Raw genomic sequence first — 259,626 nt, forward strand, 5'->3', positions numbered from 1 at the left:
GCTCTAACCTCTTGACAGGTCAAGCCTGGAAAAGGATGTGGCAGGACAATGGGTCTTTCACCAGCTGTTATCAAAGATCTTTTTAGCCCATTAAAACAAAAGTGCATTGATGGGGAGCGGATGCTCATAGGTTTGTGTACCTGCCAATATGACATCCAGTTTCTTTAATGCAAAGACAACAAACAGCCTTCACTTCTCTGCTGAGCTGGAAGTGGCACAGAAGCTCAAAACAGTATTTCTCCTCCAGGATTCTTTCAATTTTGACTGCTTTTCAGCTACCTTCTTAAAATCTACTTCATTCAAAACTGGAAGTGGAAGTGGGGGTGCTCTTCCAAACACAGTCTGGTCCAGAGCAGGACTCTCCACTTCCAGGATGGATCTGCAATAACCTTCCAGCTGATTTTGCACTCTGCTCATTTGAATGTAGTATCTTCCCCTGCTGCCACCTAGTATACATATTACCTATTCCCTTTCACCATCCAGAGTAATGGATGCAAGGACATGGAGCTACTAAAAATTTTCTGAGTCAGGAATGTGCTTAGAGGGGTTTTAGCACCCTCAGAGAGATATTCCTCAACACATCTTTCATAGTGCCACCACCAAGGAAGGGGGCCTTTTAAGTCAACTAACCTGCTCAGAGAGCACATGCCTGCTTCAGGTTCCATAAGTGCAGCTGAGTCTGGCCAGACTCAGTCAGACAAGGAAAGACAAGGAGCCAGAGCAGGTGGTTCAGGGGTCTACAATCCTCTGTGGCAAACTGTGGCTTCAAATGAGTGCTACAGATTTGTGGTATTTGGGGGAAGGGAGGGGGTGTCGTGCATGAGACAGCATGTAAAGAATGCAGTCAGAAGCTTTTGCCAAACTGGTGAAAAACGGGATGAAAACCAAAAACTGTACATGGAAAAATAGGTGATTTGAAAACCAAGTCCTAACCTCCAAAGTAAATTCCTGGGTTTTTATATTCATTTCATTGGTGTATAATAAATTTTATGTAGTGGTGGCATAAACATGTAGTTCACCAAACCACATTATTTTTGTCAAATGTGCACAAACAATAGCAAAACCCCCTCTCACTGATGTTAGAACAGCTATTTGCTAGGTAGCTGCTTGTGAAAGTTTGAGAAATGTGGGAAAATCCACATCACATTCAGTCTTTAATTTTAGCAGTGACTTGCCTCATCCAGAAAGAACTGATGAATAGTATCTTCCCTCAACTTTTCTTAGTAAATGTTCCTGTGGAGAAGATCAAAAGGGAAAACCTGTACCTGAAATTAACACTGGGCTTTACCCAAATTTGTTTGGAGTTTAGCTGGTTCACAGAAACTTGGAATATTCATTTACTCAGGATAAAGAAATAGGCAAACAAAAGTGAAAAATGGAAAGAGAGAAGCAGGGTCAGAAAACAAGAAGAGCAATAAAAGACTTGCTTCCATGCAGTAGGATAACAATATATCTTATTTAGCAACAGTATTATTTAGTTCCACACACAAGAATATTAGGGGTGGGTTTTTTCTCCTTTGATTGAACATTTAAAGGACAGAATTTAGCAGAGGATCATGTTCAACTAGGAGCAAGAAAAAGCAGTGCAGTGTAGGATGTAGGTTTTCGTCTGTAAGTAGGTTCCCTTGCTCAGTGATCTCTGTCATGACAATTCTTGCAGAACAAGACACTCATCAAAGCCTGTGAAGGTGCTTTTGTACCACAGGTACCATTTCTGGGAGAGATGGCATCTGCCATGCCATCACAGACATGGATGGTCACATATTCATAAGAGTCATGGCATCAAAATCAGCCATCTCTCTAAACTCCATTATGTTTTCTTTATTATGTTTTCTTTGTTTTGTTCTACACATCGTTTCAAAGGTTGAAGTATAATTTGTAACCCTGCCTAAATTACTACTGTGAGCTATGAGATAATTTCACCACTTAAACACACATACCAGCTAAAATTCCTTTAAAGTCATTTTCATAACTTTCTTTTATTATTACTTCTGTAATTATGTCTTTCTGTCTGGCCAGGAAAAGGGCCTGAAGTTTTTCCCCAGTTTGGAGGCCTCAGTGCTCTTCTATGGGCCTCCACAAGAAGCCCAGAGGTCAGGAAAATCTCAGATGAACACTCAAGGGAACAGAAAATACTTTCTGATAATAGACATAGCTGAAATGGTTGCTGATACCTGCTGACTCTTATTCTCAGGCACTTTTTGTCTTCTGGTGGGAGTGTCTATCACAGGAGCTCCTGATCTGGCCAGAAGAAAGGACAGACAATCCACAGATTGCAGAACTGTCATAGTTGTGGCTGATCCAAGCTACATTTTTTCATTAATCATTGCTTTTTAAAAGGGTCATATTTACTTAGCATTTTTTTCAATTTGAAATATAGTACTCATTGTATGTATCCTCATTGGTCCATTCACTTCAGGGTTGGACTTGATGCTCCTTGTGGGTCCCTTTCAACTCAGAATATTCTGTGATCTGTGACTGTTGATGAACCATGTCCAGGAAACCGGATAGGGATTTTGATAAGATGTTAAAGGAGGTGGATGCCCAAATCTCAGGAATGAATGGGGTCAAGCCCCTGAGTACCCTCCAATTGAAGAATTCCAGTCCTAAGACACTGATGAGCCCATGTTTGCATAGCATGCTAGTGGGTGAGCAGAAGGTCAAAATGAGGGTGTATCTCTAAGTGACTGGAGTGTTATGGGTAAGGAAACATTTTGGAATTCAGTCATGGCTGAAAGTTCAGGTCAGACAGCACAGGGAACACTTTAAGTAATTAATCATTTGGCAGACTTCAGAATCAAGGTTTTCTAAGGGACTAGGGGCCTTCAGTTAACTTTAGACAGCATGTAAGGTGATGTTTCTCTGAGAATTAGTACTTGAATCAGGTTTCTGTGGTGAATTAGAATATGCCAAATTTGTGTCTCTGAAGTACTTCTAGACTTTTCAATCAAACTTTATTGCACATGTTTCTCTTTATAGACCCTTCTGCAACCACAGTGTAGCAAAGATTGTTGTGCAGGAAGAGATGATCAACCTCTGGAGCACCTTGTGAGGCTGGTCAGCATTTACATGCCTCAGTGAAACTGGGAAAAATCATGAGCCTGTCAGGAATAGAAACCTCAAACCTTGTTGACAATCAAGACCTGTGGGATCTTCACCCCTGTGTGTAAGGGAAGTCATGCAAGTGGTTCCACAGAGTGGAAGGTTTTCCAGCCATACTGAGGGACTGGGCTATCAGCTGTGGGACCTCTTGTAACATGAAGCTAATTCTACTTTGAGGTGGCTGGTGTCAACATAGCACTCAAGTTTTCATGATCTAAACCTAGAGGAGGGAGACACATCTGCAAGGAGAATGGACTCTCATGTGTGGAGTGTATGACATCTTAGAGGAACAATGGTTCTTCAAGGCACATACTATGTCAATCTGTGGTATGTCCCAGCATCATCAGGGTGCTGTAGTCTTCCCTTCCACTTTCTACAGCAGTTAATTTCTCTAGCTTCTGAAGTGCTGTGAAAAATTTTGAGTACAGAGCACTGAAATTTGCCTGATAGGAGAAGCCAGCTGGAGACCATCATAGTGTGCATAATCTCATGCTGGAGGTGCTGTGGAGAAGAGTAAGAGCTGTACATATGCTCCATCAAACCTGACACTTCTTAGGGCTGCTTTGTTGCAAAGACTGTGATGGCTCTTATTTTGTGAGGACTTGAAAGTGCTGGGGCCTCCAGGAGCAATGCAGGGGAAGGAATACACTGTAAAGAAACTCCAGCCCTGGGGCAGGTGAGGAGCTGTGAGGGAGGGAGAGAATCTGTTTTTCTGTAGGTAGATATGCACCTCTGGGATTTTTTTTTACTAATTCTGCTGCGCTCCCCTTGTGAACTTAGCAAGAGCACATAGACTTTCTGAATACATTTGTATTTTTCAATGCCTGTGACTGTGAAACCCACAGAAGAGAGAGAGGTGAGGTTTCTGAACCCCATCCCAGAGAGGAGGCTGGGCAGTGGGAAGATTACATCCTAACTTCCAGGATCAATTTCTTCTCTCCCTCTAAAACCTCTGGTCTTCCATGCCTGAATTGAAATGACTTAATTGAAACACTCTGCATTTAAGACTTATGATAATATAAAAAGCCATCCCCTGACTCATCTCTTCTTACAGAAACACTGTGCAGAAGCACAGAAGTATGGAGTGAGATGTTTACATCAAGAGATAGCCTCAGTTTATAACATGGTGAATGAATGTGAAACTTAGGACTGACTTTCCAAACCTGTTTCAGTGATTGTAACTCAGTTAACACATCCTTTACAGAAAACATGCACAAAAACAAGGAAATGAATGCTTAAACACATAATAAATCTCTTGCTCTCCACCAGATAAATACACTGTGCTTATCAGGTATAAACCATGGCCTATTTCTTCATATTTGTAACCATAAATCTGGCTCAGTTACTGTACACATTCTACTATCCATTTATTTAATTTTGAAAAATACTACTGTAAATTTCCAAAAGATAAAGATTTTAATTTTTTTCATAGATATTTACAAGTTATTAGTCTGAGTGATAAAAGCAGAAGAACTGTCAGAAAGGAAGTTATATAATGACAATTCACTCTAAAATTACATTTGCATCTGAAGTTGCATCTGAGATTGAAAATGCAATTTGATATTGCTTTTATAACATATATATATATATCTCTGTGTGTGTGTGTGCGTGTGTGTGTGTGTATGCATATCTTGAGGTTATTGAAAAAGGAATATACATTTTTGGGGACCATGATTGAAAGAGTTATGCAGAAATATTTTTTTCATTAGAGTTCAAAAGTGACTGGTGTGAAAGTGTCACTCCTTGTTACTTTGCTTTCAGTGCTGCAGAGGTTGTTGGTGCCACGGTAGCTCTGAAGTTGTAACACTTAAAAACGCCACTTTGCTGTAATGTGAGCTCCACATCCTGAGGAAAAGCCAGGCTGCTGGGCTGTCCCTGTAGATTTCATGAAGTGTTTTGACTCTGAATCGAGGTAATTTGTTGATACTCCTGTAAATTTGATGAACAAATCTTTCTATAGAGGTCGTTTGCATTCAATGTTATTTTTAGAAATGTTCTGTGGTTACAGAGTTTATTGAGTTGGTGTATTTGACCTGGTTTTATTGACAATGATGTTTGCTAAACTACCAATGAGCAGTAAGAATGCTGACAGTGCCATTTATTCAAGGCAGCGTTGAGACAGAAGTTGTTATGTGCAAAGAGAAAGATAATGGAGGGAATCATATATGACTTGTCATGTGTGAACAGCTGTTTTTAGTTAGTTCCTGCTCCTAATGACAATAATTTCCACATTAATTGCTTCAAATGTCTTACAATGCATTTGAATTTATGTGTTCACTCTGGAAATATTCAGAAGTTATGTTTCAACCAGGACCATCTGATTTGCTCTGGGTGTTTAAAGTTTATGTGGCTGCAAAAGAAATTGAAGAAATTCACTGAAGAAAAATCTGTCAAACACCACTATATGTTTAGTCTCCTTTGACATTCTACACCAAGTTCATATTACTGACCATTCACAGATCCTGAATGAGGATTCTTTTTGATCAGATCCTGTAAAATGCTGTAATGCTCTTGAGACTAGAAATCACACCCATGACCTGAGGTGCATCTCAATGCTACTGGTGGTTTTGAGGGATTTTTTCACCCTCAGTGTGCTTTTTGAAATGGCATAATGCTGACAGCATCAGAAAAATTTTGGGCAGGGAAACAAAGCATTCGGTAAGTTCGAGCGCCATCTATGGAAAGAACACACCATCAGCCTGCAAACTCAGGTCGGGCTTCCTTAAATAACTTTATTTTTTACCTTCAGCAGCCAGGTCACTGCTTTAACCATCAGCTGGAACTAAACATTAAATCCAACAGGAAACTCTGAGCACTGCACTCAGTCTTTAGGAACTACTAAAATTCTCAGAAAACTTTTCAGCCTTTCTGCCTAATTCAGCCTTCCTGCCCTTAGGCTTTTCTAACAGTATTGTTGCAGTTTTACTTTTTTTTTTTTTTTCTAGAGGGTCTCCATCTCCTAGTAACACAGCATTGCTTGGTGGTCTGAGTTAAGGGTCAAGGCACTCTTAAACTCAGCCTCCTTCTTGCCAAGTGAGCAGGCTAGTGAAGTACTTAGGTGAGGCTTTGCACAGAACAGAATTGACTAAAGTCTTGTAATTCTCAGAGTGCACATCTGTTATCACCTAGTGGGAAAGGCTCTGATAGGAGGTCAGGGGTCTGCCGCCAGCTTCCTGGGTTTTTTTCATCATGCTTCTGTGTTTTAGGAGCTGTATACCACCATCAGATTATTACCTTGTACAACAAATTGCACAGATCTCTGAAATACATTTTGCATAAAGAAACTGGATATACATTAAAGCAAGGAGAGATGGGATGTTGCCTTCATGGTAAGAAGTTAGAAATGGGTGTGAAGGAGCCACAGCCAAATCCCTGTTACAGTGATTATTTGTTGCTTTCAAATGGGGCACCGCTGCAGGAAGAGAGAACCATTCATCATAATGGGCCAGATAGTAGTAAAACTTAGTTAAACATAGAGTGATTCAGTGTAGGTTTTGGCAGCAGAGCAAAAGAGAACACCTAGCTAGAGAAGTGACATTACACAGGACAGCCTGTCATGTCTCTTTCTCTCATTCAAAAGGACACCTAACAGTAGGAGATTATTCACTTTGAGAGTACTAAGCAGGGATAAATATCTCCTTCTCACCATCACAATTTGTTCTTTTGGAGAAAAACTGTGTCTAGATTCAGTATTCCCATCACCTGGTTTTGCCCTCCTCTGTAGTTTTACAGTTCTGTGCTCCTCAGCCATAAGCCCTTTGTTCATCCCATTGGTTTTGCAGAGGATCATGCTGCCTAACTGAAGGCTGAGATTTCCTTGAGTGACAAAATGTGTGGGAGCAGGGCTTTGCTTGTGCAGTTTGCTCAAGAACAGTGGTGGCAGAGCAGGGTGTTGAATGTGAGACTCTGGTTACCTGGTCTGATCACCCAGCCCTCCAGCTTTTTCCAACACTTGTCCTGTACTGTGGCTTGCCCCATTGCTTAGGAAAGTAATGGTTTTCTTGCCTCTTATAGGTATGTAGATCTTTGTTAGGTGAGTAAAAGAAGACTCAGGATGTAAGCAGTACAGTGTGCCATCCCTGGGCACTTTGCCACCAACTTCAGCTGGCTTAGGATTTGGGTCTATGACCCTGAAGGAACTGGATGAACTCTTCTTAAGCTAAATGAGAGGAATGTTTAACTCCAGTTACTTTTTACTGTCTTCTTGCCCAAACTTGCTTCATTCAAACCCTGATTCTGGAGGACATAAAACTGGAAAAAACAGTTTCCCTGTGCAAATTAATTTCTTGTGCCTATTTACATCAATGTGGTTCCATTTTCAACACTGGCAAAACCCTACTTGCAAAACAACTCTGAGAAAATGAAAACAAAAAACCACAAACCAAAATTTAACAGACATTTTCAGAAGAAAGAGTTTTAAGTCTTTCACTACTGAAAACTACTCTTTACCTTTATTTGGTACTCATGGAAAAGGCTGTGTTATCTTTTCAAAAGCTGTGGACATAAGTTTAGAGAAAATACTTTGAATGGGCAGAGAGAATCAAAATTTGTCTCCCAGCAGGACTAATGCTTATGATCTTAGACCAGGGGAGGAAAAAAAGTCACCATTAAACCCAAAAGCTGAGATGAGAGTCTACATGCTGCCATTCCAGGAACACGGACCTGTAGTTCTTTCAATAGTGATATTTTTCCTTTGCTTATCATCTCAGTGAATAATTTCTTTTTCTAAATGTCCAGGCTGTAGAAAGTAGTTGATAGTCTACAATAATAAGGGCGTGACAATATCATTGAGATGAGAGTTCCTTGGAATCTCTTGATCTCTATGTTTTGCACAATCGAGAGGAACTGTCACTCTGTGAGATATGGTGAGAATAGAGAGGATATTTTAGGCCAGAGACCTTTCTGGGAAACATTCCCTCACCAGTGTGTGCCAGTTAAACTCCAGTATAGTTCATGTTTTGTGGCAGCTTCGAAGGAATGCAGACCTGGACTGCTTCTGTCCATCCATTGTGTCTCACCCTGAAGGCTTCCCAGACTTGCACACTTAGAGATGTACTAAAACAAACACATCTGAGACACAAGATATAGGTGAAACTCATTACCAACTCAAAATCTGTATGTTATAATACAGTATCTTTCTACATGAAAAGACCACTCCAGACCCTAAATGTTTTCTCAGATTAGCTACAGTTCTAAATTAACTATGAAATGAGAGGCCTGGCCTCCTGTATGTGGGCTACAGTTTTATGCCTGAATACCATGAGCATGCACTGGCTGTAGAATTTTTTCTAGTATTTTCAGTACTTTTTCTAGTATTCCATTCCAATATTTTCTGTGTCCTTTCTTTTTTTAATGCAGAAAGGTCAACCATAATTCCCCACAAGAAATGGCATGAGTTTCAGACCATTATTCCTATACTATAGGTGATTTTTTTTCACAATTTACAAAGTATATGCATATTAGTATTTGCAGATGCTTCTTCCAGCTAGTTATTTTATATATGCTGGACAGAACTTAAAGGGTATCACCATGTACTCTTTTGCTTTGTTATAGATTTCACTGTCCCTGCTTTATTTGCAAACAGAATGCACAAGGATTTATTTTGTCCCAGATAAGAATAAATATAAATAAATAAACAGGTGTTGAAAAGCCTTTCTAGTGCTTGCATCTGTGATTCCCTCCTGAAACAAAAGTAATTCTGAAAGCTTTACTGAAAGCTTGCTTTGAAAGTGAGTATTTTTGCAGACTGCTGACTGCAGTACTACATTTGCTAAAGAGATGCTGTCACACAATGGTTTGCTCCTGTGTTATCTAGGTCATGGGCCAGAATTCTCCTGGGTGCTAACACTTTCCATTAAGCTGAATTTGTTGCTGCACAGTGCAGCTATTTTCCTTTCTAAAGCTGGTCCTAAATGGGAATGCTGAGTGGCCTGCCTAGTTTAACTGGTTTTGGTTCCATGTATAGTCAAGGGGTGAAGTCCTTTCCCTGAGGGACTGGCCACTTATTCTGCCATGGCCAAGCACTGAGCAGGCATTGCAGTTCCCTAATTTATGCTCCCTACCCCACACATTCACCACTGTTGATTTTGACAGTGTTTGTGTGGTGATTCCCGAAGAGTTGGCAACCATCCATAAAGAAAAGCAGTTCAATAGAAAACAGCTAAAGCCGGTCTCTTTGCACAAATTTTAGGTAGCATGAGCCTAATTTAAATCCTAGAAATGCAAACCATAGAATTTAAAACCTAGTGTATTACAGAAGTCAGTGTATGATAAACTTGCCTTCAATTCAATGCAGTAATTGTTCTTATTTTTGTTCCTAATCCTCTTCCTCTTACATGTGAATATGCTTGTGAGCAGTAGCTCTATCTCAAGCATTTTAAAACATGACCATGCAGGAGGTATTAGCTGCATTTATGTTTATGATTTCTTATTTAGCCTTAAAGTTTTGAAAATAATTCTCTATATTATTATGATCCATGATATTTTTATGATATACACTATGATGATCCATGTTGGATGATGCATGTTTTACACAATGTGCATTAAATCTCTTATGTACCTAAGAGAAAATAATGATTCTGTGTCTAGTCAGTGGTTTGTTTAGGACAGCACAAGAAAATCTAAACTGTGTGATGGGTTCTGGTCATCATTGCTGCTAGATCTGCTCTTTTCTCTGGAGAGAGCCTTTTCTTCACCTGTTGGTCCATATTGTATGGTCCATATTGTGTGGTCCATATTGTTATTGCACAGACATAATAAGTATACCTTGGTCTGACTGCTGAAATACTGAAAGGACAAATACTGAGATATTGCCATAGACATGAAAAATTCTGTGGGACTGGATAAAGCATATCCAACTTGTTATTGTTTTATTTCTTAAGAAGCTTTATAGAGCTTATTTCTTAAGAAGCTTTCCAGTAGCATTCTTATGAAAAAAAAAACCAAAACCAGTGCGAAGGAAGTTGCTCTGTTGGTGGTCGCTGCTGGTGAAAAATCCAAAAATCTCCTGTCTGAGAATGAAGGCAGAGACAGCCCACACGTCTGCATTCTTTAATACACACAAATATTATCTATTATATTACAGTGTGCAAATAAGATAAAAATGCATACATTATTTATATAAACTCATGTTACTGCCGTGGTAAAAAGTATTTGGGAAAGAAGTTGAACTTGTGAATGCTTACACTTCAGACTATAGTTACATTGTTGAGATTCCCATTTTCTGCCTTGTTATAATTTATAAACTTTGGATTTAGTCCAGGTAAGTCTTCTTACAGCTTAACTGTAATTTCCTTGCTAAATGGAGTCAGATGAGTGAGGATATGAACTCTTGGAAAAGTATAATCATTCCAAGGAAAGTTGTCCCACTTGATGTAGTAGAATTGATATAATTTTGTGAGAAGGACCGGCAGTTTCCTAATTCCCTGTCCAATGAAATGGACAGTGAAAAATACCAAGTGAGAGGCTTCTGCTTGAAAGCAAATGGACTTTTGCCCTCCTCATGCAAAGAGTTCAGCTCTGAGTCTAAACAGATGTGGAAATATCATCAAGTGTCTGACTGAGGAAATCACTTCAGCCTATACATAAATTCAACCATGTGCTAGAGCCTAACTGAAGGCTTGATTTCAGTTGAGATCATGGGCTAGCCATGAGCTGAGGTGCTCTGTAAAATCAGACCCCAAGTGCTACACAGTACTTAAAAATAAACTCGCCTCTTGCAGCCTAGGAGCTGAATTTAGCAAAGCTGAATTTAGCAAATTTGAGAAGGGAACTTTTCCATGCCCCATCAAATCTAATGAACCAAATGACATTTCCTGACACGCATGTATCAAATGAGTAAGGAACAAAACCAATGTTGCTGTAGAGTTAATATTTCAACTTTTTGAGCAGCAGTACTTATTTTCTTTTAATTGCACTCACAGGGACTCAAGAGTAGTTGTGGATTTTGCTTTCAAAAACACCAGCAAAGTTATAGGGTAAAAAAAAACCCCACAAATTTTTTGAGGCTGGCAGGAGAAATATCCCTAGCTTTGAAAATCAAAGAGATTTTAAGCTAATTTCTTCCTACTGTATTTTTAGTCAATGAGTGTGTGGTTCTCAGGCTGCAACATAGCAAGCACATTCCCTGCAGGAAAGACAGACAGCAGTCCCAGGCTCTCCTGGGTCCATTCCCTACTACAAGCCTCAGGAGTGACACTCACGAGCTAGACACATCCCCACTGCAGCTAAGCAAAGGATAAAATCTGTCACCTGACTGACGTGGATCCCTGCAGCAGCTGTGGCAGACAGACAGACAGACCATAGAAACAATGTTTGTAAAACACATTGTACAAGATCCCTGGCTGCTTAACCAGCAGTTTCTCATTGCCCTGAAACACTGCATTTTCACAAAGAGCAACAGTTTTTCTAAATCCTCAGAGCCCATCAAGGGCCATGAACATGCATTGGACTGATTGAAACCAAACAGGATTTTGCCATCTTTGGTAAAGGATTTAAATGATGTTTTACAGGGAAGTTTGTTGTCACTGCTACTGGTACTGATCATTACTAAAATGCAGCAGAGGTTACTTTATGACTTCTCAGATAGTGAGGAAAATTGAAAACCAAGTCCATTCATAACAGCACTGGGCTGTATCATACACCTGTAGCAGCTGCTTTCTGAAGCTGGCAAAAATTATCCACTCAGCCCCTTTTCTCACATTGTTCAGTAAGAATTGATCCTGAGAAATATGTTGCTTATTGGAAAAATCAGGGCATCTGCATCTCCATTCCTTACTTGCAAAGTGGGGATAGTTAAGCTGTACTTCTCCCACTCTGAACACACTAAGAGTAGAAGCTCTTCTGCTAAGATGTCAACATGCATACATATGAAGACTTGAAAAGAAAATGCAACTCAGTATGGCCACAGTGCTGTAAGTAATAATATCTCTTAGTATGGTATTGAGTGTTCCTAAGCAAAGGAATTGACTGTCATGGTTTTTATGTTACCCTGCTGGAAATGCTAAACTAGCAGAAATACCTTTGCCTAGTCTGGTTCCTCCAACATCATGCAGATCTCACTTTTTGTATCTTGTTGCAGGCCTTGCAATGTCATCTAAGCATGTCTGAAGCTCATCTAACCAAAAAGTACAGAAGTTTCAAATCAATTCTACATAGCTCATTATTTGTTCACTGAGCTTCATCTAGCACTACATTTTTGATGCACAATTATTTAAGGGATTGGGAAACTTCATTGAACAGTCTCATGGTACTGCTGGAAAGATGACCATTGAAAAATGTTCAGGAATTTGCTCATTTTTCCATTTCCCCCATCACTCACTGCTCCTTTTCCCCCTAGGGATGTTTCATGCATCCTCAGGGAGGACTCCTCATACTTCAGTTTCTGATTCATTGACTATGGAAGTGGTCCCTCAGGTCCATCTTTGGCCTCTGCCTTCCCCAGCTCTCTGTGAAGCGACAACCCTCCCATCAGGAACAAAACCTTCACCTCCCCCTGGATGCATTGGCTGCTGTTCCTGCAGCCATTCTTGTCCTTCCACCCTGGACAGAGAAGAAAACCAGCAGTCAGCAGCATCAGCCTCCAGCTCCTCCTCCAGGGAGCAGCTTCCCCACGCAAAGCACTTGCAATTTCACTGGGGATTAATTGGGCAAGCTTTGGTCCATTTCCCTGCATTTCTTGTCATCCCATTCACTTTTACTGCTTTCACTTGGTTTCGGAATTTTTCCTTTTTTTTTTTTTTTAGCCTTTGATTTCTTCAATTTCTTCTTCTCTCTGTGTTTACCTTTCTTCCCTGATTTCAGGATTTGCATTGGAGTCATTTTGGCAAGGCTTGGTCCTTTCCACTGCCCCTCATTTCACTTCAGTCCATTTGGTTGTAGTCACTCCGTTTCCAAATTTTCTGGGTGTTTTCAATTGCATTTTTTTGGATCATATCTCCTTTCCAGAGCGTTTGTTAGATTTTGTTCTCTGATTTCAAGATTTCATGCCCTTTCCTGAAAGGGAATGAAATCTTTACTGATCACTGCTCTAATTTTTTGTACTGAAATAGGTAACCTCAGTCAGTTTAACAGAAGCTGGTTGTTAATTTCTGGTCCCTTACACACTTGCAAGGATGGAGATGCTCCCATTTCCCTGACAACTTGTTCCAGTATATTACTTTCCCATGAAGAAATATTCTTCTTGTTTCCAAATGTCCTGAACTGAACCTTCCAAGCTGCAATTTGGGGTTACTGCCCTTTGATAGACCATCTCCTACTACCAGGACAAAAGATGGCTTTGTCATCTTTGCAATTGCCCTTGATGTAGTTGTAAGCTACCATCAGACCTTGCCTTGGTCTCCTCCATACCAGACTGTATATGCTGAGCTCCACCAGCCTCTCCTCATAGGCCACATGCTCCCTGCCTCTGTAGCCAGCTGCTGGACCCTCTCCAGACTCCTCCACATCCTTTTTGGACTGGGTGGGGGACCCAGAACTGAACCTCTATTCCAGGTGCAATCTCACCAGTGCCAAGGAGTAATGAATGGGTGATAACTTCCCTCCACCTGCTGGTCTTGTTCCTCCCAGTATTAACTCCCAACAGAGTATGTGATTTGCCTTACAGGAAGAGCACTCAACATATGGGCTTATATTCAACTTGGCACCTGCCATAACCCGCAGGTTGCAGAAAGGCTGAAACTCAGCCCTTCACCTCCAAGCCATAGGGTGGCTCCAGCCAGGTGCCAAGCTCTGCACCCCACCCTGTTGAACTCTATGAGGTTTCTTCTAACCCATCCTCTCATCCCTTGAGGTCCCTTGGCTTCAAAGCATTTGGAATATCCTCTACAATATGTAAAAAATTACAAAATGCAAGTGATATTTTATGTCCTTTGGTCACTAAAGGAACTTTAATGCTGTTACTCTGCTTCTGGCTGCATTTTTCTCTAATTGTGTCTGTTCTCAATTAGTCCACAGCTTTCCTGAGCTGAAGTCCTGCCATCAGCCTCTCCTTGGCTGCTGGCAGCACTAGGAGAGGGATCCTGTGACTACAAGGTTTATTGCCAGTCTTGTTTGCTCCCAATGCCCACCACGGGCCCTGCTGTCTTTGCATTAATGGCAAAGATGATATGAGTGTGTCTAGTTCCTTTTTCAGCTAACTGCTTCTCCATCTTAAATATTTGAGATTGATAAACTGGCCTGTGTGTCAAAAGCTGGATGCTGCTGCAGCTAGTCCCATACCTTTCTTACTTTCCCTAAAAAGAATTATATTTAGAATGGAAATACTAGTGTATATAGTGCACAGCACAGTATATTGGATAAAAGTTGTGCATTAGCTGCAAGTAAGCTGGGGACCTAAACCAAAGACTATTCATACATATAAGAGGCTTTGATTGTTGCATTATGCCTACCTTTTGATTAAGTTAAGGACTGGCTATTTGGCTCTGAATTCAGAAGTTTGCTTAAGCACGTGAATGATCCCATTGAAAGCAATAGGACTAGCTGTGGACTTTAAGATAGTGTCTGGATCTGTCATTGGTCCTAAATCAGACTTGTTGCTCTAAGTTTCCCAATGCTGCCATCTACAGAGTAAGATGACTACAGCTTTCAGGCAGGCAATTAAATGGTTATGAAATTATGGATTGCACACAGTCTACCCTGGTAGAGCTCTAAATTAGCTCTAAATGTGCATGTCTAAACAGATAAGCCTAAAATCCTACCTTCAATGTTTCTCAAATATTTCCAAGGATAGTTTTATATATTAACTGTTGAATGTCCACCTCTGGAAGGCAGCACAAAAATGGCAGGAATCTGTTAATTCAAATTAATTTGCTCAAAACTCACCGGTTTCTTCAGAGTGGGCATAAAAGACAGCAGGCTTTGCAAGCTCCTGCCCTTCTAAATAATTTTCACATGGAAAATTCAGGGGTAAATTCAGGAAAAACATGAAGGGCTTTAGATGAGATGTAGAGAGGGTAAAAAGAATTAATTTACTTAAGAAGACCACACAGGAAATCAAGGAAAAGCAACAGCTCAGAATGGAACTACAGCTATAAGAACAAAGAGGAGACAACAAGGAGGGACAAGAAATGATCCTCACTTCAGACAGATGTGCCCAATTAAAAATACTAAATTATAAGAGCACTTCTCATGAAAAGTGTTTTGCTACACACCACTCTAAAAAACAACTCTTGTCCCACACATATCTCCCAAAGTGTGAAATAATGGGCAAAGATTAAAATTAAAAAACTGGCAAGTAGGTAAAATAAGCTAGAAAATATGAATAAGAAAAAGCATTTCTTTTAAAGCCTGATATGGCTTTAAAACATCTTCCTGGTTTTATTTAATAGAATTGCAAGTTGTCAAATACACTCTTCTGTCTGTGCAGTGTGACTTTTTTTCTGAATGCAGTAACACATTTGGAACAGCTGCACTGCAATATTTCAACATCTTCCATCTATTCAGCTTACAGATGACCACTCATGATTTGAGACCTCTATCCCAGCCCCCAAGATCTTTGCCATCCCCAAAAACTCATCTTCCTGTTTCTGAAACCCAAGGTGGTTTAAAGTAAAGCCTAGCTGTTTCCTAAGCCCTTGTCATCATTTCTGCAGGGGACAATAGCCTTGGTAGTGGATGTTATGTATAAGTAGACAGATAACATTAATTCTTTGGTTTTGCTCTATATTTCCATCCTTTGAAACTATACCTGGGACCAGAATGTGAGAAAATAAGAAAAGTCTGGCACAAGCATTTTCAGGTTTCTTCAGCATTGACTCTACACAGGCACAGCCACAGTACATACCCTCAGTAACTGCCCTAAGGGCAAGGAGAGGGTCCTGTGCAGCACTAAAGCTCACTGCCCCAGGTAAGGCACACAGCTCACTTGGCACTTCTCGTGCTTCTCCTCCTGTAGCTGGATTTTTTCACCTTCCACTCTCCCCTGCTCATGGCCCTTGCGTTTCCTCTGCTGCTGGCTGTGTTGCTAAGCAGCCCAGCCGCAGGCATGGCTCCGAGCCTGCGCTGCAGCAGGGCTGCAGCAGAGGCCTCTCCCCCAACCCTACAACAACTTCCACCAAGAGGCAGAAGATGATGCTGTTGCAGAGGACAATGACACATAACAGACCTTTTCCTAGCCATGGTTTTCACCTTCCTGCTAACAGAAACTGAAGGCACTGATATTTAGAACTGGAGTATCCTGAGGTTTAGTAAATCCTTAGACTTCAAATTAAAATGTGTTGCAACCCTTTGCCAGCTTCAGCTATCAGGCAATTACATGAGCAGTAACAAGGCCCAATACAAAACAACATCAGCCCACACAGAGCTTTAATAAAAGCTTGATTTACCCTTCTAAAAAGCCCTGTGACCATCTACAAGTCTGTTACCCATCACTGTATAAAATGGTTGCCAGGGATGACTGGGACATTAGAATAAAGACCCAAGTTTAAGGGTGTTTTTTCCCTGCCTACAGCTACCTGAAATATCAACAGGCAGCTGCAAGATGAGCAAACAGCAACTAGACTCGGGTAAAAATAGTTTCCACAGGTCATGGTTCATGCCAAAGAACATGTATTATAGACAGATTTCATCTCTTTATCTTGAATCCAAAATTTCAACCTGCTATTAGAAATTTATGTAGTGTGGGTTTCTCCTTTTTAGGTCATTTTGGATGGGACAGATAAGTACAGCCTCTTTAAAGGTCTTCATAACAGAATCACAAGTTAGTAAGCACACATGACCTATCCCAGGATTGTGTTCTGCCTCAGCCAGCAGGTTTGGTTTAGCTACAGGTAGGGAAAATACCTGTTTTAATACTGTCTCCTATAAGGAAACATAACACCAACCAACTCAGTGGGTATTCTGTGCCTTGTAGCACTAATACAGACCACATTAAGGTGACATTTGAACAGTAATTTATCACACCTTACCCTTCCAAACTAAATGTATTCAGAGTGGCAGATTGCAGCTTATGAGTTTCAGACTGGACATTACAAAAAGCCTTACTGGAAGGGTAGTGCAGCATGCAGCACTGCAACATTATACAGACCAGTGTCTCTCCATCCTTGAAAGCCTCCAAGACACTAGAAAAAGCAATTGCCCTGCTACCCTGAGGTTAACTTAACTGTTTGCTCAGAGGAGAGCTTTGAGGGGCTTTTGAAAAGAGGACTTGCAGAGGATGCCGCACAACTCCTTTTGGAGAAAATTAGTCAGCACTTCAGTCCATTTAGTCTTCCAGCAGAACATTTTATTCTCATTAAGGACAAGGAAATATCAACCAACAACTCAAATAACATAACACAGATCAAACAAGCCCTGTTAAGCATTTTCTACTTAACATGTGAAAAAAGAGTCTAAAGATATCTGATGTGTCCAAACCGTTCACATTAAAACTTGAGCTCATCCTTTAGCATAAGCTCAGCTGATGTTGCATCTGTGTATAGCAAAAGGTGGAAATAATTTAAGATACCAGAACAGCTGTGTTTAACAAGTACTGAAGCACTGGAGTTTAAACTGCATTTACTGGTGTGCTATTAAACTGCTTTCCTTGCATCTCTTCAGAGTCTTAGGCAGACTTGCAGAAAGCCACAGCAGAAAAACGAACTTCTCCTTTTTCACGTTCTGTAAATTGTCTGCAGATCTTAGCAGAATCCTTGGGGATGAAAAAATACAGCTGCTTAGACTAACCAAATACTTTTCCTGCAGAGAACAAGCCTTTGCAGTTCCTCTCTGAGTCCCACAAACTAAGTTACATAATCTTATAGCATCAGCTAATAAATACACTGAACAGGTATCTAGCTCTTAGGGACAATACCTTTAGTAGTCATAAACGTGACAGATTTAAGCTAAGCACAGACTTGTACAGCAAGTAGGTACAGCCACTATATACCACATGCAGAATTCTCACTTCTTTATAAGGCTTTTTATAAGCCTTGATTTCAGGGAAACAAGCAGCAAGGGAGAAGACTTACCTTCAACAGCAAGTCATCTGAGCTCGTGCCATGGTTTACAGGAAATGGCATACGGCCATCTGTAAAAGAAATACTTCTGAATTAGCAGAACTGAGCATAGCAGACCCAAACAAGTACACATATGATGACACTGGGGATGTCAAAACAAATTGTCACTAGTCTGAGTGAGATGGAAACAGTGTTCTCAGCTACACCAGTGACAATATGCTTTAGGCCTTCAATGTAACCCGCCATCAGTTAAAATCTTCAGATGAAGATACAATTTGTGTTTTGGCACTGAGGGTCTCAGCAAACAGCTTAATTAGCACAAAATATCTTGTTTGAGCCCCCAACACTACTGTGCAGTGTGGCTGGCATAAGCCCAGTTCAAACACAGTTCATAGGCCTTACCCAATTCATACAGGTGTCCATCCACGTTGACAAAAAGGATGAAATGGAAGTTCACACTGTTGTCCTCAACCTTAGGAAACACCATCAGACATTTGTTAGTTTGAAGCTAGTACTGCAAACCCAATTTGTGACTACAGAACAGAGGAAACTTGAACAAGAAAGCCAAGGACTGAAAACTTCAGTTCAGTGGGAGAGGTCTGTGGCAAGACTTCTACAAGGTCAAGCACCAGAAATCCTAATGTCAAATTATATTTTACAACTGGGCCTTGATCCACATTCTCAATCCATGTTTGAGGAAGAAATCCCAAACAAGCATTCACCCATGAGTAACTTATTTCTCTTTCCCCATGAACTATAACAGCTTTCTGTCAGACAAAAAATAAGTGTTGCTCTGCCACCTTCATTAAACATTTTCCCAAGATTTTACACATTCACATCTTACCCGACATTGTCCTTCTTGCGCAACAGAATTGTGGACTTCTTGTATAGCCTTAAGAGAAAGCAGGTACAGGTTACTACATCTTTAGGTGCTGATAACTGTCAGTAGTTTGTATAGTTCATATACCTTATTATTTGCCAAATGCTTAGCTCTTTCTTCAGGAGACAAATCAGCTGTTTCATCAAGAAACTTCTTCAGGGCAGACCCCTCCTCTGCACAAGATGATCAAACATTTCATTCAGTATAGGTAAAACCTCAGTCATAGTTTAGATGCAGCCCACAGAAATCAATGCTTTTTGCACTAACTACAAGTCATTGCATTCACCCTGTAACTATCTCCAATATAAGCACATTATAACTACCACTCAAGGTAAGCTATTAACACAGAAGATATTAGTAACAATCTACACAAACAACCAGGATTGTTTCAGGGAAGAGTGCTTCAGTTAACTCTGGATGCTCATTTAGAAAAATAATTTTCAAATGGGATTCAGCTTTTCTGATTTCCCCACTGCACATTTGGCAGAAATGTTCAGCCCTGTTTTGAAGAAATTCAAGAAAGGTACCAGCTGTAAGGACACATAACTAACAGAACATGGGTAGACAAAATTGTCTCACTGCCTTTAAATGAAGGCAGCACTTGCTAACTTTGGTTTGCCAGAATATAAATTAGTGGAGTACTAAGATACACTAAGGTCTAGCACATAAAAGATATGCTGCATCATTGCTTCATTCATCAAGAGTGTTATTCCAGTGAATCCTTTTGAAGAACAAAGCAAAACTATGTTTAAATGTTCCCTATGACTTCCACATGTTTTCCTTTGTATAAAAAAGAATCCCACACCACAGAACGGGTCCAAGTTCTCTTAGAATAATGGTAGTTGTATTTTGCAGATCTAGTCTCTGAACAACAAAAGAATCTTTTTCTATAGTAAAGAAACCATCCAAACTATTACCTTGATAGGAAAAATCTCCTTACAAACACTTATCTATACAACTTGTCCAGCAAAAAGAAAAATAAAAATGTTTTAGACTGATTTACAGGCTGCTCTGAGCACATTGATTTACATTAGACATAAGCAGCATCAAGAACTCCATCTCATCTATTGACATCAAGCTTAATGTCAATAACTGCTTCTGAACACAGCACTTCTTAATTACAGACATACTTTGGTCAGTGCTGCTAAGTGCCCTTTTCCTCTTGCATTGCTTACTAGGACAATATCTCTGCAGCTAGCAGACAGGAGTCAAAGCACATTCCCTTTTGTGTTTCAGGCAGTCCACATGCCCCTCTCCAAGAGCTGGAAGACCCACTTACCAACTAAAACATTACAGGATGCCTTAACCTGGCTTGCCTGAAAGAAAGCTGTCCCAATAGCCCATACCCATTCAATCTGCTGTCAAAAATAGAAATTCAAGCACTTCAGAACATTCATACTCACCAAGTTTCAATTTGTCTTTGTTATTAGCAACTGCATGTATCAGACCAATTGTCCCACAGGAGTTACTGACGGTCTGCTTCAGGAAATACACTTTAGAACTGATCTCCTGGTCCTTTATTTTCTCAGTCTGTTGCTTTCTGAAGTTTTCATGCTGTAAACACATAACTAGTTTAGGCATTTCATCACAGTCCTATCCTTGTATAGTGCACTGGAAAAAATAAGTTGTTGTGCAGGAGAATCAGTATCAGGACTGGACAGAGATTTATTCAGAAAGTCATCTTTGTGGCACCAGTAAAGCACCATATGCCTAAACTGGATTCAGGCCAACACTTAATGGACTGACTACCTGCATGATTCAGTCATATCCAAAGGCACTGTTCTTATCTTCTCCATCTCTGCCATACACTGGAAATAGCTTGGTGGGAAATAATATAATGGATAGGCTCTTTTATATCCTCTCTCAGTTGCTTCAGTCCACTGAACAAGGCTACTCAGCATGTCTCTACAATAGGCCTTTTAGAACTGCCCTCATGAGCCCCTCCCCATCAGAACAATGTATAAACTGCAAAATCCATTGCTATTGGAAAGTTATAATCCTTCTTTAAGAACCTGTTAACTGAATTTGATTTCATCTCATTCACTTCCTTAGCATCAAACCAATTGATTATATTAAAGAAGCAATGTAGGCCTCTCCAGATCCAATGATTCAGCACAGTAATGGAATTGCTGTCCCTCACAGTCAAGATCACGCATTGTTTTTTCCCCTCAGTCTGATATACAAAGCAAAATCTCACAGGACCACTGTGATGGAATGAGAGCCCTTGTTTGGCTGCCCAGCTCAGCCGAGGCCATTTGGAGGCGGGGACCAAGGACAACACCGTGCCAGCGCCAAGCGCCATCCACGCCCAACCATCTGATGCTTAGGGGATGGCAGCCGCACTCCAGACAGCGGCCAGCGCTACCCTGCCGGGAGGGGACACGTACCTGCTCCGTGAGCGGGAACAGCAGGAGCAGCGCGCACGCCGGGGTCGGCACGGCGCGCAGCGCCTCATCCTCGAAGCCCAGCACGTCCACGAAGCGCCAGCCAGGACCCACCCCGAGGCGGGACAGCACCTGCACGGGGCACAGAGAGCGGGTGGCCCGGCCGCGCCACGCCCGTCCCCGCGGGGCGCGCCCGCCCCAGCCCCGCCGCGCCCGGTGACACAGCACAACGCGCGGGCCCGCCGCGCCACCTGCCGGCCCCGAGCGCGCACGGCCCCCGCGCCGCTCCGCAGGTGCGGCCGCGCCCCGCGAGCGGAGCCCCTCAGCGCCCCGGCGGGGCGGGATGCCGGGGGACGGAGGGAGGCGCCGCTCCGTGCCCCGGCGGGGCGGGATGCCGGGGGACGGAGGGAGGCGCCGCTCCGCAGGTGCGGCCGCGCCCCGCGCAGCGGTACCGCCACCGCGGCTGGCGCTCCCCGGCAGGGCGGGATGCCGAGGGATGGAGGGGGAAGGGCCGGCGCCCTCTCGCCCGCGACGCTCCTCCGGCGGCGGCAACTCACTTTGTTCAGCATCTGGAAGACAATGCGGGGTGGGGGAAAGCGTGAGTGCGGGTGAGAGACGGCGTCCCACCACCCGCCCGCAGCCCCAGCCCAGTCCCCGCCGCCCGTCGCGCACCTCGGGGTTGATCTCCATGGGCTGCCAGGCCATGGCTGCAGGGCGGCGGGAGCCGGGAAGAAGGCAGGCTGTGCCCCACGCACGACGATGTCCCCCGCGGCAGATCCGCTGCCGAGCCGCTGGCGACGCTGGGGCGCGGAGCCGCCCACCCGGCTCTTATATAGGGGCGGGCTGGCCCACTCGGCGCGGCGGCGGGGGGAGAGGGAGGAGCGGGGCACGGCCGAGGCGGGGGGGTCGGGGCCGAAGGGGCCGGGGGAGCGCGGCCGGGCCTGTGGGGCCGGGTCACGGCGCCTCCGCGGGAGCGGGGTGCGGCCGGGGGACCCCGGCCCCCCGAGGTTGGCGTGGAGAAAGTGCTGGAAGCGGGCCGGGAGCGTGGGCAAGCGGCTGGCATCACCCTGGGCAACAGGTTTCTCCTCCACCATCAGCCCAGCCCCTGGCTCCATGCATCCCCAAAGCCCATGTCTACATTTGTGTGCCAAGCTGCTCCTAAGCATCAGCCCCTGTTCTGTGTAAGTTGCGAAAAGTATACAATGGTTTTGGTATTCAACAAAATCATTAAACACTTATTTTTAAATTTCCAGTATCATTAATGTGACATAAAAGTCTCCTGTGTGCTGATTGTATCTCTGCATTTGGACCAACCCCTGAACCAGTCCAGTGAAGCTGGTTAAAAAATAGCGGGCTTTTTATCTTTTATTCATGACCTGACAGTTTCTGTGCACAATGTCTTTGGACTAGAACATGTCTGAATAAGGAAACAAAACCAACCTGCTCAAAATACTAGAAATCACGTGGACTCCCAACAGCTTTTCAGATTTTACTGGTAAACAGCCTTGTGGACAAGCGAGATGCTTCACAGTTGTCTTTCAAACAATGCAAATACTGAACAAAAGAGTCAGCTGAATGTCTGCAGTCTGTTTGGTTTTGATGACTTTCTTCCTTTGATTTTTCACTGTGTTTCAGAATGATTTGGGCCCCAGCACAGCAAAATTTCTAAGTGCTTGCCTCATTTCAAGCACATTTAAATTAACTTTAGATCTATTGCACTGTGATTTAGTGGAGAATCATTCACATCAGGTGGTTGCACACGTGCGTTTTTGAATTGAGACCTACTCATCAACATTACTCAGTTTACCATGAACTCATTGGGAAAAAAGCCTAGAATTAATCTTTGAAATATGGCCATAAAAGGTTCAAGATGCAGTCTCACACTAGCTCTACCTATAACAAGACTTAGTGAAGAAAAAAAGAGAATAGCAAGGCAGGCTTTGTATTTTGTGGCCAAAGCTGGCATGTTTCCAGACAGGATAAGGCCTTGAGCAACCTTGTCTGATCTTTTAGCTGATCATGCCTGGAGCAGGAGGTTTGTCTACAGGTATCCTAAGAAGCCTTCCTGAAATACCCCATGATCCTTTGATTTAGTCTATCACAGTAAAAAAAAAAAAAAAAAAAAAAAAAAAGCAGTACACACTGTTCAAAACCAAAGATTTCTGGGGAGGATGGGGGAAAGTTTCACAGTAAATCACAGTACCATTTATTTCTGCTTTTTTCCCCCTTTACTGTAGCTGAAAACAGCCTTTGATGCCTATAAGCAAGCCAAAATTGGTCCAAAATATTCAATATATGGTATCTTTGACTATCCTTCCTTTTATGATGAACTCTTAATGCACTGTAAGATGCAAGGATATCAAAGCAACTTGAATGAACAAGTCCAATGCTAATGGTCCCTGACAGATATGTAGGAGGGCCTGCATGCAGCTCCTCTGAGAGGATAGCAAAACATTCATCTTGCAGCCTACCAAAGAGAAGGCTAAAAAAGGCAAGAAAATCCTATTTCTGAATTGTACAGCAGCAAATGGTGGTTATGCCTTCAGCCTGCCTCAGCAATGGCAGTGCTTAGATCCCTAGGTTAGCCATCTCTGGGATGGCTCCTGTGTCTAGGCTGTTGAGGGAGACTGCAGTTGTGCAAGTGTAATTTCAGGCTCTGCACGGCTTGTACAGCATGCAGGAAGTGATAGCAGAACTGTTTCTGTGGAAGCATCTGTTAAATCTATCAATACACTAATTTTAAAATAAACAGTAAGTATAACAATATCAAACTTCTAAAACGGCTACTGTTGCATAAAGATGCCTCCAGAAAGACACATAAATGAGTTCTGTGTCATATGCAGTCCCCATCCACCTCATTGCAAAGATGAAGGAAGCCTCTAGACCATCTTTCTTCAGAGAAGAAGATAGATGTGCCCAACACATTTAATCCAATTCATTCCCATTACTGCAATAAAATTAATACTCACCTGGAAAAGTGACTGGACATACTTGTGAACTTTCTGCATTGTCCAAATGTAATAATAGTTTTTGTGGTGCTCAACACTGTTCACAGTGTTAAGGTTTTGCTCAGATGTCTAATCTAGAAACTGTGGACAGAGGAATCTTTGCTACATATATGATCTTTTGACAGATTCCTTTGTCTTAGATATAGGACTTGGTGTCAGTATTTATCTTTCCACCATATTCCACTTGAAGGTTGGCATAAGATCTAGACCTATAACTAAGGCCTGTTCCTGAGTTCAGAGGATCTCCAAACAAAAGTTCCTATAACAAGTAGGGTAGTAAAGGAGGCAAAGCTGCCTTAGAAAATGCAGAGCTCCCAAAATGGAAGCTGAGGCTGTATAATATTCTTTAGAAAACAATTTTCCTACTATCCTGCCAAAATCCAAGCCCTGGGGCAGTCCAAGTCCACATCTTCTGCATTGTCCTCACCTGCCTAGCAAACATCTCAGACATGTGCTTTTCTTAATTTTCTTATAATGACTCAGGTCCCAAAAGAAGGTTTCCAAAGCCATTCCTAGAAACCTCCTTAATTCCCTACTCCCTGCCTTCAAAACAAACAATTGTTGTCCATAGCTGGCTGCCCAGGCAGCAGGATGCAGGTCCTTGGCTGTGCAGGTGCTGGAGCCACAGGATTTGCTACATGGCACCATCCTCCTGGTGACTGCATTTACCCTTCCATGAGTAGAAGGTGTTTGCTGACTTACTCTAAGTACCTCCATTGGCTTTGGGGGTAAATCCTGCTTGAGGTAAATTCTGGCTGAGGTAAATCATGCAATTAGCTCAGTTTTACCATAGCAGTGTGCTAGACAGGGATTGACTTACACACAGATGGATGGAGCAATGTTGATGCAGTGCCATGCTCCCTTTGGCATGCCTCCTGCTGTGACAGTGGCCCTGAAGCTGGAAACTCTGTGGGTCTGAACTTTAGCTCTAATGTCAGCTCTAGGCTAAAGTTGTGGACAAAAGAGAAAGGTGTGGAGGGAACAAATGTGTCCCTGAAATGGTAGGATTATGCTGCTCTAAATCCTAATCCCAACTCAGATCCAAAACACAGCATTATGACAGGCACTATGGAGAAAACAAATTTCATCCCAGCCAGAACGTGTACACTGTGTCACAAGGTATCAAACATAAAGCATAACTGAGGCCACTGCTGGGACAGTGGGTGTCAGGGATGTGTGTAAGGCTGTAACATCCCCCCTTCTCTTCTGGTAAATTGTCTGGAGCACTGCAGCAATTCCTGCATGAGACTGCCCCAGCCTTTAATTAGAGGATCAGAGGGATCAATAGGCCAAGCAATTGAGTGCTTTTATAGAGGGCCTGGGTCCATGAAAGATTTGAGCAGAAGAGAGAGATATGTTTGTTTCTGAATTGCATCCAGGTTAATTTAAATACTTATGTGGAGAGTCGTGGTGACTGCAAGTCATGCAGCCCAGCATGTGAGGAAGTCTAAGTCCAGTTGCTATTCAGCACCTGGCTGTCAGCTGCTGCTCTCCAGGTCCATGGGCCAGGAGCTCTGGGCTGGAACATCTCAACTGTCAAGCAGGAGACTTGCAAATGAAAGAAATTCAAAACAGCCTACAGCTGAGTTGGGAATGGGGAAAAAAAGGCCACAAGTCTTGCTTTACTTAATTAAAGATTGGAAAATATATGTTGTTGTATTTCATTGTCCACAAGAAGCATATGTTTTGTCTAGGAAATTGAATAATTAAGGGCTTCTGAGGTGGGGACATACTGAAGGACGTGAACTCTGGGTCTGACCTGAGATGAAGACCAGCTGGAGAGAGGTAACAGAAACAATGCAGATAAAAGTGTCAGGTTGATGAAGGTGGCTGCTCTGCCAAGGACTGCCTTTGTGTGTATTGACTGCTAGCAGTGACTGTGCAATTGCTCTGAACTACAGCCAAGTCCACCAGCAGATAGAGAACGTGTTCTACAGAATGCAAGAGCTCTTCTGGAAGTCTGTAAGTGTTAAACTGCTGAAATGTAGCTTTGAAGGCTTGCCTTGAGAGTCTCAGTTCTAAAGAGTGCAGCCATGGTTTCCTTGATTTCAGACCTGTCTGGCAGGATGCTGATGATTCTTCATTCCTCTGAAAAATTGCATCCACCAAACAATGATGGTGTCTATCAGAACCACAGCAGCAGCATGTCACAGTAGAAGTAGTACAAACAGAGAGTGACTTCTTCCTCTTTTCACAAAGAAAGGTAGGAGGGACATCATTGTTGACAAGGGTCTCAGCTTCCCATGAAATGATAATACTCTTTGGTTATGAAAGATATGAAAGCTTGCAAGGCTTGTCTCAATGGATACGAAAGACACAATACTGGCACCTGGGCAATCAGCATCTGTCTCCTTTCCCTCAAATGCTTTCTTTGCTATGTAAGCCATCTATCCTTTCTTTATAGGCAGGAAGGATATCCATCTTTCTAGTCCTGTAGGAGAGAACAGTCCCTGCTTCCTTTCTCTTTGTTTTGTTGACCTAAACATTCTTAGGATTAGTGCTTTCATCTAGAGATGTAAAACACACATTTCAAGAGGACCCCATTCTGTGCAATGATTTAGCATAATACATGTAATAGCTAATAATAATGAATTTTAATTTCAATGTAATGCTTGGATGATCTGTGATTAGGACTTGCATACCTACTTACATTTTCATCCAGAGAATGTTTTCCTCAGATTAACAGGCAAAAGTGAAACAAGATGGGCCATGTGATTTTAAACTACTAGTTGTGAGAAACATAAATAGCAGCACTTGACTCTTGTAACACACTCTCTAGTACAGCACTATGCCTCTTTCCAAGCACTGTGTTGTGTCAGGCCATCCTGAGGTGACCCCAGTTTGCTTCTCCCCTTCAATCTTCAGTTTCTTCAGCAAAGATAGCAAAGCCTATCCTTAGATTTGTTTCTGAATGCTCAACAGCCATACAATAGCACCCCAAAAACATTAATCTCTCCCTGAGTTCTGGGACTGCTGGAAGAGCTTACCTTAGACAGGATGAGTTTCTTGTGAAACAAAATAAAAGGCTGCTTCAAATCAGCTGTGGAGCACAAGCCACTTCTAAGCTGGAGGAGAGCAGCAGAAAACAAGGAGAGATGAGAAATGTTGTCAGTCAGTGTTAAGGATATCAAGACATTGACTCAGTAGTACTTTAGTAGTACAGTAGAAGAGATACACTTCCTCAGGCTTATGGGGTGCTGAGGGAAAAGCACAGGCCACCTCCCAAATACCTCTTTATGTCAGCAGTCTCCAGCCTCTAGAATTAAACTTTTTAAGGGAAAGGACAGAATATACGCCTTAAAGAGCTGCTGACTGTATCCAGTCTATTGTCACCTGCACTCTCTTTACATGCTAGTGCAGCTTTGGTGTTTCTGGGGGAAATGTGAGGAGAAAATGAAGAAATGGCTAGCCTGTTGTTGGATGAAGAAGGGAGAAGTATGGCTCTACCAGAAGGGAATAGCAAGGCTTTTTGTGTCTCTCAAAGAAAAAAAGAAAAAGGGGCTTGTCCAGCTTGTATGACAACAGAGGCACCTGTACACATGAACTCTCATGTGCAGGGGGTTTACTGTGAAACCTTGTAACTACTCCAAGTCACCACAACAAACCATCTTACACGATGTCCAAAAGCTATCTTCTTTTGGGGAGAAGGAAAAGCAGACTGATAGTGATGGGCAGATGTAAAAGGCATTCCTTCACTCTGTCTTTTTTATGCAAATGGGACCTTAACCAGAATTTAAAGTAGTTGACAACTGAAATCAGTGAACAACAAAGCCACTTAATGAAAATAAATGAATAAATGATAAAAATCCTCAGGTTTTTTTCAGAATCCTGAAAGATTTCCACATAACTGTCATGGTCCTGTATTCTTGTTGTATCTTATGAATAGTCTTCTGGTCAACTGTCTCCACCTGATCTTTATGTACCTGTTCACCCCTACTTACAGAAATTCTGAAGTAAGTTGTGCTCAGCTTAACATGTTCTCTAAAATCTTCACTTGCATAACAAAAATGTCCTGCTACCCTGAACTCCTACACATCAACAAGGACAGATGTAGCACAGTATTTACACTAACTTGTGCCAAAGGATTTGCTGCCTGATCTACATGTGCACATTCTTGAGAAGTGTGGGGATTTTGTTTTAATTAGAGAAGTGCTCTGATCTAAAGCTTTAGCTGCAGAGTCTGAGATGTTCAAGCATGGTTCTTCTGTTGGAGCTACTTCACCTGGAGAGTGATGTTAGCACAGGGCTGCTGCCAGTCCAGTGAGTGAAGCCAAGAGCTTGGGGTCCCTGGATTGCCCTGAGTCTGCCCTGAGCCTGCCTAGCTAGTCCTGTCCTGAAGTGGGCTGCATGGGAAAGAGATTTTCTGCATCTAAGACAGTGTCAAACTACCTCTTCTTAATCACTTCTGAGGCATACCTTAGAGCTCCCAGCCTCTACATATACTTGGGGTGCAGGCCTGGCAGGGTAGTGACTCAGAGCAGCACAGCTTTGACTCTTTCTCATTGTGACCATGGTAAATAAAAAGCCTCACACACCTAGATCTGAGCTGCTCTTGCTTCTCCACATGTAACAAGATATAGAAGCATTAAATGCATCCCTCAGTCAGGCTAGCAGATCGTGGTTTTTAGGCAACAAGACCTCCAAAGTCTTTGCTGCACCAATTCCTGTGTTAATGACAAATAACAGTAGTTATTCATTTGTACTTACAAGTCAAGGCTTTGATTCTAAAATGTGTAAGAATGCGAGACTTAACCTTACATTAATAGCCACTTTTCAGAAGTACATCTGGCAGAACATAACCTTTCGGTTAAGTTATAATGCTGACACAAAGTGTTTTACATGTGGTGACCACCCAGAGTCTTGCTAATGCAGACCAGTTGTCCTGAAAGTGCTGCTTCCAGCAGCAGCATCCCCAGCAGTGCAGGGGCCCAGCTGCTCTGACACTGCTGGGGATGCTGCTGCTGGAAGGTTATTAGGCTTGGCTCAAGTGCAAGTAATTAACATCAAAAACACAGTGAAACAAATCCAGTTGGGAACCGTCAGCCCTTCCAAACTGCCTTTGACCCAGCCACTCTTAGAACCTAGTACTATAGTGCCTCCTGTGCATCTTCAGATGCTGCTTTCAGAGCACCAGCCATGCTGAGAAAGGAAGGATGTTTTCCCTCTCTGCTTCAGGAATTTTTTCACACTACACAAGGAGGAGAGTATTTCCAAACACCCAAACAGCTTTAGAGAAGTGTTTAGACAGTGTTCGTCACTGATAGAGAAACTTGTTTTCTGAAGATCAGTTTAACAAGTGCTGTTTTGAATTGTTTACCCAAAGCACACGTTGGTATGAAGAACGCCATCATTTGGACCTTGAGCCATACCGTCTCAGTGGAGGAGTTTAGCTTATGAGTGTGCCTGCTGAAACAAATCCCTGTCTCAGTGGAGAAAAATATTTAGATTGCAAGGGAAACTACACTATGGATCAGAAAAACAATGGGACTCTATCACATTCTACAGCTGCAAATATAAACGCAAAACATGCTGCTCTTTCCTGTGTATGTTTATACACGTAGGGCAAAATTCCCATTGAGTGCATTTGCAGCCTGGGCTTTTCTAGCTGTATTTAGGACATTAGGCACTGGACTTTTGTCTCTCTTGTTTCAGAGACAAAGCACTGGCCTTCTGCTGTTCGCAAACCTAGCGTTTCCAACTTTATCTTAGCTTTCTGTACCTCTTAATGTGTATTAGTGGATGTGAGTGTGTATATATGCATAACACAGAATTATAGAATTCTAGAATGGTTTGGGTTGGAAGAGACCCTAAAGATCATCTAGTAAGGATGATAGCATCATAGAATATCCTGGGTTGGAAGAAAACCACAAGGATCATCAATGTTCAGCTCCTCGCCCTGCACAGGACAACCCCAACAATGACACCATGTGTCTGAGAACATTTTCCAAATGCTTCTTGAATTCTGTCAGGCTTGGTGCTGTGACCACTTCTCTGGGGAGCCTGTTTCAGTACCCAAACACCCTCTGGGTGAAGAACATTTTCCTAATACCAGCTTAAACCCCCCCTGACACAGTATCATGCTGTTTCCTTAAGTTCTGTTACCGGTCACCATAGAGAAGAGATCAGTGTCTGCCCCTCCTCTTCCCTTCATGAGAAAGTTGTAGACTGCAAAGAGGTCTCCCCTCACTGTCCTCTTCTCCAGGCTGAGCAGACCAAGTACCCTCAGGTGCCTTGTACGGCTCCCCCTCATGACCCTTCACCCATCTTCATAGAAGGCTGTTCCTTTGGACACTCTCTAACAGCTTTAGATCCTTCTTGTTATTGAGGTGCCCAAAACTGCACATAATATTTAAGATGAGGTCGCCCCAGAGCAGAGCAGCCCTCCCTTGCCTGGCTGGCCATGCTGTGCCTGATGCCCCCCAGGACAGGGTTGTCCCTCCTGGCTGCCAGGGCACTGCTGGCTCATGATCACCTTTCCACTGACCAAGACACAGAGGTCTCTTTCCAGGGTGCTACTTGCCAGCATCTCATTCCTCAGTTTGTATGTATAACCCAGGTGCAGAATCCATCACTTCCCATTGTGAAACTTCGTACAGCTGGTGATTGCCCAGCCCTCTAATTTGTCGAGGTCTCTCTTCAGGACCACTCTACCTTCCAGGGAGTCAACAGCTCCCTACAATTTAGTCCTGTTGATAAACCTACTTTACTTTCAGGTCCTGTATCTAAGTAATTTATAAGGATGTTGAAGAACACTGGCCCTGAATTAGAGCCCCGTGGAACCCCACTAGTGACATGTCCCCAGTCTGATGTCACCCCATTCACAAAAACCCTTTGTGCCTGATGCATTAACCAGTTGCTCACCCATCCTATTATGTCTTTATCCAGCTGCGTGCTGAACATTTTGTCAGAAGGATACTTGAGAGACAGTATGGAAAGCTTTACTGAAGTCCAAAAAGATTACATCAACTGGCTTCCCTTGATAACTTAGGTAAGTTAAATTGTCATAAAAGCAAATTAAGTTAGTGAAACAGGACTGTCCCCTCATGAAGCTATACTGGCTGTGACCAATGACCATGTTGTCCTTCAAGTGTTTTTTAATAACTCCCAGAAAAATTTTCTCCATAATTTTACCAGACACTGAAGTAAGAATGACAGATCTGTAATTCCTAGGGTCATCCTTCTTGCCCTTCTTGAAAACTGGAACAACATTTGCCAACTACCGGTCAAATGTGACCTCTCCAGATTCCCAAGATTACTCAAAAATCCTTGAGAGAGCTCTCAAACACCCTGCCATGGGCAGCGACACCTGCAACTATACCAGGCAGGTTTCTCAAAGCCCCATATATAGCATGAGGTCATTCTGGCCTGAAACATGGCTTTCCTGACTGCCTCAAAGGGAGCTGTACTGATCATCATCCTTGGCTGCCTGTTGGGCAGAACCTGCAGTGAAGTTTTTCCAGGGAAAGCTCCAAGATACCGGAATGGCAGGCCTGAAGCACAGCAGCTGCTAACAATGGAGAGGTGTTTTCCTAAAGCTGTGCTTTATTTTGTGCTGTTTGAACAACAAAATATTTAAAGCCTCAAATGCAACCTACATTGCAAAATTTCTGTTGTATTCCTATTTCTCAGTTGTAGGAAAATATTGGTGATCACATGTTTGAGCTCCCATCAGGGCTAGACTTCCCATTTTAAGCAGCCAAGGCAAGAAAATCTAGCTAGATGTCAGCTTTGAAAGTGTGAGCTATTCTCTTTATTTGACTACCTATAATTACAGGCCTTGCTCTGTGGCAGCTTTTGAGTATTTTTGTCCACCAGAGCCACATAAAAGAGCAAGCGGAGTTTGCAGAAAAGTCCACTCTAAAAGCAGCTACTGGCTTCTAGCAGTGCCTAAGCAGATACTGTAGCATTTAGAAACCCTGCATTAATAGCAGCTTCTTTGTTACAAAGAGCAGCTTTGCCCATCTGGCCCTTCCAGCCAGAAGGAAGTGCCCAATGGGCTGTTTACTGCAGTGGTCAGTTGGTATAGTCTCCTGTTGCAATATGGTGATTGTTTGTGAGCAAACACAGTCACCCTGCTTGCACTGCTCAGAGCCTGCCTGTAATAATAATAAAAATTGGAGCTGCCCATGTTTGGATGAGTGGGAGGGCTGGGTAAATTCACCATATAACCAAGGAGTTTATATGCCTGGGGGCCAGTCAGGTCAGGCACCGTTTCCTTCACCCTCCCAGTAGGAAATATCAATATACTGCTGTGTAACAGGCAGAGAAAGGAGAGATCAGATAATTACATCAAGACAGATGTCTAAGAGATTATTTATAATTACTTTACAACCGTTCCAGGATGCAAGGCTTTGCATTCCTGAAGAGCTAGAGAGAAACTTCAAAATTATCATTCTGCCTTGCTTGGCTTGCCAAGATATCAGAGAACTGCTGGCCTACAAATTGTTCTTGCTCCTATACAGCCTTCATTAAGGTAGTGGCAATGTGCCTCAGATAGCTCATACAGTGAATGGGAGAGGGCTCCATGAGTAGAGCAGGAGACCTTGATTTAGTTCCTGGTTTGATTTAACTACTGGAATAATCTTATCTGAGACTGATGTCTTGTGGCCTTTGCTTCTCTATAAATAACACAGGGAAGTTTGTTCATGGCAGAATTAATCTTTCATTATATGCTAGCCCAGGGAGCACTAAGAAGACAGAAATTCAAAATAATGGGCATGATACATGCTTTTGCACAGGTCCTGAGAAGCAGTATGTCTGGGGGACTGAACCCTCCAAGCATGTTTAAGCCTGTAATGAAAAATTACATGCTATGAGTCTAATTCTTAAATCTCCTAGCTGCAGGTGCACTGTGTGTGGTGGTTGTTGCTTTTTCTGGAAAATTATTTGATTTTGTATTTAAAATGGAGACTTATAGTAGCTGCGTGAAAATGTTAGAGGAAGTGTTCCAAGCATTCTGCTATAATCGAATTTTCTTAGATAAGTTTCTGTGTTTAGGCTCAGTATATTCAGCCATATTCAGTGTGTTTCTCTGTGCTATGGAAGCGCAGTAGCACCACTAGATGGTAGCCTTGCTTATTTCATAGCCACCGCTCTCCTTCTGCAGTCCGCCGCAGTAAGGGAGAGTAAGAGATTCTCGGGATGGGATCCTTGCGTACTGTAACTATCCCTCTGCACGGACTAACCCCTAAGTAAAAAGCTGCTACACGGAGGAAAGCAGGGACTGTCGTATGGACTGTCATTCCGTGTTGCAAAGTTGGAGAGATTTTGACCCAAATAAAATCACAGTCAATAGTTCACACACAGGAACAGCAGGATGATAATGTAATTCTTAGAAAATAGAAAGGCCTCTCTTTTTCTTCCACTGTTCCACAAGATGTTTGTGTATTAAGAAAAAGAGTAAGTGCCCAAGAGTTGGATTTTGATTATCATTGTGGGTCCCTTCCAAATAATGACAATCTATGATTCTATGAAATATTTGATGAGATTTACTAAGCCTAGACAAGCACTGCATCCACACAGAAAGGTTTCCAAGAAGTGAGTGTATTGGACAGCAGTCCATTTAGGATGTATATGAAATTCCTTATTTTGTTTCCCCAACACTTTATTTTTATGGCACTGCTTACTACACTGCAATCCAAAGTGCATTATATAGAATAGATAACTAAATATTAATCATAACTCTAACTACATAGTGAAAACCACAATGCAGTGTTATTACATTTATTTTTATTAAAGGAACATTAATTTCTGAACATCTTGCCTGAGCATTTCTGTCAAGGAAATTTATTAATAGGGTATTCACTAATAACCTTGGTAATCTGCTAGTTGTCATGCATCTCTAAAGTAGATACAGTGCATATTCCAGGGAGTGTTCTTCTCCAGTATGCTGTCAAAGCATAAAAGCTTTCCCTCCTGCTGGATGACGTGCTTTGTTAAAGGGGGAAGCAACCTGATTTGCAAATGCTGGAATGTGATGAATTACCTTTGGATGCCTCTGGAGGTCATGGGTCCTTCTGAAACTGATCACGATAACATGATTTTATTACAGATCATTATAACTATTTAGAGGCTTTTCTGGGCCGTCTTCTTAGTCTTGAATCTAAAAATAGCAATTAAAATGTGAGTTTTAGCTTATAAAAGTGTTAGATTAAATCATATCCAAATTTAAGACAAATAGAAAAAGTGGAAAAAGTTTTACAAAAAAGAAAAATACATTTAAGAGTAAGTTATTAAATATTAGAGTATAATTTTTAGGCGCTTTGCTCTGAATTACTTTGCCTAACCGTTGTATGTCTTCACCTAATTGTTTCTTCCTGTTCATCAGTATAGCACTTATAATTACAAATATTTTTTCTGTTCTTTAGGCTGGTGGATGTCAATATGATCTTACAAAAACATAAATATTTTTAATTAAAAACTTAATATTGCTATTAATTTTAATGATCCTTTAAATTGTTCTTAGTCCGTGAGTGTTCTGTTATGACCAGGAACATGACTGTAAAGGTAGGGAACAAAACACAGAAGAAGGTTATGGAATGCATAGGAAAAATCATCTCTTGCAGATGAAGAGATTTGCTGTTAAAAAGGTGTGATAAATTTTAAAGCAGACTTGGGCACTTCAACAGGACTACTAAATGTGTTTACATTTACAAGAACATGTCAGAAAATGTATGAGATGCCAATTTCATTATTGTAATAGACTTCTTTGACCTCCTTATATGTCTTAGGTCACTCCAATAGGACACTATTTTACTGCTGATTGTTTTGCATCTGCTGTTCCAGGGACCTCCTAAAATTGTTAGGAGGTATAGAAGTAAAAGGTCTATTACATGCTTTTCATTAAACTACCATCTTATGTTGAATTTTTTGCTTTAGCAATGACCAGTTTCTTCCCCTGCAATCTCAAAAGCTTAGCTTGGCAGAACAGACAATATTCCACATATTTGGAAGGTATTAAACAGAAATATCTCCCTGTGGGTGTGTTCTATTAAGCCTCATTTCTAACTGTCTGGGCTGTTGCTGTGATTCCCTACTCATCCATCTCAAAATGTGTGTAGGGATTAATCTCAGCTGCAACCCTACAGCAGTGCACGCAGGTTAGAGCAGTGAAGTTGCCAGGCCTGGTCCTTTATTTGCTTGTTTTCTGCACACCTCATTCCTTTCCATTTACACTGGTTACCTGTGTTTGAGACCAACCAGAGCACAGCTGCCTGGAGCCTATGCCCATGCCAAGTACACTCCATTAATCCATGACCAGATGGGGTTTGCTAATGCTCATCAGCCATGTGGGTGTGTAACCCACTGCCATGTTGCTACTTGGTGCCCATATCCACTGTGAAAAACAATTCTTAAAATTGTAGAAACATACAATTGTTTGGGTTGGAAAAGATATTTAAGATAATGAAGTCCAATCATTAACCCGACACTGCCAAGTCCACCACTAAACCACATCCCCAAGTACTGCATCTACTCATCCTGTTAAATACCTTCAGAGATGGTGATTCCACCATTCCCCTGGGCAGCCTGTTCCAATGCTTAACAACCCATTCAGTGAAGAAACTTTCCTTAAAATCCAGCATAAACCTCCCATGGTGCAACTTCAGGCTGTTTCTTCTTATCCTACTGCTTTTTACCTGGTAGAAGGGACCAACCCCGAGCTGTCAATAACCTCCTTTCGGGTAATTGTAGAGAGTGATAAAATCTTCTTCTAGGGCTTCCCAGCCTACCTGGCTGTCTCACTGTCTACCTCTCTGTCTCTCACTCAGAGGAGCACTGGGATACAGCAGGTGGCATTTTAGGAAAGTCATAACCACTGCCTCACCTGATACGAGCATTACTACACACGCCAAGGACGAGCCAGACCCTTCTTTTTCCCTAAGGAGAATTTTTTGTTTTGTTTTGGTTTTTTTCCCCGGGGTGTAGACCTGCCTCACACACAACCTCTACTCTTTCACAGAGGTACATCTGCTCTGATGTGAGCTGCTGACCGCGGCGGGCCGGGCCGGGTCAGGCGGGCCGGGAGCAGGCCCCGCGGGCACGCTGCCGCCATGGCGCCGCGGCCATCGCCCCTGGCCCCGCCCGGCTGCCCCCCTGCGGGCCGCGGCTCTGGGCGGCGGCCGGGGCGGAGGGAGAGGAGGGGCGGTGGCGGCCGGCGGCCGGAATCGTTTCCTGGGTAAGCGCAGCGGGCTGGGAAGCGTTTCCGGAAGGCTGGCCGCATCCCGCAGCGGCTTCGGGCGCCTCCGGGGCGGGCGGCGGAGCGGCGCCGCGGGCAGGTGCGTTCCGCGGCGGGTGGCGGGAGGGCAGGGCAGCGCGTCCCGTCCCGTCCCGTCCCGTCCCGTCCCGTGGCAGAGCCCCGGTGCGCGGCCGCCCGCGGTGCCGCCGCTCCGGCCGGCCCGCTGCCGGTGGGACCGGGCAGGAGGCCGGGGGAGGGTCCCGCCGCCCTTGCTCGGGGCGATTCCGGCGCATCCCGGTCTCGGTGGTGCGGAGCCGAGGCCGGCCTGCGGTCCGCTGCCTTCCCTCGGTGTGCAGGAGCGCTGCCGCTGCTGCAGAGCGCTGGCCGAGCCTGCGGCGAGCGTGGGCTCTGCTCCCGCGGGCGGCGAATAGCAGCGGCAGCTGGTCTTGTTCTGCTGCTGGTGGTGCAGAAAAAAAGCCTGGAAAATGGTAAAAGTGCCTGTAGTAGGTTTGTTTTGTTTTGTTTTGCTTTTTGGTTTTGGGGTGTTTTTTTGTTTTGGTTTGGTTTTTTTTTTTAATTAGTAGACTGAGCGGGTTGAGCTCTGTGATTAAATCGTACTCGAGGGTTACGCGCGGGGCTGCAAATGGGAAAAATACGGTCCTTGGAAAAAAACGTGGACCCCACGAATCTGTCTTGGAAGTTGTCAGGAATTTGCTTGGGTCCCAAGGCAACAACGGAGCTACTTTTCGTTGCGGCTACAGAGACAGATAAAATGGAAAGTGTAACGGTTTGTATTTGTACTTCATTGCTTTGCCTGCTTGTTTGCAATGTTTTATAATTCTTGGCTGGGCTCCTGCTTGCTAGGGAGGGTAAGTGTACTTCTGGGCTTTAAACACAAAATAACAAAACCAAGAAAAAAACCCAACTCTGCAGTGGTGGTGCGTTGCTGGGCTTTGTGTGCTGTGGATGCTACTGGTAGCTGTACGTGGTAAATGGTATCTGCAGTGAGTTATTTGGGGTAACAGTGTCTGCTGCAAGTTTCAGTGCTTCCCCAAGATCTGCTGTGTAGCCCCAGGAGCTGAGGTACGGTTGCTGCTGAGCTGCTGCAGATTTGCTGTGTCGTCTGGCTTGGAGGTGTGCTCCTCCAGTGTGTTCCAGATCCTACATGTCATGCTCTGGTGTTTTCTGAACGCCTGAATGAGTTGTCTGTCTTGTGTTTAAAACTATTTTCTGCTGGCATAATTGCATTTAGTTAAAATAAGAGTGCAGATGTCCTAGCACTTAAGGGAAGAGACATCCTCTTACGGTGACCTTGGGACAAAATCTTGGCTGATTAATTTCCTTGCCTGGAACAGTCATGCGGAGTGAGGATATTTCTGTTCTTCCTTTACAGAAATGAGCATGTGATGGAATACTTTTTGGCTTGTATTTTTGGGGTCTTTTGTCAGCTGAGGGAATCAAGGTCTGGAGAAGACTCTTTGGGATGAAGAATAATTTTATCCTGTGTTATGAAGAAAACATAACTGTTGTAACAAGGAGGAAGATTCTTGGCTCTGAAGCAGCACGACTGAATGTGCCTTTCCCAGCAAGAGTCATCTAAATAGTAGATTACAACTGTGGGAATCATTTGCTAGGAGAGGAAATGCATGACTTGGAAACCTGGATTATTATTTTCGTTTTCAGTTCTGCAGCTAAGCTGGAAACCAGTGACAAAATTGGTCATTTTTTGGTGTGGTGTTGCGTAGACTTTGCTGTGCCATTGGTCAGGAGGGATGGAGTCTTCCTTAGGAAATGCCTGAGGAGCCTAGAAAGGGCTGCTGCAGGATTTGAGCTGAAGAGAGTGGTGACTTCAGGAGCTTAAGGGGGGATTTGAGTACTTGAGATTGTCTGCTGTAAGGATTTTTTAGCAGAGGTTGTGAAAAACTAAAGTGAATCCTGGTAGTTGGTGGTAATGGTGAGCAACTCACTGATTACATCTCTGTCAGATAGCAAGCTTTGACACAGGATGTGTAGTCATACTTGAACAAATCATCCACACTGAAAACAAACTATCCTGTACATCCTTTTCTAGTGGGACAGAAAGTCCTACCTTTGTACCCTGCTGTGAGCAAGGAGCTCCGTTACAGGGAGGGGAGCAGTAGAGCCAGGATGTGCTGGGTGCACTGGCTGATCACTGACAAAGTTGCTGCTGTAGAGGAAGTGAAGGTGATGGTGGAGTGTGTTAGGCCAGGACACATCAGGAGCCATGGTGGAATGGGTGTGAGCTCCTGGGGAGTGCCAGCCACGGGTTCTCTCACCTGTGCTGCAGGTGGGACAGTGCAGACTGAGGCTGGAGGACAGCAGTGTCAATTATTCCAGAGAAGACAGGGAAAGCCTGGCTTGTTTAGCCTAGCAAATAAGGCTGAGATGGAATATGATTGCAGTCTGCAAGTACAGCTGGGCTATAAATACTAGAAAGGGAGAGAGGAGCTATTTAAGCTAAAGAACAATCTTGGCATGAGAGGAAATGTATATAAACTGGCAGGAATAAGTTTAAGCTGAAATTTACACAGTTTCTTCTCTAAATGGGCTCAGGTTCTAGAACAACCTTATAATGGGATAAATGGAGTAAACTCCTTAACTGACTCTTAAGAATGTGTTGAGGAAGTCTATATTGTATGCTTGGCTGTGGCAGTAGGAGTGAAGGCTTGGTAACTCAGGAAAAGCTTTTCTGTATGTCTGAGTTAATATAGATTTTATGTGTTAGTGTTTCTTATTTTTAAAATCTGACATTACAACACTGGTATAAAAATGCCTGCTTTACCATTTGTATTGCTACATGGTTGCAATGTGCTTAGTGGCTGGTTTCTGAAATGTTTTGCATGTTAGTTTTTTTCTCCACTAAAATAATGTATTGTCTAACAACTGCATCTAATTGTGTGGAAAATCCTTTTCCTTAAAGTACAAGCTGTGCAAAAGGAAACTATGTGTTTGTATGTATGAGCTGCTAGAGCTTATTAACTTTCAGGTTAAAAAATGAACTGCAGCAATTCTGTCCCCCCCCCCCATATGTAAGTAATTCATAAATCCTCTCAAAAAGGAGTTCTTGGGGGGGGGGGCTGTACAGTAGACCCAGATAATGTGAACTGAGACCAGTTCTCCAAGGTATGCTGTGACTGGAAGACCATAATTAAATGAAGTTAAAACAAATTTGAAAACAAGTCTAGTGGAGCTAGTTGTGCATGGGATTTGTCTCATTTGTTGTCCTGCAGAATAGCTGAGTTATCTGGTATGGTGGTTGCAGTAGTTGAACTTGTATGAGGTCTGTAGATGGTTCAAAAAATACTGTGTGTGCAACAAGGAATGCAACCAGCTGCAGATGCTGTATAATGGTTACTGTGACTGTCAGCAGAACCTGACTGCTTCCCATGATGATCAGTATTCCAGCACCTCTGTGCCTGTTTCCTTGTCTCATTATGCTTTGGACAGAGCACTGATCTATGCTGTCACCAGAGATTTAAGGAGGAGAGGGTGTTTTTGGAATTCTCTGTGTGGTGTCCTGCTTTAATTGCCTAATTCTTATTACCCTTCCGCCTGCTTCTCTTGGAATCTGTTGTCTTCTGCAACCTTTTTTTCTTTCTTCCCTTTTCCTTTTTTTTTTTTTTTTTTGGTCAACATGAAAGCAGATGTCAAAGGAAAAATAAGAACAAGATGCCCTTATTCAAAACCTCCTCTATAGATACTCTCTGAAGCTCTGGCTGTTCTCAGCTTGTTGTTATCAGAGTTGGGTGCAAGCTTTCCCTTCAAAACATTTGGTGGTTTTTGGTTCCAAATGCCTGTCTGGTCTGTCTGCAGCCTCCTGGGACCTTGTTGCAGGCTCTATGGCCTTAAGCCAAGAGTGCTGCTTGTCTGTAGGTCTGCTCCTGGCTGGGAAAAGAATTCCTGATTTCTGCTTGGCTTCCCCTGGATCCCTGCTGGGATTATTGTCTCTTACCACTTTCTGTTCACCTGCAAGGGGTGCTACAGGTTCTAGAGCTCTGGCAGGAGAATTTGAGGGAATTGTTAGGGTGTGGAGGGTGCCCTGGGACTGCTGATGACCACTGGTTTGTCTGTGCCTCATCTGGGAGGTCCTGGTTGCTGAAGTCTGTTGCCAAGGGTGTAAGAGCAGGCCCTGCAGCAAGGCTATGGGAAATGAATGTAGGAGTCTGCCCTGACAAAGACAGCAGACACTTGGCCTCCATCACTCTCAGGACAGTGAGTTAACCTTGTTAAACAAAGTGGATTTCTTTATGACTTAAAAAGATGAAACTCAATTTAGCTGGAGATCTAAGGTCAGCCTCAAAGTTCTGTCTCCCAATGTTAAAGCCGTTTTCTTTCTTTAACTGCAACATGCTGAGCTTCAGTCTCCCCTGAAAATGTGATATTTGTTTGGGTAAGTATTTAGATCATGACTTTTACTGCTGAACAAACCCTGCATCTAAGTGTAACACTGATTAGTGCATTTTTAAAGTGGTCTGCATACCAATTAGGATGATTAACTATATGCAAATATGTCCCTTTATCAGTAGTCTTTGCTGCATTTGATACTGAGCACTGATCTCAGATGAATGAAGCTGGGCACAGTTCAGTCTAGGAATTCATGAATGTAAACTACTAACTTGAGTAGTAGTGCATTGAAAGTAATATGTGACAGAGGGAGGTTTCCTAGAAAATAAAACATGCAAATTTTTCTTCTGATCCCAGTCCCAGATAGCCAGTGTCTGCAATTCTGGTTTATTTTAACTTATGAATAGTGCTGTGGCTGTAAAGTACTTTAAGCAAACTCCTGGCAGACTTATATTTGACAGTTTAATCTGTTTGACTTCACAATTTAAAAACCCCTACTAAAATCTGTGGTGTCCTCCTGTAGCTATGCCAAAATGGAGTTATAACTCCGTGATTTATTACTGTTTGGCTGTTCTTATTTTCTGGAGAAGACTTAAGGGGAATCTTTTTTTCCTTTGTCTTCTTTGCTGGATTACATTGCACTCCAGATAATATACCCTGTCAGACAAAGTATCAGCTCTGTCTGCCTTTGGGACAACCCTCCTGGAAGCACTAGTCATGCTTCACTACGATATGCTTTTAAGCAATTTTGCAGTGTCTTTAGTTGTTTTGTTGGATGTTTATTTTTCTTTGCCTTTAGTGCAAGTGCAGTTTAATTTTCAAAGGCACCAAAAGGAACATTTCTAAAGTACTTCTGCAGATTTCAAGTGTAGATGATGTGTTTAAAAATACCATTTGGATTTAGTGTTGGTGTTAAAATATGTTTAATGCAGTACTCTTAGTCACAATTGATTTTTTCCTTATGTCCATTAATTGGTTATGGAGGGAGGTTTCCCAATGTAATTACTGTGTGTGAAGGACAGAGTCCAAAGAGAAGGAAATTGGCAGGCATTAATGTTCCTTACCTTTATGAATTAACTTGTTTTAGCAGAAGAAGCTACCATAAGCTTTATACGTTTTGTTGTTGTTGTCTATTGTAGAAATGTATCTTTTCTTTGCAGTGTTCTCAGGATAGTTATTAAATGGCAGTCATTAGTGTGACTAATATTGCCACAAAGACTTTATTGGAAACCTTGTAAGTATCATTTCTCAGATGAATTGAAGGGAGATGCTGCAGGATTCCTACAAACCAGCTGCAGAATTCTGCAAATGAGGAGCTTGACATCAAGCTATCCTGTGTATCTAATATAGAATTTCATTTACCCAAACTACTGCTTCCACTTCATAAGGAATTGTAAGCAGTAGTTTGGGTAAATATGGCAACTATTTCATTGCTCTTGTGTTTGCACTTGCCTTGTTAATTCTATTTGCAAAGAGGCTTATTGTTAGGAGGAGATATTTCTTAGCAAGGTGTTGAATTGTGTAGCTATGGAGAAAGCTGTGCAGAGAACCACCATGAAACATGAAAGGGAACTGCAAGGAAGAGAAATAAGGAGGAGGAATTCTCTCCCATGGAGAACTTGGCACTTGACAGATCAAATTCGATTTAAATGTGACATAATGGAAAGAAAGTTTAATTACATTGTGTAAATGAGTTGAAGATACATAGGAATCTGTATAAAATAAATCTATGAACTTACAGCAAGATTCATTTGGAAGTAAATACAGTAGGCAGCCTGGGTGTTTGGGATGCACATGGCATTAAGAAAACCTTCAGCACTATGTGATGATCTTGTCTTCTTGGCACCCTGCATGCCTCCTGTGTGAGCAGGAGAGGCAGATCTCCATGGTATTTTGTTGATGGGGTTTTTTGGGTTTATTTTTTTTCCCTGATACCCATGTGGGTGTAAAACCTTTGGGGAATGTGAGATCTCACCAGGTCAGGCACTCTGGTGGAATGGCAGGTTGGGAAATAACTCATATTTTTCAAGTTGTGTGGGAGCCTGCTTGCATTTTTCTTCTCTTTTTTTTTTTTTTGCCTTCTTTTCTTTCTTTCCCTCTCTCTTTTTCCCACCTTAATTCAAGAAAACAGTAAACAGCACAGGAACCATCAGTAAAGGGAATGGTTTAACACAGCTGTAATATGAAAAGATACATGTACTCTGACAAACAGGATAGTAAAATTTTTTTTGAGAAGTTTGACATTAATTATCTTTAAAAGTTCTCCAGTTTAGGAAAAATGTTTGATGATGCTTGTGTATTTGAAAAGAGAAACATTAGAAAAACCCCATATTTTTAATTATTTGAAGTTTGCTTCTTGGAAACATTTCAGATTGGATTTATTGTTAGATAACTTTGTAGGTTGTTAAGAGGACTAACAAAGGATATTGAAGTAACACAAAATAATGTTGGCTTTAAGCATGTGCAAGAGCTGCTAGCAAACAATGCTTAATTATGTATGTGTTTTAACCTTATTTTTATAATCTTTGCATGCTGTTATGTCAGCACTGATGTGTAAACTTTTTCAGTGAAATGTCCTGTATATTTCCTTTTGCAAGTATGGATTTAAACATGGATAAAAATGATGATTCTGTATCTGCCAAAATATAGCAAGCTTTCTGGTAGAGGCATATCAGCATTGAGGAACCAGTAATACTTTTCTGAAAACCAATATAGACACGTTCTAATGTGATAAAAATGGTGCTGTTTGTCAGGGAAATGGCTTAAGTGTTCAGTGGGAAGTTTGTCTTTGCAGCCTAACAGCATGTCAATATTGTGATGCCCTTGCACCGAAGTGTAACTCTTGATAGCAGATCACAGAAAATTCAGGAATTCTCAGTGAGGAGTCTGTCTGGGGAAGGGGAACAAGAGGGGCAACTGGGTGACTCTGAGGGATGTCAGTGAGGCTTGATGCCAAAAAAATCCTGAAGCTAGGGGATCCTCAGAGCATGGTTAAATGTGTGTACCTCAGGCAGGAGTCACATTTCTGTTGTTTTCTATCTTGCTTTGGGCTAAAACTCGGCCAGCATATATTGCATGTTGGTGTAGGGAGATACAATATAAGAAAAGAAAGGTGGTATAGAAAGTAATCTTACCCCCTAAAGAGTTGCAGCTGAGCCAGTTATTAGAGATTGGGAGCAGGCTTGACTTTAACAGGCCGCACCTGTAGCCAATGAGAAGAGTGCTATAAAAGAGTGGATTGGTTGGTTGGGGGGAACTGGAGTCACCTGGCTGCTGTGAGGACAAGGAAGAGTCAGTGCCTGGAGGAGCTGCATACAAGAAACATCAAGGAGGTACAAAACTCTAGCAATATGGAACCTTTGCAATACAATGACAACATGTTGGTTCTGAAATACAGTCTCCATGCTGTGCTTTTGGCCAGCCAGTGTGCAGTAACATGTACAATGATGTGATAGGGTTTTACTTGCTTGTTTTTAGGCAGAAAACAGGGGGATCCCTCAGCGCTTCCCTGGTCCAACCAGCAAGTCAGGGGGTGATGTTTGTTCTCCCTCTTTTCCAGTGTGTGTGCACACATCATAGGGAAGGGAACAGCTGACAGGCAGGGTATGGCAACGTACATCCCTAAATTTGCTGTTTCCCTGGTAGCAGAGGCTCTGATGACCCTTGTAGGCTCAGAGATGTGGCAGCTGAGAGCTGTCACTGTGCTTGCCTTGCAGTAACCCCAAGGCTGCACTGAGCAGTGTACCCTGCCAGTGTGGAGAGGCCCCGGAGCTGGTGGCTGGCTGCCTGCCATCCTGCAGCACAGAGCCTGCCTCTGCTGCTGCCAAACCAGCAGGTAGGAGTGCTGGCTGGGCGGAAAGCATTTTGTGGGATTTATCCAAAATAAATATCTAATTTTGCATGGGTGAGGCTGAAATTCTTCAGCTACACCTCCTGCCAGAGTAGAAGAGAAACCCTCTTTGTCTCAATGCTTTTCTGTGCATATGTAAGGTAAAGCTATTATTTTCCTAAATTTAAAGTTTGAGTCCTCCTTCCATTCCTAGATGGATGTCTAGATCTATACTGCTTTAAAAACCTGTTTGAAGACATGTAACCCAAACTTCTGTGAACCTCCCCGAAGAGGCTCATAATTGAGGCATTTAGCTGAATTTTTGAATAGCTGAATCTGCTCTGTGCTTCTACGTAGTCCTTGAAGTGTAAATATAGAGCTGGAAAAACGTAGCACTTGATCTGGTATCCCAGCTTGCACTAGGACTTAAATTAGGAAGTATGAGCTTCTGCTATAAATTAGAAATTTGAGTTTCTTAATTTTTGGCCTGATAAATCCTATTACTCCTTGAAAGCTGTTAAGGTTCGTGTCTGTAAGTTCCAAGGTTGTTTTAAATCTATGGGTTAAAAAACACATATGCAAAGGTTTAAAATAAGGCTGTCAGCCCACACAGCATGCTGGCTGTAAAACCAAGACTGGACAGTGTGGGGCTGATTCAGGATGTGCTTATCTGACTTCAAACCTAGCTAGTGTTGAGCTTTAGCTTCTGCTGCCTATACTGCCTTTGCTGCATTACAGGGATGGAAAATTCACAGGCTGCTGATGTTTACTCTGAGAGAACTAATGACACTAGAACAGAGGGTGGGTGCTTTTGGCAGTGTCACCAGGCTGTCCTAGAGAGCTCTTCCTTGGCACGCAGTGTGAGCATGTCCAGAGTTGTCCTAGAGCACTCTCCCTTGGCACACAGTGTGAGCCTGTCCTGAGTTGTCCCTGCTGAGTGTATTTGCTGAGTGCAAATTCTTGATAACTTCCTCAGGCAGACGGTGTTCAAGCAGGGAGCTGGGCTTTCCCCCATTCTGGGGGGAGCTGAGATTGCAAGCAAATATTTTAAGCATGGGTAGATGCAGTGTGCTGTTATGGCAGGATTTGTATCCTCCTTGCACAAGCTGAGCTTGAAAGGAGGTGTTGAAATTCTAGATCCTTAATGGTAGAAGATGAAACTCAATTTGAATAGATGTTAAACTGACAGAGGAGATGCTCTAAGGAGCATGACACACATATCCTGCAATTCCAAAAAGAAGATACTGGTGCTCCCAAAGGCTGGCTCAGGAAAGGCACCTGCCAGAGGACTCAGGTGGAGGCAGGAGCTAGTACATAAAGAGATAAAGAGGAATCTTAATTACCCAGAGGAGCTAGATGATGAGATTTGCTGCAAAATGCAAAATAAGCCTAAGTCACTTGCACAGAGTTAGATAGCAACCTGGGTATAAAACTCTTCTGTGGAGCAGTGGGGAGGCATAGTCTGTGCAAAGTACAAATAAATACATTTAAAAACATTTTCTAGGTTTCTTTCTTTCCTCTCCTTGTCTGTTTCAAGGACAGGCCAGGGTTTATCCTCTAAGATTCTAAGAAACCAAATTTGAAAATAATTGTTTTGTTTTGCAGAAACTGAAGTTTCCACATGGGAGTTTTACATACAAGCTATTTTCCTTTGCATTTTCTTGGCTATTCCAAATGTAGTAGTGTCTGTGGCTTTTATTATCTCTAATTCAGAAGCATAAGCTACCTCAAATGCTTTCACAGCACAGCAGGGAGTTTTAATAGGCCATGAGAGACCCTGTGCAAAGCATGTCAAGTAGCCACAGCTGGTTGGTAAAAGTGGATGATTAAAACCCAGTGTTTTCCAAAGGCTTGTAAGCTGAGTGTGACAGGCTCATTGATTAGCCATGTTTCTACCTCTCTCAGAAGCTGTGGGTGAAAGAACTTTTTCTTTGAAACAGGGCAGTGCACACAAGAATGCTTGACTCTTGTGGAAACTAATACTTTCTTACCTCAGATGGTATCTGAGGGTATGGTAGTAAAATTATTGGTACTTTTGAAATGGGTGTTTTTTGTCGAGGTTTTTAGCCACAACTAGAAAGCAACAGAATGTCTTAAACTTGATAAAATGTTTCAATTTGAAGCCATAGAGTTTTCTGTGTGAAGACCACATCCCAATTTTACAAGGTGAAGTAGATTGGTATTACTGAGTGTTTGCTGAGGCAGAGCACACAGAGGCAAAGCACTGTAGTGAAATGACAGTATGGGTTGGATACACTCTGATGGGGGGAGCAAGTATTTAAAAAAAAGGCAGCTCTACTGGGAAGTCTAGCTCTAGTACTGTTATCTTAAGGGTCACCAGGGATGGTTTCAGAAACTGAGCTCGCTTTAGAACAGCAGCTCATTGTCAGAATCAAGATTGTGAAATTCACTTCTTGCTTCCAAAGAGAAGTAGTGCTAGGAGGCTTTTGCATGCTCATTTCCTTTGTTTACTCCATGCTTTTTCATGGTATAAAAATATCTGTGTTTAAAACAATCTTTTTCTTAAAACATTTATCTTTGAAGAGAAAAGCAAAGTGCTTTTCAAATTAGGTGCTCTGAGCACAAAGTTAAGAATACCATGCCAATGGGAACTTTTAGATCTGCTGGTTTTCCTGTTGTCACATGGATTTCACCACATTAATACAACTTTTGACAATTACACCCTTGACTCAGTTACTCTTTTTATGCTTTCCTTTTCACATCGAGTCAGGCAAGCATAAACATTTAATGTATATTAGAAATGAGAAGTTTTGTCTTCAGAAATGAATCACTGTGGGAGGGAAGGAGGGGAGAACAGCAAGGTTTTTTTTTTCCTGCATTCTAAAAGAAATTGTTAGGTGGATGCTTAGGTCCTACCACACTGATGGGGTTCCCCCCAAATACTGATTGTGATAGATGAGTTTCTTAAACTGTATTAATTTTTTGGGCTGAATACTTTGTATGCAAGTTGCATGTCACCAGTGACTGTGTTGCCAAAGAAGGTCTGTTGATGCCACCACTCAGGCAAGTGGCATGTTTTGGACTTTACTCCTGTGAGATGGTAATTGACTGCTGGCCCATATTATAAGGGCAGAAGAAGGCATTAAGAAAAAGAAAAGGTGCTTTTTAAAAGGAGAGTAATTACCATAATAATTTTCTGTGTAGGGCCATTGGTAATATAAAAGAAGCTAGTTAATTTTTTTTTTATTCCTGAGGATAAAAATAGGAGCTAGAAGTGATAATGGTATACTAGACACTTAGATTGCTTTTATCACAGATTATCTGTTTTACTGAATATTCTCAGGTAATCATTATCACTTAGTTCCTTCTGTCTTTGTCTAGAGGAAACAAATCTTATTTTTAGCCTCCATCCTGGTTTTGTCTAAATCATTCATTGCTCTTCTGTTTCATTAAGCTGCAGCCAACCATCAGATGTGGGATCATATTATTATTATCATCATTAAGGAACTCTGATGCTTCAATTACCTGTGTGCCACATTTTCAGTGCTATAAAGAGAGGTTACACACTGCCTGTGCATCCAGGCAGGCATAGTGACAATAGTACTGGGAATTTTTTCCATGAATTTTTGAGTCGCTGTTATTAAGACTGTCATGTGTATGTAACCTTTGGCATACAGAGCATAAATTGCTGCTCCAACTAAACCTAGAATATGAAAGCAGTAGAGCTTTACGCCAATGAATTAATTCTCATGCTCTCAGGTGTCAAAATTGGTTGAAATTTGGTGGCTTAATTTCACATCAGTGACCCCTTTGTACAAACACGTACTTGTTATCTCAGTGCAGCGGTGTGGGATTTCTGAAGAGGAGCACTGCAAGCTGCCAGCTGAGCTGAAAGGTCTCACGAGTCTCTTCCTCAGCATGGAGTGACTTAACACCTCCCAAGGCCTGTGACACAGTTGTGCTTGTCTGCAATTAGCTGCTTGACTAATTCCCAGTGTTGGTGGTTACAGAGATAGCATTGCTGTTGCCCTATACTAGGTATTTCTGTTCTGTAAAGACCAAAATTAATAGGTAGATTTTGTTGCAAAAAACATGGATTTCCCTGAGGTGAGTTTTCTTATTGGGAGGGAAAACACAAACTTGAAATGTCTCCTTCTCAGAAAGGAGACTGCTGCTGCTTGGAGAGTAAGTGAAACAGAAGCTGTAGAAAAAGCTGTTATTTTCTTGGGTGACTAACCAAGTTTTTTATTTTCTGTATAGAATCATAGAATAGCTTGGGTTGGAAGGAACCTCAAAAGTTTTGTTCCAACCCCCCTGCCATGGGCAGGAACGCCTTTCACTAGAGCAGGTTGCTCAAAGCCCCATCGAACCTGGCCTTGAATACCTCCCAAGGGACTGAGCATTCACAGCTTCTCTGGGCAATCTGTTCCAGTTCCTCACCACCCTCACAATAGAGAATTTCTGCCTAATATCTACTCTAAACCTGCTCTCTTGGTTTGAAGCCATTTCCCTTTTCCTGTCATAATATCCTCTTTCTCCATCTTTCTTGTAGACTCTGTAAAAGAGAACTGCATGGGGTTTGGAGTGTTTTTTTTTAAATATCTACTCTGAGCAATGAAGTATTACATTTTGATTCTTTGCATATTTCTTGATTTGGTTCAAATAGAATATAAACATGTGTGAAGGTTATTTATTTTCCAAAGTGGTAACAGCCCCTGGTGTGTTTGAAGCACAGTGTGTGTTTACAGAAGAAACAGTCAGACTGTTAAATTTTAAAACATATATTAAATGAAAGAATAATTAAAGCCATGTATGGAAAATGGGACAAAATGCAACATAAATTTATCTATTGGTGGACCATGTCAGAGTAAATGACCCTTTATTTTCTTTTTCCTACCTTAAGATGTGAGTCAGGATAAATATTTTTATTTCATCTGGACTTTAATAAAATATTTTTTATGGCAGTCATTTGAGTTACAAAGCAGTTAAGAGTTGTACCAAAGGGGAAACAATAGAAGAGCAAAGGAGATGCCTAGATTGAGGAAGACTAGGAGTGGGATGTTGCCAAAAAAAAATCAATTGTCAACCAGAAGTTAGGAGTGCTCAAAAGGTGCATTAATCTTGCTGGTATTAAGTGAAATGTTGCAGATGTGTACAGGTAGACTAAACCCTTATACAAAAGAAGTAGAGCCATTATACAGTATACTGTAGAGTTCTTCTCTGGGAAGAAATTAATAATTTTAATCATGAGAACTGAGAAAGATGATTTAAAATCCAACTTGGTGTAAGAAGGCTCCTTGTTCTGAACAAAAGCATTGGCTTTACCCCACACAGTACTCAGCATTTCAGGGGGACACACTTTGGGATTTCTTGTCCCTTGCTTTATCTGGTCTTTCCCTGCCCTGATGTTTTTGATCTCACCTCTTCTTTCTGAAGTTGTACAGTGCTCTTTGTGCTTATAGCTCTGGAAAAGCTAATTGAAACAAGATTTTGCTAATTGTCTTTGGAAGTGGCACAAAGAATGACTGGACAGGCTTGCTCAGACTGGGAAAAGGGAGAAGTGCTCTATCATTCTTGGCTTTGAACTGCTTGTGGCTATATGGTTTCCCAAAATGTGGTGGCAATTTCCTATTTGGCTGCTTGGAGGTGAAGTCCAAAAGCTTCAGCAGAGTTTGGTGTTTCTTGCTGCAAAAGCTTTGGCAAGGATTTCACTGCATACATAATTATAATAAGTGTGTTAAATACAGAAGGCTGTATAATACATTAGTATTTATTAAATACTATCATTAGCTGAATTTATAAAGTTCATAGTTGTGTTGTGTGTGACCTGGAACTCCCCAGGTTTAGGGCTTAGTTTATGTATTAGAGTTGCCTGTCTTAAAAATACCAAAGGACCTCTCCTCTCGCTGATGTTTTTAAGTGTCAGTGTAGCATTATGGTGTGTAAGTGATTTGTATCTTTGAACACAGTGCTGGAGAAGGATTTCCCTGCTCTCAGCTTTCCCCAGTTCATGGTATGTAAGTTATGGGCTGCTATCTCCAGCCCATGAAGACAGGGAGTGATGATCCAAGTAGTGTCTCTTCTTCCTTGCAGATCTGCGTGGCAAATCAAGGCAGCTCTGTAAGGTAGACAGAGAAGATGTTAGAGCAAGAATGAAGGTTAGCTTATCTAAATACTCTGCTGTATTTAAAGTCTTAATGACAGCAATTCAAGATTTTATGTAGACAGTCAGTGGTGAACCTTTAATACATGTGGTTAGATCTATCCTGTATTAGACTCAAAGAACAGTGTAGAAAATGTTTTTTCTGCCTAAAGGAAAGCATTTGCTACCCTTGTTACTGATGGTTGGTATGCTGATTCTGAGTAACCATTGTAATTGGAATGAGTAAGCTAAGATGGAGGAGAAGTGTTAACTTTGAGTCACTCATGGCCAGAGTTAAACATGGCATTGTGCATTCTTAATTCTGTAAAAGATGTTGTTTCCAAAATTCCTAAAAAACCTTTGGATCTGAATAGCTTGGGTTACTGCTATTAAGTTACAACAGGGATTTTGGTGTTCTGGGAAAACATTTTTACCTGCCATGATAATATTTGTTCATTTCTCTAAGCAATATGTGGTTCCTTTGGCTTTGCTTTTGCATTTTAGGCAGTACTTTAATGTCTTCAGTGCTTTGATTTTGGCCTACTGGTGCTAGTAGAATAGATGTGCTGAAGTACTTCCCTCTGATGTAAGTGGGCCCTGAATCATGTTTGAAAGCCATGTCACTTTGTTCATACAATATTTGGCTCTCCCTCCCCAAACTGGCCACTGGGTCTTGACATTGGGTCATTGCACAACAAAGAGGGCAGAGGCAGCTTCACTCCGCCTTGAAGTATCTGACTCTGAACACTTTGGCTTTAGGCTGACAGTGTCCAAGCATCAGCCAAGTTGGAACATGTTTTTGATGTTCTTTTCTGGCAGACAGCGAGATGTTTGTAGTTTCAGTATTGTTTTCAGAGAAATGCTTTTAGTCCCAGTTTCAGCTGGTACTTTAAACAAATGATATATATCCAAAACCCATGAGAAGCTACTTCTCTGATGAGGGGGGGACTGGAGTTTGAATCAGATTGGTGATATTTTGAGATCAAGATATGCTTTAATTGAAAATATTCCCTTAATTCTTGCTGTAAAGCATCATTTTTGCTATGGAGCAGCTGCAAAACACAAGGTAAAATTGCCCTAAGCTAAAGATTTATTGACTTTGCTTTTTTTCTTTCCTCCCCTTCTAAAACAATCTGCAGTATGTTGTGAAGTAGGGTAGCTGTGTTTGGACTCTAAAGTGTTTTGCAGTGCTTAACTGACTGCAGTGGGTTTGATACACAGCAGCATTCAAAAAAAGCATGGCTTTTTGTGGAAGGCAGGAGCACAGCAGCAGACAGTTACTGATGGGTTTTGAACAGGATGCAAAGGGACTAAGGAAGCTGTGGCTCAGAGCAGAGGAGCTGTAAGCTTATGTGCTGTTTGATATTTCACTCTGCTCTTGTGGGTTGGACCATAAACATCTCTCCCTGTTTCCCATTTTGTGTTTTGCTCCCTGCCAAGGCAGATATAAACTTGCAGTGTTATTTGAGGTTTTTCTGTACAGAGGTACCTTTTAACTGCAATTATGGCAGAACACCTCCCTCCCTGGTGGGTAACCTGTAGTAGCATTGCTCATGTCCCTGTGTGACCAGAAATAAAGATTAACAAACACTTTCCTGCTGTAAAACTTTCCCCCAGGTTGAAATGGATAGGAAAGTTCAGTGGGGCTGATTAATTCTAATTTCCCCCCCTGCCCCAAGCAAATAATAAAGGTTGCTGTTAAATTCACCTCATTCTCTGTTAAGGTCATATTAAACTGCCTTACCTTTAGTGTTGGTAGAGGAAAGCATTATATTGAGAAAAACACTTTCTTGTGGAAAGATTTTAAAATTATATGGAAGCATAGTATTTAGGGACCAATACAATTATTTGTGTTGCAAGACACCAGAACAAAGGAGTTATGAATGTTGTGAATCTGCCATGAAGGTGCCTGACTTCAGTTCCTGCATAGCCTCTTTGTGCTTAATCACGAAAGGATCTGTCTACATTGGCAGTGCTGGAGAATTTAACACATGCTCTAAGGATGTTTTTAGTTTATGTAAGGATTCCTACATATTTCAAATACTTGGTAATTGTGCTTGTGTGTTTTGGAGGGAAAAGTGGAGGGAGGTGGCTTGAGTAATGTTGTTCGGTTGGTAGTAAAATAGTTACACATCTAACTTTTCTTACTGAGTAAGATTTGAGATATAGGTGCCCTTAAGGCCTTGCTTTCCTTAGTCCCTCGGGAAATTTCTCCACCTGGATTCTTAGCCTGGTGTTCAAAGTACCAGCTGCAATCGAGTGTTTGATCATGCAAAAGATAACCAGAATGTTAAATACATCTACATGGATGTGTGACATCCAGGAATGGTAAGAGGGAAATTCCTCTGGCTGGTTGTTGGTTTACATGCAGGTCAACTCTTCTTTTATTATGGATGGTTAAGTGAAGAAAAGACTTGGAGTGAGTGCCAGGCTATTTCTCCTTGAAAGACTAGTCAACAGATTGTTTAAGAACTTACAAACTGCAGGAATTAGCAGCCTGGCAGCCTAAGCTCTTACAGGCTTTGAATAGCATGTGCTCAGGAGCATTTTTCCTTTGCCTTGTGAGGACAGCTACATTTTATAGTGGTCATTATGCTCCTGGCAGGGTTTGCAAACACATCCAGTTGAGTTTGGCTCGACTCCTGTTGCTGCGGTGTTTTGTTTTTCCAGAGTGCCTTTAGCTGCTATTCAGCACCTTTTATCAATCTGGCCTTACCACAGCATGGAAACGAGAAAGGCTTGCATGGAAAGTCACTGTCTAGGCACTGACTGATGCTACTTCTGTGTTTCATCATCCTCTTCTCCTGCATGGATCTTTTTGGCCACCGAGGTAGGGAAAGCCCACCAGCTCAATGGCAACACGAGAGGCAGCATTGTAATGGAGAAGTTTTCCCTGTTGCTGAGTGGTGGTTTTAAGTTAGAATGGGGAGACTTTCTTAAAATTTAAGATTTTGTGTGTTCCTGAGTAAAAAGAGGACTTCTTTTCTGAAGTTACCTAATGCCCTGAAATATGTGCATTTACAAGTTTGGCCAAAGTTGTGATACATCAGTACATTTCAATGAAAACCTCAAAGTATTCGTGGCTAAGGACACCTTTCATGAACTTCCTGTTCAGCTCTTTAAAATAAATAATATTGAGGTATTCTGTTCCAACTCCTTTCTTATCGTAAAAGTTCTTTTTTTTTTAATTTTTGGTATGCCTTGGAAACTACACTCTTCATTTTAAATGAACTTAAGAATTCATTTAAGAGATGTTAAAACAAAAGGCTAAAAATTTAATTTGTTTTATTTTTCTCTATTCCATTTCTTTCCAGACTCCTTGTACTTCTGAATATTTGAGAAGCTGAAAGTGAAGGTTTGGGGGTTAGATGTAAGTGCAGCTATCCCACCTGCAGGGATACAAGAAGGGTGCTGCTGTTAGCTCTTCCAAAACCTTGTGGTTAAATCCAAAAGAAATCTCTTGAAAACCTTCAAAGACTTGAAAACTTCAGACTAAATGTAGTGTGTGGTTTTAGAGTCATGCTCTTTTTCAAGAGCTTCAAGCCCACATCACTGAGCACAGATGAAAAGAATATGTGGAGAAGTCAAAGGAAGAATAACAGGCATCTCACTGCAGCCAGCTGCACTCTAACTTGGTGCTATCTCTTGCCATTACAAAAAGAGTGTGTGACATCCTTGGTTGTAAAGCTGCTTGTGGAGAAGGGTTCCATTCTGCTTGGTGCCTCTAGCTGAGGACAGCTTGTTGAATGATTAAAAGAACAATTTGGGAAAGATGTTGCTTATGTCAGTTCCGTGTTTTGCAGTGTTGGGGTAGTTGTGGTTGATGTATCTGTGCTGTGAGGATGATAATAGCCTTCTTAACTCGAGTAGAAGTTGTGCAGCTTAGTACTTCAGAGCTTCTTTTTGGCAGTTAAGATAAAAGATACACACTGTGGTTAATGAAGGAATAGTGATGATAGGAAAAGAGTACTATCAGACACTGTTTTAACAGCTGTGGTTTCTATGATAAAGACAAATCCTTTCACATAAAACAAACTGCAGTTTAGTAATTAAGCCTGTTTTGAATATAAATTTATATTTAAATTCTGAGAGGAAGCTTTCGTCTGTCTCCCTGAAGCTGTGTGAAATCCTTTGAGGGAGAAGGGAGGGAATGCTTAGAAAGCCGTTTCTGATATTAAATGGCTTCTGAAAAACTAAGCTCATCAAACCCTGAATTTGGAGGTTGGGAGTTAGTGTTCACAGGGTGGGAAAAACTTTATTGAGGAGCAGCTGATTCCGGAGTGCCAGAGGTCGGCTGACCTGGAGTACCCTTTGTGCCCAGGCATCGCTCCTTGTCCCCATTGCCCTGCTGGAGGAGGGGCTGCTGGGGGGCTCGGGGCTGGCTGCTCCCCCTGGCCGGGCTACTGTGAAGCTGAACAAACTCCAGTGGTAGCCAAGCTTGTAATCAATTAGGCACAAGGTGAAAATAACAAGGAAGAAAACCAAAAGACTGAGTGTGAAATAACACCAGGGCTTCATTAAGGGACATGTGATTGACAGCTACTCAGCATCTTCATCCCTGTGCATGCAAGGTGAGCCAAGGCCTCCATCACAAGTGCTGCAAAGGCTAACTCGGCTGTATCCCTACATCTAAACATCCTTTGCACCTTTCAGGGTGTCCTCTGCTTCTAAGTAATGGCTTTTGTATCTCTGCTCTATTTGGTGTGGATTTTTACCTCCCCCTTGCTCTCAAGAGCCTCTAGTCTAAACTTGATTTATTCAGGTCCTCTAATTTTGTACTTAAGTGGTATGAACAGTTTTATCCAGTGTTCTGAGAAGTTGTGAACTCCTGTCACAGTTTGTATTCAGCACACTTTTTTTTTGGAAGAAGATAAATGCGAAGAGCATGAATTAGAGTTCAGAAATTCTCCTGCTGTGCTCAGTGTGAGAAGGGAACCCAAAATCTGGAGGGAAGAGCTGTTGTTATGGCAGCAGAAATAATTTTTAATTGAGACTTGCTATTCAGATGTCGCTTTCATGTTTGCTATTTCAGTCTTGAAAGAGGTCTGTGTATTATATGATGAAATAAATGACTTTTTAATATGCATATAACTAGTATCTCCCAAAACTCTGTAATTTAGGCACTTATGTGAATAATAGCACATGATATATAATAGTATGTTGCCTTCAATTTTCCAAACTCTATTAGAAAGGGCAATGATGCACAAATGTATAACTTCATTGGGTCTTTATGTTTACTACTTTGCAGCCCACTTTATGCAGCTATCTTTATTTGTATTGCAGTGCAATTGAATCACTGGCATAATCTGAGCAGTTAGGTTGCCCAATTATGATTGCAGTGAGTCTGCAGAGATTAATGAATACAACAACTTGTCTAGGTTTTAATTTTCTTTCCATTGAACAAAGTGTGCTGGAAAGAACAACTGGGAAAAATAATCTGGTTTTAACCTAATCAGTTAGCATACTGCTTCTGTCTGAATGGAAGCATTGGCTCTCAGCATCTGCAAAAGGCAGCTGCCTCATGGCTGGGGCTTTCCTCTGAGATGCTGGGATCTGCCATCTTCATGTAAAGGGTGTCAGTGATTCCAGTTCCCTCCACTTTACCTGTGGAGCTGCTGTGTAAGGGGGACTTTCACCCCAGTGTAATGGAGAGAGCAAACTTCCTCACTCTTTCTGGAGAGGACTAACAAGGCTCCTCAGTGGAGTATGTTTGGCCTGGGGTCCTTGAGTACCTTGAGTCCTTGCAGTGGGTGGGATTTCAGTAAAGTCAAAATGTTCTTATTTTAAGTGCTTTTTACCTCCATTTTCCCCCAACTTTTTTTTCCTTTTGCTTTCCCTCCTTCCAGTGTGCTGCCCACAGTGAAATGTTGTATGCAGTGATGTACAATTTGCCACAGAAGTCACCTATATTTTCCCATTGGTGTCCTGCTTGTGTTTTCATGACTTTGCTTTTTGCAGAAACACCCTTTCATTATAGCTGAAGCATAGATTTTGTGCTCAGACTGTACGTGACACTTCCTTATCTTTCTTTTGCAAGTACTTGTTCTTTGTTTCAGACTGTGTAAAGGTCCAGACACCAAAATGACATCCTGAAAATACCAAAAGGCCTCTGGCTATTCTAGAAGAATAGAAATTGAATTCCTATTTTCATCAGGACACCATTAATCATAGGCTTATGTGATGAGCGGCTCCACTGTGTGTTTGAGTACAGCTAGCTGTGGGAACTGGTCTCTTGATACTTGCACTGATCCCTTCAGGTCTTCATTTTGCTTTGATCTTAAGTGGTCACCTTCAATATGGAGGTGAAGCTCATAGATCTGGACAAGCCATCTTTCTCTACAGGCTATTACCTGAAGTGATTGGTCTCCCAGAGTAAAATCTACCAGAGCCCAAAGCTGAATGTAGAGCAGAGCAGCAAGCAGTAAAATGTGCTTTTTATGACTGGAGTTGATGAGGGAGAACAGTGGAAGATTTTCAGTTGCATCTCCTTCAGTGATGGCAGTCATATCTTGCAACCAGGCAGACTTGTTAAGTGTTAGTATTTCACTTGTCTGTGGGAACAGGTATGAAAAAAGGAAAGAAGTGAAAAGCTACATGTCTGTTAGTATTTTACAGTGATTATCAGCTCTGTCATTGGCATGGCATTCCTGTAGCTCCATTACTGAATATTCCATCCCTCACTGGGACTTATCAAAACAATTTGGTGGATAGCTGGGCAGTGACTGTTGAGCTTTTGCCCAAGTATGGAGATACTTTGCTCATGTATGAGGACTTAATCTCATGATACTGATATCAGTAGAGTGAGAGAATCTGGCCCTCATTATTTGGGTAGAGATGGTGTCTGGGCTTTCAGAGTGAGTGGTCTTTTGCAAGCTAGAATGGGTTACTTGTCTTGGGATAAAGGGACTTTTAAAAGGAGACCCTGAGGAGAAGGTAGGATTAGGATGAGGTAGAAGAGGTTACCCACTGGAGGAGCTAACATCCTGGAAAAGCAAAGACTTGGACAACAATATAGGTTACCTTCCTAGGATAGAAAGGAAGATGATGTAACAAATCTTGATGGTTTCCAAGGACCACTTAATTAACTCTGAACAGCAGAAAAATGTGATCACAGTTTGGCTTGCAGAGTGCCAGAAAAAGGCATAAAACTTATTTTTTCAGCTGGAAAGAAATTTGTCTGGGCTTGTTTTGAGGGCAGCAAGATAGATAAATCAATGTCCCAAAGATTAAATTAAGCTTCAAGCTAGGACATTTTTTCTCCAATAAAATAGATCTTTGCTCATGGTAAATATATGCTTCCTGAGGTGGATGGGTGGAAAAGTCTTCAGTGGCACAGGCAGTACTGAGAAGATCTTTGAGAAATATGTATGTTCCCAGATGCTGAGCATGCAATTTCTGAAACAATTTAAACTTTGCACAATTTATGGAGGGGATTCTGGTGTGTGTATTATGTGTGGAACAACAAGAGGAGGAGGGGAGCTCTGTGGCTGGGATAGGTGTCTGACAAATCTCCAGATGCACCAAAGTGTCATTTCAGTCAATATTTTAGAACTAGGTCTAAGATCAGAAAGCATTCAAAGGAGGGCTATTTTTCCTTGTTGAGAGGTAGCCAGCTCTGCAGAAGTTAAGCATTTCTCTGAGTTACCCTTGTGTGCTGTTGATGTGGAGCTGTCCTTCCCACTTGCATGAGGATCAGTGTGCAGGGCCTTATGGTTGTCTGTATAGTTGGCTTTGTGTATCTTGGATCTTTTTGTGTCTTGGCACTGTTTGTTGGTGCTCCCTTGTTTTCCCAAACAGGTTGACTTTGTATGGGTGGGAGCCAGGAAAGGCAGAGAACATTATAGGGCAGGTAGAATCATGGAGTCATTGGATGTTTTGGATTGGATTGGAAGGGATTTTTAAAGAACATATGGTCCAAAAACCCCACTGCTGTGGGCAAGGACATCTTATTTTTTGCTAGACTAGGTTGCCCAAAGCCCCATCCAACCATACCTTGAAGGGATGAGGTATCCACAACTTCTCTGGGCAATCTGTTCCAGTGCCTCATCACCCTCATAAAAATATTTTGCTTATGTCCAGTCTAAATCTACCCTTTCTCACTTCAAAATCTGTTCCAGTTTCATTAGGTACTACTGCTCCTGTGTAGGGCTCCTTTTGTCTGGTACCAGAGCCAGATCCACTGTGGAATGAGCTCTATCTGTGCCAGACAGATAGTGGTGCTGTTTGAGACTGGGGAGGTTGTCAGGGCAGATCAGACCTCTGTCCCTCTATTTTCAATACCTTGTCCATGAGGTGTCACTGCTTTATGTTTCCAGAGGAAAAAGTAAAAGCATCTCTGGGTTTTATGTGTATCTCTCCCACTGTTTTGTCATGGTCTGTAACAGTAAGAGGTAGATCTGATTGTTGATAAATGAATCTTAGTAATAAACCTGGTGTAGATGAAACAACTCTCCTGTTCCTGATATCCACATAAAATGTTCCATACTTGACTTTGATGACTTCCTGCCAGAATTAGTTTTTGTATTTACATACTCACACACTCTTCTGCATATGCAAGCAGAAACCGCCAGGCTTCCTTTGCCAAATGGTTTTCTGTCTTATTGTACTTGGATGCATTTCAGCAGATTTGGATTGTTCAGGAAGACAGTGTACTTTGAGGGTTTTTCCATTCACAGAGCCAGACTTGTTACCTCTTTATGAAAGAGGTAACCTTGTCTTTTGATGTGACTAGCACAGCATGTTATAAAAAAGCAATCTGCACTGGTGTCCTCTAGAAGACCTTAATTAGGTTAACATTACTCTTCATCTCAGTTCTGTTTACTCAAAGCTATGGAATTTGAGGTTCTGCTTTTTAAACCATGGCTGTATCTTGAACCTTTTGCTGAACTGTTTCAAGTCCCTTTCTATATGTTATAATTAATGGTTTAGCTAAAAATCCTGTGAGCTAGCTTAAAAACTTGCATTTAGTGCACATTTGTTAATACTCAGACTCGTTGTTGTTTTATTTCTTGTCCACTCATGTCACTTATGTATCTCTGCAGACTCCTCATGGTCCTGTCAGGTACTGCTTTACATCAGAAAGTGTCATTTTCTGAGGTTCCTACCTGTTTTATCTCTCTGCTGCAGCCTTCCTTTCAGCTCATTGCATTGTGAGATACTTCAAAAGAAAAGGATGTGGGAGATAGGATGCCACTCCCTGCTCTTGCGCTCACTGAACCCTTTTACTGACCCTTGCAATTGGTCTCCCAGCCAGGGATGTGTATGGTATGTGTGCATCTCAGCACCTGCCCATCATCTGGTTATCTTGGCAGACCCATGCTGCCTGGGGAGGTGCATCTGGCAGTCCTTGCTTTCTCCTTGGTTGGGTGGGCAATGCAGGCACACTTCATTTAAAGTGCATCAGGGACTAGTGGCTGACAGACCTGCTCTCAGACACCAGCGTGCCTGTTGTGGTTGGCCACGTTACTTTGGAGAAGTTCAGGTTTGGCAGTTACTAGTGGTATCCACAGAGCAGTCCAGTACGAGTTCTTTTTGCATTGAATGAATTTTGTAAAACACATCCACATTGATACTACCATGCATAGTGCACCAGTTCAAAGAATGAAGGGCAGTTCAGGTGGATAAGGTAGTCTTGCCTTGGTAACTACAGCTGTTTAAGAATTAGGAAGAAAAAATTATTTTGGCTGAAATTATTTGAAGTGTTGTCTTCTTTGGCCAGTAAATGTCAGTTGCTTTGGAGGCATTAAGAACTTGGATCTTGTCCAGCTGTTCTTGTTCTTTTCCCTCTCCTTATTTAGCTTTATGCCAAGAAACATGTCATCTCTAATGACTCAAACATGAGAGCTCTATTTTCTTTTATTTTTTTTAGTCCACATTTTGTGTACACATGTACATCCTGTTAACTTTTAAATAGGAACTGTTTGGAATTAAACTAAATAGTAGTGATGAAACTCTGTGCTTGATTCCATGGTGTAAAAACTTAAGAGTTTTAAGAGTAGTTCAGATTTGTGGAGGGGGGGGTCCCATGTGCAGTGAGTTGAATGGGAAGCTGGCAGATGCTCTTGGTTGCTCTGAACTGTGTGAGGAGGGGGCCCAGCCAGGCTTTCACCTGACTTCCACTACCTCCCATCCAAAACTGATTGTTATGACTTAACTATCTCTAAGTACATGGTTGGAAAAGCATGAGATTTGAAATACAGCTTTCCAAGTATTTCTGTGTAGTAGCCAAAACTTTTCAGGAGCATTAAAGGGATAGTTCAGTATTAATTTTTAGTGGCCCACAGTGTCTTATTTGAACTCAAAATACATAGTCCCTATCCTGAGGAACTAAGGTTCTATCACTTAATTGAATATCACACCAGAGGCCATGTATGTGGTGAGCTTGATGGTGGTTAGAGTTCAATTTGATAACAGCACCCATTCATGTGTTGCTTTGATTTGGCTGCACATGAACCTTAATTTTCAGAGATTCATATCTGTTCTCTATTCAAATGTTAAAAGAAATGTTGAGGTAGCTTCCAGCAATAAAACTAAACTGACCAGCTTTCCTGTGAAACTTCCAGAACTTCCGGCTTCTGTTCTGGCTTAAAATGTATGGTGCTAAAAAAACACCCTTTCTTCTGTCATTTCCACAGCTGATTTTAGCTGGAATATGAAAGCAAGAAAACATTGTAACAGTAACAAATGAACTTAAAAATTGTTATGATAACTTTGATTTCTAATGAAAATGGTCAGAGCTTTAGGTTTCTGGGTTTGTTTTTATAAGAAAAGGTGCCTTTATGTCTGCCTGTACTTCACATATTAAGATCTTGGTGCATACATACATAGATATATATATAGAGAGAGAGATAGAGAGAGGAAAACATGAGTGTAGGAAAAAAAACCCAGCCAAATAAAGACAAGTTTTCTCTAAAAATTACATAATTTGAGGAACAATTGGAAGATTGGACCAGATACTGGAGTGTATGTTAGTTTGAGGTAGTGTGTGAATGCTGTCCTGGTGTTCCTCATGCAAGCGTAACTGCTGAGATCAAATGGTGTTTTCAAATTGTGTTTGAGTGTTAGTCAATAATTCTGTACACATAGGTCAAATACTTTCCAGCTCTTAATTGGTTTCTGCATATAGCATGCTGATGGTACCCATTATTATAAAATCATTTAGATTGGGAGAGGATCCCAAGATCATCCAGGCCAGCTGTTAACTAGGTGTTGTCAAGTCCACCACCAAACCCTATTTCTAAGAAAATACCATGTCTACGTGTCCTTTAAATGCCCCCAGGGACAGTGGTTCCATCAGTTCCCTGGGCAGCCTGCTCTAATGCTCAACAGCCCTTTCAGTGAAGAAATTTTTCCTAATATCCAATATAAATCTGCCTGGGACAACTTGAGGCTGTTCCCTCATGTCAAACAACTTGTTACCTGGGAGAAGAACCTGACGCCCACCTGGCTGCAACCTCAGCTCTTGAAGAGAGTGAGAAAGCCCCCATGAGCCTCCTTTTCTCCAGATTAAACAAACACAGCTCCCTCAACCACTCAGTGTAAGACATGCTCCAGACCCTTTGCTAGCTTTTCTGGTCTTGTCTGGGCACACTTTAGCATCTCATTCATTCTGTAATGAAGGGCCCAAAACTGAACGTAGGACTGGAATTATGGCCTCACCAGTGCTGAGGACAAGACAATGACTGCCCTGTTTCTGGTGTGTTCCTAGCCATCTGTTTCTGATAGAAGCCAGGATGCCATTGGCCTCCTTGGCCACCTGGGCACACACACTGGTTCATGTTCAGCTGGCTCTTGACCAGCACCCCCAGGGCCTCTTCCACTGGGCTGTGTTCCAGCCACTCTGCCCCCAGCCTGTTGTGCTGCAGGGGGTTGTTGTGGCCTTGTTGAACCCCATCCAGCTGGCCTTGGGCCATTGATCCAGCCTGTCCGGATCCTTCTGTGAAAGCCTTTGTGTCCTCCAGCAGATCAATATGCCCACCCAACTTGTGTCGTGTGCGGACTGTCTGCAAATGCCCTTCATCTACTTGTCCAGGTCCTTGAGAAAGGTATTAAACTGGGCTCTGGGGCCACCACTTGTGACTGGCTGTCAGCTGGATGTAACTCATCACCGCTCTCTGGGGCTGATCATCCAGACAATTTTCTATCTGAAGAGCAGTGCACCCATCCAAGCAATGATCAGCCAGTTTCTCTAGGAAAATGCTGTGGAAAATTGTATCAAAGGCTTCACTAAAGTCAAAGCAGACAACATCCGCTTTCAGCATCTCTTTAAACACGCAGCTTACAATCTTAAAGTAGGATGTTTCTACCAAATTGTAGCCAACATGCAGCAAAAGGATGGGAAGGTAAGAAAATGAAACCTAAATTTTAACATCAATGAAGGAATAAGAAAAGGGTTAAAAACAGTGAAATGGTTGTTAGTATTTGATATGTAAATGAGTGTAATTCCTCAAGTAGGTTTTATTTATTGAGTTTAAATCTTGGAAGCAAGCTGATTTTAGATGGTGGTGTTTATGGCAAGATACAAATACAATAATGCAGGCCAGTTTGCTGTCTTGTTCAGCCAAGCGTTGTTGGAATTTTTCTTGTAGTGAAAAGTATCATGTTGCCCCCACCTTCTGCACTTGGTTGTTGTAGAAGGATTATCTGCATTGCACATAAATGTGCTGTGCTGTGGAGGAGATCTGAGCTGGTTTCATGCCATCTGGCTCAGGACCAGAAGCAATGTGCCTGAGCTTGGGCAGCATTGTGCAGCCTTGGCACTTTGGGCTGGTGCCATCTCAGGGATGGATCTCTGTGCTTTAGAGTCAGAATTGCTGATGTTCCTAGTGTACTCTTGTACACTTATATTACTCTTAGTTTTACATCTGCAAGGCTGTATTTAAAAGAAAAGGCTTTATAGATTAAAGAAAAATAGTCATCACTTGTAACACCAGTCACCCGCCCAGGCGTTTTGTCCTTTGCATCATAATTTGTAATGTGAATAAAGTTATATCTAAACAACAACACTTGGACTCTATTATAATTTTTTATAGCACTATATCTGAAGGTCTTTACACCTTACTGTTTTATGAATTGGCTTTGGGTTTCTGTGAATAAATAATGCCAGTATATTCATCAAATTTAAGAGATTAAGATGAAGAGGAAGTTAAATGCTGGGAATAGTGTGTTTGAATTGCATGAACACAAACAGGGTTGTATGAAAGATGTTAGGAAACAATCTGTTCTCTGTTACAGTTTTAGAGATCTTCAGGGAAAAAGAGGACCTTTGTGTTTTACACACCCTGAGGAATGCACTCTGGTAGGTGGGGTACCTCTGAGTGCTTTTAACAGTCTAATCAGTGCATAAACAAAACCACCCCATAGGCTGCTTCCTTAGTGAAAGTACTGTGCTTGTGGTATGCATTTCTGGCTGGATTCAAGTAGGGGTTTTTGGAGGTCTTTTGCATTTTTTGTGGTAACCCTCTGAACAAAATATTTGGAGAACACACCCCTGTGGTGTTCCTAGGTCTTCTCACTCATCTTTGTCAATGATCTGTTTGAAATCTGTGTTTAGAAAAAACGTACTTGACTACCTTTCCAAAGTTCACCTTTGACTTATTTCTATGCTCTGCATATTCAATATAAAGAAAATACTACTCCAATATGCTCTTAAGGTGCTGTTTGACAGCATAAACTGGTAGTTTTGGCAATGGTGCCTTTGTAGTGAAACTTCAAGTGTTGAACTGCAGTGTTTGTGGCATGGGTTGCTGTGTAGTCGGACTTTTATATTAGAAGCAACTGGATGTGTTTGTGATTTCTGCAGAGAGTAAGCAGTTTGTTCTCTGGGCAGATTTTCTTGATTAAATGTCAGACTCTTAACTTTCCAATAGCCAGCTCTTATCTGATGATAGAAAATAATGCCTGATTGTTCAGGTTTGTGCTGAGGAAAAAAGGAAGGAAAGCTCCCTGTTCCCCTTTGTGCCTTGGGGTAGCCAGGCACTTCAAGCTTGTGCAGTGTGCTGAGCATCTCCTCAGCTCTGTGTGCTTCCCTGCTGTTGCTGCATTTCCCAGCTAGCCCTTTGCTAGCAATGGGTATATATTCCTTTCTAGCTAGCTTATAGTCCAGCAGGCTGACTGAATTGTTTCAGAAAGTGGAATAGTTATGCTTTAAAGATACTTCAGACTATGGAAGAACTTAAATTTCTGTAATGTTAATATAGAACTATAGTAGCTTTATGGTGCCTACCACGGACTTCTAATTTTTTAGGTGCTTTTTTCTTAGAATTCAGCACGAATAGAGAGGGACTATTGCTGCCATTTGATTCACCTTTCCTTGGGAAACTGTGAATGGTTGCATGTGACCTGGAAATCCAAACACTTACTGGAGGACAGCACAGCAAAAATTCCTTATGAATACTTGTGTTCATGTTGGGTTTTGTTTTTTGTTGTGGGCATATTTGGGGGTGTTGAGGGGGGTTTTAGTCCTAGCCTGGGTTTTCTGTGGTTGTTTTAATTTCACTTTACTTTCTTCTGACTTTCTCTTTTGCTTATTTACTTACAGAGGCCAAACATTTAATATCTGGGTCAGCCAAACTGTGTAGGTGTGCTCCCCTTTGATTGTAGCTGGATACTAGAGATATTTTTCCAGGAAGGTTTTGTGCCCTTTGTTCTGTAGAGCCACAGGAGCTGCACGGGGATTTTCGTGTGTTTCTGCATCCTAAGCAACTGGTTATCAGTGACATAGGAACTCCATGTTAAAAGGAGTATTGAATGGTTCACATATCAAATTGTTGGATTGCTTGGTTGAACAGAAGGAACATGAGCTTGGTCAAAACAAATTAAAAAGCTAGATAAAATATGCTGCAAACGGAAGAGGAGAGAGTTGTTTTAAATAACATAGTCCTTTTAGAAACATTTAGGCAAAAGCTATCCAAAGTCCTGCCTCCTTATTCCCTTGCTCTTCTGAGCATTTTGCTCTGTACTGGCTGCATTCCCTCAGAAGCAGCCCCTGTGGATTAGAGGGCTACCTGCCTGCATGGCAGAACCTCGAGGTGGCCACAATGACAGCTGGGGCACTCCGTCCATTTTTTCTGGTTTTGTTTAGGTTTTGGTTTGTTTTTTTTTTCAATGCATGTTATAGTGTTTTCTCTTATGGTGATTTCTTTGTTTCTGTGCTTCTTATCTGTGGAGAAAAAGTATCATAGGTTTGTGGGGTTTTTTTCCTCCCATCACCTCTGGTGTTCAAAAGCAAGTGCCCTTATATAGGAGTATCACTGCAGTATTGTGAGTAGCAGGAGGCTGGCTTGTAATTGAATGAGCCAAAAGGAACTGGGATATTTTCCGCCCTGTCTTTGGAGCATGTGTGCATGATGGTGAACTGTGTCCTGGAGGTGTATACAGCATCACCAGCCAGGCAAAGGAGGGGATTGTCCTGCTCTGCTCTGCACTGGTGCAGTCTCACCTTGACTGCTGTGTTGGTTGTCAGTGTAAGAGGGATATAAAGCTATTGGAGAGAGTCCAAAGAAGGGCCATGAAGATGGTGAGGTGTCTAAAGGGGAAGCCATGTGAGGACCAGCTGAGGTCACTTGGTTTGTTCTTGGAGGAGACTGAGGTCTGCAGCTTCTTCATGTGGGGAAGCAGAGGAACAGGTGCTGAACATTTTCTCTGGTGACCAACAATAGGACCTGATGCTGAGGGAACAGCATCAAGCTGCACCAGGGGTGTTTAGATGGGATATTAGGAGAAGGTTCCTCACCCAGGGTGGTTGAGCATTGGAACAGGCTTCCCAGAGAAGTGATCACATCACCAAGCCTGACAGAGTTCAAGAAATGTTTGGACAATGCTCTCAGACACATGGTGTGATTGTTGGGGTTGTCCTGTGCAGGGCCAGGAGGTGGACTTTGATGATCCTTTGTTGATCCTGGGTCTCTTCCAACTCAGGATATTCTACAGTTACGTGACTTATGTAAGTTAACATGTGCAAGCACAGAGTGAGGAAATATTTGAGACCTTTGCAGTGTGCTTTGTAGAACACAATTAGATACTTCAGCATAGCCCATGCTAAGAAGTTTCTAAGGAAAGATTTGCTGTGAAGAGTATTTTTTAGGAGGCTTGGTGTGGAGGTGCAGAGATGAACATGCTGCAGTTTTTGTTGGCAAGGAGCCTGCTTGGCTCTGGCTGACAGATTGCTTGGTAGGCAACTTGTAACTTCTCCCTTTTTAAACTGCTTAGTTGCATTAGATAGGACCATGAGGGAGATGAAGTACTCTGCTTGCCTTCAGTGATGTTGGAATTAATTGGATTTATTAGATCAAGGGAGGATATAAGCCGCAGGTAGAAAATGTATTCCTCTTCTACTGTATCTAACAAGCTTTTGTTTTTCAAATTTATTACCCTGTGAAATGTTATGCTTTACTAGTCTGGAGTAATTTTAGTGAAACTGAATGCTCATTCACTGGCTTCTGCATCCCAGTCAAACCTGGGGCTTTGAAAGTGCTTTCTGTTCCACAGAACTTCTGTTCCCTTTAATTTTTTTGACTATTGCCTACTGTTGCTTTTCCATGCTCTTGCCATAAAGTGGTATGTTAAAACAGGATGCCTTTGTTTGTGCTCAGACACCACCATTTTGGGGGGTGGGAGAAGCTGGTGAGAGGGATTGAGTGGCTGGTGCTTACAGGCCCCTGGGGAACCAGGCAAAATGGTGCCCATTCATGGGGCTCTAGTGGTTAAGTGTACCTTCCCCAGGGCTGCCCTGCTCTTTAATTTTGGCTGTGTTAGTTGCCCTAGCTGCAGAGAGTGCCTGGCTCTCAGTGCTCTAGGATATTTTGGTACTTGCAGAGTGTCTGCCATCTCATCTGCCGCTTCCAGGCAGCAATGAGGGCAGGGAGGTCCTGTGCTGGGGGGCTACTGACAATGTCCTGCTTGTCCCATCGCAGGCATTGCTGAGCGCAGACTGACCCTGTGCTGAGCAGCACTGGTGGTGGCTGTCTTTTGTCTTGTGCCAAAAGGTGGCTTTTGACTGAGTGGTCCTCATTGGTGACTCTAGGTAAGTGCAGAGGGATTGCCTTGGCTGTCATCTGCTGCTGCCTGGCCGTCTGTCTGCTCCTGGGCAGTGGGAAGGGAGCTGGTTATGGAGGGCTCCTGCTGTGCTGTGTTCAGTGATTGCTTTCCTCTAGGCACTTCTGGTCTCTCTCATGACTAAACCCTCGGTGCTCTTGCCTGAATGCTATAGTTCTGCAAAGTCCTGTGCAGTTTCACTTGGGAATTGTGCATGTGTAATAAAACTCACAGGAGATGGGGACAGGATTTCCTCTTTCCTTGATAAAAATAGCCTTTGTCTAGGGAGGAATCATAATTCCCAAAAACTGAACTCAATGCAAAAATGGGCTTGCCAGGGAGCACTTGCTCCAAACTTGCTCTTGATCTTCCAGAAGAAGGTAGGAGTATGATACCGTGTCTGACAACCAAAATGCTTGGAAGAGAATGGCCAGATGGGCAATGTGGGTGAGGAATATTCTGTAAAAATCATGTGACGTTGCCAGTGGATTAATTTCTCTGAGGTTTTGGAAATTAGTTTTTGGAGCTATAGGCTAACTGACTAGTTTCTGGGGCTGGCATCCTCTTCAAAAATCAAGACTAACAAAGGGAAGGAAGTGAATGCTTGAGAATGCATGCAATTCTGATGTTAAAATGGACATACCTTGTATTTTGGGAGAGGTAAATTTTTTTCCTGCTTTGCAGTTCCCCCTCAAAAGAAATAAATAACAATAATTTTGAGTTCTGATTATTTACAAAACATGGCAATTATGTTCTTCCTGATACTTTAATATCCCAAAATGTAAGTAGGAGGCCTTGATGGGAAAACCCATAACCAGGCAGTGTGGGTGAGGGAGCTGGTGCTTCTCATGCTGGCCCTGTAGTTTTTACAGCAAGCACAATTTGCTGTTGGACCAGCCTGGCCATAGTCTGTTCTGGAGGTGTCGGGTGAGTGTGGGCTGCAGTACACTGTCTGACCCTCTTTTCAAATTAAATTAGTGTGGTTTAATAATGAACATGCTTCCTCCTGTGTTAACAGTATGGTACCCCTGCAGCAGGTACTGCTTCTCACAATGTATGTGGTCCCTGAGTCCTTATGTGACAGAGGGAGAGCAAACTTGCCCATTTCCTCTTCAATGGTTGCATTTTGACAGATAAAATAAAGTAGCAGAAGAAATCTCATTGCGACAAGTTTTGCCTGGTGGGTGATGAATACCAGACTGGTTTTGTTACCAAATTACTTTAAAAAGGATAACTTAAATGAATGATTTGTTTGTTGCAACATTAGAGAACTCCATCTCAAGTTAATTATTTAAGGCTTGGCTCTATTTGAGTCAATAAGATGTTTGCTCATTGCTTTTTCCTTCTTCAAAAAAGGTTGTAGTACTTCTGCTAGTTTGGACTATGGGGAATGAAAAATATTCCAAATACGAACTGCAGTCCTCTTACTTACTGGTTACCATAGAAATCTAAATAAAGAATGCTCTGCAAATAGTATAAATATACACATTGACAGCTCTTACTTTCTTAAAAAGACATACCATTGTTCAGATTTCTGTAGTGACTGATCAGTAAGGGCCACTGCACACATTCTGAATAGGATTGCTGTGTAAGTGTTGTATTCATACTATTTGAAAAGTATTCGCAGCATCAGAAAACTTTTCTGTTACTGATTTTTGATATCAGTTTGTTGTTGAGACTGGCTGTGGTAAATTAGACTGGAAAATGCTGCTCTGCATTCATAGTGAGAGCTGCAAAATGCTCAAGATATTATGAATTATGAATGAGTCACCTACAGAACTGTTCCTGTTATTCCAGCAAGAAATGTGACCCAGTGACATGCAGAGCAGCCACCTTAAAGCTCCAGACAGAAAGTCAGGAAGCAACAAGATGTCTCATTGTCTCTCCTGTTCTGCTTCTGCACTCAACTTGTTGCATAGCCTGAGGATGGGGAATGGAGGGGACATGGCTTTTTGGGTGCCTTTGGCCTCTGCAACTGGCATGGTCTAACTCACATCAAGTCAGTTTGTGGCCTTATATCTTTTTAGGAGCTGAGATTTATTGCAGAGTAAAACTACTTCAGGTGTCCTCCACTATCCTAAGGAACATGTATTATGCATTTTGTATGTGGTGGGACCTGATGGTATTTTCAGGACTTTTCATTGTTTTCAAAGTAAGTAATAAAACATTATTATTTTTGAAGTTGTCACTCTGGTTGATCAGTTTTCTTCTGTGTTCACTCATCTTATATAATGTAAATCACTTTCATAGTCTATTGCTGGTTTTTTTTTAATTTACTTTTTTTCCTGGGGCTGCTTAGCTGGTAGTAGCAGCCTCCTTGCAGAAAGATGTAAGAATTTTAAATGAGTTTCCATCTGGTGTTGGTTTTGGCTTGGAACAGGAATAAAAATGCTATGCATTTTTACAAAGTAGAGGATTTTTTTTTTCTCATAAGTAAAAGACAGACTTGAAAAAGCAAAATGGAAATGTACAGATTTCCAGAGCCAGGTCACCGAGTTATGGCCTTATATCAGTATGCAGCCAAGTGAAACCAAAATCTGCACTATGTGATGCATGTGCAAAGTGGGGGGGGGTCTGTGGGCAAATCAGAGCTGGTAGGGCTTGCAAACAGCTCCCTCAGCAATGTAGCTGTACAGCTGGGATGCTGTGCTCTTGCAAGTCATTAAGTTAGATCTACTGGTCTTCTAAATTAATTAACCCAAATACAGTTCCCATGCCTACATTGCATTCTGGACTGGATCATTCTGTGCACCACTTGTTTGGGTGTTGACAGTCCAATAGGTACTTAAAATCCTGGTGCAGGTTTGGAGAAAACTAGGAAGCAGTTCTGGATGGGGAAGTTAGTGTTGATTTCTTGAATTTTTGGGGTTTTTTCCCTCCTTTCTCACCACTCCTGCTTCTCACCTGGCCCCAGCAGCTGTGGCTGGAGGAGGTGGTTGGCATTTCTGTCTGGGTGTGTGCTGAGGCTTTTGCAGAACTTGGTTTTGTGGCATTTGTCCAGAACACATGGATAGTGTTTTAATGGATGGATGAGGCTCCCTGAGAGTGAGCAGGGTTTGGAGGTCTGCTCTTGCTCCTCAGTGACTGCCATTATTTGGTGCTGTTGGTGCTTGTCTGTGGCTGTCCTTCCGCTCTGTGCTCTGCATGCTGCAGAAATGACCGTGGAAGGTGCTTTGCCTTTGTGCCACTCCAATCTGAGCAATGTGCCTAGCTTGGGGTGCCTCCACAGGGAAATCACAGCGCCTCCTGTGGAGGACTGGTGCCTGAATGTACCTCTGAAAGTGAGGAGGAGCAATGCAGGCATAAGTTACCATGGCTGAGACCATTTCCTTTTGAGGTCAAAAGTATCTGGGGGACATATTTATTATTTAATAGGCTTTTTTTGATGTTTCGAGTCTTTTTTTTTTTTTTGATGTCCTGCCAAAAAAGAAATAGTTATTTCAGTAGTAATTTTACAAAACCTTTGTGATAAGAAGCTGACCTGAACTCAAAGTGATTTTTTTTGATGGATCTGCAATTTTGCTCTTTTTGTGTGTGTGTGTGTCTGTGTGTATCCCACTTTCTAAAAGCCATATTCAGCAATTCTAGTGACTCTTGGCTGTGTTTTTAGATGCTTGCAAAAACAGTAAATGGTAGAATTTTAGCTAAGCAATTCTTTCCTTAGATTTGTGCTAATATGTCATTGCATTTCCTTTCCTGTACTAACTCATCAAAACTGAAGGGAGTTCTCACTAATATGATAAAGAAAGGTTGAATTTACATACAACACTAGAGTTGTGTTGTACCTAAGTTACCCAAGTAATTATAATTAAGTGCACAAATATAATATGTAGCTTGAAATACACTTAATTGCATTGGAAACTATTTCAACTGCAAAGCAATAGTATATTTCTCTATTTCTGGTTTATATATGGTATTTGACAACTTGTAGCTATTATCTCTGCTGTGTTCCCCTTTTTCAAAGGAGCAGAGATTCATAGAACAGCACAGAATTGCTAGACTGAAGGTTGAAAAATAAGGGAAAATTTTAAGTTGCCAGCTTCTGGCAGGGAAGGTCAGTGTGATACTGGGCAGTACTCACAAGCCATGTCCAAGTACACAGGATGTGCCTTAGCAGGGTGTTGAATGGGGAGGTGGAGTTATGCAGCTTTCAGAGAAACAATGCTGCTTTTTTCTGTATTTGTTTATTTTTTAATTGCCACAACTGGGAGTGTAAAGTGAAATCACACCAAGCTTTGCAGCCTTGCAGCTGTATGTCCATTCAGTTTGGAGCACTTCTGAAAAAGAGCTTCAGGTGTTTGGGTACACTGGGAGAAGAGTTCTTATAAACAGAAGAGCATCCTTTTTGGCCACATGGATCTGAGTAAAATGAAAATTAAAATGAAGTGAAAATTAATATTACAGCTGAGCCAGTGAGTTACTGCTGGAAGAGGCAATCCTTATTCTTTAAGTTTGTTTTGTAGGATATTTTCCCCCACATGTTGTGTGATGTGGCCCTGCTCTCTTGTTTCAGCCAATGCTGTGGCTTGATTTTATATAACACCAAGTGTGAGTTAAATACAGTGCCTGGATTCATCCTGCTCCCTGTGGAGGCTGCTTGAAAGGGTGCAGGGCAGGCACAGGAAGATCAGGAGGTGTGAGAGAAGAAGTTGTCCTGAGCTTCCCATGGTCTGGGAGGCTCAGAGTGAGCTGAGTCCACCAATGAGTGGGAGCCCTGCTGAGCAGAAGCAGTCTGGAAATCTAAACTGAAGTGTTTCTAATGGGAGGGGAGAAGGACCTGTTTGTTGCAGAGGAGCAGAACTTGTGTAGTTCTGTTGTTTCACAGGGCACAGTGATGTTGGATTTTTGGATGCCTTGGGTTGTATTTTTTCAGAAGCATCAAGAGTTTATTGCAATAGGGAAGAGATCTATCTTGCTAGCTGGAATTACGCAAATTGAAGATAGACATGAAATGCAGTAGTGGGTATTCATCTCCATTCAGCTTCCTAGAAGGCAAAAATGCAGCTTTCTACTCTTGAATCCTTTATATCTTGCTGTGCATATCACCATTGCTGATGTTTGTGACTGTGCCTCAGTCAGATATTGCTTGTTTTATGCCTGTGTTGTGGGTGTGAATTCCCAGAGGTGTTAGTCCTCTGGGTTTCCTTTCAGGGTGGTGAGGAAGCAGCTGATCCCTGCAGCATGCTCTCAAGAGACAGTGCTGTGAGAAATTGCTTCTTGCCTCTAACAGAACCTCTAACAGCAGCAAAGTGGTTACTGAGCCTATTTTACTCACCCTGCTTGTCTTCCTCTGACAAAGTACATACATACTAATTATCCTGTTGTGATTACACGGTGCAATTTCCTTGTTCATTAGGTGCCACTGCCAGCTTAAGGACCTTTGACACTAGTTTGGCCTTGAGTTTTGCAGACATCAGACATCTGTCAGAAAAGAAAGTGCTGCAAAGCAGGAATGGACCTTGAGGAATAAATACTTCTAATACTTCCTCAACATAAGCATCAACAGTGTAAAGCTCCTGTGCTGTGGAGGACTGCTGCAGGTGGTGTGGGGATTAAATCAGTCACCACACTGACAGATGTCTGATAGCTGAGCCTGGCAGTGGGATACTGCAGCAGCAGCATCTCCAGAGAAAACAAGATGTGCATGAGCTCAGGTCTTTCACTTTCTCCATGAAAGATTTATCCTGTCTGATAAAGTTCTGATACAGAACTTTGTATCAGTGTTAGATGCTTCTGAAAAGCCTGTGCAAGTAGATACTTGTTTAACTATCAACAAACCTGTTGATTGTTACTTAGTAATTGTCAGTGTTGTCTTGTAAGGATTGGGTTATTCCTGTAGGACACCAAGCAACTTCTCCTGCAGCTGCTGAGGGGAAAGAGTGATTCATGACACCTTAACAATTGATCAGTCTTGAGCTGCTGTTTTTGTTTCTTCATCCAAACCAAGAAGTTGACTTAGTTTGCTGCATGTTTGCTCACAACTCAACCAGTGTAGTAAACTGAGTGAAGATTAAACCTGCCCTGTTTTGAGGTCTCTTGCTGAGGGAAGTTGCTCCTTGGGATTGCTGTGTTGAGCACGAGTGTGCTGGTGCAGCAGTTATGTGAAAGACTATCTCTGATCCTTACATGGTACAGTCACTGACTGAAATATTCATTACCTTGTATTTTATGAATTGTTCAGCCTCAGATTTATTGTTGTTCACAGCTGCATTCTGCCAAACAGAGCAACTAAAAGGATTGCTGTAGAAGAAATGCATTGAGGTCAAGGGCATTTATTGACCTTTGGGTTTTCTGTGAGTTATGATATATCCTAATATTAACTTTGGGCTTCACTCAAATGGAGGTATTTACTTGCTTATTCTTATCCCTTGGAATGTTGAAGTTATACAATGGATTTGGTTGTTTATTAGCTAGGATAAATTTTTGCTTTGTTTATCATGTAAAACAAGTGATCTTTATATAGATGCTTTTTGTTTGTTTTGGTGTAAACTACCTGAAAAGAAGGAAACCATAAGAGCACAAAATAAGAGTGTAGCTAAGGTTTACTGCTAATAGTGTGTGCTTGCATATTATCTTTCGTCAGTGGCTCTGGACATGTTTTGCAGACTTTCAGCAAGCCTCTACTGTCTTGGAAATTAGAAGTTAAGAATATTAAAAGATGCTAAATAGCAGCAGTAGGTGACAGTAGGTTCTTCACTCAATTTGCTTGCCTAGTGTGGGAAGGTTTGGCTGAATTCCTGGAGATCTGTCTTATCTTGTAGGGCTGTGATGTAAGCATAGTTAGTCTTGAGTCTTCTCTGACTGTTGAGATAGTTTTATTTGTGAGTAATAGGTCACTTCGGTTTTCTTTGTGTCTTTTCATGTCTCATTTACTGGTTTGTCACTTCTTTGGATCTTGTTATGGTTCTCTGGTTTGGAAGTCATGGAGAGAACTCCTCCAGCTCTGTGTTTAGTGCACAGGTTATACTTCAACTGAGGGTCTCCAAGCATCACAACAAGTTATTAATACACTTGTAGAGGGTGTTAGAGTCTCTCTTCCAATTTGTTCTAAGACACCTGTCAAGAAGCCACAGGCACTACATGGGGTGGTTGTGATTTTAAGTCAGTTTGTAAACCACCCTACTATGAGCTTAAGCAATTTGTACAAGGCCCCTCTCCCTGTAAGTAGTAAAATAAAATCCTAGATCTCTGTGTTTAGCACCAGCTACGATTTTTCAATGGCTTATTTTAAAGAAATCTTGTAAATGATACTGGTTCAACTGATAGGTAAAAAAATAAATACAGATGCTCATATTACAGAAGTTGTATCCTAATTAGTACATCTGTATGGTTGCAAGTGTTTGCTTTAACTGTACTTGAGTCTGGGTGATTACTCAGCCTAAGGAGTCTGAGGTTTGTTGTCATTTCTGATGTTCTTCCTTGTTGTGCAAATAAAGGCAACATAATCCTTGCTAAAAGCACATCTGTGAACAGGAAATAGAGTGTTGAGAAGCAAGTTTTAAGTGCAAAAGAAGGATCTGATCTTTTCACTATCAGGTGAAATAAAATCACTTGTTCAAAACCTTTAAAGTATCTACTTTTCCCCAACTATAATAATTGTTCTTATGTTTCATTTCCTCCAGTAATCACCACTGCTTTTTTCTTTTTACATAAAACTTGATTACCACCTTTACTGTGGACAGGGCCCTGTTGTATCGATGTACAGGTGAATAAGCTGCTCTCGGTCATGGGGAATGTCTGCAGTGAAACGATGAGTGTCTGTGTAAGATTTCTTTGGATACAGTTTCTAGATGTTATTTACTCAGTAACATTTAGAATAAGCTTTGCTGGAGTAATAGACAAATTGGAAGGTAAGTGTTTTAAACAGTTATTTTTTAACAGAAGTTGATTTGTTCTAAACATGTAAAGGCAGTACAGTGTTTTAAATGTTTTTTATTTTGTATCTTTGTCAGGCAAAGACAACCTTTGACTAAATTGGCTTAAATTATTCCATTGGTCTTGTTTTGTGCATCAGAAAATTGATGTTAATTGGAAAGCAATTGTTGTGCTTTTAGAATGAAAAATGCTAAACAGAATTTTCAGTCACTATTTAAAACCAACCCTTTCCTCTCTGCTGGAGAAAATGCAGCATATGTTTGGGAAGAGCAGACTGCTATGCTGTGTATTTGTATTTACAGGCAGATGCCCTTTATTTTAAAACTTCATTCTTAAACAGTTGGCTAGACTATCTGCAGTGTAAGTGCAGTTTGTCTTCTCACTTGTTGGATGGCACTGGGGTTTAGAAAGGGCAGGAGAAGGCAGATTACTGTGGTTACTGGCCACAGCCTGGGCTGCTGGTGGGGCTGGCAGCACCTTGGCCTCTGTGTGCCTGTGTTGGGTAGGCATGGCAGGATTTTGGTAGTGGAGGGCTACAGGGGTGGCATCTGTGGAAGCTGCCAGGAGCTTCCATTGTGCCTGACAGAGCCAATGCCAGCCAGCTCCAGGAGGAGGCTGAGTCCATCGGTGGTGGTGGTACCTTTGGGATAGCAGACATGGGTGTAAAAATCTCTGTGCAACACCAGTAGCAGGCAGAAGGTAGGAGCAAGACAATGTTACCATTAATATGGTAACCACATGTTACCAGCAGGGAGAATATGTTACCCTTTGGTAACAGCTCTGCAGACACCCAGGCCAGTGCAGAAGTGGGGTGGGAGGTGTTCCGGGTCCTGGAGCTGAGATTCCTCTGCAGCCCTGGTGAGGCAGCTGTGCCCTTGCAGCCCATGGAGGCCACAGTGGAGCAGAGATCCACCTGCAGCCAAGGAAGACCCCATGCTGGAGCATGTAGATGGCTGAAGGAGGAAGGAGGCTGTGACCTCATGGGAGGCCCATGTTGGAGCAAGCTCCTGGCAGGAGCTGTGGTCTGTGCAGAGAGGAGCCCACTCTGGAGCAGGTTTGCTGACAGGACTTGTGACCTGGTGAAGGACCCATGCTGGAGCAGCCTGTGGGACTGTGCCCTGGGGACAGGGACCCATGCAGTCCATGAAGACCTGCAGCCCTTGGAAGCACTCAGGCTGGAGAAGTTTGTGGGTGGGACCCTGTGCTGGGGTAGGGGAAGAATGTGAGGAGTCCTCCTCTGAGAAAGAAGGAGCAGCAGAGACAATGTGTGGTGACCTGACTTCAGCCCACATTCCCAGTCTCTTGGCACCACTGTGGGAAGGAGGGAGAGAAAATGAGTAAAGTTAAGCCTGGGTAGAAGGGAGGGATTGGGGAAAGTGTTTGATTAATTTATTTTATTTTCTCAATTTGATTTATTCCCCTGTTCTGATTTGATTTGCAATAAATTAAATAGTTTCCCCAAGTGGAGGTTGTTTTGCCCATGATGGTTAATTGGTGAGGGATCTCTCCCTGTCCATATCTTGATTCTGAAGCTTTCTCTCCCCTGTGCTGTTAAGGAGGTCAGTGATAGAATAGCTTTGGTGTGCACCTGGCATCCAGTCAATGTCAGTCCCCCCATAGAGACCTGGCTTTGGAACAAAATATACTAATTTGAAGGAAACGAGGATTGTAATTTTCTTTAAAACTTATACTTTCAGAAGTCTTTTTGTTCATTTTAATGTCAGCATTGATCTGTCTCAGAATTGGTGAAAAGAGGAGATGGTTTGGGGTAATGTTTTATTATCTGATAGCCTCTCCATTTTTGAGAAGCATAAGTAATTACAAATAGGACATCAGAACATATGCTGAAACTATGCCAATGGCAGAATTCAAATTATTTAAAAGTGTTCTTTACCAAGGGGGGAAGTGGACATGACCCTGGCAAGGAAATGCTGTGTCTGGTCTGGGAGGGTCAGTGTCCGCTGCACCTGAGGAGAGTAAACATGCCAGATGACTTGGGTAACATTTATTTCCTCCCTTGGGGTCTGTTTTATTTAAGCCATCATAATAGAAATCTTTATTTAGCTTATAGAAAGCACAGTCTCTTTCCTGGTTGTCAGGATTCACAGAATTGGCACAGTTACTAAAGCACTGTAGTCAGATACCCTGGTCTGCCATAACTTAGCTACTCCATTCTCTTAAGTTTGGAGGCTGTGTTTTTGCTGACTGTACCAGCCACATTGGAATTGTGTTAAATTTAAGCATAATTCCTCATGTGCCTGTGAGATGACCAACAAAGAAAGATGTAGTAATTTAATGGTCTAAAACTAATGGTCTGCTGCCAGTCAACAAGCCCTGCAGTGTGAGTTTTGCATATTGGTATCCCTAATTAGGACTTTATCTTCTGGAGTAGTGTTTCATTGAGTATGGTGAGCTCTTAAAAGTATCCTCTGCTGCTTAAGTATAGCAATCTTGCAAAAAGATGAGCAGCAAAACCTGTGGTATAGGAATACTTCCTGAATAGCAATAACTAGGTTTTTTTTAAATCCTCTTTGTTAAGGTTTAAATGTACAGCAGCATGCTTGTGGTATAGTAATTATGGATTTTTTTTTTTCTTTTGGTAAGTAGAAATAGATTTGACTTTTCTATTTCTTTTAGCAGACTGTCTTTAAGATAGTTCACAAGCTGCTTGTTGAAAGTACAGACAGAAACAGGATAAGTTGGAAAGATGATTGGTAATAAATATGCCAGGAGATCAGATGGCAGGTGATGACTGGCATGGACACACTGAGAATTTTAAGGCATCCTCTCAAGTCAGGTTTTTAAACAGATATCTGTCTTGGCATAATATATGGAAAATTATTTTAAGAAATTATTTATTTGTACATTGATTTGTCCAAAGATTTTGTGAATTCCTGGCTAAATGGGTATGTGATTGAAATGGAATGCAAAAACCCACTGATCTTAATTATGAATACAGGGTATAGAATCTTAGCTCCACTGATTTCATTTGGAACAGTTTTTGTCTGCTAATTACTGCTATGAACAAAGTTTTCCTCTCAGTTACACCAAAACATTCATCACTGATTTAAGGTTATGCCTAAATTATTGTGACTGAAACAGAATATTTGTGACAGAACAGTCTGGTTTCTATTACATTTTCTTAACTCCAGCTGCCTTTGAACTATAATACTGATGCTTTCTCAAGCTTTGTCTTTGTTTCTACTCTAATATTATTGCAGCTGTTGCATAAACTGTTCAATTTGCAGGAGCACTGTCATCTCTGTCAGGTAAATGCTTCTGTGGCCAGGTATCCAGTGTATGGGGACTTGGGTGAGTTTCTCCAAGTCAAACCTGGTGGCTGCTTGCTGTACTCAGTCTCCTGTGTCTGCTGAAGCTCCCAGTACTCCTGGATGTGCCCAGCCTGGTTGATGTTTCTGACATAAGGTGTTTCTTTTAAAATGCTTGATTCTGTGGGCAGCAAATGCCAGAAACTTCTAGATACTTGGAGGGGGCTTTTGTGTGACCAGTTCTGGGATCACCTTCCCTTTCTTTTCCAGGTCACAAGGAGCAGGTCTGCTTCTGGGCCAGCTATTCATCCTCCTTCAGACAATGAGGATGATCTATTTGGCTGTGCTGAAATTAGATCAGAATGTGTGCATTTCTGTAAGCTTCTGACGTTACCCCAATTAAATTTCTTTTTAATTTTTTAAAAAATCCTTCTATTTTTGAACAGTACTGAAAAAACAGAGTGAGCAGGGAAGAGTTAAGCACACTGGTTACATGTGTCATTCAAGCCATTAGTGCTGGCAGTGTTCCTGGCCTGTCACATGTGCCAGATGTGACATCTTTCAACAAAATTTAAAGGCATGGTGAAAGATTATGGGCATGGTTTCACACCACTTTGGACTGCTCCAAAATGAATGTTTTAAAAGCTGTTAACAGCAACTGTTTAAGGGTGTCAGTCCATCTTCTTCAAGCTATTACAACATGCCATCTCCTCATCCATGGCATTTTTCTGGCCCCCTATCCAATCTGATTAATTTGAGGACCCATCTGAAAAGTAATCCCTCAAAGAAGATGCATCTTGGTGACCATGTCTCTGGGATGAGGAGGTGGAGGCAGCCCAAAGGACAAGTGCTGCTGAAAAGGACAGTTGGCTTAAATCAGTGTAGATGTAAAACTGTACAGTTACTGTCACTCTGCTGGCTGTGGAACAGCAGCTCTGACTTCTACTTTCTGCAGCTTAGTGTAAATAAAAAGATTGTTTGTGAGTGCTACCTGTTCATATATGGAGTTTAACTTGTTTAGTCCAGGACTCCGTTCTTATTTAAGTTCTGCCTGTGTGAAATTAAAGACCCTTCCAGCTCTTGTTTTGGCATATTGCAAATTTATACTAAGCTTAATTATAATACTAAATTTCACTGTTGCTTTTAACTATGGGAATAAGTTAATTTTAAATTGAGTTAGCTGGTTTTGCAGGCAGGTAGAGCGTGGGCCTGTGTCCATTCAATGCATACTTATGCATATGTATATATACATATACACACTCCTATCTCTGACAGGAAGTCTTGAAGCTGCTCGTTCTTCCTCAGTAGCTCTGAGAATAAGCAGCTTTCCAGGTGGGTAAACTGGAGTTACAAAATGACAGTCATTGTTCTTCCCATTTGTGACTTCAGCAGAGATTGTAGATGCTTAGTTCACGTACTGCTTTCTAGCCACCTCTGGCACCATTTAGGTTTTGAAGGGTCTGGTGGAGAATTTTAATGTTTTTGACTTTCAGGTGGTCCCATTTCAGCTGTGTGTGTTTAGCCATGATGTGTGACTGGTCAGTGGTTTGGTTTCCTAGAGCTGTAATTCTGCACTTGAGCAGTAACAAGTTCCATTTGGTGGTGACCTGTGAGGAAAATTACTTTTGAACACAAAGAGTTTGGAATTTTATTTTTCAGTTGTGGCACAGACCTCAATCTAGGTTCAGTCACTAAATTTCCTTTGATTTACTGGAGGCCTCCTTAGAACCTTTATCAGCATTTCAGTTCAATTTGTTCTATCATATGCTGTGCTTCTTGTTGTAGAGCACCTTCTTTTTGATTTCATAATACTTTACATCTTTTGTCACAGTTTAGCCAGAGAGGATCAATACACAGAGAGCCCCAGAACTGTCCTGTCCAATCCAGCTTCTAGTCTTTGTCAGTGCTCATTTTGGAAGCTATCCAGTCCTGCTGTCTCTCTTCAAGAGGTTACATTTTTTTGCTGTACTGATTACCTTAACTGTTTTGAGTAAATTTGACCACCTGTGGCCACTGCTGACCCTACATTCCTGCAGTACCTCCAAGCAAAATGCTAAACATTGCTGGCATTCTTGAAATGCTAGGACAAAGCACTGCAGTGCACATCCAGGGTAGTCTTTGGGGGGAAAAAACCCTGCTTCTTATTCTGTCTTAAAATCAATTTGGGCACGCAGTGTTGAGAGATGAGATTCCTCTCACTGTGGTTATATTTGACTCCCCTTGGTTTCTTACTGACATGGATGGTTCTGCATAAATTGGAAAAAATTCAATGTAATTCTCTGGAATTGAGACCTTATAAAAATAGAGAGATGACAGGAGGTTTTAATTAATAGCCAGAAATGATAGGGATCTAAGTGAGATAGAGCAAGGCAATATTATTAGTTAGGAATTATTAGGGAATTTTATTGCTTCCTTTTGGAGCATCTGGTAACAGCTGCTTAAATCAGGTCTGCTCTGAGATGGCATTCCTGTCTTTTAATGAAAGTGGTTTAGCAGTGTACAGGCTATTTTACTGAAGATTCTGCAATATTGAAGTGAAATCTTAATTTCTGTGGTTTAACTTTTTAGCATTGACATGATGCATAGATATAACCATTTAGCTGCTTAATTAAGTGTGTGAGATGTCCTGTAGGAAAATTTCCTTTCAATTCAGGAGGAAATTATTTTAAACTTTGATTTAATACGGGTGTAGATACTTCTCATGTATTTTGTAAATAAGCTGATTTTAAAAAATAAACAGAAACACAACACTTGTTAATAAAAATCTAGGTCTTAAAACCTAGGAGTGGAGACCTTGGAAAGAATATAAATGAACATATTTTGGGAAAAGCAATATAGTATTACTGTTGTAGCAAAGGAGTATTACTGTCGCTCTTCTGTTAAATAAACCTTTTCTAAAGTGGTTTTCTTTTGGAAAAGCTTCCTAATCAATATTGGCTTCTTAATTTTTTATTTTATGACTAAATGCCACATCAGACTTGTGAGCATGCATTGTAGCTCTTGGAGGTGTCATCATACATGAGCAGAAGTTGTTACTGACAAATGCCATTTTTTTTTAAAGTAGAATTGCTGATTGCAGTCTTAGACCGTGTGGTTGTTTGGATCTGATGATTGGTCTGCAATTGTCGGAAAAGATTTTTTTCTCAAATAAATTAAGAGTATGCTTGCGTGTTTCAGGGTAGAAAATGGCTCAGCTTAGAGGAATAAACTCTTGAAGCCAGTAGGATGGTAAAGGAAAACTTGATATAACTTTTAGTAAAAGCACAGTTAATGCTGTTCTGCAGTTTGAGTCATATTGAGAAGAGTGGGAACTCATTGGTCCATGCAGGAAGCAAGTGTAGGATACAAGTCCTGCTTCTCTGGCATGTGAGTACCAAATTTCTTGTCATGTGACAGCCATTCTTTGAGTTTTTTCTTTGAGTAGTGGTTCTCTGGATCTTTCTGCAGCTGATAAGTTTGTGTCTTCTATCTTCCCAATTTCTCTTCCCCGGAAAAAGTATTTTTTCCTGTTGTTTCTAGAATAGTTAATTATCATTTTCTCAGGAGAAACTGCAGTATCTCTTCTGTCAGAGGCCTCAAGTTGGTTTAAAATAAAAGACAGTAAAACCAGTAGAAGTAAATGCATTAGATAAGAGATTTTAGGCTCATAGGAGTTTTTAAGACAGTAGGAAAAATGTGAGCATGTTTTTTGAAGATGATTGGAAAATTAATCTCACTCTTTTAATCAGGTGATTGCACCATTAATAGGGCTCCCTATCAGAGGTAGTGAATTGAGAAAATACTGCATAGCACTAGAATTGTAGTGTTAAGTGAAAAAAACAACTGATAGAATATTTTTACTTCCTTAGACATCAACCCTAGATGAGTCAGCTCACCAGCAATGATGATTAATGAAGGAAAATGCTAGCCCAAGATTTTTTTCTCTTCACCACCAGTTCTTCTGAGCAAGAACTAATTCCAAGTACTATCTGACCCTGTTTTGTTAAAAAAAACAAACAAACCAAACAAAAAGCCAACCCAAAAGCCCCCAAACCCCAACAGTTGTTATATTTGAGGTGATGGAGATAGAATTAAGGCTATTAACACTATTATAAGTAGCTATCAAACCTGTTCTATTACGTGTGTATGCAGAGGTCTTTTCCAAACCTTTCAAAGGCTTGCATAAGGTCTGTAAAAAAAAAAAGTGCTGTAATATTTTTTTAAATTTTGTCCCACAGCAAACCAGAGTGATAGAGAGGCTTGTTAGGAAGATGAGAGGATTCCTTTTTACAAGTGAGTCCATATAGGCCAAAAAGTTTGCAATATGTTGCCTTGGAGTGCAGAATCAGTATGATTTCTGTTAGTACTTGTTGTTGAAGCTAGAAATTCTTCATTGACTTTTAGCTAGCTTTGAAGCTGAGATTGAGGTCTTGTAACAGCATCATTAAAGTTGATTATGACTGAAACTGGAGAGAGACATGAGCCTTTATTCTGCCTCTTTTTTCTTTTTAGTGCAGTCATTTTAAGCATGGGCATTAATGAATGCAGTGTGCTCTCTTGCTACATCAGCTTTCCTATGCAGATTTTCTTGGCTATATGAAAATAATGTAAAAGAAATAGCATGCAACAGCACAGATGTGAGACAGAGATGTGCCCTTGCAATGGCATATTAAATCTGCAGATTAAATGAGTGCCCAGGCTCAGGCAAAGCTGTGTGAAGGCCAGGTGTACTGGCAGAGTGGCTGACTAAGCAGGATACTGAAAGGCAGAGTGTGCCAGAGAAGCCAAGCTGGCACTGCCAGGTGCCTTGTGTCATGATATCTGTTATCTCTGTGCCTTGCCCTGCTGTGGTGGGTCTCAAGGGTGCTCTAAGATGGAGCACTTTGTTCTGTGCAGCATAAGCTGTGCAAAGTACTGAAGAATATCAAGAAGGGTTGTGGAGAAGTATACAATTGTAATGGTATTCAGAATAGGAATTAATAACTTATGTGACTTCCTGGGAGAGTTTGTGCCTAAAGCAGAGGTGATAATGCCTTTTTAAGGAGGTGACTTGCAAATTCTGATTTTCTTTCAGCTTTGCTGTGTGCACTTAATAACCTGTCTTCATTCAGACAGAGTTATAAGCGAAGGCTGAGTGTGGCTCTGTTTTAATTTATCTTAGTTTAGCTAATGCTTTGAGAAATTATTTTCTTAATGGTGAGAAAGTACATCTCTTGGGAAGTGTCAACAAGGGTCTGCCTTTTTGGGGAAACTGTTCCTGGTTTGTGGAGCTCTTGAGCTGAGCAGATGATGTAATATTTTAATATGATCTTGTGAGAGGGTGCATGCATTTCTGTGTCCCTGTTTCTTCTGTAACTACTTGTCCTGGTTTGCTGGGTTTGACTTGTTAATGTATATGCAGGACCTGAGGTGGAGAGAGAACTACTGAGGAGCGTGCTTGCACCCTGGAGGGGGAAGGATGACTTAAGTTAAAATGCTGCCTCCAGATCCCATGGGTATCTGCTGTGGTAGTGACTGGATCTCCTGCATTATTCATTGCCTCTTGCTTCTACTGTGCATTGGGTGTTTATCACATGAATAGTTGTGCTGTGGGCTGCTGCAGAAGTGGTGTGTGTGTGACCTGAATACTTATCACCCACAGGTCTGTAAGTGACAGATAAAACCTGGTCTCAAGTATGCTGTGTCTGCTAAGTCATATCACTCTGAGATGTTTTTCTCCCTAGCCAGCTTATGGAAGAGCATCTTCAGTTGATTCTAACGCTCATGGTTGGTCTCTGTCACATATATTAGCTTTCAATTCCTTCTTCAAAATATGATGCCTGTGTGAAAGTTATTCCTAAAATATATTCAAAAATTCTTCAGCTAGTTGTGCTGCACCCCCTTGTGCTAAGAATAAGATTTTTTGAGAGAAATTCTAGACTGCTTTGTTTTCAAATATTGATTCAAATTTTTATTTCCACTTTTAAGGTTTTAAAAATTCTTTTTAACTCAGCTGCTTAAGTGTTTTCAAATCATACTTGTTTCGCTGCTGAAGTGCTATCATCAAATTGTGTGTTGGACTTTTGTGAGCTCTAAAATTTGGGTCAGGGCAGATGAGGAAACAGAAAATATGGCTTGATTGCTGGGGGGAAAACATGCTGCAGTGGTACTTGGTTGAAGAGTTGCTGTTGAAGGATAATGTACCCGTGTTGATTGTGCTGTGCTTTTGGCATAACATCCTGAGCACTGTCAGCCTCAGCCCAGATGTTTGCTCAGACAGTTCTGCACTAGCAGGAATTGTCTGGTTCTTGTTGTAAGTCATGGTTGCAGTGATACTGAAAGCTGGAGAGGAGTGGACTTAGGGACAGAAAGGGGGATACAAGGCTTTGTTGTGCTGCTGGGATGATGCTCAGCACATTGCAAACCTGCTTCAGGCAGGGCCCTGAAATGCTGGAGCTGTGTTCTGGATGTTTCTAAGCTGTCCCTATTCCAATGGCTTCTGCACATTGGATAGATGCGTGCTGAGACCTCACACCAGAGCAGCACAGGTCTTTCTGGAGCAGCTCCTTGCCCTGGCTCTCTGGTTCACCCTGAGGAAGCTGAATTAGTCACTAGTGAAAATACCAATTCTCTCAGGCTTTAAGTGTAAGGTATTCCTATGAAAGTTTTTAATGGTGAGGTAGTATGATTTGTGTGTCACTGTAGTAGCAGAACACAATTCCAAGTGGGCTTTTTGGAGTGCACAATATGACAGGACCCTGTGAGCTGAAGCCAGCGCTGTGCACTGGGAGGTGTCAGCCAAGGCTGAAGGTGAATTCTGCTTCAGTGTCACCCAGTGCTTTGATTTCTTCTGATTTGATGTCTGTGCAGTGCAGTTCAGCAAACAGTAAGACTTGAGAAAAGCAGTAAGTCATGCAGCCAGAGAACTGAAGAAATACCCTGGTGTTTGGGAGCAGTCACTGGCAATGTGAAGGTCTGCATAAGTGTTTTGAGGGCAATGGTGAGGAGGATTTGCTAAAATGAAAATGCAATTTTGGGCCAGAGTGGCATAAATGTTTTAGTCCCACCCACACGTGCCACCTTCTGATCAAAACCTTAAAAGGAAGAACAGAAACCATGTTTCAATATCTGCTTTGGATATTTTTAAATAAAAGAATGACTAAAATGAAGGGAGGAGACCTTAGTATCCTTCATAAATACTGAGACTTTCCCTCCTCACAGTCCCCTCTGCAGTGACCCCTGGACAGTCTTCATTGTGGGGAGCAGGGAGCAAAGGACACTTGCCTGTGTCCCAGGAGGACCTGAGGCCTCCACCTGCCCTTTCCAGGAGGGTGTCCAGAATATGCTTTTTAACATGGAAGGAGACTAGAGGGACCCCTCCTGCCTATAGTGGAACAGCAAATCTCTTCAGTTTCATTGGACTTGTCAGGGTTCATAAATAAAACAGTGCCATGTGCATTTCAGTGCACATTTTATCCACTAGTTGTGAAAGAAATGCTTCTTCCTGACCTTCAAAAATTTGGGAAGGTAAAACCATCTAAGTGATGCAATTTTCCTTTTGGCCCCCTAGGCAGTAAGTGAATTAATGTGTTTGATGCTTCTTTCTGTGGATTTGGCAAAAACTACAGCCAAAGAAGGTAGGATGCAGAGAAAGGTAGATGCTGAAAGTGTCAGGGAATTCTTGGGGTGTGATAGCAGCCTTCTCCACCCCATCTGCAATGGGTTTTTTAGCCATCATTATGTTATGTGAATCCCCCATGGTTGTCAGGCTGTTTTGTTGAGGTTTGTTTGTTTGTTTTTATACTATTTCCAGACTAAGACCCCTAGAAGCTGGTAAAAATGAAGCTGCTCTTCTGTCCTTTTGGAAACAAACCCCAGCAGCCCAGGTTCTTGGGGTGGTTGCATGAGGCTTACTGGGAGGCTGTCTGACAGACTGAAGTTAGACACTGTTCATGTACTTTTTAGAAGGAAAGAGAAAAATATATCCCTAAAATAGATGGTCATGCTGTACTTATTAATTATTGATGTTACATTGGATGACTTCTTTATTCTATTAAGAAGTTGGAAGAAGAGGTGAATTTTAATGGAGGAGTATGTAGGATCCTGGGGTTGCTGTTTAAAAGACAATTTAATGCAGGGCTCCCAGTCTGATAATGTGAATGTGGCACGTCTGCATGTCTGTGCATGCCCAGAGGAAGCTGCAATATGAAAACTCACGAGTTTTGTTCTGATACCAGTTCACTCAGCTCTGTATGATGAATTCTGTACATATGTAATAGCCTCAATCTCACACATGAGTTCATAACTGTGTTTCCAGTCTAAAAGTGCAGGAATTGTGAAGTCTGTAGTTATTTTTCCCAGAGCAACTGGATTTCTACTGACTTTTGCACCCTTTCATCCTGCCCAACAAACAGGTTTGCAGTCCAGTAGCAATATATAGCCATTACTGTAATGGAAACAGGAGGGGTGCTCCAGAGTGTTAGAATTCTTAGAATTTGTACTCCCCAACTCAAATAGATGGATTTATTTTCATATAGAATGAGCTTTCAATGTGAAGAAGTGGAAGACTATCTGCTGCTCTCCCTGGACAGAAATGCCACCCCCAGCTCCAGTCTGCCTGCTCTTTTCTGAAGCCCATCTGAGAAGCAGTTGTCTATTGGGCAGGGGAGAAGAGCTGATGAATATTTTTGATTTTTTGTGTCAGTTTTTAGATGTAGGTGGATTTAAATCAGAGTTCCTCATTCAATGTCAACAGAAACATCTGAAGATCTTGCTGGTGCAGGTTATTTTATTATATAAGGACCAAAAAAAAAATACAATGCTATTGCTGAGCAACCCACCATTAATCTAAGTTTTCCTGTGTGCTTCAGGAGAAAGAGTTTCTAAAGTACACAACTGATTTTGGTACTGAATGACTCCAGCTGAAATTTGGTGGTTGGAGACCTGCCTCTTTTGTATTAACCTGAACTCTCAAGTCCCTTACCAATAACAAGGAATTGGAAAGGAGAGCTGTAAAACCAGCTACCTTCTCAGCTGTTAGTAGGAAGCCACCAGGCACAAGTTGCAGTGGGGAAGAAGGAAAAAGCTGCAGTGATTCCTAGGTTGGTAAATTCCTGCTAAACCTCAAGAAAGTAGATTTGGCCTGAGTTTAAATGTTACAAACCCATGGGGAGTCTGTCAGAAGTCTGTCTCTGTTTTGAGATATGTACAAAAGTATGTTTTGCTCTAGCTTCTCAGGAAGAGCAATAATTCCCGATTTTTTTTCTATGCTGACTGGTGTTTCCTGTTTGTTTTTATTATTTCTAGCTGAAATTCTGTAATGTGCTCAAGATCAGGTTTCACACTGGCTTCATCATTTCTTTCTTAGACTAGGTGAAGGCAGGATTGCAGGTCTATGTCCTATGAAAATCCAAGTACCCAGAAATCCCATTCAAATATATGTAGTTACCACCATATTTTTTGAAAAAAAAAAAAAGAAATTAAGGACAACTTAACTTTTTAAACTTGCGCCTATTATTACCCCAACCAGCCAGTTGTTTATTTCAGTAATGGTAATGTTATTTTACTATTTTGTCAGCTGTGGGCGTTAGACATTTGCTAATTACTTTTCTACTAAGATTATCAGTGCCTGCATGTTATTGCCTTTCAATTTGCTGCTTTTAATAAAGCCCTAAATGAGTTATTGCTGCTTGCATAGATCTGGGAGGCTGAGCTGGCTCCACTGTTGGCTGTCTGAGCCTTTCTTGAAATATGAGGATTTTTAAACAGGATGAAAAAAGATTCCTCTCTTCATTTTCAAGTCTGCCAATTTTCAAGGCAGGCAATGTGGTAAAAATGTGGGTGGAGAAGTGGACATTTTCAGCAGGATTCAGAGGAAAGGAAAAATACTCAGGGTGGTGGATTCTCAACTGGGAAATAGAAAATGTTGGGTGTGTGGCAGCACAGTTTCAGGAATTTATGCCATCAGTGTTAAGATCCTATTTGGTCAGAGGTCAAATATCTGTTGATGAAACTTTGTTTTGCAATTTTCTGTTTGCTGTTTTGTTGAAGAGGCTGGTCATTCCTACCTTTGAGACCTGTATTTTGTATTTCAGGCTTTCCTCTGATCTCAGAACTGGCAGCAGATCTTATCTTAGTTTGTGTTAAAAATCTCTCCCCTTTCAGGAGAAAAAGATTTTGAGTTTGAGATTATTTTATTATCTTGGAGCTTATTGAATTGATTACTGTTTCAGTTGCAGTTACTTTAGGCATGGTTTAGAACAAGTTTGATGTATAGGATGAAAACAATTAATTTTAAAAATGGCAATGCCACAACAGACAGATGCATCTTTTTGATTATATTGGGAAGAAAACCTTTTAAATAATTTGGAAAAGCTGCCATGTATGCTCAGCCTGTGAAGAAGTCTGGGGTCTCAGCACTTGACCCAGAAAGTTTTGTTTCTATAAACCCATGTATCTCAGCAGGAACTTGGTGGTTTCTTGGCTTTCCTGGTAGGAAGGTGTTAAAAACACGTGTGCTTTCTTTCTCTCTCTCTCTTTTTTCCTCTCTCTTGAATACTGAAATCTGATTATCTGATACAGAAGTGCACAAATGTGCTAAATTGGGTTAGAGTATCAGTTTAATGAGCATTGATATGTTTTCTTCCTGAAGAACTTTTTTTTAAAGTAAAATTTATTATTGAAAATGCAGTGAGTATATTTTCTTGATTTTCTTAAAAAAAGCTTTATATTTTAAAATTACTTTTTATCTAGTGTAAAAAAGTTATATTTCCAAGTTTCAAAGGACAAATATATTTTTTAGCAAGAATGTATTTAGCTCTCTTAAATGATCTGTTTTGTTTCAGCGCTTTCTAGGATTTATAGTTCTTGGATTTCTGTTAGAACAAAGAAAAATATAAGCCTCTCTTTAAAATGGAATATAATTTGGCTTGATTTAGCCTGGCTTTTGCTTTAATAAAGAAAAAAATATTATATAAGTTCTACAGCAGATGAGACTTGTATCTTTGGTCCTGCATATTTATTTTTTCCACATGGGGGAACAAACAGAAAGTTGAACACCACCCTGAATCCTAGAACATAGTTTGACTGACAGATATGTTGCTGCTGTTGGAGGATCTTTTGATGGGAGGATAACCTCATTGTGTGAGGTTTTATATATATTTTGGTATATTTGTGGCATTTGGTGCTGAAAAATACATGTATATTTCTCAGTACCAAATGCCACAGCATTAATGTAACCGCTTTCCAGGGGTGAAATGACTGTGATGCAGTGTACAGACATTGCAAAAATAAACTATATACTTGATGTCTGCTGAATGCAAGCATAATTGAAAACATGTTTTTTTATGAACTCATTGTTTACTGAGCACTTCTTGCTGCTTTTTCATAACTTGGGCTCATGTCTATCATCTGGATTAATTTTCTTCATGATATTCAGTGTTAGTGCAGGGGAAAACTGCAGCTCTGTGTGTTGCAGTGTGGAGAGAGAGAATTTAAAGTGTGCTTTGCAATGTGTCTCTTACATACCTGAGCTGCCATGGTCTGGCAGCAAGTAGTGACCCCTGCTAGGCTGGGGAAGACCCCTGCCCAAATGGGATGCCTGGATCCTCTGTTCTGCTTTTAGTTCTCCTGTGGGCACGTTGTGGAATGTGGATGGTTTTAAGGATGTAAACTGAAGGTGGCTGCTTGGGTTACTCAGTCATTTGTCAGTGCTCCTCTGATTCCTGGGCTCCTGCTGCTTCTTCTGGTATCTGCACCTTTGCAAGCTCAGTAGTTTTTATTAATGCCTCTTGACTCTTCATAAATTAAAATACCAAATAAAAATGATTTGGTTTTGTTTTGCAGCTTGCCTGATTTCTGCAGTGACCTCAGAGGGTGCTGGTGCTCCAGAACTTGGTGCTCTTGAACAGGCTTTCCACAAGGAGCTGGGAAGAGTGAGTAACCTGCTCCGTGTCTGGGGATCCTCTGGGGTGGGGGCACTCCTTCTGAACCTTTCATGTCTCACATCTTAAACACTGAAGTTTGAGCACAGAGACTGGAGGTACCTGTATTTCTTTGCAGCACTTACATTGTTTATCATGGTGTTCATGAGCAGTGACAGTCCAGTTCTTCTAGTACTCTAGCAAGAGTTCTTGGTGTATCCATTTTTGCAGAGTAGCTGTACTATAACTTGCTCTGCCACCTCATGTGGGAAAAAGCTGTACTGAGCAGAGGTGTTTCACAGCAGTGCTGTTCTTCTGTGGTGCCAGTAGTGCTGTTAATGCAGACACCTGCTGGATATCAGTGTTCTGTGCAGCCTCCAGTGATGTATCCACAAGGTTCTCTGTGGATCTTGGAGAGGGAGGGAGGCCCACAGCCACAGAGCCTTGTGACTGCAGCTGAGGCTGTGTGTGTGGAGAGATTATCTGCTGTCATGCTCCCCAGCAGCATCTGATGCCATGGCTTTCCCTTCCTTCTCACATGAATTTTCCAGGCTGGGGATCTATTTCCCAGTACCTGGCAAGCCAGCAGGATTTCTCATCTTCTGAAATAAGGTATATGAGAAGTCTGGAAGTGTCTGCCCATAAAGCAAGTGCTGTTAGCTGGATGACTTGGGCTAAGCTATACACATCTCTTGGTCTGTGCTACACGAGTAGTTGTACTGGCAGAGCCCTGTGGAGAGACTGCTCTCTGCTGATAGAGGCAGGAAGTTTTTTCCATCACTATTGCCTTTCCAAGTTTCTGAAATGCAGCAGCACTCTTTTGGGCTTTTGCTGATGTGATCCTTACAAGAGTTTTACTTAGTACAGTCCTCATGGATGGAGGTGACCTGGCAGAGCCCTGTGGAGTAGTGGTGAAATGCTACAATAGAAAACCTAGCTGTGCTTGGAAAGCCTCTCACAGAAAGCAAGAGCACAGTGGCATTTCTAAGTTCAGAAGAAATAAATACCTTCTCATTTAGAAATACTGTTTTTACAGTAAGATTTGAAAAATACTTTTCATGGATCTTGTTGTAAATGAGGTTCAGACTATATGTCTGAAATATTGCCCTCTTGGTTCAGGCTTTATGGGGAGATCTGTGTTTCCCAGTGATGGCTGCTTTGATTGTGTAATGCCTTTGCACTCCCACAGCTCCTTAGCTTGCCAGGCTTCCTTCTGGCACACAGCCCAACCTGCTGCAGCCCCAGAGGCTCAGAGCACCACAGTTCTTCTTTTTAATGGGCAGCATTACTTCTAACTTAACAAATCTTTACCAATGAGCAAGTAAAATTGATACCAGTTCAGATAGCTGCACTGAGTGAAGAGGTTAACTGTATTTTTAACAAACTTGCAAGTGCTAAAGACAGTGCTTTCCTTTGTTAAAATATATATGTAGTTATGCACAGAATGCCCTGATGTTTTCTGTTACGTTTGGTGAATAAAATCTGCACTAAGATAATGTAGAATAAATGTAAAAAGCATGTGTGCTTTACTGAGAAAGTATGTATTGTCTGTCAGGGGACCATGAATGTTTTGAATTCAGCTTGCGCTATGTGATCTGCCTGCAGAAGTACTGAGAGGCTAAATTTCAGAAAAATATGCTTTTGATGAGTTAGGGTCTGTATCATAAAACCTTAAACATTAGGAAATTCGTTCAAGTGATTGACAGTGATGATGCCCTCCAGAACAGAGTGGGAAATAATAGCATCCATCCCTACATGGTGAATGGGAACCTCAGTTAAACAGGTGGGTGGCACAGTACCTGGAAAGGATGACCAAGAAAAAGAAAAGCCTTCAAGAAGGACTTCTCAGTTATGGAGAAGAAGGAAAGCATCCAAATCAAAGCTTGTTAGGGGAGGAGTTAGAAGCATAAAGGCATCCAGAAAGTGTACAGAACAGAGACATGCAAGCAAGAATGTCTGCATGCAACAAGAATTTCAGTACTGAGGATTGGTTGGAAGGAGAAATGATGGAGTTGCCAGACTTTTTGGACCGGACAGGACTTCCCAGATATCTGAGCATGTCAGGTCCAAGTGTGGTAAAACCACAGGAGCTGCAGCAGGGATGGAGTGCAGGCAGGACATCCTCTTGTCTGTGGGACTGTTCTTGTCTTTCCGGATCCCAGGACACTTTAATCCTGTGCCAGCCAGCGGAGGTGATGGGGGAGGGAGTTGTTTGGGAAGCAGGGTGGCTCTGCCTAAGCAAAGGCAGGTGGGGGGGACAGCATAACCTCCTTGGTGTGAGCACTGCCAGGCAAAACTGGAAGCACGGATGAGGACTCTTAGGTAAATGAAGACTTGGGAAAAAATGTTCCTGAAATGAAAATACCTATTTTTAAAAACTGTTGGTAGTTATTAAATGAAACTAATGGTTAGGAATTGTTGATGACCTCCAAAAAGGTCGAACATGCAATGATGCAAGAGATGTGGCTAGTAGACAATATTGTGCTTTCTCCAAGAGGCAGTTTGATATGTCAGATCCATGTCCAATAGCTGTTCCTAGTACAGAAAATGAAAGTGCTGTCTCTGTAGGTGTCTCCAGAAATCAGCAGCACAACTTCCTAATGGCCTGGCTAGCACTTTGCTTGCTCGTTTGGATTGTGTTTTGCTACTGTTGTCCAACAGGTAATGCTGCCAGTCATTACTTTGAATGCAGACAAAGTGAAAAACAATAAATTTGCATTATATATGCAATTATGTACACAAAATCTGTGTGTATATTGAACTGTGATTTCTTAAAATGAGCCATTGACCAGTCTTACAGATGAATTTAAATTTCCAGCCCCCCAGATTAGCCTCTTTCAGTTTCTGAACCCTTTGCTGTAATGGATCTGTTTTGTATAGGACCTGTGGCCTGTATGTGCTTTTAAAACAATGCACAGCATTCCTCTTACCATTCCTTAGCAGACCTATTTCCTGGTATTCAAAGCAAGACTTGGAAGATAGGATTGTGTTGTTTGTCAGAATATCACACAGAGAGTGCTGGAGTGTGATTTCTTGAGTAGCTGTCCCCTGAGAAACATCATGCAATAACCTTTTCTTTCCCCACACTGTGTGCAGCTGTTCCTTGCCAGTGATGAGTGATGTAGTCAGTCACACTTGGATGACTTCTGTAGCTAATTTGCAGTCATCTCCTTTTTTCATATGCTTTTTCTTGGGTATGTGAGGGTAGGTTGTACAACAATCTGTTATATGAGATTAGGGCAGCCAATATGAATGTACCTATATTTACATTTGAACACAAATGTATTTATAGCAGATGTTGCTTCTAGAAAACTAGGGAAGATGGAGTCAGCTGACCTCATAAGCAGCAGCATGTGTGAGAAAATAAATTTGGGTGAAACACCACTTAGCTTTAATGGCCATTAATACTAATGGAGATTGGACTATGATTTTTTTTTTTCTGAAACAAAAGGGAATTCAAGTAAACTAGATTCTGTGTGCCAGCTGTATAGACAGAACTCCTGGTTTGACTCATTCATTGAAAAAAAAAAGTCACAAAGACTACCAAAATTTAGTTTGTCTTTTGGGGTTTTTTTTCTTAGTATCAAAACATGAATGCAAGTTAAATGAAACTATGTAGCAGTCATAAAACCTGAGAAATGTGGAAGAGTTGCAAGAAAAGCTCTGTAAAGAAAATGGCTTAGGAAGATGTCAGTTCTCAGTTCAAAGTCATAGTATCTTTCCAAGATGATGTGTGTCCAAATTATGTGTGATGATGAGTAGCAGGTAGCTCTGTCACCACAGCTCCTAAAAGGGACTTGGCCTGAGGTGAAGTGCTTTCAGGTGCTCCCTGGGTAGCAGGTATGCAGTGCTGGTGCTCAGGTTTTGTTTCCATGGTTCTCTGTAACTGCTGCAGAGTGGAGATGGCCACCTGAAAGGAATCAGTGAAGATTATCAGGAAGGATAATAATTGAAAGAAAACTTTAGGCAGAGCTATATCAAATTTTTTCTTCAAGTGAAGCCATAAGGCTATATGTCTATTTGTGTCTATGTAGTTTTAAATTCAACTATAAAGATGGAAAAATCATCTTAAAACATTTTTAAGCAATTTTGCAGTATAATAAGCAAAAAAACACAGAAAGCTGTTCAGAAACACATTTGTTACAAAACAAATGTGAACCAACAGGTTAAAAAGTAATGTGAAGTCTTGATCTGACTTATCAGGTACATTCAGGTTTAACTCAGGTTTATGTGGAGTTGTGGATATCTAAGTTGTGTACAGTTAAAAATAAAACCAAATCCAAACCTGTACATGCATGATATGGGGATTTTCCAAAAGCAACATTTGAGTACTCCTTCCATTTTATCAGTCTCACAGATGCACATATGGAAAACAAGGGCTAGTTTTCAGATGTTTTAGCTGTGGCATTTGGGTACCAGCAAGGTTGGTCACATTCCTGTAAGAGTTCCCTGAGCTTGCTGAAGAGAAGAAATTCCCCCAAGGTTTACCTCTGTGAGTGGATGTGTTTAAAGAAAGGGGAGGTTGCTTTGGGTGGTCTGAGCCACAAAAGATGGCTCTTAAGCAAAAACAAAACTAAACTAAACAAAAACCAGCAAACAACAACACAGAAAAACCCCAAAACCAAACCCTAGCAGCATCTTCATTTGTCTTGATCTGGGTATGTCCTCTCTGGTACATGCAACCCAATATCACTATTATTTTGTGGAGCAGTTGAATTTCACTTGCTGTCTGACACCTGCTTCCTAATTGGCTTTTGATAGTTAGCTTTAATCCACCTTGTAAATCTTTGAAGTTCACATTTTATGCAGTAACTGATGAAGCCTTTGCTATAATGAGAATCTATCTTTATGTTGTCTTTTTCCTCTGAGATTTATGGAGTTTTTAAATGTGATATTTAAAAATGGTCAAACCTTTTGTGTCCTGACCTCTACAAAGAGTGGTTTGCTCCCAGAGTGGGCACAGTACCTTAGGAAGACCATACTGTACTTTATTTCAGCTGTTTGAGAGCATGATTGTAAGGTTTGGGAGTCTTAATTTTTATTTGTTAGGATTTTTTCTTATGGTATGGTGCAAAGGCCCCCTTCAAAGGTGTGGTGCTGAAGGAGAAGCCTGTCTCAACTGTAGACATTTGATATAATTTAGTGAGATTGCTTAGGGAAAGTGTATACCTTTTAGAAAGACAACAATGCATTTATGACAAATGAATAATCTTGCAGCTCCATACATACTGATCAAACTCTTTCACAAGCTATGGAAAAGAATGGTAAATACTCTCTTCTTGTTACAGTCTGTTTTCCCCTCAGTCATTTTCTTTTCTAATTCTTGCACAGCTGAAGACTGTTCTGTTGTATTTTGTTATGAATTTGATCCATTTAGGGTGAGGAGAGACTTAATTTTTTTCAACTAATAAATATGTATTTTTAGTTTTATTCTTATAAAATAGAAAAGGGGAAGCAACCATCTGCAGGTTTGTTCCTTGCACAACTTTACAATGAGTTGAGCTAGTAGGCCATCAAAAAAACTTGTAAAGGTCTGTTTGACCCATGGCAAGGAGTTGTCCCATATTGTCCTGCACAAGAAATGCAGGGTTTTTTGGATGAATGTTAATTTTACTGCATACCACTTCCTTTTCTTCTTAACAGCCAGAATTCTTTTAGTGACAAGAGAATACTGTCTCATTGATTCACTGAACTTTCCCCATTGAGGGGAGCTGAACAGGACATGCTTTGTCAGCACTGATTTGGAAAACAGTGGAGATCTTTACCTCTTGTTTGGACTGTCAGGTGTGCAGTCTTATAGGTGTCTATTCAGAAGTAATCTACAAAGGCTGTAGCAATGTTATGCCATTGCATTTAAAGTCATTTTTAGCTCAGGCTGCCATGGTCCTATTCTTTCCACTTGCTCTCACTAGCCACCAATACTTGTGCAACCACCATCACCCATTTCAGGAGCCTAATCTGACTGAAAATATGTCTGTATATGGAGTTTTCAGCTGTGTTGGCTCCCAGACCAGCTCACCAGAGAATTGCATGGATGCCAGTATATATAAAGGCTTATGTAATTCAGGAATAAGCTAGCATTGTGTTCAGTAAGGGAACTGACATACCTGAAGATTTGGGGAGATCTCCCAGTCTCAGTGCAGTGCTATTTTGTCTATGTCCTGATATTTCTCTTTATTTCCTGGATAGAAAAAGTTTGTGCTTGTAACTGCAGCCTGAGACATTAAAAATCCTTAATGAATAAGGAAAAACACTCCTCAGAATTTGCTGCTTTTCCTGGTGTTTCCAGCAAGGGAGTAAATTAAATAAGAGGGAATGTATTTTAACAAATGATGCAATTAACATTCAATATATATTGATAGACATTTGGGAATATGAAGGCTATTCAGGTAAGCTAAGAAAAAAGTAAAGCTGAAAAGAACTCAAAGTCATATTTTGGTACAAAATCTTACACCAAAGAAAAAACAATGGGACTTGGTTTTAGAATAAAACATTTCATACTGGTGATATGACAGCTTCAGTAGCACTTCAGTTAAGACTTTGGATTTGTTATTCCACACTGACTGTAAGATGTGCCATGCAATTTTTTGTTTGCTTAGGGTTTTGATGGTGCAAGAATATTGATACATGGGTTAATAGCCTGCATTCCTGTGAAAACACTGCTGGATAGAACAGAACAAAGCAGTCAGTGTTATGTAGCAAGGATAAATTTTGCTTCTATAGTAAACAGTTGATAAATGATTGCTTAATGATTGCTTCACAGAATTTAAGACAAACATTGTTTTTAAATCTCACCTACTGGCTATCTCTATTAAAAGCCAGTAGCAAGCTCATTCTTGCAGTGTTTGTTGTTCTTTGTAATGGACCAGAAGAAGCTACTGTATGACCTGAGATTTCTTTGTGTCTCAAAATTTATGTGTGCTTATTAATGGAGGCCAACCACCAATAATAAATTTGTGCTGCATGTATAGCACAACAGTTCGTCTCCTCTGACATCATGACTGAATAATTTATAGATGTAGTTATCCTGGAATTTGTAGGGATCATTAGCATTTTAATGAAAAAGATACAGCTGTTGTACTAAATCTTCACGTTTTTTTTTCTTCTCCCTCAGTAAGAACTTGGATCTGCACTTTGGGAGCAGCTGCCAGAGTGGGAATGTGCTGAGGGCACTATGGGCAGGCGCTACCCAGGGGCTCACTATCGGCCAAGCAGCTCATGTACGTATGCACTCCTCTCATTTTGTTGTTGCTTTGTTGCTTTCCAAGGCTGCTAAGCCTATAAATTTTCAAATAGTATTTATAAAGAATGCTGACTTATTTTCATTGATGCCAGACCTTCTGTGTGTGTACCCAAATGGTAAGTATATTGATTTCTGTTTAAACTGCAAAGGTATTTTCTAGAACTTTAAAAAGTGGCTTGCTGGGTGACTTGACCAGATCTACTGCAATGTGCAGTGGTTTGTGCTGTGGTTTGTGTTCAAGGTCTCCAGCTTCATTTATTACAGAGTTCTAAGGTTGGCTGCTATTCCTCTTCCCATCTATCTCAAGCTTTTAATACCAGATACCTTCAAATTAACAAGCTACTTGAGCTCAACCTAAAATGTCGCTGTGCACTGTAGCTTCAACTGCTTACAACTGCAGCTAACATATCCAGTTCAGATTATTTATATTCTTGAGGTTAATATTATTCAATATTATTGTTTCTTTCCTCTGAATTGTATCCTATTGGATTGTATTACATAATCCCTTACTGGAATTTGTCTTCTGTAGAAGTACAAAAAAGGAGCTCCTAGAATTTTATCACCTCCCTCCTTCTACCAGCACCCACACTTCAGTGGTTCCACAGCACAGACAATGGGAAGTGAGCTGATGTGACCTCCCTGGAGAGCTGTGGGGTAGCACCCCACCTCCAGAAGTCTGCTGCTGTTTCTTGTGCACTTTCTGTTGATCCCTCAGGCTACTGAGGTGAAGTTGTGGTAGGTTAACTTTTGTATTCACTCCTCCTTCTGCTGTAGCAAAAGAACACCATCCCACAAGACTTTTCTTGGCATCAAAGCCAGCTTGATAAGCTCTCACTTCTGTAACATTCTTTCTGTTCCTTAAAAGACTTAAAATCCCCAGCCACTTCAGGCATCTGGCTCCACACATACTTGCATTGGCTGATTCAAGTGGTAAGCTGCAGTGAGAGCTGACAGCTGTGGCAGGACACAGACTTCTGTGGTGGCTTTGCCATTGGACATGAGGAACTGCATGGTGAGATCCTGCACTTAGAACCTGACATTTGGGGTTTTGCCTAACCACAGGGCTAAACCCTAGGAAGCAGTAAAGCATGGTTACTTTCTGCTGCAGATACACATTAAAAAGGTGCATAAGAGCCAGCTTAGATACTGTGTCCAAAGACTTGTTTGAGGGATATTGTCTATACTACAATGGAGGAAATAAATGATTGTTACAGTTTTGACAGATCTTTGGTGGTCCAGTGCTGGAGTAGAGTTGGACTGATTTGTTTGAATCACTGGACATTAGTTCTGGGCACTAGCTGTCAAACGTGGCCTCTCGGAGTACTGCCGGACATGATAGTCATGTCCCTTGCCCAGGCTTAAAGCTCAGATGTTTAAAAAATTCTAGTGTAGAAGTATCAAATCCATTCCTGCTTAGACAGAACAAGTGATAGGCATTACATTCTTACCAGAAGAGCCTGAAATGCTGTTCCTGTTGTCTAGTTGAACAGTTTTAGGCATGAAGAAGTAGACTTGTTTACTTGGGGAAAGGCTAGGGGTCCCATCATCTGCCAGGGCCAAAACTTGTGTCAGAATCAATTGGCACCAGAACTCCCTCAGTTTGAGGACAGAGATATCAAAACACCTACTTCATGTCTGCTTTGTGCTTTTGTTAAGCTAAGTTTCCCCTTTCCTTAACCTGTCAAGGTTTCTAAGCCAGAAAATTCTTTGTTTTTTGGTTTTGTTACTATATGATTTGTGTAGCTTTCTGGTGCTTAACATAACATGTTTTGTACATCCAGCAATAGTGGTATTGAAATTGCCCGATATTTGGGAAATGTGGATCATAATGAAATCTCTGATAACAGATTAGATCTTGATGGAAGTGCTGGTAAAACACAGGACTTTGCTTTGTGCTTTTTGCATAAATAATGAGTAATTGCACCTTCCCAGTTATTGTATTTCATGTTTACTGTTGTTGCAATCTTAATGTTGTGCATCAAGGGCTTGGTGCTGCCTTAAGCTTTAGTCCCTGACTTTACCTTCTGTCTGTATATATACCTATACCTAAATAAATCTGTGAAGGGAAGAATTTGGTCTGTGTGGAGTATAGCAGCTGTATCGCCTTTTAGGTGGTAAGGTGACATTTCATCCATTTATGGCATTGACTGTTTTGTTGAAGGATTTCATAAACTTATTGGATAGACTAGTGTGTGGTCTTATGAGAATAACAAAGGGTTTTATAGTTGTGGAAACACATAACAGCTTAAATAGAAAATGGCTTATTTGAAGCCCAATGCTAGGAAGTGCATTTCCTACACAGGTGCTAAAGGTATAAAAACCAGCAAGGTGTTTAAATTGTCAAATGGAGAGCTGTGAATTTAACAGGTGCCTGCAGGTTTAGACTTTTTAAAAGTGTAATTAGAGAGCAATGATCTCCCTTGATTATTGTCAGCAAGCAAAACAGTCTTAGGCGTGTCCCTGGCACTGTCTAATGCTGCTTGTGCTGATTGAACACTCCCTCATGTGCTATTTTGTTGGATTTTCTTTCTTTTCTGTATTTTTCTTGGGAAAACATACAGACTAAGGATGGATGTACAGTCTCCACCTACTGAGAAGCTAGGTTTTGCAAACAGACTTCTTTCATTAAATTCTCCTGAGATTTTTTTTATTTATATTTTTCTAATTCTTGGTCACAAACTCCACTTTTCTGCACTGGCTGCAGCAGCTCTTGTGAAAACATGGTTCTGTTTGTGATGTTTAGGTAGACTCAAATTGTATTTCATACTATAATTTTTTCTGTGCATTAAGAGTTTTGTATGCCTGGAAAAAACCTTTTTAAAGGGCTTGTCCATGCATAGCCTGTCGACAGCATAACAACTCATTTATTTTAGTTAGTTGTAGACTTCTGCATGGCATTGAAATCTGACCGAGTGTTTTGAGGGGTTTGACTTTAATGCCTTCCTGCTGGCATTCAGTGTTCCCAATGGGCTTAAACAGCAGGAGCAACAACAACAACAATACTAATAATAACAAAAATTAAAAATGCAGAGTTTGAGACATTTAATATAAAGGTCTCACGTAATATAAATGTGAGACGCTTTAACTAAATAAAAAAGCCCACTTTTTCAGAGGACATTGGAAGTGAGAAAGTACAGAAATATGTGGGTGGTAGTTTTCAGCCCTTGCTGACCTTTGGCGTGTTCAGGGGTGGAGGCTCAGTCCTGCAGTGGCACATCAGCTTTGACTGGCAGGAAGGGACCTGCTTGCACCTGGAACTCTAAGACCAGCGCTCTCTGCCCACAGACAGCAGTGCCACATGTCCCACTCTAAAGTCATCCTCTTGATTTGTGGCAGGTAGAGGTGGATTTCAGGATTTTTGACCTATCTGTGACTCAGACTAAGGTCCATATGGAATGATTTTTTGATATGATTCTGCAATATAATTATTAGAGCTGACTCAGAAACTTCTGCTGGAGCGTGTCTTTTTTGTCCCAAGCAAACTTTTTTTAGGAAATTCCAGTTTTCTGAAGCATCATAAATCAAGAATGACAATGAAAGGAAATATTAAATATTCCCCATGAGATGGCACTCCCCTGGCTGCAGATGGGAGAGGTTTGAGTCTTGGTTCTTCATAATCATCTGCTTCATGATAAAGCTGCTCTTATAAAGAATTCAAAGTGCTTGAGGGCAGAAAGAGCAGGGTTGATTTTATAAACTTAGGTTTTGATTTCCCTTGAGGAACACTCAAATTTCTGCTCTGCCTCTGTCTCTGTCAGCTTCCCAAGGAATGCCCAACTGTGCTTTTCATTGCACTGAGCTTGCAAGGGAGCTGTTGTTTCATGAAACTGCTGGAAAACCTTAGCTTCACTGCAGTGAGATAAAGAAACAAATGTGAGAATGGTGACATTATAAATAGCAGCAAACCCCTGAATGAGCCCCAAACTTCCAGTCTTGCAGCCAGTGCTGACAATTACATTGCTATCATTAGCACAAGATGAGTTGGTGTAAAAATGTATCATGGTGTGGCTCTGTGGGCTTGGAGCTGCTCCTAGAATAACAGAGTACTGACTCAAAGAGGCACCTAACCCCAAGGAGGAGGAGTGTGTGCTCTGTGCAACTCTTGGTAGAAGTAAAATTCTACATCTGCAAAATCCTGCCCTGTATCTCCTGACCTTTTCTTTCCAGACAAAGACATCTTGGTGTAAATGAGATTCAAGCTTTAGCACTGCTCAGATCATGCTTGGGCAGGTGACACTTTTCTGTTAAGTTTAAGAGCTCCACATAATAGCCGAGGAGAAGGCAGGAATACAGATGACTGATGGAGTGGAAATTGCAGAAGTACACAATGACATATGTTGCTGTCTTCATTAAAGTATCTCTGGTTTCTGCCTTTCCTAGGAAGCTGTGTGGCATGTTCCTCTTGAGTGATCCTGCTGAAGCTCTAAAGCACATGCTCTTGTTGGCACATAAGAGCTGACTCAGAACCTGCAGATGAAAAGCTTTCTTTAGGGACTGTGTAGTGCTCTGAATGCCTGTCATCACTTATGCATTTATTTCTTAGCATGATTAAATAGTAGCCCTATCTCAGGATCCTGACAGTCAATTTCTTCTTCACAGGGAAGTCAGAGACAGATGCTGAAGGTTTCCTTCAGCATATGCAACCCCAATTCCGCTTGGGGTTGCATATGGTCATGGAGAGCCACCACGGTAGCAGATTTGCATTGTGTTTGTCCCCTTTCGCAGAAACTCTAGTTCCTTCAGTATTCAATAACTTGTGGGCATCTGTGAGTTTGTAGATAAGAAGGAAGAACAGAGTTTTTGGCTAGCATGTCAAGAGCTCAAGATTCCATGTTGCAGTTCAGGCCAGTAATATGGTAGTTTGTTCTGTTCCTCTTGTTCAATGTCTTCTATAGCCAAGTTTGTTGAAACTGAATCTGCTTTCAGCCACACTTCAGTGTAATTAATATAAATGCCAGTAAGTGCAGCTGCTTTTCTGTTGTGTTCTCCTTCCACTTTATTATGGATTGATCAGCTTAGTTTATGGGGGATCGTAAAGCAAATACAATAGTTTGATTTAATTTTCGGGCACATGGTTTGTTTTTGTACATGAGCACTATGGGCAGAGCCTTCTCAGGGAGCTCTACTGGCTGCATCAGTATGTTGTATGTTGAGAAATATTTAGAAATACTGTACGTTGTATGTTTAGAAATATTTCTGATTCGTCCCATTGAAGTTTGGTTGAAGACAACACGTAGCTTTGCAGGGAACTTTCAGCCTTGCTGAGACGTTTGCACAATGAGCCTTATTTTAGTTCAACCTTTGATAAAAAAACAGACTGGAAATATAGAGGCCTTTTTTGGTTTGATGTACCTGAGCTCTGTTCCTCTACTGGAGGCAAGGAATATGTAGTCCAATTTTCAGGCAGTTTAGCAGATGTAGTTAAAAGTGTGCATATATGCTAACCTTACCTAGGTGAGATACAAAATGTTTTTAATGTACATGGAACACAAACAATCTTTTCAACAAGCAAAATCTTAATTTGCTTTTCTTGAGAGCCCCCATAGTCTTGTTGTGCAAAAGCTGGCACTCTAGTGCTCTTTTCTGTGTCTGAGTCTTGAGCTTTTTATTTTTACTCACTGGTCTAAGGAACTGGCTACTAACTTAGTGTTAGCAATTTGAAATTATTTGCAAACACTTAGGAATTAATGAAATTAAACGTGTTCTTTATATTGATACTTTAGATAGAAACACACTTTTATTCTTTATTTCCATATAGATTATTTTCCATTTTTTAATTTTCAAATTTTTATCTCTAGAGCGTAATTTGATACTACAAGTATCAAGTATAACTTTACAGTAAAGAAGAAAAATTTTTTGCTGTAGAATGCTCTTTCAAATGTGTTCTAAGATCTCAACTATGAGGCAGTAAAAATAGGTGGCTCAAAACTATTGCTACCAGTCTGGGTAATCTGAGGATAAAAACATTTTTGGATAACCTTGTTTGATAAAAGTTTAATGTGTAACTAGCCATAAATTTGTCATATGTGCTTCAGAGGGCAGATGAAGGTGTGACAGGTGAAGTCATGATGCCAGCCCATACGAAATTGAAAATAAATTCGTTTAAAAAGGGAAACTGAAATGTCTTTATGTGCATGCAGTTAGTTGTTCTTGGAGAGGCAGATTGTGCTCAGGAATATGCAGCCTTGTTTCTGGGCTTTGCAGGAGCAGAGAGTGTTTGTGAGCTCCAAATAGCAGGGCCGCAGACAAGGTGTGTGGGAGGTGGTTGCTGATAATAATCTGTTTAATTTTTTTTTCCCCCAGCACAGCATCTATGCTGGAGCCTTAACCATTCCACCTGACAGGGTCTCAGTTAACATTCTACCTACTTTTCTAACTAGTGCTGTGACCTGTGCTTTATATCCTTCCTGCTTTTGGTGCCTGTGTCACCTGATCCAAGAGCTTGGGATTGGTCCAGTGCCGTTTTGCAAAGCTGGTCCTGGACCTTGTGGGTTTCCTTAAGCCTGGTAAGGAATAGATCATCTTTTGAGTGGCTCTGTTTCCTGATTTAGAAACTGATCAATGTTAAATTTATGTGGAGCTGAAAAATCCCTGGTTTGAAATCAGTCTGAATCAGTCAAAGTAATTTTATGTGGGAAATCTGTGGCCCTTGATTCCTTTCAAGCATATGGATAGGCTGCCTGTCCTACAAAACATTTTGGCTACATTTTTTCACTGAGACAGCTTATCCTAACTTTCTGTTTCATAAGACATTTTGCTTTAGTTTTGGTATTTCTCATCAGCTTTGATTACACACTGTTTACCTTCAGGCTTGGTGAGAGTTATTTTTGGATGGCACTTGAGATTAAAGCTGCAGAATACAGAAATCCTTCTTGCCTCATTGGTCATCTCAATTGCAGAAATTCAGGTTACAATTTCTGAGTTTGTGTTTCTGTTTAAGGAGAATGATGTTTGTTTATGCTTGTGTCCTGTGTTAAGCACTTACATTAAAGTAAGGATATTTGTAAATTAGCAGATAAGTCCGAGGTGTGATCTTTATTTAGAGATTGAATAATTTACATGAAAATAAAAAAGCAGAATTTTAGGGCTCTGCAGTTTAACTTAAACAATGGGATTAGAAACAATTATAACCATTTACTTAGCAAATGTTGCTGTGAACTTATAGATCCAATGACAGGTCTTGTTATCTGTGCTCACAAGTAGCTAGCAGATAAAACCTACTCCATCTTCTTGCTGTGACAACACTGGTTTTGCCTACCAGACTGTTCCATTCTACACATAGGGGAGAATCTAATTAAAGGGAAAGAATTGAATTTGGAAAAGACTTAGCATGTCATCTTGTTTTTTTCCCTCATAAATGTAGGATTAGTCTTTATGACATGTCATGGCAATACCTTTTATAAATTAAAGAATTGCTCTTTCTTTCTTAAAGTGGTTACTTGATTTAAGAGTACTGTAGAAGCACAAGATGACCCATGTTCTCTGCAATATAAAGTTTCAGTCAGGTAGTCAAATATACACTGATTATTTAGATGTATCTATCTTAATAAAAGTACAGGAACAGTGGATTTAGCCAGTTTCTTTTTGTCATTAATATTTTTTATTATTTTTCTTTTTTCTTTGTATCTGTTAGAATCTGATTCTGAGAAGCATCTTGTCTTGGATTTTTTTCTGGATGAGTGTTTGACTGGCTTTGTGGGAAAGGGGAAGGAAAAAATGGTAAATGAGAAGACATATTCAACTTGAGTGCTACAACTCATTGAGGATCTGAAGTTTTTTTTCCTCAATTACACTACATAAAGACAGATCAGCTTTATGGATTCTCATTAGTAAGAGCACCACTAGAACAGGAACAGCACTGCTGCTGCAGTTGGTTGGCAGCATGATTAGCTCTAAAAAGGGGAATGTCATTATTGTGGCAGCAGGGACTGGCAGGGTGCCTCTTGGGGATGGAGGAGCCAGGACAGAAAGCTGTTACCAGATGGTGATTTCAGTAGGACTAGGTGAAGCAGGAAATAGCTGGAAATGGGAGAAGCTGCATTTAGCAATCAGGTTGAAGTGGCAATTTTATTCTGATGTGAGGACAGATCCAGGGTGGAGTAGAGAGGGCAGCAGTGATTACCTGCTTGGGCAGGAGTGTTGTATTTGATGGCCTGGAGAGATCCTTCCCACCCTCAGCAACTCAGAGATTTGTGTGGAGTGACCTGCAGACAGATTTGAGAGTACCATGTGTAAGGTGCTGGCAGCCCTGCTTCTTTCCTGCTCTTGCATTCCCCAAACTGCTCTACCCACCATCATAATTCACTTTCTTGGCTTTGCTGAGCTTTCTCTTTCCAGCTTCCAAGCTCAGTCCAGCTAAGATGTCACTGCCAGAGGGAGCAGCAAGAAGAAAATCATTGGCTGTAGTCTCTGATCTACCACAGCACTTCAAATTAATATTTTCTTTCCTTTTCCATTCTGAAAGTGCTAGGTATTGACTGGAATTTGTGTAGATATCTTTGTAAGAAGAATCAGATTATATTTGATACTAAGAAAGCTTCTAGTCTTGATTCTGATTTTAGCTAATAATGTAAATCTGGAGTTTATTAGGATGCTTTTGGCTGACATCTGTTTAACTATTACCATTTAGCTGGTCATAGTTTTAGAATGAATGTTTTAACATTGGAATTCACCCTTTGAAGTGAAGGGAGTTAGCTGGTGTTGGGCTGCAGTCATTGTAAAATGAAGGTGTTCTCTACAGCTGCTTAGACTTAAACTAAAGCCCAAGTGTATAAGACCTGTGGCTGTAGCCCCATGGCATGAAGTTGTCATTAAATATTTTGTACTCAAGACATATCCTTGCCAAAGAGAAATCTGCTTTTTGGAAAGATTTGTATTATTTTTTTCCTATGTTTCCTACATGCAGTGGCAAAAATTTTCATAAGTACCTTGTCTCTCACTGTGTTTGTCATTCATATCCGAACCAGAGACTTTAGGGCAAAATGGTTTATTTATGAGAAGATGGCCAGGAAAGGGTCCCATACTGGAATTTACTGCTTGATTTTCTTTTTATGATTCCCCGCTGTGAGATCAACCCTCTGCTTCTTAGTTTCATATGCTAGATCTCATTCTGCAAAATTTCTTGTGAACTGGCCTTACTGCTGTGTTTTCTTTTACCAATTTACTGCTGTGGTTTCCTGAGTAAGCTGTAATCAGGTAATTGGTAAAACCTTGTATTATTTAAGTTTTTGCTACAGTATGTTGACTAAAGCTGGAGAATATTTTTGAATTTGTGCCCTAGTAAAGTTGTACATTAACAAAAATATAATAGTTATTTTTATATTACATGTTCATGTTGCTGCAGATTAGCCTCTCCCATATTTTATTGACTGTCAATTATCATTAAAAACTCAGAAAATCCTCACTGTTATGCTGTGAGCTTTATTTAGAATGCTTAACATCTCTCAGGAGCTTCTAAAATGTGGTATTTTTCTTTTGTGTTTTCCTTTGGTTTTAATTCTTAAATGGTCCCTCTTTTCAGATTTCAAATTATAATCTATTTCCTGATGCATTGCTGACGTCACGTGAGCCATGTCAGAAGTACTTCCAGGTCAGATGCCCTTTAAAAGATTCTGCTATGCAAATATGTGAAATCTTCCTCTTATTTTTCTTCTTCTTTCCAGGTCCATATTTCACTTTCATTTTGCCCTTACACATGAAATAGAGAAAGCACTTCATTTTTTTTTTTAACTGTGCCTTTTTGAAGAAACTATCTATTGAGCTTTTTAAAAATTTCCCATAGACAACAGGATGCAAAAAAGTCATTAGATGGCAAAGACAAATTGGTCATGTACTATTCTTTGTTTGCAATGACATTTTCTGTCTGTCTCTTCTAGCTCTGAAAGTTACATGACAAGATTGAAAAACATCGATAAAAGCCATTCAAGTAATAACATTATTTGTATTATTGTGATCCTTAGAGAGTTGGCACTACTTTGTTAAACACATTATAGTAGTAAAAGTATTTTAATCTATATCTGTGAGAATGGTAAAAGTATTTTAATCTAGACCTGTAAGAACGTTAAACGTCTACAATAGAGGCTGGGAGTTCTTTTAAAAAGTAAGCAAGTTGAAACCCTTAATGAATTGCTATGACAGATCTTCTACCAAGTTAAGTGCTGTCCTGAAGAACCAACAATTTAACCATGTTATTATTCCCAGTAATGATAATATTCTAATTGTTGTTAGCTTTTCACCAGAGTAGAATATTTTTTAGTGTAATACCCTACTTTTACTCACTTACAACTTAGCAGTGTTCTCCCACTTATACTGAGACATATGTATCAACTCAGTGATTCCTGGTCTGGTTGTCCATTGTGTTTGCTTTTCAACAGAAGGTAGAGAAATTGAAAATATGGTGCCCTGTGCCAGTAGCATGGTCCTTGCTGGTAGCCAGGCAGCACAAGGAGCTGTCTGAGAGGGGGATGGAGTCTGTCTGTGGCAGCTCTGGATGCAGGAATCTAGGATTCTTGCATTTTATTGAAGTCTTTAATTAGAAAATTGGCATGTGCTTCCTCTGGGAAAAGTGATGTGTTTCAAGCATCATTGTGTCCTGTATAAAGGAGGAGGGACAGGCTATTGGTCTTCTTCCTTACACTGTTCTACTATGCAATCTTTCTTCCGTGCTCTTAGGCATTTCCTTGCATTCCAATTTTTCTGCTGCTGTAGTTAGTCCCAGTCTCATAGCAACTTCTACCCTTGACATGGAAGATCTGCCCATCTGTATTTCTTCTTCTCTTTTTGCCTTCTTTTCTCTTTTTTTTCTCCCTTTTCTCACATCTGTCTGCTTCCAAGAGCAGAGGGAAGCTGGCCGTGTGCGTCCCAGGGCGTGGCTGGGAGTGCAGGATGACAGCCAGCGAGCAGGCCCATGGTCCCCAAGAGAGCAGCTGGCTTCACTCTGTGCACTCCTTGTGCTGCTGTCTGCCTGTTCACTGATCATTTGGTCATGATGGTTTGATCAATGAATCACCTGAGATGGGGTCAGGAGGGGAGATGGTGTCTAGTGAAAGGTTTGTTTTTGACATTTTTCTGCTCATGGCCTACACCAGCCCAACTTGACAGGCAAGTCACAAACACTGTGTGAGCCACAAAGGCTCCTTAGCTCAGCGTTGAGCAATGTGCCAGTGTTCATCAAATCAATGGAGAACCTTTATCAAGCAGATTAGTAAAATGTAATACATTGTGTTGCAATGTTGCCAAGGTCTTATTCTTAACAATATTTCCGAGCAATGAAACAATAACAGCAGGGGACAAGCTAAAGATAAGCTGACAGGCAAATACTTAAGCTTTATCCAGGAAGATTATTTTTTAAGAAATTTGTTCAGTAATAAAAATAGTGGCGAACATTGCATGAAGTAGCTCATTTGTAACAGAGGAGAATAAATTTGTCTTGTTCTATGTTGTGGTGATTGTATTTATGGGTGAAAAGCATAGATGCTTGTTTTAATTTGCTGAAGCATGAAGTAAAATGTAATCTTGTGAAATCCCTAGATACCATGCAATTGCACAAATTCTAAAGGTCAGGCAATGTAGGGGGGAAATTATCCTGCCCTATTACTTTACTTTTTTACGTGACTTTCATGTTGTCAGACTTTGAGTGATTCAGAAAGAGAGTACAAAGCAGCCATTTGATATGTAGAAGCTGTTTCATGTAAAACATTTTGGTAACATCTGATCAGAGGCAACCTTGCTTACATTAGACCTGATTGGTTTTGAACAAGGTCCAGGAAGCTCTGTGTTTATGCCGTGTTTATCTGAGAAGTAATTTATAAAGTTCCTTTAAATTTTGTAATAGTTGAGTTTTAAAGTGTCTTGTGGCTTAAGTTTTTTCAAGGATGCTTGTTAGCCATTGCCTAAGATAATGTGCCATGGGGTGATCCATCTTCTAAAGAATTTGCAGTTGGTTTATACTGACTGGCCAGGGCTTGAGAAATTGGCAAATATGAACAGTTGTAAAATTTAGTTTAAATTCTGTTTTTAACAATTTTAGAAATTGTTCTTCAACACCTGGATGGGTGATTCAGGGAACAAAGGGTATTATTACTTGATCTGCTTGGTTTCAAATGAACCAGAATCATGTTTGCAAGTGAGCAGCTTTGACAGCACATCAAAGAGGAGGGAACACTGGTAACTGTGCCTGCATTTAGGTATCAATGTGAAGTGCTCCTTTTCACTCTGTTTATGTATTATATTTTCTTTTAAAACCCATATATTTAATCTCTTGTAAATCTGTACAGCAGTCAGTTCTGTCATATATCAAATGTACAAAGATGCAGCACACCTCAGCTGGAATGATCTGTCATCAGCTAGCTCAAATTACAGCTTTTCATTCCTGGATAAGCCCCTGATACCTTTTTATGTGCAATATAAGCAGTCAATGATAACTGAGAATTAGGAACAACAGAAAGGGCGTTTCATGTTGTGGCAGATGGGAATGATTTATTAATTGGCCTCTAATTTAGTTGCCAGGTATAAAACAACAGTGACTGTTACAGTAAATTGAGGTGTTCATGGAGTATTGTGCAGATTAGTGGAAGCCATAAATAGAGAGTACAGGAACAAATTGCAGGGTTTTTAAAATGAGTTTTTTAAAAGAGCTATATTTTGATAATTTTTAATAATCTAAAAAATGTGTTCCCTCAATAAACTTAATATTTTTTCAAAATATGAGCTGTGCAAATGGCTAAGAAAAATCAGAAACTTGTTTAAAAGCAGACAAAAGAATTTAACAGTGTATGTTCGGTTGTATGTTTTATCCTTAAGCTTGAACTTTGTGAGCTATAGGAATAGTAAACCATCTCTGGAGCAAGTCTTTTGTTTGAAGTTGATTGAATTCCAGCAGGGTATTTTGTCAAGGGATTTTTTTCCCTGCCCCTGAAAATCAAATACACCTTTGTGGTCTTCTACTTGTCTTCCCTGACCCTCTACTTCCCTTCCCTAAAAAGAAATAAAAAAGGAAGGTGGCAGGGAAGGGAGGGGAAAGAAAGCAAGACAGAGAAAATGCAAGTGTTAGGAGTCAACAGCTGACCAGCCAGTCAGGGTTAGCAGTAACAGCACTGCACAAAGATGAAAAAGAAGCAGCATCTGTCTGCAGTCTGCTTAGAAATAGTTCAAATTTCTGTTTCCTGGTGATGAGCAGTTGAGGACTTATTTCTCTCTCCATCCAAGACAGAGGTGAAATACTGAAAGACTTATGGTATGATAGTGAGAGTCCCAGGCATTTGCAAAGGGCATCCCTGCTGTCCCACAGCCTGCCTGCAACAGATTCAGAAATGAAAAACCTGCCATAGAATTGTCTTGTATGGGGCCAAGCTTTCTGCTTTTTCTCATCTTTGTGGTCCTGATAATCTCTCTGTGTTTTTTTCTGACTCTGTTCTTCCTTATTGAATAAGATAAGCTTTCGTCTCTTCTCTTACCCACATAGGTTGTGGTAATTTTCCTCCTGTAAAACAATTACCTAAGGTGCTACATGCCCTTACCAGAAGCCCTAGCAAAGAGTGAATGCAATGAATGTGTCTCACCAGTGTTCCCTTTGCTTTGCAGTCGATTCCGGCGTGGATGCCCTGGCGGTGTTTATGGCGAGCGGCAGCACCACGGACGCCGTGAACCGCAATGGCCCCGCCACCCCGCCCAACACCCTGAACCTGCGCTCCTCCCACAACGAGCTCCTCAATGCAGAGATCAGGCACACGGAGACCAAGAACAGCACCCCTCCCAAATGCAGGAAAAAGTACGCGCTGACTAACATTCAGACAGCCATGGGGCTTTCTGATCCAGCAGTTCAGCCCCTTCTGGGGAACGGCTCTGCCAATATAAAGCTGGTGAAGAACGGAGAAAACCAGCTCAGGAAAGCTGCCGAGCAGGGACAGCAGGATCCCAACAAAAACCTTGGTACCACTGCAGGCATAAATGTAACTTCTGAGAAGTTTGAAGGCAATGAGCCGATCCCACAGGATTCCTCTGGCTGTGAAATATTACCCTCGCAGCCAAGAAGGACCAAGAGCTTCCTGAATTACTATGCAGATCTCGAGACATCAGCTCGAGATCTAGAGCAGGGTTTTGCTGGCATGGAAGATAAGTCTGCACAAAGCAACAGCCAGGCTTCTACCGTTATTGTCAATGGGGAAGTCCTGCCCCGGAAACAGAACAAGATGCCAAGCCCAGAGGATGGCCAGGTTGCCACGGTGTCATCAAGCCCCGAGACAAAGAAGGATCACCCAAAAACTGGGGCCAAAACAGACTGTGCCCTCCACAGGATTCAAAACCTGGCCCCAAGTGATGAGGACTCCAGCTGGACTACCCTGTCCCAGGACAGCGCCTCGCCGAGCTCACCCGATGAAACAGGTACACAAGCAAAGGTTCCTCACAGCCTTGTTTTAGAAAGGGATTGCTTAGCTTTCCTCAGCTGGTGCCAGGAAGGACAGAGGTGATCTAGCAGTTTCACTGGGGAGCTGGATTGTATCAAAAGGCAAGCACTGGCCTTGCACACAGCTGCTTGTCCACTAGGGAATGCTTGGAAGCTTCCTGGTTGATTGTGGCAGCTTTAACAAAGGCACCAGCAGATGGCCTATACAGGGTCCTAGAAATATGCTGACTGCACCTCTTGCTACTTTATAAATAATTACTCTTCAATAATCAGTGGGTGCGTGTTGTGAGAAGAACATGGTTATCAGGAGATGCTGAACTACTGATAGCTACCTACACACAACAAAAAAGCTTTTCTGAATGATGATTTTTAGGTTCAGTGAAGATTTTTACTTTTGTAGTGCACAGCTTTGTTAGTGTGCCCACTACATCCCAGTCATTTGATGATGTTCCCTCCCTATGTGTCAACATGGGTAAAGAGAAACCCTTCCAGCTGAGGAGCTGTGCAGTGAGCCCTGGTGGTGTCTGTCCTGGAGGGCTGTGCTTTTGGGCATGGACAGGGCTCTTCACTGCCACTGCATCTGGGGTAGGAGGAGAGAATCATGTGGAGTCTTCACAGCTCAGTGCTCCCCAAGCCTTGCATTTATGCTCCAGTAGTAAATTTTAGGGCCCAAAGAAAGAAAGAAAGACATTTATCTAGGGGGAAAAATATGCAGTAGAGTTTTAGTCATATGACTTGTGGGAATTGAAGAAATCCTGCAGTATTGAGAGCAGTTAATCCATAAAAGAATGTAGTCCAGCAGCTACCTGGGGTATTAATGATGCTCAGTGCAGAGATTGTGTTTAGCATTTCAGTTTATGCAGAAATATGATAGAAATATGGCTTTCTTGAGAAGACACTCTTGGAAATAACAATATGCTTCTATTAGGGCTTCTGAATTGTTTTGTCTTGCTTTTCCCACTCTTAACAATATTTCATTATTTAAATCCTAGAAATCTGAATGTTGTTTTGTGAGGTATTTTTGTTGTTTTGTTTTCATGTGTTTTCTTTTGGAGTTGTGTAATTCAAAAACCCTGAAAACTTTATTCTTAATTGATTGCACTCAGAATGCATAATTGTTTAGATAAAATCCTCCTGAAGTCTCCTTATGGCAGGACACTTCTATGTGTAGTTTAATAAAAAGGTGTTTTCAAGAGCCTTGACCTTCTCTGAGTGGTGAGGTAAAAAATAAATACAACTCAATTTAAAGATACAAAAATCCTGATTTATTTAAACAAATGTTAATGTTGATAAACAGATATGATAGAATCCATTATTAATGGACCATTAATAAAAACAGATATTAACAGATATATAACAGATATATTAATAAAAACAGATATGATAGAATCCATTATTAATGAACACCACAAGCACAGTACAGTATAAGAAATGTGTTTGGAGGAAACTCTTCTTTCTTATCCAGGGGAATTAGCTGTATGTGCATCTACATAGACCTCAACTTTCAGATTATTTTATTAGTGCTTTCAGCTATCTAACCTTCTTTTTGAGATTTAGTACTTCAAAAAAAAAAGTCTGTGGGGATTTTAGAAGCAGAAAAACCTATAGTCAGCAAAACAGTGGGATGTCATCGAGATCTTAGCACATGCCAAGCCCTAATGGGTTTTCAGACATCCTTCCTAGAGACAGGCAGTGACTTTCCACCAGAGCTGATTGACACCCAGCACTGCAGGCAGTCCCCAGACAAGGAGACCTGCCTCCCTTGGCCTCAGGCACTGCATCTCCCCTGGGAGCTGCTGTGTCTATCCAGCTGAATCCTCTGTCATTTGGAGAGTCTTATGAATAACCACACACCAGCTCCAGGTGCTTTTAATACTGCAAAGGGACCAGAACTGGGTTCACATCATGGGGAGTGCTTCCCCCTTCTCTCTCAAGAAACTTTCCTTAGTCTGGCTTTTAAAGGAATTACATCTTGTGTTATTACACCATCTACCTATTCCTTCTCTCCCTCTCTGTGTATTTATCAGTTTCACCTGGATAAAATTTGCATGTATTTGTATTCATTGTATGAGTATATGTGGTGCAAGCAGCAGTGAAGCACATGCCCCAGAGCTCAAACCTAGGAAAGAATGAGGGTGATGTTTTCTCTTTGTTTGTTTTTTGTTAAGAAGCTCCCTATGAGGCAGGCATATTTCTTAATCTTTGTATCACCTGAAAAACAATTTCAGTGGAAAGTTATTCTGCCATAGTAAAGTGCAGTGCTCTGTGTAATAATCTCTAATGAATTAGAAATGGGGATTCTTGAGGAAATAAAAAGAATTCTTTGTCTCCAAACCAACAAGAAAATTGGAATTTGCTTTTGCTTTCTGTTTTAATTTAAATAAAACCCCCTCCTTCTAGAGCCAGGAATAGCCCCATAATTAGGAAAGTCCCTGAGATGTGGGACACATGGTGCTAGAGAGCCACAGATATTTCTTGCTCTATGCCAGCTGCCCCTCTTGCCCTCTTTGGGGTTGTGGGAGGATGTGCAGGGCAGCAGCCTCCTCTGGCTCCCTGGTCTCTCAGCCTTTGGGTCCATGGTGCTTTGTCTCTTCCTAGCTGAAATCAAAGGGGTATTAAAACCACAAGTGTCCTTTTTCAGGAGTGCTGCTGCTGTGTGCAACTGCAACATACCAGTGCCTGTCTGCTGCTGGTCTCTGAGTAGAGGGCAGTTTAACAGCTGGTTCCTGATAAACCAGTTCCATCCCATGCAGAAAGGGCAGCTGGGAGAGCAGCCTTTGGGGATCAGTAGTGCTGCTCTTGCAGAGAGCCTGGTGCTCTGAAAGAACAGCATGGCTGGGGAGAATAGCTCTCCTAATACAATAAAAATTACAGGAAATCATGAGCTTGTCAGAAAGACTTATAGCAGTGGCCAATTCTGCCTCTGATTTTAACTGGCATCTTTGACCAAATTAAAATTAAATGATGTCCCCTTAAAAGCACAACTCTTCCTTGGCAGTACCTATCTGATACAGACAATAGGTCTGTTACTTGCTGAGAACATGATTTCTGTGTTCCTGAGTGGGGAAAAGGATTTATGTATTAAAAATACATTCAGTTACATTGTGGATTAACACAAGTCCTATAAAACTAGACAGATAACCACCTATACAGTTGTAGGGTTCTAAGTAACCACCCAATTTTCAGATTTTTGGGAATAAGAGTCTCTGCTTCACACCTGCTGTTCATCTCCTAAAGGCTGGCAACTTTTAATATTGGGCTGTTTTATTTTTTAATCCTGCATGTTACTGATAACCATGTCTCAAGAATAGTGCATGTTTTATAGTCTTAGGCTTGACTGTTTGCTGACTGCTTATGAAATAAGAAAGGTGACTGTTGCTCTATATCCCCAGTGTGTGTGTAGATATTCTTCACATTCTGCATGTGAAATTACTAACTGCATGTTTGTCTATTATTTAGCCATCCCTATAAGAAGATTTTAGGGTCAGTTTAAAAGAAATAAAACTTCAAGGGCAGCCATGGTTATACACTCTTCATGGTTTCAGGGTCTACTGGTAGAAGGCTATAAAATAAATTGAACTTGATAATAAATTGAACTTGAAAGATGATCCTCTCAAGTACACATTGCCACTATCAGTTGCACAGGGAGGCTGCTTGCTGTGTTCAGGCAGTCAGGTTGGTTTTATTCTGTGATTCTCAGTGGAGCTACCTACATCCTTACCTTGGATGTTTGAATGCTCTGACTTGAAATTCCATAATTAAGAGTGGCAATCAGCACCCAGATCCCACAATTAAGAGGAATAATCAACAGCTTTTTGATTTGAGATAGATAACAAAAATGGGTATGTAAAAGTGAATTAACATGCCTAAATTCAGGAATGGGAGAATAAATGCTTTATATAGCAGTAATTAATATCCTCTTCCAAACTCTGTTTGCAATTACCAAAATCTGGGGCTACGGAAGAGGTTTTCCAGACTGTGTTACAGTTACAATTTCATACTTAACTGTTTGCCAAAAAGATAATGATTTTTCAGTTCATCAGAGCCATTCAATTTCCTCCCTGGAGTGAGCTTGGTTCAGCTCTCCACCTGGTGTCCCTTGAGATGTCTGGTGGGTGTCCAAGACAGGCAGCAGAGAGGAGGCAAGAGCTAGGACTTGCATTTGGAGAAACAATCACAGCCTGAGCAGGATGAACATTAGGTAACACTCACAGATGAATTAACCAGCTGAATAGAGTTTGAAACACCTGCCCTGTAGTGCAGAAATGAAATTTGTTAATTTACTGTGTCTGTCTTTGTTTTAAAAATAGCTCCCTATTTGATCTCTGCTGTATTGTTCCAAAAGGGTCTGGGATGGTTTGTCATATTCTCTGTAAAAACAGCTCTCTCCTAGTGTGACATCTCTCCCTGGGTGCCTGGGGCTGGGGGAGATTGAGTTTGAAGACAGTTGCCTTGTGGTGGCAGTGCTCTGACTACTAAAGCATTGCTGTGGCTAGCTCTGTCCTTTGGCTACAGGCAGTGTCAGATGTAGCCCAGTCCTAACTGGCACAGCTTCATTGATTTTGACCTTATTCCAGCTGAACTTCTGGCCACTTGATGGGAGTCTGATCACTGGGTTGTCTTGCCCTTGATATTTCATTTATTGTTTGGTGTTTGTGTTTTCAAGGACACTTCCCATGCTACCTTAGTAAAGCACATAATTCCTAATCCAGAAAATATCATAGTCCTGCTTTATATAAGTGCAGTACTATGATTTTGAGAATGTTAAAAATGAATATTTTTCTATTCAGTAAAATGTGTAGTTGTGATATAAACAAATGCTTGCAGGGCCTGTACCTGGAACATGTGGAATACCTGCATGGGAAAGCAAAAGGTGGCAATGGGGAGTAGAGGTGGTGCCAAGACAACACAGAGAAGTAAATGCCAGCCTCATGCTACTGCCTGAGTGGTTCACAAGATGCCCAGAGCACTGCACATTTCCCTTAACTCCACAATGCACTTTACATGAGTGTGTAATGTTAAGAGATATTAGGACATGCTTTTTGTGTGCTGTAGCCAAGTGGAAAACCTTCTGAGCATCTGTAGGGCAGATTCAAGTTTCAGAAGTGGTAAATAACTTAATCATGTAAGGTACTTAACTTGACAAACTATTTTTGGAAACTTTCCAAGCTTCTGTAGTTTAGGGATAGAAGTGTGTAGTTCTGGATGCTGCATGTCCTCTCTGAGGTTAAATGCATCTTGCTGGAAAAACTCTTCTATGCCTAGGATTGTCAGACACAGGGCCAAGCAAAGAGGAAGGGAAAAATAAATCACAGAAGAGAAAACAAAGGTAATGGGGAAAATCAGGATGCTGATTTCAGAGGGATGATAATGCAGGAAGTTGCACAGAAAAGCCACAATAAGCTGATACCAGACTAACTACCTCTCCTTAAAAAAAAAACCTTTCCAGTTCATAAAGCTGTTCAAGTAATAAAAAATTATGGCCAAAATCGATCCAGTAAACCTCTGCCTCAGCACTTCTGAATGCTGCATAGAAGTCAGGCCAAACTTCAATCCACCTGATTGATGCTTTGAAATGGGTATAGATATCTCTGGGGAAGGGAAGGAAGAAACAGTATTACCTTTGGGAGGAGGCTTCATAGGCACGCCTCTGTTGTTAAGGCAAGCTGAGAACAAGGTTATATTCTTCTAGGTGGGGTCTGTGTGCACTGAAGCTCTTTGCAGCCTGTTTGGGTGCTTGTTTATCTTCCAGGCTCCTGTATGTCAGCTGCAGGAGGTGTGGTAGAGGAATGGTGTTGCCACTCAGCAGAATGAGTCTCCAGTCTTTGCAGTGGCCCTTGAGCTCTCTGAGGACCTTGCAGTTGCTGGGGTAGCAGTGATTAACCAGGTGTACAAGCTGGGGATGGCCAGCACACTTTGGGGGTTCCCTGTTCTGAAGATATTCCTGCCTCTTTGCACTCTGCAGAGTGGAAATGCAAAGCCTGGCCCCTATGGTTGTTCCTGTGAGCACCTGCTGTGATCCCAGTGTTGGGCCCAGCAGTGCTGAGCTGGTCTCCCTGGTGCTCTCAGAGGAGAAAGCTGCTGGGGGAACATGTGGGTTGTGAAGTGGGGAGGATAGGCTGGAAGATGGGAACATGACCTGGAGGAGGGATGCATTGGAGAGGGAAGCAAAAGGAGAGTGAATAATATGCAGCTGTGGAGATAAATAAGGACTTGGCACCAACTGCGGGAGAGCTGGAAGCAAGCACGGGTGTTTGTAGACAGTAGATTAGGCAAGCAAGACTAGCACAAAGGCCATGACAGTAAATCACATGGACTAAGTTTGACAGCAGAAATGAGTATTGGGGATTTTGTCTGTGCTGGGGTGTTATTTTCACGGAAGTTCTGAAAACTTAACACAAAGTGGGGAGCTCTGAGTTATTTAGTACTGAAGTACTGCCAAGAGAAAGTCAGATCCTAGTTCAAGCCCCTGTGGAAGAAGATGTCTTTACAGGAACACAGATTTAAATCCTCCTCAAGTTCCTGACCTGATATGTTTGCATCTGGAGGTGTTTCTTGCAATCTCCCCAAATTAGTGGCTCCTTTATGTCCCAGTCTCTCAGTGCACTGGTTCCTTGTGTGCTGAATTCTCACATAAGTCAAGAGCTGACTGAAGTTGAATTCAGCTTTAATTAGCAATACGGGATTGGCTGAAGTGGGGTTCTGGGTCCCTTGAGTCACCATGGTGCTGTTCAAAGTTATGGCATTGCACATATAGAAATTTCTGGATGTACAGAAACCTATAGCATGTACCACCAAGACATGGGATAGATGGTGCTGCAGGCAGCCTTGGGTTTGTTGCTGTTGCATCCGGAGAAGGTGGGTAGATCAGAGCAGTACTGAGCACCTCCATGGGCCAGAGGAGGTGTTGTGTGATGTGACCTGGCATGCTGCAGAGACCTTGCTCTGAACTCAGTCCTCGTTTGAGAGTGGATGTCTGGTCCCTGCCTGAAGGGACATGAAGCCTTTTTAAGCAATCCCATGAAAGCACATGTATTTGCTGTTAAGACTTGATTGCTTCATTCCGAGGGCCCCTGGGTACTCAGGATTAGGCCCTAAATGTCCAATATCTGGATGCCACAGAACTCAAGATAATGACATTAAGCGGGCTCCCTGCAGTGTCTGGATCTGGTTTTGTAAACCCCAGCAGTGAGTGTCCTTCAGCTTGCAATGTAGGTTTGTCCATGATCTTTGGTAGTGAGAAATCACTGGGGAGAGAGGGAGAGGACAACTCCAAATGTAAAACATATATTTTTGCTTCCTGCTTATAGTATCTCTGAGGCATTTTAATCCACTTTTATATGGTGGTGTTTTAGGGATTGTTTTTTAACTGCTATTCATTATGTTGATTATTTTATATGTATATAATTTGATACACTGGAATGATTTATTATGTATTAAGACTACTTCAAGGCTTTAGCTTGAAAATCATTCTCAGAATTCTTCAATGAAACTGTTCCTTAATAAAACTATTTCATCCTGAACAATAACACAATGTAACTAAATGCATTTTTCATGTTTTTAATTGCTTTTGAATTGAGATTCTGCAGAGCTCAAATTTTAAACCCTGCATCAGTTATTAACTCAGACATTGCAGGGCACTGAGAGAGGAGTAGCACTGTCATGATCCACAAGTCAGAGCTTTAACTTTCTAGAGCACATTTTTTGTTTGCACGTAACTGATAAAATACTCTAAATCAAAGGTTATGGCTTTTACTTCTTGGAAGTGGATTTTGGGCACTGCTCTGAACCTGAGAATTTTTTAGTAAGGAACAAGGGACCCCATCCCTCCTCCCCTACTCAACATGAAAGCCAAAGACACAACTCAAATTGGCCAAATTAATTTTTAAATTAGAATACATTCCCATTCAGACCTTAATTTAATTTTACTTGTACTCTGTAAGAAAGAGACAGTCAAGTTATCCTGGTCATTTTGTCTGACATGATTCTTGGCTTTGCTTAAATTATTGATTATAGCAAGGGGAGGGACTTTGCAATGAGAACAGCGCTCTCACTAATAGAAGCCTTTCGCTAAATCAATTTCTACCATTCCTGCAATGCACCTTCAGAAAGTCAGAGGTTTACAGCCTTAAGAAGAATTTTGTCTTCAAAGAGTGGATCTTTGCTTTACATTTTTTTAAACTTTTCATGTTTATACAGGCAGCTGGAGAGAAAAAAAAATCAACATAAAGATATTTCCGGGGGCTGATCTGCAGGATGAGGGGCTGTTCTGGTTCAAAGTTGAACTGATTAAATCTTGATTTGATTGTCATCTAAAAGCTTGTGGGCTGAAAGTACTGTTTCAAAAGCTTGTCTCCTAAGCAGAGTTGGTCAGAAAATACATCAATGTCTTGCAAGCTGGAATTAATTCAGTGAAGGATGCAGTATATGCACACACTGCTGAAATCCATGTATAGCCATCTCTCTTATTTTTTCTTGGCTTATTAGGAAATGCAGTCATTTATATGGTCAACGTGTGGTGTTTTCTCTGTTACATTTACTGGCAGTTGAATGGGGGTGGCTTCTCTTCCCTCCCATCCAAAGCACCATTCCTGGTTCGACTAATTAAGTGAGTGTCTGTTTAAACACAGCAGTGTATTTTCTTATATTTGAGTTGGAGATGCTGCACAGAAGGAGAATATGAAGCTGTTGGGACATGTATATAGCAAACTTAAAGGATGCTGGTAACAGATCAGTACATGTTGAACTATACAAGAGCATCTAGTAACTGTAAGTAACAATTCTATTTTACTTTTTCATAGCACTGGTCAACAATGTCACTTAGGCCTGGATGCTGAATACATTTTATTTGTTATAAAAAATTCTGCCTAGTGGAAGATCAGCTGGTATCTGACAGTTTAGGTTGCAGCAGTATCTTCCTGAATGCTCATTATTTCAATATTGAATTGGCAAGTGATGTTTTATACTTGTGATCCATAGAGCTTGAAGATCTTTACGTAAATTTAAAATACATTAAAAACCAGACTTCTGATTTCTCCTTTACATGTGACAAATTCTTCCCCTGTATTTTTCTTGTAGTCAAAGGGAAGAAAAAAATATCTCTAAACAGTATAATAGTGGTACCCCTAGTCATTCTCTAAAGTTCAAGGTAAAGGAACTTTTGCAATACTGAATGTGTGGTTTGGAAGTTAGAAAGATGAGACAGTTTATAGCCAGTATTGAACTGGGAGCTGTCAAAGAATATTGAGTAATATCTTGGATATTTTTTTGTCCTTCTTGACAGTTCTAAACAAATCAATTTGTTGAGGTAGAAAAAGGATGTCTTATTAGAAAGCTGACTCACACAAAACCTTTACACAACTTTTTCTCTTCATTACAGGGGAATGTAATTAAACAGCACAACAGTATTTGCTCCTTACAGAAACAAACTAATAAATAGTTTGGTTTGGCTTTTGTAAAATTATTTGTAATTTAGTTCACTTTTTTCTTTTGTGGGTAAGGTAGCATTGTTTGTCACACTCCAGCTCTAGCAGAATTTCAAGATAACATTTGGTGTAAAATTACCTTATTTTTCTTTTGTGCTTAACTAAAGCAAAACAGTAAGTTTCCCTTTCTTACCCATGGAAGCTGTCAGTGGATCAACTAAGAAACTTTGTAGTCTCCTGACTGCTTAATTTCCTTTGGTTAATTGTGCTGAAACATAACCAATGCTTTTTGTAACAAAGATATCTGATAAGTAGGAAGATGATGTCAGAACAGGGATTTCAGGGCTAAGCTTCCACTGGCATGGAAGAGGAGTTTATTTCATTTTTCTTACAGGATCGATTTTTTCCTGCTGAAATGGGTGTGTTAGGCTTTGTAAAATTATATTGCCTATGTGTATTCAGTTTTAGTACAGGAAATAAGACTTTTATGCAACATCACAATTAATGGATGATCATTAACAGAAAATTTGTTTTCTATAGTTCTGTTGATTTCATGTCACAGGTGAATTCTCTCTTTCAGAACTCTACTCCAGATTCTGGTACTTTGAATATACCAAGCCTATTACCTAAGATTTTTTTAATCCTACAATTACTTCACAGGGAAAATGCAGCTTAAAGAAGCTGCCTCAGGAACAGGGTGACAGTGGAAGTTTCCCCATTCTCTGTTCCTCCCAGTGGTTCTGGTCACATCCACTTTAAGTATCAAAAAGCTGGTCCAGAAAATAGTGGGGCATGGTCCAGTGTACTCAACATTTCCCAGAGGAAATCACCTTTTCTGTGGACAGGTCTCCCTGGCTGGAGGGAGCCTGTTGTTAGCCTGGGACAAGCTTCAGCTGTTCCAAGATAAAACCAAGTGAGTAGTGACTCTGCTCCGTTGGTTTTCCAGCAATGATGCAGAAGGGTGGATTTTCTCTCTGCCAGAAGTAAGTGGAGATTTTATCTATGTGTTCAACCAATGTTTGAGGTTCACTACTTCCAAATTTTGTTGACATCAGTGCAAAACTGTCAGACAGTATTTAAACAAAAACACAGGCAAAATATACTGATTTTAAAGTTGCACTCCCTGCAGACCACACTTAAAAAGTATTGTAATAATAATTACTGGTTGTATTTTAAGTATTCAAGTGTACAACTGAAGCTTTATTGTGGGTGGAGGAATAAATCTAGTATTTGCATAGAGACCTCTTTTGTTTTCCTCTGCAAAGCACCCCATCTGCAGACAGGGCAAATGGACAGATCAAGCATTGGAAGTAGAAGGGAGGGGAGGGAGTTTTCACATGTTGCTCTTTTATTAGTAATCCATTTAATTTTGCACCCAGATATTTTCATTGCACAGGAATACTTATAGATGTGATGCATTTATAAAGACTAAAATAAAGATGAATAAATTCTTCAATCTATGCCAGTAAACCAATTAAAAACAAAAGGAAAACAAACATAAATTCTTTTTGGAACTAATGCACCTTGTCCCTAAATGGGAGTTTAAAAACAATGTGTATTCAAAAGCAAGACTAAATTTCAGGTCGTTGTTTATATTTTTAGGGTTATGCTTTCATTTTAATTTTGTTTTTTCAGCTTTTACCTTTTTTTGAAACTTGGGTGATTCTGTGGGTTGTAATGAGAGGTTTTTTGAATATTTGTTGATTTGGGGTTTTTTTAAGTGGACAAGCTGCAATTTTCCCATTGATTCCAAGAGTTAGGGAGTTTAAAAGTTCCAGGTATCACAAGACACAAAGTCATAAAAATTTCTGTCAAAAATGCTGAAAACAAGTGTGAGTTCACAACAGTAGTATTTCGTTTCTTCAGTATTTTAAAAGTAAACTTTTTGAAAGGAACCTTGCAGCTTGAATTCTGCAGTAATGAGCAAATCAACTACTTCATTTGCTAAAACACTAAAGCTCTTTTGGTGGGATGTGTTTTTATGACTTGCTGAGGGGTAAGGTGGTGATCAAAGCTTAAAAGAGAGAGAAAACTATTTTTTCCTTCTGGTAACATTACTGCAAAAGGGTCAGTGTAAAGGCCACCAGATTGGGTAATTTTGACTTTTGGTTTATTGTTTTACAGATGCTATGTCAGGATTGTGTGTCTGCCTGGGCACAGTTTTATCTGAGCGGATTCTATTTTCAGGTGGCAGGATTCAGTGAGAATTTGTTATTGGTGCATAAACTGAATTTCTGGCTAGCATCTTGCTTACAGTTTGTTGCTGTCATCTCTCCTTTCTACTTACAAAATTTTCTGGAATCCAAATAATATCAGGACAGTGAGACTGTAAACCCTGACTGACAGAAGAGCTTTTTTGAACTGTAGTAATTGTCATGTGTAAAAGCATGTAGTGTAAGCAGTGCTAATTACCTCTCCCCAGCAGTGTCTCTGCACTAATCACCAGACAGATCTGCTGTTGCTTAACTGCTCCTCAGTAGTTCAGCTATGTTCCCTTTTCCTTATTCATACAGATATTTAAGACCAACTGTTCTATTTGCCTCTAAGTAAATTTATATTTATTAAATGGTGATGCATAATTTGCTATAAAAGTAGTCAAATCTTCATTTTGGATGCATGTTAGTATAAATCGGAAGGGGACAAGTGTGGAAAAATATTAATATTCAGTCCCATAACTCCTGCATTTCTATTGTCATATGAGATTATTCTGTATTTCAGGGTAGGAAAGCACCTTTGTATTTATGAAAATAAATTTGTTGTGTATTTTCCTTCTAGGAATATAAATCTATATTTATATATAAATCCCTTAGAGGAAGCTTGGATATAATGGTTTGAGAATTCTCACATTAGATGAGACTTTTTAATCTGGTCCAGTATAACTGCTGTGGTAACTTTGATAAAAGTCCTTCAATAATGTTGTTAGTTCCACTATTTCCAATGTAAATATATTACATATAAATATATATGTAATACAGTAAATGGAAGGCAGGGCTTTTACAAGAGTTATTACAGTGGTTACAGTTCCATGTTGTACATAACCAAATGACCCTATATAGCAGAGCTTAGGATCATGGAGTTCTTTATGGGTTGCTTCTCTGACAGGGGTCAGTGGCAGAAACTTATGGCTTCACTAAAACAAAAGCACGGCTAGCATAAAGTGGTCCTCCCCCTATTATATCTTTTTCACTTTCAGTAATTGATAGTTTCAGGGCTTTTAGACTTGGTATGTCATTCATGTTATCTTCTTTAATTGCCCTTGATAGACTTATAACATGAATTTGTTTAATCATTTTTTTTCTCATTTGTATTTCTGGCATCCACAACATCCTGTGACCATGGGCTCCATAATCAAATTACGTGTTATATGAAAAAGTATTTCCTTTTATTATAAAATTGCCCTCCAATAATTTCATTAGATGCCTCTTGCTTTTCTCTTTTAGGAAGCAGTAAATAACAGTGAATGATGATTTCCTTTCCATCCTTGCCTTCTTCCCACCATTCATGATTTTACAGATTTTTCTGACATTCTCCCCTCCTCCCTGTCATTTATTCTCCAAGCTGGAGAGCCCTACTTTACGCAGTGTCTCTTCCTGCAGAGAGATTTTTATCTGTCTGTCTTTTCTAATTCTGCTGCATCCATTTTTATACTAAGGCACATGAAGTGCATGCACTAGTCCTGTGATAGTTCAATCCTACATTAAAACTGTATACATGAAGACTTTTATCTTGATCTTGGTTCCTAAAATGGAATTTTTTCAACTGCCAGTGAGTACTAAAATGCTGCCTTCAAAAAACTTTGTGACCTTGATCCTTCCAGAATGACAAAAGGTAATTAATTATCTGCTGTTGTGTATCAGGATTTGAAGTAGCAGAAGAGTAACATTAAAGGAACTTGTAAGAAATTGATAAAAAAAGAGGAGGTGGCTGTCTTTGTCCATTGAAGAAAACGAGAAGGTGAAGGTTGTGCATTGAAAAACAGCTCTTGAAGCTGTGTATATCTTAATCCTGTAGGATCTATCTGCAGTCTTTTGTTTTTGCTCAGCAACAAAGGTGAATAGAAATCCAGAAAGGGTACTCTTCTCATCCTACATAACTGGTTTTCCAGCTTTCTAAAACCACCTGCAGTCCTCTGGCATGTCCAGAAATTAAAAGGTTTCCACCAAAGATTAGCTACTGTTTTCACCTGGGGGAAAGGATCATTCTGTTTCTTGTGGATCTCTTGTTTTACTGTTTGTGAAACATGTGATGACAATAACATACAAGTTGAATTGTATGTCTGTGCCATTGGGCAGCTTCACTTGTTTTTAATTAGCCAGTCATATGCACATATGCACTGTTTGTGATAACAAACTTCTTCGGGATTTTTGTAACACCAGAAGGTTTTCTCCACAGTGCTTATAGAGCTCAGTTTATCATGCACTGGAGATTTTGTCTGTTGTTTTCCTGTGCTTTGGCATATTTTTGTTCTTACCAAGCAGGTGTTTGTGTTTAGGGGTATTCTATCTCACGGTTCGCTATAAAAAGAACTTCTCAAGTTGTGCTCTGGGCATATGCATCTTTAAGGGAACTTTATCCTGGTTTTCAAAGCATCCATTTTGATAGTGGGCTTTAAATGGAAGGTGGGACTAATTACAAGTGAAATTGTGTTGTGGTTCTGTGGAATTTTAAAATTAATCCATTCATTTTTCTCTTTCAAATGCTGTCTGGCATAGGACTCTAGTTGTATGTTGGGTTTGTTCCTGGCTACTGTTTGCTAACATAGACTTCCCAGGGTCATTTAGGCCACAGTTTGTTTGTTTTTTCTGAATTTTCTTCTAATTCTTGCTAGTGCATTTGTCAGAGATACCATTTGTATCTCCTTGAATGCAGATTTTTAAGTCTAGCTTCAGGTACATATATGAATCCACTCAGGGAAAAAAACAGAATTTTAGTGCTGGGGTCACGTGAAGTAGAGATAAGAAAGAAAATACTGGTATTTCTAGTCCTGGATGGATGCTTTCAAAGATGATTAACATCTTTGGGATTTCTTAATACCAGAAGGTATTTGGGCAGTATGACTAGATTTAATAGAAAATTGATATACCAATATAGTGATGTGAAATACTAGAATAAACTGCTGGGCTAAGAGGCCCCTGTGTGCTATCAGCATGCTTCCCTCTCCCACAGCAGGTGAAATGCAGCCAGCTCCTCTGGAGCTTCCATCTGCTGTCAGAAGCCCCCATTCAGGAAGCCTTCCTCCTGTAGATGCCGTACATTGCGCTTCATGGATGGCTCTGTGCATTGTGCAGGAAAATACTTAGTTCAGCTGAAGCAAAATTACTTTGAAAAGGTTAAAGTTGTTTGGTTGCTGGCTTTCTTTTTTATAAAAAGTCTCAAAGTTTGAGGCTGGGAGGTGAAGCTTGAGTTCACTGTGTTACAAGCCCTCAGCATGGGCTGGAGCTGCCCAAGGTGCCCAGGCTTCCTTCCCCCTCAGTGTCTCTGACTGCAGGCAGGCCATGGGGCCAATGTGCTGCTTCCTAGGCTTGTGCACAACTTCACACTTATGCAGCTCTGTGATTTTCACCATAATAAATTTTCCCATCCCTTCAGTACTGTAGCAACATGAAATTAATTTGCAGATGGAGAAATATTAGGTCTTTGACTTCTATGTTGGAAAAAACCAGGAGCCTTCCGTTTGCTCTCTAATGCACGTTTCACTACAGATTCAAAGTGGCAAATGAATCCATTGTATAGATTGTTGGAAGTCACACTCCAGCTTTTACTGATAGTACTAAATAGACCAAGTTTTGCCATAGTAGAAGGAGCAGCCCATACTGCAGGATGGGGATGGAGGATTCTGATGTGTAGTCACGCTGGAGCACAGTGGCTGATCTCTGTGCACTGTGTGTGTTTGGCTTGGTGCAGGGAGCCTGCAGAGACCTGGAGTCTGGCCATGACTTCAGGGAGTTATTTAATGCATCTCAGACCTCTCCTACACCCCACTTTGTTTAAAACAGGCCTGTACTCTCCTGCCTCACAAGGTTGGTGTGAGGATAAAGCAGTCATTTTCATGGCATCCTAGAGCCTCTGCTACAGTGTGTGAGCTGAAGGATGAGCAGAGCTTGCATATGAGAGGGGAAATTACTGTTCTCTCAAACTTAGCCTTTTTTTGTGAAGTAAAACATCTAATTTCACACAGTAGATCCATTGTAATTCAGTTTTATGTTCTGTTTTCACTGAATCATTATATTCAGAAGAAGGTTTTTCTAATGTATTTGCACAGTGCTCTAAATGAAGCTGTCAAGGAAAGGCAGATTTAGTCAAGCCACCAGCTGAATTGTATGTCTGTGCCACTGGGCAACTTCACTTGCTTTTAATTAGCACAAAACCACTAATGAGCACATCCCTAAAATTTCTGAGCATATCAATATATTTTATGCAGGATATTCTCCAGAGAAGTGCAGTTCTTTCTCTCCATTGACTCCTGAAGTCAGTAGGACTCATTATATTTTAGATGAAGAAAATTACCTTTGCCCAGTACCTGGCTTATAATGCAAATATTTTTATGCAGTTTCTTTTCTAAAACAGACAAACAAAATGGTGACTGCTAGTCAGATTCTTTCTTCCACACTCTCTCTTACTACTTGTGTCATTCAGATTCTAGTGGCACTCACTCACATTGCCAATCCTCAATTTAAAGTATTGAGGATGCAATAGAAATACAATAGAGAGGACAGAAAGCTATTCCTCAGTTCAGACAAATGGGATTAAAAGTGTGGAGTCCAACCTTGTACCATTCTTTGTACCAGGGATTAATGGCAGGTGTATTGGAGGGATTCAGATCTGTTCCTCTGTCTTTCATGGCTTGTATCCAGGTAAGAAGCACTAGCTACTAGCAGAAAGTGAAAGGAGATGGAGCCACTTGTGTCTTCAGCCTTTCAGTAAAATGGAGAGTTACAGGCTGGGAGATACTGAAATCTATTTGAAGCCTGCAAAACAAGAGTGTTAGTTGTAAGTAAAGCACTGAGGTGCAGGAGTTCCTTTGTGGAGAGTGAAGCTGTTGAGGTGACCCTACTGCCATATGCCAGACACTGGCACACCATCCCCTTCTGCTCTGCAGGCATCCTGTGTCTTGAAGTCAGAAGGACATCTGTGTTTAACTTGAATATCTTTTGTGTCAGTGTTATAGACTGAACCTTTCTGCTTTGTGTGAAAATTCCTGACTATGTTTGTTCATTGCCCAAAATTACCAGTTTTTCTGTGGGTGGTTGGACACTAGCATACCAGTTCACTTTGAGAAGACAGGAGAATCAGAACTCTTTATTTTAAGAGAGAAATACACAAATCCAGAGCTGCTACCAGTGTGATTTTCCCAGTTTTTCTACCAAATGCTTGGCTGCTGCTGTTGTGACAGATAAATTTGAAGGGGAGGAGGGTTGGACTCCATGCATGTGCACGTTGCTCTCCCTTGGTGTGCTGTGCAGGTGCCTGCTGGTCAGTGGGACAGTGTGTGCACCACAGGCTTTGCTCTGTCAGTCCAGCAGTCCCTTGGGTGGGGTGGTCATTTGATTCTTCCTCTTTAGACCAAACAAAACCCTGCTTCTAAAACAAGATGAAGTAGTAAATATGTTATGAACCCAGAACATGAGATCATATGCTGCAGTTCTGCTCTGTGTGGGGAAAAGCACAGGAAGAAGAGATACTATGCAAAAAAAAAAAAAAAAAAGCAGATGCAGATTGCTGCTGGGCTGGTTTAGCCCTCAAAGTTGACTTGCAATACCATTTTTAGTAATTTGCTAATAATGGTAATGAAAATACTCTTAAATAGCTCTTGATGAACTATATGCTGCTCAGAGTCCTTTGAGGTGATGAGGCCCTTTGGGTCACAATCACACAATGCATGATCACAGTGGGTTTAAACCAATTTAGAGGTATACAGTCTGCTGTGTTTTGGACTACTCTTTAAGTAAAACTTTTGCCATCTAGTGGAAGGAATAGAGAACTAGTATTTCAAATCAGCTAGAAACTCAGTTAAACTGGTTGTATTCTTTACTGTGAGGGGAGAGCACTGGAACAGGCTGCCCAGAGAGGTTGTGGAGTCTGCTTCTCTGGAGATATTCTAAACCCACCTGGATGCAACCCTGCGTAACCTGCTCTAGGTGTACCTGCTTTAGCAGGGGGATTGGACAAGATGATCTCCAGAAGTCTCTTCCAACCCCAAGCATTCTGTAATTCTGTGATATGCAAAAGGTATTTATAAGCAGTAGATCACTCACTGGAGCAGTAGCAAATTATTCTGACTGCTTTGAAAATTAGTTGGTAGAAATCTTCTAAGGTATTGGTGCACTTTGTTCAGACACTGTCTCATTTAAGCCCCAAGTTGGTGGAAAGGGCATTCATTTATATGCTGCCCTCACTTGTTTGGGACTCTTTTTCATTCCACCCCAGATGGTACCTGCTTATTTTTTTCTGGATCTTAGGTTGGGCAATATGCTTTGAATTCTGTCATGTCTTGTTTCCTCCCACCAGTGAGATGGGGAAGAGAGCTGGAAGAGCAAAAATGAGAAGAAGTCATGACTCATGGTAAAGAAAGCTTAGTAAGTGAAGAAAGAAATAATCATCTATAAAAAGTGATGCAAACACTAGCACTAGATGGCCGATGCCTGTCTGCTTGAGGCTGAGAACAGAGATGATCTTGGGCCTATGCAAGCACTGCTTAGCATTAACTAAACCACTGGTATGTTTCCAGCACTTGTTTTGGTTACAAATAAAATGTGCAGTACGTTACAGGCTGCTAAGAAAAAATTTGGACCAATTCCATCCAGACCCAGTAGATCTTCTTAGTTGCCTAGCTCTCCTAATGTCCATCAGCACCCCTAATCAAGAGATTGATCTCTTGTCACACAGTAACATTTGTGGAAGAGCCATAGGATGTGTCTCCAGTACAGCCCTTTTCAGGTAGCACTTCATCAGCTTTTGCAGAAGCTGACATGATCCTTCCTACATGTCTATAATTTCATGTTTTCACCACTGCTTCACCTGGCTAAACAGCCACCCTCCTCCAGCTGGGACAGAGGCTGACTTCTTCCTGGTCCATCTGTTGCCACAAAAGCTCCCTTGACACAGCAATTCAGGTCACCTCCAAGTCTTCCTTCCTTACTTTACCAGACTCTGCTTGTTTTGTTGATAGATGTTTTTGGTTGGTGAACAGGCTAGTCCTCTTGTGTTTACCTATTTTTTGCCCATTTTCCAGGAAGGAACATATAGACCTTTCCTCACAGTCTTACTGCAATACTTTTTCCTGCTGCTGCTGATGTTTATATCAACTCCTGTAAACACTAGCTGTGGTGCTGGCTTCTCACAGCTTCACCTCTATCCCTCAGACTCTATTGCCCCTGAGCAGACAACCTGGAGATCCCCAGAATTCCCCCATTTAAGCAGGACAGCTAGTATCATCCATCACCCTCATCCATGGCTGTTATCAACAGTTCTTCACAGCCCCTCTGCTGAAGTCACTTGCCTGTGTTTTCTTTGGTAGTTGTGCTAGTATTGTGGTCCTTATATCAGCAGGTTGGGCTCTGGTCATTGAAAGGGAAAATAAGCCAAGACAGGAAACAAGCGGGTTTAGTTGTGGTCTCTGGATTTTTTTCCTGAATATTGATAAATCTGGTTTCCTCTCCTTTCCTTTAGATTTGTCATCTCTGCTTGAATGCTTCTGCTTGTAGTAACTCATTTATACAGCCAGACAAAGATTGCATCTCATGAAAAAGAAAAAATAGTACAGGCACTTCATTCCGAACTTCCTTAGGATTTTTACAAAGTCAGTCTTTTCTGATTGTGGTTGATTTTACAATTGATCAAAACAGCAAATCATTTTGGCACAGATAGAGTTTGGTTACACGTATGCCTGTAAATCCCACATTTCAGCATGTTTTCCTGGAAGGTGTTAGAGAATCTTCCTCTCCCCAAGTGCACGTGACTGGTGGCTGGTTCAGCAATTCGGCAAGGAGGATGACAGGGTTGCCATGACAACCAGTTACATGCTGTGAGCAGAGATGGTGACAAATGACCAGCTTCTGGCTGGTTATCACTCCTCATTGAGAAACGTTCCCCAAATTAGGCAGACATGTCTGATTCATGGTTATTTGACCTGTTGACTTGTATTTGTGCTGCATTTGTTGCTGAGATAGCATTCATGCTTCTTGCAGTCGTGCTTAGGTGAGGCTGACTGCTGGCCATCATTGGTGTGAATCATCTAAGTAGGTGAAGCTGTTGATTTTGCTGTTGTGCATAAAAAGTGAGAAGCTATCTTTGGAGACTTCTGTTCATTAAAACCAAACAATTTAAACTTGCACATTGAACCCACTGCAGGAAATAGATGGGATAAAAATGTACATGACCTATGTTCTTTCTATTGTGAATGGAGAGTGCTCCTTGAATTTCACTTGCCCTCTGTCATTAATACAAAGTCTCCTTCTCCCTTCAGTGCCTGACTTGATCATCCGTGTGTGTATGGGGTGGGGGGAATATGATTCCCTTAGGATGAAATCCTGGATCTGCTGAAGTCATTGGCATCTCTTCAAAAAGACTGAGTTTCTGTGGCCTTCTTTTTCTTTAGTTTTGGTTTTATTTAGATGCAGCACACTGAAGTAAAACATTTTCATTTCAAGATTTTGGTACTTCGGAAAAAACCCACAATACTTTCTCCCACCTCTTTCCTTTTATTAAAGCCTTTTTATCCTCCTGTCTTCCCAGTTCCTTTTTGTACTTCCCCTTGTTTGCCTAGAGGGGAACATCTGTAACACACATGTGGTATGGTGGGCCAGCTCTTGGTCATGCTTCAGCCCAGCTGTGCAGACAGACATCAGATATGAAGCTAGTGATTTCCCACTGGTGGCCAAACACTAGGACAACATGTTGGATGCTGTTGCTGGCCCATTCTATGCAATTTTTGACATAGAAAGCTTTGATGCTTATTAGATCTCATTTTACAAACAAGGTGCTTTTCAGTTTGAATTCTTCATTTATATTGCGCATCCCCTGCTGGAAGGTGAGCAGTGGGAGGGCCAGAGATTCAGAAGTGACTTTACAGATTTATTATTGACCAGATTATTTTTTTTCCATTTGGAAAACACTGGAAGTGTTCCTATTTGTACCAACATGCTTCCAGCCTGGACAATGAACACTCCTTTTCAGTTAATTTTTTTACTGTGGAATTAAAAACTGGCAATCAGTCTCGATCAAATCTGGTGTTGGGATGGTGTCCCTTTTCTTCAGAGGATCTTAACAGAAGAAAAATTGTTTCAAAATCATCATAAGAATTGAGGCAGCTAAGCTAGAAATACAAAACAAAAAAGAGATATCTCATCTTCATCTCTGTACAGTGTGGGTATTTTATTACTTAACCTATTTAGATAGTGTAGATCGAGTGTTTGCCAGTATTGTTGAGCCTTGCAGACAAGCAGTCTCACTTGGGCATTCTGATCTCATGCAGTGAAATAAGCCCTCTTTAAGCTAGAAAGACTGACTGAAAGGCTCGTGCTTCCACCAACTCCAGCAGAGCTGCATTTGCATTAGCCAGAGGCTGTGCACTCACATCTGCTGCATTGCTTCCAAGGAGACTAAATGAGATCCTTCTGTTGAAACAAATCCCTGGAAAAGCAAAGCATGTGTCCTTTGAATGATGCAATGATACCTCTCAGATTTCCCTGAATATATTTTCTGTCATAGTATGTCTCTACCTTGCTACTGTCTCCCAATTTTCAAAATATGTGGTTTTAGCATGTGAAATAACAGTTAAAATTGTCCTGTGGCATAGGAGCTATTACTGTTCTGCACCTCCCAGGAACAGAACTTGCAGCACTCTGGTAACTCTGTACAGCATTTTTACAGTCTCTCTTTTGAAGTCATGTATGCTGCCAAACTCAATCCCTTTGGGGCTGCAGTTTCTCTTACTCAAGAGTCCTCTTTTTGTCCATAAATTAGTGCCCTAGCCATGCTGATTGGTGGGATTTGTTTTCACCTGAAGAAGAGATGCATGTGCAAAATACAGGCGTGTTTTTCTAAGTACAACTCCCAGTTCAATACAAAATTTATTGTGTTAGACATGTTGCCTTACTTAAGAGTATTTTCTTCAGGAAGGAAGTTTGCTTGGCCTTCAGTAAACCAAGTTCCCTCATGCACAAGGACCTAAGTAGAGAGGCACCAACTCTCTGTCCCCACACCTTGCTTATCATCACCACCAAGTTCTCTTGGAAGTGGAGATAACACCCAGCTGCTGTGCAATGAAAATCACATGTTTTAAAATGTCATGCCATTAAATGGGGTCTTTCAAATTCAGATGGAAATTATTTTGCTACCTGTAATTCCACATTCAAGCAGAGTAAAGCCACTGAGGTCCTGATATCCTGTAGCAGGTCTCTGATGCCTCAAGCACATTTGTCTGTCTTGTTAGATTTTGCATGTTGATGCTTACTTTATTGTCTTTCTTTGTGCTGGTATCTCTAGTGACACTGCATTACCTTTGCCCTGCACACTGAGTGCTTCCATCTGTTAGAATGGGCAGTGCACTAGGGAGGCTCTCCAGGTCATGCTGGTAGAAACCTCAGCCTGTGGAAAGGTTATCCCAGCAGTCTGCCATTCTGCAGCATGGGCTCAGACACACATAGGTTTGGTTTGGTTTTTTTTTCAAGCAGGTTTGCATAGCAAAGATGAGGCTGGTGTTTCAGGATGAACACATGCCCTCTGGTGCTGTTCTGTTCAGCCATGTTCATCAGATGGTCTGAGGCCAGTCCCTTTGCCTGAGGAGCACCTGCACACAGACATAAATCAGTCATTTGGTGTGGGAAATGTGCCTCTGTGGAAGTCCTGAGCTATGTTAATTGAAAACTACTCTAATTCCTGTTTTATTTTTCAACATATGAAAATATTATTTTTGTTTTAGTATTTATTATTTAGTATTTATTTTTGCTAATGGATACATTTTCAAAATAAATTAGTATTATTCAGCTAAGTGCTATTTTCTTATCCCAGATATTTTACATTATTTCCTTCCAACTGTGTGTTCACATATGAGATAATTTATTGTCTTGCAACTAATTGTTGCAGACATATTCTTTGTTTCAGTCACTGGGTTAAAAATTTTATTTCTGCTGTCAGTTTTGTCTGCTTTTACTTCAAAGTAATTCCTGTTTAGGTCTTTCTGGTGCTGCATGTCATTGCAACAATAAATAACAGTATGTTGGTTCCTCTGGGTCTTTGGTTGATTAGTTTGAAATTAGCAGTTTAATGCAACCATAGCTTAACACTTTGCTGCCTGTATGTTTGAGCAGCTGTGTATACAGACATAGGTATGCATAGCAAGGACAGAAGCTGTGCCTAAACTTTAAACTTAAACTGGACTTGCAGATGTTGCTCACATGCCTCATTGTGATGCTTAGATATTTGATCACATTACTTCTTGCATGATGTGGCCCAAATTGTGGAAAGTGTTTTGCGTTTATTTGCCATTTATGTGGTTGAGAAGAGCGCAGTCGATTTATTCAGTTGTGAAACAAAAGCAGGTAAGGCTGAAGATGAATAGGCTTTAAAACATGTAAGACCTTAGAGTCAGGAACTACATGCTGAATGCCATAGAGACCACAACAGGAGACATTTAAAAGCAAATGTTTAGAATTCTTGTGAACTTCTGGAACTGATTATGGTAATGTTGCTGATTTCGGGTTTGGGTCGTAGGTGAGGTTTTTTTGATTACATTTGAGTGTAATGGTATCATCTAGCATTTCTTCTGCAGAACTTGCTCAGATTAGTCCTCAAATGGTAAATTAGTAATTTAAGAACTTTTAAAGTGGCTATGGGGGAGAAAGAGTCTGGTTTGTACCTTGGAGTGTAAGAGTTATTTCAAGTTATCGTGACATTTGTGTGTCTGTGTGTATATACATAAATTTGGATAGCAGAAATGAGAGACACTCAGGAAAAAAGCAACCATAATAAAATATCTAGTAAAAGGCTTGAAGGATAGACTAAAAAGGAACTTTTAATTCCAAAAAGAGATTAAAAGCAGCAGTATAACAAGAGGTTATTACCCATGGAAGAACTGTTTGTGTCTTTGTGTGATTTTTTTTCTTTTCCTGTTCTCAGCAGATATATGGAGTGATCATTCATTTCAGACAGACCCAGACTTACCACCTGGTTGGAAAAAAATAAATGACATTGCTGGGATCTACTACTGGCACATACCAACAGGAACAACTCAATGGCAGCGTCCAGTGTCCATCCCAACAGATCTCCAGGGCTCACGGAAAGGATCGCTTGGTTCCATTACTCCATCTCCTACTCCAGAAACTGAGGTAACCTGCTGTGTCTTCTTGTGGGCCACATACTGTAAGGAAAAATTGAAATAACCTTTTGAACTTGCAGCCTCAGCTGATAGCTAAGCTGGCCTGATAATGTCTCAAAGTGTAGCTACTTGTTGATAATACCTCGTAAGTATCTATTCTCTATATTCATTTTATAATGGTGGTGCCTGATAAAACACCCTAAATTTTAGATGTGTAGGATGAAATCAGACATGTCTCTGATAAACTGGACAGACAGTGCCTGATGAGTGTGAAACTTTGGCAGTTCTGAAGCCTTGCTGCATTGTATGGATACAGGATACCTACAATTTTTGCAAATGACAGAAGACTTTTGGCTGGACTCTTTGTTTGCATCTTCTTTTTGGCTCTTTTGGCAGGAGTATCACAAAAGACATATCAGTCTTCATTTGAGACACTAGTTCCTTTACAGGGTAGTTTCTATTGAATAAACATGAAGTGTTCTCAGGTGTAAGTCTCTGTACATCCTGCCAGTACCAAATATCTATCAGGCTTTAACTAGAAACAGAGAGATACACTCTGCCCTCCACATGTGCTGAAAGAGCAGTACCTGGTACTGTCTTGAAAAATAATTCTTTCAGGCACTATCCAAGGGTTTGTTTGGTGTCATGTAAGTAGAAAAATAAAATTAATTCTCACAAAGAAGAGTATGCTTCAAAAAACACAATCACTTTGTTTGAGTATGCTGGGAAGACTTCTATGGAATTAAATGCTAATGTAAGGTAATGTTAGTTTTAAATTATTTTTATATGGAATTTTCAGAAAAATGTCCACAGGTCTGTCAAGGGAAGTCTTTGTACTGGCTCTGAGTTTTGGATCAGGCAATCCCTAGGGGTCTGGTTTTTTGGTTTTTAATTCTTTTAGAGAGAACGTTTTTTTTTTATTTTGTTCATATATCCATCAAACTAACTTACATGGAAGTTAAGAGGAATTAAGGACATTCAAGTATGTATTACCATCTTGACCCTAAAACTTTTATCTTGTATAGCCTTAAATACCTACAGTCTTGTTCATAATTTTACAAAGGTTGTTCTCACATGTTCATAAATGCTACTCATAAGGTCTGCAGACTTGAACACATTTCATTATTGTGCACCAAGTATACTGGAAATAATTTCTGAGAGGATTCATGGAGAAAGAACTGTGACTGTTACAATTCTGGTAGAAAACAAGAAAAAAACCTCAGAAATGCTGAATGCAAAGGGCTGCATGAGCTTCTAGCATAAATTCCTGTCATGTACATGTGAAGAATAAAACTTTACTGTTATTATTTTTCTAACTCTAGAATGTAGAGAATGGGACCTTAATTAGTAAATTATGGATGATTTTCACAAAAAACCCAGAATCAGTATGGTTGGTAAACTGCAGAGGAGAAAAAAAAGTATTTTCATTTGAAGTATTTTTCTACTTCTGTTTAAAGTGTCTTTACAATAAAAATTTCAGACCTACTGGTAATGTATTACATGTATTTTTAACCTTTCATGATTGTTTGCTTTAAATGAAATATAGTTTGTGACTATGAATAATAATCATGCATTCTCAACAGCATCACCAGTGTATAAAACGTGTGAATTACAATAACATAGATTTTAATACAGTATAGATTTATTAAGTAAGACATACACATGTAGTAGGCTCACCTAAATTTTGATATGGCAGTTCTAATTCAGTGAGGAATTTGTTCCAGCAAAGACTTATGCATAGACAGTTCTATGGCAGCACCAAGAGCATGTACTGTGCTGTAAAAGGTGATACAGAAATAAGCACATCCCCAAAATTCGTATTAGTATGATATCATGTAGTTATTTTATTTGTAGATATAGGCAAATGCATTTGCTTTTTGTCAGTTTCTGCATTCATTGATCAGCATCTTAGGGTTATTGAAGCAGTACTGGCTTTTTGACTCAGTGATCATTAAGATAGCATTCCAATCCAGTACCAGCAGTCTTGGAGCATGGGAGCTTAAAACAAGAGCATGAACTTGGCTCAGGATTTTGTCCACTTCCAAATACTGAAACAGCTACAGAGGCTTCAGGCATGGCTGGAGTTACAGTGGGAACTACTAGAAGTCCTTTCTTGAAACCACAGATGCCAAGCTTTACTAAAAGGAAGTAGAGGAAGGATCCTTTGTGATTCAGCTGGTTCTGAACAGAACCCCAGTGCAGAGCAGTAAGAGAGAAATAAGTCATAGTGTGTGTTTGAGATAGGAGTAATGAAATAATTTGACCGTGTCAGCTATCATGAATTTTTGGGTTTTAGTCTCTCTGCAGTTGGTACATGCCAGCACTGTATCATCTCCAAGTCACTGGCAGGCAATATTTGTTTCAATTCCTGCTCCCTGCACTGCTGCATACCCAAGTGATCCTCCTTTCCCTCCCTGGGAAAGAATAATGCAGGTGTCTGTGATAAGGTCAATCTGACATTTCACAGAAGATTGGGAATTCAGTCTAGGCTGGGGGCTCCCAAATGCCTCTCTCCCAGAACTACCACTGACAGAATCACTTGTGGTGGAGAGCTTCCACCTCCCAGCTGGAGCCATGTGTGAGCTGTGTGCTGCCGCTTGCCTCATTGCTGCTGGAAGCCTGTGCTTCAAGGGAATGTGTTTAGCTCATTCCCCCATGCTGCATTTGTATTGCTTCGTTCTGAAAAAGTTTTAGGCAGATAAGAGTATAATCTAGGACTGAGGACTGGCATGGGTAGTATTTGATATCTGAACCAACTGGCTTCTGTGAGTCCATTAAAATACCTTATCTAAGATACATTTGTCTGTAAAGCATCGTGTGCCAGTCTTGAAATGAGTTTATCTGGGCTCTTTCAGGTTATGAGTTTGTCAAACAAACATTTAGAAACACCATTTTCCCCACCCTCCCTGAGTAACACCTTTTTACCCTTTGTCTTGTTTCCTCCTTTTTTTCCTTAATTTTATTTTGTGTCCCTGTCTCTTAAATAATGTAATATACAGAAGCTTTGCTTCATTTGGTAGAATGTGGCTCACAGCTGAGGGCAGTCAACAAAGAACAGATCAATTCAGCCATTTTTATGTTGTAGCTTACTCTGGATATTTAGCATAAAGAAAAACAGTTATTACTGTTGAACAGAGAATTTTAAAGAAACGGCAGGGAGGAATGATGCTGTTGTGCATAGAAATGGAAAAATGTTTTAAAAAGGAAAATAATGTGAAAATGTCTTACTTTTACATGAAGTGCAAGGCAATTTTTCTTTCACAAGATAATCAGTAAATTTCAATCCAAAGCAATTATGGGTTAAGCATTATGCAGAAATCCTGCTGATTTAACAAAAATGCTAATAAATGCTAAATATGAATAACCTGTAACATTCCTTCCCTTCCTCCCCCTCAAAAGCATGAAAATGTATTTTGGTTTTGCACAGCTGTTGAAATTTGACTTCATTTTAGATCTCTCTTTTCTCTTGTGTGTTGTCAAATTACTTCCTTTTTGAATCCTTGTCTTCTGTAACATTCTTTTCCAAATTTTAGAAATTTTGCTGCCTCTTTCCCATTTCCTGTGCAGAGAAAAAGCTGTTGTGTTTAAGTTTCAATAAGAGCTTCTTTGAGATCATAGGAGAATTTGGTGATAGTAGTTGTGTCTTCTTATAGCCTAACTCATCCCAGGTCTTGAACACCTCTAGAGGTTCTTCTGTAGGTAACATAACCACCAGCAGCTGGTAATTAAAGAGAGGGGGCTTGGGATGAAAAGGTAACAACTCAATTAATTCAAAGGCACATTAGGAAAGGATTATTCTTGGGAGTTGTTTCTCACAAAATAATTCCTCCAGTGGGGATATACTGAGAATGCTTCTGTGGTGAGAAGTCCTCCTTGCAGATGAATACTTTGGACCATATTAGTGGGTACCACTTCACCTTGGGGCTGAGCTGGACAGCCCAGCAGAGCTCATCTTAGAAGGGGAATTAATTTCAGGATTTCTTGATTTGGTGAAGCTATAGAGAAGGGGCTCTGGGTCTTCCAGCAATCAAATCTCCTGGCTTTTATTGAGGACTGTGGGAATTCTCTCCAGGTGAGACAGAGGAGAGAGGCACTCCAGCATCAGCTGTTCTTCTCAGGCTTTACAGAAAAGCCTGAACCTCACTCAGATTGTTTAGTGCTAGACACACTGCTACTTGATTGTACCACTGAACACCTTTGAAAATCTTTGAGAAACTTGAATGGAAAAGGAAAGGGTGCGTGCTTTGTTTGGTTTGGGGTTGTTTTTTAAAAATCTGGTAGACTTTTCAAAACTACTTTTTCAGCAAGAAACCTCTGCATTCCTTACTAATCCTTCTTCCCTTCTTGCCCTTTTCTTGTGCTTTCTCTCTAGAAATATTTGATTTTTGCCTTGTGTGTATCTTACACTTGTATATATTTTTTTTGTGTTTCAGTACTTCTAGTTCCAGTACCATTAGGGTCTTTTAACGAAAGTACCAATCAAATGAAAATCCTAATGTTTCCCCTCAATTGCTGTTGATCAAAGGCTGTAGCAGCTGTGGCCAACATTCATATTCAGATTCATTTTGCTTGCTTTTAAGATCATAGTTAAAGAGTAATTTCATTGTCTGTTCCTAATTTATATTAACTTTCCTTGTTTCAATCATTTGTTTTGGTAAGTAACTGTTAGAGGCATGTCTTCTCTCCCCTTCCCTCCAAATGCCATGCTATAGTGGAGTAAGTAGTTGAAGTTTGAGGTGATCTGTTCCCTAACCCATCCTGTAAATATCAATGCTAACAACAGTGTCTTGTGTTTTTTTTCTTTTTCTTTTTTTTCTTTTTCTTTTTTTTTTTTATCAATGTGCTTCTTCCTGTGTGAATAATTATGTGTCTAGAAACAGCCATGGAGTGATTTTGCTGTACTGAATGGGGGAAAGATTAATAGTGACATTTGGAAGGCAAGTATATTGTCAGATTTTAGAACCTTTACTACTATTACCCTTTTTTTTTGCATGGCAGTGGCTGTTTTCCCCTTTTATTTTTCCATGAATGTCATTCATAACCTAGGCCAAAGTGAATGGGGGTATTGCTAGGGATGTCTAGCTCACAAACATGCTGCCTTTTCTATCTTTCCACTTGGAATGGATTCAGTCTAAACTAGCAGGGCAACTGCCATGATGTAACAAATAAGATGCCTGCACTGAATGAAATGCAGCTTGAGAAATATATATATATTTATCTATATATGCATGCCTCTTTTCAACTTCAGCCAGAAATACTATCGCTTCTTTGCAGGGAGGATTTAATTTCCCTTTGAGATAAGAAATAACATGATGGTGTACTTTACACTATTATAATAGTATTAAAACTATACTAATAGCATTGCCTCTATCTCTAGGACCTGCATGCAGCCACTGTGAACCCAGACCCAAGTTTGAAGGAGTTTGAAGGAGCAACGTTACGCTATGCCTCTTTGAAGCTCAGGTACAATGACTTCAGAGGTCTCAGTGGAATGACCAACTCTGTTTTGTGTTGTGCTGTAATTTTCATATGATTTTAAGACTGATATTGTTTTGTTTTGTTTTTTTATGCCACAGAAACGGTCCACAATCTGATGATGATGATTCCTGTAGCATCAACAGTGATCCGGAAGCCAAGGTCTGTATGAAGATCCATAATGGTATAACAATTAAAAATCTAGCAGTTGTAAGCATAAACTTCCAATGTGCAGAATGTCTCCTAAGTTTTGAAATTAAGTGTACCCCTCCTCTTGGCACAATGTGGATTGACCATGCAAGACTAATTCCATCAAGGGAGTTTGCAGATCTAAAGCTTCCTTCGGTTGGGTCAGGCAAGTGTGACTTATTTTGAAATCATGTAAGCTGGGAAATTGGATTTTAGAGCTCAAGATTCCACTGTCCAACTGTAATAACTGTCCTTTTGCACAACTAAGCGAGTGTCTGAGAGAGGGCTCTGGTTTTTATTATCTCTAGATAGCTTCCAGGGGCATTCAGTGACAGAATTTGCTCTTCTTTTTCAAGTTTGTCCCTTTTTAAGGTATTCTTCCTTTTTTGTGTGTCTGCTTCAACTTACAGCTACTAACAAGGAAGTTACCTTTTAGAACAAGAAACTTCATTTTTTGGAAGAGAGAATGCTACTTTGAGAATGCACTTCATAGAGAAAAATTAGGTCATTATGTGACGAAGCACCATAATTAAATCAAAGCTTTTACTGTTGGAATCTAAGGGTTTTGAGGAGAAAGAAGCAGCAGAACGTTTTATATGCTTGCATGTCTATCTCCAGATTTGCCTTGTTGATAGTTTTGCCTTTTGCTTGCATCCATTATTAAGGGTGTATATAAATCTCTATAATTGAAAATACAAGTAATTTAAATAAGTATTTTGGCTGTGCCATACAGCTGCAGCAACTGACAGGATTTGAAGCTACTTATTTGCAGGAACAAATATGTATGATACAGAGTTGATAATTTTAATAGCCTTAATGATACATTTTAAGAGAGAAAACAGACTGATCATGGCACCTAATTTTCCTTGTCATCTTGATTATTTGGCTTGTGATATTTAATTGAGATGTAAATAGTTGTACTTTGCTTGGCTCACTGGTAGTTTAAAAGCAAGTGCTAAATTCTGAGCACAGTAAATGGAGCTGAAGGAGTGAGAAGCTTTAGGTTCCAGTCCTGAGAGCAATAGAGTTGCTCCTTTCATGATGAGCCTTATGGTATGGAAAGCTTTAAAGGGAGACAGTATTTTGGTATGTCTATGATTTTACCAGGTGATTTGCACTGAGTATTTTTTGAGCTGTTCCTGCATGGAGGACCATGGCAGTGGTTTTGTGGACAAATAACTTGTGCCATCACCTCTCTTCCCTCTCTCACTTGCTGTTGAAACTTCAGTATTTTTGGATCAGGTACCTCTCTGGTGTCTGTGAAATGGGACAGTGCCAAAAGCTTGTCCTCTTTTGTCTATCACAACTGGTTTTGTTTTACCAGTTCAGGTAAAACTATGCTGATAATGCTTATATGGGTAATCAAAACTGAGCACTGGAACAGTCACAGAAGTGACTGAGAGGAGCAAGACAAGAAATAGAGGAGAAACTAGACATACTTTTGCCTTTTTAAAAATCACTTGGTTTAAAGCACCTTGCCTGATTTCTGCCCAGTGCAGGTGCTGTGCAGGGGCAGCAGTGACCAGAGCAGGTACTGTGTGTTCCTGCAGGTGAAGCTCAGCAGTGCTGGCACTGATTTGCAGCAGGAGAGGCTGAGGGCAGAGCTGTTCAGTGCATCTGCCTCTGTCCCACAGATAGGGCACCTATGGCCATATCTCACAGGAGTGGCAAGTGGTCCAGAAACAGCAGGGACAATCTTCACCTGTGGAAAATGCTCTAAGACATTTATTTCTCACATGGATGGGAAGGGGATGGGGTAGGTGGATTCCTTGCTAGTCCATTTTACCCCAAATATGGAGAGACTGAAAGAAGTCTGATAGGATTTGAAACAGATGAATTGAAAAAAATCAGATATTTTTAGCCTTTTAGGCTCTCCCCTGCCATATTATCTGCCTTAACTACCTTTGATTGAAGCTTGCTTTTGTGGGGCAGCAAGCCCAGATAAATACTTTTGCTTCATTTTATCATAAGAAAGGAGAGGAAAGGGGTTTTTTTTTTTCTCATTAAACTATCTACTGGAAGAATTTGTTAAAATGAACTTTGTTAGAGGTGTGTTAGAGATCTTAAACCTATTTAAACCTAATTATGACATTGGCCAGTACATTTGTGAAAAAAACCAGTTGTCTCTATGGCACATTTAATGCTGTATTTCAGCAAAGGGAACCGTGCCACCTTGTGGGAGGCTTTAGTAGCTCTCCCCTAGAGAGTCAGCTTCTGCAAAGATTGAAGCGCTGCAAAAATGCCTGCTTTGGAAAAAGCATGTAATATGATTAATGTAACTGTTGTAAGAAAAGTGACTTCTGCAGCAACACATTTAAGTGTTGATAATTATCAGTAAAGAACAAATGTTTCTCTATGTATCACATGCTTAAGATGCAGTTCATGGTTTCATGTCCGTGGCATCTCAGTCAGGTTACTGCAGAAGGTCACAAAGGAGAAGTGGAAAGGGGAGAATTATTACCTCCAGCTCCTTGATATCATCAATTTATTTTGGTAGAAATTTCTTGAAGAGATGGCTTATTGTGCTTGATGAGGATCCTAATTCTGCATGTGAAACATGCACAGCTAGAAATGAGTTTTGGATTGGTGCTTCCCAGGAGACAGATTGTAACCTTCCTGGTTAATTTATAGAGCAATGTGTGCCTTCCTAATTGAGTTTCAAGGAAGGCAAAAGATGCTTTTAGCAATCTCAGACTGTAAATTCTTCTGGGTTGTCTTTTTTTTCATTGTTATAAAATACAATGTCCCTATGTAAAAACATGGGAAGGTGCTAAATTTTTTCTTATGTCCATATATAGAAACAGAACCTCCTGGGAAACCTGTCACTGTCCCTAGGAATGGCATGGATTTTCAGCTTCCCTATCCACGTTGGTTTGCTCAGCAAAGCTTCACTTTTCCAGCCTCACCATTTTAGGGCTATTTGGATCATTTTTAGCTATGTCCATTATCTACGAATGGGAAGAATGTATTTAATCCTGTGCAAGTCCTAGGCATTTACTCCAAAAGGCTGTTCTCTGCTTTAGAAATCAATAAATGCTCTGGATCTCAAAGGAAGAGAATGAGACTATTTCCAAGAGAGAGAGCATCAGGAGACGTTGATAACAAGTATTTAAATTTAGTGATTCACTTGTAGGTGAATGAAAACACACTTGAAGACATGGAAAGTGAGTTGGTGATGAATTTCTAGGGATTACCTGTCCTTTAGGGTTTAACCAGATGGCCTTTGACAAGGTGACTTGTGGCTGTTGTGAAAGTGGCCTGTAAATCAAAATAATCTATCTAAGCACTATAAAAATAATTTTACAAAATACTATGTGCTGCCCAAGGATTTAATATCCATATCTTGACTGCTTTTCTTACTAGAGAAGCAGGTGTATGTGTTTTGGAGACATTGTATATTTGCTTCTTTCTGGTCTTTTCCAGAAGAAAGCACTCTGCCTAGACAGAGAATCATGTGTAAATAATCAGTGTCTATCTTTGGGGATGGACATGAATCTGATTTCTGATCCCAGTGAAGACTTAATCTGAGAGAGCTTTTGCCATGTCCAGCAATCCCAAGAAAGGATTCTTTTCTTACAGTCAAAGCAGCTTCTAAATTCTTGGTGCAAGCAGAGAGTATTCATCATTTTCCAGCAGTCCACCTCAGGCTGCATTAGTCTTCTCACAAGCTCATAAAATGCTGCAAAAAGCCTCAATTCAATTAATTTCAATTAATTAAATTTGAGGAGTTTATTCCACCTTAAATCTCTTTTCAATAGTAGATTAAATCTAAAAGAGAAATAGGGTATCTTCAACAGTTTTTCTTCTAAAGTGGTATTTTTGCTTGGTTTTTGGATTAGGAATTTGTTTCTTTCAAAACAACCTTTTGTTTTCATTTCTTTCGAAATAGCACTGGAAGAAATCTTTACCTATTTCTTTACCCTTATAAGGGAATCACAGTGTGTTAAACCCATGTATTAATTTCAAGTTTCTTCTTAAGTGTTTTTTGTGGGGCTTCTTTCTGCTTTGACTAGTCCTCCTGACAAACTGATTCAATTGTAATCTGCCATTCCACCTTTGCAGCTCCTGGGTAGCAATGGAGAGTGGTGGGGGTGGCTGTTTCTAAACTGGGTTGTTGTTTTTGCCATTAGCAGCACTGACTCACCCTCACATCTATAGAGCTGCTGCAGGTAAATGATGCAGGTGCTTGAAAATATTCTGCTTCAAAAGCAGCTTTAGAAATAGCCAACTAAAGCACTAAACTACATATCCTCAGTGATTTATTTTTTTAAACAGTCTTTTTCATGTTGTGCATTAGACCTTTTAGAGAATGTTTGCTTGTTCTTTATGTCTGTGAATGATAATTATTACTATTGACATCTGTTGTATCATTAGGTAAAAATTGCTAATATCATGATTGATGTACATCATAATACAGATTTCTGTCTAGAGGATATTTACTTCCACCTTGTTCCTAAATGGAGCATTGTTTAGTCAAATATGAAGATGAGTTCAGGGCGAGGAAGATGCAGCATTTTCCCTAATCTCATGGATTTACTTTATAAGGGCATACAGAGTTACAGTATGGTTTTTTGTTATACTATATGTAAAATATAAATATCTGGGATAATGTAGCCTAATTTCTCAAGCCATTCAAGATTATAATGAGATCGTGCAAAATATTATGTGTCTTTCACTCCTAGGAATCCCATATATCTCTGGGATCTAATTAACTGTGAACCTAACACACACAATTAGGACATGAGGGCCCAAACAGTAGGAGGGATATAGAGGAGACATTTTACTTGTAGTCTTCCTTAGAAAAACACATCACAAAGCCATTCCTCATGCAAAAGAGAATGGAAACTGCTTGAATATTTACCACTCTTTTCCAGGTTCATAATGCAAGAATTACATCTTGAGTTTGGGGGCATTATCAGGATTTGTTTTGTTAAGATACACTGTACAAAAGGTTTGCACTGGGCTGGGAGATTTCTGCAGGATTGGGAAAAGAGAAGATAAATCATAGGAACACCTTTGTTTCAAATCAAAACAAAGGATCTTCATGGCCAGTGAAGTTCCAGAGTTGACAGTGGCTGTGTCTGCCACAGGTGTGTTGACCAGGCATTACTGCTGGGGTAGGTAAGAACAGAGGTGCCAAGTGCATTACAGGAGGATGGCTGATGCAGGTGGGAGCTGTGTGGCTCCTGCTTTGGGACAGTCACTGCCTTTGCCATGAGTGGCCAGGTTGTGTGGGCAGTTTGGGTGCCTGCCAGTGACCACTGTCCTTGTGGGAGGCAGCTTCCCTGGTTGCCAGTCAGGTGAGGTGACACTGGAGGGAGCCTTGCCTCTGGAATTGCAGCTGTGGGACACCCAATGTGCTGCTGTGGCCTCTCAGGTATGGGATACTAGGAAGTGCTGGCTACGTTTGAGAAAACATGAATATACCTATTTTACATTTTTTTAAATGATGTTGTTTCTTCCGTGGTGGCAGTTTGTATTGCTTCACTAGGTCAAAGTGCCAGTGTCATCTGCAATACTTTTCTCATGGAGGTGCACAGTCCAGTTTTTCTTGGCTGGAGTCTGTGTACAGCATCTTGCTGTGTACAACCATGTAACAAACTGTGGTGGTTCAGTAGAACACAGAAAACCCCAGGCTGCTGATCTAAGCATTTTTTTTTTCAGGAATCTTCACTTCCTAATGTTTTAATGTTGCTTTTTTTAGTAGTTTTACATCACAGTTCATTCACTGTTTTATGGTGCCACACAGTAAACTTTTAGTGGGCCAGCAGTACTTGGGGTGTGATTGTTGAAGGAACCCTCAGGAATGGACACAAACTGGGAGAAGCAGCAGCTCATCACACTCATGTGCCACAGGCAAAAACTTTCTGTGGCCATTGTGCAGCCCAATGGATTCTGTCAGCAAGCAGCTCCCAGTTCAGCACAGCTGGGCTGGTATTGCTAGCACACCTCCCTGTCAGCTCCCCAGCAGCTTTGCTGCTGCAGTGCAGAGCTAATCCCAGCTTGCAGCCCTTCATGCTCCCCACTTGAGACCAACCATTTCACCTCTAAAACAATCCATGTAGCCCCTGTCAGCTTCAGCTCTGGAATGGCCTGTGGACTGTGAATTGCCTCTTGAATTTCTGTTCATCCTATTGCTACAAAATGAACTGACAGAAATTTTTGTATTTCTCTTCAATTGCCAGTTTAGGGCAGCTCAGGGAAATAACTTGTTCTAGTTTGAAATGTTACTGTGTTTACCATTCCATGGCAGAGATGTTTAATGGAAAAAAAGGGCTGTTTGAATTTATGTGTCTATATAAATATGTACATTTATTTCTGTTATAAATTGCACATACACATTTTGAAACCAGCATGATACAAACTTGGTGAGTTATTTGTCCATTGTGGACTAGCTGAAAGGTGCAATTATGGAGGAAGTTCATTTAAAAATCAATTAAAGTAGAATATTGAGTTGAATGACGGAGCAATATTTAGATAGCTCTAGCCAGCTTGTATATTTATTTTTAGTTCTACTTGTAAATCTTACTTGAAAAAATGAGACATTTTCCTTGTCAAAATTTTCTGCATTTCATCCAAGAGAAAAGGGATAATATTTATCTCTTTAAGAGATGTGAAAGCATGAGATGTGTTTCATATATATGAAGCATATGTGGATCATAGTGCCATGTTGCACATTATGCTTTATTCCATATGTTTGGAGCTGATGACTCCGTGGTGCTTCAAGGAGACAGCATGACAGTAAATGGGTCCTCAAATGTGGGATGTCCACCAGGGCTCAAGATTTCTGGGCTCTGGATTCATGCTTATTTGAGTCTTTTTTGAAAAGTGGGAATTGATCAATAGTGATTTAACTTCATTGCCTTTCGATCCTGTTGTAAACATAATTTCTGCAGAAATCAAATTACTTGTAATAATGTTGCTTCTAAGGAGACTGAAATTCTGACTTTAGTGAAGCTGGAAGATTTTTCTCCATTGATTCATAAGGTCAAGAGTTCACTTAAAGGTTGGGAGCTCTTCAGGGGTTTTTGTTTCCTTTAAAATTTGGATGTCATGCATATTCCCTTTGAAATTATGCACCACAGTACTAAATAAAGTACTGCTGGTGGCATTAGAAGCACTTATATATCTGTCAGCCTGAAGAAGAGCCTACATTGGGAAAACACAGCATTTAAGGTTAAAGTTAATAAGTGCAGAGCATTAGTTCTAAAGAAGTGGGTGCACACATTCTTTATGCTCTGTAAACTCCTGCAGGGCTTGTCTCTACTGACAAGCATATGTGTGTGTTTGTGGGGGTCATGTTTGTGTGTCACACAACAGCAGAATCTGCTTGAGTTATCCTAGCAGTTCAGTTACTCTGCAAGATAAACCTGAATTTGAACATCCTTTATTATTAGTTTCTAGTGAAAAATATGACTGCCTTTTCTTAAATGAGGAAGCACAGGTTTTATTTCACTGTACTAAAATGAAGCCCAAGCCACCCTTAGCTTAAAGCAAAGTGCATAAACCCATCCCTTTAGGATGTGAAGGTATCTGTAAAGCATCTAAAGTGAAAACCTCTTCTTGCTGAGAAGACTAGAGAAAAGAATAAGATGATTTTAATTTATTCTTGAGAAGGGGCTGTTAGAGAATGGTAGTGTCCATTCTATTTTTTGCTCAAATGACTGGATTTTAAAAGATCTTTACCCAGCACAATGTTCCTGCAACATTTTCTTGCTTTGGTAGAGCAGATTTGACCTCTGGCTGTAAGCCAGGGGGAACCACTGAGACAGAAGTATTAAGCTCAAAACAAGAGAGGAACTTTTGTCATTCTACACGTTGAAGTCTGCAGGTCTGGAAAATGAGACTGTAGTGGCTTGGAGAATGAGTAAGGGACTGTGAGAGCAGAAAATTGGATACTGACCTCCTCTAAAGAAGTAATGTATTATAAAGGTTATTTTATAGTATTTGTTAAGTCGCCATATTTAATTTTAGGGGAGTTTAGTTTATAATCATCTGCCTGAAATAGTGTTTATTAGTGATTTGTGTATTCTGTTGTGACCTAAATACTTCTGTCCTTATTTTTGTATTTCATGTGCATTATCAGTAATTCCAGTAATACAAGATGAACTGCAACAGGAAGCTGGAAATGTTGAAAAGTCTTATTAGATGTTTTTGATTAAGCATTTTGAATTTTTTGTAGCTAAGAACTTATATTTGACATCTGTGATTATTTCTTTGAGAAAGTAAATGCACTGCAGTCTCTCCATGTCAATTAAATGAAAGTGCTTGTTCATTAATTGCATAAGTTCTTTTTATTCTCTTGTTGCTCTATCTTTGATCTTCTCTTGTATTTTCATCTGAAATCAATGTAATCTTTCTTGCTGTGTAGTAGGAAAATAAACTGGAACATACTTCTTCCTCAGAATAAAAAGATGTTATGTTATCCTTCCAAAGCGTAAAATAATATAATAGGGTTTTTTTCATTTTCAAACTATCAAAGAAAATACAAGTGAAATTTTGGTTGGCTGCATAATAAATGGTTAATTATGTGACCTACATGCTCTGTCTGAGGCACAAACCTGCTCAGTGGTCTGTGATAAAAGACCTTATTAAATATTGTAGTGAATCACATGTCTGCAGGCAGATATAACCTTTAAAAGGAAAAATATAATAGGAAACAAAAGGAAACTACTCAAAACCAAGTCCTGTGGGCTTGGAAGTAGAGAAGAAACAAGTAGCCCCTATTTAAAGCATCAAGGCAAACATACTCCTAATGCAGATGTGTTTATAGTGGCTGCCAACAGCTGTGTAATGTGAAAAGCAATCTGTCTGTGGTCTAGCAATGTACATCATTTGTTGTTCTCAAACTGATGCTCTAATTCACTTTCACCCTGTTGTGGGACCTTTTCTATCCACACCTTCATGATCCATCCATCTTCCAACACTACTCTGCCATCAGTCATGTGCACTTGATCTCTTGTCCTCTTTTTAGTAGGGGACTGTGTTTGCTTTGTCTTTCTCAATTATTTTATTTTTATTTTCTTTAATGCTACATGCTTAGCTCTGCATGAGGCAATAAGTAGAGTTTGCATTTGCTTATGGTTAGAACTTTGTCAGAGCTCTCTGTCCCTGCCAAAGCTCCTTCCAGAGTTCCTCTTGGGAAAGCTGCTGCAGAGCAGAACCTGCCCTGTGGTGAAGGGTTTGCAATGCCAAAGAGCAAAAGTGTGATCTTGTGGTTTGTTCATTTCTTCAGTCCTAAAGTTCCCCAGCTTTAGGAAATGTTTTGGATCAGAACTGCATTGCAAGAGAGGTTTACAGCTCTATACAGAGTTCAGTTGGCAGCATTTATGAGTTTGGTTCTTAGGTTACAAATCATTAACCCTGAAACATTGATTGATTGGATTTGCAACTGTTCAAACATAGGTTCCCCAGAACTGTAAAACCAAGCAGCAATAGCTGTGTTTTCATTTTCGTTCACCTGTCTTTTCTTGGGCTAGTGTGTGATAAGGTGGATTTTTTTTTTCCCTGTGTGTAACTTCTTTGTACAATGTCCTGTGTAGGCAGGCAGGAAATGTGAAGTGTCCAGTCAAGATGAAAATACAAGATTATTGACTTGCCATGGTTTAAGTGACACTTTTTCATTCACTTCTCTCAGCCATGCAGTGTTTGTGGTAGTATCTTTGATCTTCCCAATCCCAAACAGCAATGTTTGCACAGTATACAACTCCTAAATATCTTTCAGCCTGCTGTATTTATCAACTTCTTTTGTTTTTCTTCAAATCTGTTTTTCTTTGCCAGCTCTTGGAACAAGAGACAAGCAGACAGCCTGACCAGGCACAGAAAACTTTCTCTAAGAGAGAAAATAAATTAGATAGACTACTGTAAGACAAAAGTTGACATTGGGATTACTTTGAAATTATGACAGGCCAATAATTATTAATTGCCACTAATTATCTCTAAGCCTTGAGAAGAGATGCATAACAAATTGGCATTGCCAGGACTACACTCTGTTTTTTAGCTTGGCTTGGTTTGCCTCTAGGTGTTAGCTCCAGAAGACAACAGAGTGCATTATCAAAGCTCTTTGGGGTCAGAGGAAGTACTTACTTTGTCTCTTGGCTTGTCAGTGTCATTGGTGGGAGGCAGGGGACCATGATGCTCTGTTAATGTGTTTGAGTTCCAAGAAATTCTGCTGTCATGCCTGACTCAGCCAGCCATGGTAAAAATTAGGTCCTGCCTGACTGGGGCCACTAGGTGGTTTGTTTCTGCTGGGGTTTGTGCTCTTTTGTTTTAAAGGGAAGAGAACCTCTAAATAATGAAAGAGGAAAAAAAACAACCTATAATAAAACATGAAGTGGATCTCTGACAATCCAGCTGCTGACAGGCAGGCATGCTCAGACTTCCACCTCTCTCCCACTCCACATTTGTGTATTTATATACTTCTGCTCTGGTGATGCTGAGTGGACCCTGGTATGTCACATTTGTCACATGTTACTGAGTCCTCCTCTTTTCTAGTTTTGAGAATCTGCATGAGGGTCAGCCATGACTGCTGAGCCACATCAGCACATACATTCACTTAACCACAAAATACAAAGTTTTTGGCCATTAAGTGTATTTTGAGCAAAAGAAAGTTACTTTTATATACTCAGGTACATGCATTGCCTTGTGAGTAGGATGTTGAGTCTTTTTAGGGTTTATTGAGAGGTTTTTATGTGCAATTTTTGGGAAATTGGTTTGTTTTCTGGAGCTGTTCTAAAGCATTTTGTTTGGGTTATGGTAAGGGCTTCTTGTAAAATACACAAAAGCTTGTCAGGTGCCAGAAGCCAAGGGCTTTCTCATGCCTACCTCTCTTGGAAGCACCAAGAGGGAATAAAAGCAGGGAAGGAAGCCAGGTCCTTCACATGGAGGGCAATATGTGGGGTAGGCAAGAGTGTTGTGTTCTGCTCACTTCACTGTTTTGGCAGTGGGCTGCATCAATACAGTGGATGCTGCCACCAGAGAATTTCCAACATAGAATAAAGAAAGGCTGGAAAAAAAAACAGAAAAACAGTTCACCATCTTTGCTAATAAGAGATTTACCTGCTGTCAAGTTGAGTTGATAGTCTTTCATCAATTTTGGCCTTCTTAAGATACAGTCTGTTCAGTGCAAGGACTACATAGGTTGGATGGACCTCTGAGCAATCTGGTCTGGTGAAAGGTGTCCCTGCCCACAACAGGGGATTGGATGTAGACAATCTTTAAGGTCCCTTCCAACCCAAAGCATTCTGTGATTCCATATTTATCCTTGTGTTCAGAAAGCAGCTAACAAATTGCAGATGAGGTTGAGATGTGAAGAGCAACAAGGAAACAGTATGCTTATTGTGTGTATTTAGTTCTTCACCCCTCTTATGATTTAGAAAATGTTTCTCTCTGGCAGTATTCTGCTATTCAATTTAATATTTAAATACTTGTAAAAAACTCCTTTCTTCTGGTACAGTAGAATCAGTATTTTTAAAGCTTGCAAAGATAAATATTTAATACCCCAGTGAGTATAGCAGCACTTTTAGCAAGATTCATGAGCATCTAATGTGCCTGAAACAATTCTGCAATCTTAAGATTAGACCACCTTAATAATTGCTAAAAAATGGTGGGGGTTTGTATCTTGTGTAGCCCTGAAGTGAAGAGCACCCCTGAGTATTGACCTCTCCTTTGTCTCCTCTTTCACCCTCTCCTTCATGGCCCTACAGAATTGAAAGTCAGCACTTTTGTGGGTTTCCAGAAAAGCTGGGTCAGGAAGCAGCAGTGTGGGAGAATTTGCATGTCGATTCTCTTGTTTGCAAAGAAAAAAAAATCCACAAAAAGCTGGAGGCATGAAAGGTTTTAATTTTTTACCTGCTCTCACTAAAGGGTTTTATGCAATGGCAGAGTGTATTTGCTGTCTGATACCTGAGATGAGATGCAGCCTTAATGACTCCTTGGAGTGGGTACCAGGGGTTCAGGAAGCAGGCTCTTTCCTGCTTGGTGGAGTGAGCCTGGAGTGCACTGTGAAAACTGAAAGAAGGCTGAAGGAGAAGTTTTAAAGGGAGGGAGAAATTCCTTAATCTTTTTATCCACTGGTGAATTTTATTCCTTCCTTAGTTTGCCAAAGTTGACACATTGTGCATGTTTAAAATACCTTGGTGTTCTGGGGTAGGGGTTTTTTGAGGGCAGCTGTTCCCAAAGGACTCACCAGTGATGGTGTGTGAGCTGGATCAGCTCACTGGCTTCTCAGCAGGGTTGAGAAGGTGGCAAGTGAAGACTCAGCTTTTGAGCTCTGAAGCTGATTTATTTACTGCATCCTAAGGAGGATTGGTAGCTGCAGCATGGGCTCTGTGGCAGCTCCTGGGCTGTGTGGCTGGGGGCAGCAGGGCTCCCAGCAGTCCCAGCACTGCCTGCCTTCCTGCAGCTCCCAGGATCACACTCTGCTGTCCCAAGGATGCTGCTGACAGCAAGGAAAGCTCTGTGGCACAAGGCAGCAGCACTCAGCCATGAGTGTTGCTCTGCTATTGCTGACCCTTTAGCACCATCTGAAGCATTTGGTGTGTCTGCTCAGGAGGTTCAACAAGCAGCCTCTTGAGCCCATTGCTGTGGTTCAGAGTGAAACACCTGTAACCTTCTCTGGAAGGAGTTTTGGTCTTGTAGGCAAACTCCTGTAAACTTAGTGTGAGATCTGTATTTCTCCCACCATAATGCCTGAGAGCAAATGAGCCAGGTTTTGGTGTTTTTTCAGAATAAACACTTTTTATTCTTTACCTTAGTAGGTGTAGGGTAGAGATGGTGCCATTCAATTTCTTCCATTTTGTTTTGCTTGCAAAAAGTGCCATTTGCACAAAATAATGTTGCCTTGGCTTGTTCTGCCAACTGAGTGCTCTAGTTGGCTAAACATCTTTCTGCTAACAAATGTATAATTAGAGTGTTTTATTTTAAAGGTCATTTTGAATTTCTTCTAGAAAAAGCCCGCTTTCCTCTTATGATAGCTTATCTTCTTCTTAGCTTTGAATTTGTTATTGTTTGCTATTTTAGGTAGCTTACTATAGAAGTGATTGCTGTAATCCACAAAAAAGTGTAATTTTCTGGTAAGAAGCCAGACAGTGGCTATCTCACAGGAGACATAATCCAGTAGTGTTTTCTTTCTTTTCAATTATAGCTCTAGAGTCTAGCTAAAATTTCAATTCTACTCTATCTATAGTTGTGGTTTTTCCTTTATTGCTTTTTTATTTGTGTGTATCCTAATATTTACTGCTCCCTTGTTTCCTCCTTTATGTTAACAAAATTATTTTATTGGAAGGCATTGCTGTTACCTCCACAGACACCTTTCATAGCAAGTTATGCATTCTTCTTCTTTCCTTTGAATGTTTTCACCTTGCCATTCACAAATTCTATTTTCATTTACTTATCTTTGAGTGTAAGCCCATCTACAAGGTCTTAATTTTTTTTCCAGTTCTAGATGGAGACCTTTAACATTAACTGCCTAGTTGCTGTTGTATGACAGATGGTTTTTGATTTATTTCTAGTGCTTTGCTGTGCGATCTCTGGGCTGGGTAGAAATGGCAGAAGAAGATCTGGCTCCTGGAAAGAGCAGTGTTGCTGTGAACAATTGCATCAGACAACTCTCTTACTGTAAAAATGACATCAGAGACACTGTTGGCATTTGGGGAGAGGTAAGAGCAGAGTGAACTTCTCCTCTTGGAACATCCCTCTCATATCATAAAACATCTCAAAGGAACAATTCTGTAGACAGCTACTTCCATGTTCTGTGTTTGGGATTTCACTACCTCAGCCTGGCACTGCCAAATAAATAAAAGGGTTCAGGGAAAATGTTGACTTTTTTGTTCCAAACTGCTCAGGACAGCAAATGCCCCAAAGAGCTCACTTTCCTGTTACATCTATGCTAGTACACACCTGTGCACTGGCAGTGCTGGGGACACACAGGCCAAACTGTTGAAATTCAGTGTAAGTCTTCTTCTTGACCAGAGGTCTGAAAGTGATGCTTTGTAACAACATTTTCCAAGGTTTCACAATGACAAAGGGCTTTAAGGAATCCCACACTGCAGGGTTGTGGTTTGAAATATATGAGAAGATTGGAACTGATGGACAGGTGGTTTATCTTACAATGATTATTTTATCAGTGTTTCAGAAGGAGATTAATTATATCTCATCAGTCTGTCTGTTGGCTCCTCTCCAATAACTCTTGAATCTCTGCACCAGTGTCATCCAGTTTTGAAGGATGCCAGATTCCCACACACTGAAGAAAAATGAGAGAGCCCAGCTTTCCCCTTTCCTGGTTTGCTGAAGGGTCAGTGTGCCTTCATTGTCTGAACCACAGCTGCTCTCTGCTTCTTTCTAAGTTGGCCCAGAAAGAGAGGATAACTGTGGGATCTCGGGGAAAATTGAAGGGACCTTCAGGTTTTGTGATGTAGAAAATACTGTCAGGTATTATACCCCAGGTGTGCTGGGGACAGATGAGGAAGGGGAAGATCTTGAGGGGTCAGTAAGTGTAACAAGAAGGGAAAAGGTGGGACATACAGAGGACATAGGAGTTAAAGCCACAGTAAAACATCTTTGTTATTTGATGGTTCATGGAACAACTTAAACTTCTGCCAAATTTTATTTTCTACCTCTCTCCTGACATATATTCAGAAGGGTTACATTAATGTGGATTAGATACACAAGAGCTGAATAGAAAACTGACAAAAGAGTTAATGTTGTAACTTTCCTTTGTGTAATCTAAGAAAAATGGCACTGCCAAACAAAAAAAAAAAGAAATCAAAAGAAAGACTTGTCTACATTTCAGTAAAAAATTCAGGAAAATAGCATTCAGTCTCCCAAGTTATTGTTGCAGTCTATGGCTCCAGTTCACCATCCTAACTATGACCCCAGCAATGCTGAGATGCTATGGGGGAGCAACTGGGAGAAAGTGCCCTTAAAAATTAAAATTATGCATAAAGGAGCACATATATAGTGTTCTATCCATTTAAAATAATTTCAGAAGGATTTTTATATGTAAGAAGTATATATTGTACACATAAATAAACAAAATAATATTATTTTCCTTTCTTTCTTACACCTGGGAACAGTTTTCTTTAGATAATATAGCTAGACAAACTATTAGAGATGTGTCAGTGATGGGCTTTGGACTTACTGCTGACCCCAGGAGAGAAAAAACCCCACTATCTTTACATGTGTGTCATTTCATCCATATTTCAGATAGCAGCACTTTGATCACCTTGAAATATATTGTTTACTTTGAACCCTTATGATTTGAGTTAGTGTTCACATTTTTTCTATTTCTCTCTGTTAATTCCCTTATTCTTTGTTGGAAACCCTTGCAGGTTTTCAAGCTAAAATGGTAAAAAGTTTTGGTCCTCTTGAATGGATGTTTAAATTAAGAGTGCTGTTCATTTAAAAAAAAAAAAATCAGCCTGACAAAACAATAGAGACACTGTGCTTGAATAGGTGGCTCCTAAAGTAAATTGTCTTCCTGATTTTAAAAGAGTTCATTACATCCAACCACATTTTCCTGCCTGCAATGTAAGGCTTCAAGAGTGATTAGAAGAGGCATGTCTTAGAAAGGAACCTGAAAAAATATACTCCATCACTCATGCATCAGATGGAGCAATTACAGCAAGAATCTATTATGGAGCTAAATGACTGCATGTAAGAATTTTAAGATTGCCTAAAGATTTACTTTAGCTAGAATGTAATAAAAGTGAAATTGCGTTTAGGACTAGCCCCAAAATTTTATGATTTAAAAAACTGCAAAACAAACCACAAAACCTCCCACACCCTGGGTAAAATCCTGACCCTGCAGAAGCTTTATTAGGGGCTTTATTGTGGGATTTCATGCCCTTTGCTCCAAAAGAAATTGCCTATAAATTTTGAACTTCTACTGTTCTGTAAAGTCTAAACAGAAAAACACTGTTCATCTGTTTGTATTGCTCTTTTGCCATGAATTACAGTTCTGTACATTGCAATTTCACTTAAATGAAAAAGATACCTTCTTGCCATTGACCTATATAGTGCAGCCTGTAACACTTCCAGAAAAACTGCTGGGATTGAGCCTCTCTTTGCTTTATTCACTTTCCCTCCGTGGCTTTTCCTCATCTCAAACCATCAGATCTCTGCAGCTCTTCAGCAGTCTGAGACATTAAAGCCTGTGATCAAGCTCCTAGCCTGTCTAAATAATTTCTTTTTGACCTATGCAGTGCATTCATCTCTAAAATAGCTTTTGTATAATAAGGCAACAAAATTTAGCAAAATATATTGCTTCTGGCTGCAGACAAGTGATCCCTTGAGCATTGCAAGCATCATTTCCTGTGACTTATGTTACTTCTCTGCCCATTCTCCAATTTTTTTTCAGCTAATTTGGATTCTGTTTTGTTACTCTAATCCCAGTGTATTTTGCATGAATAACATATTTTTCCTTCTTGTAATAATTTCCTTCTGGAACAAATATATAAGTGTAAAATGGGTCCAAAAAGCAATCTTTGTGACACTTGGTAGCATTCCTCACACAATTTGTTTACTGCTTCTAACCTCCAAGCAAATTTCTCCCTTTTTGTCTTCATGATGTTTCTTTTTCTGTCTGCCACTAACATCTCAGTGCTGCTGGTTTACCCCATTTTTTTGCATGGCTGTCACAGCTACATCTGTTCTGCTTCTCTAGGAGCAGCCTATATATCCAGTCTTGCATCTCAGCCACAGATGTGCTTTTTCCTTCTGGCAAAAATGCTTGTTCAGGCTTTGCTCATAGCAGGTGTCACCTGTGTCTCCCACATCCCTCTTGGTACTTGCAGTTCCAGCTCTGTGTCACAGCTTCCCTTGGAATCCCTGTTAGAAGATGGGCAGTGCCTGCCCCTTGCTGCCTTGCCTACAAACTGGGCAGAAAGCCCTCACAGAGTGACATGAATGTATTTCTTACACAGGCACAAAAGTAGGCATCATTAAGACTTGAGCCTCTGTAACCAAGTGGGAAAAGGGTTTCTGTGTCACTGAGATGAAGAAAAAAGGTCAGTTTTGAAACATTAGTCAGTAGGGATTCAGACCCTTTCTGTTCATGTATAGATTCTGGCACAAAAGAGAGGAAACAAATGACTCTGTATTTAGCTGATAGCTTCCACCTTCTGATCAGGAGCTTGTCTTACTGCTCAGCAATAGGTCCAGGATCATTGCTGTGGGAGCTCATTGTCTGAAGAATATGTGTACAGCCTCCAAGAAGAGGGATATTACATGTGCTAGAGGAGGCAGCAGACCTATTACAAATGCTATCAAGAGGAGGAAGATAAGCATTTGTGAATTAGCATCAAAAGGAGAATTTTCTCTAAATTTGTTTCCTGCAAGAGAAAAAAGCATTATCCTTGTTCTTACATGCCAGAAGAACTGGGGAGAAGCCCTGGCTCCAAGATTCTGCATTCACTAGTAGAATTCACATTCAGGTTTTAATGCTGGGTTTTCCCCTTTAATCTTTCTTCAAAGAGTAAATCCTTTGACATGTACAAATTTGTCTGTTCCCATAATCCATTGGTTAAATTTTATGGAAACAAAACACTTTGAAGGAAGGAACTCTGCCTCATAAGTACAGGTATTGATATAAGCTTTTACTATGAGTACAGGCCATGATTTCCCATATATTTGGAAGAATTTACTGAAAAACAGATGAACACATAGCTTGTTGAATAACTCAGTACTTTGGGTCTGAATGAGTTGTATTTAAAAGACATCAAAGCTTTTTGTGATTGGGATTGTTTAAAAATATAGTAGCAAGATAACAGCTTAGATCTTTTTCACACCAGAAGCATATGAAGTCTTTTTCATTTGCTCTTGGAACAACCCAAAACTTTGAGTAAAGATGAAGCCAGTCTGAACAGCACAGACATAACACCTTGAGCCCAGCCTGTCTGAGGGGGTGATGCACTGTGTAATTGTACTTTGTCTGGAACTGCAGGGCAAAGACATGTACCTCATCCTGGAGAACGACATGCTGAACCTCATTGACCCCATGGACCGCACGGTCCTGCACGCGCAGCCCATCGTGAGCATCCGAGTCTGGGGCGTGGGCCGTGACAACGGCCGGTGAGTGTTGGCTCTGCTTGTCTGCCTTGGTGCTATTTCAGTCTGCTAATGCATACTGCACATTACTCTGTCCCAGGGCCTGAGAAAAGGTGGGTAAATTCTTCTTTTTGTTGCTGGTGTTACTTTTTCAACTCTGCTTTTCATGGTATATTGCTTGTATGCTGTTTTGTTAAGCCTGCCTTTCAGATTAACTCAGCCAGGTGCATAAAAGTGCATGTGTAACATTGTTTTGTTTCAGATCTATGTAGTATTTTTGGTATAAAAGCATGTTTTCAAATATGTCTCATAGTATGTTTCTCCTGCCTATGTGAAAGCATGTCTTTCTGCTGGTCCAAGTAAATGTACTACCAATGCTCTGACTGTTTGTGTGTGCTTATAACTTCTTGAGGTATTTAATATGATGGAGGAAAACACTGGATTGAGGGAAAAGAGTTTAGTCATTACTATTACTTCTAGATCTTGATGTAAGAAAATCCCCAAGGATGTTGCAGAAAACTGAGATTTGTCCCTGAAATATCCTGCCTGTGAGCTGAAGCTGTTCCTTGTGGTAGGAAGCAATCAGGAGTGTGTGCTAAAGGCCTTTCTGCCCTAGGAGCAGTGTTTCCTTAGGTTTTCCTTCTTGGCTGATCTCTTGGTAGCATTCTTGTTTGTCGTGTAATACTGGTGAGGAAACCGGGTTGTGAAAGTGACTTATTTGGAGCAGGACAGTGAGCTGCCTCCCAGTCTGATTGGGCATTTTGATGTAGTGAAAACATTGCCATTCACATTGAGAAAGTCCAGGATCTTAGCACAGTACCCATCCTGACACAAGGATGGTAAGGATTGAGTAACACTAGCAAGCTTCTGCTTTTTGTGTCCACATTTGGTAATGATCAGGTAAGTCCTGTATGACCAATACTGGCTGTGATGGAATAACCACATCAATGGACAAGACAAGGGTTGCTGATGTCATTTATCTAAAAGGTCTTTGACACAGTCTCCTACTACATTCTTCTTTATAAATTGGAGAGACATGGATTTGATGAGTGGACTGCTGGATGGGTGTGAAACTGGTTGGATAGCTGCAGCCAGAGGTTACTGGTCAATGGCTCAGAGTCCCAGTGGACATCAGTGATAAGTGGTGCCCTTCAGGGATCTGCATTGGGGCCAGGGTTACTTAATATCTTCATTAAAGACATAGATGAAGGGATCAAATAGACCCTCAGCAAATTTGCAGATGACACCAAGCTAAGTGGTGCAGTTGACACTTCTGAAGGATGAAATGCCATCCAAAGGGACCTGGACAGGCTTGACAAGTGGGGACATGGGAATCTCATAAGGTTTAACAAGACCAAACACAGAGTGCTGCAACTGGGTCAGGACAACCCCCGGTATAAACACAGGCTGGGGGATGCACAGATCCAGAGCAGCCCTGCCAGGGAGGATTTGGTGATGCTGGTGGGTGAGAGGCTGGACATGACCCAGCCATGGGCACTCCCAGCCCAGAGAGCCAAAGGTGTCCTGGGCTGCATCCAGAGCCCCGTGGGCAGCAGGGGAGGGAGGGAGGGGATTCTGCCCCTCTGCTCTGCTCTGCTCTGGTGAGACCCCACCTGCAGGGCTGCAGCCAGCTCTGGGGTTCCAGCACAGGAAGGACATGGACCTGTTAGAGGAGGGCCACCAAGTTGATTAGAGGGATGGAGCACCTCTCCTATGAGGAAAGGCTGAGACACCTGGGATTGTTCAGCCTGGAAAAGAAAAGGCTTCAAGGTGACCTAATTGTGACCTTTCAGTACCTGAAATGGAGCTTACAGGAAAGATGGAGTGAGACAATTCACAAGAGCATGTAGTGACAGGACAAGGGAAAATGGTTTCAAACTGAAAAAGAGTAGGTTTAGATTGCATTTCAGGAAGAAATTCTTTGCTATGAGGGTGGTGAGGCACTGGAACAGGTTACCCAGAGAAGCTGTGGGTGTCCTGTCCCTGGAAAGGTTCAAGGCCAGGCTGGATGGAGCTCTAAGCCACCTGGTCTAGTGAAGTGTCCCTGCCTAAGGCGGGGGAGTTGGAGCTAGATGATCTTTGAAGTCTCTTCCAACCCAAGCCCTTCTGTGATTGTCAAGATATTTCCAATAGTCAGGGTTTGGAGTTTTTCATCTCTAACTTTTGATAGGAAATGTAATTTCAAACATGAAAAATCTTTCTCAGTAAAAGATTTTCTGAAACTTGTTTTATCTGTCTCAAAGATTCTGATTAACAATGGCTAAATTTCTAAAAGGGAAGGTGATTAATTTTTTAGGTGACTAAAGGCTTCTAATTTTTTTACTCTTATAAATGACTGATAGTCTATTGGGCATGGGTTAACTGGTTTTCACTTCCATTGGTACAGATTTTTGAGAGATCTAAAAGGGGCAAATCCAGTTTGAAATGCTGGGAAGTAAAAAGGTTTTAACTCCTAATGAATAAACCATTGGAGTTCTTTGTTTGCATTAGAAAGGTGGATTGAAGGGTGCATTACACATTTCCCTTCAAGTCAGTTTTAGTAGTACCTTGCTTAGGTCAGAAAATAGAGTGTTTTAAGGGGCACCCAAATGTGATGCAGCTTTACAGAGTAAAAGATGCCAGCTTTGATCTTCATTCATTTTTTTTAAGCATTTACTGTTCTTTTCCCAAATACTTACATTTCTTTGTGAAATAAAATCATTCCATTATGTTCTTTATAAAATGAGATAATGAATCATATTTCTTCAGGCTGGGTACCTGCTTTTCCTAAAGACAGAACTGGTCATGGATGTTTTTAGGAAACATTTAGGAGAAAAGTACCTTTTGCAATCATGTGGCACCAATACATTGTGTGCTTTTGGTGAAATGTGTCTGGGGGTGGGAGGCAATAGCAGACCCTCCTAGATGAACATAAGCCCCATCAATAGGGCAGGGGTTGGGAAAGGTTGTGTGTGCACAGGAGTGTGTCTGCTCTGACCTGCTGTGGTGCCCCACAACATTCACCAAGAACTGTGTGCAAGGCATAGGAAATCTCTGATCCAAATCCTGCCCTTCTTCATGCCATAGCTGGGGGCCAAAGATGAATTCCAGTTCTAAGACTTCTGCAGAAACTTATGTCTCTATTAAGAAGAAATGTTTAGATATGGAATATGTGGGAGGAGTACAGGTCCAATTTTAAAAATACAAATAACAAGAACCCTTCAAACCCAGTTCTTCCTTTTTGTCATAAAAGGTAGCCCCTTGAGAAATCGCAACTGTTTTCCTGAAAGGAAGTTATATGTGATGCTGACAATACAGAGAAACTGGCAGAGGAAATAAACTAATTTTTTCTCATGTTTCTACTGTCAGTAGTGGGAGTAGGCCTTTCTGTGTTCAAAGTGAACATTTCTTGTTTCTAGAGAGCATGACATTTCTTGACCAGCTGCTGTAAGGAACAGCAAGAAACAGTTTATTAAATTTTAATACATATTGTGTTTAGGTATTAAACACAAAGCCAAAGCCAGCTTTAATATTTCATTTGCTGGCACACTAATGTTCTTAGCCACTTTTATTGGAACTTGGGGTGTTTTCATCATAAGAAATTTTATTTCAGAACTTTCCTATTCATAACCATTTGTAAGAATTTTGATAGGTGCTTTTACAGAAATTTTGTGTCCAGAATGACTTTCAGGACTGGAGCCCACTCTTTTGAAATTTAATTTGTTTAATGTTTTATTGACACATTTTAAAAAATAAGAAAAAAAAAAAAAAGCAGTGTAGCTATTACTTGTAAGTAAATTCAGACTGCATGTGATGTTAAATAACAGAAGATCAAAATGACAAACAGAAAGAACAAACTTATGAGTGCATAATCAGATGTACAATATGTTTGGTCTAGAGATGTTCAGTGTAGCATAAAAGATGTAGCATTTGCTGAAGAAGCACTAACACATAAGAAAAAACATTTTGAGGAGGCAAAACAAAAGGAGAACAGAAGCTGAGAAAACCATATTGTTGAGCTGAAAACTGCTCTGCAGCTCTTTTCATGTGTACATTATCCCACAGTCCTTGCATTCATCCTGGTAAAATCACCTGTTGCTACTGAGGTGAGAAATACCAAAGCCCTTCACTGACTGCAAAAGCAGCTTTCCCTGATTGTGGGTTTGCCATCACCAGAAAAAATGCTAGAGATTGCATTGCTGCTTAGGTGGATTAAGTGTTCATGAAGCTGATGAAATCCCAGTTTCTGGTGGGAAATTCTTCCAGAAGTTGTTGCACATGAATTTCCTTAATTAGTTATATCTTCTAGTCCAAGAACCTGTATAATTAAACATATTGGGTTTGTTCTGAAAAGTAGTATTTTAATTTTAAAATACTGTAGAAATGTATATTTCTCTGTATTTTGATCTCTTTGAACCCCCAAATGGTCTGCAGGCCCTCCTTTTAACTCTTTTGCTTGTATTAATTTATTTGTGTAGTTTCTGCTTTGGAAGATGAAGAGATTTTCTAATGACACATGAACAGATGATTTTTCTAAGCTCTGCCATAATGAAAGATTGATGAAACACAGAGATCTGCTGATGAAAGTTTAATCTGAGGATGTGGCTGCTATCTCACCTCAGGCAGAAGTGTTTTCCAGGAGACTGTAATCACTCTCTCCATAGGTTACACTATTATCCTGACCTTTGGAGTTTCTTATTTAACAATCCTGGGGTAGCAAAGGCTTCCTCATTTGGTTAACTTGGGCTGTGTGGTGATTTTGTGTTTCATCCCTTGTTTTCAATTGATCAGTCAGTAAAATATGTTTGATTTTAAAAGGCCTGGAGTGCCTTCATAAAACCATGAACAAAAGCAGATTCCTAAAAATTGGTGGGTATGCATGGATGTGTATGCTGAGCTCCTGTGTTTGATATCTATACATGGGCATTAGAGGAAAATAAATGTCCTGTATACATGCAACCCTTTGGCAGACTTGGTGATACCTTGTGATTTTTAAAAGTCAAAAACCTCTGTCATTTGTACAACCTTCCTCTCCTCCTGTTCTGAAAACAGTATTCATTTAGTATTATTTGTAAATAAGAACAGTCCTTGCAGTTGCATAAATAGTTTGATTTCAAGATCACTAGGGTCATTGTCACATGGAGGTGTCACAGGTGTATCAGTGAATAATTGTCAGTGCTGTGTTTGCTTCCTAACAAGCCATGCATGCCATGTTTTTCTCCTCATCATTAAAAGCGTGTTTACAGCCTCGGGATGCACTGAGGCTGTAAAAGGGCTGCTCTACTCTCTTGTGAGCAGCATGACTGTACATTAATCATTCCTCAGGTTGGGTTTTGTCTCTCCTCCTGGACTGCTGGTGCATGCCCTTTGCTTTCTGAGCAGCTCGCTCACAAGGAAGAGAGAAAAGGCAATGGCTCATCAGTTTTGTAGATGAGATTCTGTTAGCACATTTCCCTGAGTCCTCCTTTATCTTCATTGCTCCTCCACCAGTCTAAAGCCCACCTCAAGTTTTAAAAAATCTAAAGGACTTTAACTGCCTGAAAGATCACAGTTTCTTGTCTCCTGGTGACTTCATACAGCAGCAGCATATCCAGCTGAAATAGTCTGTGGTCAGCTGGCAAGGAGGGCTGCTGGTGAATTCAGGAGACATCTTTGGTGGGTCTGAATATGGAACTGGATGGGGTGGGCACCTGGTGTGTTGGACAGAACACACAATATGTGTCTGTTCATCCACTAGCCTTGTCACCACACAGAGCAGGCTTGTTTTCAGTGTATAGTTTGTGTGTTTTCTGACAGGCAGAGGAGGGAGCCTGGTTGCTTTTGGTTCTTAAGTGATGGGAGAGGCACATTCTCTGGTATTAAAGTTTTCTGACCACAGACACTCTGACTGGATGATGTGAATGTGTTGTGCTCCCTCCTCTGCCCCATTTTATCAGGTGGGGATGTCCATTGCCCTGCTGCTCTGAACTGCTGCTGTTTTTCTGCTGCCTAGACATAGGAATAAAATGAAGCTGAGATTCAGAAAGGGGAGAAAGGCAGACAGGGCCTTGAAGAAAGTAGAAAATGGATGTACACATGATGAGGCTCAAGCTGCCTCAGAAGGGGAGAGCAGGCAACTAAATGAATAGATGCCCCAGGTTAGATGGACATAATCCTCTAAGCTGAAAGAGAAGAGAGCCCTGACAATAATATGAATTATCTGACCTCTGTTATCTCAGGAGCTGTTAGGACAAGAGAAAACTTTTGGGGTGATATAAGAGAAAAATGGGACAAATCTGTGGCAAATGGGAATGATATGATGTAAAGTTATGGCTCAAATTCCTCAGAATATGGGGAATTAAAAATAGTATGCTGCCTTGCTTTTTCCATGGTTAACAAAAATGTCTGGGTTTCAGAGCTGTTTAACACCTGTGCTGTCCACTGACTTCAGTAGGATCTCTGCACATTCAGGGTCTTTGAAAATCAAGTGTCTAAATTCAGATTTAGTGGCTTCTAGATGTATCATTCAGGAAGGTGTTTAAGTTTTTTTGGATTGCCTTCCCTCTGAGGTGATGATTGAATGTGCTCTGAGTCTTTCTTCAGTTCTATGAGAGAAGCTTATCAAACTGCACAAGATAATGAATAATAAACTTTCTTTTCTGCATTAGCGACATGGTTGAGAAAAGCAGAAAATAAATTAAAACTGAAATGGTGTTTGCACCTGCTCTTCTGAAAAGATAACACCTCTCAAAGAATGTGTAATTTCAGCTGAGCTCTTCAATCTCTGAAACACCACTAATCAATATTGCCTATTCCCTTCGGTCCCTGTAACCTTGGAATAAGGACAAAACATACTGTAAGAAATCACATAAATAGGGCATAGGTGAAGGATTACACTGGAGAAAAAGGATTTTACTGGCTTTTCTGACCTCTCTTCTTAGCTCAGTTTTTACAGTTATCTTTTGCTTTTTCTTCTTCCCTAAGCCAGCTGCATTTGAAGATCCTTTTCTGTATGTTTTGGTAGCATTTCCCCTTCTCATTAAGAAATAGTTTAGGTAGTTATTTATGCAAAACTTCTCATTTATATCCATAAGTTCTGGCATCATTGTTTGGAGGTGCAGTGTGTTCTAGGAGGGAGTAATAAAACAATACAGCTGTGAAAGGGAGAATCCAGTCAAGCTTACAGAATTGATCTGTTTTAAAGCAAACATGGTCAAAAAGCTGCATGTGTGCTTGATACTTTGATTCATTAAACTGGTTTATTTTAGCTTTGGGATTTAACATGAAAGACACAGTAGACTGAAGATGCATTGAAATAGGCTGGTATTAACTTGAAATATTATCTAATTTGAAACACCTGTAGTTTTGGACCAGTGGTTTTCTGTTGCTGGTGGCTTCAACTGGGGCAGCATCCTTCTATCCTTTCTGAGTAATCTCACTAATGAGATGAAAAAATATTACATAGAAACACAGAATCAATTAGGTTGGAAAAGATCTCTGAGATGATTAAGTCCAACCTTAGAGTCCAGTCACCACCCTGTCAACTAGATTGTGGCACCAAGTGCCACTTCCTGTCTTGAACAGGGATGGTTACCCCACCACCTCCCTGGGCAGTCCATTCCAATGTCTAGTCACTCTTTCTGGGAACAAATTCCTCCTGATCTCCAACCTGAACCTTTTTAAATAGCACTTGAAATTATTCCACTGTAAAAGTTTCAGTTAAGACAAATTATATATCTAGATGTGGACTAAAAATAAGCACTGTGATATAGTCAGGTTGTCTCAATTAATGAGATGGCATATTGACTGAGTCCCTGGCTTAAAGCCTTTATACAAATTTGTGCTAGAAAATCTCCACACATTCCCTGTTGTTTCAGCTATTGAACTCAAACATTTCAGGATACAGCTAGAGTAATCCATTAATTTAAGCAGCTATCACAGAGGCCCTTGAGAACAGCTGAGCTGCCTGTTAAAGTGTGTGTGGCTCAGGAGAGCTACTGACTGCCATTTTGGGGTAGAAATCTGATGAGTTCTTCTACTATTCTTTTCTCCATATGTTAATTGAGCAGATGCTGTGTCCAGGCTGGATTTCTGTAAGTAACTGCTGCTTCAACTCCATAGCAAAACAGTGATGCAAGTGATGCAAAAAAGCAGCTGCTGTCCAGCTCTGTACCTGTCACCAGGAAACATCCATCTTCCTCCCAGACTCTCTACAGCCCTGCTAGATTTCAACACCCCATTAGAAGCTTTGATCCTGCCTCTCAGCCAAAGCTGGTTTAAACTTACCTTATTTACATTGTGTGGTCATCACTTGGGTGCATACTCCTTCTGTTGATTCCTCTCCAAGGAGGCTGTGCAAACAAAAAATACCAACTTCCTTCCCAAACCAGCTGGAGGCAATTGAAGGTGCCTGCCTTGCATTCACCCCCTTTATCTTCAGCAGTGCTGAAGTTAGTCTTAATTACACATCTCTCAGAGGCTGTATCAACATAGGGACTGTGTATAGAGGGAGCCACCTATGGAATAAGTGGCTGTCAAATAATTAAAAAATGCTTTTCTTAAAAACATAACAAAACAAAAAAGACTCAATAGTAACTTTTTTGTATTCTTTCATTCTCATCTCAAGACCTTTTCTAGTCTAAGGTCTCTGTAGCAGATGAGAGAAAACCAAATTAGTCCACTAGTGATTTCACTTTGTTAGTCTAATGTATATTGAACCTGTTCAGTTAGTACTAAGGTGGACATATAAAAACCTTCTGAGGAGAAAAGCCAAGGAAAGTATAGGCCATTGAAGAGAAGAGCAATGTTTTACGAAAAATTGTGCCAAGAATGCTTACTAACACCTTGCTGGCTAAAAGTTCATAAAGCTGTCTGCAACCTTGGTTGTAGTATATTTGTATGAGCAGTAAAACACTTTTCTGTTGTGTAGTGGTTCACTTGAAAATGTAAACCTTTTGCAAGACATGTAATTACATTGCTTATTGTTTTCTATTGTGAGCAAAACTTTGACTTTATAAAAATTGTTACTGGGCAATTAATTTCAGAAAAAATAATTGAGAGGGAAAAAAATATTTGTGCAGCAGAAAGTGTTTAATTCAATTATCTCACTGTTATGCTAGTTAATAAAATGTGGGAGATTCACAACTTTCTAATGTAGCAAATGAAGAAGCAAAAGTACAGGCAGAAAGAGACCTGTGTAGCTCTTCCTCCTGTCCAAACACCTTATGTCAGTATTGTACTGGTGGGTTAGAGAGAGTTGTATATAAGATGTAGATGTTAGAGATTATATTAGAGAGGTGTATGTAGGATGTTTCTATATACACCTTTACTGTGTAAATTTTTATATCCACCTAGATAAAAACACCTTTGATCTTTGCATGAGTGTTTTCCTGATATCAAGAGGATTTGTGACATGTCTATGTATTTGTAGACCACTGAATGTCTTCTGGCATTTGCTATATGCAATAGCAAAATGAGGTACAGCTTTGACCTGTGTCTCTCTCTATGCACAGTCACAAACTCGACTACCTGTACTTATATAATAATTTGAAATGTGCCTCTAAGAGGATTCTCTTGCTATCAATTTAGCTCTTCAATTATTTAAGTGTCACATCTACCTCTGGATGCTTTTTCATATTTGCTGCTAGATGATTGCAATTCAAATATTTATATGCAGTGCATTTTTATGTAAATCATAGCATATACTGTCTTATCCATTCCATGTATTTAGAAAGCATTTTCATTTCAGGATTTTAATTCTGAGAATAGTATGTTGGCTTCTTTCCTAACACTGGCTCCACCAGGGAAAAGGGCCTTTGTTTTTTCGGGGTATTCAGCACAATTTGGCCTCTGGCATTGGAGGTAGATTGCCTGCTGAAGCCTCTTTGATATGTGCAGATTGATTAGCAGAAATTTAAACACTACTTGGAGCAAATGAAAATAGTTTTATCAACAGGTTATTCAGGTGTCTTAAACATTTAGGGATTTATTTACTGACTGACTTGGTTTTGTATTTAGAAATTGTTACATTAGCATCTGTAATTTTTTTAACAAATTTGTGCCTAGTGACACTGAAAAATTCATGTGCATTATACCTCTTCTGATGACAGTGACCTTCACACAAATGCTGTTTGTCTTTATCCCATAAAAATGCTTTCAATTTCTAATCTGAATTAATGCATTAAACATAGAACTCAAATATCTCTAAAATTTCAATAATTTATTGCTTGAAGTTCTCCTCTCCCCACCTTGATTAATTTCCAAGTTGGCTGGATGTACACTTGTGCCCTGAGTTGGACCAAATTCCCTTATAATTGATGGGAAGTTTTTTATTAGCTTGACCATGAGTTGAGTTAGTCCCTAACTTACAGAGGTGGACCTCCAGGACCTGAATACTGGTCAGCAAAATCAATGCAGTACCTCTGGGGGTGTAAATGTTATTTCTTTTGCAGGACTAAGGTTCTCATACGAGCAAAAAGTAGCAGGGGGAAAAGTAAGGAGCCTACTATGGTTTTTAAAAGAATATGAAAGAGTTAAAGGTCTGCAAGGTGGCTGTCTTCAATATTTGTCATAATATTCTCCTGATCCTATGTTTAACATCAGTGAAGTGAGTTTTTCCACTTCAGACAAGACCCTGTGAAAGTCAGCCTGCCTGTGTTCTGGGATAGCTCATGCTGGCACAGCAGTGTCTGTAATGATGCTGGATTTGCCAGCAAGATGCAGAAAGAGGCACTGTAGATTACCTACAGAATTATTTTTTAGTAGCTCAGATTGGAAGGGCCCAGCTGGCTCCTTATGGCAGACAGTCTCAGAGCAGTGGAGGTCCTTCCTTTGGAAAGCTACCACAGGTGTAGTTCAATTTGCTAAGGGTAAATTGAACTTCATTTGCTTGGCAGTTGTGTTTCATCAGTCCTTCATCGATTAAGAAGTTTATTTTCTGCCTCTTCCTTTTTTGCAGTGTCTGAAGAACCTAAAGAAACTTCATATATGTATCTCCAACAATGTAGATATGTGTTTAAGATTGATAGTACCCACACCCACAAGAAAATAAATTACTAAGATTCATTTTTTTTTCTATTTGGAGGACACTTGTGTGTATTTATTTAGGGAAATAGCTTTTCATCTCTGCTTTTACTCAACCATCATCAGGAACATAATGAGATGGATTAGACAAGCAAACTGAGCAATTGTTCTTGCTCTCTGTTCATTTATGGAGTACATACATAGCTCCAAGGGGCCTTAATGGAAAAAAGACAAACAAAGCTCTTCTGGAGTATTGCCAACCCAGGCTTTTACAAATGTTATATTCATTTTGTCACTTTGGAATGTTTAGGATTCAAGGTAGTATTTCAAATTTTCTTCATCCATCCATGGATTTTGGAAACTCATTTTGTGATGTGTATGGAGGTTCTCGTATACTTGCCTGAATCCAAGATTTAAACCTTCTGAAATGTTTCCTCACTTGTCTCTCACTTTCTCTCCTCTTTTCAAAAATAATAGGAAATTTCAGATAAATTAGAAGATTGGCACTGCTGTTAGTCTGTGATAATTTTTGATGAAAGTATATGATCATGATGAGGGGATGTTTTAAGTTTCTAGGTTGTTAAAGACTAAAGAATACTGTAGTGCTCTGAGGTTTGCAAAAGGGACAGGATTTTTTGTTTCCTGGAAGTGTCAGAATGTTTTGTGTCAGGGATAGGAAGGATGCTTCAGAATAGCAAAGGCAGGGCTAGTTTGGGAAGCATTTGTTTCTCTTCCTGTGAGTCAGAAGTGGAGCTTTTGAGTGCTGCAGTAGCACGAACTGGGATGCAAACCTGCTCTGGCTTTTACCTCAAGTGTAGGGACTGCAAGGGTACAGCTGTGAGCCAGCAGTGTGAGTGCAGCTGCTAGGACTAACTAAAATACACTCTTGGCCTCACAATATGAATATATTGCTATAATATAATTTTCCTTTTGCTCAAACTGAAGCAAACTGCAACCTGAATCCAAGTTGGATATTCATAAACTAATTTTCTTTTTTCCTCAAAACTTTGTGTATGGGAAACCCTTGGATCCAGTCCTTGCCACATGCTCAGGATAAGTATGAGGATCTCAGATAGATGCTGATTGTTTTTGTATCTTCAGCTCATCTATAGCTCTGCTGGTCTTACATGGGCTGTGTGTGCTGGGATACTTGGTATTTCACTGTGAGATACAGCTTCTGGCCATGCAATGGGAATATTTGATCAGTTTAGGGAGAACGTGATCCCACCCCTGTGGGGATAAGCTAATTTCATTCACTCAGGTGTCCTGCTGCTCACTGGCAGTTTAACCAGAGAATTGGGCACCTCATTGCTACCAAGTGCATGGAGATCTGCCCAGATTCTTTACAGTGTTACCCATTCCCTCATGATGAGCTTGGCTGAACCTCATCCCCGGTGAGGAGCACAGCAGCCTGGGAAGCAGCCCCCAGCTGGGGACCCGAGAGAGGGCACCACAGGATAGCTGGGAGAGCCTAGAACCACACAGGTGTCATTTATATACCAGGCATGCCCCAAAACACCCCCTCTACCTTGATTTGGCACTTTTGGCAGTGCAGGAGTTGAATTTGTCAGCTCTTCATGAGCTGAGAGCTCTCCTGGGCTGTTTTCAGCTTGCCAGGGCTGGCTGCTGGTGATGTTTTTGTCAGTGTAAATTTGACCCATTACTTGCTGTAAGCTTATTTGTTCTGCAGCCTGCTTTGTACTGTAAATTGCAGTACAAAGATCCTTCCTGCCAAGGGTTTTGGCTGTAAATTCACAGTGCCTGGCTGGCAGTGGGAAATGGGACTCAGTGTAGTGTTTGTCCTGGAAAATGTTTTGTGTTTTTGGTAGCAGTTGTTGCTAGGGAGAGCTTGTCAGCCAAACTTGGCATCCAGTGGGGAGTTCTGTGACTTCCAGGACTGGTCTCAAAGCTTATTGATAGTTATTCTTTACAATACAGTTCATGAAAGAAGACTTCTGTGTGAGCTTTACCTTTCATTTTCAGAATAAAACTTGTGCAAGTAAACTGGGAGAAAACAAAAGCCAGATGCCACCACCATTACCCTGAAGCCTATAACTAAAATTTTTAATTCATGTTTGGATTCATGATTTTGGGTGTGATTGAGAATTGATAAAGCTAAGTTTTGCCACAGCAACACAGTTATAGTTATTAAGCAAATTGTTTATGCACAAATGGGAAGAGATTTGGCTCAGATTGTTTTTCATTTTCAGAAACTGCCTGCTGGCCAAGCCCTGGGAGATTTTCTGTATCTGGTGGCAGAGGTAAATCTGTTGCCCTTTTCATACATATCAACTAGAAGTAACAAACTTGGAGGAACAGAGGGTGTGGGGCAAGGGAACATGAAATGCTGCAGCCGGGGCAAGGGAACATGAAATGCTGCAACCAGGGCAAGTTATTCCTTGAAACACATTTATATCTAGCCATATCATTACTGACAGGTGCACAGGCAGAAAGTGTGGCATCTAACAAAATATCAAAACCTACACAGGATTAGAATTTAACCCCAGTTCACTTTTTGAAAAGCCAACTAATAACTTGAAAACTGAGATTTAGTTTTAATTATACTTTTTTTACAGGTTTATAAAGTTTTGCTGAATCTCTTTTTCTCTCTTCATACTGAAGAATGATCAGAGAAGAGCAGTTGTCTCCCACAAACTGTTCCAGCATATTAAAATGGCAAAATCTGGCTTCTCTCCTTAGAAGCCTTTTAAGTAGCAGTCTGACATTGTTTTCATGAGTGCTGTTGTTTGGCCAGCTGCAAGGCTACCATACCCTCTTGTATTCTCCTTACCAAGACTGAAAGAGGACAGCAGCAATGAAGAGGGTTGTTGTAATAGTTAATAGTTATAAAATCAATTCGGTCCTCATTTTCAAATGTAAAGAAATTACACTGAATGCATATTGGAACCTGGATTATAAATGTAATATGTTTATATTTTAGCCCATTAGCCAGTTTCAGGTGCCACTTCGTTTGTCCATAAAATGCCCCTTTCTTTCCCCACATGTGAATTCCACACTTGTGTCAAGACTTTTGAGAAGTTCCTTGGTCAGTGCAAAAATCATTCCATGGCTTTGATTTCTTCTTAGCACTGGGCATTCAGCACATCCAGGGATGAGCTGGAACTGTTTTATCTTAGGCAGCATCAACAGATTTGTTTATTAAATTCCCTCCTGTTACTCCCTGGAAATCAGTGGAAAGCTTTTGGGAAGGCACAGGTTGTTGCTTGAGTATAACTGGTCCTGCCAAACCTTGTTGGTGATAAGCTGGAGGAAAGGAAGGAAGGAATCCATCCCACTAGACTCTGAGGGTGTATTTAGGTGGTGAAAAAAACATCCTGCTCCTTATGCATCTGTGTGGCTGAAAGAAGTGACTGCCAGCAAAGTGTCCTTAACTGCTTTTCACCCTCTCAGCTCTGCTGGTGGAAATACCCATGGCCGTGTTCCTTACTTTACTTTCACTCAGATTGGGCTCAGATAATTTAAAGAGAGTTGTTGGAGGGCATTTGCATGTTGGCTCCTTTTCTTGGGAGACCACAGGTGTGACCCCACAGACAGCTCTGCTGGCACATTTGAGGGAGGAGTTCCCTCGGATGGAGAAGAGTGACTTGCAGGGTGGTGACCCATGTCCTTGCAAACTTGGGGTTGTTCCTTGGTCAGAATTTGCCTTCCCCCAGTCTTCCCCCTGCAATGAGAAGTGATGTGCAATGCTGCAGGTAGCTGTGAAAGCTGAATAACCTGGAATGGGGTTTAAGCTCTGATACATTTTAAATGCAGTCCCTGCCAGAAGCAGCTCTTTGTTGCTGATTGAGCACATTTAATGGGGAGTTTTGATAAAAACTAGTGCTTCAGGAACGTTTAGTGCAAGCAACACCTCTAAATTGGATTTACTATTACTGCATGTGCCAGTTCTGGGAAATCAAATTATTTGATGTGTTTGTTTTTACAGCTCAAGGAAAAATCTCATTTCCAGCATAAGCAGATGTAATTTCATTGAAGTAAATGTAGTTGTTACTTGTGTCTGAATTTTTTGATTTAGCTGTAAATCTTTGTTGCCTTTTTAAGGAGACTTTCTTTCTCTGTTGCATGCCATACAGAGCTACGTTGTGAATGCTTTGCAGAGGTTTTGCAAGATTGAGAGGGGCAGACTCCCTGTGCACTTCAGCTTTCCCCGAAAGATTACTTGTGTCACAAAAGATTAATCTTTGGAGTTTACTGGCCAGAAACACAATGCGTAGCAGGAGGAGAGAGCCCTGCTGCGGGTCAGGGAGCGGCAGAGGGGATGGCAGGGGAGGAACAGACACACCCCTGGTGGAGCCGGGTTCCAGGGAGAAGCACCCGCTCCCTGGCAGCTGGAGCCGGCACACGGAGCGGGCGCAGCCCGGGCGAGTGGGAGCTGCCATGGTGTGCCTCAGTGCACGGCAAAATGAACGAGCTGCTGTTCTCGGGGTGTTCGGCCCCCGTCGCTGAAGTACAAACACGCGGCTGCATCAAGTGCGCTGCACCGTCGGATGCCTAAATACAACTACCGGAGATGGGGATTATTGACTTGGGGGTTCTGTATGACGTGCTTGGCATTTAATTCCTCTTAGCTGCAACGAAAAGGTAAGAAACTTAAAAAGTGACAAGGAAAAAAGCTCAGCCCTTCCCCCTTCCGCCCCCCCAGACAACAGTTTTGCATTAGTGTAGCCTTTGTCTTGAGCTGTATTTTCAAAGCTCTGATCTATTAGTCTAAAGCTACTGTGTGGATGCCTGCAAGGCAAATTACAGCTCCTAGTGTGACAAAGGCAAGTCAGATTTCTTTTCTCCTGAGCTGACACTTTACCAAGCTTCAGGAGAGCACTGTAGCAGAAATGCTGGACTGTGTGCTGAGCGGTAAGTGTTGGATGCTGTTCTCCCTCTCCTTTATCCCTTCAGATGTTCCTCATTTGAGCAGTAAGCTAACTATGGATCTTGATGATTAATAGGTTTGGGGGACTGTGTTCAGCCCAGAATTACATGTTCCTAAACTGACTGTGCTTACTGACTGCATACTGACCAGCCTGATTCTGTAGAGGCTGATAATTTGTTTTTCCTGTTAATGGATGAAAAGATGCTGTAGTTAAGAACAGCAGAGATCTCGTTTGCTAAAGCGAAGAAAGCTCTGCATGTTTTCGCTCCCAACATACACCACCTGTATAATTATTTATGGCTAATGCCCAGCTAACTTCATGCTAGACAGTCTGGGCTTTCTTTTCTCAGCCCATAATTGACAATGAAGATTGAACAATCTGTGTAAATCTTCAAAAGGCATGAACATCTTTAATGGCAAAAGTATTCCACTCTATGTGGGTATACATGCATGTCAAATATATTTAGCTGAAGTGAAATGGTTAGCAGCTCTTTTGACAGAAGAGGAAACTTCATGATTAAATGTAATCTATTGCCTTGAGGTCTCTGTGCTTGCTTAATCCTATGTGAATTTATAAAGAAATTGCAGCAGGAGAAATTTCATTGATTTGTTAATTGATATATAGCTTTGACTCCTTATTATGCTGGATGCATGGGGAAGGAAGAGAGACAAGCACATTTATCTTTTTCTTTAAACTCAGCAGCTTCACTCTTCAATTAGGTTTCTTGCATGTTATGGAGCCTCATTGCTCTCCCTGTTCTGTGCAGTAATTTTTGCTTTCTTAAAGGATAGCTGAGTCTATGAGGGGACTACATGATCTGTTTCATCTTTTAAAACTATGGCTTTAATTACGTCCTTGTAGCTGTTGCTTTGTGGTTAATGTAATTATAACAACTTGTGAGTGAGGAAAAGAACATTATTTAGCCCTGGAGCATTTCTCAGTAAAAAGTGACCTATTTGTTTTCATAAGAATTTAAAAGAGAGAAAGGGAAAGATAGTGGGGTTTTCTTATGTAATACTAGTTATATTTTTTTAAGGGGTTTTTTGGGGTTTTTTTTTTTGGTTGGTTGGTTTTCTTTAGTTTTAATTTTTCTTTTTTTAAGTACTGGTTAGTTTTCCCTTTTACAACAAGTGGGTGTATATACATAAACCCTTTCTATGAAAAAATTTTAAACATAGGTCAGTTGTAGATGGAGAACAAACCATTTGAATTCGTATTTTAGATAATCAAGGTGTGTATTGAAGGTCTGTGGTATTTCTTGTATTGTTGCAGTCTGTTGGGAATTCAGCAAGGCTTTCTGATTCATCATTCACAGTTTCCTGTATTTCATGACATGAAGTAAAACTGTTACAGTGGACAAAGTTCTGTAGAGTTGATATTAGAGTGCTAGTATTGATTCAACTGCACTGTCAAGCTTAAATTTGCTGTGATAGCCTTATTCTCTTGATCAAGTTAATATAGGTCAGCTCTGAAATTTAAAAGTTATAAAAATCAGGGATATCAAGTCAGTAAAAAGTGTTCTGTTTCATTTCCACCTATTAGAAAATAACTGGCATGTCCCAGAACTTTTATCGGTGTCTGCCAAATGAAACAACATAACCTTTTTCCTTTTTTTTTGGTGTTGATGTGGTATTAAAACCTTCTTTATATGTTTTAAGAATTTTCCTAAATTTGAAATACTTTTATGGCTTAGCGAGTTAACCCCACTCACTAACTTCGAAAGCTGATCCTCTCTAATATCATCCTAATCATTAAGAAGCCATGAACCAGCATTAGCCTTTTAAGCTAAAGAAAGAGAGGGCCCCCTCCTTAATGATATGCCTCAACTAAACCCCAACCCCTGATTTTTTATCATGCTTACTTCATGACTCATTTTCTCTCTAATCATGCAACCCAAACTCCTGTCATTCATATCAATAAATCCCCCCTCTAACAAACCACCCATCACTTCAACCACTACCCCCTGAACCTGACCATGAACTTAATTGTTTAATAACTTGAACCAGAAATTCTTATATCACAGATCACAGAATCTGTTAGGTTGGAAAAGATTTCTGAGATCATTGAGTCCAAGCTGTGACCCAACACCACCTTGTCAACCAGACCATGGCACTGAGTGCTACATCCAGGCCTTCCTTAAACACCTCCAGGGACAGTGACTCCACCTCCTCCCTGGGCTGCCCATTCCAATGCCCAATCACCCCTTCTGGGAAGAACTTCTTCCTAAATGTCTGACCTAAACCTCCCCTGGTGCAGCTTAAGACAGTGTCCTCTTGTCCTACTGCTGGTGGCCTGGGAATATCCAACCATCCTGGGAATATCCATCCATCTTAAATGGTGCTCTAGTGATCTGGGAGAAAGGTGGCCTGCTGTTTGACATTCTTCTTGTGCTTCCAGAAATGTGTTTGTTTTCCCTAACAAGCCAACATGTCCTCATGAGAGGGAAATGATCTGCAGTGTATTATGGAAGATGTCTCTGGTTTACATCAGGAGAGGAGGCACCTGGGTTGGCCACATGCTTCAGGGTGCTCTAAGTGCACCCACTCTTTAATCTCAGGTTTTCAGTCACTGAGTGTGTGCAGATGAGAGAAACCCTGAAGGAATGGCAAAATGACGTGAGGTTGCTTATTCATGGAGAGGACTTAAGAATAACAAGGAACCAAGCCTGGCTGTCAGATACCAAACTATGAAACTTTCATAGTTCATAGCTAGATGTCACATTGATACCTGACAAAATAACAAAAGCCCCGGTAAGTGGAGCTTACTGATTCAGAAAGTTTGTACTGAAAAACAAACTCTTCTGGTTTTAAGAGTAAAATTAATCTTTAGAAAAAGTGGATTTGTCAGGGTGCCTATTTTTTTTTATTTTAAAAATAGAATCTGATTAGGTTATAGTAGGCTTCATAATATATAATTAGCAACAGAATGCCAGATCAAGCCATCAATTTTTAAGCAGAGCTCTTCTTTGCTACCAGTGGAGAATTGCTTAAAAATTGATGGCACAATCTGGCCCACAATAACAGGGGATTCATGCAGAAAGCATTAGTTGTAATTCTACTCAGTCTCCATCCTAGTGATGGCAGGGACCCAGAAACTCAAGACCAGTCTGCTGGAATAGTCTGCAATTTCCATACTTGTTGGGAGACAAAAGGCTTAAGGACTACTTAAAAAAAAAGACAACCAAAACCAAATAACAAACAAACTAAAACAAAAAGCAAAAACCCATACACAAACAAACAAAACAAAATAAACAAAAAACTGTACCAAAGTCTTAGAAAAATCATAAACCACGGCTATTTTCCTTTCATTAAAAGAAACTATTTTTCTCATCGCATACAAAAGTGAAAGACATAATCATTCTCTAAGCACCAGGAGGCTTTCAAATGCACAGAAATTAATGTTGTTTCCTTTATTTTTTCATGTTGTGTTGTTGAGGTGTGACTACATTTTACGTAGGGATTTTGTTGCATTAAGTGCTCCTAGACTTTGTAATTACAAATTAGAGAACCAGAATAGGACCTCTTCTGTGCCTCAGAGGATGTGCTCAGGCAAATACTTGTAACTGTAAATAAAGATGAAAGGCTCATGCAATGGACTGTAATTTTTAATCAAGTTAAATATGTTTTCCTCCATTAAAACTGTATGGTAATTGACAGCAAAGGCATTTCAACTGGTTGTTATCTGTTAGGAAGAGAGATGGTCAGGGCTGCTGCTGGTCTGTGTAGTCCCATATGAAAATGTTGAAGGACCATGGAAGTTGCAGGGCAGGCTTTTGTAGCTCTTTATGGTATAGTTAAGACATGGCAGTGGCAGCCCTTTTTTTTTTTTTCCTTATCTGCTTAAAAAAGACAGCTGAGGAAGTTGCAGTATGCCAGACTCCAGGGGAAGCTACAGGAATGAAGAGGTGTGGAGTGTTAACCTGTCTTCACAAGTTAGCTGAATGCATCAGTCACAAATGCTTGGGCTGCAGACCTCTGCCAGGTACAGGGGATTAAACTCCTAACGTTTTCCAGACTTATGTGCAGTGCAGTGCCACACTAAAACATCATCCAAGCATGAGAACATCACCTTGATCCTTAAATACCTTTTTGGAGGTGACAAAACCAAAACCTCTCAGGTGTTTTGGTGTGATTTGCTCTCCATCCCATTGTGGTCTTACAGTGGCCCTTGTTGAAGCAGAAGACACAACAGTAGCAGCTGTGGAGTATTTGGAGGCCAGGACAGCTCCTGCTGTCCCTGCTACAGGGTTGGGTGTGTGGGGCACCTGAGCTGCTGAGGCTCTTGGGCATGTGGTTTCATCCCTGCCAGCTTCCTTCTTCCCTGCTGAGACAGTCCCATAGGTTGGTCATCTGCATAACACAGCATCACCATGTCCATCAGCACAGACATCTCAGATCTGTGCTTGCAGGTGCTTCTGTTACAGATCCAGGGGAAAATGTTGCCTTGGAACAGACTGCAACAGGTCAGCCAGACCAGCCTCCTGCCCACACCTGGGCAGGGTTCAGGATTACCTCAGAGCCCCTTCAGGTTGATATTTATAAGGCTCCAAGGGCAGAGTGCACAGCCTCTTAGAGGCCTCATAGAATATATATCTCTGGGTTTACCCACTCACTTGGCAAAGAGACTTGAGTTTGCTCTATTCTTTAAACCCTCCCATGAGCAAGTGGGACACATTAATTAGATCCTGTCCCATTTCCTTGTCCCCAGGCTAAACAAGCCCACCTCATCTCCAAGCTAAACAAGCATGGCTCCTACAGCCTTGGTTGCCCACAGCTGGGCTCACTCCAGTTTGTCACTCTCCATGGATTGGTGAGCCCAAACTTGCAGGCAGAAGTGCAGATGAGCACCTCATGAGCACCATGTCAAAGGGTGTTCATTCACCTCTCAGTGAAATCTCCATCACTCTTCTGCTTGTGGGGTGGGCATTGCACATCACTGTCAGGCCCCAGGATTTGCATCACTCACTGATGTACAAATCCTAGCACTGAAACAAGGAATGGTCTTGTACTCAAGCAGTGCCCCATCAGTTACAGCACTCTACAAGTCTGCTGCCTCCACTGCATCCCTGGGCATGGGGACTCTGGAGAAAAGCAGGGATCAGGGTGGCAGGTGCCCTTCCTGCAATGCTCTGTCCCTAAAGGCACTAATCAGAAAACAACCTGGAATAATGAGCCTGGCAGAAGTGATGGGGAGGAAGAGACTGTTAGCACCTTCCCTGGAAGGCAGTGTCCTCTCAGGGGTTGCTCCTTTCTCACACTTCTGCAGGATGGAAGGTCATGGGCTGTTTTTCTTGGTCTTGGCCTTTTCCCCTCAGAAATGAATCTCAAATCCTGTGTAGCAGCCCTGACACAATTTTTGGGGATTGTCTTCCCAGGTTATTGGCAGGCTCTGGCTTGACCTGTTTTACCTCAGTCAGCTTGGAAAGGGATATATAGGGCACCAAACAGAAGCACTTGTGCAGCTGCTCTTGCAGCATTTCTGGCACTTGGACCAATCAACAAAATCTGCCCCTTGAACTGAAACTTTCTGTATCTACTTTTTAGCCTTTGGGTGGTTTTTTAAAAAATTGTTTATTTAAGTTTAAAGGTAAATTATTCAACCATATTTGAGCTACTAGGATGTAAAGAGAATACAGGCAAATAGTCTTTTGTATGAAAATGATTAATGAATTACAAGGCACTCTACGAGAAGTTGTTGGCTTAATTGTAAAGCTGTAATTAACTGGTTAGAAGCAGGAGGTAGCCTCCCCTGATTCATATGCATGCCATGGCAGCCAGATCCCCACTCATTTCTCCATGCCTGAGGAAGTCCAGCAGCTCAGCTGCTTGTTTTTCTCTCACCTTCCTGAATTTCCTTCAGTGCTCTTTTCTCTGGGCTGGCAGCTGCAGTGGTGATTGTTCTGTCCAGTTGTATCTTGCATAACAATTGGGGAATTAACAGATCTCCCTTTCAGAGTTTGCTCCAGCAGGTCATGTTTTGTCTCTAAGGCATTCCTTTTCCTGTCCTCCCCTCAGTATGTTGTGTCTAAGTTACAGCACAGTTCCTCCAGTATAATGCTTTTTCTGAGAGATGGAATTCTCTGTTTGTCTACTTCATATAAAGGCAGTGATTAATGGACAAAGAAAATCATAAATGTTTACTTCTCATACTACCTAGAAACACTGTTTTCTCAGAAAGTGAATGTGATATACTACTTTTTTGATTCTGATTTTCATATTGACACTGGCATATGGTATTAATGGTGTTTAGATTTGAAAGACTTCCAATATTTGCAATGTTGAGATTTTAACCCTTTGTTTTAGAAAATGTTAGCAATAGTTGAAGTGCTTGCTGATTCTGCAAAGCCCAGCAGAAAGCCCATGGAGCTGAAGCAAAGGAGTGAGTGGGGTTTTGGCTGGGGAGATCCACACTGGTCACCCCTGGATATTGAAAAGGGGAAACTCCCAGGTCAGTGTGTGACAGGAGTGGAGCAGGGCACCATGTGTTTCTTCTTTACAATAAAGCTAAGTTTCATGCTTCTGTTGTAAAAGTTCTGGGAAAGTCCATTACATTTGTAAATACAGATATTTTTTCCAACTTGGCTGCTTTCATAGAACCGTAGAACAACCCAGATTGGAAGGAATGTGAAAAGACCATCTGATCCAGCCATTTATGGGAAGGGGAGCCTAAATTAAATAGTCTAGCACCCTGTCAAGTGAAACCTCCTGTGATGGAGCTCTGACATGTCCATGGAGAGGTGGTTGCAGTGAATTCCTGTTGGTCACAAGGAGCCACATGGAGATTATTGCAAGGGACAGTGGCTACAAAGTGCAACAGGAGAGGTTTCATCTCAACATGAGAAAAAAATTAAATCTCTAGTTGCATGCATACACATCCATTTTGGACAGATGAATTAGGGAACCATATGCACGTTTAGCTAAAACCTGCCTTAGAAAACTTCTGTTTATTCCAGATCTATTCACTAAGCCATTTCTAAGCAACAGATCAATTGCTGCAAGCTTGTTGACATGAGATGCCTAATGGGAATTGGATCCCTTCCCTTCAGTGTGATCTGACTTTAATCCTAGCCTTATTACTTGCTACATGATGATTTTTCTACTCCATTTCTTTTTTTTTTTTTTCTTTTTTTTTCCCCAGGAGTCAGTTACAAGCTGGAATGATGTAGGGTCCCACATTTTTGCACACAGTGTATGAACCATGCTGTGATGCTCACTAGAGATAAGCCCTTCTTAGAAAAGGGAAGTTGTGAGGTGCATGCAGGAGGCAGGAGTGGGAGAGCAGGACTAAGTAGCTCTCCTGAGAATGGCCATTTTCCCTGTAGAGACACTGTGCCTTGCATAGGGTGATGACTAGTGTTTAGGGAGAGGTGCACAGAATCAGGCAGCAGCCCACGTCCTCGCCCAGCCAGCCCTTTGTGGTAATATCCCAGGGAGTGTTGCAGACATCTTTCATGAAAAATCCTTTCTTAGGATTTTTCCTTGTGAGAAGCTGCAGTTTCAGCAACCAAAAGTAAACAATGGTTATCTGCTGCTGTGGAATGCAACAGGTAGAGCCATGATTGGTCTCCTGTGGGTGTTTGGATTTCCTGACCACTCATGGCAGAGCTGGCTCTTGCTCTCTGTCTGAGACACAGATCTTTGTTATTCATTCTTTTCTATTCTTAGCTTAGCTAGCTTCTGAAGAAACCTTTTCCTTTCTATTTTTTTTTAGTATAGTCTTAATGTAACATATATCATAAAATAATAAATCAAGCCTTCTGATCATGGAGTCAACATTCTCGTCTCTTCTTCACCCTGAAAACCCTTGTGACCATGGTCACAAGGGAGCTGTGCCTTCCTCCCAGGACAAGCTCCAGAAGCACAACCCGTGTCCCTGGCAGGGTTTCCTGGTGGCTGCCATGACCTGGAGGGCTGCAGGCTGTGGGAGGTGCCAGCACCTGCACGGAGCCTCCTCAGGCCTTCAGGAGGCAGGCAGAGCAGCTCTGGGGGCAGGGAGAGGGCAGCCACCAGCCAGGGAAGCTTTTGCCTCTCCTGTCTGCCTTCTCAAAGGGATGTTGGTTAAGTCACACCAAAGTTAGTGATTGCTGAAGTGTTTTAGAAAGGAAGGTGTGTGGTGTTTTTATACATCCTGGCTTCAGTTCAGTGCTTGTGGAAGGCTGTTCCCCAAGCTGTCACTTCTTCAGGGTGCAACTTTCAGAGTACCCCAGGTGACCTTGGGGCATGAGCATTTGGAAGAGACATTTAAAAAACTGATGACAATCTTTCTTCTCTTTGAGTTTAAACAATGTAAAGTTTGCACAACCTGCTTTCTACTCTTTGAGTTTAAACAGTGTAAGGTTTTGCACCACCTAAAGAATTATTCTTGTTTCTTTTGTCAGTGTCTGCTGTAGAAGGTGTTATTTTGGAAGAAGGAAGGTTCATGCACTTTCTGTGTCTATTTATACTTTCTGCATACTACTTCCCAGACTTCTGTGTGGTATTTTAAGCTTTATTACCTCCCACCATTGATATGTCTGCACTGCCTTGCTGAATTCAGCTGATGCCTGTTGGCTTCATTGCATGTTTACAATACAAACTTCAGAGCAACAAGATTCAATGAAAAAAAGGTAGAGAGGAAATAGTGGCCGTATGCTTAGAAATGCTGTGCTACAAACAAACAGTGTATGATACATGTGCAGCACTTTTCAGCTACCCTCTCTTATCATATGCTGGAGCTCTGTCTGCTTGAGTGCTTTCTAACTTGCTCTTTCTGTTTCTTCATGCTTCCCTGGATTCAGAGAGAGGTAAATTATTTTCATTTTTCCATTTTTGTGTTTATCCTTCTGGTGTGCACTGAAAAATGTTGTATTGGTTTCTTGTATCAGCGAACAGAAGCTCAACTGAAGTGAGTAAATTCATATCTGTCACCTTTTCAATTTGCTGTTAACAGAATTGTCCAATTGATACTGGCTGTTGGTTGTTTTGGGTTTATTTTTTTTCCTCAGGCCCCAAACCCTCTAATAATAGAACAGTTTAAAATCATGCAGTGCAGTGGGTTTTAGTATTTGTTTCTGGTCCTGGGATTAAATTCAGATTATGATGTGAAATGCAAGACAGTGTTAAAACCTCAGCTTTTATTTAAAAAATTGAAAAAACATGATCCTGAGAGCAGGGGATTTCACAGCTAAGTTTAGCAAGATTTGAAAAAGTAAATGTTTATTTTCTACTTTGGTATTTGTTTCCAGTCTGTCTGGGTTGCTTGCCTGTATTTTAAGTTTGAAGAAAAGTTGTCCCCAGTGGGTTTGATTTGTTTGGATGTACAAAGGGATCGTTTGGAATTCCTCACAATGCTTCCTGTTTCATGGCAGCACAGACACTAAGGCATTGTAGTCAGGTGCTTTGCAGCACAAGGGCTGCAGCCACTCCAAAGGCTCTTAGCAATAGAATTGCATCCCTCAGATGAGATTTGGGGTTTGTTTGCTCTTCTAAATTGCAAAATCTTGAAAGTGGGACTGGGTGGAAGGAATGTGGTTTAGAGATGCAGACCATTTCTCATGTTTGCTTTGTGGAATATAATGAGAATGGTTTCCAGACCTGACTTTTTTTAATCAATTCTTCAGGCAGTGTTGGCCTAGGGAAATATTTGAACTTTCTTGATTATGGCTTTGCAGTCTAATGTAGGTTTCATGCATGTGGAGAGCAGTGATCCTTCCAGCCTAGCACTGGCAAAAGTGTGCTTCAAGCAGATTGGTGTGTAGTGTCTGTGCACAACTGCTGTGTTCTCTGTCTGAATAATAAAGAACAAAGGAGAGCTAGGAAGCCTTGCTTATAAAACAAATCACACTGGAGAAATTAACTATTCTGCTGTAGTCTTCTGTCTTCAGTTAAATCTGTTATAGAGCTTTGAGCATCTCAACTTGATGTATCTCTTCATTAAATCTTTAAATATTCCTTTTAAACAAAAGCCCATGTCTTCCAATTAGACCTGGAAGACAGAAGCATTGTCAAAAATATCTAAATACTAATTTGTCAAAGTCAAATTTACAGGATCTGCTGCAAAGAGGCTGTTCAGAGGTTCACAGGCATAATAACACATTCATTTACTTAAAGGGAATTCAGGATTCATCATGCTGGCCATCGTGAGGAGTTAAAGCACCACTTTACAATGCTTCCAGGGAAAAGCAGCACCTATAATGGCCTTGACAAACTATCTCATTTCTGTGCCTTTTCTTTGAAAACTGCTGCACAAGGGTAGGAAGGCACCCTCCTGCCCATGCACATTTCAAAATTATTGTGAAGTAGTTAAGGAAAATACCAACATAACACCCTGAAAAATCTTTGTTGACCAAGTCAGTGGCCAGTGATTTTTCATAAGATCTGTCCCAGAAGTTCTGTCTTTGTTCAATCCATCTATAAAACAAGCAGAGCTCTGAGCCTCTGATTGACTTTTGAGTCTGCCATGCCTGTCTAGCAGTGGGCGAGCAGCAGCAATCCCTGTCTGGCCCCAGGCCCAGCTGGCTGTGACATACTGGTGTCTGTATGGCTCCTTGGGCTGCCAGTCCTGCAGGAGATCAGTTCCCAGGGCACCCCCTTGGTGGTGACCATGGCACATGGGACAGACTGTCCTCCTTGCCATGATGGTGGTGCTTTGGCCATGAGATTGTGAGCTGAGCCTGGGAAGGAGGACCACCATGGGACATAGATTTAAGCTGTACAATCTGTACTGTTGTCTCTGTGCTAACAGAGCTCATGGATCTGGAGAATTGCACTTTGCCATGACTCCAGCTGATGCAAACCTGTGGCCCTTTGCAGGAATAGAATAAAACCCTTGGTGTAGAGAGGGAAATGCTTTGTAACATCTCAGAGCCACCTTGCATGCTAGTGAGGCTGGCAGGGCTCCTGTCCCCTGGGCACAGGAGGAGGTGGCAGGCAGCACTGAGACCCTGAAAGCCCATCTGGGACCAGCTTTTGCAGCTGCCTAAGCATCAGGCTGCAGGAAGGAAATTGGAGTGAAAGTCATGCAAATGCTTCAGGCTTGGAAGTGCTGGGCTCTGAAGGGCTGAGCTGCGTATCAGCCCTATCAGCTCTGAGAGGGTTTGAACAAATTTTGGAAGCACACAGAACTGTGGCAATGATAAGACATCAAAGAAAACCCTGCAGCTGTGAGTTTTAGAGCTGCCAGATTAAAGCCTCTGAGAATCACACAAAGTAGCCATAGCTCCTCCTTCAGAGTTAGCAAGTGACATTATCAAGGAACGAGGCAAGCAGCCTTTCAGCAGGGGATAATTTGCCCTACAAACTTTATGCTTGAATTAGAAAAACAAGCTACACTCTGTGAATGCCAGACCATTTGAGGAGAATTTTTTAAAATGCAGAACTGATGTTTTGAAATCAATTTTCAAATTGTGTAAAAACTAAAATAAGAAAAGCATCCCAAAAGTCTCCCTCCCTCTTCTTGGGGAGGGCATTTTAACTGCTTGGATCCAAAATTCATCACCAGGGTAATGTCATGGTGGCCAAGTGTGCTGTAGCTGGAGAGTAGCTGAAGAGGTGGAGGAGCTCTGTGAGGTGAAGCACTTGGAGTGAAGAAAAAGAGAAGGTTTTAATGTGTGTTTAGGATTTCCAGCAACTGTCAGAAACACAGGGAAAATTCTTTCTCCCACACATCACTTCCAGCTCTCATCACTGAGGGGAGAAGAGTACATGTGGCTGCTGTCTAACAGAAATGGGAAGGAGAAGACTCTTAGGAATAGTTATTTTTCTTCCTCCTCCAGGATTTGATTCCACAGTGTTGGCTGTATATTCACCTGGAGAAGGGGCTATGAGTTTCATTTGGAACAGGTGGAAGGGAAGCAGTGGTTTCACTTGGTATCTGTCTGGTAGTTGAAAGGTCCTCAGTAAATCTTTTGCAAACATATTTTGCAGTGTTTTTGAATGCTGCTTGTTTCATCTAATTATAATTTTCTTACCTTTGGATTTTTTCTCCCTAACTTTGCAAGTTCCTTGGTGGGACCATAATAAAAAGACAAGTGAACTGAACAGAGTCACAAACATTATTTCAGCCATAAGCCATTCTCCTATGTGAACAAGAAGCCTGGATAAAAAGCTTGAAATGTTAATGCAGAGGATCTGTAATTTCTAACATACGTGTTACTGCAGGGTTTCTTGCACCTCATCATCTCAGCCATTTATGATACTAGAATATTTGTGTCATGGAAAAACCCACCTGAAGATGGTCTTGATGGCATTATATTTACCTGCTTTTATCACCTGCCTCCTCTCCCTTCTCTTGCTTTTCTCCTCCTCTGCTCCCATGGACATTCAAGCCTTGACAGGGAATGGCAGTCCCCTGCCAGGTGCCTCTGACCCTGCTCTGCAATAGAGGTGGCTGCTCTCCCTTTCGTGTTTCCTGCTTTCATAAGTCCCTGGTGAGCTGTTTGCAGGAAAGCAAAGTGAAGCCTGGGAGTTACAGGCTCAGGAGATGATTTCCCCACAGCCTGGGGTATCTGTTCCCTGACCCTGCAGTCACAGAAGTCTGTACACCAGTACAGAGAAATCACCTCCTCTAGGCTGTTCTGGATGAATTTCAATCAATTTTAAGACAAACCCAGAGAATATAATTTTGTGGTTCAAGGATTCTTGTTACAATATGTAATACATAAATCTGGAAGGAAATGTACATTTTCCTGCATGTGTGTCATTTTAATGTAGGTGTTTTAAATAGCAGCAATTCAATTTTATTGAGAAGAGTAAAAAATTGTATTTCATACTTTAAGGCTAGAATGTTAGGGGTTTTTAACCAAAAGGATTAATGCAATTCTACATTCCTCTACAGTCTTTTGAAGAAATGAGTTTCATGTGAGAAGGTAATGGAGGATGTGCTACTCTTCTAGGCTGTGCTTAATTGGGATGCCTCCTAGGAGTTTAGCCTAATAGTGGCAAATGGTTATAACTGCTACTCAAACAGGACAGCATTAGCATAAATTGCTTTTAATGTGATTATATTCATCCAAGGTTGAGCAGCTAAGTGATGCTTAGCCAGGTGTTAAATAGGTATGATTATCTAAGGTTTAGTCAATGACTGTAGCCATTTGCCAATTAAAGAGAGTAAAAGAGCAAATAGAGATTTAATTCCCTTCTACTTAGCACCTTACATTGTCTTTTCAACTCTCAAAATTGCTTTTTAAAATGTCTTTCTCTATTTCTGTATTCTTTCAAAATAAATTACTACAAAATTTTAACTGTTCAGCAGAACCAGTCTTACCCAGTCTTGCACAAAGTAATTCTTATCTACTCTTTTGTTTTTCTAGCTTTTGTCCAGATTACTGATTTATATACAGTTCCTATAACTGGAAAGTTATTAGTGGATGATGTAGTGTGCAAATTATATTTAAAAAATTTTGAATTACCTTCTATGCAGCACTTCTTTATAATCCTGTATCAATTGAAGTGTTGCACTTCTGTTATAAAATTTCGAGAGTATACAGCTTTGTTTGCAACATCATTCTCCCACTAAACACCTTGCTGCTCTCCCCACTGACATGGAATGAAATTTTACTAGGAGCTGCCATTCAGATCCCACTGATTTCATGTGCACACCCCTGTGGAGACAGAGACTCAGCCAGCGAAGGAGATGTGATGTTAACCTGTGCTGGCTCTCTGACCAGCTGTGGGCTTTGTAATGGCTTCTTCATTTCTTTTTTTCCTTGTTTTCCTAGCAGAATGCAAAGATAGGGGAGTGGTAAGAGAGGAGGCATTTGCCCTTTTCCATAAATTTCTATTGCAAACACGTTGCTCAGCACTTCTTCATTATCCCAGGGGCCTGTTGCACATAAATCTCACTTAAATGTTAATCAGCTTCAAGTGAGCTGCAGTCAAATGAAGGTTTATAGATGAAGCAACCCAGAAGGGATCTGAAGTGGAGGAAGAATCAGAGACTGGTCTTCTGCCTTACTTGGGATTCAAGGCTTTGGACAAAAAAGAAGCTGTTCCATTGTGGTCCAATGTAGGGAAACACAAAACTTTTCCTAAGTTTTATTGTTGCTGTAGGAAGCTGATGCTCTGAAATCCTCAGAAAGCCATGCCTTTCTTCTCCAAGCCAAACCATGGAGCTCTGCTCTCTGGGTGCCTAGAAATGCCTGAAGCAAGGCTCCTGCTGGCAGTGGAGGAGCCAGCTGCCACCAGCCAGTGCCCATCTCCAGGTCTTGGCTGCTGGGCTGCCATGTAGGGCCACTTGTGCGAGCATCTGGGTGACGTCCATGAATTCATGGCATCAGTGGTACTGTCTGTGCACTGCCACGAGGGGGAAGGATGGTTTGTGTGCTAATTTTGATTGATGATTGGAAAACAGATGGTGCTGGCAGGGTTGAGTGTGATGTGGTACCACAGGTTTAGAAGAATTCACATTTCATACTTTGTCTCAGTAGATGCAGGCCCTGATCATCTAAAGCTCTATGTATTTTCACAGTCCATGAGTGTGATTAGCTGGTTTACTTTGTTCAAGCTGTTCAGGTACTTAAAGTGAAACTCAGGTGTGTGAGGCTGCAACACCACCACCAGGGTTTTATTAGCTCCCAGTACTTGAAACTGCTCTACTGGCTGGTGTTTCATTTTCTTCTGTAATTGTGTTACACAGCCTTGTTTATGACTGCATACCATCACAAGCAGAAATATTTACAGGGGCTGCAGGACCAGGTGCTGGAGGGGCAGGACACAAGCCTTGCATGCAGCACTGAGGTGTGGGCCAGGTCCTGGCAGCTCCTTCCTAACACCCACCACCAATCCCAGAGGGTTTTTATATGGCACCTTGTTTGATGTTTTTTCCCTTAGCCACAAGTTTTTCATAGGCTGCAGGTGATCCATACCCTCTTCTCCTGGAGTCCAGCTAGGAGTCTCCAGCCTGCTTTTGATGAGTTAAGTGAGGAGGAAACCATTCTAAAGCAAGGCTTGGCACATGTTCAGATGAGCCAAAAGCACCAGTCTTTTTCCAGGAGCAAGATTCCAGCTGAAACTCAGCATCTTGCAGTGCAGAAAAAAGGAACAACATGCAAAAAGCTCTTGTGGCCAAGGGACTTGGGGAGGAAGCCTTGGAGCATCTTCTGTAATAGACAGCACCTTCCTGGTTATTGCTGTGTGATTTTTCCTGCAGGTCACCATCAGCTGGATAAAGCTGTCCCAAAGGATTCCTGTGTCTCACATGCTGCCAGGGCAGTGCTGCAGCCAGAGACAGCCAGTGCAGCCCATTCTCCATGCAGGAAGGGCTCAGGGGGAATGTGCTGCCCCACTGCCTCCTGTGCCCTGATGTGTGCCACCACTGCATGCAGGGGGGTGGAGAGGGGCCCCCAGCTCCACTGTGTTTCTGCTTGGTTCTGTCATGTGGAATTGCTTTCAGATCTCATGCTCTGACAGTTTTATGTGGCTTGGGGTTTTTTAAAATATTATTCATCAGTCTTCAGGTTGCAAAGCACTTAGATGGAGCAACCACCTGTACCTATTACTGAGCAGCCCTTATATTGCAAGGGCTCACGAAGAGCAAAATCTGCCATTCAATGAGGTACAGGCACAGTAGTTAACTGCAGGACAGGGTCTGTGTCTTGTACAGAGCAGGAAGGGCAGCAATCCATTTGCCACAGTCTCTGATTCTCCCTGGATAGCTTCAGTGTAAAATTCTTCAATTCATGGAGCATTTAAAATGAATTTTAAAATTGGCCATCCCTGCTACATTAAACCCTGCTCAGAATATTTACAGACTTATATATACAGAAATACTTTAGTTTATACTAGGCCTGTGGCTTAGGAATATCCCTCCTATCTCTTCACCACTGAGATCTCTTCACATGTTTTTATTGATGACATGGATGAGGGTTTAGAGTCCTTTATTAGCAAATTTGCAGATGACACTAAGCTGGGAGCGTGTGTGGATCTGTTAGAGGGACGGAGGGCTTTGCAGAGGGACTTGGAACGGTTGGAGGGATGGGCAGAATCCAATGGGATGAAGTTCAATAAGTCCAAGTGCCGAGTCCTGCACTTTGGCCACAATAACCCCCTGCAACGATATAAGCTGGGGACAGTGTGGCTGGACAGTGCTCAGGAGGAAAGGGACCTGGGGGTGCTGGTTGACAGTCGGCTGAACATGAGCCAGCAGTGTGCCCAGGTGGCCAAGAAGGCCAATGGCATCCTGGCCAGTATCATGAACGGTGTGGCCAGCAGGAGCAGGGAGGTCATTCTTCCCCTGTACTCAGCACTGGTGAGGCCACACCTTGAATATTGCGTCCAATTCTGGGCCCCTCACTTTAGGAGGGACGTTGAGATGCTTGAGCGTGTCCAAAGGAGAGCAACGAGGCTGGTGAGGGGCTTGGAACACAAGCCATATGAAGAACGACTGAGGGAGCTGGGGTTGTTCAGCCTGGAGAAAAGGAGACTCAGGGGTGACCTTATCACCCTCTTCAACTTCCTGAAGGGTAGCTGTGGTGAGCTGGGGGTCGGTCTCTTTCTCCGGGCAACAACCGACAGAACAAGAGGACACAGTCTCAAGCTGCGCCAAGGGAGATGCAAGCTAGAAATAAGGAGGAAGTATTTTACAGAAAGAGTAGTCAAATACTGGAATCATCTACCCAGGGAGGTCGTGGAGTCACCATCCCTCGAAGAGTTTAAAAAAAGACTGGATGTGGCACTTGGTGCCATGATCTAGTTGAGGTATTAGAACATGGGTTGGACTCGATGATCTTAAAGGTCTCTTCCAACCTAGAATTTCTGTGTGTCTGTGTGTCTGTGAGAGCTTTGCTGGTAATTATTTATGTGTAAAACAGAAAGACACTGAAAAGAGACTTCAGGCATAAGAGACTGGAGCAAAGTCCAGAGAAATCTGAAGGTAGCAAGAGGGTCACAAAGTAGGAATGAGCTGTGGTTGCTTGGAGGACATGAAAAAGCAGAGGTGCAAGACCAGCAAAGAGAGGCTGGTACAGCAAGGATGGCAGCTGGGCAAAGCCAGGCTTCTTCCTGGCTCAGTTGTATCATTTGGACTGTCTCAGAAGAGCTCCAACTCCTAAGCAGCCTGAGAACAAATAAACCTAGTCATGGCACTTCCTTTATCTGTGCTAGAAGGCTGTACTGTGCTGTGGTGACTAGCCAGTACAGTGCAAAAATCCCTTTTGTAGGGCAGCTTTATTGAACTTTTGAAAAAATAAGGTCAGAAATTTAGGGCAATTAGTGTGAGCAAAGCTCAGCAGGTTCACATCTCCCTTTTGCAACCAGATCTCTAATTACTATCTGCATATTTTAAACACTTTATACAGTCCTTTGAAATATGCTTTTTCTCTGACTAGAGTGTTGTATGCTGTTTCTTGGGGTTTTTTAGCAGTTAAGAGCTGCATATGGATTCTGTCTTAATATGTAATTCTCTCTCTGCTTCATCTTCAGTAACATATTTGAGTAAATTTTGTTGTTTATTTACAATTGCATTTGGAATTACAGGTTGTAACTTGAGTAAGTTGCATGGTTAGGAAACCATAATGAGCTTTTGAATTATATAAATTAAGGTTTTGAATTATATAGATTAGATACATGTTTCATGGGTAAGCAGTTTACTACGTTTGTAGACCTGCTTTGTCGAAGGTATGTATTTTGTACCTTAAGAGCTGGGATATACACCTGTTAAGCTGAAGTAGGACTTGCAGTTTTGGAAATACAACTGATTTTAATGTTTAGCATGTTTCTAATGTGTCCATTTATCTTGTTTACACAGAGACTTTGCTTACGTGGCAAGAGACAAGGACACCAGAATTCTGAAATGTCATGTGTTTCGATGTGACACACCTGCAAAAGCCATTGCTACAAGTTTACACGAAATCTGCTCAAAGGCAAGTGGATTTAAAATCACTTGCATTTGTCTGTTCAGAGGTCCCTGAGCCTTATACATGTAATCAGCAGTTGTTTGCAGTGCCAGTTTTGTTTATATAACTGGCAACAAGAAAGAGTGTAGAGAATTTGTAAGGGAAAGGATGCAAATGCATGGGAATTATGGGAGACTGGGCATTTAGATTAGAGGAGGAGGATATGTGCCTTTGATTTGACAAGTGTGTATAGAGGCCAAAGGCTTTCCTGAATAATAAAGAAGCTGCAGGTTCAAAATGGGAAAAGAACACAGAGGCTCAATTAGTAATAAACAATGATGTTAAACTCCATAAATAAATCAGACCTTGTTTGAATGGTGTTATTCAATGGTATTATCCTGCAGGACACAGAAAAACAGTTGCTAACCTTAAAATTATTAACTGTTAAAATTGTTATTTAAAAAGAATAACCTGCTTAGTCATGTACCCTCTTACTTATTTCAGATTTCAGAAATAGGGTTGTAAAAGGAGTAGATTGTAGTTGGTGCTGTGCTATATTTTTTTAAATGCTTCATTATCACTGTCTTCTTCAGATTATGGCTGAACGGAAAAATGCTAAAGCTATGGCTTGCAGCTCCTTGCAAGACAGGACAAATGTCACCCTTGATGTTCCTCTGCAAGGTACTGTGTGTTACAGCTTGTATCCTCAGGATGGTCCTGGTTTAGATAAGTGTTGTTTCTGATGCAGATTTTGACAAAAATGGAGCATGCTGGGTGGAGAAGTCAGGAGTGCATTCCTGATGTATCTGTAATATAATCTATTATATCATTAATCTATAATGTATCTGACTGATTGTAATCTGTTCCTGTATTACTTTAAGTATTTTTCTAGGTTATGGTGACAGTTATGGAGTCCTGCTCAGTTATGTCAACTTGTGCATTTCCTCTTTTATTTTGAAATTCAAGTGTTTCAAACACAGTCATACTTATTTGTGGCTACTCAGGATATTGTCTTTCTCAAATCAAAATACCTCCTGACTTGAGACTGCACCAGTTGGCCAAATCTTCCTTAAAACCAGAATATACTCCAGTTACTCACTGGATTCAGAAGTGCCATAGGAGACTCCTCGTAGGTTTCAGCATCTATTTTAGCAACTTCTGAGGCAAGGGTGCAAGTGCTGGGATGTCATCCAGCTTTTGCAGACTTTACTGCATGGTAGAAGGAAGTTGCCTTTGTGTGCTGTTGTCATATCTTAGTAGCTGCTGTTTTGAAACTATTCCAGGAGAACAAATATACTTTGTATTAGCTTTACAGCAAATTATATGCCTCTAGATCCACCAGTTTGTACTGAATATCTTGCTCCTAATCCATTAATCAGTTTGTGCAATGGTCTGTGTAATGTGTACTGTTCAGGCAGTAGTATTGATTACTTGGAGACTGTGTTTAACATGTTAGCAAGGATGGTATTAAAGAAGATTACAGATTTTACATAGTTGTTGTAGTGAAACTTAGGTCTATACATCTCAGAGACCCATATTTTCTGTGTTTTAATATGCCAGCATTATAATGTGATTCTATGCTTAGCATAGACCAAAAATTGCTTTAGAAATTATTGAGGCTTGTTCTTGTTAGAAGGAATAAAAATTTCCTTAAATCAATGCAATACCTTCAGAGTACAATTAATGAGTAAACAGTTTTATGTTATTGATGAAATAAAAGTGCCTTTTTTTTCCTGTGAATGCTGATTAATAGAAATTGACTTTTGTTCCCATGCAGTAGATTTCCCAACACCAAAGACAGAACTGGTGCAGAAGTTTCACGTCCAGTACCTGGGCATGCTACCTGTAGCAAAACCTGTGGGTATGTAACACTTAAGTGAATTCCAAAGTTCCTTGCTTAAACTCTAATGGTTCATCAACTGCTAGTGCATGACTTCTGGAGGGTAGCACCTCTTCTGTTTCAGTCACACGAATCAGGCATGAAGACATCCAATATTCAGGGCATCACATGAACATTTGTTTTGCAAACAGGGTATTTTAGGAGCTGCCAAGAAGGCAGAGTTTCTTTCTACAGCTTTTTCTGAATACGAGCTCTGCTACTAATGAGAAGGGCCCTAGAGAACTGAAACAATACAAAAGCTAAACAAGATGCTATCCTGGTTTTTTGTAAGCCAGAGGCACCTGCTTTGCTCTTCCAGGTGGAGAAATACAACTTCATAATACCTTCTTCCATTATCAAATTAATTTTAATAAGGAATCCAAAACAATCTGTTTTCTATGCTGCTGTGTAAAGATAAAAAAAATCTGTTGTTTTTTATATATATATTATTTTTCAGTGTTGCATTTTATTCTTTTTTAGGAATGGATACTCTGAACAGTGCCATTGAAAGTCTAATGGCTTCCTCTAGCAAAGATGACTGGTTGCCAGTTACCATGAACGTTGCTGATGCTACTGTCACAGTCATCAATGAAAGAGTAAGGCAGACTGTGTTGTTTAAAACACAATTAAAATAATATGAGTGTTGAAATCCAGGAACACAGAAATGCTAGTAGGGTTAATTTAAACTAAAATTCATTTGCTTATTTTGCATTTTATTTCTTTCCAGAATCTGCAGCGGCTCTTACTGCTCATATCAGCTTCCATTTTATTTAGCATTCCAAGCATGTTTTCAGAAATAAATTATCATAAATATTCATTGGATAATTAAATTCAGTGTTTTCCTTTCTAGGAATTTTGAGTGTAATATGTTGTAGGTTAAGCCCAAAGTAGTAGCAATCCTAAATTCCAAACTGCATTTGCCTTACTCTTGGTATGGGAGCCAAGAGCAATATAAAAATCTGTGTTACAGAAGAAATGTAGAGCATTTTCCATAGAGCTTAATACAGTGAGACTTACTAATGCTATATTTTATATATGTTTTTTGATGATGTACTAGACCAACTTCTCTATAACATACCAGTGATAGGGGAGCATATTTTGGAGTCATTATACCCGTGTATCCATGTTGTTGGTTTCTTCACAAAACAAGCAGCTTCCAAAGTGTACAACATTTTAAAATTTTGTGGTGATGCTCAAAGCCTCAGTGACAGCTTAGAGGAGGAGATCCAGCCCAGGCCTGAGCATGCTTGGGTCATACAGATAAGAAGGAATTACAATAATGTATCAGGATATCCTCCCATTTAATCAAACCTGAAAGTTCCACAGAGCATCCAGTAGTAACGCTCAACCCTTTGGTTCCTGAGCAGAATGAAGAGGAGGTCATGGTGGAGTGTCGTGTGCGGTTCCTGTCCTTCATGGGAGTAGGCAAGGACATCCACACCTTTGCCTTCATTATGGACACAGGAAACCAGCACTTTGAGTGCCATGTTTTTTGGTGTGAACCTAATGCAGGCAATGTATCAGAAGCTGTTCAGGCTGCTTGTATGGTAAGTAACCTTCTTCAAAGGCATCTAATAGCACTTTAGATTTTCGCTGCCTCCATAAATTAGCACTTTTTCAAATTTGTAGTTATATTCATTTCAAGGCAGAGAAAAGAAAGATAGAAATAGGAATTAATATTATTATATATTTAATCAATTAAAATCCAAACATTTTAATGTTTGAAACACCAGCTTAGTGAACAATGCCTTACTCTTTATTAATGCCTACTCTTAATTATTTTCTCTCCTAACCTCTGCAGCATCTATGTAAATTAGAAATCTTTTCTTTTACTACACAAATTATCTAATGCCAAAAAAACATTTTGCTTGTATTCATGTTTCGAAATCCAGAAAATAATCCTTTTTCAAGAGTAACTGAACACAGAAAACTTACTTTTCAGTTTTCAAATGGGTATTTATATGATTTATACCCATATTTGTTGTGTGCTAATGGACAGTTTCTGCCCAAACATTGACAGACCAATTTCCAATTAACTTCAGCTGAGCTTTTTGTCACAGCCAAAGCAGATGTTTGACTAATGAGAAAATATAGAAGTGTATTTGAAAGGGTCAGTGAAGTTACTTGCTCCAGAAATGGTTACAGAGTGGCTTTGCTCTGTTGCAGTTACGGTATCAGAAGTGCTTGGTAGCCAGACCTCCTTCACAGAAAGTCCGGCCACCCCCGCCGCCCGCAGACTCGGTGACCAGGAGAGTCACGACCAACGTGAAAAGAGGAGTCTTGTCCCTCATTGACACTTTGAAACAGAAACGTCCGGTCCCCGAGATGCCATAGCTGCTTCACAGAGAAGGTTCTCCCACCAAGTGACTGAAGATTGCAGTGGCCACCCTGAGGCAAATGAACGGACCATGTCTGCCCTTCCATTGCAGTTGCTGATGCTTTCTCTTCAGAGAATTTACCCCTATGGAAACAATGTTACACAAGCATGTTCTCTCCTTCCTGCCACCATCGCCTGATATGAAAAGAAGCATGAATAATTTTTTTGCTGTCAGTGAGTTACATCATGGGCAATGGAAGGTCTGTTTGATTGTAAACACATGAACATTACCTAAACTCACACAAAAAAGAGAATATGGCCACGTCCCTCCCAGTGAACTCGTGCTAAAATCCTTGGAGTGAATGATGCCTGAATTAAAAATTTCACCTTCTTGAGCTGGATTTGTCATAAACCAATCTTAAATCCTACAGCACTTTGCTCTGTTTTCAACACTGGAATACGTATCAAGTATTAGCTACCATTGAATTACTGTAGATTAAATACCCAGTTTTATTTTTTACAGAACTGCACCTGTTAGTTTTGAATTGTTTGTCAGCATTGGTCTAGCAACTACTTTAACATCTCCCTGACATGTTTTTGAATCGTAGTGTCATTTTGTCATCTTCTGGTTACACATTATGGTCTTACAGAAGAATTTTGTTTAAAACCAAACCAATGATGAAAAATACAGAAGTGTTTTCAGTTATTGAGTTGCAGGGCGATCCAGTGAAGCTTTTAAGCTTTAAACAGACAAATTCAACTGCTGGCCATTAAATTTATTCTCCTAAATCTATCATTAATTCATCAAAAATAATTTGTTTCATGGAGGGCTCAAACCAATCAGGAATAAGAAGAAGTAGTTAGTGATTTTATTCTCTTACAACTGTTATAGAGACTAAACTATTCCATACCTTTTCTATACAAGTGTTTGATGAAATGTTCAGTTCAGTCTCTGGTTGCATAATTCCCTCTTCCCCTTGGAGTTTGTTGCTGAATACTTAGCATGCCAGAAGAAGAAGAATTACATTTCTTGTTATTTACAAAACTTCCTGAAATTTATTTTACTTTCAATGCTCTTGTAACAAAATAAGAAGAGAGTTGTTTTTTAACAGGGTAGTGTTTCAGGTAGTACAATTGGATTTCACTGCTTTTGCTCCATAGACTTCATCTGATTGATTTGCTTTACACACCTGCAGACCCTCAAAATCAGCCCAGCATTGCCCTCAAAATTGTACCTCAGGCTGATTTTGAAATGCAGTCCTGCATCTTCAGTCTCTTCCTTTGTCATCTTCTGTCTAAACCTGCGGATTGGTACAGATTTTGGAACATTATGTTTAACTAGTGTTAAAAATGTTCTGCCTCCATTTATAGCTAGGTTCCAAACTGTAACTGTCTCCCAAGTCTGCAAATCTTGAGATAAAGGAGCACTGGCAAAGTTCTTGTTACAATAGCTCTTTTTTTTTAATATGCAAGAGACTGTTATAAACAAACTATTTTCTTTTTTATTTCCTTGTTTGAAGAAATTAATGACCACACCTGGCGAAGTAACTTAGGAACACAACAGGGAAATAATGATGATTCAAGAAATTTCTGTGCTGAAAAATGCAGGAAAATCATTACCAAACTCAGTGTGATGTATGAGCAAGTGTCAGGTGAAGGCTGGCTATGCAACTATTGTAATTAAATTTAGCTTTCTACAATACCCTCTGAAGAGCTGATTCTCTAAGGATCTCAGATCTCTTCATGACCACGATCCTGCACCTCAGGCACTGAAGCAGCTCTTTCCCCTCTCAAGGCTCACACTCTTGCCACCTCCTTTGCACCACCTCTATGCCTGCACAGCTGGAGAAGCTGCTTATGCTGAGTGCACAGGGAGGGCTGGAGGGGAGGGGGTGCAAACAAACCCACCTGTGGCTGAACTGACCACGGAGCCAGATCACAAAGCATGGGGATGGCAGCTTGCATATAGCTTATGTAGTTCCCAGTCCTGATCCCAGTCACCCTGCTAGGAGCAGTGTAAAACTCACTTCTAGCACAGAATCACAGAACTGTTTGGTTTGGAAGAGACCTCAAAGGTCATCTCATTCCAAACCCTATCAGAGGACACTTTCCACCAAAGCTGTCTATCCAACCTGGTCTTGAATATTTCCAGGGATGACTGCTGTCAAACTGTGGTGGCTAACAGGTACCCTTAGGTAGGATTGTGAGGTTAAAAGTTCCCTTGTTCATCCTTGTGCTAGTGATTCACATTTTATTTTATTTTATTTTAAATTAAATACTTTGACAGTATCTTTTTAAAGTTCCTGCTGACAACGTCATGATTTGAGATTGGCAACTGTTGTACAGCAGTGAATTAATTTTAAACAGTATAATGGCATTTTTTCATTGCATCTGCACCATGGTGATTCTCCCCAGGAGAGATCCAGACTCTCTTTAACTAAACCAACACTTAGCAAACAGCAGTGTAAAGGTTCTACATCCATGTTGTCAAGGCTAGGAACATCTGGTTAGCTTTCATTAGCAATGGATGCAACTGCAGGCAGGGCTGAGGAGAAGACAGAAGGGTATTTGAAAAGCTGTGCATCACTCGCCAGTGTATGTTTTAAGAGGTTTGTCTGTTAACAAAATGCTGTTGATTTTGCAAATATTTAAGTAGTGTGCTTGATGATTTGACTATATGTGGCCTTTTTGCTTCAGTAGAGCTCCTAATTCTCCAAAAGATTTCATATACACCCAGGTGTTTGCAGAATCAGAGCCTATTGCAAAGCCTATTATTATCTTTTGTTTCACAATATATTCAGACACTCTTTTTACCATGGCCAAAAAAAGTATGTATGAGGTGTGTGTGTGTTTTTGAGCAACTGCAATTGTTCTAGTTGATGTTATAGCAACCCTTCAGTTATCTATGCATTTTTTATAATACCTAGTGATTCTGCAGGCCGGCAGCCATGTTCACTATGCCTTGTATGTCTGATGTCATATTCTAACTTAACCTGTTAAATACAGCTTAAAATATTTTTATTTTATTTATTCTATTTTTACTGAAATATCCTGCTTTATTATGTTGATGTATTGTCTTTACTGGATGTGCTCTTGTAACATTCTCCACTCTGTATACTATAGGTTGCCTAAAAAAAGGCAGGCTTTGTAATTATTTATAGTCACATTTTTATTGAAGTCTGTAGAAGAATCATGTAAAGCAAAGCTAATGTCATAATTTTTTTCAATGCAAGTAGTAAGTTAGAGGTATCACATGTCAGTCAGTCATGTCATTAACACACCCCCTTGCAGAAGCAAGGAGATTTATATTCACAGTCAATGACTAATAGATAAAAGCCTTTCTTTTGAAATCTGTAGTGCTGGCTGTAGGTTTTATTTAAGCCACTTACTGTTTCATTTACAGGGGAGCAAGGAGGTGTGGGAGATGCAAGGCTATGGAGGCCACCTACAGGGTGGTTAACTGGGAATGACAAAAATAGCATAGGAATAGCACAGAATCCATTCACAGTGAAACAAGGTTTAGTGATATACTGCCTGTGCAGAGTCACCTGTACCTACAGAAATATTATGCCCTTCAGTGGCAGAGGAACAAAAATTGTGGAGTATCTAATAGCTCACACCAGGGCTGTCACTAAGGGTTCTACATTTCTTAATTTTATCAAGCATTTCATAGATCATTTACCATGGAATCTAAAAGTGTTAGTACATCACCCATGGAAAAGAGAACATTGTCATTTCAAGAGCCGGTATGGGCACGGCATTTCAGCATTACCTCCTTTCTTGGGCACATTAATTAACACATTGTCACATGTGCTGTCCCATCAACCCATGCAGGTTTGATTTAACAACAGTGAGACAGAAGGAAACAACACTGTTTATTAGCAGAGCCCAGTCTTACATAAAAGTACATGACTGACAACAAAAAGGACAATTTTCCCTGCTGTTGACCACTTCTCCATATTTAAATGTAATCTGTTCTGGAATAAATTTAGCTGCATAAAGTGATTGTCTCAACTGTTACTGCTCCATGAAACTGCAAAATTATTTTGTTCAGAATGGTGCTTGAGGGAAGGGAAGAACATACTGGTGGTTTAGAGGCAATAGCAGTACTCTGAAGAGTTTTGTATGTGGAAAGCTGAATCAACAGTTTCTAGTTAAAAAAGACAAATAAACAACTGAATTACAGAAAAATAGTTACATAAGATGCAGTTTTACTGTAAAAAGACTGTTACAGGCATCTACCTACAAGCCATCTGAAGCCAGTCCCAGGTGTTGCCACCATGTGATGTTCCATGCTTACAAAGTAAGCTGCTGACCTGCAGTTGAAATATTCACTCTCTGATATTCGTGGTAAGCCATGAAGATTCTGACTGGTTTAACCTCCATACTGTGTCAAAAATGCAAATTCCTGAAAACAAGATGAGGCCAAGTGAGGGACATCATGGCACATATGACATAAGTAGCCCAGAAATTCTGTTATTAGACACATGTGTGTTGTTTTACAAGTAATTTCAACTTTCATAATGAATTATACAGATCTTGATTTTTTTAAAAAAGATCATTATTTAACTGCAGAATCTCTTAAATTTAAGCATTTAACAACCATATTGCGAAAAAAAAATCTCCATAGTGTCCATTCCTTCCATCCAACATGTAGAATCTCTCCTCCTCCTAGATGGTTTTGAAATAAAAGAAGATTTTTTTTTTTTCTGGTTCTACACATGGCATGTGTATGGGTCTAAATCTATCCTAACAAGTTTATTCAGAAATAAGAGTAGAGTTCATTGTATTACTGGAGCAGGCAAGGAGCATGGATTGCTCACAGGGATATGCAGAGGGTGAGGGATATCTTTGTATAGGACAGCTGGCTCAGATTAAAATGCTGTAAGAAATTTTCACTGATTCAGTGAAGCAAGGATGTTTATCAGATGAACAAGAGCCAGCTGTCTACACTGCTGGGGTAATATCATTCACATCCTTTCTTAAAAAAGGTACTGCAGTGATACTGACTGGTGTGGGTGAAGACAAAATAGAGATGTTATAACATTTTCTCTGGATGGATCTAAATGCAGACCCATATGTCAAATTGGTTAAGTCCCACACTACAGTGGTGATGCTCCTGGCAACACTCTTCCTAAGTATCTGAAAAGGTTGCCTAGAGGAAAATTTCTGGGCCACAGATACCTTTGTCTTTCTGTATTGCTGTGCTGTCTCTTTCATTTTTTACAAGTTCTAGATACAAATCAGGTTTACTGTTAAAAGTATCTCTGTGCCTCCTTTTATCCTCTACTCAGATTACAAGACAGTTGTAAATGTTTTACAGTTATTTTATCTTTGCTAGCAAAAGGGAGCAGCTTAGAAACAGCCCACAGCTGTTTCTAAAGACAGGCAGCTACTCTTTGCCCAGTCACTATTCAGCTGACTAGCAGTAACATTTACAAAAATGTTACTTTGACAGTAGCAGCTCTTTTCCACTAAGAACTGTTTATGTTAAGAAATTGAAAAAAAGAAGTTATGAACCATGACATATTCTGATGTGACATTATGATGACAATTCAGTGGTTTTAGCATGAGAATATTTGATCTAGTTTTCACTGTTAGTATTTCAATGTACACTTAAGAAGAAACCAAGAGAACACACACTAGAAAGCCTATGCATGGGCTTTAATGTACTTGGCCAGTTTCCTGGACAAAAGTTCACATCTAGTTTTAGAAATACAAGGCTTATTTTTCTGTCTTAAGTGGAAACTCACAAAAATGGTATCTAGCACTTGTAAAGAAAAGCCATGGGTATATGATTTAACTTGTTACTTCAGACTGTATAGCAACAGGCTACAGGTTTTTGACCTCACTTCCCCCAACAATCTATCAGCCTTAGGCAGCTGAGCTCCATTCACCTAAAGTGTGATTACTGGATGAGAAGTTACTATTTAACATCGATATTTCCATATACATAGCCCATAATCTGGCCTTGGGAAAGATATATTATCCTTGCATAAGTATATACTGTAATTTAAGACTATTGATTAATATACAGGAACCTTTACCTTCTTTACAAAGGGAGGGCAGAGTCTGAAGGTTCATACAGCCAAGTTGGCTTGACCATTTTTGACCAGGGTGGTGGAAATATCCAACCACTTGGACTCTGTGCTCCAGTGTGGCCATGAAAGCAACGTTGATACCCTGGGTTTGTTTCATTACAACCTTTCAAATGGTGTTATCAGTGAAGGCAAAGTGATTGTTGGGGGCTTCAGTACACCCCTGTTCTGTTCTGTGCATGCCTTTGAGCATGTGTCTGTCTCTCATACACCTTGCCCGGAGGTGACAGATGAGATGTTGGCTTCTGCACTTTCAGAGGTACTGTGTGTCAGTCAAGGTTCACAAATTTCTTCAGCTCTACATGGCTGTCTGTTCAGGGCACATTCTTTTGCTTTGTGTTACTGGCTGCTTTGGTTTGGCACACCTTCTTTTGTTGTATGTTACTGGCTGCTCTTTTCCTTTGCAGTCTTCTGTGGTGTGTCACTGGCTGCTTTTTTCCCTTGCCCAGTCTTCTGTGGTGTGTCACTGGCTGCTTTTTTCCCTTGCCCAGTCTTCTGTGGTGTGTCACTGGCTGCTCTTTTCCCTTGCAGTCTTCTGTGGTGTGTCACTGGCTGCTTTTTTCCCTTGCACAGTCTTTGCTTTTGTGGGGCACACATGTGTTTCTTGTATCTTACTGGTTGGGCTTTTTGGGCATATGGGGCACACATGCTTTTCTTGTATCTTATGGGCTGCTTTAGACACAGGAGCTTCAGCCTTAACATTAGCTGCAGTTTGGCGGGGATGGAGCTTTGCAGCTTTTGGCTTACTGTCACCAGCAGCAGCCTTACGCCTACGTTGTTTTACTTTTGGCTTTTTCACCTCTTCTTTTGGTTTTTCTTCAACAATGCCATCTAGTAGAGCTTTTGCTGCAGCAGAAGCCAAAATGTCTTTAGCAGACACTTTTTTCTGAAAATTTCACAGGAAACAACAGTGAATCTAAGCCACAATAAAGAGCTTCTCAGAATTTACTCCATGAGAAAAAGAGCAGAATCTAGCAGAAGGACTTAAGTCACTTATGTGATAAATGCTAACCAAACTATTTATTCACAAAATTAGGAACTTGACTTGTGTAAAGAAGTACTGGAGCATTTGTTCTTCAGAGGCTTTTTTCTCTACTGACCCAAAGAGGGGAAGCTCAGTTCTGGGCTCTGTAATGTGTGTCTGTCTTGGCAACCAGCTGTTTAACCCCTTAGCTGGCTCCAAGCCCCACGCGGCCGCTTGCTCAGTCCCCCACCCATAGTAGCAGGGAAGGAAATGGAAAAGTAAAGCCAGGGAACTCCTGGGTTAAGATAAAGATTGTAGTACCCTGGGAAAGACCACTGGGAAGACCACTGCCATTACTGCAAAAGTCCTCCCTTCCTCTTCCTTCCCCCCACTTCATACAGTGAGCAACGATCTCACAAGGTCTGGGATATCTCTTTGGTCAGTTTGGGTCACCTGTCCTGGCTGTGTCTCCTCCCAGCCTGCCACACACACCCCCAGTCCCCTCACCAGTGTGGCACTATGAAAAGCACAAAAGGCCTTGGCTCTGTGTAAGCCCTGCTCAGCAATAACAAAACCATTTCTAGGTCATCAACCCTGTGTTCAGCACAAATCCAAAACACAGCTCCACACCAGTCACTGTGAGGAAAATTAACTCCACCCCAGCCAAAACCAACATATTCCTACACTGACCTGCTTTATAATGTGCCTGTAAGAACAAAATATCCATTGTGTGTGTGTGTATCAGAAATACTTACTAAAATACAGTAACATTAAACATGAATAATTTTCACAGTAATGAAAGTTCTTGCTCATAATACATAAGTAAGGAATTCTCAAACTGGGAACCAGCTCAACATCCAAGTATATAAAGAGCAACAATGGGGGAGAAACTATTTACAGCTAGCTAAGAAGAACATTTCTGTAAAGAAGGAATTTCAGTTTAAATTGTAAATACATGTCTTCTACTTTGTGGAAAATGTTCATTTGCTGATTCACCTAAAGATTGGCCATTGGAGCAATTGCTTCTTTGTATTAGAATTTGACCCAAAAAAATTACTTGAATTAACTACCTGCAACAAAGATGTTTGTTTCTCTGGAGAGAGACAATATGGTAGAGAGATGCACATAGCATGATTAACTAAAACTCAGACCAAGTTTAAAATATTTAATATTGTAAAGAAAGAGGTCAATAATAGGTAACTTGAAAGGCTTTTCATATGTAATTCTCTTACTCTTAATAAAACCTAACTTGCCCCAAGAGGCAAGCTTCTTTCAAGCACTGTAATTGCAGTATGACAGAAAATGGTACAAATAACCAAGATCTCCTATCTTTAATTTGCAATGAAATTTGGATTAGTTCTTCCCCACAGCCCTTCCACTTTTGATGGAAAAAATGTGTGTTTTTCTTAGAGACAAGAGGAAAATGTTGATGCTCAGAGATGCAAACTAGCCCTTTAAGGCCTTTCCTCAGGAATCATGCCAAGACTTTTCTGTTTACTCAGCAAAAGTCCCCTGCCTTTCAAGCTAGATTTGCATATGCCTTAGTTTGGGAAGGAAACATATTCATACTTATTTTATTCAAATTATAATAGTGTCACCCTTAGGGATTAAGACTTCAGTTGCTTGGATACTGGAAAATCTTGGTGACACATATAACAAATACATTTACTAGTTCCCTTTATCCTGAGTCTAATCAAGCTGTGCATTTCATTCCAAAGTGTGATAACAGCAATGTATTTCCTCTAGATCTTGCTGGCACTAACTTGGATCAAGGGTCTGCTCTGATCACGAGCTCCTGAACAGGCACAGCTTTTAAACTTGTGCTCAGCATAAAATTCCAGAAGTGGCACATTTCAACTGCTCACCTGTCTATTGGTCTTAAGACAACTAAAGAGCAGCCAGGATTTTTATTTCAAATGTCCATTTTGTTATTCTTCTGTGCAAAGTGATTTTAAATGGTTATTTTCATAGCTTACCTCTCTCTCTAGAACAGCTAGGAAACAACCACTGGAAATTTCTGATGGCTCCATTTTGAAAAACATTTCAGTGGAAGACTCTGAATCAGAGCAAGTAGAAAAAATAGAAGGAATAAGCCTGTGAAAAAGAAATGGCAGACCAGAAAATAATATTTAAGAATATAAAAGAAAATAAACAAGGATACATTAAAAGTAATTTTCAAATTATGTCTTTCAGTAACATAGCTTTGTCATTATTTTTTTTAAAAATGGAATTCAAGAAAGGCACAAGAATTCATCTTTTTAGAATTAAGTAGGTTTTTTTTCCATTTTTTCAGTAATTCCTTTTTTTTTCCCCAATTATTAAGTATATTAATCACCAGATAATAAATACATAATATGACAATGAAAAACTATGTTTTTTCTCAGGTGTGCACTTACTGAGTGATCAAGTTGTCCCTGAAGTTGGGGAATGGTCTGAAAACACTAAGGAGCTTGCAGAAATAGTAGAAGTGTTGACTTTGAGTTATAATAATAATAGTAATAATAATAATAAATATCATAACTTAGGTTGGGAAAATTTGCTATTTGTTCTAATTGAGGGCTTTTTCTTCAATTTCACAATTTTGCAAGAACTAGCCTCTTCTGTTCCCCTTGAATTCCAGAAATGTCTGGCTGTTATAAAGCAGTCTCAAGGACTTTGCTCATAAGGCTAGCAAACTATACTAAGCTGTCTCAGTACAGAAAAACACTATCAAAGTGTCCTTTTGTAATTATAATTCCCTCCTCTTCACTGAGGACTGTAAGATAAGAGTCCTACTCCTTAATGCTCCACTAACTCTCTTGTGACAGGGCTTTATTCAAAGATGGTTACAGAGAAATGTATTCAATATTTGACAGCAATATCCTGATTTGGCTGGTTAGTTCACTTTTAATAGGAAGTCTGAAAAACTGTTTGTTTCCAAGTTCTCACCACAATCTCGATTTTTTTTCTATGTTCCTTGGAACTTGATAAAACAGGCTACAAAGCTCAAATCCTCCTCGCATTACTAAATAAAGCTCTTATGTCTTATGACACAGATTTTTGATTTTACATAAGCTTATTCAATGGAAAAAACCTCAGTGGTAATCTTTTATTGATGTATATAAGTTACTGTTCACCAGGAATCTCTTCAATGACCCTGAAAAATGATGTAGAAATTAATTCAAATTTGATAGGCCAAAGCAAAATGCACGAGTGGTTTAGACTACTCTATACACACCTGTTTGCCATGTGTACTCTTGCTTTAGGTAAAGCTGCTGCTGTAAACTGTCATATCCTGAAGGTAAGTTCAGCTTAACCAGTGTGAACATGTTTTAAACCACCCTTAAAACTGCACAGCCCTAAAACCAACTGTGTGACCCCAAACTCCAAGAGAGCCTTATTTTGTTTGGCACCACTTCAGTACTGCAGAGTAATTCCAAAAAGATAAAATGCACATAAGCAAAAATGCTTTAAGAGTTTCCTGAAAGCCCTCAAATTTCTTGGAAAAGGGAATTATTATTTAGTAGATCTTTGATGATCATACAATATGTTTTATTATGACTTGTCTCTCAAAGATACTGTAAACATGGGGGTTAGTAACTGCAACAGCCTTTCATTCTATACTGCACTGTTTTAGTCAAGCAAGTTCTCTAATTAATTCTAAGAAAAGGGTAAAAGGAATTTTTTTTAAGTAGTACATGCATCTTAAATGGTTTGGGCTTTCATCTTAAGCATAATCACTCTGTATATTTTATGTATGGCAATCTATTACTGCTCTGTTTGTGCTGATTACAGCAGCTTTATTGTAGCAAGGACTATGATAAAACATCCAAGATACTGCATGACAGGGAAGGAGGAACTGAATCTGAAATTGTCATTTATGAAACTCAATCAATCGTCAGTCACAAATTTGCTCAGGTCTGAAAAAATCCTAATGTAATTTTATTGTCTTTTTCTTACCATCCAAGATTGCCTTTTTGAAAGTGTAATATGATTTGGTGCTTTGACAACATTCATGATGCTTCTCCACAACAGTGAACAGATTTTGGCTTAGCTTTATGGGGAGGGAGGGGTTTTACAAAAGGGGGATTTTTGAAAAAACAATTAAAGCTCCAGGAATGTTTTTTTAAAAAAATTTCTATGTTATAAACTTACATATTATTTATATTCAATAATTTAGAGACCATTACATTCCAAGGTTCCCCAAGTTCTCCCCATAGAGTTATAGCTGCACAGAGGTCAAGACAGACTCCAGAAAATTTCAAATTCCAAAGGAAAACACAAGCAAGAGGCCATAAATGCTTTTGGTCTAGCACACCATCATTGGCAAGACATACCCTGATTTCATTCCACTTACTGTAAAAAAAATCAAGCAGACTGCTATTTTCTATCAGTGAATTTGAAAAAAGATGCACTTTGTTGCACTGTGTCTTATGAATAACATACAACTTTTAAACCTTCTTTGGACTGGCCACAGTTAATATTTACTCTTTTAATCATGCAAAATTTAGTTACACTGAATATTTGAGCCACAGTACCTTTCCCTTTGATAGCCAGACTATTAACTAAGGTAATATAAAATCGAAAAACTATAGTATTACTCTTCTGTGCTTTTTACAACATGAACTCTTTTAAACCTGCATCCAGTAATCCACTATTGTATCTATGTGCAAGTGAATGCCAACTGTTTGCACTTACGTGACTGAAAGGAAAATACAGAAAATACCCATCAGTCTTTTACCAATTCCTCTGGCTGACAGAGTGATAGCTAACGGGTTGTAACTACATATGAAGTATACAGCATACATACTTTTCTCATCTAAGTTTGTATTTTCCATGATTGCACAGGCTGATCTCTTACTGTAACCTGTCCTTCCTAGAAGGAAGGACAGGTTACAGTATTCATCTGAATACAGCAATGAGCAATCCTACAGCAAAGGGTTCTTATTCTTCTGTATGATTCTTACAATTTAAGATTTAATTTCTTTTTCCTTTGAAATTGATCATTCTACTTCAGAAGCAGAGAGCATGCTAGCAAGGTAGTTTCATTCTCTGAACACTAATACTATAATAGCAAGAGCTCTATCTGAAGAATGTTATTTCCAACCAGTGATACTTTCCTCCCATCTTAATTTCAGATGAACAAAAATATTAGATGAGAAAGTCAATAGAATACCGGTAAGTAATCTCATAAACAGAAAGAATGGCATGACAGGCAGCAAAAGCTATTTTAATTTCGTGCAAGATACATATCAGTCTAAGATAAGAATTATGCTACAATTCAAAGTCATACTTTAATTTTTCCACAGATAAAACTATTCATTCTGTACCTATATGGTCGTACTTTAGCTCCCTCCACTCCAGATTCCAGTGCTTTTTTCACTACAAGTTCATTTTCTTCTGGGTAAACTGAGCAAGTGCAGTAAACAATAGCTTGTACTTTGTTAACTACAAAACAAAACACAACTTTTTTACTCTTCAGATTCTTCATACTGACAGTGGTTTGGTAAGGATTAAAAGCATCATAAAAACTATGTCACTTTTACCTCCTGATCTCTAGTGTTTTTAAATAATTAAAATATTTTCAAATATTTGCAGATTTCAGCACAAAGTCAAAGCTGTCTCCAGTCTTTTCACACAACTACCAAAGAAGAGAGGAAAAAAGTGGCAGCATGCAGATGGAGGGAGACTATTTAAAGAATTTCTAAAGCAGAGTATAACTAAGCCATAAGCCAGTTCTCTACAAAATACTGAAGAGTATTATATTAATATCTGGTGGACACTACGACACAGAAACACCTTCAGACTGGAGGAAATCATTGTTCGGGGGTTTGGTTACATGCTTATTCATAATTAATAGAGTAATTTGCGCATTTTTAACTATATTAAAACTGGTGATAATACAATGGAATTGATAGCACAAAGTCTTCCCAGAAAGTGGGAAACTAGCACACTTACATTTCAGTGCATGAAGCAACTCATTAAGCTGCCTCTCAGCAAGAATCCTGAGTTTATCCTCAGACACAAATCCCTGGAAAAGGTCTCGTAGCAATTCTGCATCTAAAAGCAGAGAGTACTAAATTTAGTCTTGCAATTTGTATTAGTGTCTAAAAATTCAGTTGTTTGCAGAAGCAGACGTGGTTATTACTGGTTCAGTGGGAAGGTAGGTTTTACAAATTAGAATACCAAGGAGTGCCTGATTTATTTGCTTTACTTCTTTACCTGTAATTACTGGTGTCTCTTACTTGCTTCTAGTTCATGAGAATTGTACAGTGAAAGGATTTATACAAACAGTCAATAAAGGAATGTAATCAAATAGAAAATTATGTACATGTTGGTATCTTCAAATAAATTTTCTGCCTATATCTTTTTATTTAAAAAAAGCTATACACACTCTGCTCCCCAGAATCACCCTCAAACTTTCATACTATCAATCTGAAGCAGTCACAGAATTATGCAAGTTAATTTATATATTTTATAGTAATTAAAATAAGGAAGGTTTCTTTAATAAAATTATACAATTTACGGAAGCCCTGCACTGATTAGACTAAAATACTTGGATCTATTTCTACCAGAAAGCATGAGCTAGATATTGTATCAAAATTTACCTCTGTGTTCACTTAAAATAAGCTCCATTGGATTGCCAGCACCCAGTTCAGAGCATTGTGGTATCAGCAAAATAACTTTTGCCTTTTCAAGTCTTGGGTCTGTTGGCTGAAGCTCAGTAAAATCTTCATGTAACAACCAAATATCTGAAAAACAGGGAAAACTCACCACTTACAGACTGCAAGCAAGCCTGCCTACAGGTGACAGAGGTGAACAGACTGTGGTGTTACACAGAACTGGACAGAGCTGGAGCCTGCTAGATTCAGATTCTCCACAGTATGGCCTATGGATTCAAGCTGATTGAAAGGCTGCATCTTCCACTGAAAAGACAGTTAATGTGCTGCATTCTGTCCTGATAGTATCCTCCAGGTAAACTGGACAGGTGCATGTGTTTTGGATTAACACTCTCAAACAGCTGGAAATCAGACTGAAAGCAAGAGCCAAAACACCAAAAGTTCCCCGCTACCAGCTACACCAACTGCTACATAGTAGCTACTTCTACAGAAAAAATCACCAGTATTTCAGGAGCTTGCATCTATGATACGGTTAGACTGTAATTAACTTGACGGTAGCTGAAGAGCTATCAGCTCACCTTGTGACAAAAAAGTTGTTAGTGCCAACCCCAAGCCTCCAAAGAAGGGCTCTCTGAGTTCTGACAAAATTAGTCCATATTTACAGATATCACAAACTGTATCTCAATACTTCTTCAAAATACCAACTGTTTTAGCACCTACTTGTGCATCCCATGTGACTGAAACTGTTCATCAGTTCTTCTTGTTTTACCGAAGATTTCACACCACAAACAAAAATGCTGCAGCTGCTGTCGTTTGTCAGCACTGACATGTGGGCAATGGTCAGGTGGGAACCCATGTGAGCCATTATAATGTCAGCACCTTCACTCAACAGCGCGCGTGCCGAGTGTACAGCGAGGCTGCGAGACTTGTCCTACAACACAATGACACAAAAATTAACTATGATCAACTATCTTGGTTTCTATGAATGCCAACCTTCTTTTTCCAAATGAGGAAAGTCTTCCATTGTTTTCATAGGAAATGGAAAAGAAAGGAGGAAAAAAACTAATCAGGGATATTTGCTAATCAGGGATATTTGCTGATACAGAATTAAATACATTACAAAACCAAGCAGTCACTCAATAAATTTAAATAACTTAATTCTAAGTAATACAAGAAAAAGCATAGTATCTACAGGTGAAATTAAAGTACATATCATCCTCATAAGGAGGAACTCCTACCAACATCTTGTTCCAGAAAAGACAAACACTGGCCACAATTCAGGCAGAATTCATCCTCTGAGAGAGCTTAACAGAGAAATGCAAAACTATTCACATAGCTCTTGATGATAATTACAGGAGAAATGTTGCCCTTCAAGATTTTGCTGAAATTTGAACAGAGAGGCAGACTGGAATGCAGAAAGCACAAGACACAGTTCCACAATAGTAAATGCTCTTGTACCAGTGGTGATTAAGAGAAAATTTTATCAAATTACTTAAAAAGGCAAGGAGTGACGATACTGACCACAGATACCAGGTCTTGCACCAAATCTGACAAACTGATGATAAATGGAAAGGGAAAAAGAAAGTGCTAAGCCTTTAAATTCACATCACTGTCTATGTACACAGAGCATTCAAGCAACACCCTACCCCACCACAGAGATGGAAGTTTTGATGGTTTTATTTACTCATTTTGAATACTTTTAAGTAGTTACACTCAGAATTTGTTCCCATTACCTACAGGGCTGTCATCTATAGTTCTTTTCTGCAAGTATTGTATTTAAAATCTACAAACTGAAATGGAATATTGAATACTGAGTCACTTTTTAAGTTGAGCAATAAATTTTGAGGCTAAAGTTTTCAGACATCTAGTGAAAATGCTGGTTGAAATATTTCTGCTAGCATTTCAGATAATTCATGGTTGTGTTGTTGCATGGTTACTGCAACTCCCTACTCTAGAACAGAAACCTCCCACCAAACTTCACTGGGAAGTCTAACAATGGCAAGTCAGTGGGGGTTATGGAGATCAAGTAACCACACTGCACAAAATACAAAGAATTGTGATCATTCCATCACAAACATGCATTTGAAGAGGAAGAAATATTACAGTAGCATACCACTCTCTATTAACTGAGGGAAAGCACATGGAGTTATATCGAAACTTTCCTCACATTTTCAGAAGTGAGACTGCCTCTTCTGACCATTTTTATATTTACTTCAACAGCTCTAAAATTAAATTTAAAACATTCTACTAACTTAATTGCAGCTATCAATTAAGCATTGACATTTGTATGCTAACTTTAGTAAGTGGATCCGTTTGTAACCTAATCATTACAAATGTCCAAAACCTTATGAGAGTTTATCACTGCCTGACTGATTTAATAGAATAGTCACACAATTCACAACCTCTTTCTAAACCAAAGCAATTATTTCAATGTTCAGATCATCTGACTCAAAGCTGAACATCAACTCACCTGCAGTAAGAGTTTGCAATCTGCAAAAATATCTAAATTAAGCAGTTCTTCTTTAAGAGAGGAAGGAAAAACCAATACATCTTGGCAATGTTGGTCCACAGCATATGTGTAATGGTCAAAGTCTGACACAGATTCAACCTTTGTGAATCCCTTCATCTCCAAATCTCTGATAACATCTTCAAGGCTGTTAACATACAACTCTAACCATTAAATATACAAGAGTTACTTAAGCAACACAGTTTACATTGATTATAAGAATTTTTTACTTCTGTTATCGTGTGTTTATACATATGCATACATATATAGGTATAAAATGCATACTGTCTAATGCAGGAGGGAAACTTACTCTCCTTTAGGCATGTAAGTTCTGGTTTGAAACAGTTAATTTAATAAGTCTGATACAATTAATTAAAAAAGAGGCATGTGTCAAAAGAGGATGATTCAAAGCATCAAAACAGAAATGTCCATGTGCTCAGGAGACGCAGTAGTAAATTTACTGCTGGATGCTTTAGTTCTTTCAATTGCCTTCAATCTAGCCCAACTCACCAATAATTTTAATGGCTGACACTGAAAGAATCCTTGTGTAAATGTAATGAAAGCATAACTGCTGAGGTTAGCAATTCAAATATCATAAAGATTTAAAGGTATATATAGCAAGAGATGTTTCTTGAAATGCTATTTCAGACAGTGCCATAAGTTTATACAGTACATTAAACATGGGATGGAAGGAGCAGCTTTTATTTATTTCCTATTTAAGGGCTCTAAACTCACACCCAAAGTAAGGTACATTATCTTGAAGAGCCTATAACCTAAGCACTGAACACTGATCCAAGACAAGAGTAGTAAAACAAAATTCTTAAAAACGTTACAAAATGGATTACCTGTCTAACAAAACAGATAACAGGATAATGTGGTATGTGGTTCATGTACCAGTTAGTACAGAACTGGGAACAGCAGTGTTACATATATAGTAACCTAGAGAATACACGGATTTTAAAATGTGTATTTTAATTTAAAGTTTACATTATCCTTGCAGAATAAACAGCAGGTTTAAGTATTGTGTTTTAACATCCTTTGTCAAGACTATGGTTTACACTAATACACCTGCTTTTAAAGACACTTTCTCTTATTTTTGTCACCAAGTTAACTCACTCATATTTTTTTTCTAACTTTTTTTCCTCATTTATTTGAATGACCCACACAAGCAACAGAACAGGAAGAAGAACTGTTACAAAATAGTGTATAAATACAACTACTACAATATATAAAAACTTCAAAAAAAAAAATAACACAAGGGCACTGCACTAAGCAGAATTTTCCTGTAAAAATTTTTAATTACTGGTAAAAATATAACCTGGAAATTCTAAAACAAGTATGTAGCAAACTATATCACTTCATATGCAAAAACATCAATATCAGATGATATTTTAAAGATCTTACCTGATTTTTAATGTGTTTATCCAAAAACAGATAGGTAAAGCAGAAGTCCTTTGTTCCTGCTTCGATATGGTTTCTGGTACAAAGTATTCAATTGAAAGAGCATCATGTTTGATGCGACATCGTGCTAGTGCAGCTGCCAGTTTGGTCTCATAGCTATAAAAACAGTCACAAGTTTAGTAAGTTTTATAAATGTTTTCTTCAGCTGTTAGCATGCAACATTTCTGTTACAAAACCATCTTGCTCAGAAACCAGATCCAAAAGGGACACCTTCTTCTACAAGCTGCAACGGAAAATACAGTTACAGAACATTTTTTACCCCAGACAACAGCAGATGCAAGGTGGTAGTCAATAGCTAAGATTATTTTATTTAAATCAGGCAGAACTGGAATTATAGCAGAGGACTCTCAAATACATCCATTTTCTCAGACAGCTAAAAAAAAAAATCTCAGTATGTTTTGGAACTGCAATGTGTGGAATACAACCATCAGATTCATTTGCATGTTTTAAAATATAAATACATACATGTACAGAATGAGCATTTGATGAAAGCTGACCCCTAAACATGTACAAAAACAATACAAGTATGATGGCAACCAGAAGTCACTTTTATTATTATTACATGAAAATGTCTGAGAAAATATTTCTAGTCTTTTCTTCCCACAAGCTTCATGCATATTACTGATACATGATAATACAAAATAAATAAAAATTGCTGGTGAACTACTTCAGATATCTTATTCACTGCCCTCCAGAAACACCTTGCACTTAAGAGATTAATGAACTTTTTGGGCCATTCTAAATCCAGCAGCAACACAATTTTGTCTAATAAATGCCTTTTGAGTTAAACAAAATGTTGTTTGTAGTTTGATGGAAAAGATAATAAATATTAAAATGTTTCTGTATTCTGGTTTTTGTTCTCATTATTTAAAATAATAAATATTTAACAAAGTTTCATAGTAGAAGTACTGCTAAATAGATAAATGTTATTCCATTCCATGACCTCTTGATTCTATTACACTTGCATTTATGAATATTTACTGAATATTTAATTTCCTTCCTAGAATTGTATGAAAGCTTTAATAATGCCAAAATAAGATAAGATGCCTGCAAGATAATCCACAATATAAGGATGGTTTCTTAGCTGCATTTTTCATAACTATATAAATATGAATGTTTGCCTCTAAACTAGTCTCTCATTAAAAAAAAAGCCCACAAAATTTTAAGGTGGAAGACATGTTTATTAATTACCTTTAAAAGGCACTGATTATACAAATCTTCATTTTTGCTGATCTGTATCAACAAAAAATAGCTCTTTGCACATATACCTGTATAAATAATCCCCTATTTCCTGAACTTCTGCTACAAGTTCCTCTTCAGCAAAAATCTTTCGGTTTTGAAATTTTCGGTCTTGTAGGTCATAAAGCATCACAACAAGCAAGCTGGTTAGCTCATCTGGCTGCAAGAGAAAAGCAACTGGATAAAGGAAGTGACCCAAAGCATGAATTATTTCTGAAAAAAGATCCATATCAAACAGCAGACTCCCATGCAAAAGGCATTAAAAACCCTTAAATGCTTACTTGCAAGAGTATGAAAGTAATTACTTGTGGAGAGTTAATAAAACACTTTTTTTAAAAATATTTGAGTTTTTAAAAATGTATTTGAGTTTTAAAAAATATTAAAAATATTTTTAAAACTCAAATACATAACTTACAAGTTGTTTTGATTATCAAAATTAAAAACATTCTCCATGCACGCAGATAAAATACTGTATCTTAACTTCTAATGTTATCAGAATTGAAATTGAAATTATTTTCTCTTCATAAAGTAGTTTGTTAAATAGCTAAGCTAACAAAAACTTCTTGTCTATGAATTCCTCTCTTGTGGAATTGTCCCAATACACTCAGTTGTAATAACCCTTCTGCTTGTGGGATATATATAAAATCTCTTTTCTCTGTCTAAATCTTTAAACCAGGGAGCATCTCCTGCTAAAGTACAATAATTTCTGCACTTCAGTTACTATTGTTTGCCTCATTACATCAAATTCTTACAGTTATTATGCCTTCTAAAATTCTTGCCTTCTCACAAATATCACCAAAATTAGTTAGAAAACTGAAGTTATTCGGGAGATACTACCAAACACAAGAGGTTAGCATAAAACTCTTACTTCCTTACAAAAACAAGCCAAAGATAATGGTGTTAGATCATTTGCCTGCTCACATCAACCTCCACAAACCATATCAGCTCAAGTTTATCTTGCAATTTTCAAAGGCATCAAAGAAAAAACTGGAAGGAACAGCAGAACATTCTGTCAGCTCTAGAATTTCTTTCCATGTCAAAGCAGGAAACCATGTTGAGAGTGTGAACTGGACCAGTTTTTGCCAGTACAATATTTGTATACAGTACTGTTTGCCCAGAAAATGAACCATGGGGTCAACGCATTTTTTGTCCGATGGGATTCACTCCATGTTTTCCAACTACCATGGGTAGGAAGGAAACATTTTTTTCCCCTGCTCACAAGGGGACACAGCTGGGAAGGAAAGCACATGGACATGGATAATATCACTGAGCAAGTACTATGTTGTAGTGAAGTTCATGGCTTGCTCTCCCACCTTCTTTCTTTGAAGGCTTTGACTTCCAGCAATCAGTTACAACAGAATCTCACAACAGGCTTTGGAGATGGATGCTTTGGACAGCCATGTAAAAAGGTCAGCAATATTTCAGTCTAAGGCTGTCATGTACAACAAAGGTTGTTTTGAAGAATGTTGTAAAATCCTCAGAAAAGGTACTAATTTAGTAAGTTTTATTTTTAGTAAGTTTATTTTTACAGGAAACAAAAATGACTCAAAAAAAGTTCACTTACTATTGAGTAGCATGGGTAAACCTTACTATCTACCAACATTTCTTCAAGAAGATCTTGATCTGTAAAAAGAAGAAAATGTTGACAAGTTATGCCACTCTCTACAATATTCTATGGAAGTAAGTCACTAAATTGTAATTTTAAACATCATGAAAATCGAGGGCAAATTCAATCACCAACAGTAGCAACCCTATGTAATTCATTTACATGAAAAAGAATAAAATGTTTGATTTCACAAATTCTAATAACACTTAGCTATATTTAAATATTTGAGGGATATGAGTAGTCTGGTAAGTATGTATATTCATCCATAATTAGGATGTGAAAAGAAGCACTGAGATGAGCTCAGCTGGTCAGAGCAGGGTGCTAGTAACACCAAGGTTGTGGGTTCAATCCCCTCACAGGCCTTCCTTGACAATCCTTGTAGATGCCTTCCAATTCAGAATATTCTGTGAATCTGTGACTCTGTAGTAACTTGAAGCTTAACAAAAATCTCCCTAGATCTCTGCTGTCAGGCAGACATGGAACACGTATTTTTCCACGTTTTCTCTGCTGCATCATTTCTGTTAGCAATTCTTGGGTGAGTTTTGTACTTACATTTTAGAGTTTTGAAAGCCAGTTCGTAGGACACACGCCTGGACTGCTCATCTTTAAAAGCCACCATGGGAGACTCTGAGGTATCGCCATAGCGCAGCAGGATTTTACCTGAACTCTTTTCAGTACGAAGGCCTTGAAAAATCTTAGCTGCATTTATGTAGATGGAGTCAGGATAGCCATCCTTCCCAATCTGAGTCACTGCTCTTTTTTCAACAGATCCCTTTTCATCCGAAATTTTCGTTGCACTCAAGACTGAAGTACCATTTATAACATCCACATGTGAAGACACCAAATTACTTTCAGAATCTGGCATTTTTCCAGTTGCTGACTGTGTAAGTGCAAGTCACAATCCTGCTGCCTCTGCAAAAAAGCAAAGTTTGTATTGAATAATGAAATTTTCTTCCAGTAGAACACACTTTTCCCTTCCTTTTAGGGCTTTCAATTTTCAGGTTCTAATCTTGCAAATACATATATATGTGTATCATCTATATTTCTATACATCTATCATCTTACACATCAGAGAGGAGTATTTATAAGTGTTTTCTTACATTATTTGTTTTCATCAATGCACATGCAAAGACTGGTGACTTGTTTTAAAAAGGCCAGTGCTTTACAATCACTGGTCCTTTATGGAATATACACACAGATCTGATTCTGGGTCCAATAAGAACCATTATTAATGCAGGCAGAATAGCATCTCTTACCAGGAATTCTCCTTTAATAAAAAAGACACTATAATTTCAATGCAGACATCATGTCTTGCAAAGAGCCATCCTGGAAAGAGCTGCAGTGAATTCCAAATGTTTGTCCACTAAACTGCATATCTGTTCTTAAAAGTGGAAAACAGAGATCACCCAAATGTTAATGTATTTAATGCATTACCTAAGCACAATTTTAAATGCAGGAAACCCATTCTGAGAGTCTCTAGAGAAAATATCCAACTCTCTCTAAGCCCATGTGCATTTCTTAAATTTTCTGCACATTTTACATTAACATATATAAAAATTACCTTCCCCAGAGGAGGAATAGGGCTTCAAGAAAATGAAAAATTCCCAGAATTAATTGAATGCCAGAATATTCTAAAGTTCCACATAAAACATATTTGAAGTATTGGATTTACCCTACTTGCTCTGGTTGTTCCAACATGCATTTATGATAATGCCTGGATATGCAGAAGTCATATTAACTGTTCAGAAGTGGCTTAAGCCAAAACAAATTTAAACACAGAATAAAGATTTTTTAAAATCTAACTAGTCTTCCTGTCTAGGAAAGAATAATACAAAAAAACTATGAGAAATTTAGTAGCTATAGCACAAAAAGCTAGGCATGGATCTACTGCTGCCAAAGAATTCTGGGTATTTTAGGATTAATAGTACAAAATAGCAGAATTTGGTGGGGGGAGAGGGGAATACCAGTTTAGAAATCAAGAAAGTGCTATTCTGATCAAATTGAAGGAGTCTTCTTTTTTGCTACATGATTTAGTTCATTACAACAATTCTCAAGCTTTTTCCCTACACTCCCCAGCACCACTAAGGATAAAATACACACCTCTTTCTCCCTAGGTCACAAACACTTGCTCACCATCCTTTCTTCCTCTCTCCTTTCCTGCCCCCAATCACAAAAAAACAGAGTGGCAATGTAGGATGGCAGCACACAGAGTTGGAGGGGCAAGGGAGGGGACACAAACTGTTGCTTCTCCAGTAGGCAGCCATTAAATGCTCCATGCTGGGCCACCATTCCCCCATTTAAACTCCTTTTCCCAAACATGGGTGACACTCAGCCCATCTCTCCCCTCTCCAAGACCAGCACAAGTCAGTGTCCGCCCAGCCCAGCATGCTCCACACAGTGTACCAGTGTGGCTTCCTGAATTCTGGCAACTCATCTGGAGGAGGCCTCATCTCATTCTCCTTCCCCAGGATTTGCTCTCCAAAACTGAGAACTGCTAATCCTGGAGAAGCAACCCTTACTGTTACTTTACAGAGGCCTCAGACAAACAGCTTGTTCTGTTTTGCAGGAGTTTTGCTCCAACAACCCCATTAGATGCAGCAGTGCTGGACCCATGGAACAAACATAAATTTATTTTATGAAGCCATATTGAAACAGAACAAGCAGTGCTATCAAAAGAAAGCCCTATTCTCCACTAGAAGGAAGCACCAGATCACCTAAAACAAATTGAAACACTTGTGCTTAGAAAGGAGAAAAAAAAATCATAAATGCTTACGTGATCTTTTACACTGTTTTGACCAGCAAACATATATGTCACAGAAACAGAGGCACCATCTCAGAGACCTGAAACTCATATGTCCTCTCCAGGGGAATGCAAATATTCTATTTTAGAATATGGAACAAGTGAACTATGTCTGTGGTGTAAGGACTTTGAAGACTTGTAGAGTTCCCAAGTACTATTTGTGACTTCTTTGCCAAAGCTGTTTTTGCTAGCCACAACACACACTGCTATCAGGATGATTTGATGAACACACTTCCCCAAAAGACAAATGTCATCCTAATAAAGATGAGATGCCAGTGTTCTGCCCTGTGCAGACACAGTGCATGTTTGTAACACTGGAAATCACAGTCTGATTTACTGAATGCTGTGCCAAGCAGACAACACCAAGCTGGATTAATACAAAGCTCAGCTGGGAAGAAGAGCTTCCCAGACAAGGGAGAAAAGATCCTGCCTTTGTTTGTGGATCTCAAGCAGATTACTCAGTTGACAGGGAAAAAAAAAACACTCAAGGTCCCAAAACCAGAATGGCTTGAAGGATATCTCCAGCTTCGACTTAATAAACTCAAGCAGACAGAATTATGACATTTATTCATTGCACAGCATAGTAAGTGATTCACACACACACATCCCCATAAAAATCAGTAATTCCTTTGTTTACACACCAGTAAGTATATTTTTCCCATTTCTTCAGTTATCACCTTTTTCAGTAGCCTCTACAAATAAGGAAAAGAGAGAAAGAGAAAACAGCCCCACGGCACTTGTGTTGTATCAGGTACAGCAGGCCAGCCTGACCACCCAGCTCCGATTCACATGAACAGGGATCCCATGAGGAGCAGCTTTGTGAGCATGGACGTGGCTGCTCACACACCAACAAACAGTAAATCCCTGACAGCCATAGGTACACCCTGGTTTTCGTCTCACTAACTCTGTGGGGACGCATGGCTGCATCTACTTCCTACCATCCCTGCGACTGACACTGAGCGTCAAAGCCCCTGCTGTCCCCAGCTCCAGCCAAGCTGGAGGGCAGCAAAGACTACTGAGAGTCAGGAAAACAAGTCAGCCACCACACCATTCCCCTACTGTGCTTTATTCATGCGAAACAGCTGAACTCCACTCACAGGACAGGCATACAGAAGGGGAGGAGGGAAAAAGCAGCTATTTCTTTGTAAAATCAGGCAAAGCGTTCGTTCATTGAAACCCTGCCCTGACGGGCCCTGAAACGCACCCAGCTCCCCAAAGCCGGGCGGCCGCGGCACAGCCACTGCCCTTGGCCTGGGCAGGGCCCGCGGGGCTCGTACCGGGCCTGGCTCCTGCGGCTCCCTCGGGGCGCTACGGGCGGGGCTGCGGGCAGCACCCCCGGGCCCGTGCCGGGCAGGGGTCGCCCCATGCCGGGCAGGGCAGCGGGGCCCCTGCACGGGCCGTCGGCCGCAGCCGCCCGGCCCCGCCGCGGCCCACACGCACCTGCGGCGCCGCCACCCGCCGTGCTCGGGCCGGGGCGCCGCCCGCACAGGCCCCGCCGAGCGCGGCCTGGGGGCCCGGCTCCATCCGCAGGGGCCGGGCCGAGCCCCCAGCCCGCGGCATCCAGCGGGGCACAGAGCGCCCGGCAACGGCGCGCACGGGGCTGGAGTGGAGGAGCGCTTCCAGAAGCTTCCCTGAAGCGACCTCCGAGCAAATCCCTTCGCGGGAAGGAGAGCTGCTCCCACGATCCTTTTGGAACTTCAGTTTGTTTTGTTGTTTTGTTTGTTTTTTTTTTTAACCCCATTGGTTAAAAATAAGTCCAAACAGCATTAATTGTCACAAACTCCACGAGCACGCTTACAGCCAAGTGTTACCGACACTCTCACGCCTCACAGCATGGAAACGCTACCAGGACTGGAACTCCCCCAAGTACAGGAATAGCCCCAGATAAGCTGCTGGGGTTTCACTTGCACTTGAAATTAGCGGCGTGATCGTATAACGTTTTAGCTGTCTCGGCCTCTGCTTTTATTCAGAATTTGAAAACATAATTGGGACATGTTTTATAATTGTTTCCAGATGTTTTCTTTTTAAAAAGGGAGGGAAAGGGGGAAAAAATTATTGAAAATATTTCAGTAATCAATAAATCAGCCATAACCTTTGTAAAAAACCGGAAATCTGCTTTTTCCCCGCAGAGTTTGTTCCTGTTACATCAATGCTTTCATTGCCAACTTTAATTCTCCTGTATAAGAGGGAAACCGCTGTGATTCTGTTAAAATCTGTGATGACTTTTGGAGTGTCATTTCTCCAACAAGATCCTGCCTAGGGCCTCACAATAGCACCTGTCGCAGGTACGAGTGCCCTTACACAGGGAAGATAGAAGTACAGGCTTCTGCAGCAGGGCTGCACAAAAGCTAGATAGCCAGGGCTTTGGTATAGGTTGGCTGCACATTTGGTAAAGCTCAGTACAAACCTTAGTATAGCCTCATTTTTACAGATTGTGAGTTTACAGAGTTTTTTGGGAACAAGCTGCATTGAAGCACACAAGCCAGTGCTTGTTATTCCTGCCAAAAACTTGGGTGCTAGCCAGATCCCTTTCTGGTATCAATCTTATCAGATATCTAAGCAAACCAAGATGTGACTCTATGCAATCGCCTGCATCAGGACTAGAAAGTTTGGGGAGTTAAAAACAGTGCTTAATTTGTTGACAACACCCCTCTGGTCTGGATCTGCTACGTGCTCCAGCATGGCTGGTGCAACTTTGGCAGCGACAGTTAGTTACAAAATGAGCCAAATATGCTGGGTAGACTTTGCACATAGCAGCTCAAACAGATCCTGGATCCTTCCTGATAAATGGGTAAAATACATGTTTAATAGGTTGTGTGGATCAATAGGGCAGTATGCTAGCTACAGTATAGATAGAAAGGAATTTTTTGTGCTGGTTTTTTTCCATTTTGTCCAAATAGATACGGCAGCTCTTTTAAAAAGACACAACTGGGAATTGCTGCCCAAAATCAATTTAATTTATGTGTTCTAATATTTCATCTTCACTTTGAAATAGTTTATTTTGCAAAAAGTTCTGCTAATAATTTTCAGTATCTAGAACTATTTGTCTTTTGAAATAAATAAATATATATTAGCACCACTATCTCATTTCCATTTTGTCTGTGATGTTTTGATCTACTATCCCCTCATAAGAAGCCCCTCTAAAACTCCTTCATATTTTAAGTTAGACTTTTTAGTCTACATGCTTTTAACTTATTCACGGGCAGAGAAAAAAGGCAGTATTCTGTTCCATCTGGGGCCTTTCTTCCCAGAGCTAAGGAGGCTCTGGAGCTGAGCAACCCTCAAAAGGGTTAATTTGATGCAAGCTGAAGTGGCTCACTGGCTTGCAGGCTCAGCACCCTAGGTAGTGCATGAATGAATTGCTGACAAAGTTCCAGTAGAGCATTAAGAACAAGAATAGAAGATTAAATCTCACTTCCTTTCAGCACAACTTGTAGTACTTGAGTGTGTTTGTTAGGCTAAATAATACCAAATTTGGTAAATTGTTTCATTGAAGGTGAGCAATAGAAAACCATTAGGCTGTTATATGTAAGATAGTGGTTTAAACTATATCTCGTACTACTCAAGAACTGGATATGGTAAAATATCCAGTGAGCTTGGTGGCTTGAAGATGACACAGTGCATTGAGTTGATACTTCTACTTCTGTGGGAGTAAGATCTTGCTCCTAAGTCACAACTTTCATCTCAGAGTCTACCGGCCTATATTTGAAGACAGGGATCTTTTTCTCCTATGTACATAATTTATCTGATTTTTATCTGATCACTCCTTCTGTATCATAAGGTCTTTCTAACCTCATTTCTAATGGTGTCCCTCATCCTTAGCACTCTGAATACTTTTATGTATTGGCAAACTATAACATCTCATTGCTCCTCTCCCTTTCCAGATTGTTGCTGAACAAAAAGTCAGTATATAAATTACTAAAGAACTCCACTGATGACTTCCCTTCACACCTTTCCTTACAATCTTTTTGCCAGTTATTCATCCATACAAGGACATTCTTCTGTACTCCTCTTATTTTGAAATTACAATCCTAGTATAATAAATTATGCAGAGGCAGAAAGATCAAAATCTGCCATACAGATCATGCCCACAAATGTTGATTTCTGAAACTCTCAATTTCTCAAAAAAATCAAGAAACATCAAATATTTGACTTTTCTAGTGAAGTGACAGGTGCTGACATGGTACAGTAAAACCTAGGAGATCATAGGAGTTTCAATTCATCTAAGCCTTTTACATTGTAGAAGTTTTGATTATTCATTGAATTCACAGGAACTTGGGTTTAATGGCTTGTGAAGTTCTTCATAATTAAAGACCAGTGAGTAAATAATTTACTTAAAGCAAGTCAGATGTCATTAACATTCTATACCAGGATGCCATGTGTAACAAGCACATCTGTACTTAGTACCACGCTGTTATTGGGGGCCATGGAACCTGACCCTGTGTGGGGTTGCTCTCTTTTGGTTGCTCTTTCAGACTAGATTCAATATGTGAGAAAGGTTGCCATTTATTTTTGACCCAACACAGGTTGCCAAATTAATATGTAAACAGACCTATTATGTAGTAACTGGGAGTGGGTAAGTGAACAAAGACTTCACCAGTTTTTGTCCCTTTTAATCACTCTGTAAGTAACTGTGATTTCAGTGAAACTGAAAATAATTTTGATGCAGAAATGTTAGGAAATTTAATTGTTCAAAACTGATAGTCACTGTAATACTTTGTTTCATTCAAGGATGTTTTTGGTTCACTTTTCAAACCATTTAACAAGCACCATGTGTTAAACTTAAAACCTTTAGGGAGCTGTAGTGGGGAAAAACATATGACATGTTACCTTAAATTCCTTTTTTCTTTTATCTATTTCCTTCTTGTTGAAGTGTTACATTTAGTGTAAATTTCTGAAATACTCATCATATCCTGGTTATGGTGAGCTTCCTTGCCTCAGAACTGGAAGATTTAGAGCAGAGTGTTTTCATTAGATTTAGAAACTAATTTGAATTCAGTATAATAACTTCAGCCTTAAATCTTCATCTATTCAAGCATACACAAACTGGAGTCCAGCTGCCTGGACTCAAATGTAAGCTGAGAGCGTAGGACAGACGGAGGAAGTACAGATGATAAACAAATCTTCCTCCTTTGCTTTTCTAGTCGATTCGCAAATCCAGTCAAAAATGTAAGGGGTCCATTCAAAACCCATTTTTTACATTTAGTTTTTCTAGGTTTTTTAATTTTATTTTCAAAGGTAATGGCCAAATGAGTCCAAAAGTTGCTAATGGTTACTGAATGATCAACTCTTCACTGGAAAGCTTGCCCAGATATGTTTTATGCTTAACAACTGAGATTTTATTTAATTTTTTTTTCTCATTACACTTGCAAGAAATCTTGTATTAGGCTTTATAATAAGGGGGGGAAAAAAGTATGTTTTGCTATGGAATGTTATAAATTTATCTCATTCACTCTTCTGACCAATTATTTTACAGCTGGGACGACTGGAACTCAGAATTACACAGAAAAACTAACAGGAATTGGCTTGAAACTAACAAATGCCCTGGTGGAAAACAGTAGGATAACTAAAGCATTATTTTAGCAGTTGGAAGTGTGGAGGACAAGGGAAAGCTGATGACAAGGAAAGCTCAGGAAGAAATCTGAAGATCAGGCACCAGAATAGTTGATGTTAAGATCTGTAGAAACTTGAAAAAAGAATGGAGGAATAAGAGCTGCTTCAGGGATAATAGGAGTAAGAGACAGAGGAAAAAGACAATATTTCTAGCCAGAGGCTATCAGAGAAGGAGCAGAGCAAATTAGTGGAGTTTTCAGTCACATAGAAGCAAGGGGTACAAAAATCACTGTAGTGGTAATTAACATTTTGGTCACTCATGACCTTAGCTTTCCGAGTCTTCAAATATTATTATTATTATTGACATTCTGAAAAAACACAGCAGCCAGGGCATTAATAAAACATTCCTCTACAGATACACTCTTTCATTAAATTATAGATTATGTAAAAGTATTTCTATAATTTATTTACTGAGAATATGCAAAACTGAGTGCCTTATTTCTCATGGTTATGACCTCTAGCTAGTATAGTAATCATTACTGCTAACATTAAGATTCAAGAGTGACTTTCTGTTCACAAATACTTTTCATAGACAGGCATAAATTCCTGTTGGTATACATGGACAATTGTCAAAATAATATTGCTTAGCAAAGCTAGACTTTGACATATTCATACAAAAAACCACTGTATTCAGATACTCTTAATATAAATATGTATATATATATGCATATTTTGTAATTTATATAAGAATATATACTATAAATGTACATTAATATTATATATCTATATTAAAATATATATTTCTTGTTTATATATAACTATAGATATATATTTAAAATATTATTCCTGGAAGTTAAGAACAAGAGAGCAATTACCATTACAAATATTTCCCTCTGTTATCTAATTACAGCTCAAATGTAAGGACTTAACATATAAGTCACCTCAGTTGCTAATGCTTATCCTTTACCTTACTCCTGCATACATTCCATAGAAATCATTTCTGCAAGACAATGTTAATGTTCAGTTGTGCAAATCCTAATAAAATTGCAAAGAGGTCTGCCAGGAAGATAAAGGAGATGCAGCACAGAGAAGTAAAGCAGTCAGATAATTTGACACGGAAAAGCAGCAGCTATGTGGTCTGGCAGGATGTGAGAGAAGACATTCTTTCACCATTCAGGGACAACACATTCTGGTTTTAGTGACATAAACAGCTCCTTTAATTTTCATCTTGTACATAAGTAAGCACACCTCTACAGAATAGAGAGCCCTGAAGCTGTACATGCATAATGAATCAAGCCTCAAAAGATTTGTTCACATCCCTACACCTGCAAAATTAAATAATAACCTGCCTCATTAGTACATATTTTGTGGTACATGTCTAAAGTGGTGCTCAACACTTCTGTTGTCTGTTTTCTTCCTTTCTTCTATAGGTTAGGTTCAGAGACAATCTGAATGTCTAGGACAACTTGAGCAGATGTGAAGAAATGAATCCCTCTGTTCTTTTCCAGCACCCCTGCACAGGTGAGCCTAGACACCAAGATTCTAAAGAAGGCATTAAGATATCTGTGGTCTAAACAAAGTGAAGACACATGCTGCTAATGCCTGCAAGCACCCACTTCACTGTGGTTGATTTTGTTGTTAGCATAATCAATGATACACCCAAGAATCTTCTTGAGCTTGGTTAATTTTGTCTCCTTTTTCTGGAGGGGAATTTCAGTTTTCAAATTCCTTCCATCTGCAAATGGGTCTCCAGCCCCTTTCTTACAAAACTGGGAGTATTTGCCAGATCAAACAGCTCTTACAGCTCTGGCTGTTTATACTGGGTACCTTGTAAGAACAGGGGTGATTTAGCAGAAGAGCCTTGCATTCCCCATGACTCACTATCATCTAATAGCACACTTTTCAGCCCATTTTTGTGTGTCTCTTAAGAGTTTGTAATATGTGTTAGGCAGTGATATAAATAAAAACTGCAAAGCCTAAAAAGACAGAGATCAGTACTCTAAGCACATGTTATTATTGTTATTGTTATTGTTATTATTGCAGTCCAGTAGATTTTGCAGGCAGAAAATACCATCTTTGTGAGGGTTTTCCTACTTTCTCTCCCTGCTGGAAACTAAGTAACATAGTAACCAAGAGTTGATCTCAATTGAATGTCAACATGCTGACTTTGCAACTGAAGATACACACCTGTGTTACAGACACCTTTCTGATTAACAGCATTCATCACAGTGCCTGTATGCAATTTTCTCTGCTGATGAAGCTGATTTCTCTTTCAGAAATCTTCGGGCACTCCTCTGCAGATAAGAATATTGCAGAGAAATCTGTGAGTCTAACTCCCCTTGGAATGCTGCCAACCATTTTAAGTCTCAAAATTAACTCAGCCCTATTCACAAGATAATCACTTCTCTCTCAAATGTATTTTATGTAAAGCAGATTTATGAAGAGTGTTTTTTAAGCAATGAAATTTCATTGCAGCAATTGTGGCAGTGCATATGCATCATCAAGTCATTGCCTAGGAATGAGATTGCTTGACCCATTATGCAGCCACAGCCATAAGAAATACACTGTGCTCCTATTTATTGCTTTTTACCATTTGCAATCCACTTGGTAAGTTTTTTTGAGTGAAATTGTCCATTTTTTCCCTTCTGCCTTTGTGGCAATCTTCCAGCAATAATGACAAAATAGTCTGTTAATAACATGAATGGACAAGTTTTTTAGTATGACCATTGCATTCTCACCAACACCTGGCAGAATTGATAATGAAAAGATACATTCTTAGCCCTGGCTAGTCACAGTTGCATTTTTATCTTCTTGAACAAACAGAAATGAGAAAGTCTTCCCAAACAAAGATTAAAAGAATTTAATTCACTGAACAAGCAGAGGCAACATAGGAGTATTCATCAAAGCCAGGAGGATAAGGAACAGAAACAGTGGTTTTGAATCACATTTCTGTTCTAGTATAATGCTGAAGTTCAATGTTGCTCAGGACATCACCTAAAACTAGAAGCAAGTTGTGACTGTTTGCCTTCTGATACATCTTAGATTAGTGGCTTTTTTAAGACCTTTTGTCTGCAAAACAGGTAACCTGCATACCCCAATGACTTTTAAAGCTGTCTTTATGTTGTGTAATAGAACACTGCTAGGGCTTGGAGCCTGTTCTCACAGTGCCCATCCTTTCCTCTCTTTGTGTTCCTCACTTTGAGCCGGGTTTCTTTTAGGGAGTGAAGAACAGATGTGACCTGTTATAAAGTCTGGCACCTCCCTAGCCTGTATCCTGCAGTGTTTAAGTGCTCTAAGAAATGGGACAGGCTTTAGAAAACACAGCCTTCCAACTGATTTCATGCATCTAATAATAGCCTCTCAGGCAAGGAACTGTGCATGTGCCTCGTGCAAGCAATCACAGTATCAAAGTAGGCAGAGACATACAAGCTACCAACTAAGAAAAACAGTTTTATAGGCTGCTGACAGGTTTCTATTCTTTCCATGCAGGAAAAGACATCAATTCAATACTGGAATGGTCAACATGGAGATAAGAAGACAAATTTCTTCCCTGTGGTTTTAATATAAAAGGATTTATGCAGCTTTTACTGTTCTCATTGAGGACTGGCCTGAGTCTTTCTTGCATGTGATTTTATGGCTTGTTTGCTTTTTTGCATTACTCAGTGGATGTTGGTGATAAGGCTGCACTTTCTTAGTGGTTAAATTTGTTAATATTAATAGCTAGAGATACCAAAAGCTGTTGTGCACTGCTGTGATCATATTAGCCTTCCAAGCAAAACTTTCCTGACCAGAAATAGCTTGTCTGTCCTAGATCAAAACAGCCATCAGGCTTCCATTTAAAATTTCACTGATTCTGCATCTGTATTCTAGTCTGGTTCAAGCCAAAGAACACTGTGTACATTAGCATTTCACAACTTAGTAATTGTTCTCAAACATTTTGAGTTTCTGTAGAGACTGTTGGAATTTTATCTATTGCTTTTCATAGAGAAAAACCAGTTCTATTCAAAATACTGCAAGGAGACTTAACAGGGAAATACTAAAAAAAGGATGAGAGTATGAAAGATTGTGAGTATATTCTCATTTATCACAATCTCTTTTTTCCCCAAATCTTTACATATATTAAATTCTTTGTGAAGCACTCATTCAGTTATGCTAGCAAAGGATACCGTGACATTAACTTGCAAAATGACATGGAAGGTAAAGCTCCTCTGTTCTTTCACTTGTTAAAACCTTCAGTGATATTGTTAATCAAATAGAAGCACTGCTGGGCCCTGAGTTTTCATTTTTTATGTAGGTGAATGAAACACTGACTGTTTGATGTCAGTGTATTTATTGGCAATTTGAAGATTTTGTTCTTCCTGACAGGGCTTCTCAATTTCTCTTTATCTGCAGAAGTAGCATTGAGAGGAAAATATAGGGATGCAAGTCTAAGCAACTTTTTTCCTTTTTGAAACAAGTGCTCCAATAGGTTTATATTTAAGTTACAGAAAAAGTTCTCAATTATTTAATCTTTTCTAATTTATTAAATCCCTGTCTTGTTCATCTAAATCAACTCCACTTGGATTCAGCAGCATATTATTGGTCACCGGAAGCCCTGGGCAGTCAAAAATACTACTTAGCTCACCCAGTTTGAGTTCAAAATGTCTTTGTTACATGGAATTGCATATTTTATAAATTTATATGTTCAGGTGATTGGCAGTTAGAAAAACTGACAAAGATTTCTAAAACAAATGAAGAGTATTTTACTTTTGCTTGAGGATATTCACCCTGCAGATTCATCCCACTTAATAAGTGTCATTTCTTACTGAGATGTACCAGTGAGAAGGAGAAACAATTAATAATGGTCATTTCAGTGATATTCCAATAAGGAATTGGAACATTGTCTTCTAAACAGGCATTGCATTACTCCTAAGAAATCTTCCAGATTTAATCTCTCAAGTTTGTGTTGGAAGTTCACAACATGAAGTCCAATGATCCATTCAGAACCTACAGCAAAAATCTCACACTGTTTTTACAGATTTCAGTTCTGGCACTTAGCCTCTTTGGCTCAGCAGTAACTCCCTGATGATGTGAAAGCTCCCAGAATGTATGGAAAGAATATCTGTGGTGTAGGGGACTACTCTCCTCATCTGAAAGATTTCTAGTAGTGATTTGTGTTACAATTTCAGCCAAGAGAGCAGTTAATAGTAGTTTAAACCTGATCTGATTGCTGAATTTCCTATGGTTCTGCTACTTCCTGGCACTGTTCAGATTCTTCCAGTTTACCTTGCAGAACTCAATCCAGAGTTGTATCCTGATACCTACGTAGAAGGAAATTGAAAAATACTGCCATCTATTTCTTCACATGAGAAGAATTCCAGAGGAAAAGTAATATTCCCAAATTGAACTTTGCCAGAATGTTTTTTTAAATTGAACATTACAATGAAATTCTGTAACGTTACACTGAATTTACCATACAAAACATAATTTCAATAGAAGACATTGTCAATTTGGCAGTGTTTCATCTGACATCTTAGTTATCTGATTGCATTAATGCTACATATCCAGATTCTCCTTGTTCTGGTGTTATATCTCTCCCCACTGGAATCCAAGCCCTGGAGTCAAATAAGAAAATATCCCCTACTCTTTGAACATGTTGGATCAAAGGAATGAATGACATCTCTGATCTCAGAGAACAGAAAAGCACACACTTTGGTAAGATCTTGCTCACTGTTAAGAAACCATGACTGGAGACACAGCACATGGTTAAGAGAGTTAGGGCCAACCCATACATCCAGAGCTCAAACTTCATCTGTAACTGAATTAATGTGATTTCTGGTGCTAATGCTCATTCAGTCCCACACTGAAAATTGCAGATCCAACATTTGTGTGTTTGGAACATAATGTTTAAATACCATAAAAGTCATTAAGCTTTTCTCTAGATAAGCTTAATTTAATCACAGCCTTTCTGAGCCCCTCATAACAATCTGGGTTTTTCTCCTACATTCCTGATGCATTGACATCACTTCAACTGCTAGGAAGAAATATCACCTTCAGTCAAGTAAAACAGCATCATTAGCTGGTTCAGCAAACTCCTCAGGCATTAAGGAGATGCTGTGGAGTCAAGTGCTCTCTGTTAATTGTTTCATTCAGACTGCTGGGGGAAGGTGTCCATCTGCAGCGTGGCGCATCCCAGAGTGCGCGCAGTACAGCAGCCCTCAAGCGCTGGAGCTGCCAGGAGCATTCAGGAGCTGCAGCCCTGTAGGAGCTGCCTGCCGTGCCCTCGGGAGCGCCGCCGGTGCCCGGCTCGGCATTGCCACCTCCCGGCCCAGCCCCGGCACTCCCGGCCCGCATTCTGCTGGACTCTCTCCGCTCCCGAGCGTGGGCAGCGGCACCGGCTCTTCCAGCGCCGGGCAGCGCTGCTGCGCGGGGTTTGCCAGGCAGGAAAGGGTGTGAGCGGGGAAACGGGGGGCACAATGGCACTGGGAATCCCGTCGTGTAAAGCCCGTGTGACAGTATGAAGGTGCTTTCATGTGTGCGAGGTTTGTGGGTTCACACAGGACACTGCAGGTCTTTGCTGTATTTTCAAATGCTAAGCTAGGCTGAGAATCAATCCACTGTTGCACCAGGGACACCCTCACCCATCCACTTCATTGGCTTTATAGGTTGCCTGCTGACTTTTGGACAAAGTTCAGTATTTCTTAACTAGCATCCAGTACAAATAAGCAGTAGCCTCATTTTCCTTGCCTGTGCTTCTCCATTTATCTCAACCTTCTGTATAACCAATAGTTGGTAGGGACATACAACATTTGTCCATCACAAAAGTAAACCTAAGCCTAAAACATTTGTTCATTTGACAGATGGATTAGAGGTAATGCCTTTTCACCACACCTCTTATCCTAGGATTTCTTATCACCTCTGTGTCAGATATCACTGGTGTAATGGCACCTGAACACTCTGTGGCCATATCAGTGCAAAGTCTGATGGCTTAACTTAAGCTGTTGCACAAGGCAGTTCAGGTGAAGCTGGGGGTTACTGCATAGATGATAGAAAATACCCACATATTTTCTTCCACCAGCAGAGCTGAGAGGACACACATTTAGAGGGGAGCATACAGCTGGGAGCCATATGCATTGTCAGTCTCTGGTATTTTTTTCAGCAAATACTTTGTGTATGACTTCCATCATGCCTTTCACTGGAGGCTTAGTGCTTGGTCTTATTTAGAGTCATTCCATTTAAATATTCCTCAGCTTACTGTGTATGAAACATTTTAACATCAAATTTAGAAAATGCACCCTCCCCTTGCAGTTTTACAGGTGCATTTTCTATTTAAATCTCATGAATACATGAAAACATTAAAATGCTGAGTGGTTAATAAATATAACAAAACCAGCAGAAAAAATTATATAGTTAGCATTATATATCTTTTCTTCTGTGCCTCTGGTGAATAGGCCCAGCTGTACAGCAGTCTAGGAGCCATTTTAATTAGAATTTAAATTAGATTTTGTAGACCTGTGAAGAAGGAGGCAAAAATAGGCCAAAAGATACTACCAACTGCAGAGAAACTCATCATGCACCAGCAGTATCATGGTAAATAATGTTCTCTAGCATGATGGCACTGGAGAACAAAGGCATTGCAAGCTCTATCACAGAAAGAGTGCTTATATGAGGACTTCAGAACAGCAGGAATGAAGAGGATTTCTACATATTTGAACCTCTCAGGAGGACACGTAAGACAGGAAAACTTGAGCTATCAGCAGTGGTTTAGATTTCCTGCATCAGTAGCTTTATATGTAATTTTCCAAGTGAAAAACTAATTTGATTAAAATTTTGTAGTGTCCTGTAATCAAAGCTAAGGCTAGTTTTTTGGATACTTTATTCCTCTGGGCAATAGTACATGCCAGTTTTCAGGACTGGCAGTTCAGCACTTTCACCACCTTTCCATTAAAATTAAGTGTTAAAATAAAAAGTCTCTGGGTCTGCTGTTTGTCAAGTAGAGCAGACTCCTGGTGCTAATTGATAAGCAAACTTCTCAGATCCTGTTTTTTCCTAGATGCAGGTCATGAACTGAAACTTAGCTAGATTCAAGGTGCTGGCTGGGTAAAAGCATCAACCTTTGGGGTCCCACAGATCATAACATTTACTGCAAGGTCAACTGCTGTAATATGGATGCTGACTATTGAGCTGTTTTTTCAATTAGTCAACAGAGTGCTGTGAAATTAGGTGTCTGGACTGGTACTGACTAATGGGTGTATCACAGTAATTATCAGTGCATTTTGCCATATTTTTTTCTTGCTGTGGAATAATCACAGAGTATCTAACACGCATGCCAGCCAGAAGGGAACATTTCTTCTTCCATAAGGGCTAGTGGTATATAACGGCACTATTTTATGTCCGCTGATATTTTCAGGGTTTTTCCTTTATTAAATGATGGAACGTTTCATTCAGCTCGGGAAAATGACTGCTCTTGGCAGCTGCTCCCAGCGCAGAGAGCCAGGAGCCGGTCTCTCTTTTTTTTCCTGCAACTCTGCTGCTTTTCCAGCAGGAGGAGCTGCAGGAACAAGGAGCCAATTCCTCTCTAAGGCTAAGGAAAAATACCTGGGATCATTTGTCAGGAGAGTTCCCCTTCGTCTGCGTTACTCTACAATAGGTCAAATACAAGATATTTTGGAGAGAGTCATTTATTATCAACCGATTTATTCTTCATTTTGCAAGGAGTAAAAGGTCTATCAAGTAATTAAGATAGTGCTGTTGAGTACTCATGTATAGCAAATCTTTTTAGTTTTAGCTGTCAGTTATTAGCCATTGAGTACATGACAGCTGTGCAAATCCAGGTAGAAGAGACATAAATATGGTTGAAAGGGACAGTATAGGTTTAGCTTTTTATTACTTAGGGCAGTATTTTTAAACAAGCAGAATAGTGCAACTAAGCAAAGGAAACTGAAATGGCAGCATAAATAAATTGACTGTGCATGATAATAGATATTTAACTATGGAGAAAAGGAAGTTTGGCTACCTATTCAGCATGTAATTTTTCCTGTACCTTTCTTGTATATTGCTCTGTTTCATTACTAAATGTATTCATCCTGCTGGCATAACTTCATCTAGATCCTCACTCTTTTTCATGGAAGTTTTTTTCTTATTGTTCATTTGTCTTACCTTAGGACTCTGTTATGACCAGATGCTGTGACAAGTTCTCTGCATGGTTTTGATTTCATTCCTACATGTGTGGCAACAAACACTTTTGTGGTTGGAAAAATTATACAATGGCAGCAAATAGACAACTTACATGCTCTAAGTTGAGCAAGTGCAAAGCACTCTGTAGGATTTTGGCCTTATTCATAGCAGGTTTATCCAATAACTTACATCTGGTTTGGTTTTGCTGGCTGGTTTGGTCATTATCTTTGCTCCTCATGTCTCTTTCTCAAACTGTGCAGTGTCACAGTGATATTTTTTTCCCTCTCTCATTGGGCATTTGTTAGACCAAGACATACTATGTTTCATTTACCAAGGTGGGCTCTGTAATAAACTGGAAAATAACTGGCCAGGTCCTAAAAGCATTTGACGTTCGTGCACAAGGAATTAATATAAAGTTATTTGGCACCCCAACACCTGGATACTTGTACCATCCTTTTTACCTCACTCCCTTTTATAAATGCTCAGTGTACAGCTCTGGTAGAGCTTGGCATTCTGGCACAGGATGTCACACTACAACTTCCTTAATTAGGTGTGCATTTGAACTGTGAAACAGAAGCAGCCTCCAGGCCGGTAGAAAATATTCAAATCTAAACTTTATGGAAGTTTGGGTTTAGATATGAGTCCAGAACTTCACTATCTCTGAAGCAGTCTTTTTGGGTGCTTTTCTCAATGCTTCCCCAGAGTTCCAGAGCCATGCTCATAAGCATTGACATGACAGTTTGCAGAATATATCACCTTCCAGTCATCTTCATATGCTCTTCTGCCTGTTGGTTATAGCAGCCTGACAAGCTCGTGAATCCAGATAAAATAGTAGCAGAATTTTACTGAGGTGAAGTTTGTCTTATCTGCTTGTTTCATCACATGGTCAAAGGATGTATTAGCAACCACTTCACTGGGAATAAATTTATGTGGGTCCTGCCACAGAGTTGTTACACTCAGGAATTGCTGCAGTCAGGTTGAGATGGACAAATCCCCCTTCCAAAGAATGGGTGAGGCAAAGTCAGAGCTTGTTCTGGAAGCTTTCCAAGCCAGACTAGGCGATAGTGTCAGATCCTCTCCTTCCTTTAATCAAAAGAGTGAACTTTCAGCATGTGTCACTGTGAACATGTTTATTTGTTTAGTTACTTGATGAGGTGGAAACAGGACATGGTCACAAGGGATAACCACAGAGCAGCCAGGCTGGGAGTGCTCCTTACAGAGCTGTGCAAGTCTTGAACCAAAAAGGAAGAAAATATGAAACTTGGCTGCCTCTGCCTCAAAAGGCAGGATCACCACGGTTTTGAGGGAGGAGATAATGAAAGGAGGCTGCAGCTGCACATATACCACTCTGGAGGGGTTCTAGAATTTCCCCATGTCTGCCAGCCCAGGATCCTGATGAGTGCAAAATATTGTGAAACTGTTGTGGATGTTTGTGTTTAAGTAGGAAACCAAAGATCCAGTGTGTTTGGCATCTTTTCTTCCTGACTTCTAATACCTTTCTTGAGGTATTGGATCTTGAGGTGTAAATCTGGCATTGTTGCATCCTGATAGCTGCATGCACACTCATATAATCTTGGCATTGAAATGCTGGCGTTTGAAAATATGGAAGGGGGGAAAAGTGGACCTACATTTGATAGTATTGTGAAGGAATTGCACTGCTTCTGAAGATTGCCTGATGCCTGCACTTGTTTTGAAGTCAGGGCAACTAGATTTTTTCCAGTTTCTATGCCTGAGTTAATGTGCCAAGAGAAATACAGGGACTCTGTCAGTCCTATTCTAAGTCTAGTTGAGACTCAGGGATGGATGCCTACCATTATGTTCCTCACACTCATTTTTCTGGAGGCCTCTCCTTTGTTTACTGTCTCCTGGAAAAAAAATTTCCTGCCACCCTTTTCAGACTACAAAGAAAGTGATTTTTGTTCCTCTTTCATCACTTGTATTTTATCAACTATCACCTTATCTCCAGCCTGAAAGGTGTCTTCATTTGAGTATAGCTCCAGGCCTCCACTTAAAACATTACAGACATAATACTTTTGAGTCTGTTGAGAGCAGTCATCCTGCTCCAGTGATCCTTTAAAATATGTAGATATAAAAAACCCAGAATCACTAATCCTTCACCTCTGTAAAATAATTACTTATTAGATTTTCATCAAAAATAAGGATGCTTAATTTGCTCTCTGAATATTCCTAGGGCTTACACAAATTTTTTCATCACCAATGTTCTAATTAGATAAAATAGATGTGAGTGTAAACAAAAAACATCTTTTCTCAATACTTAGAAAAATAGAAATAGGCATAATATGGTGTTTGATTTTGAAAGATAATAGATTTATCATCAAATGTCAGATAAACTCAGTGTTTGGCTTGATTCTACCTCAATTTCACAAATAAAAGGCAATAAAACATAAGTTCATGGACTATCAATTTAAATTCCCATTGTTGATGAATAACAGTTTTAAGGAAATAATCCCTGTGTCTTTTTATTTTAGATACAGTTAACTGTGTCAAATTTCTGAAGAAATGTTACATCAAATGTGTATCTGTTGTTAGGTTCCCCAAGCTTGTGACAAACTGGGTAGAGATAAAAAACCAGACTCTTTGGTTTTAATACACAGCAAAAGAATATTGAAAGTATTCTTCTTTGATACAGATTCTTGTAGTGAATTGGTATCACCATCAGAGTGGAGTCTTTTTCTGGCATTTCTTGCTAGAATAAGAAAGATTTGTATATTTTAATGGAATATCTCTATATAATAGTCTGCACAAAGGTTGAGTCCCTAGTCCTTCTGCCCCATTCCCCCCTGCCCATGAAAAGGATAAATTACTGCTGTGTATTTACTACAGTTTTTCTTTATCTTCATTTACTATGTGCCCTTTAGCTCCCTGATAGGTAATTAATAATATATTTGGTCTTGGGGTTATTTGTATTAGTAACTTTACTCTTGGGGAATCTTTACCAGTTTGAACTATATCTGACCTCATTTTTCAAGTTTTTCTTAAGAGCAAAGTTATTAATCTTAAGATTTCTCAAGCTGAGTCACGCATTAATGTTCTCAAAGTAACAACCACAAAAAGTCCCTGCCAGCCTTTCACTTTTTTCAGATTTTGTTTGGGTAGATACCCTACTAGCTAACCAAGAAAGGTAGTTTCAAGCTGTGGCCTCACAGATTTTTTTTGCACTTGTGCTTTCGCTCTGATGTCATGAGCAGTACAATGCTGGCATAATCAAAAGTATAATCATGTCCTTGAATGCTATTAAAATCACTTATGCATCACTTAAATCATGACAGCCATACATGCATGCATATATGCACACATTCATGAGGGTAAGGACTTTGGTAGGAGTCACTTCAGTGATGCCTGTTACTAACTAAAACCTTAAAATAGCAGTAATAACGACTACTGGACTTTCAGGTACATTTTTTGCCCATCTTTTGTATTGATATGCCTCCTCTTTTTTGGTTTTTTTCCCCACAAAACTAGCAAACCACTCCTTTCTAATGTGAAGAGAAGGCAGAGCCTTCTCTTGAGGCTTGTTTGAGTGGAACATGGGGATAACAATGATTCCCAGGATGCATTTAGTGATCCTGAAAGCTGAGCATCAAAGCATTTCCCTTTGTTTCACATTCTCACAAAGCAAATCTATAGAGGCACTTGATGAATGTAATTCCCCCCCTCCTTTTTCTGCTGCAAGGACTGTTCTGGCTTCCTGCTATTGTCCCTGTTCTCCATTTTTGCCCCCATGCCTGGTGCATGTCTGTGCCATGTCTGTGCCACTGATTGCTTTTGTTGGCAGGTCACATGTGCTGCATGTTGCCACACAACTCTTTGCCCTTCAGAAAACCCTTTAACTCCACTTTCCCCTCTGATAGCACAGTAGCGTGCCAGCAGCTGCTTATTTTTCATACTTAAATCACCTAGGTTGTGTAAGAGGCACAATATTGCTTGAGAGAGTTCTTAGTGGTGGCTTTTAATGTAGGAGAGCACAACCTGTATGTAGCAGAAAAGGCAGGGATGAGAGCTGTTTACCAAGGTGATCGTTACTAGTCTGACCAGTTGCACCAGGTCAGTGAGGGAACAATCCATTTCTCTCTGTGCCTGCCATGGCAAAAATATATTGTCTGTGTATTTTTGTGTGCTGCTGATCCCAATAGCATTACTAATTTCACCCAATTCATGTAGCTTGAGTTTTTAACTATGCATTAATTTTGGAGGTCCCCACTAGTGGTGTCATTACAGGGAGAGATTTCTATAGATGTAAATCCTACCCCAAATTCCTCTGAGGCAGAGCGTGCCCAGGTTTCAAATCCCTTCCTTTCCAGCTCAAGAGAAGTGGTCAGAAATGACTCAGAATTTGTGAAACTGTACACCAACTACAGCCCCCACCCACTGAAGAGCAGAGGATTCAGGGAACTGGTGTCAATGGCCAGAGCCACTCAGTGGGAAAAGGTTTGCAAGAAAAATAAAAGGAAAAAGAGAATGATCCCTATTTATCTCCTCCAGAACTGACCAAGCAGCTGTATATCCTCTTTAGGGGTCATACACAATCAGGATGGCAGGAGCAAGCTCAGCAGTTTCAGAGTTGAAAGCCTCTTGGGCAAGCAGAGGCTTTGGTGGTAGATGTAATGTTTGTGCTTCCTTAGCCTGCTTCAGTGAATCCATTCTTCACTGCTTGTGATCTTCAGGTATTCTAGATCTTGCTGTTCTGTTCCACAGACATTTATTCCATGACAAATAAATGAAAGTTGCAGTTTGTGACCTTTTTCTGCCTGCTGCATGCTGAATTTGAAATTACTACTACAGTAGACTCAGGAACATCCATGTTAGCTCATCCCAATTAGATAATAAATATATCTGCTGGTTCCTGCACATGCAGTGGAATATTAGAAAACTGAAGTGTTTTCCTGTGTTTACCCATGGCTGTTTATATTTGAGTATGCTTCCCCTACATATCACTATGGTCTTGCTTTGAAGTCTTGGACTCAACTAGTACTGCACTGATTTCCAAAGCCTTTGTGTACATAAAAGAGTTGCTAATGATGCCAAATACCACTAGTAAATGCTGGATTTCACAATGTAGAAGAGATGGGCTGGGACAGGTTTCCAGGTTTCCATTCAAATGCAGCACTCAGATATCTCCTTGGGAAACAGGAGAAGCTTTTAATTTGAAAAAAAACAAGGCAAACCTTTTCCATGAGCTTATATAAGTCAGAGACCAAATGTCTGCACTTCACTTTGTTCTTAGGAATCTGAAGATTCTGGTGCTTGTGAAGCTGATGACCTGCATTATGTAGTTCTCATCACAGTTTTCAACAGATTTCTCTTAATATATGAGCTTCCTTAAATATCTTGATATCAGACAAAAGAGCCATTGTTCAATAATGTCAGAGAATGAGATGAGGATTAGTATTATTCCACCAGTCTAGTATATGCCTGGATAAGAATTTTATTTCCAGTAAAGTTTTGAAATTCCTTTGCAAGGCAGAATTAACTTAAACAGAGGAAGTTGAACCATTCATTTCCCTACATACTAACTCAACCCTGTGCAGCTCCAGTGCAACCTATTTTTAATTTCACCTCTTCTTTCTTCATAGATATGCTTAGGTACTCATTCCCACAACTGTACAGTCCCATCAGTTATGCCTGCAAACCTGAAATTTTCTATGAGGGCTGGAAATGAGCACCAGAAATTTTTAAAAAGTGTGATGAAATGCTTATGTTTGCAGTGCTACTGAAAAAAAGACCTGTGGAACCCCAGGTGTACAATGGTACCTGGGCAGCTGTGAGACCCTGGTGTGTTTTTTATTGCAAACTTCTTGCTCTGTGGAAGGTGGACAGATGGTGAGGGTTTATCTCTTACAAGGCAAACATTTGGCTACCTCTTCTGTAGGAGTTTTTGACTACTTTCTATCATCTCAGGAATACAAATACAGAAATTTGAAGCCAAAACAAGTCTTTCACACAACACACAACACACAGAAATGCTCAGTTGCTTGGTACTCTCCAGTTCATCAAAATCTGGCCAATGTTTCTTGAAAACAATTAAGCCAATCTAAGTCAAAATTCAGAAATATTCAGTCAGATTTATACTATGACAAGATTTCACCACACTGGATCACTCATCAGTTCTGTAATCAAAGAAAGGCTGTTATGCTGCTATTTAATGTACTGTTAAGCCAGATGAGGAAACCAGAAGTGCTTCCACACATCACTCATTTAGCAAAGCTCCCACTAACTGCATGTGACCAGGAGAGATACCTTGAGGTAGGGAAGGATTCTCCTGTCTTTGTGTGCACTTGATTCTCATCTCTCCATGTACATTTGGCTCATCTCTCCATGTACATTTGGCTTGTCTTCTACATGTTCTGTTTTCTAAAATGGCCTCACCTTCAAGTGACCGTCTGATGTGGCGTAGCAGGAGAATCCGTGCTGCCTTTATGATGGGCTGTAATATACAATGCTGAGGTTCTGGATTGTTGTGGAGGTTCCCCCAGAACTCAGTTTCATTTATCTTCCAGATGGTGTCCCCTTCTCTGCCAAGACATCTCCCCTGGTTGGCAGCAGTGGCTGAACTGCCAAAGCTGAATGACAGATGCTACCTAAACTAGAATCAAACCAACAATTTGCAGGAAAAGCATCCTGTTCTGAGCAATCAGATTCCCAGTTTCAGGAAGAATTATCTGTGACACCTTCACACCAAGGCATATGCCAATTTTTGGGTAAAGAACATGGTTTTCTGCCATTCAAGACTTCCAAAGACTTCCATTTTAGGGATAACCTAATTTGCTGCATTTGGAGAGGGAAGGCACAGAATTTCTGAACCTGTGTTTCCTGACAGTGGTAGACTTGACATGTGTTCTTTTTCCATTAAATTATATTGTTAGCTTTATTTATCTTCTCAACTTTTGTATAGGATGTTGCAGAATTTATTAAAAGGCCTTTGCTACTCGGCTGGATCTGTGAATCCATACTACAGCTGACTTTGAATAGATTGCTTTTCTGCAGTCACAATCTATCTTTCAACAAACAGCACAAAAGAAAAAATCCAAGTAATGCTGACGGTTAGAAGTTTCCCCTGTTGTTCATCAAAAATAAGCACATTGTTAGCTTAAATCCAGCTGAGAGTTTTGAGGAGAGTGGAGAGAGGCTGAAAACCCCTGGTTAAAAATAAAGAATGAAAAAAAAAGGTTAAAAAAAAATGTAAATATCGTTTCTACAGATATCAGAAGGAATTTAAGAAAGGTGCACTAGACTAGTGCACTAGATCTTGTACACCTTGTGTTTTTCTTCCACTGAAGTTTCCCCACATACTTTAGAAACGCTTGCTTTAGCTGATGAATTTAAGACTATTATTCACTACAAAGTGTTTTCAAACACTGGAAGGGAATATTTTTCTCCAATGAAAAGGGTTCTTTCACATAGCTGTGTTTTCATTCTTTAATGTGGGTGAGGTAATCTGTACCTAGTTAGTGCTTTGGAGTGTTTAAAAAGTGTTAAAAAAATAAAAAGAAAAATCTTCTATATTTTCTATATATTAGATCCCTTTTATTCCCTTGAAAGATGCCAAGAACCTAAACAAAAGCCTGTCTATCTATGCAGAGAGCTACCAGGCCAAAGAGGGTCTCACTGAGCCTTTGTTCACCTGTTTGGTTTGTCTAAGGCCTTTCATGCAAGTCACTTTTCTGAATGCTGCTGTTCATGTTTTATGGGAATGGCCAGCTGGTTGTGCTGGGTTTGTGAAATGCCTGCAGATAAAAAAACAGGTGATCATTTTAAAGGCTTTTGTAAAGGAGCTACCTTGAGATCTAGCCCAAGCTGACCACAATCCTTTGCATTTGGGGCTTGAGGCTCAGCGTGTCCTGTGCTGTTCCTGCAGTGTTTGGGAAGGCACAAAGGTTGGAGTTTCTTCTGTTCCACCCTTGCTCCCAGGGATTAGCCCTTAGCAGCAGTAACTAACCACAGAGGTCTTGCAGAGAAGCCAAACTCTATAGGCACAATTTGCATTTACAGCACAACCCCAGTTATGGCAAAGGAGCTCAGCCCTCTTGGTTTCGATTGCCATGTCACCCGAATGAGTTATGTCACCATTATATGATACAACTCATTATGAGGAAGATAAGGTTATTCCCCTGTAACCTGAAGTCTGTGAGTTATATTGTTTCTGCACAGCACTATTAAGTCCAGCTTGATAGACTTGCCTAAAATAACCATACAGATAAGGATTTTGAACAGTTTTCTGTTGAATAGAAAGGATTTAAATTGGAAGGGTGTTCTCTGGCCTCAGCAATGCATTGTCAGAGTTCATATTCCTCTAAAGAACTCATGTTCAAAGGCTGGTGCTTCTGAGCAGCTCTGCATTGCCATCAAGGTAATACATCAGTGCTAACACCCACTCTCAGGATCAGATGGGGTCATGGACAGGAAAGAGAGAGCTTTTAGCTCCACATCTACCTCTTCCAGTTCTTCCCAGACAGCTTTGTTCAGCTCAGAGCAGGAAAACAGGAGGTCTGTCCTATCATTTCATGCAGTCACATGATGGACTTCAGGGATGACACCATGGGGACTCACATGGAATAACTCTGGGGCTAAAAGGCTGCTCTGTGGCCTGCCAGAGGGTTTGAAGGGATATTTACATCCTTAGTAACAAAAGACCTTCTTTGTCCTGGTGTAAGGGGACAGAAGGACTCAGCATTATCATCTCAGGAGCTCCTCATCAACCTCTTCCTGGCCCTGGTCAGACTGATCTGACATACCAGCAGGAGGAGAAAGCTGTGTAGGCACCTTGGTGGTCTCTATCCACACCTAGTCCTCTTGAGTCCCTGTGCAAAGCAACCCAGTGGTGTCCTGTGGACAGCTTCAGGGAGTGGTGGGTGCTCTCAAGGATGCTCTGCTTGCTGTCTCCCTCCAGTCCTCTACAGACCAATTTTTGATCTTGTAACCATTACACCCTTTCCCTTTTTCCCCATTTGTTGTCTCCTGGAAACTGGTTTGGTTTGGGGTTTTTTTGTGGGGTTTTTTTTTTTTGTGGGAGTTTTTTTATATTGTTTTGGATTTTTTTAAAAACCTTTTCCCTTCTGGAAAGGGCTTGAAGATTTTGTTAGAGCCAGGAGCAGATGAAATGATATGCTGTCCTGGGTGCAGCCAATGGTTGCTTGGAGAACCTGGGAGCTTGGCTGTGACCGAAAAGGTCTAACCTGCCTGGAGATAAAGTGCTGGGCTCCTGGGGCTGGCAAGAGACCAGAGCATGGTAAAAGCTGAATTGCCCAATCAGGCTGAAGGGGTAGGAGCTCTGCTTGCTCTGGTAGAGATGGGAGGAAATGGCTCAGCTCTTTTGGAACTTACTAGTTCTGTCAGAAATTTTATATCCTGAGAGAAGTGTGACATGAGTTTCCTAGTAATGGTTTGGTGAGCAGTGTGAGAAAGAGCATAGGAATTTTCACACAGCAGCTGTTTTATGGGTTTTCTTGAGGTTGATAATGGCTGGGACTTGGCCCATGGTTTTGAAACCCCAGGCCAGGACACACAGAAGAAAATCTTAGCAGAAGGTTTTATCCAGAATGACTTTTTCTTTAGTTAACACAACTGAGGTCAGCTCCCAAACATGAGATTTCCATAAGGAGAAGATAACAAGCCCAGCCAAGGAGTTTGCACTGGAGATGTCAAGTTCAGCTGGAAGAAGTTTATATCTGGACATTTTCAGTCTACTGAAACTCAGGAAGACAATTTCCCCATGCAAACATTTGAGACTCTTAGCCTCAGACTATACTGCTGAATCTTGATGTTCATTGGGACATTTGAAACTACCTGGGGTTGGAAAATATACCTGCAAAATGTAGGCAGTCATGTTTGACTGGGATGGAATTTCAGTTCTTGTAGCAGCCACACATACAAGTGGAGTATGCCATAGCTGGTACCAGTGCTGTGTGCTGGAGTTCAACTGGTGCATGTCTTCTGCCAGGCCCCGCAGCTAAATGTATGCCTAACTATTTAAAACACTGTGACAGTGTTTTTAAATATAGGGTGGCATTACAACAACTTTACTCAGCAGTTTTCTGCAAATAATAGCCACTTTATTAAAAAAATTCCAGATCAGCTTACAGCTTAACCCCAGTCATTGACAACCATTTAAAATAACAAACCTCTACTTTTCAGGGAATGGGACTCATGCAAATTATTGAAAGATCAAACTCGTGGCTGACATACTTTTTAAAGATCTTTAAAATGAGATACCTCAGATATCCTCACAGGGTGAATTAAAATACAAAAGGTTTTTTAATCCTTCGGCAGGGTTGCATTGGCAGCATGACCAAGTTTTGGCCAGGCTTGGGAGACTTGCGTCCCCTCTACGCCTCTGGGCCCAGGGTGACTGCTCCTGTGCAGAGAGGTGCAAAGAAGAGATCCCACAACCATCACTGGTACAGGTGTTCATCTGTCCCTCAGCCACAATGATTGATGAAGAAAAGCCTGAAGATTGCTCTTCCTCTGCCTCCCAAAGGAATTTTTTTTTGGCAGGTCCGGTTATTTCATCCAAACATTAAATAGCTTTGTTTTATCTTCTTCCTAACACTGCCAAAAGCTCTGAATATTCTTGTGTGTCAAAAACCAGTTTTCCTTTAGACCTTTATTTTATAATTAAAATAAAATAGAAATCATCAAAACTTTTTTTTTAAAGCTTAAAACCTATGAGCTGAAATAAGCTGGAGATTTATTCATTTTTAAGAAATGGCTTCCCCAGTTGACAGTTTAGAAATCTTCTTCAGGTACTTACAATCTGTCCATTTCTTAATTTCTTTACAAAGAATTGATGTTAATAAATGGAGAAGACATTAATTTCTTCACACACAGACTCATGTTGCCACATGGTCTCAACATCCACAGGGGCAAATTTTTCTGGCTTCACAATACAAAGCCAGCCATCCACATTAGCTTAGAAACCTGGCTGCACTTAATGCTCTTTCTTTTTTCCAACAAAGGCTCATTCCTGAAAACATCTTGTTCTTTGAATAATGGCCGTTTTTGGATGTTTTTCTTTGATGGTCTTAGGCTTAGCAGGTTGCTAGTGCTACTGGGTACCAGGCTTTCCCCTGAGGGACGCTGCAGTAGGTGCAGTGCTGGTAACTGCAGCAGATTGAGTCCATCATTTTCTTTTGAAATTTTCAAAAACAGAATACATTGCTCTTCCCACCATTTTTCCTATTGAAGTCTATGAAAAATTAGAAGAAAATTCACAAAAGTAGGTCTTCCATTATAGACAGCAAAAATCCCTTTTGAGGAGAACTTGAAACCATGTGGATATTGCTGTACTTGATCCCTCAAATCACTTTTGCTAATTAATAAGTAATTTAAAGAAAGTTTACATCAAAACTTAGGTACTAGGGTACTACTGTGCCTGCATGCTGCAGGTTTAAGTGCAACTGCTAAAATATTCTTCTGCTCATACTCTGCAGCAAGTGTATTAGGCTGGTCATGTAGCATTAGGCCTCATGTAACATAAGTCTCCTAAACCTTATGGACACAGTCTTCCATTTTGCTTATAAATCAATAATGATGGTGCATTTGACTTTTATTTTTTATGTTCTTTTGTTTCAGAACTAGGACAGCAGATAAATGTACAAGTACCTAAAGGAGTCCCAGTTCCATCTCCAACTATCTCTTCATAAAAGATTGCATATGCTGACAAAATACATACTGTGACCTTCCTTCTGCATTTCTTATTTATAAGGTTTCTGGAGATGTACTCTGAAGATGCATTTCTTATTTAGAAAGAAAAATTTTATTGAAAGAGCAAATAATGACTCTGAACTTTTGCTTATTCCAAAAATGGGCTTTTTCACATGGGATCACGGAGCAGTCTGCTCCCCTATAGCAGCAGCAAAGCAACCTTTCTTGCTGCTAAATTATTACGTCTTCTCTCTGCAAAGTTTGCCATCAGACAACTGCAGAGGGAGTGAAGGGACACTGACAGAGGTGGGGGGTACCACAGGTAAAACACACTTCTTCCCATGTCAAAAATGCAAAGCAATACCTAGGAGCAATTCTGGTAGTCAGGGACTTTATGGTCCCCTCCACTCCCAGATCCTGACTCTCCTACTCATGGCTAGTGGTGGCTGCCTCTCTGGCCTGGGCAGCATGGTCTGACAGACCATGGGGGGTTTCTAAGCATGCTAAGGAAGCTAAAACAGAAACATTTCCAGAATAGTACAGTGGGATGATTTACAGATACACAGCTCCACTACATCATCAACTATCCCAAGTGATGTCCATGTCTCCTACATTTAATATGGAATTCTATGCATTTTCTCCCCCTCCAAACAGGGGTTTAAAAAATGGCCAGTACAAGACAAATTAAATTATCTCTCTAAATACTTCTGGAAAGCCAAACTCCTCCTCTGACACTTTAAAGCTTTATCTCCAGCTGTGTCTTGGCGAACCTCCTCTGACCTGGTTTGCCCATGCCCTCCTTGGGTATATTCTCACCATTAACTAAAGGTTGTCCCCCAAAACACGCCAGTACAGCATCCCATGTGGGAGCTGCAGCTCAGCAACCTCCTGTCTCCCCTCCATTTGCCCTTCTGGTCTCTGCCAGGCTTTGCTCCAGTTCTGCTTATTCCAGGGATTCAACACTGTCTGCCGTCAGGTAGCTATGAGCTTCCCGAGATTACTCCCAACTGTGGGAATTGTCCCAAAACATCTCTGCTGTTGCGACTGCCTTAGCCAGCATCTCTTTAAAATGCAGGCTCCAGGTGATTGACTTCCAAGTAAGAGGAGCTGAATGGGTTTAGACAGATTAACATTCTAGCAGTAAGTGGCAGTCATTCCAAGGAGCTAAATCAAATTCTCAAGTGCTCATTAGCAACAGGGGAGAAAGAAAAAAGAAAAAGAAAAAAAAGAAAACAGAAAAAAAAAGAAAAAGTAAGGGGGAAAACTAGTTTGAGAGCATAAAAACAATGAGCACATAACGGAGAGACTTGGTGGAAGCTGTTTTTTCATTAGAGTTTTTCAGTGAGGGCCATCTCCCTAAACCAGCAGGTCAGGGGGTGCTGCTGCATGGCATTCCTTGTAACACAAAGTACGAAGGTGCAGTTGACCCAGGGTCACTCCAAGTTCAGGATCAGCCCGGTCCGTTTGTCTGGCTGGATGTGTGTTAGCGCTTCGGTGGCAGGGGGAGAGCTACCGCAGCGGCCGCTTGCTGTCCAGCCTTGGAGGGACTGCTCTGCACCCTGAAAAACAAAACACAAGTCTGCTGTGACGAGTTCACTCGGGTCATCCAGGGCACTTCGTGTGCTCGTAATAATTTGTCTGTTTGGAGCGTCCCAATAGGACAGAATTGCAGCAATCGTTGTGAGGGGGAGGCGAGGAGGACGCTCACCACTGAGGAATCCGGGCAAGAAATACTGCTCTGTCTCGGCCGTGCAGGGCCCGCGGCTCCACCGCAGGCTCTGGAAGGTGCACTGGCACTGGCCATTGCCAAAGTAGCCGCTGAGAGGACGGCACAAGTTGGCCCCGCGGCAGCCGTCCCCGGCACGGCATCCTGCGCTCCGCTCCGCTCCTGCGGCCGCACGGCTCCCCTGCCCCGCTGCTCCCGCCCGGCACCCACCGCTCCTTCCCTCCTGGCTGTCCTCGTCCAGGCTTAGGAGCAGGGTGAATCCTGGGCCCGAATCCTGCTGGAGAGTGGAGTAGTTTACATTTATACAAAATATTTACAATTTATTCTCAAGCTTGTTTTCCTAGAGTTCTGCAAATCATGCAAACAGATTTTTGCAGTTTAGGCAGTTGCAAACAGATTTTTGCAGTTTAGGCAGTTGCACTGCAGAACTTCACCTGTTCTCACTAAAAGCATATGAAAAGACATAAATAGGAAAGATTTGTAATTATTAACAACTCATCCCATGAACGTAAAACCAGCTCTACCTGAGTGCAGAGAGAAGTCCCCATTTACCTTTTACATTTCAGAAAAAGCAGAGGCAAATCCTGCCTCAGGTTCCCTTTGCCGCTTGATTTACTCAGAGAAATATTTTTGCTGCTGTTCCACACAGCACTAATGAGTTTAAAACTCAGTGGGTTCACAGCAGCTGAACGGCGGTGAGAGCACAACCCTGAACTGTACCCAGCCACAGACTCGTCTGCAGGAAAGGAGGAAAACCCAAAAGCACTCTACAGGCTTGAATGCTTGAAGAAAAGTTGTCTAAGGGATTGGTTTAAATCAGGCACCCACACCTGGCTTTGTACACATCAGAGTTCCTGATGCCAGCCCTCCCAGGTTCTGCTTGGCTGCTGGCTCATGCTGCTCCATTCCCTGCACCCTCCACCTGCTCTACACAGTGTGCTTTCCCTAAGTGAAGCTCACCCTTGGCACAGGAGCGTGATGGAAAGTGCCTGGGTGTTCTGGCAACAGAGTCAACATTAAGCCTGGAGACAGTTGAATACATTCCTTTGACTGGCACCCACATTTTTCAATGCCTTTTAGAAAGCGGCTTTCACTGAAAAAAGAAACAGCAGCAAAGAGATCAAGATGTCAGGAAATGCTTTTGCTGACTTGGTGTGAAGAAAATATTTTTCTTATCCAAAGCAGCAGAAGAAGCTGAATAAGTCACTTGACCTTCCTTCCTTTCCTCTCCTTACCCTCTAGGCCTTCTGCCTCTGCAAAGGATCTTTCTTCAGCCATTTGCCATCCTGTCTAGCACATTTGTTCATTATTTTTTCCCTTACATAGTCAGCTCCTTGGACTGTTCAAAACACCTCTTGATTTGCTCCTACCTTGCACTGATGGGCACAGCAAAGTCTTCTGCTTGAATCCATCACACACACAGTGGTTATAGCATTTTGCTTAAACAGCAGCTGAAATGATAGCAAGTGAGTTTTCTTTCTGGTGTTCTGAATCTCTCTGCTATAGTCTCAATAGTTTACAAGCTACAAATTTGTGGATCTAAGCCCATTATGCTTGAAAGCACTGCATACTGCAAAAATTCGTGCAGGAATTTGAGTCATTTTGCTAGAAAGTGTCATGCATAGCTCTCATGATCACTATTACAAAGTATGATCCTAATTAAAAGAACCCCAAACCACAAAAAGCACCTTTGTGTTCAGAATCCTGATAGTTTGCTAGTGTAAATTATTGTTTCTTTCCTTTCTCCTCTGGATTTCTTTGATCCTCTAAGCCATCAGGTAAGGAGCAGAAAGCTGGATCTTTTTTTTTTTTGCTATCTCATGCATCTGCACTTCGAGTAGAGTCCCTACTGCAAGGACTGTGGGCACAACATAGTCTCCAGGCTCTTAGTTAACAGTGATGGTTAATGGCAAAGTATGCCAGAAACTGTGGGAATAACTGCTCATCCCTTAAGGAAGGGGGATGCACAGGATGACCTCTCAAAGTCTCTTCTAGCACTGTGACTCTGTGACAACACAAAGCCAAAGTCCCCCAGCTTGTTTTTCTAGCAGTCAGCTCTTTGCAGGGCTGCAGCTAGGAAAAAACATCCTTCCATCTGCAAGGAGACCTTATTGATAGGTGTGCAAAACTCTCCTGCCATGAAATATTTTTATAAATATTTGTTTATTTTCTTCCAATTATTACCACAATTGTACTATGATGCTAGCTGCTAATGGCAGGCTCTCTGTTCAAAATGATGCTTTTTGTGACAGCTGTGATGTATGGATCTGGAAATGGAGCCCCAATTGCAGGGGATGTCCTGTCTTGTTAGTTTAGAGACTTCAGCTCAACGATCCTTTTTAGAATTCAGCCCAATGATATATAGTAAAATTACTATTTTCTTACCTGTTTCAATGGAAACAGGTTTATATTAAACAAGAATGGAGACACCATATCTCAGAGGTTTAGATTTTTGCACAGCCATTTTCATCATTGCTCTTCTACCTTCCACGAGAAAACTAGGAACAACAGCACACAACTCAATAAAAATTTCATTTTTTAGTAAAGATCCTTACCTTGAAAGGGAAAAATTACTTCACCTGGTGAACCTTTTCATGATGCTAACGTGAATGGAAGTGTGATGGTGTGAAACTGGTGCCACTGCAGTAGCTTGTGAGCATGAACAGGTTTGTTCCCAGGTGGTGACCATTCCTTGATAATTGGGCATTTCCTCCCCTGCTGCCCTCGGTAGCACCTCCCTGGTGGCTCAGGGGCTATTTATGCTGAGTGAGATGGTTCTGACCACAACTACATTTGGGAGTGCATACATGATTTCTTTGTCAGCTCAGCTTGTACTAACAAAGTGGTAGAAGATGGGAGAGAATAGGGTCAGAGCACTCTAGGATTTTGTGTGGCTTCTGTCTGAAACATTTCTTGGGTGCTCAAAGACTGCTTCTAGATTTCTCCACTTGCTCCTGCACACTGGGCACAATCTATGATTTTTTTTATCTACCTGCAGTTTAAACTGATGGATTTTGGGAAAAGCTGCAGCGGGAGGGAAGGAAAGGAAGGAAGGAAAGAGCTAAAAACCCAGTCATATCAGTCTTGGCTAGAGGGAAGGTGCTCCTGACTCTGTTCCATTCCTTTCCATCACTCCTGCTTAAAACAATACCAGCAGATATTTTGGCTATGTCAAGGTTGTTATTAGCAAACCACTAATTACTAAGCTAATAGAATTAAAAGAAACACCCCACAATTAAGGCCTATAAAATTCATATAATCTCTCTAATTTTTAGGAGCAGTCTGACAGGGGTGGCAGAGCCCCATTACATGGCACAGAGGGTGGCTGGCTTCCAGCTCGCCAGTGTAAGCCATCAGCTCTGTGGCAACTTGTACTTCTTACTGCTGTTGTTAAGAGACTATTTGAGGGTGCACAGATTTATTTGACCTTCACTTACTAAGACCAGATTAAGCCATTAATTTTTCTTCTGGTGAATCCCATTAATTAACCTGCCAAATATCTCATCAGAGTCCCTAATGGGAAAACCTACAGAAAAGCTAATGTTTTTTGTGGTCACTAATGTAGCTTATCTTACTGTAGATCTGGATGGACTTGGTCAGGATGGACATGGATCTGGATGGACATGGATCAGGATCCTGTTATGCCAAATGCTGCCAAAAGTGGATCACATCTCATGTTTTTCCCCACAGAACTTATCATCTGAATAGCCTGTGTCAACAGATCTTCCTTAGGGTAGAGTACACTTGGACTGGAAAGATCAAGAAACAGCAAGAATTGCCTTTTTTGTTGTGAGTTATACTCAAAAAATATAAATATAACTTTAAAACTCATACCTATTTAAAAGTGAAATGAACTGTATCTGTGCCCCTCTTTGTGACTGTGTTCCAAATTCTTCCACTTGCCATGTTATGTATAATCAGAACTCATAGTTTTATTTTGATCTTGCTCTTATTCATGAATTTATATATGCAGCGCTAAACATTTGCTTCTAGGTTACTTTTTTAAAGAACACTGAATTCCTTAGAATGTCGCAACTAAGACTAAAATAAAGCATGAATTTTAATGTGCCATGTCTTTCATTCAAGCATATACAGTCTGCATTTTTCACATAGGCTGGATGAATTTTATCTTTACACTACATTTGTAATTAATTTTCAGCTGGGGAGGATTTACTTGCTCTCTAGTACCAACTTGTTTGAACTCTCAAGTTAAGCTGAAAAGATGCTGTGAAATATTGAAAAAAAGGAAGAAACAGAAACATACAAAAGTTCATTGTTACCTAACTGCAGGACACTGCAAGTAAGGAAATAAGGCTGATAAATATGCTTTCTGTATAACACCTCAAATCTGTGTTGTACTGTTCATCTTGCTGCTATGAATCTGAAGGGGCTGGTAAGTGTAGGCATCTTCTCCAAATATTGCAGCAAGACACATTGTGCTGCTGTTATATGATGATCAGTTATGAAATAATTATCATAGAAATTTTCAAAACTGGACTTCAGCACTGCTCAGAGTATTCCTGCCTGAGCTGGTCACTCTCTCTAGGTTTCAAGCAGACTAGACAGGCAAGAAGAGTGGTTTTAGATTTCCTCTATCCAATTTTGAGACTACACCCTTTGAGACAACTAAGTACAAAACTCTTATAATGGCTTACAGTTTGATTTGTTTTTCAACATGATGTGGGGTTTCTGCATGTTTTGTCTTTCTCTTAAAAAAAAAAAAATTAAAAAAAAGAGAGAGAAAAGAAAAAATATTGTGGCCTCAACTACTTTCCTGTCACAAAGCCTTCTGTTCCTATTTCCCAGATAGGTGTGTGGATTTTTTGGCATGTTTAATTGCTCCTTGTGCCCCCATTGCTAATGCTTATCTTTCCTAGTAGTCTGCATCCTCTTTTTTCCTTGTGCATCACCAATTATTAATTATTGTGTCATTTTTGGAGGGTAAGAGCCATGGAGCTAGATGCTGGCACTTAGTGTTTGAGGTTTACTCAGCAGTGGGAGAAGGCAGTAGCTGCCCAAAGCCTGGGATGAGAAAATATGAGTAATGTTCAATCAAAGGTGGTCAAGGGCCCAATCTTACTTTTCATTTTGCCCTATCATGGCACCATGGGAATATTTTAAGGAATCATTTCAAAAATTAGTTTGATCTCATGGAAGTTGGTTTCTGACATCTATCACCCAGTATTGAATGAGCTCCTGTACCAGAGTGGGTATTAGAAACAAAAACAATCTCCAAATTTGAGTAGTGACCCAGAACTTTGATGAAAGTTAAGGCAAATGTAAAGGTAACCATAATTTTCTGCTGAAATTTGTCTTTGGGCATATGTTCTCCCAGGGTTAGATGGTCAAGAACATAAAAACTGAACATTTTTATAAAAAGTGTTACTTAAATGTGGTTAAAAGTTTCAGAAAGAGTTTTAAACTGAAAGAGGCTTCATTTAAACTAGATTTTATGAAGAAATTCCTCACAATGAGGGTGTTGGGACACTGGAGCAGGTTGCCCAGAGAAGCTGTGGATGACCCATCCCCGGAGCAACCGGTGTATCTAGTGAAAGATGTCCCTGCGTGTGACAGGGGTTTGGAACTGAAGATGGTCTTTAAGGCTCTTTCCAACTCAAAACATTCTATGGTGCCTTGATTACTCATAGGTAGGTAGACTGGAGAAATTGAGGGCTCAGAAGCTCCAAGCCAATGCACAGAACAGAGAAGAAAAGTAACGGGTTACAGCAGTGCAGGTCCTACCAAAAGCCTGTGGAGGAGCCTTCTGATTTAGCATCATCTGTTGCTGAAATAAATTATTTCATGATTATCTGATTTCTCCTGCATCCAGAAAATTCCTGGCTTTGTTGCAAATTGTTAATTAAAAAAAAAATTACCTGGTTATTTAAGTCAAAAAGAATATCAGTGTTTATTAACATAAGGCTTATGTATCTGGGTGACCTTCCTGTTTGATGGCTTCCTTTTCTGCATTATAGTCCCACAGCCTGTGGGATTCCTGTGTCCTGCTGGAGTACTTCTGTCCATTGGAGTGTGGAAGGCGTTCAGCTCTCACCATTATTTTCAAGTCCCTGAGTCATCTGAGTCCTTTTTTACTGGTAACCACCCATGGCTATTACGGGATGTGTGTGAACACTCTCTCTCTCCCACAGTCACAATCCTTCCTGGTTGTTCCCCTGATCTCTGCACAAGCTCACACCCAGACGAGCACATAAATGTCCACATGCACCACAGTGATATCTGATGTTGTCATGGCGGCCTCTCAGACCTTGCTGCTTATGTGTGCTGAGAGACAGAAGTAAATTTAGGCCATGTCTTTCCTCTCCTCCCCTTTTTTACAAGGATTAATAAATAGCTGAATTCTTGGCTTGACTTTTGTTCTGTTCTTAGGTCTTGCTTCAGTACATAACGATAATTTCCTGCTGAACTGCTTCTGCTGCACTTTGCCTGTTTCACTTCCCTTCCAAAAGAAGTGACTGCAGAGTAAATACCGGACCAGAACAGTGTGACTCCAGCCAGGGTTAAATCTGACCACAGAGCCTTGTGATTTTACCCAGCTTCTGATTTCAACAGCAATGGCTTCCAGTTTTGATCTAAAGTATGTTTACTGTGAGGAGAGCACCCAAGTTTTCAGCTGCGAATTCTCAACAATATGCAAAGAAGAAGATAACCTGTGCAAACTATCTACTCTTCTGAGCTGCAAAACTGTGAGAGAAGGGTAATACTACATTCAGAGTGGTTTGCCCTTGCTTTTTCAGGTCCTCATTTTATTACGAGGACTGGAAAACCACTTTGTATGTGTGAGAGAGCTCAGCATAATAACAATGGAAATGACATGACTATTATTATTTCTGTGCTGGAAGTGGTGCTGCCTGTGGCTCGGTGAAAGTGTGGAGCTCTCTTTCCTCCAAAGCTTTAATAAAATCAAGAGGGAAGAAGAGCAACAGCTTGTTGCATTACTCACTGAGTTGTGGGTTTGGTTGGAGGGTTATGTAAGGGCATGTTTGCATACAGCCAAGGTGCATCATGCAGACACCCCCGAACAAAAACACCCCAATGTATGCCTCTGGCCAGAAACCCCCAAAGGCTGTTTGCTAGCCAAACAATTTGCAGCAGGAGCACGTGGCATACATACCAACATGCCAGCTGCCCCAGGTGAAGGGCTTACATCAAAGAGAAACAGCTGGAGCTGTGACACCCCCAGCCTGGGCTGATGGGGACAGAGCCCCTGGCAGTTCACAGGCCCTGGGCAAAGGGGAGCAGCTGCACCTCTGCTGCTGGGGGCTCCTGCACACAGCAGATGCAAACCCACTGCTTTGTGCCCGGCTCCCACAGGTGTAAATGGCTGCACAGAGACCCGGAGCTGGGGCCTGGAGGTGGAGGAGAGTTATTGCAGTGAGATGAAGGGCAAAGAGAACAGCAGCTTCAGCACAGCCAGGCAAGCAACAGAGCTTCTGCCAGGGCCAGGTGAGGACACACCTCCAGGCTTGTCATCCCCATCCCAAAACACACCACTGGGAGTCTCACTGCTGTCACAACAAATGGCCTTTAGGAGGGACTCAAAGAAAAGACAGCAGTGGCTTTACCTTCATCTTTTTTGGGGGATTGTATTTGGTGTGCAGACAGCATGGAAGAACACATGAAGTTACCTGTAGAAAAGCAAATATTACCATGACTTGGGCTGGTGCTGCTGGAGCTGTGGAAAGACAGACGCAAGGTGCTGAGATGGAGACATGAATAAGAAGGGCTGAGAAATGAAGAGTTTAAATAAAAGCCTGAATCTGAAATATGTGTAGAGGAAGCAGCTTTTGAGAGGGGTAGGATGGTCAAACCAAGTAGGAAAGCAAGAGGTACAGACTGGGAGGAGATGATGGGAGGGCCACAGTGACAGAGGTCACAAACAAACTTCATGGAAGTATCACAAACAAGATCTTTCTGAAGAAGAAGGTGCTGTGTTACAGACTAAGCATATTGAGATCCTAGGAAGAGACACGATTTCACAGACCATTATCAGAAATGCTCACTCTGCAAACTTCAGCTTTAACTGGGAAAAAATCAATTGCTGTATGATTGCAGACTTATTTACAGACTCTTTGATTACTGAACTATATTCAGATGTTTAACCTGTAGTAGGAAACATTGTGTTAGAAAACTTAAAAAAGACTTAGAGTTGAAGTAGAGGCTTTTTAATTTTTGACAAAAGTAGCAGGTGTTCTACTTCTCCAATTACTTTTCTGATAATTAGAAATTCATTTTTGAGTAGCATACTCTCACTTTTTCATAGTTCCCCAATTAGAGAGAGGGGGGGAAAAAACATTTTGCCATAATCTCCTTAATGAAATGCAGTCACCAAACTTTCAACATGTCACCTATTGGGCAGGAGTGACAAACTCTACAATAGGTATTTCACATAACTGATCATACAGTAGGCCATATTCAGAAGGAAAAATTACAGTACAGGAGACACAGCCCTCCAAAAAACACCCCAAACCTCCTGACATTTTTTATTGCAATTTTAAGATCAGTTTTGGAGGATACCTTTCTTAATCAAATACTATTGCCTTTAAAGATTAGTGATCACAGCCTAATCATGCTGCACTTAGCTTAATTTGCTTTGCTATGGTCTCATTAAATTCTTTCTTTTGGTCAGAAACCCTGCCATGGCTTGGCAGAGAAACAGGAAATTTCTTCTCTGTATTGGAGGGTTGTGGCTGTTCTTTCATTTTAACACACAGACTGGAGGGTGCTGCAGCAAATTACATGTGGGTCACCCCTTCTTTCCTATGTAAGGAGCTCACAACCCCTCAGAACACTTTGTCAGCTGGACAACTGGGACAAAAGGGAGAAAAATAATCCTTGTGTCAAAAATGTCTCAGATTGCCATTCTATTAGTTAGATTTAATGTTTAATTTTAGGTTACCTGAAACCTCAATGGCAACAATTCCTACAACTGATTGTTGAGGCTGCTTTTGTCCCATCTCAGCTTGTGCTAGATTCAGCATTTGGTGGCAAAGAAGAGACTTTCCTGAATTGCTACTGTCCTTTGTGCTGAGAAAGTGCACTTAAGGAACAACCTGGCAACATTACCTGTTATTTGATCTGGAATCTGTGAACCAGAGTAAAGCACAAGCAATAAATAGTAGAGGTTTTGCACTATTGTTTTGCTGGCAGATGAGAAGTGTAAAAATTGCTTTCCTCACCAAAGTTTGGAAGTCCATTAAAAAGTTGTAAGCAGATATTTCACGATCATTCCTACACCTGCAGGAGTATGCAGAGAGATGTGGTACCTTGCAGTCTCACCTGGGTCCATGGAATGTGTCTCCTCACACAGATGGTGAGCAATAAGGAGTATTTTAATTGCTGGATGAGCTACTGGCAGGGATTAGATCTAACTAGACACCTCTAGTGCTGTCACACATTTCACCTGCAGCTGAACTGAACTAAGAAGAAAGTCAGACTCTTTCCTATCTTTGGTATCTTCCAAGGAAACCTATTTGCATCCTGCACCAGAAAGGCATGAACTGGCTTTCAGAGGTAAGACCCACAAGCACATGTGCAGAGTCAGTAGAACAGGCAGAACCACACCTTTAGCAGTATACCTTAAAACAGTTGACTTTACCCAGTGGTGCAGCCATGGCTTTTGGTAGTGTACCTGTGTTCTGGACATGCAGGGCAATGCACTCACATGTCTTTCCATTTTCTGTACAAGCCATTGTATTTCAGAGACACTCATTTAGAGGAAATCTGTACATGTTGGCAAGGAACTACTTCTGCCAGTAAAGCCAATTTGCTCCTCTAAATGGAGCAAATGGAGCATAGGTTCTCTGTGCTTGAGATGGATTGCCTGAGAACTTTGTTGGCAAACTTATCAGATGAGGATTCTATGGGAAAACCTCCCTTTGGGTGAATGGGTCATGATTTTAAAGAAGAGTACTAAAGAATACTTAAGACGTTTTTGTACCACTAAACCCCTCATTATTTACTATTTGGGACTATTTTTTCTTGAAGAATTTAACTGCATAATATTTGCTGCTAACGCTGGACTCCCATTTTAATTCAAGTATTTAATGAAAATTTCCTCCATGATTATTTGCTCATTAATGCAGGCAAGTTCTAAAAGATTTTTTGTTTGTTTGTTCTTGATGCATTTACTAAAACTGGACTCACATGCTTTTATCAACTTTTGAATTGCAATAGTTTGGAGAGAACACACTGTTAACTTGAACTTTGCAACATTTGACTGTGAGCTTTACATATTATACCAATAGTAGTTTGATTAATTGGTTTCTACCTGCAGCAAAACTCTCTTAGGGAATGAATGTGGATTTGCTTAGGTAAAACCTGTGAGATTTTTCTATACTTGAAAAAGAATACAATTAGATTTACAATTGTTAAGAAGGACAAACTGCTTTCAAAAAGTATAGGTAATATCACAGAAAAAAGGCAGCATAG

General features: G+C 40.5%; 3 protein-coding genes across 5 annotated transcripts; 1 reads left to right on the top strand and 2 right to left on the bottom strand.

The window, feature by feature from the left end:
* Positions 1-17,301: 17,301 nt before the first annotated feature.
* Positions 17,302-22,106, bottom strand: UCHL1 (ubiquitin C-terminal hydrolase L1). Its single transcript, XM_066548482.1, has 9 exons — positions 21,972-22,106; positions 21,857-21,868; positions 21,303-21,431; positions 20,319-20,469; positions 19,003-19,088; positions 18,880-18,927; positions 18,438-18,507; positions 18,048-18,106; positions 17,302-17,728 (listed from the first exon to the last, which is right to left on the bottom strand). The coding sequence occupies exons 1-9, from the start codon at positions 22,002-22,004 to the stop codon at positions 17,642-17,644; spliced, it is 675 nt and encodes a 224-aa protein (XP_066404579.1). The 5' UTR covers positions 22,005-22,106; the 3' UTR covers positions 17,302-17,641.
* A 14,433-nt stretch (positions 22,107-36,539) lies between these two features.
* Positions 36,540-201,809, top strand: APBB2 (amyloid beta precursor protein binding family B member 2). Of its 3 annotated transcripts, XM_066548483.1 has the most exons (16): positions 36,540-36,582; positions 90,760-90,848; positions 97,951-98,056; positions 111,661-112,461; positions 136,027-136,235; positions 141,100-141,162; positions 141,603-141,688; positions 141,802-141,862; positions 155,401-155,547; positions 159,831-159,958; positions 193,525-193,639; positions 194,206-194,293; positions 195,390-195,473; positions 195,972-196,087; positions 196,859-197,038; positions 197,658-201,809. In XM_066548483.1, exons 3-16 carry the CDS (start codon positions 98,011-98,013, stop codon positions 197,823-197,825), a joined length of 2,292 nt encoding a protein of 763 aa, XP_066404580.1. In that variant the 5' UTR covers positions 36,540-36,582; positions 90,760-90,848; positions 97,951-98,010; the 3' UTR covers positions 197,826-201,809. The 3 variants fall into 3 exon arrangements, with proteins under 3 accessions (XP_066404580.1, XP_066404581.1, XP_066404582.1); XM_066548484.1 differs by lacking the exons at positions 36,540-36,582; positions 90,760-90,848; positions 97,951-98,056; ... (5 more) ...; positions 155,401-155,547; positions 159,831-159,958 and adding an exon at positions 175,246-175,516; XM_066548485.1 differs by lacking the exons at positions 36,540-36,582; positions 90,760-90,848; positions 97,951-98,056; ... (5 more) ...; positions 155,401-155,547; positions 159,831-159,958 and adding an exon at positions 175,702-175,786.
* A 2,602-nt stretch (positions 201,810-204,411) lies between these two features.
* Positions 204,412-219,146, bottom strand: NSUN7 (NOP2/Sun RNA methyltransferase family member 7). Its single transcript, XM_066549149.1, has 11 exons — positions 218,834-219,146; positions 218,240-218,298; positions 216,705-216,835; positions 215,380-215,532; positions 213,940-214,123; positions 212,190-212,400; positions 211,458-211,601; positions 210,808-210,909; positions 210,180-210,297; positions 206,847-206,964; positions 204,412-204,792 (listed from the first exon to the last, which is right to left on the bottom strand). Exons 1-11 carry the CDS (start codon positions 219,144-219,146, stop codon positions 204,412-204,414), a joined length of 1,914 nt encoding a protein of 637 aa, XP_066405246.1.
* Positions 219,147-259,626: the final 40,480 nt, after the last annotated feature.

Source organism: Molothrus aeneus, chromosome 4, assembly GCF_037042795.1.
Source record: "Molothrus aeneus isolate 106 chromosome 4, BPBGC_Maene_1.0, whole genome shotgun sequence".
In the NCBI taxonomy this organism is placed as follows: domain Eukaryota; kingdom Metazoa; phylum Chordata; class Aves; order Passeriformes; family Icteridae; genus Molothrus; species Molothrus aeneus.

Excerpts from the sequence above, each read along its gene's own strand:
- NSUN7 (XM_066549149.1), bottom strand. The coding sequence starts at position 219,146 with ATGCCAGATTCTGAAAGTAATTTGGTGTCTTCACATGTGGATGTTATA. Across the intron at positions 216,836-218,239 it reads TTTACCCATGCTACTCAATA|CCAGATGAGCTAACCAGCTT; the intron begins GTAAGTGAACTT and ends TTTCTCTTGCAG. Across the intron at positions 215,533-216,704 it reads ATAGGGGATTATTTATACAG|CTATGAGACCAAACTGGCAG; the intron begins GTATATGTGCAA and ends CTGTTTTTATAG.
- UCHL1 (XM_066548482.1), bottom strand. The coding sequence starts at position 22,004 with ATGGCCTGGCAGCCCATGGAGATCAACCCCGAG. Across the intron at positions 19,089-20,318 it reads CAAAGACAAATTGAAACTTG|AGGAGGGGTCTGCCCTGAAG; the intron begins GTGAGTATGAAT and ends CATCTTGTGCAG. Across the intron at positions 18,508-18,879 it reads CGCAAGAAGGACAATGTCGG|GTTGAGGACAACAGTGTGAA; the intron begins GTAAGATGTGAA and ends GTGTTTCCTAAG.
- APBB2 (XM_066548483.1), top strand. The coding sequence starts at position 98,011 with ATGGGCAGGCGCTACCCAGGGGCTCACTATCGGCCAAGCAGCTCAT. Across the intron at positions 141,689-141,801 it reads TATGCCTCTTTGAAGCTCAG|AAACGGTCCACAATCTGATG; the intron begins GTACAATGACTT and ends TTTATGCCACAG. Across the intron at positions 141,863-155,400 it reads ACAGTGATCCGGAAGCCAAG|TGCTTTGCTGTGCGATCTCT; the intron begins GTCTGTATGAAG and ends ATTTATTTCTAG.